This window comes from Myiozetetes cayanensis, unplaced genomic scaffold (genome assembly GCF_022539395.1).
Source record: "Myiozetetes cayanensis isolate MyiCay16 unplaced genomic scaffold, myiCay2020 scf1, whole genome shotgun sequence".
NCBI classification, from domain to species: Eukaryota; Metazoa; Chordata; class Aves; order Passeriformes; family Tyrannidae; genus Myiozetetes; species Myiozetetes cayanensis.
This window is the reverse complement of record NW_026086604.1, coordinates 112,904,845-113,193,202: the sequence shown is the minus strand read 5'-3', so window position 1 is coordinate 113,193,202 and position 288,358 is coordinate 112,904,845. Positions and strand designations below refer to the sequence as shown.

The 288,358-nt window shown below is 38.2% G+C and overlaps 1 protein-coding gene across 3 annotated transcripts; it reads left to right on the top strand.

Moving 5' to 3' along the window:
* The first annotated feature begins 72,255 nt into the window (after window positions 1-72,255).
* On the top strand, window positions 72,256-276,288 carry LOC126640617 (ubiquitin-conjugating enzyme E2 E2). Of its 3 annotated transcripts, none has more exons than XM_050316584.1 (6): window positions 72,257-72,489; window positions 77,160-77,343; window positions 85,078-85,128; window positions 238,275-238,407; window positions 252,332-252,479; window positions 274,831-276,288. In XM_050316584.1, the coding sequence occupies exons 2-6, from the start codon at window positions 77,168-77,170 to the stop codon at window positions 274,926-274,928; spliced, it is 606 nt and encodes a 201-aa protein (XP_050172541.1). In that variant the 5' UTR covers window positions 72,257-72,489; window positions 77,160-77,167; the 3' UTR covers window positions 274,929-276,288. The 3 variants fall into 3 exon arrangements, with proteins under 3 accessions (XP_050172550.1, XP_050172541.1, XP_050172533.1); XM_050316576.1 differs by having other exon boundaries at window positions 72,258-72,489; window positions 77,155-77,343; XM_050316593.1 differs by lacking the exon at window positions 85,078-85,128 and having other exon boundaries at window positions 72,256-72,489; window positions 77,155-77,343.
* The last annotated feature ends 12,070 nt before the right edge of the window (window positions 276,289-288,358 follow it).

Below are 288,358 nucleotides of genomic sequence, written 5' to 3'. Positions count from 1 at the left end.
GGATCCCAAAAATATCTCATGACTCACAACCAGCCATTGTGGAACTCCCCGCCCTAGGGGAGGTGCTGGGCATTCCCACCTTAACCTGAGTGCATATAGTCCTGGGGTCTTGGAACTTCTGGTATCACTCATTGGATCCAGAGGAGGACCAGAACCTTGACTGGACTATCACTCTCACCAACAGGTTTTCTTCTTTTTATTTTGAAGTCAGGAGGGACTACGGGGGCCAATGAGCACCATTCTGTTTGTGCCCCAGAGTGTCGGGTTATACATCTGGGTTCTGTGGGTTAAAATCAATTGTTTGTCTGCATGATTGTATTCACTGTATTATTTTTATTACATTGTAACTCTGATTTATGATCTCTTTTGAGTTGGGTTCATTTCGCCTGCCAGTTTACCTTTAAACCAGCACAGCACCACATCCTACTACCACTGTATTGCAAGTGGAAAGTCTGCTTCAAATGGAAAGGATGGATTGGCATGGAAGTTGGGAAGAAAATTGAGTTTAATACCCTAGGTATGAATAAAACTCAAGTTCAAAGCTGTGAGGGACCTTAGAACTAAGAACGGGGTGGAAAAAACCCAAACCAACCAAAAAACCTTAAATACAACACAGTTGTCTTCTACCTCCACCCTCTGAATGGCAGAGGAGAACAATAATTTCAGCAGCTGCAATTTTGAATGCACTGCAAGTGAGCAGAAAGGAGTATGATGCTGTCACTGAGAGGGCAAATGAGAGCTTTTTTTTTGTGTTGGACTGAATCAAAACCTGAAGTTTTTTCACAAAGAACCATGCTCAGTCAAAAGCTTTCTTTAATCCAGCACTAATTTATCTGAGTTATGTCTCAGTTGTTACAAGTGATTGGCCACTCATTAAACTTTTTCTGTGAGATAAGGAAGGAGATGCAAGAATAGTAATAATTTTAAATATAAATGAGATACAAAAGCTAATGTAACACTTGTAAGTGATTAAAGATGAAAAGGGAAAAAAATAAAAATAAAAAATGAACAGAAAAGCTCAAGCCCATCTGGGAATTATTTAAAATTAGAATAAGCGATTATACAAGAAGCTGAGAGTAAGTACATGCCACAACTCCCAAAAACAAAAACAAAGCAGTAATGGAGCTATGGAAGGTGTGACAGAGAAAAACTGTCAAGTAATAATGGATTTTCAGACAGTGTTATATAAACAAAAGATGTTCTACTTTCATTTTTCTTCTTTAAAAGAGAAAGTGGATTTTTCTTAAAGTAGAATCACCATGCTTCCTGTGATTTGTAGTGTTCTACTGTCCTCCAATGGATATTTCTGAAAGTACTTGCTCTGTAAAAATGTATTAGAATTACAGCTGTGCCTCACTTAATGGTTTTTGTATGGTATTTATTGCAAGATGTCAGGAAGAGGAAACAATATATAAGATCTTACAGACTGCTCATCCTTCTTCCTATATTTAAGCAGACATCGGCACTGATGGATTATGTCATCTTCAAAAAAAGGAAGGAAACGTGACCTTCTGCCAAGTTTTAGCAGAAGAAAAGTCACTGAGTCCAATCTGACCTTAGTCATTCATTCATCTTGTGAACCCACAATAGGATCAAGACCAATAGGATAATGGGAATGACGGCAGCCCTCAGTAGCTTTGTATAGGACAAAGACCCCAAAGCAAGATCTAGCAGTCTCTGGAGATGCATGGCACAGCTGACAGTGAATCTCTGGAGCCACAGCTTCTTTTCTTTCCAGCTGGTAAATTTGAATAAAACATCACCAAAGAAACTCTCAATATTTTTCATAGCTGAGTGAGGAAGAAAACTGGAGTCAGCACTCATTTACATTGATTTAGTTGATGACATACTGTTGTCACTTGGAGAAGCAGCAAAAATGGGGGTGGTTTCATTTCTTTTGGTTTTTCAGAAATCTAGATCATAAAACTAGCTCACTCAATTTATAATCTGGAAGAATAATGCTCTAAACAGTTTCTCTGGGTACATTGTTTTCCTTGAGTCATTTAAGGCTTCTTTACATTGCAAAGTTAATGCACAGTAAGTTGGTGTAGCAAATTTCTGTCCCTGGGTTAGCTGAAAGCTCCCACAAGTCATGGCCTTCCTCTGCTCATGGTCACCAATCTGTATTGTTGTCAGTGTCTTCTACCAGCTGCAGCTGTGCTAGTCCTGCCTGCCTCACTCCCTAATCCAGTTCTTGTACCAGCTATCTCCTCCTGGTTACACTCACTCCTTCCAAATACTTCCAGGAAACATCTTTCTTAGGATAAGCTGAAAAGCCATGGATACGGAGAGTGGCACTAAATGTGTCTTAGTTACTACTTACACAGAAACAAAAAATGCTTTTGTGCAATATGGAATATCCTGCTGCTAAAGAAAATGAAGGTACTGGGCTCACCTAACATATGCTATGAATATAAAATCATAGAATACTTTGGCTTGAAAGGGACCTTTGAAGATTGCCTTGTCCAAGGGGCAGGGACACCTTCCACTAGACCAGGTTGCTCAAAGCCCCATCAAACCTGAACACTTCCAGGGATAGGGCATCCATAGCTTCTCTGGACAAGCCGTTCCAGTGCCACTCTCCATCTCTCTTATAAGTCCCCTTTAAATATTGAACGGCCACAGTAAGATGTCCCTTGAGCCTTCTCTTCTCCAGGGGTGAACAACACCAACTTTCTTAGCCTGTCTTCACAGGAGAGGTGCTCCAATCCTCTTATCAATTCCGTGGCCCTCCTCTGCACTCAATCCAAGAGGTCCATGTCCTTCTTATGTCAGGGGCCCCAGAACTGGACACAGTACCCCAGGTGGGGTCTCATGAGAGCAGAGCAGAAGGGGAGAGTCACCTCACCTTACTCTACCTGCTGGTCATGCTGCTTTTGATTGGCATTTTGGTCTGCAAACACACATTGCCACTTCATATCCAGTGTGTGTTTGTGAACCCACAAATATCCCCAAGTCCTTCTCCTCAGGGCTGCTCTCAATCCATTTGCCCTCCAGACTGTATTGATATTGGGGATTGCCCCAGCCCGTGTACAGGACCTTGCACTTGTCGTTGTTGACTTTATGGGGTTCTCACTGGCCCACTTCTTGAGCCTGTCAATGTCCCTCAGGAAGACATCCCTTCTCTCAAACATACCAAAATCTGTAAAAAAACAGGTAGCATGTAGTAGCTCGTACACTACAAATTCCCACCCTACTTTATTTTGTTCCAGTCTACCTATCATACACAGCCTTCAAAATCCAAATTCAGCCAAAGCAAATCAAATGGTTTCATCTCACTGGCTTTTGTCTCCAGGGATTCATGGTCCTCTCAGCTGAAGATAACCCTTAGCTCCCTTCCTTACATACATCCCCATGTGGGTCCTAAGCAGGAAAAACAATTAGAAAAGACTAAAGAACTTCATCTATTGTATGTTACTGGCAGTAAGCATGTGACTGACAATCTCTGCCAAATTTAGAAGATTTAAGGGTTTTAACTTATACTCTAAGGTCCTGTGTCCCTTTACACCTCTCAGCTTCCTCCTAAAATACATAAATCTCTTGGATTTTTCTCTCTCTCATTCCACAGTTCCAGAAATTTTCTTGAAGTATTACAAGAATATCCTTAACACTAGCATCAACATCCTTAGTGTAGCTCAGAAGCTACAGCCTTTAGATTGCTACAACCCAGCAATCCAAAAGACTTCTAATAGCTTAACATGAAAACAACAGATGCCGTTTCAGAAAATCAAGGCTCAACTAAGTACACAGATATCTTAAAGAGAAGAAATCATTTAAAGCTAAAGGCCACAGTGACCCACTTAACTCAGCACCTTGAACAACCATGGCTGTTTCATCACTGTTTGCTGGATTTCAAATACCTACGTGATAAAGAGTTCTGTGTATCCCACTGACTGATCCGTTCAGTCCCCATCTTACGGGCCTTCTCCGTAAATATTGTATTGCTATTATAAATAAAAAGGAAGACTTACTAGAGTTCTTTACTGTAAATTTAGTAACTGCACATCTTTCACTGCTTCTCAGGGTGCTTTGAAGTTCTCTTTCACACAAAGCTGTACAACATCCCTTAATTCCTTGAAGTACAAAGTTTAGCAGTACACATCAAAGACCTCTTATACACGGAGATGTCTGACACATTCTCAAATTCCCTGAAACAAAGATCTATACTCTTGTGTCTAGCTCCTTCAAATGAGAATGTCCAACAGTTTCACATTCCATTAAAACTGGGGGAGGGGTTATATGCTATAACATCTGCTACTCTTACAGGAAACTTCCTAGTTTCAGAATTCTTTAAACAATTCTTTGATACAGTTTGAATTCCCTCCTTTCTTTCATGCCAACCATTTTTTTTATCTCAGTAAAATCAACCTCTGAATTTGTGGGGTTTAATTTTTTTGTTTGTTTGGGGTTTTTGTTTGGGTTTGTTTGTGTGGGTGAATTTTTATCTATTTTTTTAATGATCTTCTAGTAAACAGAAAGGAAATCAGCTACAAACAGTATTACAAGTTTAGGTGGCTTTGGAGGTATTGCCTAAAGAACGTAATTCCTAAAACTCTTGAGCCTCTCTGGGAGTATTTAGGATTTTAATAGGTCCATAGTAACATAAAACCTTTTACAGAAGTGCAAGAGAGCAAAATCTAGCAAATAAACAAATTGATTGTAAGATGAGGTCTTCTGAGGAGAATGCAAGGTGGAAATCCTGTTTCTTGAGAACAGAGCCCTGTTAACACGAGAGTAGGTTCCTTCTGGAAAAGTGTCTGCCCCAGATCCCTGACTTGCTTTTACAGGTCTTTTCTTAGAGGTAGCAATCAGGAGTCCCCCAAGCTTCCAATGTTGTATCCTTGAAAACCTATTTCAAAAACCTCACTTAACAGAGGCTAGAAGGAAGCCCCCACTGCTCTCTCCAGTTCTATTTTCAGGTAGTTGAGAAGAGATTTATGCTCAGAGAGATTTTTTTTTTTCCTTTTTCTTTCTTTCAAAGCTGCAGAAATATAAGAACTGACCAGTGGAGCCCAAAGGAGAGCATCACTCAGGGATCAGGGCTTGCTGCTTGTCTTACCGCTCAATCCTGCAAGGCTTGGGGACATGAAACCACTGGGAAGGCCATCATACCCGATCTTAGTGACTCATCCTGACCAAGCCAAACAACCGAAACCATTCCAGTTACAATAATTTCTCCTAGAATTTGCCAAACAGCTTTAGAGGTAGCATTGACAAGAAGCCCCGGGCCTTGTGCAAGACTAAGGGGAGACACCAGAAATGACTGTTGGACCCAGTGAAGGAAATGGTACCAGATCACAGGACTTCCAGACTGACAGAAATGTTCATTTAGAGCCAATCCTGCTGAATAACCTGTGGGTCTCATTTAAAGGGCAGCAAGGAAGGAGAGAAATGGCAGCACCAGAGAAAAGGACAACTAAAACCAATATGCTGTGACCTGTGATGGCTCCCTAAGTACTCCAGAGTCAAATGACAGTCTTACCTCTAAATCATAAGCTGGGATGTAGACAGCTTTACTGGAAAAGTATTTTTCAAAAGTCTACCTAATGATGTTCTCTTTAAATGGATGGGTTTAGGGTTTTTATATGTAAAGGAAGCAACATTTCTAGATCAGCAGTCCCCAACCAGCACTAAATTTCTACATACAACTTCAGCCACGAAAAAATAACAAAGTGATACTCAAAAACTTTCAAGATATCATAACCTCAGCTAAGCTCTACCTCTGAATATATACACCTAAAAGAGCATACACACATGCATACATACAAAAAATATTTTTCTTTACTACAACTGAAGAGAAACACATGTAGAGATTTTGCTCCAAATTTTCTGAAATTTTCTATGACTGCACTAAATATCCAAGATTTAGTTTGAAATGTATGATTTCTATGCACCAAACAGATAGAGTTCTTTGCAAATCCAGAAAACTTCCACTTTAAGAAAATCTGTCAGATGTTCAGCACTATTCTAATCTAACTTCCACTCAGTGGCAAAATGGTGTCAACTGAAGCTGAAAAGAGCAAAATTAAGATAAATGCCACACTTTTTTGAATCAACTGTTTGATGTAAAGCCTTGTTAGTGACAAGAAAGTTGTGCCTTTCAAGATTTAAAAAAATACAACAAACCTCCAGAGACCTCTCCTGCTCACAGCATGTTTTTCTGTATAGCTTCAGATTATTCTACATAATAGAATCATTCCTAGATGAGCTATCACTATCTTTTTTTTTCCTGTTGTCACTAGACTTGCAAGTACATTAAGTAAGACTTGGTATAAAGTGATTCCTTTAAAATTCATTCTATGACTCTGCACTGGAAATAGCTAATTGCTCCAGGCCTTGAAAGAATGTCAGATTTACAGGCTGTCTGCAGTAACTGCCTATTTTACCTACATTGGTTTAAGCAGATATATAGGATAAGTAGTTTAAATACACCCAGTGCAATAAACACAACTCATCTTTGTAGAAGACTTAGTATCACAGAGCAGAGCTCTTTGTGCAGTTTAAAAGATTATGTGTCAAGAGTGGGATGTGTAAGCAGTGCATTAAGACTACAAAAGAGATGTCCCTGGAGAAGCTTTACAATTGACTGGTACAGAGATACAAAATGCTTTGGAAAAAAAGTTATCTTCTCTTTTAGTTATCAGAAAGGACACAAATCTGTACTTAAAGTTTACACTTTGTACTAATGTCATGTAGTGTGATGCAAACAAGGAACTGCTTTATGCTTGGATGGTGGGAAGAGGGGCAGTCAAAGACCTCCACATCCACTGGACTAGCCATAAATGTGCATTCCTTGACACATATACTACACTTTAGCTAACTTACATTATGTCAAGTTTTTATGCATTACAAAAATTAATGCATTAATGCCTTATAAAAATTTTATGCAGTATGAAAAATTAAGTATTTCCTATCCTTGAAAATGTGAAATTATAAGCTTTCTTTCTTCATAAATAATTTTTTTTCTGATATCAGCTCACAGTGCAGTTGCAAAAGCAAAAGAAAAAAAAATAAATAGAGTACTTGGGCTTGCAGCATAAATACATACAAATTCTTAATAAGCAAACCTCAGTGTTTTAATCAAAAGTAGCTGTGTCAATGAGTAGAAACATTGGTTAAGAATAAAATTCTCATCAAAAGAAAAATTATAAAAGCATAGCATAATATTTCTCCCTCTTTGTTTTTTCCAGTGGGATATCAGTAAAGGCAAGTATAAAAATTCCATTGCACGGCTTACTCAAAAGCATATTCAGAAGGGAATTAGAAGTGCAGCAGTGAGCTGGATCAGAACAAACTACTGTAGAATTAGAACCAGCATACGGTTTACAACCTGATTCCCCATGTGACACAAGTTATAAAATTATCCCTGTGATAAACCACCAGTACTACAGAACACACAGTATTAGAGAGCAGATTTACAGTCCACCTGTTATAAATGTTGTGGACACAGAAATACTAAACATTATTTTCTATTGGAAATCTGAAGGAGCATCATATAACAAAGGTATTCCATACACTAAAGGAGAGCATTACTGTCGTTTTGAGCCGGTAAGGTAAAGCTCACACGCAATCATCTAGCTCCCTGGAACAGGTCTGCCAAGCAGTGAGCAATCAAACAGCACAACATATTGTTGCTCTGTAAAAGTCTGTTCATCTGTCATATTTACCAAGTATTGGTTCTGTCATATCTGTTTCTTCCTCAGAAAAATAGTTGCTTATGATATCAACAAAAGCCTCCTGCCCTAATAAGAGCCAGGCTCTTTTCCTCTCCACAGAACTCTGTTTTTCAGTGTTGGGGTAATTTGCCAAGGGCAGGAACTGGGAGCTGCAGCACATCTTGCAGCTATAGGCCTGTCTGCAGTCACTCCACTGTGAACACTCTTGGCTTGCTTTCTATTTTGTATAATCAGCATGCAAAGTGTTTTCTGGGTAGACACAGCACACTTCATACCACATATATCTTCAAGATTGTGATTCTGCACATTGATGAGCATTTCAGTCCCAGTGCAGTAAAGTATGCGTGTAATTTCAGGAATGAAAAGAGTACTACTGACATATATACTGTTAAAAGTATGTGGAGAGACACCTGGAATGGCATCTTTACTTTATGTGCCTGTGAAGTGCTTGGCATATGATAAATAGTTGGTGTGAGCAACAATTGATACAAACAAGGATTTTTCATTACTCTAATTATATCCAGCACATTCAACATCTTGGAGGACCTCAGAGGTGGCATGTAGAAAAAGCAGGAGAGGGGAAGATTTTGACAGAGTATCAAAGGAATACAAAGCTGGATTTCTGGAAACAGGGGTCACATGAAGGCTAAAGCTGACTGAACAAGATCTTACTGGAAGCATTTGACGAGTACAGCCATAATAGCCATAACACATCTTTGTTAACTCCTGATTTTGGTATGTCCCCCTACCTACACAATGTTCTTCTTGAAAACTCTTATTCCAAAAAAGCCAAGGTTTTGAAAAAAACCTTAGCCAAAGACAACTCTCCACAAAGCAGGTGTTTGATATGGCTGGAAGGAGGTAGGGAAACTTTGAAAACCTTCCCATTTGTTCAGCTCTTGGCCGGACCTGTGGGGCTTTTCTGATTTCTCAGCTAGGTTGAACCAAAGTGTTACAGTGACTTCCATCCTGCAAATCGTCCTGGTGCAGTTCCAGCTGAGCTTTGTGCTAGACTGCTTGGAGGATTATGACCTTAAACAGCACTTCAAAGGAGCAGTTGAAACTTGACCACATGCTAGAAAAGTGCAAATACCTTCACTCAACTCAAAGAAAGGCTGCATGGATTTGAAGTGAAAAAGTACAGGCTTAATGCAAAGCCATTCAGCGATTAGTAAAGAAAAAAAGTGTCTTATTAATGTTTAAAAAATCCTCTGCATTACTTTTCAGAAGGTTTTCTAAGTACATATTAACACTAGAAGGAGACAGAGGACACTACTTTGAAAGACACCCTTCCTAAGGCACTTCATTAAAGCAGGATTTACGTCTGGGAGCAAAGCAAGATCTTGTTCCCAGACAAAGAGAAAAATTGCAGACTGAAAAGTTATTTTAAAACCTTTTCTCTCCACATAGATCCTTATGTATTGTATTAGCACTCCACATGCTACAACTATTTTAATAGGCATTTCAGCCTGCAGGGAAGTTAAAGAATACAGCAGCTAGTGAATATTATCATTTCTGCTTCTCATCAGTGATCATAAATATTCTAATCTGGCATTATATCATCTAGCCTAGGAGATATCAGGAGAAATCCTCATTTCTGATGCTTTACAGATATGGAAACTTTATTCTCCCCATTCTTTTATTGTACACTTTATACAAGTTTGTCAGAGAATGCACAGTTAAAACATCTGTATAATTTTCCTCTCTATCCTCAGGCACATGAATTTGAAGATTAAGACATCAGAAAAAAACACCACATTTATTTGGAAAGGTCTTTAACTTTCTCTCCCACAGGATCTAGAGACCACTGATCACTTCTGAAGAGAGTCAGATCAGTTATTTAGGATCCAAATTTAGAGACTTAAATTTTCAAAAAATTTGGTCATTCCATCTCCCACCTTATAAATAGACCACTCCTGCTTTTCATAGTTTCATGTAGTTATATGGATAAATATAGTTCTCTTCAAATTCGTGCCATGTAGGCATAGATTATAGGGAAAGGAGGAGAATTCAACTACAGACACAAAATAATTTTTCACCAAAAGAGGACATCAAGTTCACAGCCATTTCAATGTTGCAATAACTTCTGCCCAAAGCATTGCCATGCCACAGAAGCAGAAAGTACTGCCTTCAAAGATTCCAGTTCCCAGTATTTCTTTCCTTTGGGCAGGGTTTCAAATTACTTTACCCTTCAAAAACTGAAACAGCAAACTTTCCCATGTTGTGCTTTGCTGGGGGATGTTCTAGACTGGGGATGGATAAAATGGCGACACATTGCTAGGTGAAATGAAAAAGGAGGCAAGTCCTAATTACACTTACTTATAGCTCTTCAGTTTCTACAGTCAACATTCTGAAGAATAACATAAAGGCTGAAAAGGAAATTGAGGGGGGAAAAATAGATTTTACCCTTGAAGAGTGATTGTATAAATTTACAAGCATCCACGTTTTCAAGACTGAAAGGAAGGTAACAACTAATTTTTAGAATGTGAACAAGTGGGGTAAAAGAGAAAATGAAAAGAAAAAAAAAAAACAAAACCACAAGATCTGTTACCTGTTCAAGAGAAGAAAGAGATATGATCTCTTTTTTTCTGCTGTATTTCCAAAGTCAAATACAGATTTTTACTCTACAAGGTAACCATCATAAGCACACATCTATAAAATAGCATCGTGGCAACACAGCACCTGGTGGTAGGAATCTTCACTGAAATCCTCTCAAAGGCACTGAAACTGCTGGAGTTCAAGATTTGCAGCAGGCACAATGCAGTGGCAGGTGTGCCAGGCTTTCCAGCTGGACCACAGCCCTTCTTCGGCACTACTTGACTCCCAAAGAATGGAGTCCTGAGGAAAACTCCAGATTTGGCACAATAAGAACAGAAAGCTTTGCATTCACACTCCTCTCTGAGAATCACAAAAAGCCTTACAAACATAAATTAAAAACAAACAAAAAAAAAGAAAGCCTTTGCAAATCCTTCCAGAAGAAGAAGGATGGCTTTTAATAGATGTAAGTTCAGTGGCTGTTGCATACAGCAGCAGCTCTATACAGCACACAGAAAGAAGGTGTAAGTCAAGTGTGAAGAAGTTGTTGACCCTGTAGTAGGGCTTTCAGTAGAGATTTAAACTGTTGAGATGGATTGTGTCTGGTACTGAAGTATTAACACCCTTATTCCTCCTAAAAATGCAATACCAGCTATACTGACCCCAAGAGATCAGTGTCTTTCTCTATAAACCCCCTCTGCAGCTCATTAGCACACTACTATTTATCACAAAGCTGTTTCATTAACGACTTGCTCAAGAGGGTCGGCACAACTCTGCTCTTTGAAAGATCCCTCAAGAATTATCACAGTTAAAGACTTTCAGCATGGAACTGAAGATTAATTCTTTACCCTGAGCGTCATTATGGGCTGCTTAAATGATTGAAGTAAAGAGAGAAGGGGTTTATGAAGTTCTTACATTTTTACAGGAGAGCTATATTGGGAAAGCTTTCTTTCTTTTAATTAGATTAAACTGCCAAGAAGCAGAGGCAAAGGGCACTTTCCTGGCCAGAATTTCCTCTCTGCTATTCCCCATACAACTCCACCAAAGCAAGTTCCTACCAAGTGAAGTGGAGCCCTCTATTTGCACAGCTGCACACTTTAATTACTTCAGGTTTCTGTAAGGGGACCCTCAAACCTAAACTAAGGTTTCTAACATCCCAAATCTATGGAATTAGGACTACCTTGCATCTCTTGGACAGTACATATTACTCTGTGTATTGCTGCATCTTAATACAAAGAGTATTTTTTAATTAAAAGTAGGTGTACCTTTTCTGTAGTTTTTATTATTTCATCGGAATCCAGTAATAAATTTTGCATACAATTTATTTTTAAAGCATACAGCAGTTGATAATCTCTGGTATGCACACTCTATTTTGCCCCAGCAATTCAAAAATAGATAATTTATCACCCATAATGGCTAATTTAGAACAAGTTCTGTGCTATGTTGCCACACTTACCACACCTGTAAGCAAAATAACTTACTCACTGTATTTACTAATATTGCAGCAGATAAAAAAACAACAAAAAAAAGGCCCCCCAAAATCTAAAAATAACCAAAACCAAACCAACCAAAAAAACCCAACCAAAAAACCAACCAAACAAAAAACCCAAAACAAAAACAAACAAAAAACCCCCAAGGCAACAGTACAAACAGATTTTTTTAGGAATCACATTCCAAATCCTAGTTCCAATCCGAATGCTTGAATCATATTTAGTTTACTAGACTTGAATCTCACACACATGGACAAAAAGGTGTATTAGCTCAAGAAAAAATTTTGGATTTCGAGTGAGTGACTCCTACTGGCACTCTTCCAGCTGGCCTTGAAGCAGCAGCAGCTATCCTTGCAGCCATCATGAGTGTCACATTTCTGAATTGTTTCAGACAGTAATGACATGAGCTCTTTCTTTTTTTTTTTTTTTGTGCCTTAAATCTCAGGAAATAAGGCAAGACATCTCTGTAAAACTGAGAAATTTAATATTCCTCAAAGGCAAATGTAAAAATTAAATTATTTGTATAAATAAGGCTGGTTGCAACAAAGGTCATTTACTTTAACCTTTCCAATCAAAGATTTACAAGAACAGAAAGTCTTTCAGAGTTATTTAAAAAGTTATAACTTAGATATTTTTTCATTGGGGGAAAATAAATCCCTTATAGGACATACATTAATCATCAACTTCAGAAGACTGAGATTTTTAGTTTTAGTGTATGCCCAGTGACTTAAAATCAACTGTTAGGCAGCAGCAATGGCTACTTCAAACCACCTTTGCCACCTGCAAAACATCCAGGCTGCTGTTTCCCTCAGGAGCTAGCTGCAGGAAGCAATAGTGGCTGGAGAACCCCAAAGCTCTTCAGGTTTCTGCTATGGCAGCACACAGTGCCCCAACTGAGACCACCAGAGGGAATAATGAAATGGAAAATGCAGAAGTTCAGCTTCACCACAGACTCTGAGGTGGCTTCTCCTTTCTCCAAAAGCTTACATGTGCCTACAACACAACGCACATGCTGTGCCTCTGCCAGTTGCACACCTGACCTGATCAACAGCACAGGTAGCAAGCAGGATGAGAATAAATGGTTATACTTTCCGGGAAAGAGAAGAGTAGTAATCATCTGACAATGATCGGTAAAGAGAAGTCTGATAACAAAAGGAGTTCATCTGAAAAGAGGATTTGAGTCATGGTTGTATTACTGTGAAAGGAGAGAAAAGCCTATGTTCAAGCGGAAATACTCAGTGCAAGACAGCAGTTTCAGAAGATGAGGTTCTCAGATTGCTATTCTCTCCCCAGTCCCACCCCTGCCTCTGGCTCAGCAGCTCGCTGTGGCCAGCCCTTTCCCCCAAGAGCTGCCAGGTGAGCTGCTCCCACAGGCCCTCTGTCATGCACCTCAGAAAGAGCCACATGGATCAGCTAAAACTGGCTCCTTAAACTGAGGGTAAACATTTTTACTGAGCTAGCAGGTTGTGAAAACCTGATTTTAAGAAATGAGATGCAAGGGGGTCCTCTAGCCTCTCTTCCACTGCATCCTGCAGGATTCATAATACATCTCATTTCTCTTACTTTTCTAGTTCATCAGAGCTGATTTTTTTTATTATTATTATTATTATTATTTTGCTTGCACTTTCTAGCCTACATGAAATAGGATGACCATGGGGAGCAGAAAACAGGAAACCCTTAGCCAACCAGTATCAAAATGGACCATGTCAAGATGGTCCAACAGGTCAGACCAAGACAAGCACAGCCCCCACTCCCAGGTCCATCCACTAACACAAAGAATTGCCCTGCTCACCAGTGGCAGCCCAGGGGTTCCACCTGCCATAGAACTGATGCCAGTTCTTTTACCTAGTGGAGACAGAATTTCCTAATGCTAACTAAGGAATTTTCACATAAACTGCTCCACTAGAAAAGTCCTGGAGTTAAAAAAAAAATCTCTTTGTATGACAAAAAGAGGCTGAAAAATAGCTGCAGGTCAATGACCTTTTATGATGGTACAGACAGATCCGGGAGCTGAATCTACATTATCTATATCTACAATGCAGCATGTTACAGGAAGGTAGGAATGACTTTTACCTCAGGGTTGGTTTTTTTTTTCCTTTCCTCTTAATTAGTCCTACATGTTGTAGCAGGAGGAGGAGTTGTGGAAACAGATACAGAAAACTGCAGAAAAGCAATAGCCACGGTTTGCACCTGTTTAAGTAGGTTTGAGGTCTTTGTGATCGATATGGCACACCACTTGGAAAGAGTATTAAGGCTACTATAGAACAAATTACATTCTTATGCATTACTGCTACATATTTACAGCAACCTCATCCCTAGGCCCAGCGGTAGTCCCGAGGCCAGGGCGCTCCCAGGGGTAATTTTTCCGTACCATCTTCGCCGTGGAATTAGCTCTCCAGGCTCATGGTAATTCCTTGCATGATACTTGAGCTCCTCCATGTGGCAAGCAGCAGTCTTGATCTTTGCCGTGTGTAGCAAAGAACTTTCTTATTCTTCACAGCATTTTTCTTCTCATTATTCTTCCTATAGAAAATTAAATATTACCAAAGATACAGTATTACACTGTGGGACAGGAGGATAATGAAAGGAGAACAAAAGCAGAATTACTCTGATAATTTCTATTAGTCACAAATGGGTACTTTCATAACACGATGTAGTTAATTTGCATGTTCACCAAGAAAACTGTTCTAAGTTCAGATATAGATCAGCTGTTTTAAACACTCAGCTTTGGACAAATCACACATGAATTCAAATAGCCTCTTGATTAAAGTAGTGCCCTTCCCATGGTGAAATATCTAGCAAAATGGATTTTATTAGCTTGAAACTTACAACTTCTGTTCTGTCAAGCTAGAAATAGTAAGACATAGTACAGGTTTATTCCTAGAAAAAATTGATAAAGAGGTTTTTATAGTTTTTATATTTAACTGCAGCCAAGGGGGAATCTATCTGCCTTTTTTAAAGGTATCTGGAAATTAAAGATGGCATTTATTTAAAAGAATTAGGCTTATTACTCCAAATACATCAGTACAAGAAAGCTATAGAGGACATTTATTTTTCCTAACCATTTAACACTTCAAATTGTTTTGCATCCTGCAGAATATTGTTCAGTCAGGTTGAATTCTGTGCTGAAGGCCTGTGTCCTCTCCTATTCCCAAATTCCTACATGGCAATGCCAGTTTACTCACACGTGAATTAACAAGCTCACACACTTGTTTTTTCATTGTCACTGTAAGAAACACTGATGAAACTTCTCACTTTTCAGTTCACTTGGGTTTTTGATACAAGGCATCTACTCATGTCATAAATTAAGTCCTTTAATGTGTATACTCAATAAATATTTTGGTTGATTATGGGTAGAGCCGAGATCTTGCTTTGAAGAAGTTGCGTTTTCTTAATGGAAACCTTAATTTCTGCACAGTTTTGTTTGCTTGTTAGAGAATTGTTGGATTTTTTTTTCCTACACTATCATGAGAAAAATCAGCAAGCAGAGGACACACATCCGAGATGCTTCAGTGGCAACTAGGCCACAGGAAAGGATGGGGAGGTGGCAGAAAAAAATGTGACCTTCCCCGAAACACCTGCATGAAACCTGCAAGAAAAAGAACCATCATTCAGGAGGCAGGTAGGCAAAGTTATCTGCCTTCAGCATCTTTCCCAAGGTTGCATGCATAACCCATTTTCAAAGTTCCTCATTTGGCCCACTGGTTCCTCATTTGGCACATAGACTTTGTGAGAGTCAAACATAGTGTATAGCAGACAGCAAGGAATAGGAAGTGGACTAACCTCACCTCCCGCCCTCCCGTCCCGAAAAAGTAAGAACTTAAAAAATCTTGTGGGAAAAAAAAAATCTCACTCTTTGCTTATTCAAAAAGAATGTGCACTTCCTAAAAGCTTTTAGCTTTTTGAACTTCATTCCTTTGTCAGACAATTGTCTGGTTACCCACAAAGTTTTCCAAGTCTGAAATGACACAAACTAGAAATAAGTTGATCATTCAGTGCTTTGGCTCTCAGGAAGATGAAGAAAAGCTGTCAGAGATTTCTGTTCTTAGTAACTTTAATCTTAACTATCTGAAACTCATGAGCAATCACACATTCCCCTAAAGCCACATCTAAGGATAAATAACACTTTCAAGTTGGCTTTGCAGCTGCCCTTGCTTTATCAACTGCCACAGACAGAGGGAGCAAACTGATAATCAGAGGGAAGGGAAAGGGCTCCTTTGGAGAACAAATTCCTCCAAGAGGAACAGTCCTTTACCACGGGTGAGAAAAGAATGGTATCAGACCTGCTTATTTCATGACTGATCTGTGCAGGTTCTTTTCTTGAGCCTAAGACCCAACTGAAAGTCGAGAGGCAGAGTGTGTTTTCAAGTTCAAGCACCATCAGTGAATCACTTTTGTTTGATGCACGGGAATGCGTTTGCTCTGTTTGCAATAAAAAAGTGAGGCAGGAAATGGGAGAAACAGGGAGAGTTAAAATAACAGGGAAAAAAAAGAAAAAAGGAATGGAGCATTCACGCATGCTGAAGAGATTGTTTCTAGCAAAGCATCATTTAATCTCTTTCTCACATACAGCCATGTGACTAACTAACTTATATTCTGTGGCGTTTACTGTTTATAGAGCTTCCAATAATTAACTTTTCTTTTAAGTATATTTAATTCAAATTTTGGGTGTATTTATTTGTATTATGCCTTAGAAATCCTACGTGTATGTTCCTGAAATCCTCATTTTCTACATAAGAAGCAGAGCAATGAGAACTTCCACATGCCATCCCATTCCCAAGTCATAGCCTGGAGGGACTCTCAGCTCACAAAGTCCTTCTCCTGCAGGATGGCAATGCCTGTGGCGGACACCAGCTCACAAAGCATTAAGCTGAAGCCTCAAGCCTACTCTTATAGACCACAAACCACTTCATAAAAAGGAAAAAGCATTTCTTCTCAATACAAACCCTACCAGAATTTGAGCTGATGTTGTTTTGTTTTCAGTGTGGTCATGGCATATTTCCCATATGAATCATTCTGCGCAGCCCCTGCTCCTCTGACACGCGCACATAGAGACATGTGCAGCATTCTTCGCACTCTGGGTCGAGTTCTGGGCACTCTTGTTCTACAAGACACCTCAGCATCTTCTCCCTCATGCTCCACACTATCCTCTCTTGTCCCCAGGCTCCCTCATCAAGCTCAGTTTTTAAGAGTTAGTGTATCAGAGTAGTAGTTACCACCTGTGAAATTTAACAGGCAGATCTAGAAGGCAACTGGGATCAAGCTTTCTGAAGATGAGAGGGTGGGTTCATATGAGACCAAGTTTGTACAAGTAAAAAAGGTGGTGGAAAAGGTTTCACTTTGGGGAAATCCGAACACAGTTAAAACATAGGAGCAAGACAAGAAGGAACACTATTGCTGAAAGGGGAAGTTTAGGAGGGTAAAGAACAGTATTTACAATGATCATAGAGGTTAGAGACATACTTCGGAGAATTCCTGTGAACAAAGTCTATCCATCACCTGCAAAGATTGCTCAGTGTGTTATCCCACCTCAGTAGCTACAACATCCCCGTGCAATTCCCTCCTTTTTATACTGCTTCCCAATATTTTAAGTTCATTAATATAACAGAGCACCTAACTCCTTATCATACTGAGTGGAAAGATTCACTGTAGGCGTGACCACCAACCCCCAGGAGTAGTCAGCAACAGCCTAGAAGCTGACATCACCCTTTAGACATGAATGTAGAAGTTAACAGGTTTTTTTTTTATGTTGGCAGAGGAGGAGAGAATGTAGTTAAGTGCATGAATGCATAAGAGATCATTTCCAATTTATATAAAGAATGCAGGTGGTTTTAATCTTGGTTTGAGGAATTCAGATTCTCCCAAGTTTTCAGATTAGCCCAACTACCGTGTATTTCTCATTACAATTACAAGATCGCACGCCCATATTTATGTACTCCAGCAACACTTCCTCCCACCCTCACTCTTTTTTTTCTTTCAGTCCTTAAAAACCATTGCCTTTCTCCAGGTTCATCTATGAAAGTCAAGGGATTTACACCCCTTGAAATATAGCAATAGATCATGCAATGAATTTAGCTTGTAAACCTATTCACTGTAACAATAGAATGGAAATTAATGGCCACATCCTCAGCTGCAACCATCAGCTTGGCTCCATTAAAATCCACCCTGAGGCCTGACCCCTGAGCACTGACCTAACTTTGCGCTGGCTGACACAGTTTCCATGGGCTCTGCGGCAAGCAGGAAATAGCTGGGGTGTGGGAAAGCCCCAGACATGCCTCCTCCTACCCTGTTCGGGCTCCTGCAGAACCCTTGCAAGGGATGCAAGCCTGGCTGCCTGCCCGCCTGGAGGCCCTGGGACCTGGGGTGTTCCTCCCAGACAGACACATCACTGCGATGCAGCCAGCCTGCAAGACCTTGCTTTGGAAACGCTTTCCTGTCCACAGTTGTATGAGCAGTCACAGTTTGGGACAGAAGACAAAAAAATAAGTTTAAGTGGAAAATGAAGCTTCCTTCTGATTCCACAAAAATAAAAATTGGATTTTGGGTTTTTTTAATAAGTTTTCAACCAGACATTAGGATGAGGAGAGTAAGCATGAGGTAAGGCTCCCAGAAAAAGCCTACCAAATTAAAAGGAAGAAGGAACTCCAATGTCTCAGTCCTAAAGCAGACTATTTGGAAACCTTCCCTTTCCCTCTTGAAGAAGTCAGTTCTTGCTGCCATGTGTGTTTTTGTGGAAATACTAAAGTCCAAAAACCTACCTCCATGTATGCTACATAATCCTGTAAACATTTGTTAAAAAAAAAAAATCTTTCAACTCCAGTACTTTTTATGTATTTTAAATTAGGAAATTACGCTATTTTAAATGACAATGAGATACTTAGTGTATTACTGATCTCTTGGTACAAAACTCACTCATTCCATGTTCTCACTATACAGACTTCACACTTTACCTTTCCATCAGAAAGAATAGTATCCACTGTGCCATAATTTCCCTCTATGACTTTTCTTGATATTCTACCTCTGGTTTAATTTGGAGTCTAATACCGAGGAACTAGATAAAAAAAAAATCAATTGCAAACATTTCAATCTTCCTAATAAATAAAAAATGCACCAAAATCCTTGAATCAAAGTTTTACTTTATATGCCACCAATTTCCCAGTAGTCCTATTTCTCAATCAGAATTTGAATAATCTTTACAATTTGTATTCCCCAAAACTCAAATTTAATGAGTTAGTAGGTATAGAAAGAGAAATAACAGCTGCAGCTTATCCCGCTGTGCTATTCAGTAATGACAATGTTATACCACATTAGCAATTGTGACATTAATAAAAAGAAGCCCATAGGATTAGCCAGAGACAGCTGACTTTAGTCAAATGTAGGTCATGCTTTGTTTGCTCAGAGCCGGGTAATAAATTTCCAGGTAAGTGCTCTCATGTGTCATACATATATGCCAGGAGCATAATTTCAGCTATACTAAATGATCCACATTCTTAAATTTCTGTAAGCTGTTTTTGAATTATTGTTAAGCATTTAATTCCACAGCAGCATCTTACAGGCTACTTAGAGTTATTAACTCATATGACATTATGGCATGTTTTCTTTCTAGTGGCAGCTAATAGCATCTTGATCTGGTTTCCCTTTCACCTTAAGGTAACTACAACTCTGAGTTGCCAGTATTTAACAAAAGATACTTAGCAAGGAATCAAACTGACTACGTTCTGCAGCTCTAGCTAAAGGGGAAAACAGTATTTGGAATCAATCCAAGCAGCAGCAAGATATCTTCCACCACAGAAGGGAGGCTTTAAAAAAAAATTTAAAGGAAATAAAACCATAGCCTTCAATTAATAGTACAAAAGATCCTATCTCAATCTCTGCTACTTTGGCAAGCCCTCAAAATTTGGATTGAAAGCAGACTTTTAAACATATTTAATCGCACCACAACATGTGCATATTGTACACCAAAACCTAAAAGGCCAAATTCTACATTCAGTAACACCCTGGCAGGCTTTAGTGGGAAAGGGTGAGAGCAATACAGCAGAAGCTAACCTTAAGGTTGTAATCTCACTTTCACTTTTATTTTTTTATATTATAGTAATAATGAGAGGCACCAAACAAAATCAGGGCCTTTTTGTACGAGGTATCATTCTGACATGCAGAACAGAGAAGGGAACTCTAGTTATGAAAAGCACAAGTTGTACCTTTTTACAGATGGGGGACTGATCCACAGGAAGGCTAAATGACAGATCCAGATTCCACCCAAGTCTCTCGCCTACTGGTTGCTATGGCTTCAGGCAGCTACTCATCTTGTCCCTTATTTTAGGGGCACCAAGCTCCTTCCTCACAGCCCAGGTGTCAGAGGAACTGGCTGAGTCGTGTTTCAGTCATTCTGCTACAAGTCCCACGGAGGGGGGTCCATGGCTGCCCCTCATTGCACCTACCAAGGTACTGCCTTGTCACCTGATTTGCAATTAATTAGCCCAATTGTTTCTGAGCAACAGCAGTTAATTTCTTGACTCCCTTCTATTTTTACCCTTACCATTGCTAAAAATGTATTTACACATCAGCCAGTCTTTGGGGGCTTCTGAAGCATGTCAAGTGGAAGAGCTAAAGGACTTCAAATTCAGTTGATTTTTTTGTTTGGTTGGTTGGTTGTTTTAGTGGCATAAATTCTTGAAATAGAAAATAAAGGCCAGGTAAGTAGTTTTTCTCTAGTAATTTAGAAATCTTGAGATCAAAAAGATATTTTTTTTTTTTTGTGTAGAGAACTGAAATGAGAAGGCTTTGCAGTCTTTCAGTACAATCCATCAAGTAACAGTTTCTTCAAAGCAATGATATTTTACTGATCTCTTTCTTGAAGTCTGCAATTGCATCTTTATTACCCTTCATTGTTATCAGTGAAGCAAAATGCCATAGCTACATTTGAGGCAAAAGAAATTCCTTTTGTGACAGGCAACAATTTCCAGCAGATCCTGAGCACCTTTGTGCTTGACTTCAAGGAAGTAAAGGTGGTCAGCATTCTGTGACAAGTGTTGACAAGTCTGTTTATTACAATGTGTTAGAAATATAGGGTGTTTGAGGTAATTCCAAGGAAGGAAGAAAGAGAGAGAGAAAAAGAGAAAGAAAGGAAGAAAAGAAAGGAAAGGAAGACCCACAACACAAAACACCAGGAGCACAAATGACACTGAAAAACCAATGATAGGAGCAAATTTGTCTTAGGGTCAGAATCATGCAACTAACTCCAATAAATATTGCATACATGTATCATCCCAGAGCAGCACTGGCCAGCCTGCCTTTTATTGATGATTTCTACCTGCTTTGCAGAAGGACAGAGAATCCAGCTGAACAGCACTCAGCCCCTCATACTTAATAGGCAGATGAAGCTCTCTGACATGCATAAAAACGCACACACCACACACAGAAACATACTCTCTTAAAGAAAATGGTCTTAGCAAAATGAAAGCATGTAAAGAAAATATTTTGTCTGAAATTGTCCATATTTTTCCTCGAAATACAAATGAAATATTTTCAGTGGGGTGACAAAAAAATAAACAGATAATGTTTAAATAAGCAGGGATTTGGGGGTTTTGGGTTTTGTTTGGTTTGGTGTGGGGGTTTTTTGTTTGGGTTTTTTTTATTGCAAAGAGAAAAACAAAGAAGACCTTTTGGTGGGAAAAATCAATCCCTTCACTGATGGGCTGGCTGTCTCCCTGTCTGCACAGGCTGATGCTCCTTTGTTCCCAGCCCTGTTCCCCAGCCTTCCAGCTGAGCTGGTGCCTCAGAGGATGCCTCCTGGCTCCCTCCCACTGAGCACAGCCCAGAAAGGCAGCTCACTGCCCACCCTTCTCACCCCTGTCATGACTAGCATCTAAAACCCCTCTTCTCACAGGATGTAATGCTAGCAGAAGCAGGACTTTGCAAAACACTCATCTTTCCTTTTCTTCCCTACCTTAAAAATATCAAAGTGAGTATTTTGTTATTAATTTAGGGTATTTTTTCCTCCCTCTTAGAGCCCATCAATGACATAACATAAAGGCATCTCCAGGGTGGCAGGCAAGAGATCAGTCTTCCTCACCAAATGGTTTGCAATGGCAGCTTCTGTTTTGAATGGAATCTTGAGGCTTATAACAGCAGCAAGGCCAAAGAAAGAAAGCTATTTCAGTCAAGAAAGAACATGTAGCTCACCAAACAGGGCAGTGGGGTAATAGGGACTGTTCAACAAGGAGGAAGCTGGATGTAGGGCTAAGGCTTGCACTCTGTCCCTACCACAGCTCGTGGCAGCTCCAAGTTGTCTTTCTCCCTAGCACAGCCTCAGTAGCACTGGACTCCTTGCAGTCTCCTCAGGGCTATGCATTCATTTTTGACCCTAATTTCCTGTCCAGCCTTCTGAGTCTGTCCCACACATGCCAGCATGGAAGGCCATGGGGCCGGGGCACACTGCTGCTGGGGGCCACCTCACATGGCACCCAGGGCCACCCCAAACAGTGCCCAGCATACCCATCAGTCACAGGCATTCATCCCCCACAAACCTCCTCCCACATAATTATGCCATTGCTTTTCAAGCCCCAAATGGTCTTTCTGCTAGCACAGCTGTACAGATGAAAGCCCTCTCAGACACTTCAATGGACACGCTGGTCAGCAGAGCCAAATTCACCATAAGCACACCCAAAGCTGCATTAAACAGCCCAGCAATGCCACAGAGTGGTACTAAAAAAATTTTAAAAATAAAATAAAATAAAAATAAAAAAACCTCCAGTCTCCTGCTGCTGTTTTGTTTACAGGTACATACAGGTTACAAACAGGAGGTGCACTGCAGCAGCTTGTCCTCTGTAACGGTGTACGGGCTGTAACCCTTGCTTTGCAACTCAAACCCAAAGCATCACAGAAGCTGAAACAAATACCATCAGGATTTTTCTAGGCCATGCTTTCATAGCTGCAACGAGAAACAGTAGGATTTTGCATTTAAAAGAAAAGACAAAAGAAGAGAGGGATTCCTGCTAAGTATTTCAACCTGGGCATTCCAGCGACTTGGGAATCCTCCTCAGTCTGTGATACACACTTTGTCACTTGTGTTCAAAGTCCTACAAATACCAAGAATAAAAAGAGCAGACAGAGCGCAACACCAGGTAAAATCATTCCCAACTTCTAAACCGAATACCATCTGTAAAATATCTTTCTATACAAGTGAGAAGAAATGAAATAACAATTTATTCAACAGTTATGAGGATGAGGTCTGCATCAACTACACATTTGATCAATTTCAAGTTGTCAAAACCCACAAGCTCTTCCCTCCTTTCCAAAAAATAACGACAAATCTTCATAAATGATTGAAGATACTAAAAGTAAACTATTTTCAGTCACATTTCCAGATAATTATATCCCCCTGTTATTTTTAAAGCCACTTCTGCATCACTGGAAAGACAGGAAGCTGAGGAGAAAATGGAAAACAGAGGAGAAAAAAATCCCAGATAATTGGTGGGAACATCCCTTAGGCTTCATCACTAGGACTTACTCATCTACAAGCCGCTGAGCCATCCCTCCAAAAAAAAAGTCCTTCCCTGGAAAAACAAGCAGCGTTACATGTAAACAGTTGTACATGCCAGACTCACTGACATCAAATTTTAGTTAACCTGAGGTGGTGTTGGTGCTATACCCTTCATCAGCAGTGAAATTGCCCCTACATTAAAAAAGATGTGGGTAAAGGAGACAAAGAACTCGTCAGGGGCATTCAGGCTGCTGGTGGCCTCAGAGCCCTGACACCGGATAGTATTGGCCATAAACCCCTCTTGCAGAGCCAGTAGTTAGTTGCTTGTGATGTTGGGGATATTGGACTATTTACATTAAAATCTATTTATTGAAATACAAAATGATTAAACAAAAAAGGTAACCTTAACCTCCAGTAATAACAGGTAATGGCACTTCACCAAATAAGACCCAAGGTGTTGGGGAGGGGAGGGGAGGGGAAGGGAGGGGAGGGGAGTCCTGATCTATGAGTATCCTAGTCCCCTCGATATGAGGTAGAAAACATAACAAAAGAAAGTATCCCTCTTCACCTTTCCAAGATGCAGTCTCCACCTTGACTGCTGCCTTCCTGAGTCTGCTGTGTCACACCAACACACACTACCCACACATGTACATTGCAGGATTCAGTTGCAGAAACAAGGGAAGAAACAAAACTCTGCTTTGAGGAACATGTACCTGCAGGCTTGTCAGTGGCAGGTGAGGCCCAGGACCAGGTTTGGCTGGCATCATTCCCAGTCACCAATGTTTGAAAGTACTCAAAGCAGTTTTCACTGTGCATTCCTGCTGAGGACAAGTGGAGTACCAAGGCTCAGCAGAAGTGGTCTCAGGGATAAAGGCAGTAGGAATTTAAAAAGGATGGAAAACTCTCCATCCTGTAGAAGCCAGGCAAATCTATGGTAGGCTGATTTCTAGGGATTTGTCAGTGTACCAGACAAAGGCTGGAAATTTATTGGCTGGCTGGTAAAGTGGAGTAGAAAGCTTCAAGCCATGTGAGCATAAATGGTTGCTGCAAACACACAAAAAAATGACTGTCCCTTTTCCCTGATTTTGTAGGAATTTGTGTAGCCTTCCTAAAATTCATCTGAAATGAGAGCAAAAGTCTCCTCAAAAGTTTCAAGGGACCTAAATATAATTATATGCCTTGGAGATCAATTTGGACACCAGTTATTGAACAATACTTGGTATTGCTTCCATTTTATCACAGACTTTGAATGTCCGATGTAGGAGAGTAAAGTCACATTTCTGGGAGTATTGCAGCAACAATTTACAACAATTTCCTGTTAAAATGAGGAAGCATAATTCAGGGAGACTCCTCAATTATTAAAATCTTATACAATGATTGTACTTGGTTAAGTTGGGGTAAACTATGAGAGGGAAGAAGACACAATGCTCAGCTCAGGCACATGTAGATATTTTTTATACTTTCAGTATGAACCAGAATTGTTGCTGTAAGATGGCTCTAAATATATGCTGCTATGCTGTTATCCTGCAACACCGACTCCTCCAGCACAATGCCTGGAACAGTTTCTACACAACGTGTCACCACAGCTGCTGCTGTATATTTGGCTCAGAGTTCCACCTCTAGGGAAACCCATGCCAAACTATTTATAATAATGGGCTGCAATTTATGTGAAATGACTTTGTGGCCTTCCTACATGAGAAAGATTCAGCATACCAGTCTATTCATTAATGCCTCATTAGTTTAAGGGGTCCTTTATAAAGCAATAATATGGATACTTTGCTTCTCTATGGTGTCTTTCTGCAAAGAATGTCAAAATGTTTTCCAAACGTAATCAAATATTTAACAGGTTCCAAAATCATTGTGAAAGATGGGGAAGACGACTACATTTTTAGCTGGTATACTTTCATATTACTGATAAAAGGAGGCATTTGCAAGTCAAAAGCCTATGAGTTCCTGACAAGGCTCTCAGTCCTGGCCTTCACCTTACAGTGTTCCTGGTAAGAAAAGAGAAAAAGGTATGTCACAGGTGGAGCTGTAGACAGGGTCAGAAAAAAAAAAAAGCTAACTCTGTCAGGGGAATCAAATGCAAAAGTGTAAAACCTGTGTGGAATTCTCTACGTTGCATGTGAGTTGTGCAGCTAAGGTTTTTAGCTGTACAGTTGATGGATGGCTAACAAAATATTACAAGAAAGTTACAATGAAATCTCAAAAAAAATACACAAGTTCAAATCTACAAAGCACTTAAGTAAGAAATTGACTTCCGGCTTAGGAGTAATTGAAAACAACACAACATAATCTGTTTTGCCAAGTCAAGGTGTAAAGTAAGAATTTGCTGTCTCATTCAAACTCTAATGGGGGACAGTGAAGCCTGTCACACAGATACACAATTCTTCCACAAAGTTCACTGTTCACTGTATTAGCTACCTGAAAGCGGTCAGATTTAGACTTCCTTTCAGCTCTGAACTCTGTTCTCAGATAGAGGTCATCCCCATCTCCACAGTTTTTAGTGCTGATGCACTTTGAGTGTTGCCAATTTTCCTGAAAGCTTAGAACAAATTGCTCTCTGCACTGCCCATTTCTTTCAGTGTTTTCCTCCAAGGAATAGTGGAGGTTGATAATAGGAACTTCTGAATGGACACAAGTAGGGAGTATTGCAAATCTCCACTCTTCTCCCCAAAGGTAGTCCCATTACATACACTTCTTATTTTTATTCATGCTAAAATAAAGTGGACCACTAAGTAACCTAGTTTCTGTGAGCTAGAACCCCTGATGAGCAAACTCACAGCTATCTAATTCAAATCACATATTTTCTCAAAGCCTGCCTGTGACCTCCTACCAAAGCTACAGAATATCTTGGTTGGTCTTTGTCTTAACCTGACAGTGAGAACTCAAGCTGAGCACACGGTCATCTTTCTGGTCAGGAGTTTTCCTACGAGATTCCTTCAGCCACATATCTAAGCCACTTCTTGTTCTTTCGTTCACAATATTTTGATTTATCTCTTTCTGAAGATGACATTTATATCCTTAATGTCTTTGGCACCTTCTGGAACGAGATAAGCAATCTTCCACTTTTCTTTGCTGTAGTGTACCTAATTAGCTGGCAGACAAAACCCAAAGAAACTAAACCCAAAAAAAGCAAGCCTACCTCCACCATAGTTTGGCTCTTTTCTTGTGTAATTTATCTCTGTCTTACACACACTCAAACTCCCCCCATTTAGAACGAATGATTGAAATGATTAATCCAGCGCTTAAGCTGAAGGTATGAGACCTGGGCCATCTGTAAAGATCACCAGGAATCTGTGGCAAGCCTACATTTCGACAATACGCATGTTTCTGACAGCTTAGATAATTGAACACTCTGCATACAGGCATCTTCCCCAGGGGGTATGCTGCAGAAAGGAAAAATACAGCCCCAGACTGTAAAACCTGCCAAGTACAAAGTACTCCACTCATCCATTACTTCACCTTGTTCAATTCCCTACCTCCTCCTCATAGGCAGAGGAGAGAGAAAAATCCTAGGAGGAATATTAAAATACACAGCTTAAGTATGAATCATTATCCAAGGGATTATTTCCCTAAATAGCTATGTAACATTTTTGCAAATTATGTTGTTCCCAGCTAACAAACATGTGACACATTCCCTGTGACCACCATTGACCACGGGACACTCCATCACTCAGCAGTTTCATGAAGGCAATGAGAAATCTGATCTTCTGTGCAGTGAAGTCTCCAAATAATCACAGACCCCTGACAGCAGAACACAGTTGAAAGGATTGTGCTCACAATGCAAAAAAGCATTTAGTTTTTCCAGTTAGCAAACTGTACTGTAAGTAGTATGTCACATTTTTGTAAAATTCTTCATAAGTCATTCCCAGCCCACAACTCAGTAAAGTTTACAACACACATGTTAAATCCCATTTATTTTGCTGGAAGTAATCCCATGTTTTCAGTTAGCAATATTGCCAAATGTAGGTATTCAGAAGTCTCGAGTCAAGCACTATATTACAAAGTAATAGGCCAGTATTTTCTTTAAGATATTATTTTTCCTTGGACTCATTTTCAAACATTCCAGAACTGCAGGGACTACAAAACTGGGTTTAAATTTAAAGCTGAGTATTTGAATCTTGGTTGCCTTAAGATCAACACAAAACAGATGAGAGATGGCAATGTTGAGTTAGATAGGCACATGCCTAAGTGATTTGTATTGTTTATTTCTTGCAGGGAAGGGGTTTAGAGGAGAGGAGGGTCAGAACTTTAACCTCCAACCCTTTCACCTTTGAATCCTTACTCAAAAGCTTCCAGGACGGAAAAAAGACTTTGCAGCATGTCTGGGTGTTTAACAAATCTGGTTAATCAAATAGAGAAGCCCTAGGGCTGTGCTAATTCCTAGACCCAAAGAGGCCCCGCAGAAGAGAAGGAAACTGTGAGCATAACAGGTAGTAGAGCTGCTTGAGGTCATTCACATGACATATGCCTGGCTCCTAAGCTATTCTAATGCTTCTGACTAGATATGCAAAAGGAGGTTTCTCCACCCAAAACACTGATCTGGTCCACAGCTGTGACCCTTAGATTTGTCGCACTACAAAGCACACTATATATTATGGAGTGAGTGAGGCTTCAGGAAATGATATATAAATATGAATTATATTTATTAAGTGTGTTGATAGGTGTGTGTATCAGACCTGGCACTTCCTGTACAAAGTAAGAGATTCAGCAAAACAACATACAAAGTAAAAAAAAGCTAAAATGCTAATTTCAGAAGAATAGATGCTTCACAAATTATTTCTTGCAGTCAGGTTTTCATCCTGCTCTCTCAATGGAAAGCTTTTCTATTATTTCAAACCAAATTCAGTTGGAATTAGCTAGCCATCATGCTTTACATCAAGATCTCTTTGTAGCTGGGTAGTTCAATGCGAGACATCCAGAATTTAGAAAGCAATTTAAGGATTAAATTATTCAGTTTCTGCAACCTGCAATTTAAAGGGCTAGAAGTCTTTCTGCAGCCACCAATGCTTTAAGAGTCACAAGTTTATTTTTACTCTGTCATTTCACTTGGTAAGTGGACTGTAGACATTTAAGGAGATGGCTGATTCTAAATCAGGAGCTCTATCTTTAAGAACTGTTCATCATACATAGTACTCTGGTTTTCAGAACAAAAAATAAGGTGGGAAGCCTTACTTAGTTTTGTCTGTTGCAAATTTCACATATGTAAAAAGAAATTTCTCTAATTACTATCAGGAAATCTGCACTGGAGAATGTAGCAATATTTTTAAAATTACATGACTAAGGTTTACAGACTTTGCAACAGAGATGAAGTTTCAGGTCTGAAATTTTCTATGATTTTATCGAAAACTGATCCTTTCTTGCCTCATTACAAAGAAAAGAATAAAATCACTAACTTATTTACTTCTTTTCAGAAATGCAAGTAGACAGAACTCAGAAACTTAACTGAGAATAATGAACCACTGATTAGATTCATTATTGTAGGATGGTTCAGCTAAGTATTACACTATGTACATAGACTATCTTCCTACCTCTTAGTAAATACCTCAGTAGTCAGTCTTGACTCTCATTAATGCCTCCCAATCACAGATTCACTATATATTTCCAGTTAACAATTTTCAGTCCATTTTTTGTTGCCAGTATCTAGGATTTGACAACCATTATATATATATAAATATATATATATAAATATATATATAAATACCTCGGGAAAAAAGAACTGTAACACTACAATAATTAGAAGTACATTGCAATTAACGGTTAGGTAGTATTTTTGCCATATTTGCTGAAGTTTTTTCATAGTCTGGAATATAATGTACCCCTGAACAAAAGCAAACCAGATCCATTATTAGGTTTGCTTAGAAGAAGAAAATTAGATTGAGTGGGTGAAAAACCTACTTGTAAAAACATCTTAATTCAGGCATTTGGTAATTTTGGTAACAGAAGGAAGGGCTGAGTAGCTGAGAGTTTAGTAACCATAAGTGATGACATCATTAAGTTGTTAGTTCAAGTCTAACATTATAGCTACTGAAATTTATTGCAGGCTCTGGCTTCTTAATCAGCCTAAGTTTGGTGTTTGAAAACTGCATGAAAATCAACATGATAGCTGTCATTAACTGCTCTATTGCAAGCCAGGCAAAGGAAATTACATTGTCTGCAAGGTGTCCCTTCTAAGTGAAGGGAGAAACCCTAACATTACCAAAGCTATATGGTGTTCTATATCACTTATTAACAAAACAAAGACAAAAAAACCCTCACAAAAATAAACCAAAACCAAACCAAACCAACAAAAAACAACAAACCAGCCAAACGAACAAACAAACTTACACAATTAAGTATTTTTCATATCAGTCTCAGTTCTATCAGATTTCAGACATCTCAAAACTTTCTTTAGACTATATTTCCATGCTGAGTTAGAAGACAGGTAAGAGTTAAGGCACCCAAATAATTAATTCATTAATTTCTCCATCATCATCTGATTAATTCTGATTTCCCACCTCTAACTTAAAGCTTTCTGGATGTTCTGATTTTTAGAGTAGAAGTTGCTTAACTAAATCTATTGCAATAAACACAGATAAGTAATCATTTGGATGACAGATGAATTCTCCCACTGGACATGGATACAACACACTGTGGGACACATAGCCACATGGGGAACTGCCATATTTATCCCTTTACGCAGACTCCTTTCAAAACTATTGTACATCCATGAAGTCATAATAATAATAATAATAATAATAATAATAATCTGGAAAGTGATTAAGATGCCTTGAGAATAGTCTGTTTGTACTTATTAATTGGAATATCTTCTTAGTACATTAAATGGTTGGGAGGGGTTAATAGTTTATATATATATATACCATAAGAATAGACATATCTTGATTCTATAAAATGTGACAAGCGTTTGGGAACTCACAGAAATAATAGAGCAGAGACCTGATGTAAAAGGGAAAAAGAATAAGGGCTAATTGCTGCTCTTAGCTCCACCCAGCAATTCTAGCAAGAAATATCAGAAATAAGACTTAAATTTCTTGAACAATTGCCTGTGTTCCTTCCTTCCTGCTGAAGAAGAGAATGAACCAACTCATAGAGGCTTTTTTCTAACCCTTTTGTAAACAGCAACAGTGCTATTTCTCCTTCTTCTGACAGTAACAGAGTATCTATTTCTAGCAGGGTTGAGATTTCACTTCAGCCAGCAGCTGAACTGGTTCTGGGCCATTTCCCACCAGTGCAGGTTACTATGTCACACCCGTCAATTATTACATTTCTTGGCTTGGGCTGCTGAGTGCTTCAATAATAACATCACAGTGCACGCACAGACTTCTGTATGCAAATTGCAAATTTATCCTTGCATCCTGAACGGCTTATTTTGGACAAAGGGGGAAAAGATTAGTCGAGAAAAAGTAAATCATTGCCTTCATAACATAGAGTATCAAAGTTACATTCACAAAATGGCACCTATCCCTACAGACCGTAAATACACTGAAATTCAAAGGTCTGATATGCAGAAGACAAAATTGCAACATTTAAACACTATTAACACCTTTACTCCATGTTACAAACCAATATTTGACAGGGTTGTTTCTTCTTTTAAATACGTCAAGACCCATCACCTCTGTTCTGCCTGTGCTTGCTGCCATGCCAAGGTATAAAGGGGTACCTGAGCCACTCCAGCCTGGAGAGCTCTAAATACAGGCCCTCACTACATGATGAGAGCCAAAAATCCTGCCTTAGTGGCTGGCAACATATTGTTGGAGCAAGTAAGGGAATGAGGCCGTATATAAATAATTTAATAAAACTCACTAGTAGCTTGAGTTTTTCTCTTGGCTTAAAACACACATGTGTACACACATATATAAAGACTAATATACAAATAAAGCCAGGAAAGGCCAATATTATTATTTATTTGTACCTTCAGCTAACCTCCATGAAAAAAATATTCAAATAATTTCAGTTTACACAGAAGGCCAAATTCTCAAAAAAAGCATAGCACAGGTAAGACAGAGTACTCCTTCAATACAAACTAATCATCACTTTTCTGCCTTGATGTCATGGTTTAACCGCAGCTGGTAACTAAGTCCCACACAGCCAACCATTCACTCCCGGTGGGATGAGGGAGAGAACCAGAAAAGTAAAAAAAACTTGTGGGCTGAGACAAAGACACTTCAAAAAGTAAAGCATAAGCCATGCACACAAACCAAGCAAAACAAGGAATTTATTCCCCACTTTCCCTGGGCAGGAAGGTGTGTGAGCCCAGCCCTGTTGCTTGCATGGCAGTATGACAAGGAGAAAAGGCAATATCTAAAACATTCCCATATTGTCATTTCAGCCCAAATGCAAGACATAGCCCCATAGTAGCCACTGCAAAGGAAATTAAGTCTATGCTGACCACTTGCCTTACTGTTGTTCTCAGACATGAGTTACTTTGATTTGATACAGATCAGTTTGTGATACTCTCACTGCCGAGAGGTTCTGCTGTTGTGGCACAGGGAAGCGACCAGCCTGCTAGCCTTCATGCTACCTTCAGTCAGAAAAGGCAAGGGTGAAACCAAACTCAGTTACACACCAAAGGGGGAGCAAGAATTAGCTATGAAAGCATTTGGGGTTTTTATTTTCCTTTTCCTTTCAAGGGAAAGCTGATATAGCTCTGTTTTTATTTGCCCTAATACATGAAGCTTGCGCAGGAAAGAGTTGCCTTAGACTCAAGCTTCTCACCTCAGGTGGAAAAGGACAGAGGATAGGAAGGGGGAAGAAATGAGCTGCTGTATTGGGTTAGCAGGGCAAGGTTTTGGTAGCTGGGTGTTGTTAGCTACAAGGATGCCTTCTGTGAGAAGCTGCTAGAAGCTCCCCTAGCATCCAATTGAGTCAGCACCAGCTGGCTCCAAGAAGAACATGCCACTCCAAGGCTGAGTCCATCAGTGATGGTGGTAGTGCCCACTGCACCCTCTGTCCTCCTCCCTTTTCAGGGAAGAGATATAAAAACTGGGAATGAAATTCAGCTCTACTCTGATTTGATTGGTAATAAATTCAATTAATTTCCCAAAGTCAAGCCTGGTTTTGTCCATGACAGTAATTGCTGAGTGTTCTCTCCCTGTCCTTTGACACATTTTTTTTCCCTGTCTGTATTGGATTTGCATGGCCAGGTTTTGGTAGCGAGGGGAGGCTGCAGGAATGGTTTCTGTGAGAAGCTGCCAGAAACTTCCCCCATGTCCTGCAGAGCCAATGCCAGCCAGCTCCAGGATGGACCCGGCGCTGGCCAAGGCCAAGACAATTAGGAATGATACTAACACCTCTGTGATAACATATTTAAGAAGGGAAAAATGTTATTGTGCAAATTTAATTGCACTCAGAGATGAGAGCAGTGAGAATATGTAAGAGGAACAGCTCTGCAGACACCAAGGTCAGTGCAGCAGGAGGGGTAGGAGGTGCTCCAGGCTCCAGAGCTGACATTCCCCCCGCAGTCCGTGGTGCAAACCATGGTGAAGCAGCTGTGCCCCTGCAGCCCATGGAGGTCAATAGGAGTGCAGAGATTCACCTGCAGCCTGTGAAGGAGCTGGATAGGTGGATGCCTGCAAAGAAGCTGTGAATCCACAGGAAACCTGTGCTGGAGCAGGCTCCAGGAAGGGACCTGCAGACCTATGGAGAGAGCAGCCCACTCTGGAGCAGGTTTGCTGGTAGGACTTGTGACCCTGTAGGGGGATGCATGCTGGAGCAGGCTGTGCCTGAAGCACTGCACCCTGTGGAAAAGTGACCCTCGTTGCAGCCATTCATGGAGAACTGTTACCTGTGGGATGGACTCACACTGGAAAAGCTTGTGGAGGACTGTCTCCTGTTGGAGAGACCCCACACTGGAGGCAGAGGAAGGACTCCTCCCCCTGAGCAGCAGCAGGAACAATGTGTGATGATCTGACCGTAACCCCATTCCCTGTCTCCCTGTGTCACTGGGTGGCAGAGGCAGAGGCTGGGAAGGAGGGAAGGGGGTGGGGGGGAGTGTGTTTTTAAGATTTGTTTTAGTTCTCATTATCCTGTTCTGGTTTTGATGGTCATAAATTCAATTAATATCCCCAAGTTCAGTCTGTTTTGCCCATGACAGTAATCAGTGAGTGATCTCTCCCTGTCCTTATCTCAACTCATGAACCTTTCATTATATTTTCTCTCCCCTGTCCAGCTGAGGAGGAGGAGAGAGAAAGTGACCTTGGGGAGTGTCTGGCAGCCAGATAAGGTCCATCCACCAGAGATGTGGTAGATATTTGGAAGGGGAAGAGGTGTATTGTTTTAAGAAGTTGAAGTCTGGGTCTCCTTCCTGTCTTTCACATCTCACTGAGGCATAAAGAAAAAGGTAAAAGCCACACAAATGAATTTTGGATGTGTGTCTTTCCCAATGGGAGAAAAGAGAAGTAAGCAAAACACGAGTAATAGAAGCCTTAGCTCTGATGCTTTGGTAAAATCACTTATATTTTGGACTGGACTATGGTTCCTAAATATACTGCTGTTGGCCTTCTCCCTATCTTTGCTGATCTGGTAGCCTTCTAGGAAGCTTCAGCTAGTTACCTTGAGTAATGTAATTTAAAACAGAAAATCTATTCTTGTAAAACTATACTAGAATGAAATTACACATTGTTGAGCTCCTTTATCAGAAAACATATTTTAAAATAAAAGTACAGTGCTTTTTATATTAAGTTAGAAAAAAAATGAGCTAATATGCTGGTCAATTTGTATGGAGACTATGAGTGTCTTGTCATGCTTCTGAAGCCTCCCCTGAATACAGGAATGTGGTGTAAAAATGGGTGAATACATTATCTTTCAAATGCTATAGAGAATAATAACCTAGAGAAACACTTATACATTGTAATTATGTGCTATTTAGAGTCCTTAGCCAGGTAGACAGACACAGTGCAGGAGCTATAGATAGTACTGTTATTTTCAGTGTAAGATCTTTGTTTCATTCATCTTCACTGATGTGATTTTGATCACCTCTCAGAAACCTGATTTGTTCAGGGTTTTATATCACATATTCTTACCAAAGTTGTGTGTGTGTATATATATATATATTTATTTATTTATTTTTTAGATAAAATGGTATTTACTATTCAAGCAGTCTGTAAATTTCCCAGATCAAATTAATCAACTGAGCAGCTTCTGGAATTTTAAACATGGTCCCAATGGCAATAAATAGGTTTCACTGCTGATTCTGATTTACAAGAAATAAAGTAGATACTTATTTCATTCTACAAATTGATCATGACAACCAAACTCTACAACATGGTGTTTTGGCGCTGTCCTACGGCTCTCTTGGAGGAAAAACTTATCACATATGATATACCTGCTAAGACGTTAATGTCTTTGCTATACAATGTTGCATTGAAATATAATGTTGGGCAGACCAGAGCACAAAACAGCTTGGATTAAATGTCTGGGAAATTAAATCCCTTTGGATGGCTGTCAGGACTGGTCTACCTCCATTATCCCAAGACACAAGCTGGCACATTATCATTTTTATACATAGTTAAATACCCAGACTCTGATTAATCATTCAGTTAGGGCTGCAAACTTAGCAGGGAGAGGGCATTCCCTGTCTTCACATGAAATGCTATTTACTAAAATATAATAGATGTATTGCGTAATATAAACATCTAACATTTCAGCAATAATAATTGCTAAATTGCACTTGAATCAAAGGTGTTTTTCCCCTCAGATCCCCTTTAGTCTGCATATATTTTCACTTCTGCAACTTCAACTCCTCTAATAAAATCACAGAGGCTTTCTTAGACCAAAACAGAAAAAAAAAAAAAGCCCTATTTTTGAGCATCTCACTCTACTTCAATCACAGGTACCTCCAGAAATGCAGAGATTTGTTCCTATCACATGCGGTAGAACCAGTCTTATTTCCTTAAAAGTTAAGGAGGAAAAAAATATCCCATATCTGCAGAATAATAAGCTGGATCAGCTTTCAAATGACGATGCCAGGGAATTAGGTACTCCTGTCTTGCAAAATGGATCCATTTTCATAATTCTGGACGCCCCACCTGTCTCAAGCCAAGACCATGATCACACCACAACTCTTCTGTGAACTGATTAAGCAGATGTACAAGTGGTCTACTCAGTAATACTCGTTCTTCATTCAGCATAAAATGGCTCTGAAATTTTCCAGTTGAGTCCTTATCTGGCTCATATTTATAACAAATTGTGGTTCATTCCCAATTTCTCTCATCTTGGATTTTATGCTGAGACCAATTGGAAGAGCTTTGCTCTTCCAATCTTCCAGGATGCATGGCAAAGGGCTAGAAAGAATTTGTGTCCTATGTAAGCACCACACCAATACACACAGTTGATACTTCATAGGCAACTATCATGGCATTGTAATATTTTCCATTGCTAGCAGATGAAATAACTTGTACACTATTTCAAGCAAAATTTTAAAGCACAGGCTTATTTTCATTTGCATCCTTTATGCAAGAATAAATAAAAGAAGTAGAGGCAAGTCATCCCTACAAAATTAGGTCATCACAGGTGAAGGTTCTTCATAGGTACAATCAGGTATCACTGATAATCCCTATAGGGATAGGACTTACGGTTTAAGGTGGGTCTGAAAAACTGAGCCATACCATAGAGGAGCTCAAGCTGCTAGTTATTTTCTAATGCCCACTGAGATTCTCCCACTCCTCTTCTCTTGGCATTTATTCTCCTTGCTCAAAAGGGATCAGAGATATATAAAATTAACTAACGTATTGCATCTAAATTTTACTTGAGCAAGGTCACTGTTCAGGAAAGTAAGATAAACAAGATTTGGTCCTTAAGTACAATATTGATCTTGGATTTTGTTTATCTCAACATAGTAAGGCTTTTGCATGCAGTCACTAAAAAGAGCTCAGTCAGAGCAGCGAGGTATGAAAATGTGTCATTTTGCTATCACTGGATGTACACACTAACAGCATTCTCCCTTGACCTTCTTCCTTTCTTTTCCCAGTTTACTGGATGCCCTCTCCCACTAGTATAGATTTTTTTCATCCAGTTATCTCCACCTCCTTTTGAATATTTCCTTCTGTATCACCTAGGTCAGGTAATTGTTTTGTGACTTTTCTTCCAATCCAACCCTTTCTCATCTGCTGTTTTTTTCAAAGTCCTGTCACAATACAGTCTTTTTTTCAGATTAATTTCCATGGTATTACTCAAGACTATCCCCATCCTACAGCATCACAGAACAGGTATTGTTCATGCAGCTTGGTGGTAGAACACTAGGATTCCAGGAATTTTCACATTAACAGTGAAATTAAATAAGGGTGGTTTTAAAAATTAATTAATTAATTAATTAATTAATTAATTTTTAAAAAAACCAAACAAACCAAAACAAAACACAACCCACAACAGTTTACAGGGAAAACTTTCCTTAGCAAATGCCATTAAGAGCATTGTGTTCTAACACCAGATATTTTTGTCACATAAATGTGACTGTCAGTCCCTCAGTTGATATGTAAAGTAATCATATCAAACCTGCTGGGGAAAATCATTTTTATTCATAGGGAGCAATACTCAAACAAGTTTCCTATTTAATGATGATCAAGAAACATTTTGTAAAACATCTTGTAGCAGCCTACATTGAACAAATCAGTGATTGTTCCCTGATTTTGAGCTAAGAATCCTGCAGTCCTGCTGAAATCCCACTTGGCCTAGACCGCAAAGTGCTGAGTTTGGTGCAGACAAAGACATACCACTTTAAAATAAACAAACATTTGAAGTAGTTGAATCTTATTAGTTTTAAAATGTCTGAGCTTTGTATATCCCCAGGGTCTCCCCATTTGCATCTCCTTAAACAATACCAGCCATTTTTAAGAACATGAATAATGTGGCATGCTATCATATTAGGATATAATTAAAAACAAGACAGCAAAGCCTCAAAGCTGCAGTGAACATACCACACATATTGTGGTCTTCTGCATTTGTTCTGAATTAAAATTCTACTTCTTAGTTGAAACCTCACCTCTGTGTTCCTCACACAGCAGCTAGTGCCTATTTAGAAAATGTTCATTTTTGATAAAACTGCTGCACCATCCACACTGGGTTGAGTGGGGAGGGACACCCACCCACTGGGCTCCCCAAACACCCTCTGTCTCTGGCTGTTGAGGAGGTCTCAAGGAGTTGTGGGAGCAGGAAAACCTCAATCCTCACAGAGCATTCCCTTGCGTGGATGGGCCAATACCTCACTGAAACACCCAGCCCCTGTCAATTACCCACCCTGGAGACAGCAAATCTGCCCCCTCGCTTCCTGAGGTGTCAGCTTCCAGTCCACAGCAATTCTATGGAGGCCTCTTTCACAGCAAAAGGACTGAATGTACAGCTGTGATCATAGCCAGGACTTCCTCAGGACCATTAGGACTGATACAAAACCAAATTAAGACACCCACGCATTCTTCCATCAAGCACTCTGCTCTCAGAGGCAGCTTTCTCTCACTAATCTATTTACCTAACCTCAAATTTTACGTTAAAAGCCAAGGGCATGTTGACTCAAGAACATGTTGGCAGGTGACCTAATTTTACCCAGCTATCAGCTGACTCAGAGCCAGGAGTAATGCCAAGCACACATAGCCTGCTGTAGGAGCCAGTGCTTTGTGACAGCTCTTCTTTCCCCCTTCCCCTGCTGCTGCAGCTGGTTGATACCACTGAGAGAAGCTCTCGACCTGACTAAAGCCTCTGTTGCTTTTAATTCACAGTTTCTCCCTCTTCTGCATCCTGAAGAGTAACCAGGCTATCTGCCTTAATCACTGTTACAATAATAATGATAATGGCCAGTCTTCGCGAGCGAAGATCCGGGGAAGGTCTTTCCACCTTCCAGCCTGCGCATTGGATTTTTTAGGTGAGACACAGTGTGCGCGGAACTGAGCCCACCCTTTAATCCTAAGGTTCATCTGCCGGGGCCAAGCGAGCTTGGACGGTGGCAGCGAGGTCCTTAGGACGTAGATGGGTTGCCTTTCAGGGCTAACGAGCCCCACCTGCCTGGGAGTGGCCCTGACCGGGAATCGAACCCGGGTCTCCACGGTGATAGCGCCGCGCCTTTACCACTAGACCACCAGGGGCTCCACAACTGTTACAATAATGCCAACCTAAACCTCTCCAACTCCATAACTTTTTCAGATTCATCAAATTGTGAAGAAAACAGCAGGACTTTGTTGTCCTGGAAAAATGGAGGCCCTCAAGACCAAGAAGGAGCTCTAGAAAGTATTCAGAGAAGAACTTGGTGGCTGCTTTTCTTCAGCCAGGAGTGAGAAGAGTTCAGACGCTTCGGGGTTCACTGATAAAAGTATTTGTTGTACTCATTCCAGAAATATGTCTGGAAAAGGTCTTCCCAGACCTGCCCAGGATTGTTTCCAAAGCCAGCTATGGACTCATACCAGGCCTGAAACACTGGAAACCTGCTGAGCAAGGATGGCAGCTATAAACAATGTAGGTGGTTTGGTGTCTAGCTTTTCTTTTGTGGTTTCATCTGAGGAGGAGAGTGAACTGCTGTAGTTCCAGGTGAAGTGGCTCAGCACACAACCCTTTAACTAGTCTGAAGGCTAGCCTAGGAAGACACGATGGCCCATTGTCCCTTTGGCCAGAATTCAGAGCTGTTTAAAATGATATGCTGTTGTGGGAGAGGTTTGAGGAATATTGGGGACATCCAACAGAGGGACTTTGATCATGTTCATGGAGTCTTTTATTTAAAGACCAGGTCACGAAGCTCTAGCTCTAGCTTTTCCTTGAAGTGCTGGCTACCCCAAACACAGCTAGAAGATCAGATTTCAGTCAGGAGTTTCGAGCTGCTCCATGAAGAATATTGACCATGAGAAAGCCTTCCCCCAGTCACCATGACCTCTGTCAAAGAGATGGCATTTGGTAGAGTGGAATGGCTGTTTGTTTTGAAAGCAGGCTCAGTGTTTCTTTTACAGACCTTTCAGGGTTTACTACTGGAAAGCAAAATTTTGTCCTGTTGCCTGACCTACTGTTCTATACCTTGTTCCTGCCTAACTAGGTCAACAACTTCTTATTATCTGTATTGGTTCAGCTAATTATTCTACTAATGATTCAGCCAATACAGTTTAATACAGGAAATGTAGATGTCATATCATTAAACAATTATTTATGTATTCTAGACCTTTACCATAATCCATCTTGAGATGTGTTAATTTATTTCTCCCCTGGTGTTTATAAGGTATGACATCCTGCAAGCAACTAATTCTGGATCTCCGTTCTCTCAGAGATTTAATCAGCATTTGAGACTTACACCTGGTATTATGCCAGGATAACTAGAAAGCAACAACAAACAAGCTTTCCAGCATTTGGCAGTTCCTTTTAAACAAGCAGAATTTTAGAAGTTGATATGAAACATATAAAAAACTTTCAGAAACTAACTTTCTCACATAAAAAAAAATAACAACCCAAAATAAATAAGCCTCTTGCTTATACAAGCTTAATTCAAATAATGCTTAAAAGTTCATTTAAAAACCACATAGTTACATTCTAGTTTCTCCCAAATAAAAAGAAAACTAAGTGAAACTAATTGCTCTCAGTAGCACAATGCAACTGTGGATCAGTGTGTCCTGGATAGCTTAAAATATGGATCAAGGGAAAATATAGCCAGAGATTCCTTTGGCTGAGGAAAACAGGTTTTCATCTTACATCTCCCAATAACCAAGGCCATGAAAGTGTTGTGGATGATGTGGTAGAGAGATTGACTTCATTATTCATGTCTTCTTATCTATTTTATTAGTCATAATAATTACCATCAACTTGAATAGCACCTTAGACTGAAATTTATGTATGACTCAGTTCAATTATTTATGAAACAATTGCTAATTAAATCATGTAATTCATTTAGAAAGAGACACGTGTAAGGACAGGTAGCTACCACTTTACAATGATGTCTTCTTTTAAATTTAAGGGAGAAAACAAATGAAAGTGAAAATTGAGAAGAAACATCAAGGAGGAGACCTGGCTTAGAGAGACACAAATATTCCATGTGAAGCCAAGCAACACTGAGTGCAGGTTTTGTAGGATTTCCTGGATGAGCCTCTGCTAATAGGATTGGCCTTCACATTCCAGCCCGAAATCATTAAATCATTTACCTGGCAGTAAAGAAGAATTCATTTGGGCATAACAGCTCACAGAGCCCTTCTGCTCCTTTGAACTTCCACACAAAAATTGTTAATTCACAGGCCTCCTACCTAAACCCTCCCATACTTGTGCCTGCAGCTCCAGGTTTGATTTAGTTACATGACCTACCCCATTATGTGTCTTATTTCATTTTATTACCCTTAGGAAGTAAGCTAGATAGGGCAAAGGTAGCAAGGAATCCTCAAGGGATCAACCACCATGTTGAAAGTATTTATATAAATATATATGTATGTCACATAAAAAGGGATCAGAGGGCTCAGATATCAAGATGTGAGGAGAGGATGGAAGGCTGCAAACATTTTAGAAACTTTAGGCATTAGAGAGGCCACAAGAGGAAGAAGGAGAATGGATGGTGTTAGGGATGATGGCAGTGACAGGTACAGGTGTCTCTTGAGATCAGGAGAAGGAGGAGGAGAAAATCATGGTGTGTGTAGGATCCAAAGCTGTCCTAGCAGAGATAGTGGAGGGACAGGAATGGTACTGAATCACCAAACAGGTAACAAAACAGATCCAGAAACAGGCACAGGGGGAGAGATAAAACAGTTTGAGATTGAGACGGGGGCTGTGTTGAGAATGAGTCTTCGGTGACCGGTAACCATAACAACAAAATTGTTTGAAAAATAGTGAAGGTACAGCCCTAGGAGGTCCCTCTGCAGCTAGGAGAGTATGATCTTCCCCCTCAAAGGAGCAGAGACATAACGCAAAGCTTCTCAGTGAACTCTTCCGTGATGTAGTGTAAGCTTTCCTGTGAAATATAAGGCATTTGATCTCCACATAAAAGCTTCATCTAAATCTGATTTTTACAATTCTGGATAATTATGTCTCAGACAGCTGGCCAAGAAAAAAAGAGAAGTGGATTTAGCATAAGCAGGAAAACAAAAGAGGGTCTGTAAGTGTGCTCTACTTTCTTATCCGTTCCAGGTAATTTACTAGGGAAACAGGACTTCAGTGGATCTTTTCAAGACCCACTTAAGGGAGTAAGCATTAAAATATCAGTGGTACAATCAGGATATTATACAACTGCAACATAAAAATTGTAGACACAGATAAAAACCACACAAAGTGCTATTTTACTGTGCAATTGTAACCAGTCAGATGCAGCAGGGCATGGTAGTAGATGACAGTAATCAAGGCTCACTGAAGCAATTACAGTTACAGGATAAGGAAATATGAAAAACACATTTAAACCTCAGTCAAATTCAGCATGAAGCAGAAAGCCTTCAACAGTTATCCTGTGTAAAGAACAGAATAAAGAAGTCAGCACTCAGGAGCACAGAAACTTTTAATTTTGTTTCCAAAAAAAACCCTCAGCAGAACCCAACTGTTTTCCAAAACAAGAATTTAATGCTAATTACCAGTGTGAAAATTAAAGTACAAAGTAGGTACTTTATTCCTATAAGCAATCTAATATGCCACCAGGCTCTTTTTTTTTTTTCCCCAAACTGGATTTACCTGGCTCAGTGTGAAACAACACATACATTTCATTACTCGCTGTGCTTTATTTGCATATCAACACAGACATGAACCAGACTACAATGTTGGCCCACTTTTTTCTACCACCTGCTCAAACCTATGCAGTCAACCCTTCTGCATCCTATCACTTGCTGAAACACCAAAGATACAAGCACACCAGTCAGAGGGGAGCTACAGAAAGAGCTACAGATATGATAGCTTTGGTTTCTTTGTTAGTTAGCACAATGTAAACACCCACCACACATGGTTCAGTTGTGTTTGCAAGTCCTCTCTTCACATCCACCTTAGGGTCAGAGGTGCCTGTCCCAAACAGTCATCCCTAGATAATATATCAAACATAACCATTTATTCTTTAAGGGGCAGAAAACTCACTGCTTTTCTGGCTTCAAGGCATTCCTTTGAAACAGGAACTGGAGCAGATCTATTCCTTCATAGTCACAAATTCTTTCCTGACCTTAAAATTCACCAAGGATTTATTTGGATGGGGATTTTAAGACATAATACTAGGTCATAATAGCTATCTTGATCTAAGAAACACCTTCTAAAAGCTTGGACAAAAGCAAAAGTTAAATTTTACCTGCTATTGAAATGGTTTGTTTGATGTTTTGATTCCCCTCTATGGTTTCAGAAGTTTATTATCCCCATTTTGTTTTAATTAAAGCTTCAAACCAGCACTATTTATGCTGAGCAAGCCATGTCTGGTCTAGCTGGGCCGCATTTAGCACACGGGTTGTTCGCATTGCACTGGGACTGAGGCAGGCAGCATTGCCCTGCCTGCTGGGCTGGTAGCAGGGATGAGGGACCTGCTGCAGCCTGAGAAACAGCACTTAGTGGCAGCACCTTGCCTGCTCATCCTGTTCACTGTTCAGCCTTATCTGCAGCAGCAGCAGCAGCAGCAGCAGCAGCAGCAGCAGCAGCAGCAGCAGCAGCTGCTTTTTTCATCTAAAGAGCCCCATCTCTTTTCGCCCTACTGTCTGTGCTCCTTAGATGATGGTTGCTGCAGCTGTAAACCCCAGAGGTCGGAGCCCCTGGTGGTCTAGTGGTTAAGGGCGCGGCGCTGTCACTGCCGAGACCCGGGTTCGATTCCCGGTCAGGGACACTCCCGGGCAGGTGGAGCTCGTTAGCCCTGAAAGGCAACCCATCTACGTCCTGAGGACCTCGTTGCCACCGTCCAAGCTCGCTTGGCCCCGGCAGATGAACCTTAGGATTAAAGGGTGGGCTCAGTTCCGCGCACACTGTGTCTCACCTAAAAAATCCAATGCGCGGGCTGGAAGGTGTAAAGACCTTCCCCGGATCTTCGCTCGCGAAGACTGGCCATTATTATTATAAACCCCAGAGGTGCAGAGCCGGGAGAGTCAGTAGCAGTCAAAAAAAACCCCAAGCAGATCAGGTGATAGTATGGGTCTGTGTGCTCTTCCACCAAGGATGAGACAAAAATCAAACATCCTACAAGGGAGGTTTTGCAAAACCCTCTGAAGGGCCTGTGGCACTTCTCCTTCCTTCCCTGTCTTGCAAACTCAGAGGGACTTGGGCGTTTCATGCCGCTTCACAAACTGTATTCCCGCATCAGCCCACAAGCATTCCCTGAAACCACAGGCTGCCTGCAGCAACACAAAACTGAGACCACCTGGGACTGGTTATCACCCCCTGTTACTCCAAGTTTTAGGCTAAACACAGTTTAACACTGCTACTCTGTCCTTCAAAAATACCAAGTACACCAAACAGCTCCAGAATCCGTCCCTAGAAGTAACAGACTGACTGCTCTCCAGCAGTGTAAATCTTCTTCATCTTAATCCTGCCCTGCAAGTCTTCACACCTATGGAAATTACGTGTTGTGAAGATTACACAAATTTGCCCAAGGGGTGGCCTGTCTTAAGTACAGTAAGACTGTCTAAGTGTTCGTGGTAAATCTTCTGTAGCACACTTTGTTCTACACTATTTTTTTTAATTGACTTGAATCCTTTGACAATTTAAAAAGATCAGGGAAAGCATAACCTTATGAGCACCTTCACTCAGACTGCAGAAATTTAATAATGTATAAAATAATAATAATAATGTGGTAAAGCAGTCTCAGTTTTTCTAGGCTCCTTTTTACCATGGTCTGCAGTCTTCCCACTGCATGTTGTGAACTCATTGATTCTCACATGGTAATCATGAACAGGTTGAGTTGGTATTTGGATAGGAAATCCACAGGGAAGCCATAGTAGTCATTTAGATTATTCACTTACTGAAAGAAAACTTTTCTCTTTGCATTTGTAAGAATTCTTACACAAAACTTGGGAGAGCTCTGCCTCTCAGATAGAGAAGCTGTAGGCCAATGATTTTCAATTTTGTGGCTCCACCTTTTTTTTTTTTCTGTAGAAGTGTACAGCTTTGTGTAATGTATGAAAGCTTAAAGACATAAGGCTTGCTAAGTCAGCTTCATAGATCTCCTAGCATTCCATAAAAACAAAGGTGTTTATGGACCAAAAGCTACCCCCAAAAATCACCATTCCAAGCCACCTGTGGTTGTGAGCCTTCTTTTCAATCTTGGCATCTGATTCAAATCCAGTTGCTGAAGACCATATTTTGAAAACATAAACTTCAAGAGCTGTCAATAAGATGCTGGGTTCTTTGCCCTCTTTGTGTGTGTTATGAGATAGGATAATATTGTCAGGTTAAATTAAAGCACTGCCATTTATTTCTCAAAGTAGATCCCCACTGTAGGCTGCCTTTCAACCATCAGGACTGCCTACCTTTTCTGAGAGTTCAGAATCAAAAGGACTAGAAGGAGGAAAAATCCAAATCTCAATGGCTTCCCTATTCAAGCTTTCTGTTCACCTAATGGAAACCTGGAGAGACAAAGGTAGGTAAAAAGCACTGGGTTGCTTGTAGTCTCTTTACCCAGGTTTACCTGGCTATGAGGCTGGGCCTCTGAATGTGTCATAACTCTGCCAACTGGTTTCCTCATTGTTTGAGAATGTAGTTATAGTTTATACCAGCTGCCTATAGCAGGCCAGCAGGTAGAAACAAACCTTAATACAAAGGTATATTGGTTATATTCCTTTTTCCAAAGCCAAAACTCCTACATCAGTAACAAAGATAAAGGAATAAAGTAACTGCCACCATGGAACTCGGGAATCTGCTAGGTGACAACGGCTGTGTCTGCAGAGAATAAGAACCAGTTAATTTCAAATATTATTAATGTGAAATATTCGAGAAAACAAATGATGTTAAACATGAAGTTATTTGCCTCAGTTTGGTACAGTGCTGAATAAAAATAAAATTCTTACGTTCATTCATCACTGAAATGAACAATCACTGTCAATTACTACTTGCATTCAATATTTAATGAAATTATTTTACAGTACTCTATCTTCAATATTACTACTAGTCTTATTTTGCTTAATGTGTATGGCATCTCATTCAAATTTTGCCTCTTCTTTTAAGTGCTTTTTATGAGTTATTGATGCTCCATTGTTTTGCATGTACTTCATTCCTCACATCTGTGACAAGACTCTTAATCTTTATACACAAGAAACCAGGCTCAAGCAAGAATGACCTGTCAAGAATGCTTACAGCTTTGTGGTTAACTCTCTCTCGAGTGCGATTTAATCGACATGGTGCTGCCTGACAACATACAAGATTCAGCAACATAATAAAGTCTAGATGTTAACCATTTGAGACCGTCAAAGAGGAAAGTATAGGAGTTTGGAGATTTGCAATAGCACAAAAACTGGGTCATCTGGGATGTCCAGATTTATTCTTTAACAATAGTTAAACAAGTGGTTCGAAGTGTGTTTTATTTAGACTGGGCAACTGCACGTTTGCATTTTAGTGCTGCTTGATTTTTCATATTAGTGTCATAGCAGACTATGGACAGCAACGTCAAAGATGTCCTAGTGAAGTTCTGTCACTGAGCCTTATCTTTACGTGAAGATAATATTAAGCCATCTTTTTGGGTAGACTTTGACCTCAGGGTTGAGCAAACGTGGCACTTACTACAATGGTTCTTTATGCAGTACAAACTGAACTAGTGCCACCAAACCATATATAACCTAGAAGACAGCACTTAGATACCACTCCAATAGATATTTCAGGACAGACACCGTAGGAAGGAAAATCAGGGAGGCTATTAATATAGAGCAAGGATAGGAAGAGAGGTAGGCTACTGTAGTGATGATGAATAGGCGACTGGGGACTAGGTACGAAGCCTTCTGTAGAGCTTATGGACTAGTCTTCTTCCAGACTTTTATTCTGCTCCAGTGGATAAGCACTCATCCCAAGCTCTATCCCTGAAGTCTCTATGCCTCCTGTCCGTCTGCTCCACCTGGCAATGGGTCCACGCTTTTCCTAACACACTGGTCCCAACCTTGCTAATTCAGCTGAAGCACTGCAGGCATTTAAGTCCATTTTAAATCAGTCCACTAGTTCTCCTTTACCCACCACATTAGATGTGAACTATCTGCTCTCACCTCCAGTGCTCCACATAACTGCACACTTTCCATGTATACAGGTTTGTTCTCTCCATTTAGCATTGACACCAGTCTTGATGTCCCACTTACCTACCCCTCCTGCAAGCTTTTCCGTGTCATTCTGCTCAGTTTGTAAGATGCAATGCTTATTCTGGTTCACTGAAATTGAACTTTTCATTCAAATCCCTCCTTTCGAGTTCATTTTGGTGGTGCCTACAATTACTGGCTCACTGATCATAATTATTTTAAATAAACCATTTAGTTAAGCAGTCGAGGTGTTTACAAGTCCCAACAGCTTAACAGCTTGATCTTACTGCTGTGATGTGTGAGGTAGTTCCTCACTCCATCTCCTCCTGCTGTTTATTGCTCCCTTTCTAATCTAAAATTAGATAGTAAATTCTTCGGGGAAGTGATTATATCTTCCTTTTGTTCAGTGCAATGCCTGTCATGTTTTAGGGCACAATGAAATGTAATACAGAATGTGTACAAACTGATACCTGTTATCCAATGTAGACTCAAAACCATCAGTACAGCTAAGAAAAAGTCTTCAAACTCAAATGTCACAGTGTGTTTAGTGACCAATAAGAATAGCAGAAATCCATAAGAGTGTAACCATCTTAGGTGAAAGGCTTCATTTACAAGTCTCCTTAAACAAGCAATGCCACACTTCAGGAAAATCAGGAAAATATTCAACTAAATAGTTCTATAGGGGTGCTTAAAACTCAGTAGACTGAATGAATGTGAATGGTCTATTTTAGTCTATGTAAGCAGCTAAGAATGTCTGTCTAGAAACAGTTTTCCAGGACATAGCTGTCACATGCTTCAGATGAATGTTGTGTTTGCTTCTAGTACAGCTAAAATCTATGACTTAATCTTATCTGTTTAACATCCAAGATTCCAGTTTTAGATTTTTGGCAGCAAGCATATGCTCCCCCTGTGGCAACTGCATAATAACATAATAGAGTTAAAAAAATCCAGATCCTTTAAGGCTCAATTACCTCATGAAACTATTTTAAAATTGAGGGTGAACAAAACTGCAGTATTTCAGTTTACAAGCATCATTTTAGTTTACAGCTGTTTTAAAGGATCCATTCTAATGTTTTATGTCTTTTACCACCTGCACAACTGAATGAAAAACTTATTCTATTTTGCAGAGGGTTACCAGAACCAAGAAAGCAGAACTGAGTAGGAAAGAATCAGATATTTTAAAATAAAGATAAGATCCAGGATAGCTGACTGCTCTGCAACACTGAAGATAGGTTAAAAATCTTGCAAGGCCAGAATAAAAATAACCTACAGACAGGTAACAATCTTTAAAATGGCCCATTCCCTAAATGTGCATTTATATTAGTACATATAATTCTGACACAACCAAATTAGACTTTTAACAATTTTAATTACTGTCTTTGAACGCTGTATGTACATTATAGGACTGGTCTGTTTAACCTGTGGAATTAATTCATTCTAAATTTTTTGGGTAGGAACTCTCCTTTCAGTGATTGTCAATACCAGCTGGAGGTTCCATTGTAATATAAAATAAAGGAAAAAAAAGGGGATATATTATAAAGAATAAGCCAGACCTTGAAAGAGCACTGACTGGGGCCAGGAGAGGCATCCTCCTCCTCGAAATAGTAAAGGCTAAAGAGATAGGATATGAATCACAAAAACAAAAAAAGAAGAAAGTGAAGCAGGTAAAAGAACAAGATGAGGGCTGCAGCAGGGGAATAGTGGAAAGGGAAGGCAGGAAAGATGATGGAGTTGAAAGGAATCAGAGTCTTCAGTTTGAGGTTAACCAGAGGATTAACTAAAGGAATTATGTTAGCACCATAGGAAAGGGAGTTGAAGGTTTAAATGAATGTCCTGGACTGGGATGTCAAGCAGAAACCCCAGGCAGTGCCAGCTTCTCTGCAAAAGAGTTGAAGGATTCAGTGAGCAATGCTCAAATGAGCTCTGCCCAGATGCAGGAGAGAATTAGGAATTAAAACAGTGGCTCTCCCTCCCCACCTTTCCTCTTGTGAGCAGGTAAGGGACACTAAAAGGTACTGCATGCTAGTTTCGTTCTGACAGCACAGCAGGTACAGGTGTTGCCCTTCACACCAGAAAGTTCATGCTGCTTGACTAATGTCTATTAACTGCAGCTCGTACCAGAGGGGCCAATTCTATTACAAAGCAGGCAGGCAAATGTCCATGTCCTTTTGTCCTCTTTGCAAAGATGGCCCTGAGGTAGTACGTGTGGTTTCATCACCAGTGTACCTATTTACTAGGAACCAATATGAGACCAAATATACACTTCATTCAGAACAGCTGTCTGGCTGCAAGGTTTTCAGCATAGCTGGGAAAATGATGGGCAGGGGGGAGGGAAATTCTCTATGAATTATGGAGCTGGTCAAATGCCAGAAAAACTGGTCTGTCAAATAAATGATTTGAGGAAAACCAGCCACATTCACTGAACAGTGAAGAGTTTCTTCACGTTAGAGCATATCCATCTACATTTTCAAGCTGATTCTGAACCAGACATAATTTCCATTCCTTCATGTCTCTTCATGGCAGGCACTGATAATCTTTTCATAAATAGTTTTAGATCGAGAATTATTATGTGAGGAAATGTATGAATAACTTTGAATTACAAGTAAGTTAAAGAGTTTCACAGTCTGTCCATGAACTATGTACTAGTGAGGAAAAGCAGCTATCTTCACTGAATAAATAATTTGTTCAAAATTACTTGCTTAGTCCAGACTTACAGACTTACCAATTTGGCCTGGATTCAAGCCAGTCATTAAGTGAAAAACTGTTTCCTGAAACTTATCCAACAAGAAAGGTCAATTTTCATAAAACTTACATGTATTTAGTCACTTCAGATAAAACATGATTTTTTGTAACTAGCTCATCACTACAGGTCTGAGCAGTGAGGTCTGCCTGCATCTGCAAACAGTCCAGATCATTAACTTTGGGAAACGTGAAGTGTACCATGAATTTCAATAGTGTGTGAACAAAGTGCTCTCAGGATCCTGTCAACAGCCCCGAGGCAGGAGCATGTATGTGACAAGAACTGTGGCAGGTTCCAGCCAGTACTCTAGAGAGGGTAGGGACTGCAAGGCTTATCTACAACCTCCCCTCCTTCCAGGTGCTTTTCTCCAGGGAAAAGGCTGCTGCTACAGCAAAGAGCTGTGAAAGTAGCCTCTTGGTACTCTTGCCCAACAAAGCTGAAGAGGGTACCCCTTGCCACTGGCATGACAGTTTGGAGCAATGCCGTGGTGTGGATGTCCAGTGTATTATTTTGTAACTGAAGCCCATTTCTTTCGGTAGGTATTTCGTGCTTCTTGTTCCTGTAACAATGTTGCAGTTGGGTTGATGCAAAAGTCTGTCTGGATGTATGGTAAATCAGACCACGGACTGACCAGGAGCTTGTAAATAAAAGTTATTTTTAACCAATATCTGAGGGAATGGGGCAAAAGAGCTTTCATTCACCCCAAGATCGCTGCCTGGCTTCTGGGGTTAGTGAGAAATTATCCTTGCTCAGTGCCCACAGAAACATACTCAGGGGTGCACTATGGTAAAACTACCCTCAAAAGCACAAAGAGAGGGACAGAGTCCTTTACTACCCTCCTCCTCAATTCACCGCTGCACCTTTTATCTATGTTGGAGATTCAGATCAATGGCTGAGTTTTGTATAAGTGTGTTTGACTGGTTTTCCTTTTCATTTATTTATTATTCTCCGTTTAGTTATGTTTTTGCTCAACAATTTGGAGAGGTTATTTAAATCATGTTTTTATTTACATATGAACTGTAATATATTTGGAACAGCTACACTTAACTTGATACAAAGTGATAAGAAAAGTATGCGGCTGACAGCTGGGGAGAAGGAACAATGTTAGAGGTACATTTTAGCAAAAGCAGTATTAATGTAGTATATCTTCATTATACACTGTAAACACTTAAACACTTAATTAAACCTACTCCTATTTAAACCAAGGAAGCTACTCCCACGCAGAAAGTGAAAGGATACACATGAACATGGTGGATTAGGCCTCAGTTGATGTGTAGTAGCACATAACACTTTAATAGATTTACCCGAACAAGAGCTCTGAGTGGAAAAGTAATATTAACAGCAGAATAATAAACACTGCACTAATTAACTCTGGTTTTAGATTATCCCTAGATATATCTCATAAAGAGACAGCGGGATTTCCCAAATCTCTCAGAAATATAAAATGGCCTCTGTAGCATTTAAAAAGAAGATTACACTCTTCAGTGTATTTTTGGGGCTTTTTTAAAGGTTGTACAACTAGCAAAGAGACCTGCTAATAATTATGCAAATTATTTGACTCAGTATGAACTTCTTTGTTTAATATGAACCATGCTGTTATGCATATGATAATGTTTAACATTAAAGCGTGGAAGCAATAGGGGAAAATCTTATTTCTTAGTGAATCCGAATGCTTGTTAAAGTATTTATTATACTTTTAAATTAAAGAAATAGAGGACCAAGCTTCAGATATAAAATTGTAGAATCATAGAATCACACAATGGTTTGGATTGGAAGGGACCTTTAAGATGATCTAGTTCCAATCCCCCTGCCTTGGACAGTGACACCTTCCATTAGACCAGGTTGCTTGAAGCCCCATGCAGCCTGGCCTTGAACTCTTCCAGGGATGAAGCATCCACAACTTCTCTGGGCAACCTGTTCCAGTGCCTCACCACCCCCCCAGTAAAGAGTTTCTTCCTAATATCCAATCTAAACCTAGTCCTATATGCATTTTTCCTAAGTGAGCTACCATCCAGAAGTCATCAAGAGAAGTTTGTGTGAAGTGCTTCTTGCCTTTATCACCAGCAGGAAGACTACAGTGCAATTCCTCAAGCCCTGCTCCTCATACACCAGTCACAAATGTGTCCCTGGAGACTGAAGGGTAGAACAGCAGGTGATGGAAACACTGTATAAACAAGTGGCAGGGTAAAAAAAAATTTAAAAAAACCAAAACAAAGCAAAACAAAACCAAAACCAAAACAAACAAACAAACAAAGCCCACAAAAAAACCCACAAACAAACAAACAAAAAACAGCAGAGAATAGGAAGATTTTACAGTCTCAATTCCAGCATAACTTCACTATGCACCAAGTGTTCTGCCAGTGCCAGAGAGCACAACAAATTAACAGGAAATTTTAAGGACAACTTCTCTGTTTCCACAAACCATCACTTGTAGGATGCAGGAATAGAGACATCTTTACTCGAAAATTCATTTCCCTCACATGCACTAGTCATTTCTCTACAACCTAGTTTTGTTCCAGACAGAATAGCAGCATAGGACTATTCCCTGCCTGGTCCCTTTCCCTAGTCTATAACTACGTTACCAGCTACTGACTTATGTCAGCTCTGAGCTATGCCATAAATTTATAGGGAGGAAATAAAAACCACTCAGCTGAAAGTAATCCTTTTCATGACTCTAACTTCTTTGTTTGAGAAATATGCAGATTTTAAAAATAGTTGGAATAAACTTATCACAGTCCTTCAGCTTAGTATGTCATTTTCAAGAGCATGGAAGAAGCATTATTACAAAACTTCTAGGTCTTTCCAGAAGAAAGAGTAGACATCTGAAGGAAGGGAAGGTGAAAACCTCTGAACCAACCAGCTGAAAATCTACAGTGACCCCTGAGAACTCAAAAGGTACTCTGAACTGACTGGAACGAGTTCCAAATTTTCATAAGTTTTTTTGTGAATCATTGTGTTGGAATAGCTGCTTTCTCAAATCAAAGCCAGGGATACTGACTGAACTCCTGCAAAGGTAAATTTTTGCAAACCCCAAGATAGGATTATGTCCGTGAAACCCTGGCCTCTTTCCATTTCTCTCTGCCACATAAAACAGCCTCTAGTGAGGATTCACCCTAAATCACCTCTGCAATTAGAGGTTAACTGAACAGATGTAAACCAGAGCTAAGTGAAAGACACTGTAAAAAAAGACAAAGGGGTTTGCCTACAAACTTTGATTTAACCTTAAACCCATTTCCTCCTAAACAGGCCTATGGCAGCAGCACTAGTAACACAACTTGATACCCTCAAGCATTCAAAATCACTACATTGGCTTGAAAAGCCTGACACCAAGGCATGAGTGCTTTTACTAAGGATTTTGAAACTACAGGTTTCATTTTTTCAAAAATTTCTTCATGGTTTATACAATTGTCCCCATGGTCTCAGAACTCCTGGAGCTAATGACTTTGGGAAAGCACTCCACATCACTACGAGTATTAAGACTGCCAGGCTGGTTCTGCAGTGCTACCAGCACAAATCTTTAGGGGCTGCAGGGAACTTGGTTCAGCAGCAGAGCAGCATGGCAGGAATTCCTGCAGGTAGGAGAGGAAAAGAAGAAGTGAGGAGAGTTGGAGCTCCTCTTAGCAAAGCGCACACATCACTTTATTGCCTGTGTGACAAAGGATTGTTACGCTACTACATGTCCTCCTTTTGTGCATTTTGCATCAATTCATGGTTCTCACTTGAAAAGCTTCAATGTTTCAAATACGGCTAAATTGAATGCCCTGTAAAATTTAGGTGTTTACAATATTTCTTTTCTCACTTACATCCCAAATGGATATCACTTGACTAAGATGCAGACTATAAGGCAGAGGCAGGTGAGATAAAGATGAGCCATGTATAGTTTTACAGTGGAAACTGAAATGGATTTTAAGAGGTTTATGCACGCAAATGCAGTGCTGATGTGCTGAATCAAATTTGGCTATATTGTCTGCTCCAGGACTCATGCCTGATTCCTGCTGTGGTTCAGCATATGCAGCGTTTCCTGAAAGATATTTGGCGACTTCACTGTCTGATTTGTTCTGCTTTTAAAATAAAAGTTTATGACAAAATCATTGCCTGTTCCTCAGTTCCTAATAGTATTTTGAAATGCACTTCCTCCATACAGATTTCTTGGCTATTCCAGGGTAAAAACAATACAGCACTTGGTCAGTGTGAGAAACTGCCTTAAACGTACATATTTCAGTCCATAAAACTGCAGTGGTGTAGGCTCAAGCACACTCACTCCTGTAGGAAACGCCACATGCCTGAAGAGCAGTTTTCTCTGAAATTAGAGAGAGAGGAGGGAACAAAGCAACAAGTGGGTACTCACTGGTTTCCCACTGAACTCCGATGTTATATTTTAATTTTCTGCTTCTTTCCATATATTTCTCCTTCCCTTCAGTCCTAGAGAGCAGTGAGAAAGTAAGAACCAAGGCACAGCTTTTGAGCAGGGGGATTTTTGAGCAGTGTGGATTAGGAGACCTAGACAAACTGCTGAGCACAGTGTCTTCCACAGGACAGGTGAATTTCTCTCCATGTAAGAGAAGCCCACAAGAAAACAAATCTCTGTATTATGCCCTAAACTAACCCAGAAAACAAAAGCTTAAAGCCAAGCACAGCTGCTGAAAAGCATCAATGAAACCTGGGTCCACGTAGAAGAGTCAAAGCAGTAGGAGAGGTGGCAGCTAGCCACAGAAAAGAGCAGATGAGATAGGGAAAGCCGTAACAAGGGAGGCATGAAATAGTAGGAGATAGCAAAGATTTACAAATTAGTTACTTGTTGCCATTCATTACCATCTGTATCTTCATCAGGGAAAAATGAAGTTTAGAAGATTCACAGTTTTGAAAAGGTCAGTACGTTATGATAATATCAAAACTGAACACCAAAATCTCTGGTGTGACTTACATGCATATTGCTGCACCAGGGCATATGGGATCTGGTTAAATCCAAATAAGCGTGCATTAGGAAACCATTGTTTCTGTGGTTGGGTGCTTTCTCAAAGGCATATGTACAGTCTGTTACTAATCTTTGGAAATCAACTGTGTTCCTTACAAACACAAATTTATGTACTACTTTTTATCTTTCCAAATTCTTATATAATAAAATGCATCCTTTCAATCAAGGCAACCTAAGCTGACATGTGCTTTCCTTTGTGAAGCAGATGTTTTAATTGTTGGATAAGCTCCTAATAGTTTGCTTTCCTTGAAAGGAAAGAGAAAGTATATGAATGACCTTTCTCTCCCCACGGCTTTCAGAACAGCTACTTTTCTTGAAGATTAGGAGTCTCTTGGACTCAAGCCCTAACTTCTCTTGTATCTTCAAACTGCAGTCTGAATTAGTTTTCTCATTTAACAAAAACTCCTGCTGTGTTGAGAATCTCTTAATTACTTTTCAAGCTTCTCCTGTTATTGTGAAACTCTGAAAATCTGATTACAGAGCTAATAAAATGAGTGAATGCCATTTTTTCTATTTCATCTGAAGACTTCAAAATGCAAAGATACTCTCTGTGGTTGCCTGGGAGAAGAGGCCAATCCCAACCCATCTACATCCTCCTTTCAGGTAGTTGTAGAGAGCAATAAGGTCATCCCTGAGCCTTCTTTTCTCCAGGCTAAACAACCCCATCTCCCTCAGCCACTCCCACAGGTCTTCCTCTCTAGACCCTTCACCAGCTTTATTGCCCTTCTCTGGACACACTCAAGCACCACAATGCCTTTCTTGTCATGAGGAGCCTGAAACTGAACACAGTACTTGAGGTGCAGCCTCACCAGTGTTGAGTCCAGGGGGACAATACTGCCCTGGTACTGCTGGCCACTCTATTTTTTATTCAGACCAGGATGCCATTGGCCTTTTTGGCCACCTGAGCACACTGCTAGCTCATGTTCAGCCAGCTGTCAAACAGCACTTTCAGGTCCTTGTCTTCTGGGTCACTTTCCAACAGCTCTGCTCTCAAACTGTAGCACTGCATGGGGTTGTTGTGACCCAAGTGTGGAATTCAGCACTCGGCCTTGTTGAACCTCATACAGTTGGGCTCAGCCCATCAATTCAGCCTGTCCAAATCCCTCTGCAGAGCCTTCCTACCTTCCAGCAGATCAACACTACTGCCCAATTTAGTGTCATCTCTGAACTTACTGAAGGTGCACTCGATCCACTCATCCAAATCATAGCTAAAGACATTAAACCCAAAACCCAAAATCCAACCAAACCAAAAAACACTCCACCCCTCCCCAAAATCAGCTGGTAATGCTGCTTCAAAGGCCACCAGCAGCTTCCACCAGACATAAAGATTCTGAACATATAGTCAGAGATGCTTCAGTGGAAACTGCTGTCTTTTTGATAGCAAATACAGACTTCAAAATCTGCACAGACAAAATTATATAGTACAAGGCCAAAAAGGAAAACGGATATCTATAGAAGGGAATTGCAAATCTGTTATGGTTTAGTTGGTGCTCAAATAAATCTGTGTTAGATGTCTCTATCCCGGGCTAAAAATTTTTATATCCCATACCTATGGCAAAGAAATTCACAGATCTCCAAACCACAGCTGAGGTAACCTGACTTGAACACAGTGGACCAGGATAGAAGTACTTCTTTTTTTTTAAGATATTAATGTTTCTGGAGAGGAATTGAAGAAAGCTCCTACAGGAACAGTTCCAGATGATGAGACCCTTTATCACCTCATTGGTTTTGTCAGTGAAGAAACTTTTTCTCCATTATGTTCTTTTTTAACTCTGTCTCCTCAAGTTGATTTGGTATGTGGATTCCTCCAACATTTCTTGCTTCCATGGTAATTTATCCTTTGAGATGAGTAGCTGGACATACAAAAAGATTTATGCTACCCAGTATTGGAAATCAGAGGGGAGACAGAAAATAGAGAGCCTCACTTTAAAAATACATGTGCCTAACCATTATAAAAAGCATAAGAATGAACAAGTGGTGTGCCAGACTTTGGAAATGATGATGATGACATAAAACTAGAAAAAAATGGCTGAATTCTATAGGGTTTTTACTTTATTTTTAGAGAAATTAAAGTGAAGGGATGGTGCTTCAATAGGGAGGGGAAGCTGAACCTACACAGTCAGTCTGTCAAACCAGGCTGCTCTTCACTGCCTTCAGAAATTTAGCAGGAGCTTAAGCCATTGCCTTGTTGAGAGCAGCTGATCAGCTGCACCCTGCCTCCAGGCCAACTTTCTGCAGGCAGTCTTTCAGAAGCCAGACATCTGCCTCTGAAAATGGCACTTCAGTGTTCTTCAAAATATAGGAAGAAGTTAAGGCATATCACTCTCTTCAAGCATTGCACATCTGCATATTTACGGTGCCTGAACTCTCACACCAGTCCCACGAGTTTTATGCCAGCATTCAGCCACTGATCCCCTGGTCCTGAGAGATCCTAGATGCATAGGCTGCTACATGCAAATTTTTACTGCTTGGAAAAGCAGTGGCTTCCTGAGCCTCCCCATGGAGAGTTGGGCAGATTTTTGGTGGCATAACGCTACCTTTGGCTTCGGTTTCCTGCATTTCTGCACTGACCAAGGAGTCCTTCTTCCCTGGCCGTGAGCCCTAGGTACAAGGAACTGTTGTTGTCACATGGTATCACATCACAACCCTCTCTCCAACCGCATGGCATCTACGGGCACTTTTAATATGAAGTCACTTGTGATATGACTCTGCCGTCCTTGGCGCACAAGCCAAGGCAGAAAGGGGCTCCCGGTGGTTGTTGTTTAGTTCTGAAGAAGAAGTGGAAAACACATGTAAACACTAGTGTTTTGTTAACATTTAAATCTGTCTGCTAAAGCTAATGTGCCAGAAGGGGAGGGGGGAAAAGCAGTAGAACAAAGGCTGGTTGCTGTGCTGGCTGTTTGTCCTCAGGAGACTGATTTCCTGACGTCACCGGCACCAGCACGGGCAGAGCTGAGTGTTCCTCTTTTGGTTCTTCTGCTGCCGTTCAGAGGGACAGTTCACTGCTGAATATGCTGCTGTAACAAACGCGAGGCAGAGCATGGTTTTATTTTTTTTTCCTCCTGTAAATTCAGAGCAAATTAGATTTGGTGCTTCGCCAAGAACAAAATACAGACTACTATTGTAAGGCTTGTTACGGACCAGATCTTCAAATCTTTACTACTAGCAAAGTGTGTTTGTCCAAATGTTGAGTTAGTAAAGATATCTGATTTGACCCAGTATCTTTTACATTCATGCCTTTAACTCTTTCCTGCCAGAACATACAAGTGAGTACAGTCTTTATAATATAAAAAAATTAGATCTGCTTAAATAATCAGTTCAGGATTCCCTGCTATAACTATACATGTTCTGGCTGATTGAAGATCTTTGTTTTAAACAGTGTAATTAATGTTTATAGTACACAAATATGAGCTCTGATGATCTCAACAGTATTTGCATGGGTGGAATAAAATAAATCCAGTGAACCCAGGAGGAGAAGGAATGTATAAATAATATAATATCTAGGAGCCACAATAATATCTGCCTTATGGAAAGTTGGAAATTACTTCTGTTTTCTTTGCTGCTTTTTCTACTACTTGTAATTCTTTTTTTGGCTCCAAAGCATCTCAGAGTCTGAATAAAAGAATACTTATGGCATTTGTTAAAATTTCAAAGTGGATATGTCCACAACTCTTCCATGCTGGCTTTCTGTAAACACTGCTATTTCTAGCCAAAATCTTCCATTTTGCACTTCACAGGGTAGGCAGAGCAGACAGCTTAATCTACTCCCAAAAGTGCAAATGTCAGTTTAATTTATTTTTTGAAGAGTCCCACAAATAATTTTAAATTACTCCAGAATAGCTCATACATGCATGTTATATGTCCAGACATTAAAATCTAACAACAAGAATACAGTAAACAAAACTTTCATTATAATTAATTTGCCTATCTCTGTCTCACAAAATTTTCCCAGCATTGTCTGTATGCAATGATGCCTGCTGTCATGAATACGAATTACGTGGTTTAATATCTCCTCTTTGCTGTGAAAAAATGATTAAAATGGAATTTTAAATTGAATCAGTTCATAAAAAGGTTACAAGTTATTAGAGAAAATGTATTTTCACTTAAAATTATTTTTAAATGAGAGGATATGGGATGGAGAGGCATTCTAGAAGGACCGCAAGTGGCGGAGGAATTCCATTGTTTTCATGTGAAAAACCTGGTGCTTTAGTAATAGTCTTCTTTGATAATGAGATTTTGTTTTAATTAATAGTCTGTTTAACATTTGCATTCTATTATCAGGAATTATTGTGCTTCAGAGACCTCTCAGCGGAAGTAAAGACACAGTGGAGGGTGGTGTAAAAATGTTTAAGGCAGAGGAAGCCTCACCATTTCCACAACTGGGAGGAACAGATTCATATTATCATGGTGCTGTGAATGCTGACTTCTGCCAAGGACAGGTTTAGCTTGAAGATATAGTCTCTATGCCAATGGGATCAACCATGCCAGACAAACATTACCCACTATAAGAAATGGACAAATGAATTTTCTACCAGGGTAGAAAATAATTTGGAATCACAATGCATAGTAACATAGATGAGCAAATTCACAATGGCCAGGTTGAACTGGTAGAGTAAAAAGTTGTTGAATTTTTTGTTTGCATAAAAGGGATAAAACATAAAAATTATTATCTTCTTCTTTTCCATATCCTTTCTACTCTTACTGCTTCCATAACTAACCTCACAAAATAGTCAGACTAGACACTAGTGTGCATCTATGTCTCTGTCATATTATGTTCTCAAGAAATTTGAAATAAGAAAGGGGCAAAAAAGCTAAGGCGAAACCCACATAAAGGAATAAATATTGGTAACTGATGTCCAACTTGGCAGCAAAGCTGAGTGCTTCACTCTGACAGAGGAGATGTCAAAACCATTCTGCTATTTTCTTTACTGAGACTACCAGAGCTATGACAATGTGTACCTCACGGATTTACACCAGTGTAATCAATTCTTATATTTACTAACCTTCCAGATGTGTATTACTTTCCTAGGCTTGGATTCCTCCCTCAACACTTTTTAAAAATATGTCCTTGTAGCCACTTCATACTACGGTTAATTACAGAGGTATGAGCTGTCCCTGAAGCCATCATGCTAATTTCCTTCAGTAAGTGGATGTAGAAGAGTGTTCAGCCTACTGAAGGTAATGTGAATCCCATCTGAGTTTACTGAGTTTATGTGTTAAACCACTTTGTGACTGCAGAGTATTGAATATAAAAAGATTGAGACTCTTCTGGGTGATCACCATCTGGGATTGCTGATCTGAGACAAGGGTGTGAAAGCATGCAGCCTGTGTGAATTGTCTGTATCCTCCCAGTTGCTGCTGTTCTGTGTCATTCTTTGAAGTATTCCCCATGGAATGGCATACTACCTAGCTGAATCAAGCATGGTTAAGTCTTGCTATAATATCACATTTCCAAAACCAGCCTATTTCAGCTTGAAATGAGTTACGTGCCCTTTGTTTGTGTATCTCATTTCTAAACCTAAAAATATTTCTTTTACAGAACAGAGAGAATTCCTCCTTGAAAGTGTGTGGAAGATGTGATAAATGAATTAGCAATAAGATACTTGGGGCTAGCTTGTTCAAAGAGTTCTCCTCTTGATCTATGCTTACTCTGTGAGTGTCATTGAAATTTAATAAAAAAATATTAAAAACATTGATTCTGGAAATATGGTTGGCATTTTGTGTTTAATCAGATTGCTTTTGTTCTGAATGCAAACTAAATTTAAGAAATAATTTTATTATGGCTCAAAGTTAAAGAAAAATCTTTCTCAGCATTTCACAGTGTCTCCCTCCATACTAAGAATGACTTACCAAAGCTTTCCATTTTGGCACTTAAACAGTGCCTTGGACCAAAGCATTTGTGCTAAACTGTAAAATTACAGCCTAGATCATGGCACAACACACAGGTATTGCTTGGAGAGCAGCTGAAGAAGAGACCCAGAGAGACAAGTGTCCTTGTTGTTTTCATTGCTCTAATACTGATGACCTGTCTGGTTTGCTGACCAGTAAATTAAAGGGAGTAGAGAGTCTTCTATAGGTTGAGGCTCTTCTTGTCTTGGGCAGTGCCCAAGAAAGTAGTGAAAAGATAAGGCAGTTACTTTTGTTTTGGCCCTTTGAATATACACAGTTCAGATCTAATGTATAGTTTATGCCTGGCCCATTACCCCCATAAGCCCATAATATTATAATTAGTTACAGAAGATCCTCTTCTTACGTTGCTAATCTAGAAACGTTTTCCACTTCTGAAATCAGTCATTAATGAGACTGCTACTACTGCACATTCAAATCCCATCTAGAGTTTTCCTGTATGAAACAAGGCCACCATGAGGTCTTCAGACTAAAAAGGAAGACCATCTAGTAATAAAAGCTGGTTTTTGAGAGATTAGGGGGCACTACATTACCAGATTATTTTATGTAGATATATATTTATATATATATATAGAGAGAGAGAGGGCTGCAATTTCAATGATTGCCTCAGATTTTTAACAACTCTGACTTTTACTGTGGATGGAATCTTAGCAGAGTTCATGTAGGAAGCATAAATAGCTGCTTTTACTCACAACCGCATAGACCTGTACCCTCATGATGTTATAACAACATTACAGCTATGCAGGAAATAATACCAGATAAGTATCTGACATGCTTTATCTTTGAAGATAGCTCAGATACTCAATATCTGGAAGAGAACAGCTCTCTGATTAACAGCCTCCCAATTTGTCATCTACCAATGTTCTGTGAGTTACAGACTGTGCAGTGAGGGACTCAGGCAAACACTTACATCTGGAAGGAAAAAATGCACAACAGACTGGATTGGAGAAGGAAAGATCACCCAGGGACAAAGTGAAGAAAAGAAGGTGTGTAAAGAGATAACAGGGAAAAACAGAGTGGTTGGAAAAGAAAAGGGAAGAATAAAATAACAAACCATTCAGCTACAAAAGCCTTATTGAAAGAAAAACAGGGAAAAAGTAGAAAGTAAAAGTGACAAAAAAGGCAAAACAAAAGCAAACACAAAGGTAAAGAAAGGACAATGGGAGGCTTATTCAAACAGTAATGTTTGAGTAAATGTGAGATGCTCTTATTACTCACCATAGTTGGTTTTTTTCTCCCTAGTTTAACTCTTCTTCACTTGCTGTAGAGGCCTTTTTTTTTCACTTTGGTTTTGTGGGTTTTTTAAAGCTTAAAATGCTCAGCATCATCAGTCTTCTGAAGGTAGTTAGTGAAAGAGGGCTTCATTCCAAATGCCAAAACCCATTTGCTACTAAATAAATTGATGAATAAGGCCCTACGCTGATAGACAAGTCAAATTTATAATACATTATCATCTGTTCACTGAAAGGATAGAAGGGATAAAGTAGTTTATTTGTGGGAAGACACACTTTGCCTTGGATCACAACCTTTAAGGCAACATCATGTGGAAAGCAGGCCTTATACAGAGTTGTCATAACAGTGACAATGGCTGCTGAAGGCCAGCTATGAAAGTAATCCCTCTTTTCAAATAACGAAGTGTGAAGCATCACAAGAAAGCATAGGGGAGTGAGATGGGCTGTGGCTTTCCTACTGGTCTAACTATGCAAAGAGTACCCTGAAGCAGACAGCAGGCTACCTGGTGCTTTGTGTACATGGAAAATCTAAAAAAGACTGTAAGCAAAAGAAGAGGAAGGTTTTGCGGAGGCACATACCCTCCCAGGGTGTTTTTGGTACCATGAGGCTCTGCAAAAGTATATGGTTTTAGAACATAAATTGTGACAGAAGTGAGGCTCGGACACAAAGAGGTTTCAAAGACTACTGTATTGATATGAAAGACTGGTAATAAAAATAAAACAGAAATAGGCTTCGTCTGAAAAACTTAAGTATCCACTATTGACAAAGGTGACAGACCTGTAATGGGACCTGCCAGGTATGCATGCAGAAGAGAAATATCTGGCAATGAAACGTTTGTTTAATGATTACTGTTTTCAAGTAAATCTTTTCAATAACATTTTTTTCAGTAGTAAATAGTAAAGTTGGTTAGTTGATTTCTTCTGCCTGTGTCTCTGAGATACGAGGCTAGATGTGGATCTAAACCAAGATCCCTTGGGATAGCACATCGAGGTACACAGCCATAAATCTTTGCTACAAGTAGTGGGTAACAAAGGCCTTAATCTTGATCTAAAAAAATATGAAATCTATAGATCTACAGCTTGCACCAAATGGTGAAAAACTTAGCTGAAGGGGTCAAAGCATTGGCTGTTCTTCTCCCAAGAATCCTACAGATCCCCAAGAAAATTACAGAGGTTACCAGACGTCTCCCAGAGGTTGCCAACTCCTAACAGAGGGGAGCTGAACAGCTCATGAATCAGCTCTAAACCACCACAGACTACAGCTTGGCCTGTTAAGGTAAACCGACATTGATTTTGGTTTATGCTAAAGTGTAAGGTTCAGAAGCCAATTCACAAGCCGTTCAGTCACCCCTGCTACAAGGTAGATGCCTCTGGAAGGCAGCAGGGTTGGGAGTATTAATTGCTTCAGCCACTGAACTTTCACCTGCTATTGTCTGTGTACCAATACGGTTATAACACATTCGCTGTAGAGAAGACCACAAAACAAACAACCAAATAGAAAGTTACGGCTTAGTCTGAAACTCTGATAATAATCATTTGTAGCTCATTTAGGAACCCTGTCTTCCCATATCATTCCTAAAGTTGTACATTATTGTTGCTACTGAGAATACAGCTGCAACCTGAGATCTTGGATATACGTTCCCTTCTATTCCTGGAGTGAAAAATGGTATTACAATTCACCTTTACAGCTATGCTGTGGAAAATTAAAGCTCCGGTAGCATTCACTGATGCTCTCAAGAGTTCTATTAATATTTCGCATCCGGACCTGAAGGACTCATAAATCCATACAAATATCAGGGGGCCTGAGTTTTTGACATCCATGTGACCATTATGTATATTTTGTGAAAGGGAAAGTAAACAAAAGTTACTCAGTTTGTTTAGTTATACAAGTCATCTTAGCTCTTCTTACCTTTTATTCTTCATAAGAAAATCAGATGTCACATAAAATTACCTCAGTTTAGAGTTTTGGTGAAGGTTCAAAGCTTAACTCATTTTTAGAAAAAGCCTTACTATGAGATCCATTAACTTTTGAATTAACCTAGATACTGTTTTGAGCAAATCTTGCCTATAGATTGGTTTGGTGACCAAACTATGCAAAGTACATGAAACCAGATCACCCAGGCTTTGATGCTTGTAATTCAGTTTTGGTTTGTGTTTTGAGTTCCAGACCAAAGCCACAGCTGAAGCAATGAACTGTTATCAGTCACAATAAGAAAATGCTTATATGAGGTTCCATCTAAAGAAACACACAGACTTTTGCACAGTTCTCTGTTTTCCCTGCAAATTTAAAGAATGTTTTAAGCCTTCCTTCAGAAATAAAGTAAAACAAAAGTCTCCTGTTAGAGGGCTTTCCCTTGTTATAGTTTCAAAATAGAGACCCATTTGAAGGAGCACATTCCCTACGGTACATTCAGGACTGTTTTATTAAAATACATACATGGCAAATAATGTATGGCAACACTAAAAAGGTTTTATAGTGGTAATTAGGACTTGATCCAAAGTCCATTAATGTCAATGGGAATGTTTCCATTTATTTCAAAGGAGTTTGCAGTAGGTCCATATGAAAAAAGAAGTACACTCGTTTCTAAGTCTATCCTAGTCCACCCAGGTGAGAGGAATCCTGTGTCTGTTTCACATGCCCCCCTTACCTTCTGGGCTCTTACCAATGGATTTTTAATTACCAGTAATGGCCAGACCATTATATTTAAATTGCCATCCAATTTCTCTCCATTGTTTCAGATCTGTGGGCTGTGCGAGCAGATGCCGAGGCAGCTGTGCAGCTCACAGCTTCCACGGCATTTCACCTCAAGGGAGATGTAGTATAGCAAGCCATTTAGCTGGCATCCCCCGCAAATGGGATCTTTGGTCTGGTAGCACAGTGCAATCCAAGCTGCCAGAGCACAGGAGTGAAAAGCTATTGTTGAAACTCTTCCAAAACCAAATTATATCTTCCATTGTCTCAAAGGAATAATAAACCCTGGCTGGCTGATTGTGGAATATAATAATAATCTAGCTGAATTAGTGGGCATTCCTGGGAGTGACTGATTTCTGCTTTTCCCCAACAGCACTTTTTTTTCCAAGATAATAATTCCCCTCTGCAAAACAAGTTTTCTCTATACATAGCTCCATGAAAACTGAAGTTAAGAAATTTAGAAATGTTATATTCAGAATTACACTCCTGGTGTGTTCAGAGTCAAAATAAAATGCTCTTTAGCAAAAATACATGGCTGTTGAAAGTGGTTTCACTGGCATAGAGTCAGGACCCTGAGGGCACTTGCCAGCCCAACTCTCCTTGTCCAGGCTTTTCTGTGGATTCCCCCTCTCTGCCCATCACCCAGGGCCCCATGTCAGCCCCCCAGGACTGTCAGTCCTATCCCCAGGGAGGTTCCCAACGCCCAGGGTAGTACACAGTACACAGCATTGTAAGAATTTTTGAACAAAGATGTCTTCACTGAGACTGACCATTCAACCATCATGTCAGGACTGTTAGTCCCACCTGGTCTGAATTGGATGCTTGAAAACCTCACCCCTGCACTAGCACACAGTAGCACAGCATGTTTGAATCAGCAACACATTTTGTTACTTTAATGTATTTTTACAGGTAATGGTGGATTCTGCTGTCTTCTGTTTTTAAGGAAGTCATGTCTTTGATCTCGTGAGTAGAAACCAAAAGTCTCGATGTCACCAAGGAATTTAACACCTATTTGCAATCCTGACAATGATGATTCACAAGCTAAGGATCCTACTATCTTGCCTGCAGATGTTGTTCTAGCAGAGCAAGCGCTTCCGCTCTCACCAAAGCACAGGCAGATGCACTTCTTCAAAATTTGAAGCAGTTAGACCTTTGACTGAGGGTGACAGAGACATGGGTACAAGCTACCCACTTTCACAGAGGGACATGTTGTCTCAGGTTGCTGCCTTGAAAACAGACGATGGTGTGGGAAAGGGACAGGGCACTTCCTAATCTCTCTTGCTAATGCTGTTCCATCTTGAATGGGATCATTAAATATTAAAAGAGTGAAAGATCAAAAGATAGAGAATGACTTTTAGCCTGTTTGTTAGGCATCTCACGTTTTCAGTTACAACCCATTGTAGATATAGGTATTTTTCACAGAGAAGAAGAGATGCAATGAGAGAGAACAAATAAGCCAAGCACCAAAATTCTATAGTGTTTAGGACACACTTCTGAGAGTTATAAACTGTGAGGTTTAGCCCCTTCAGCCAGCAGGCAGAATTAAATTTCCATTTCCCACATTATCAGGGATGCCTCCATCACCAGAAGATTGAAGAGGCAAGGGTCTTCTGCTAGATCCAGAAGATGGATCTAGGAGCCCTGTAACTAGAAGCCCCAGTCAGAGATGTGTGACTATATTTGCGGAAGACTCTGTGCCAATGTCACCCCTCTCCTTGCCACTTTCTAATGACTAGGTTAAAAGGATCACTACTCAGCCAAATATTTGTGGACTTCCACTGTCTAAATATCTAGCTCTGCTAATGTATTTCACTTGGAATGTATGGCCTTCCCTAAGAATTGTGTACTTCACTAGGCCTTGCAGCATCAATAGTTAGAAACTGCAAAAGATACCATGGTCTATGTGGGCCTAGTCCTCAGTTATGCCATGGGTTCCAGTTCCAAGAAATCTGCCAAACACAGGAAATTGAGACAAAGAGAAACTTTCAAAGAGAAACTGTGCGCCAGATTCTCTAATTACTTTCCACTTTTCCAAATTAACTGTAAAATGCAAGAAGTATCCAACTACCTCTTTGCAGAGGTAGAAATGTCACTGTAATACGCAAAGATGGTCAAAACAAAGGTCTGCTTGAATTAAAATACAGTAATAAGTACAGCTAGGGAAGCTTTCAACTTAGTTATAAGGTTAAGCAAAATTCTTTAAAACACCCATTATGATAACAATCAAATGTCCAAGAGCCCACTTTTGTTCTGCTCAGGGCTCTGAACTGTAGGGAGGATACTCAGGAAAAAAGTCTACTTACTAAGGAAGTAGACATGTTCCTGTGCTGTGCCTTCCAGCTTTTTTCAATAAAGTGTGCCCTCCCCACTGCCTCTCCATGACTTTGTAATCTCAGGAACAGTTGTAGTGTTATTTAGAGACTGTGTCCCTTCCCTGAAGTTCTTGTGTCCAGTGCTTGCCTGGTTCATTTTGGGTAGCTGAAGAATATGAATCTGTTTTGATTCCTGCTTCCTGTGGTTCTGCAGAAGTAGCTTAGCAAGGAGCAAAGAGAAGTTTGCCAGATTCTGCCTTGACCTATAGGCAGAAGACTCCATTTATTCCATGAATAGTTACTACCAAGGATAAGACAAAAGATGTTTGATTTTTTTCCTTCCTTTGTTTGCCCTTGGACTTAGCCACTGGTAGCTACTGTGTTGGCACTAGTTGCGTACAAGGTTCCGTAAAGCAGACGGGATAATTTAGGTTTATCAAACTGCAGACATTCCCCTTCACCCCTACTAAGTACAGACCAAATCAAGCCCTTTTGTCAGGATCTTGAGGAAAAAAAGTGTAAAATGTGACTAGTCTGACTTATTGCTGCAGGGGACTTCCATTTCACTGGGGGAATCCCCTGCAGAGAACATGCAGGTATTTTCCACCATGTGCAAGGCAGACAATCTGCTTGAGACTGATTGTGGTCCCTTGGGTTCCTTCAATATATTTGGTGATTCATGTTGAAAGGACTGAACAAGCCTGATGTATGGGGTTTGGTTTGCTGTGGTGGATGCACCAGCCTACTCCTTAATGCATTAATCATGCATTAAGCATAGGGAACATTAGCCCACATTCTTCTGGAACCTTAACTTTATTAAAAGGGAGCATGAGTGCCCACAGCTTCTTGTTCTGTGTAAAGATGCAACTTTCCCAATAGAACCACAAGAGATCCTCAGAATTTTAACCATCTTTAATACGAAAACCAAGCTCTGATCCTGTGAATTAAGATGTTATGAAACCAATAGAAAATAATAGGAATGCGGAGGTGCTGAAAAGCGTGTGGAAATAACACCTAAAACACCCCAATCTTCTTTTCTAATCTATCTTCACTTTTCAACATTCTCTCCCACATATGGTGATGAATTAAGACAGGCAATGCAGGGAATTCTTCCTGTTACAGGTCACTGCATTACAATAGCTCTGGAAATAAAGATTTTCCCTTTGGTACATATAATATGAGATTTTTAAAGCAGTGGCTTAGTCTGGGATTCAGTTGTCAACAATTTCTGTCTAAAAACTATCAGAGAACTATCCTGTGCAGTTATCTTGTAGTTAGGCTCTAAGTTAGGCTCATAGAACAGACCTCTATTTCAGACACTAAGCAGTAATTTATTCCCTGTCTTAAACAAAAAAACAGGCTTTCATTAAGGACACGGAAGCAAGCTATTACCTCCCTCCCACCCATTTCTAATATGTTTTATCTTTATTCTTTACAATCTTGGATAGCAAAGCAGCTGAGAGCCACCAGGATCTCTAATGCCACATGGTTATTGTCCTAGTTGTTTCTTCTGGTTCCAGCTGAATGACAGTCGGAGCTGTTCCGCTTCTGAGCAAAGGGGAGGAGGAGCTGCAAAGTCTTAGTTTTTTGGGCTAAAGTGAAAGAGACCTTAAAAGCTGTTTGCCTCACAACTTACAACTCTTTTTGTATTTAATGGCTTGAAAATATTAGAGTGAATAAATTCTAATGATTTGGGGGTTTGCACTATCGTAGAGCAAATTAAAAAGTCAGGCTAGTAATAATATGCCTCTGTATTCACAAAATCATTTTACTTCAGAATGCCATGAAAATGCTTTAAAGAGGTTTATGTCAAGGCATTGTTCGAATAATTGGCTTACCTGGTGTTTAGGATTCAATCAGTGTTTTCCTTGATATAGGATGTCATTTTGTAAGCAATGAGGACATACACAATTATCTGAAAACTCTAATTAAATTTCTGCTGCAAACACCTTTCTCACTATGCCACTTCATTCTACATGCTGATAGCAGAAAAACAAAATGAAGAATCCTGATCTTTGAATCACTCAAATGCTGCATTTTCAGACACAGCTGGCACTTCAGAGATCAAGGTACCTGTGAATTTCAGTTTACATTTGCCAATATACAGAGTAGGATTTATCCAAGTGGCAACAAAAGCAAAGCAAGATTGTAGGAAAAAAATAAATTAGATGCAGTGTGAGAATAAACTGTATACAAATAGGAGACAGAGAATGATTAGAGAGGGGAAAAGAACAGAGAACAGGACTCTGGACAGTCTTTATGGCTTTATGCCATCATAGGAGCATAAGAAAAGCCAGCTATGGGAGAAGAACTCTGTAACAGCATAAAGTTACTGCAGAAACGCATGCCATTCTGTGCCCCTGCCTCAGTTCAGGATGGAGAACAAGACTGGGAAGGAGTGGGCCTGCTGCTGTGAGCTGTCTCCAAACAGCCCCATGGGGCCCAAGACCCAGCAGGGAAGAAAGGGGGGAACAACACAGCCTATGACAGCTCCTGTGGAGCTGAGAAGTGGAATCAGGTAAAGAATGAAGAAAGGCACCTTTGTCACCATTCCTCCAACCTTCTGCTGATAATAGTTCAGATGGATGAAATGAACTGGTTCATTAGGATTTGGCTGGAAGAGATTAATACAACAGGGTGCACCATGGACAAATGAATATTACCATCTCACTTTTTAATATAAAATATTCAAGTTTTGAGATATGCTACCACAAGAGAAATAGCTATGTTTTCACCTGTATCATAGTTGAGATAATTTATCTTTACCTCAGGAACCCAAATGCTTTTTATCAGTTATAACTTGACAACAGTGTTCATTTAATAACTTTAATAGTGATATTAAAATGACGTCCTTTTAAATGGGAATGAACAGTAATGCATATACAGAAATTCAGAAAAAACCTCAAAGTTGCATTTTCCCGTTTCTTGCTTTGACATGTAAAAATAACTTCCTTGTTTCTTAACTAAACAGAAATGGATAAAACTTGCCATAAATGAGTACAGCTCTCAGTACAGATAAATAAGTAAAAAAAAAAAAATCTAAATTGATCCATTACTTCTTGAAATTAAACACTCATAAATGGAAACTTTGCTCATGTTCCTCCAACTTCATGGATTTTGATTGACATATCTCTCCTTATAACAGACACTTTCAATCAAGAGCCCTTAACAGAAGTGTCCTTAACTATAATAGTCTTGAAGTGTGACTGTCTGTGCCAGGTGGGATGAACTCGTATGTTCCTGCAAGGAAGCTCCAAGCTTCTGTGGGTGCAAAGAACTTGTATTGGCTTGGATGTGTTTGGTGTTGTAAATACTGTCAGCCTTTAGAAACCACATAAAACTAAGCACAGGGGAAAAAAAAAAAAAAAAGAGAAATAAGAGTGTGTAACCTGTGTGTCTTAGCACTCCTGCATGGGTGAAATCTAACACTGGAGTATTGCCACTCAGTTCAAAAGGGCCGGGATTTCAGCCTATATGCTCCAAACTTACAAAAGTCTTCCAAAGGGTTTTGAGTAAAACATGCAACCTTTAACATCCAAGGGCCAAACATGTTATTTTGTCAGGTCAAAAGGATAGAACTAGGAGCAGCTGATAACTCTGCCCTACTCCCTTTACACTGCACAGGTAGGGCTCATGCTTTTAAAATCACAGGGCACACCTCAGTGTGTATGTTCTATTCATAAGGCAGTACAAACCTTCTGCCTAGTTTAGTTGTCCTTAATTTAAGCCCTAACATTTAGGGCTCTGGGCCAGAGGTTACACACCAGAAGAAAAATCAGGGCCTGACTAGCGATGACTCAAACCCTTCACTCGGTGCTGAAACACTTCAGTGCTCCCTTGATTATTTTGGCACTAGAAATTTATGACCCAGATTCTGGGACACTGTATGGCCCCATCCTGCCCCTGCCTCAATTAGGCTATTCACTCAGCTTCTCTCTGTGTGCTTCCTTAAAATTCTAGCAGAAGAGAAGATCTGTAATGAAGTACAATGAACTGTCACCGAAGCGAAGTCCTGAGATGGGCTGAAGAATTAACATAGGGTATTCGAGCAGGCAAATGTGTGCCTCCTTAAAGGCACATTTAAGCAGTCAGAGCAACATTAAGGAAATACAGTTAGAAGACTCATTTAGAAGTGAATTTTATCCCTTCCTGGATGGTTTTCAGGAGGTCTGTTTTGGAGTGACTGAGAGGAGAAAGTATGATTTAAGTTATTTTAGAAAAAGAGGACCATGATGTCAAGAGTGTGCAATGCACCTTTTAATGTGATAAGAAGCATTACTTGGAGAAGGTTTGCATTTTTTGAAGGACTTTTACATGTCATATTCTGTTAATTACTTCATTATTAATCCTTCTGAGAAATCAATGCATGCTGCCAGATAGAAACCCACCTAGCTGATATTAGGAGCTGTTCTCCATCAGAAGCAGGAAAATATCTCATAAATGCACATGGAATGGGAAGAACCAGCGGACTGCAGTATTTTTAAATGTAGGTGAAAATGTCACTGGGATTATTTAGCAAAGAAAAAGGAAGGGGCAATAAACCAAGTTATTTAAAAACAACTTCTTAACAAAGATTAATTTTATGTAGAGGGAAATTACAAAAAGCACTTCTGTTGTCTGAATATAACATGGGAGCAGGTGGCAATAACGTTTCTAATCCTTAAATATCTCAGCAATGCTTCAAGTTCTCAACTTCTAATGTTTGGTTGCACAGACTCCACCTACACCTGAATCATAACTCAGGAAAAGTACAATTCACAGCTCAAGCAGGGAGAAACTTTTCCTCGAACATGTGGAATGGTGAGACCACATTTTATTTTCTGAATTCCCTTTAGTTGTTGAAAGGGGGAAAGCATTTTAACTTGCCATTACCACTTTATCCTTAGCTGGTGTACTTCCCTCTTAGATGAAGAAAGGTTTGAAGTGATAAAAGTTTACATAATGTAGCTAAGCATATTATGTAAAGATTAAAGCAGCAGGGTCAGCACAGGGACAGAAGTCTCTCAGCCAGGCCAACGCAGCCGGGATTACCTGACAGACAGTTCTCCTGGAGGTTTGTTTTGTTCCAGGTTAATATTATTCACACTAAAAATTTAAGTGTGGCTCTGTCTTGGCCTCTCCCATTCCCGACAGCGATGCTTGCCACAGAGGCAATGCCTTCCTGCGTGGGAAGTGAGGTTCCTTTACCTGGCCACAACCAGGCGACAGTGCCTATCTCCTGCTGGGATGCTGCGCGTCCCCCCGGTGCCCTCAGTGCCCGGGGGCGGTTTGTGGCACCGGGCTGTGCTGATGCCACGCAGTGATCGAAACTACCGCGGCCACAAAAAAGTGCGGCCACCACCAAGCGCCGAGGGCCCGGGCCCTGCCCCACCGCGTGTTCCCTCCCCGCCGCCCGGGCGCTCCCGCGGGGCATCCGCGCGTCCCCTCCGGCCGCTCCCTCGGGCTCCGCCGAGACAAAGGCGGCGGGAGGTGCGGGTGGCGGGCCGGCAGGAGGGGGCCAGGGGGTGGGGAGGAGGGGGCGATTGGCAGGGGTAACAAAGGAGCCGAAAAAGAAGAGCCAAGAAAGTTGAAATCGGCCTCCTCCGCCGCGCTCGTCGCAGCCCGCCCCCCCAGCACCCCGGACTTTGGCGTGAGAGCCCTCGGTAATCCGGTGGCGGCAGGAAGAAGGTCGTATAGCCGCACCTCTATCCCACCCGAGCCCCCGTCGGGGCTCCCGGCTCTCCCCCAGCTACCCCCGTTCCCTCCCGCCTCCTCCTTCCTCCTCTGCCCCGCTGACCCCGCCCCGCACCCCCAGTGCTTCCCTTTAACGCGCGCTCCCGACGCCGCCTCTTGCCCCTCCCCCTCTCTCGGCGGCGCGCGGCCTCCAACACCACCCGCGGGCACGCGCCCGCCCCCACCCGTCGTTCCCCCGCCGCTCGCCCCCGCCGGAATAGCGCGCGCGCCCCGCCCGCCCGCCCGCCCCTCCCTCGGCGGGGCGCGAGCGCCCAGGATAATTGGCTGGCGGACGCGCGCGCGGCGCCGGGCGGGCGGGGGCGCGCTCGCGCGGAGGCGGCGGCGGCGGCGGCGCGCGCGCGCGCGCGGCAGCGGCTTCACTTCTCTCCGGGCAGCGGGGGCAGGAGCGGCGGCGGTGGGAGAGGAGGGAAGCCGCCGCTGCTGCTCGGGAGAGAAGGGAAAGGACAGGGGAAGCCGAGAGCGAGGAGCGCGGGGGAGCGGGCTCATGACTCAGTGAGCGGCTGCAGCCCCTTTCCAGCCCCGCGCCCGGCCGGAGTCGGGGCGACCGCGACGGATTGTCCCGCAGCCTGTGCCCGGCACCAGCGAGAGAGAGACCTGCGCTCGCCTGCAGGTAGCAGAGGCTTTCCCCCCGTCCCTCCTGGGGTACACCTACCTCTGCCCCGGCTGAGCTTTCCGTCTGCCTCCCCTCCCCCCGCAGGGCTCCTACCCCCTCGTCGCTCCCTCACGGCAGCACCCTCCCCCCCCCTATTTATCTGCGACCCTCGCTCTCTACCTTTATCTTTCATCTCCCCTCCCCCCCTCCGCATCCCCCCGGCGCTGCCTGGTACCCCCTTCTCTCCTTGTCATCCCCGGCCGTGCCCTTTCTTAGCCTCCGTCCCGGCCGTCCCTCTCCGCCCCCGGCCACCTCGGCATCTCTGCCGCCGCTCCCCGCTCCCTCAGGCTCCATCCAGCCTCCATTGCTCCTCAGCACCCCCACACCCCTTCAGCAACTCTTCCGTGTCCATTTGTCCTGCTCGCCCCGCTGCGGGCGAGAGAAGGGACCACCGCCGCTCCCCCCCGCCCCTCCGGCCCCGCTCCGCGCCGATCGCGTGGTCCCCGCGGCACTCGCTGCGCCCCTGGCTCGCTCCGGCGCAGGGGTACCCCCTGCCCCCTCCGTGATCGAACCTCTCGGGATGCGCCATCCCCGCACCGCCCCGCCGCAGCACCCGGTGGGCACCCCGGGCTGGAGCCCCTCGGGAAGGGCATTAGCACTCCCCCGCCCCCACACGGAGCGCCCCGAGGAGCCCCGCAGCCCAACCCTCTCCCTTCCCTCATGTGCCCCCGACGTCTTCCTCTCGCAGTCTCCTCCTCCTCCTCTCCTCAGTTGTCTCCTACTTCTCACCCTGGCCCGACCGCCTCCCGTCCGGCTGTAGGGGTTCGGGGTGTGTGTGTTTCTGATGCCCACCATCAGCTCCCGCACGGCTGGGTCTTCCCGACGGGCGAGCCACGCTTCTGCCCTCGGGCGGCTGGGGGGCCGTGGGAGTCCGGGCCTCTCGTCCCTTCCTTCCAGGTGCCCCTCTCAGTGGCGGACCCTGCCTGGCCACAAACCGGGAGCCTTCTGCCTCCCCTCCTGCGATGTTGTGGTCCTTTTGCCCTTTACGCTTTCTAATGAAGATGAAGTAAAGCGGCTGCTGCCGTTGCTGCTCATCGTGGACCCTGCAGAAATATTCAATTTATCTTGGCTTAAAGAAAATTAAGACCGCTTTAAAAGGACATCATCACTAGCTCTGCCGCCCTTGGGGACTGATCTGCACATTGCCAGGATCTTGCTGTCCCTAAATACGGGATTTTTTTTTTTTTCTTTTTTGGGGGGCATGTGTGATGGTGGTTGGTGTTGGGTTTTTGTGACTGTGTGTATTTTTATTTGATTTTTGTTTTGTTTTGGTTTTTGTTTGTTTGTTTATTTATTTTGAGGAGGAAGTGGAAGGTGCCAGTACATATATTTGACAAAAGCAAAACCTTTTGGACTCTTCACTTCGAATTGATAGTTGTAGTTAGTTACACTTGTAGTCTCTCTCTCTGCTGATTCATCTCAGGTTAAGGGAGGGACTTTAAAGTCCCCTTTCACTCCTTCCTCTGTCCCCTCTGCTCATTTTTCTCTGCACAACAGCAGGGAGGTTAGCAACCCTCGTCTGAACGTAGAATAGCCTGGCAGTCGGGGACCTGGACATCGTGTGTCTTCCCTCTTGCTCTGTGTGACAGTTGCAAACACACTCATGGCTGTTCAGATTCAAGGAGTATCTTGTATTTCTGTGTTAGTGGCAGTGAAATGTTTTCTTCACAGTGTCATCCTCTCAGTTGATTTTTATTTTTTTCCCAGTTGTTTGTTCAAGTGTTTGACTGTTTTTTAAGTTTAACCCTATTTGAAGCATCTAACCTCAGGCCCTTTAGCGCGCACTTTTACCGGAATATTGAGCATCCCTTGAACTATGCAGGAATTCCTAAAATTGGAGACATTGTGAGGAGATGGCATAGAAAGAATTGCCTGAATGTCAGAAAGGGGAACAGAGAAAGAAGGAGAAAGGAGAGACAAAAAAAAATAACCGAAACAAAAAAACCCCAAGAAACTAGCCAGACATCAAATGACAGATTGAAGCATTTTCCTGTTGTAAATGCTAGCATTACATGTTACAGTAATTATATGCTCTGGGCTACTGTTAGTGTTTGTCTGCTGGATAGTAACCTGAACTTATGAAGTGAATAGAGTTGTTTTTTGGATAATAGTAATATTTATAGCCAAGATTATTCACAGCAGATGTCCTATGTGTATAAGCATTACTAAACATGCTTTTAACTTTCTGGCCTGCATTGTTAAAGCCTATGTACATTGTGAAGAGATATTTTTTCTCTTTAAAATGAGGTTTACTAAGCAAAGTTCAGAACTAAAATCTAGTGCAAATAAAGGCCATCACAAGTGTTATAAAGAGAAATGAGGTTGTATTTTAACTGTATGTAGAAGCAAAGAAAATGGGTACTTACTATCAAAATTGCATTATAGTTATTAAATGCATATTTTGACTTGTCAGAATATGATAGTTTTGTGGTTTATTACCTCTAAATCTTCTGTTGCTTTTATCTTAAAATCTGACAACTAGGATTTAAATATCTGAACATCAACCTGTGTAAATATACAAATTATGTTAAATGTAATGTAGCTGTACCATAGGAAAGATTGTTCTCTAGGAATGAACAATTTTTGTATTTTAATTTTAGGATGAAAACTATGCGTTATTTTGGTTGCTTCACTGAGCAGGCTAAGTGTTGTGTATTTATATAAATTTATATATGAAAATATTATTTTCTGTGATAAAATCCAAAATGTAGTTTAGGCTGATTAAGGGAAACCTTAGTCCCATATCCATCACTTGGTATTGCTTGCTATTTCTTTTGGTGCATAAACATTTTGAAGGGGTGCTATACTTCCATAATTCTTGTTCAGTATAGCTTTACAAATTAGATAAAAAAGACCTACTTCCTCCTGAAGTTAGTTGCATGTATCAATAATGCCTGAAGAGATTATTTCTTCCACTCCACAGTGTGTAGCATTTGATAGAATTAGATCTTGGCAAGGGTCTTTCAAAATAGGAGTAAATTTATTTTCTTACATGCAGCGGTAACTACAACACTTTACAGACTTTTTAAAAAAGTATCCATTCCAACATAACCCTGTTGGCATTGATGTTACTTTACTTTTACTTTGCTGTCTCTTTCCATAAATATACGGAACTGAACTTTGCTTAATCCATGGAATGAGCAAGGTTGAATCTGAGCCTGAAATATCATTATTCTCCCTTGAGCGAGTCTTAAAATGTACAACAGTTAAGGTGAATAGTTTTGTTCTTAATTCTGATAGTGCCTGTACATAGGTAAGAGGAAAAGCAAGTCAAAGTTCACAGCAATTTAAAACTCTGTGCATGAAAGCACAAATTCTTTGATTCAGACAGATTTGATCAGAAAACCACCCAGATATATGGAGATTGTGTGGGCGTAAGCAAGTAACGTTTGGCCTATGTGCTTTGAAGGTAGTTCTTTTATTAAAATCTTTAGAGGAGGATATATAAAGTAGGTATATAAACTAAAGACTGGGAATTAAAGAAAAGACTTGAGTTTCAGTTTGGGTTTTGGTTTATGTTTTTGGTTTGTGGTTTGGGTTTTTTGTTGTTGTTTGTTTGTTTTTGTTGTTTTGTGGTGGGGTTTGGTTTTTTTGTTTGTTTGTGGTTTTTTGTTGTGTGTTGTGTTTTGTTGTTTGTTTTTTTTTTTTTAAATAAAAATCAATCAGTGCCACCACATATGCTAATGCAGTAAGGGTTTTTCATGGACATCTGCCCTTCATTAGAACAGTTTGAGAAGTCATGACAGCTGTAACAGTGGGCTTGTAATTCCTCATCTGTCAACATATTGTTATACTATTTAAAATGAAGTAAGAAATTAAAATAGCTAACTACTATCAGAAGTGTGCAAATAAAGCATTAACTTGACTTCTGAAATATACTGACATTTCTTGCTGCTTGTGTTCTCTGACAGCCGTTTTCCTTCATGTTGCCTGACTGAAATTTGTCAGAAAAAAGTTTCGTTATATCCTCTACCAGCGTGCTTGCCGCTCTAGAAGTGTATGGTTTCAGTAAATATAAACAGTCCTGTGTTAGTGCTTTTTGGTTTTGTGACTGTTTCCATCGAGCATGCCAAGATGTAGATTTTGTAATGTGGAAACCCACATTAAAGACTTGGAATGAGCCCACAGATTTGTTTCATATGGGATAACAGAGAGTGTTAATACAGTAATAACTCTCAGTTTTTAACAAACTATGCTATATTTGAACCGGTGGCATAGTGATGAGATAGCTCATGCATGGTATTGCTGAGTGGTTGAAAAATATAATTCACAGTGAATGGTATTACACTTGCTGGATTATGTTTCCCACTTCAATAACTTCCGCTTTTCATATATATATCTATATATATCTATATATATGTCTCTAAGGTGGGCTTTTTTGTTGCAGTGGTTGTTGTTGTTTGGTGTTTGTGTTTTTTTGGCAAAGGGTTTTAAATGATCAGCTTCTGAATTATTGTCAAGACACTTCTGGCAAACCTCTTCAGTACTAAGATTACTGAAGTGCTGTAACACAAGTGTTACATATTAGGACAAGGACATTATGTGTTCTTTCCTTAAGGCATGTAAGTATCATTGGGCAGTGTCTTCTCAGAAAGCTAATTTCTGTTGTTTGTTTTTGTTCAGTGCAGCATCTGCCATGTCTACAGAGGGGCAGAGAGTGGATGATAGTCCAAGCACTAGTGGAGGCAGCTCTGATGGAGATCAGCGTGAAGGTGTTCAGCAAGAACAAGAAAGGGAGCAAGTTCAGCCCAAGAAAAAAGAGGGCAAAATATCAAGCAAAACAGCTGCTAAACTGTCAACTAGTGCTAAAAGGTACGGTGTTCTTTTGGGGTTTTATTTTAAATTCTCTTTTTTCAGCTCAGCATCAGAGGTATATACTGACTCAGTATATTAATTTTCTGATATTTTTATTATAACGCTGCTATATTAGTGTAATATCCTCTTGAGACTGGTCACAATAATGAGACCTGTATACTTTTTCCTTTCTTTGACAGATTGGCTCTTTCACATGGTTTTAATAGTTGCTTGCATGATAAAAGCTGACATTTTTTTATTGCTAGTAAAACTCAGACAGTTTTGTAGCCTTATAAAATATATCTCTGTATGTGTATGTATGACTGATGTTGAAACTTGTCAGTGTAACTTACAGTTAATTAACTATAAATATATCAGACAGTTCAGTAACTCAGCATGTTAGGACTACTGTAATACCTATTGCTGTGAAGTACTGCATTTTCTTTTCCCAGATGGTCAGCTCAGAAATATCTGAGTGAACAACAAATGCATGTTGGTTTCATTACTAAACTCTGATCTGTTTCATTACCCATTTATTTTCCTTCCCTTTTCTGCTTGAGAGGAAAGGTTGGTTTGTAGAATAGCTATTTAAATTATTCTATGCTATCATGTCCATCTTCAGATAACGATTGTCTTGCTTGGACCAGACAGAAGGAATTTACAGCTTAGTGTTGCTTCCTTAGTACAAGTAGGGTTGTTAGTCTAGGCAAATGGGATTATAGTGATTGAAGTTAAAAAGCACTCATAAAATAATCTGACAAGAGACCAATTCTGCAGACTGTCCTGATGCAGAATTCCCAGATCTTGTTTCTTTACTAATCCGAGGCTGTGTAAACTAAAACTGTTGTACCTCTGTGGTGCTGTGGTAAAGGAGAAGCATTGAGCCCCTATTGCCGTAATTTATAACGTATGCATGTAGTCCCAGTCCATAAACACCAGTATATAAACATGTGTACATGTCTTCAGGATTCAAGTCTTTGTCTTGCCTTAATTTGTCCCTTACCAATTACATACTTTTCTGTCTTTCCAGTGGGGTATTGTCATGCTTTTCTTTTGCCATAGATACTTTCCTTACAGTTAGTTTTTCTTTATTCTTTCTTCTCTGTAGAAATGCTTTCTGGACACCCATTCCTACTAAGACACTATTAGGAGTCATATCACTGATTGTATCACTTACAGAATAGCCAGCAAAAGCTACCCATGTTTCGTTTTATGACTAAAAGGAAAAAAAAAAACAACCAAAAAACAAAACCACCCACCCAGCTTTCACTGCAAACCGTGTTGTTACTCATGTCGTTAATCCTCACAGCTGTTACGGTTTCTGGCCTTGTTCTCTTTTGTCTGCTTCCTGCTATTATTATTTTTTAAATATTAGGAATATTGGATTAGTCATGACTTTTAAGGTCATAAAAATAGTTTTCAGTGCCTTTAGAAAGCACTCTCTGTATTCTGAACTTTGTACAATGTCTGGTGTAATGATGCCACAATTCTGACAAGAGCTTGTGGACGTTATCCTATTAAAAAATTAATAATGAGATGTCAGAAATTGGTCTATTAATCTTAGCTTTGTATCTTCAAAGCTTAGAGCTTTTATCAACATGCATTTTACAGTGATAAAATTACTTAAACCTTTTAAAGTTTAATCACATCTGCTTATGGTTCTGCTGAAACTAATTATGCCAGCTGCTGACATCAGTACGTTTGCTAGTTAGACTCTAAAGCCAGTTTCATGTGCATAATAATACTAATATATTTTAAAAATATACACTTGAGTATACATCTTAAAAGCTGACATGACCTACAGTAGTTCTTTAGGTATGTACACAATAAATAATATTTTGAAAAAAATATGTTATGTGTGCTGGTTGTCATAGCACTTTCTGGAAGGATCACAACAACATCATTTTTATAGTAACAGGGGTTTTTAACAGTATTTTTTTTTCTTTTTTGTTTTAAAGTATTCAGTAGTTTGTCACTGTGTTAGATTTGGGATTGTACCTTCTGCATTCAGCCAGATTTTTGTATTACAGGTTTTGTTTCTTTGCTTTTTAATTAAAATCAGTAGTGTCTCAAGAAAGGTAAGTCAGGATTTAAAGCAGAGCATAAAAAGGAGTGGAGTATCATAGAGGAAGGAAAAATGTCTTCGAGTCCTCAATATAATATAAGTATTACAGAAACTGTCTGTATCAAATATCTTCATAGTAATATTGTTAATTTTGTTCATTAGAAGTGAAAAGTAGTGCAGGATTAATAAGGCTGTACTCTGTTACCCTCATAATAGTTAAAGGAGTCAACTTTGCTAAAATCAGTGAAACACTCAAACAACAGAGTGTTGTCAGTTGAGGCTTTGGTGAAGATTCCTTCATTCCTCTCTAAAACACAGAACACCAGTGAGTTAATGTAGCACTGGATCTAAAGTCACAGACTACAGACTTGATTCTAATGTGAGTTTGGAAATCAAATTTTCTTACTTGGTAAGCTTTCTCATGCATATGGAATTGTAGTCACAGTGGTTTTGGATTGCATTATGATACCTGTTGTATATATTGGTTTAGAATGAAGATTTGTTCATCTCTATTTGGAAAATTTTTGTTCTGCTTTTTATTTGTATTTTTATGTAGTCAGATTTACAGAATTTTCAGTAGCATTAGGTTTTATAGAAATCAAGATTTAGCAGTGTGCTGAATTTTGTGTGTGTAATAGTAAACTGCTACCATGTCTTATGTATGGATATACTGTTCATGCGGCTTAAGTGCTTTCCAAAGTGATCTGATTACAGGGGCTATATGAAACCACTCAAATTTCTATTTGAGTAAGATTTTTGGTTTTATGATACAGAGTTTCTTCTGTTAGCATTGCTATAGCTGGCATCAAGAAAGCAGAATGCCATCACATGCTGTGCTTCTCTATTAATACTTTTAGGGGTAGCTGATATACAGGTGTAATAGCTTACAGCATATGTCATGCAGCGTAGCGGTCCTTCAATTTTCCTCACCCAGAGGGCATCACCTCAAATAGCAACCTTTCTTACCTAACATGTCAAGATTGGGAAACTCGCTGCATATCACAATTACAGTTCAGACATGGAATTGAATTACTGTCCTTGAAAACAGCAGGCATCCTGTTACCTCTTAAGTAGCAAATCTTAGCATGACCTTTGGATTGAGAGAAGTGTAACCATTCTTGGCTGACGTAGCTCAAAAAATAAATGTATTGTTTTGCTTGGCTCCTGAAGTTGCTGGTTGAAAATCTGTCAACCTTTGTGTCCAATCCTGACATTTTTTAATAAATATCTGTGCCTACAATAAATTGTGAACTGTAAAACTTTAGTTGTAATCTTTTCATTTTTGAAAGAAGTTACAGTCTTGAGGAGTAGCAAATAGGTAGTAGATTAAATTTGTTTGAAATTCAACAAAGTAAAAATGAGCCTTTTTCCCTCTCCCCTCCCTTTTTTTTTCTCTGAGAGGTTTATCACAGCACTGTTTTCGAGGAATCTAGGAATGGTATTTAGGATGTTGAATATGACAGCAAAATATAGACTGCTGTTTCTTACAAGAAATATCCTTGTCATTTATCCATCTTATAGTATGTGGGTGAGAATATTTCTTTTCCTGCAATATGAAGCTAACCATCTTTAGATCAATTTCCTGCTCAGTCACAGTTTGTTTAGTAGTGAAATACGTACCAGTGACTGCACTTCTAAGTATTTTCTAAGTAGCATATTCTTTGGTATAGGGTATTGATTCACCTGGCTTTTATGGGTAAAGAGACATGTATTTTAGAAAAGTAGATGTGGTAAAAATAGCTTATTGTCATATAGTCTTTTATTTTATATTTCTTTCCAATTAATCACGTTTGTGAAATCCTCTGATGGTCACTTCCCTCTTAGCTTTAGAGAACTTTAACTGCTTCAAGAAGGAAACAACACGCTGTCCCCTTAGGCTTGGAACAGTAGTAAATATATGTCTGTGAGAATTAATAATATTTGAAATCCAAAATGTACTTTCATGCTTCTGAATTTATGGGTAGATTAACCGTTGCACTTGTACTGGAAGGCAACTGTGTTTGTTCTTTTCTGATAGTGAAATAGAGGAGAAAAACATTGTTTTTATGTGTGTGTGTGTATGTATATATATATATGTATATATATGAGAGAGGGAGAAGTCAAATGACTTCTCTAAGACCAAACAGAGTATCAGATCTGACACTGCAAATTAAATGTCCTGTGTGCAGCCCAGGGCATTGATTACTAGCAAGGGCTTCACCCCCTGCCATCACCCCACTTCCCAGTATGTAGTAAACCATTATGTCATTAGTTTAAATATAAACTGGATAGATGTAATTATTTTATTTTAGACTTCTTTTTCACTCTGACATGGCTAAACATAACTGTTATTGAGGCAAAAAATCCAAAGAAAGAGATGCCAGAAAGGATCCTGAAAAAAATGTTTTGTTGCTGGAGGCCACATATCCTGGTGGCTAATTCTCTGTGGTCACTGAAGGAAATGAGATACATCCTCTCCTATGGCAGATTCTGAGGGCAACTCAATGGAGATATGAAGAAAGTGCCAGAGCACATGCAGACAAAGGCCAGCTTGCACACTGGAGATCTCTATTAGTGCAAGGCTCTCTGGGATGCTGTCTGACAATTTAATTGTAACTTTGAATGCTGTGACATGTGAACAGGACATTGCATGTCAGCTGCTCTACAGAAACTGTTTATGAATAAGCTCTCAGCATGAGTGCAAGGTAAATTAAGGTTGCAACAAAGAGTTGTAAGGTGTATAAATTAGTTTGGGAAACCACAGAGTAGGAGAGTAAACATGGACAACTTGCTAAGGAGCAATCGATGGACACTATTGTATTAATGTGTTGTATCTTGTTTGTATAAAAATAGTCATGAATGAAACATCTCTCTATCTTAGATGCTTGCAAGAGCAGTTAGGACTTTTGAACATTAATAGGCAGTGCCATCTGATCAATTTTTATGGCTTGAAGCAGAAAGGTGTTTTGTCCTTGTTTGCTCAATCACAGAAAAGCTTGATAAAGGGCCATTTTAGTACTTTTGGAATTAGACGTTAGAAATTTTTGGTTGAACTACAACAGATGGAAGAAATGAGAGACTCTTGTTTTCAGAATTTAAGGAACATGGGTTAGGATTTAGGAAGAAGAATGTAAAGTTTTTGATCTAGGAATCAAGTTGTTGCAGTTGTCAATCCATTCTTGACGTGTCTCAGACTCACTGTAATGCAGTGAAATATTAACTGCTCTTACTTGTATATGTAAAGTAAAGGAATGATCTGTGACTATAAAAGTTCAATGCTACCATTCTGTAACTTCACAAAAGGTTGAAAAAACAGAGCAACCCATAAAACATGAAATTGAAGAATCTATGCTACCTAGGTTTTCTGTGGTTTGAATTTGTGATAGTATAATTTCAAAATCATGGCAGAAATTTGTCATATACAGAAGAAATATTTTAAGCCTCTCCCACAGTTGTAAGATCTCCCTTATAAAAGGTGTGAATTGTTAGGATTGTTTAAATGGAGTAACTTTTTTAAAACAACATGTTTATTGTGCCTAAACTTCACTAATTAAAAATGTGTATTTTCAGTGTTACTACAATGATTTGGTGCTTGATTAAGCAATCTGTGCCTGTATTTTTATAAGAAAGGTATGATATTTATTGGGGGAATTCTATGTACTGGAGATATAAATATTTCAATGAGTAGAGGAAGCAAGTAAAAGATCAAATTGCTCCCCCTCAACTGAAGTAACTGTGTAGGGTTGGGGTGCGTGGAAGTTAGAAGAAAATCTAAGCATCTGGAAGAGTGTTTTTATCTTTGCAATTATATCATCTGATCTAATAAATGATTATTACCTCTGCCTACAAATCTTACCCACATAAGTCCTAATTATTTTAGAATAACGAATAATAAAGGCTGCAGTTTCTGGTTCAGGCCGATTCTTCTATTGCCATTGGTTCATTTATTCACTATAGCTGTAAAATCAACTTATAGTGGCATAAGGGGAATTTTGATAGTGGCTGTGAGAGTCCTTAACATGTAAGATTGTGTTTGGATCTTAACATTATACAGAGAATTAAACTGCTCATTTTTATGTTATATATGCCAATATACTTGAATGCTTATTTTGATAAGCCATTTTCTTTGCCTGTATTTATATGCAAAATGGGTAGCAATCATTTTTAACAAGATATGTGTAAGGCAGGCCTGAACTTTTGGCTTGTGGCTTTGGCATGTATTTCAGGAATTTGTGTGGTGTTATTATGCAGGTTTTCTTTCTTAGCATAGGGAATAACAGGAATAACAATTTGCTGCTATACATGAAATCCTGTGAAGGAGAAGGCAAGAAGAAAATACTCAGGGTATCTTGAATTGGTTTACTTTTTCTTCCTCCTTCTGAATGTTCATGTTTTTGCATTGAAGTAGCCTATAAAAAAAGCCTTGGGCACAGTTTATAGGGAAGGTGGCCATTACAGTCTTGCTTATGGCATCATACTTTGGAAACTGTAAACTCCTACAAGTTCCTTTGGGAACTCTGTAAACTCCTACTCTGTATAATTAAATTTCTTCAGAGGTCAAGATAGTGGCTCTCATGCAAATACTGGTGTAAGGGAAAAGAGCCCTTACTGCCAGCTGTGGCAGAGATCAGGAATTCATGGACTTGGCTTGGAAGCGTCAATCTGGGAATATCCAGAAATCCTTGACAACGAAGTTACTCTCCCTGCAGGAAGAACTCTGGCAGGATGCCTGCAATATCTTTATTGGTGACCTGGAGGATATGGCAGAGTGCACTCTAAAGTTTTCAGCCTGCAGCAAGTTTGGGGGGAGCACTTCGTACATGCAGGAGCAATGATACGGCTCAGAGGAATCTCGCCAGGCTGCAGGAGGAGGTTGACAGAGAACTCATGAGATGAGGACTTAAACCCCTTGTAATGATACATACTGGGGACCATCTCTGCTGAGAACGACATGGGGACCCTGGAAGACAACAAACTCAATGTGAGGCAGCAACAAAGGCTGACTGCCTCCTGGGATGTGTTAACAGGGGCATAGTCCACAGGCAGATGGAAGAGCTTTATCTCCCAATACTCAGCTCTCGTTAGACCATACCTGGGATAACATTTACCTGATTTTGATCCCTCAGTAAAAAGAAGGCACATATCAAAGCAAGTCCAGCAATATGACCCCAGGCTAGCCAGGGAGCTGGAGCACTTCGCTTGGGGGAGCCTGATGGCAGACCTGCAATACCTAGGAGGAGGTTATATAGAGAAGACCAGCATGGGCTTATTCTGGATGGGTGAGAGACAATTATCCTTGGAAGCTGGGGGGGTTTTGCCCTGCTATTACAATATACATTAAGAAGCTAAATGTTCTGGAGTGCAAGAGCTTATAAGACATATAGGCAGAGGAGAAATAGAGAAAGAGGATACATGAGACATTCAGTAATTGTGTAAGTGAGCAAAGGACCTGAGAACCCTGACCTATAGAAAAAGTGTGATTTTCTAGGTGGCTGCTCATGGCATTTGTCCCATATTGGAAATTCATGTTTCAGAAAAGATTTAATGTTTGCTTCCATATGTTCTTGTGCAGTTTCATGAAGCCTTATAGCATCAGCTTTCCATCAGAAACTTTAAGAATTATATTTTGTTCCTATTGATTGCTGTAGAAATGGTTGAAAGAAACAGATTGCAAAAAAAGTCCTGATAATATTTTTTTTTCTCTTAAGAATTCAGAAAGAACTTGCGGAAATTACATTAGACCCTCCTCCAAACTGTAGGTAAGTTCACCTGGATTTTATTAATTTGGAATATGGAAATGAAATATGTGGAATTATGGAAACTGCATACAGGAATGGAGTAAATTTTAGCTATGAATTTGTGCTGATTACTTAGTAATTTTTAAATAAAAACTGATAGATAATATGTTGCCTAAATATAAGGAGTTGATATGACATACTTCCCAGTAACCAAAGTGATGTTAAAAATGGATGAAGTCTGTGATGCATTGATAGATAGAGGGCAAAAATCAAATCACCCTTCATTTGAGGCATTAAATTGATAGCATTTTGTTTGATTCTATAAAATGTAATTTTGGTGGCGGTTACCTGGTATGTTTGAGTCCTTTTTCTTACAATTTGTTAACACATTGTGAATATAAAGGACAAAGGAATATGTTATAGGCACAAACTATTACTAATTTTCTGACTGTGTTTGTGGTGATCAATTATGATGTTGGGTGGAAACTTCCTGAAATAGAGTATCTAATCATACAGACTTTCTAATAATGTCTATGTGTTTGTTTGGTTTGGTTTTGGTGGGGTTTTTTTTTGGTCAGGTACATTTACTTCTGGTGTGTTTAAAATTGGCTTTGCAGTGAATGATGAGGTAGACCTAGAAACCCTCGCTGTCTGGTGGCTGGGGCTGGATGCAGTTGTTTTCAGATGGCTGTCTCGGGCTTCTTATCTGTCAGCTTGACATATGGTCAGTGTTGGAGCTGGGCCAGGGCTGCATGCACAGTGCTGCTTAAAGGAGCCCCTGCACCTCCTGTGGTGGGAGGTTAGGTTTGGTGCAGAAAAATAGCTTCCACCCAGTCCTGCCAACCCGTTTCAACTGATGTGGTTAGTAGGTTTCATTCTACTAGTGCAGGAAAAAGAAATGGCTGATTGCATGCAGCTTTTGTAATGAATCCCAGTTTCAGTATCGAATTAACTAAGCAACTGGTAGTAAAAATGACAGTCAGCTTTATTGTTTTGGTCTCATGACAAATGTATGTATGAGAAAATATTCTAACAAGATTTGGTATGGTTGTGCTGGATCTCAAGATATATATAAGTCAAGTGGCTATGTACTAAAGCTCTGTGTAGTGAAGTGGCCTTGCAGTAATAGTGTTCAAAGAGTATTTCAGTCAATTAGGATCAACAGTTTTTTGCTAGATAAAACATTTTAATAGCTAAGCTGTTCTGTCATACTTACAACTGTGTGTGAGTCTTCAATCACATCAAAGCAGTTTCATATGGCAGATTTTACTTCGGTGTTGATGACTGATGCCTATTAGTGGACTGATTTGCTGAGATGAATATAAAACTTCAGTCTGTTGTAGAAGAATGCATGTCTTTGAACTGAGTGTAAAAGGCTTGCAGTTTTTACAGCAGTGTCATTTTTTCTAGTTTTCTGAAGCCTTCCCTTTATAACAAAGCAGTTGTTTCAGTATACAGGATACTGTTATATTTGATTTTCTTTTGCTAGCAAGTGTAAAGTGAGCATTGGCTGTCTTAGTGGAAAGCCCTTAAGTGACTTGCAATTTAAAAAAAAACACAAGTGAGCTGGAGATTTCCTGGGTTTGTTGAATTATTTACACTAATGATAAAATAGCAATAAAGTGCACTGCATGATGCTGTTTTGCAAAATCACAAAATTACATCTAACTTCACGTGTCTGCTGCTTTAACACAGTTCTTAAGATACAGAATTACTTCATGTTGTGATCTTGATAGATAACCATTAGTAACTTTACTATTAGCAAATATGTTTTTATAGTCAATACAGAATCACTTCATTTAGTTTTATGCTCTGTTGACATAGTCTAAACAGTGTTTTCATTTGAACTTCATCTATTTTCTATTATAGTTAAACATTACAAAATAAATACATCAGCCAGACATGATTCTTCAGAGAATAATGAAGAAAGCTGAGCTATTGTGCAGTATATCTTACCCTAAAGTATTGATACATTCTTTCTTGGGTTTAGTGAAATTTAGATCATTGTTATAAGACATTATATTTTCTGTTAAAAAACCCCAGCCATATTTTATAAAGATAAATTCCTTACAGATGTAGGAATTTAATGCTACTTGAAATGGTTGTGATTCCAGCTTGCCTTCACTATGTGTACTGTTTTATATATAAAATAAGTTAAGATTGGGCAATAGGAATGTGATGAATCCCAAAACTAAATGTCATAGAAGGCATGAAAAAAGCTTTATTATTCAAGAATACTGTCTTAAGTAGTTACTTAGGACGTTCTGATAGGCAGGATATGGAGCTGAATTGGAACTTGGGTGGAATATTGCAAGTAGGTTTGCAAGACTTTCCATTAACTACACCAGGCCAAAGCTTCAGGGTTTTCCCTTTCAGGAAAAAAATCCAAAATGGAACTGTATCTGTAGTACAGTAGGGTCCCTCGATGGCATGTTGGCTACATAGTCCGTACAAGCTCCAAAGCAGTTGCAGCTTCCACTGCTGCAGCAGCTGCAATCTTAACATTTCCCCTGCCTCATCCTCATGAAGAGGATAGGCTGTATAATCTTCGTGTTTGTCTGGAAGACAAAAAAAGTCTTTCTCACAAATGTGCCTTGTAATTGGCACATTATCACTGCTGCGACTTGCAGCATCTTTCCAAAAATGTGGAAAGCTGTGGGGTTTAGAGTTTGTAAAAAAAAAAAAATCTGTCACTTTTGGCTTTAAAAGAAGATTTAGTGTTATAAGAAACTAAGAGCTGCCTGCCTCCCTGGGTATTCATATTCTGTAGTTTGGGTACTGGGCGATGGAAAGAGTCCTCTACACTCCACAAAGTTTGGCTCCTTCCTCAGGACTGAGAATGTATAATGTTCTAAACATAAAAAAGCCATGCTGAGGAGGGGGGTGTGGGAGTTGAGCAGTGTAATCATTGCTATTTTTGGAGGAAGGCATGTAATAAAAAAGCCTGTTATACTTCACATTTAACAGAAAGAACTGGATGGTTTTCAGTATATGTTTTCCCATCCCTCCCCCCATTTTACTTTTTTGTTGAGCTGAATTTACTGTCAAGGAGAGTCCTGAATGTGAAGGAGGTACATTTGTGTTTCAGATTTGCAGCATTGTGAAATTTCAGTTTGTCAGGAGATAATATGCCTAAATTGTAGACATTGGCCACTCTTCTTTTTTTTCCACCTCATTGAAATGCTAAAGCTTTATTACTAGAAATGTTGCACATATTATACCTTGGAGTAGTGCAGAGTATACCTTTTCTCTCAGGCGATAAAACCTTCATATTTAAGTATCATTTTCATATATTACCTTGCTAAAAACAGGGAATAGTTGAGAAATCTTGTAGCTAGAATAATGCCTTTTCAAACTTTCCCATATTTTGGACTGCCTCTTGTCCAAGACAATAGATGTCATAGAATACAACTACTGTTGTCAACATTGTATACTATTTCCCTTCTCACTGGCAAGAGAACAACATCTCTGTGGCAACTTATCCCAATTGCTTACATGGGAAAATAATATTTGGAAAATATTTAATGTATTTTTAGCTTCTTTCAATGCAAACTTAACAGCTGGAAACAAGGAGAGCCAGCACAAAGTGAATAGCAGCTCTCTGTGGACACCCCTTGGAGCAACTGCTCAAAATTTTCCTGTTAAGTCACTGATATTACCTATCTTCCCCTTCATGTTTTCTTTTGATGTTTTTTTGTGTATTTTTCACCATTCTTCTATTTTCTGTGTATTTACTGCAATTTCTATTATGTTTTATACATTTTATTTCTTTTTCCCTGTAGCAATATAGGTAGTGCTTGAGGCTCAGAAGTATACTGTAAAGGACTGTGCAACTTAGTGGGAAAATTGACTGGTTCTCATTCCAAAACTATCAGTTTAAAACCCTGCATGTAGTCTTATCTCTTGTATTAGTTTGGAATCATTATGTTAATTCCTTGCTTTTTATACTATTTGCAAAATTGATAAAAACCCAAACTTGATCCTAGTATTTTGCTTGTGAAAACTAATCACACTGAAAATACTTACAATGCAGTTCTTTTTGGGGTGATGTGGTGAAGTGGAATGGCAAAATGTTCTGTTTGGCTTAGGGGGGAGGTCAGTGTGCCTCATGGATGTCTCTTGCTATTAATGACTGTATGGAGCCCAACATTCCTGTTTAGTATTGCTCTGACTCTGTTGTTGCTGAAATGCTGAGGCTGGGATCTTCACAACTCAGAGACTATGTGAATTCCATCAACTTCAGTTATTGTTCTCAGGGCCACCTGTCTAAACTCCTACCTAGTGCTGCTTAAAAGCTAAAGAGATGTCACGAGTATCAGGAGCAGAAAATGAGTAATACCCTGGGAAGACTGGGAGGCAGAAGGTAGCGAGCCTTGCTCTACAGTGCAGGGAGAGAGAAGTGTAGGGATGTAGAGAAGCAGGTACAGCAAGTATCTGCTGTGCAGTTGTGCTCAGTGGTTTTGATTGTTTGAGTTAGGGATGCATCAGTCTGTTGCCACAGACACGTGACTGCGATGCATGTGACACTAATGTGTGAGCAGGATGAAAACTGGAGTAACAAATGCTTTCTTTGAATGTTTTCCCTTACAATCATTTCCAGCCTGAATCCAGGCTGCCTTTCCATTATGTTACCCATGGAGTTTACCTTCTGCCTGTATAGGCTTCCTTTGATGTGCTGCTAGTTCTCTATAACCTTCTAGAGAATATGTAACACAGAACATTGTGTGCAATTTTGCCTGCCCTCTTTAGAATTTACAGAAAATAACAAAATGTAATCAAAAAGATAAGCATATAAGTGGTTGATATTAATGTGCAGGATGCTGTTGGTTTTAAATCCATGAGGTATTAACAATCGAGGATAGGGATGAATGAAAAATTTGTTTGAGTGCTTACTGTAACTGCTTTGTTTTTAAATTTTGAGTCCCTTTCTGCTTCAAAAGAAACAAGAAACAGGCCCCAAAAACATGCAAGTTAGCGATCGTACTGGGATTATATTTTATAATTGCAACCATACTGTATTTTATCACTTGAGTTAGCTTGCCTGTTTTTTATAACTAGTGGGGGTTTTCGATTTATTACCTGGGTACCTTGAAGTACCTCAGATGAAAAATGTCAGGTTACTTTTTAATGTGTAATCATTTCATTCCTGTAGTAATTTTCCTATAAGGCAGTGTGGGACTATCATTTGTGCTTTCAGGTCTGAAGCATGTAACTGTATTAAAACATCTATTTAAAATATCTGTTTATTTTCACTGTAAAAGTGACCTTTCAATGTTCACAGAGAATCTTTTTTAAAAAAATAGTGCACAGATGTTTCTTTTCGTGGGTCTTCCATGTGTCAAGATGCAGTGTACTTGGAAGGCCATCTAAAATATAGCTGATGTTTCTTCAGTGATCTGATATCTTTGAAAATATATGTTTGATATGAAAAAATTAAATTAGAGAGCAATAAGCTTTTTGCTTGTTTGTTTGTTTTCATTGAATAAACTGAGTTCTGAATATCTGCTTGATTGCATTTCTGCTTGCAGTCATGGGATGATTTTAGGATGATTAGATGCAACACTCAAAAGCTTCAGGATGTATTGTGGCTATTGGTGGCTTTAAATGTTAGCAACTTTCATGAAGACGAGAGGGGAAATAGAAAAAAGGCAGTAAAGGGAACCTGCCATTGGCTGCTTGCCAGGTCTGGCAGCCTTACTCAATGATGAGGAAGTAAAGAACTGTCTGACAACATCCATTAATACCTCCCAGCATAACAATACCTCCATGTGATTTCTACCAGTTCTCCCAGTTTTTGAATGATGACAGCTTCTCTCCCAGGAGGAGAAGAAAAGAGAAACTAGTATTACAGAAGAATAAGAATACTTCAGCAAACACTGTGTGAGTGCAGATTTGGAAGGTCAGGGAGATGCCAGAGCACATCCCATGGCACAGTTGAAGCAGAGAAATGAGATTGGGGCATAAGGAGGGGTCATGATGATCACACATTCCTTGAAGCAGGAAAGGGCAGAAAAGTGCTCAAAAAGCAGCCTGTGATGGACATGGAAGGGTTCCTTGATATTTGCAATGTGCTTAGTGTGGAAGATAACTAAAGCTCTAGTCTAAATTGTAAGTTGGGGGAGGTAGTGTGAAGAACTGTAACAAGGGTAAAATGAAACACTCTGATGCTTTTAGTGTGGGGAATTCTGAACAGAGAAATTCTCTTCCAGCAGTTTCATATTGAGTTACAGCTGGTCTTTGTAAGTCAGTCTCCTAGGAAGTACAAGAGAAATCCCCAATGCTTTCAGCTCCAGAATTTTTCAGATCGCCTTTCATAAACGTTTCTTTTTCCTTCTCCTAAGTAGCTAAACAAAGGTGGGTTTTTAGTTTGTTAGTTCACAGGGTTTTTTGGGTGGGTTTTTTCCCCTCTGTGAGCCTCTGAGAATTTGTTTTATAATATAAAACTGATATTTATATGCATGTTTTTCTAATCTCCTCAGTGCAACCCTCATAAAACACACAAAAAGACCTTTCCCCCCACGAAAACCTAAAATAAGTGTGTAAAACAATCATTGCTTGACTGCAAGGGAAACAAAACCACCTTGGCTGAGAATTGACACCATTGTTAGGAGACTTTGCAGAGAAATATCTGAGCATGTGGCTTTTAAATGTAGTTAGCTATTTCTGTGGGGTTTTTCCCCTGATTTTTCCCCAAATATAGACTGATGTCTTGTATGAAAACTATGTAAGGATCAATTTCTTTACAGAAATTTGATAGAGTAGAATTATTTGAAACTGTGACTGTGGTAGGGACTATTGCACTGAGCGAGCAGTCACTGCCATTTCATGATAATCATGTAAAAAACATGCTTTTATTAGCAACTCATTACCCTTTAGTAATTTATTTGTTATTGAATAAATGGGGGAAATGGAAGAAAATGGAAGATATTTTGTCTGTTGGTTGGAACTGACAGCATTACTGATAATGAAGTATTTGTTTCCTTAAATAAATGGCACAATCTCAGAAGTGCCTAACACTGTAGTCTTCAGTACACTCACATTTGAGCAGAATTTGAACTCTGCTCTTTTCTGTAATATTTAAAAATGATTTCCGTTTCAGGAAAACTTGAAAAAAGCATATGACAAATTCATGTTATTTCCTAAATGCTATTCTGTGCCTCTTATTCCTTGCAAAGAAAAAATAGTGGTTTTCCATCTCCTTGGAAATCTATTAAAAAAAAAAAAAATCAATCTTTCTCAGTTTCAATACCACAATTGTACAGCTTTTTAACAGCTATTAACCTAGTCCACTTTATTGTTTTGGGGGGTTTGGTTTTTTTGTTGTTTTGGCTTTTTGTTGTTACTAGTTTTGTTTTGGGGTTTCTTTTGCATAGGCACTACAGTCTAAGGCAATGCTGTAATTTTTCTTTTATTCTTGGTATACATGGAATGTATACAAATTAACAATTAATAGTCTGAATTAAATGAAATTGTTTTCCAAAATCTCCTGGCAGAAAAGCTGCTATTTAAGACTTAAAAGTCATGAACTAGTAACAGAGCATGCTTTACAGCGTTTAGGAAACAAACTCTGAAATTGATCTGGGTGCTGTTTTCTTGGTGTGCAGTAAAACTTATTTATGCTGTAGTTACACATTTGCAGCTTTGTTACAAGCTTTTTGGGGTATCTAATTGGCTGCAGCTTTGAATCATATCATAAACATGCCAAACGTTGCTAATTACAATTAAGATATCTACTTGAAATAATCTTTGTTTTCATTTTCTCTGGCAATTTATTTTTTTTCACTTATTTACATGCCTTTAATTTTTCATTTTAACAGTTCTTGCAACACTTTAATTTATTTTTGTTTCAAGGCTGTGGAATTGGATTAAACAGGGTTCTTTAAATACTTCCATGTTTCTTGGAAAGAAGCCAGGTACTGTGTATCCGTTTAATAGAAACCATGCTTGGCAGTGCCTCACATATGGCAGCTCGTGTTTGTGTGGTAAGGCATTATGTATTTTAAATATTACCTTTTATACAATAGTCAAATTTATACCAGAATCCGAAGTTTCCTCTGATTAATGTTAACATTCTGGGTTTTTAGGGAGAAATATGTAATCAAATACATAATTTAGTATCTGCACTGTACAAAAGCCATATTTATGTGGCCTTTATTAACTTGCGATGCATACTGTGCCTAGAGGAGGCTATAGGTGAGTGGTAGGATGCTTTTGTGATACTCGCAGCCTTTTCATGTTGGAAATATTGTGGAGATCAAGGTGGAGATTCTGTAGCTACGACTGAAATGTAAGGGTTTGTGTTTAATTTAGTAGATTTTTATTTGAATAAGCGGTACACCATTATAGGAATTACTCTTGAGTAACACTTGACACAGCTGACACCTTAAAATTTCTCCAGTTTTTTTTCTGGTTTGGTTGTTGTTATATTCCTTTTTTAAAATTATTTATATCTTACTGTTAATTTTATGGAATTTGGAGCTTAGTATAGAGTTTAAGAATTTTAAAGCTTTTAAAGGCATTTGTTCTGGATTATCTGGCTGTAGACAATCTTTTAGTATAAAATTCAGCAGTGACTTTGTAATGAAATTTCTTTATCAGAAAATAATATTATTGTTCAGTGGAGAAATAGTGAATAATTTCATTCTTTCAAAATGATTGCCGCATTCTTAGTACAGGTTGGTTTTGGGGGAAGGAGGTCTTTTTATTTCTGCAAGATTAACTGAAGTTCAATTTAACTTTTGTTTGGGAAGTATTGACAGTAATCACCATTGAATATATATATCATAAATCTAATAGAGATTTTTATCCTTTTTATTATAACTTTAAAATTGCCAAAGGAAATTTTTTTCTTTCTGTGACACCAGTGCAGTATTTTTTGCATGTATCAAAATTCTATGGGTAATGCATGTTACCTGTAGTAATCGTAATGTTCTTTCCTGTAGTAGCAAACTGGATTTATTTTACATTTTAAGGTGTTCTAATTCTAGAATGGCTTTTATTTTTAAGTGTTTTATTACTCTAATTTATGATTAGTCTGTTTACACATAAGAAGGCAGTATTTAGGACTTTATACTTCTGAGATAAATAGATTTAGGTTTTTAAAGATAATTATAGTATTCTTAAGAAAACTATATGATGTCAACTGTAAGGTCATTTTACCATAGGTGTGACCCAGAGAATTTTAAAATTCTGTACAGTCTCACTATTTGCAATCATAGGTAGCCTAAATAGGGTAAATATATGTATTACCTATAAAATTAGGCATATTATAACCCATTAAGAGAGAATCGACGGAATGTAATGCATTTAATTTTCAGAGAAGTTATGACTGAAAAATTAGATATCTGCCTATCATGCAATTTCAGAATTGTTGATATAAGTAATTGATAGCTAAGCTTGTAGCCGTGGCATTTAGAGTTGCAAACCAGGGATTAAAAATAAAATTTGAAATCTGGGGCTTGCAGCCAGTATGGGTTCACAGGAATATTAGTTTCAGAACCACTGTGGTAAATGCAGCACTAGCTTTTACAGTAACATGAAGTAACAGTGGATGGGATTCACTGAGTGTTCTAGGTTAAACTGTTGGCTGAAGTTAATTGGGCTTGAGTTTTGCACAGGCACTTTGACTTACTCTCTAGTTTGAAAGTGGACCATTCCTATTATTTCAGATTTTGTTGGATAGCTAGAAAAGCAGGGCATTCTTGACTGAACCTTTTTTGGAAGTGTGTCTGCCTTTTGATTACTGTAGAAAAGTTAGCCTTTCTCCATTTTGTATTGGAGTAAGTTCATTTTTCTGCAGGGGACATCATGGGACACACTTGGGCTTGCTCATTCAAAATATTCTGTGGGAGTGCACTTTTTAACACTGCACCTCTCAGAAAACTGATATTGCTTCCTGGGTCAGAAACACAACCATGGCTTCTTGTATCTCCTGCGTACAATCTGTGATATTGCCTGCCAAAAACAATCCTCTGGAGTCAGTTTGTGCCACAGGTACAAAGACTAGGTTCTTTGTCTCCCTTTCCTGAGGTACTTGTATAACATCTGCTGTAGTTTAGCTCAGAGAAAATAGTCAGCTCTTGTGGGGGGTAAAAACCCAAAACCGATGTGCCCTTCTACATAATTGGCTGCTTGTTTATTTGTGTTCTGTTACAGATAAAATAAGACCTGTCAGTCTATAAAAATATTTCTAAAAGAAGGCTTGCTTCACTGCCATGTCTTATTCACAGCCATGTCCTGTCTGTAGCAGCAAGAACAGTAAGACACTTTGACACACAGTGTGCACATTACAAAAATGAAGTGTCATATGGCTGTAAACATTTTCACAGTCACTTGTCATGCCATGTTTAAAAGTGGGAAATTTTTAGGGAAGATGACTCAATTTTCTTCCTTCCGCGGGTGTCCGGGCTGCCCAGAAGGGAAGAAGCATCTACTTAATAGGCATTTCAATGGACTGTTGTGGACACAACTACTACAATCCTGGTTGCATGGGTACATTCCTCAACAGTCTGTCAACACAGTGATTTAAGCATCCGTGCAAGAGGACTATTTTGAATTTTGATCCAACGTTAACAAAATTGGAGTTTTGGGTTTTGTTGTTGTTGGGATTTTTTGTGCTTTTGTTCATAAGATGTAATCTTGAAAGAATAAGATCATGTGATCACAAGTATCATTGGGATGGGAAACTGTCTAGCTGATAGGCATCACATAATCAACTTGAAAATCTCATTTGTGTCTGGAATTACTGTAGTGCAAATCAGATTTAAATTCATGATTCAAGTATAATGATCTCCTGCATCGCAAACCTCCCTAAGAGATATTTAATTAATAATGTATATTAACTGTGAGTCTTTTGGTATATGTGTGTCATACATTTTCAGGTAGCCACAAATGCAGCCTCAAAAGCCCAAAACTTGGTGAAGATGTTTTGCAACAATCTGCTCTGCTCCTTACTGAATCCAAGTAGTTGAGGGATGACAGCTATCTCAGTTTCAGTAGAATCTTTATGATTTATGTGATAATGATAATTTTATTCTGCTGCCAGTACAGAGCACTTTGCAGACTGATATCAAGGTTAATTGTCACTTTGAGAAGAACTGAAGCACAGTCTGCCAACCTGATGCTCTGCTCAACTGAGAAAGATAATTGTTATTCAAGTAGTATTTAAATGAGCCCAAATGCTGATAAATACACAACCAAAATACTTGATTTTTTCTCTCATGTTTATTCACTGTGTTAGAGAACGAGGTCATCACTGTGTATAAATATCACTAATGGACGCAGTAGTAAAAACATGCTGAGTATTTACAGAACTTAAAAGGAGTAGTCCCCCCACTCCTGTGTGGGCTAAGGGGAAGTACTTTAGGCTTGAGTTCCTCTTGTCAACACATCCTAATTCTTCTGTGTTGGTGGCTGCTTTTAGCAGTTGTACTGTTACCTTTTATGTGACACCTTACTAACTGTGACCTGACCTTATTGATACATCTGAGAGGTTTACAATTTGTGCTGTGCCTCACAAGTTCCTAGGATTATTCCAAGCTCCACGTATCTCGTGTTGGTTCTAAAGTTGGTTTATTTTTTTTCCCTCTGGGCTTGGGGAATTGTAAGCATCACAGTGCCCAGAGAAACAGTGCAGAAACATGCAAATATTGCTGTAGTTAGCAGATTGGATCTTTTCTGTTCTTGGTGGCTGCATGACTTTTTAAGGAAGCTGTTCAGCTGTATGCAGTTCTGTATCCCAGAGAGCAATGAGGCTGTCCCAAAATCTGGGACTGGCTTTGTTCAATTTACATAACCCCTTTCACCCAAGGGTCTTCAAAATTATGATTTTCCTGTGAATTTTGAAACAATTCAGTTGAATAGAATGCACACAGTTTATTCCACCTGCTACTCCCTGAGAGGATATTTTTTCCTCCTGTGCAGTTTAAAAAATTATTGGTTGCAGGGGTCTCTTAGCCTTGAGAATTTTTAATTTATTTTGCTACAGTATTACCTGTCTTTATACTCATGCTGCTGTTCTTTCCAACATTGTCAAACTGACTTTTTCCTTATTCATGTGAAAATGTCTGGCTTATGTTGAGTGATTTGTTTGTTGCTAATATATCAGCAAAGTGGGTTCTGTTTGTTTGGGGGTTGTTTTTGTTATTATTATTTAGGATGTTAATTTGGTGCAATTTTTGAATTAAATAACTGGACTTTTGGACTAAATTAAAACTCTAGACAGACTACATTATAAATATGTAAAAAAACTGCGTGAAGTGCAGTAAAATGATAGAATAATTACTTATAAGACTTCAAGAAGTATAAATAAACTTATCGTAATGGTTTATGTCAAGAGAATTATTTTTGCCATGACAATCCATAAATTCCTGGCTAAGGTGTTTGCATATTAGTATTTTGTAGGAGAACAGTTTATTACTTAACTGGTAAGAGACCACTTGCTTGTTAATTTAAATCTGTTATTTGATATGCATTGTAGTCCTGTGGCTAAGAAACATAAATGCCTAAATGGATTGTTTTAAGTCCTAAATGCTTCCATACATTTCTGTGACATTTGTAGATCCTGTATGGCTTAGTAGCTTTCCACATGACTAATGAAGATTTTAACAAGCAAAATGGAAAAGGGCCAACTTGTAATTGTTAGTGCAGTGGCATAATCATCCATACATGGTTTGTTTGTTATAGCTCAGCAATAAAAGAATGTTCCAAAGAGAAAACAACGGAGATGATTAGTAAGTAGCACAGTGATGTGGGACCATCCAAATACAGAAGCTGTCTAGCTGGGTTATTAATTTACTTCAGTATATGCTTTCATTTTTCTTATCATAAGAGGCACCGATAATGTCAAATTTTAGTAGCCATTTACACAGAGTTGCTAAGAAGTTTTTTTTCTTGGATAAATGGATGTGTTGTAAGAGTGTAGTGAGTGCTACATGTTGTTCACACTACCAAACTGATTGGAGTTTACTTAATGCATATATGAAAGGGGGAAAAATACCTGTCAGGAAGACAGCTATTTTTAAACAATATAAAGTTTATCTGATGTCTAACAAAGATATAGATAAATAACTTCAGCATTTATATTGTAACAATTACAAAGGCTACAAAATAAGCATTCTTTTGGCTGTGTATTGATTGAAATGAAATGAAATCAGAAACAGCAGTGCGTTGTGATAAGTGATGGAGAGAAGACTCAATTGCATAATAGTTGCTGTTACTGCTTTACAGGTTTTTTTGCTGAATTTGTTGGAAGCAAGTTTTAAAACCAAAAAGAAACAAAAAATACTTATATATAAAATAGAAAAATGTAAATTTGCTGCTTATAGGTGAAGAGGCAGTGTATTAGTATCTGTTTTTCAAGTGTAAATGCCATTCAGTTTTAAAATTTCCACTGAGTTTACAGATTAACTTTGCCCACCACTTTATTCACCTTTAACAAAACAGTTGATTTGCAAGCCTTATGCTCTTTTCTTCCAGCTTCTGCTCCATATTCTTTCATACCTTTGATACAGTGGCTTGAATCATCAGCATTTTCTAAAAAGGCAGGCTAGAAAAGCTGATTAATTGGTTGAGTTAGTTTTGAACTTAATTAAAATGTGTCCAGATAGATTATTTTTTTTTTAATTCCTTGGTTTCTGTCTTATTTAGAGTTATATTAAGTCTATTGATTTTAAACTGAATCAATGTAAACCTTATTTTGAAATGTTCTTTCAGTGTTTTTGACTGTTTTAGCTAAAAATAGTGTTAAATCATGTTTTTCTTGAACAGTGAAAGTTTAGACATAGGTAGGCCTTCAGCTAGGTGCCCATTTTGCTTCTTTATTCCTTAGTTCTTCCTGAAGAAAAAAACAGAAAGTCCAGGAAATAAGTTGTTCATTGCAGAAATGTCAACTAATCATAGCTAACTTCTTCACCTTTACAAATTTTATTGGTTTCAGTGATTTTGTTGGACAGTGATTTTGTTTGTGTTATTTTAACACAAAAGATGTTTTTGAAGGCAAGATTAACGTGTGTTGTACCTCATCATTTTTGGTGGCATCTGCTGTACAGCTTCTGTTAAAATGAAATTCTTTAGGGAAGAGGAAGCCCAGGGAGATCTTACCCAAGTGTTTAAATAGCAAGAGGGTGTATAGAAGATGGAACCTTTTCAGATGTGCCCACTGACAGGACAAGAGGCAACAGGTGCAAACTGAAACAAGGAGGCTCAATCTGAACATCAGAAAACACTTTTACACTATGAGGTTGACTAGGCACTGGTACAGGTTGCCCAGGGAAGTTGTGGAGTCTCCATCCTGAGTGATAATCAAAAGCAGTCTGGACAGTCCTGGGCAACGGGCTGCTGGTGGCCCTGCTTGATGAGGAGAGTTGGACAAGATGACCTCCAGAGGCCCCTTCCAATCTCATCCTTTTCTGGAATTCTTTGATAAATATAATGTAATTTGTTTGTTGGTTTTGGCTTTTGGGGTTTGTTTTCTTGTTGAGAACCATGATTTTTCCAGCATTTTTTTTGAGTTTACAGATCATTAAAAGAACCTAAGGTTCAGTTTCTATACTTCTTTTGGACTGAAACAATGAGGGTGAGATGTGGTTTAAAAATGGACATGTGTGGCGGTTGACTCACATTCTGTGAGTTTACCTTTATGTAATGTATGAACATGTTCGTTACAAGTTTTGCTTTTGTTGTCCCTTAAGAAACCAGATGCAGTATTTCTTCTTAGAGCAGAATGTGGCTTGTGTTTGGCAATAATTGATTTAAACTAAACGTTGAACTTAGAGAAACCGTGGAATAGATGTGCCCAACTTTTGCCCTTTTTGAATTGACTACTAATTTTTGGCATGAAATTTAAATTCATGAATTAAATCTTTGATTGAAAATTTTGCAGAACTGTTTTGTTTGAGCAGCATGCAACTATTTTAATCACCTTGATTGCACTATTTTATATTTAGACTTCTAATAAATGAAATTAGCTGACTGTTGTGTTTTAACACTGAAGGTTTATGCTGTTAAGTGCTTCCACTTGCATGTTTTAGTGAAGTTTATAAACAGTTACGAAGAAGTCTTCTTATACTGAACATTTTTTTTTTTTTTTACACATTTGAAAGTTACTGGACTCCTTTGCATTTATTGCATTTGCTTTTGAATAAAAAACAAGAGCCAGCCAGCTCCTTAGGGCTTTCTAAATAGAGGCAGCTGAAATCCCTCATAAATATATAACCCGTTTCACATACTCAGACACATCTAACTCCAAATACAGGAAGAGATCAATCAACAACTAACTTCAGAGTCATCCTGCAGAATTGCCAAGTCCCTTGTTATGAGCAGCGGTGTGGCTCCTGGTCTGCATGAGGGAGGATCTCTAGCATTCTCTTCCTGGTGTGCCGAAAGGGTAGTAAGTAGTTTAAAAAGAACACCACCCTTATTACTCAAAATGTTCTTTTATAACAGAGCAGTAAACATTCTAGTCCTTTCATTTGCTTCTAAAAGCAGTAACTAAATTGATCAGCAAAAAAAAGGAGTAAATTATACACTTAAACTTTGCCTTGCAGTGGTATTCAAACCTCAGAAAAAGGTCTTGCTGATGACACATTGAGCACAACGTAGATTAGGTGAAGAACTGGCACTGAATACACTAATGAAAGGTCAGGACCTGTATTGGCTTATTACTGTCATATTACATTCCACTACACGAAATTTCAGAAGATGATTCTTAAGAGGCAGGAGTGGCATTTCTGAGATGGCAAATAGAAGCATCTTTCACCAAAGATGAGGAGCAAAAGATAATCGAGGGGTGTGTGGCTAAAAAGTCAGGAGACATTAATTCATCCTACAGACTACATTAAAAAAATAGTTATGCAATGACTTTTTTTCATTTCAAAAATAATCTGAAAGGCTGTCAAATGAGTGTATTGGTGTTGAAATTTCTTTAGAAGTTTACGAATTTTTAAAAATGAAGCTTAAAAATTTATGAACATGTATTTTTTAAAACAATGTTTCTTCTGTTTCAGCACTTTTTGTTTAAAGAAGCCAAAACTTAACCTCAAATCTTTTAAAGACATCCTTTGAAGGACTACACATTAAGCCTGGTATATTGATCGATCTGGAATGCATTTTTTGCATAATTTTGATGGGTTTGGTTTTTTTTCTTCTTTCAGTTTAACCAAATATAAACAAAAATATCAGTTGTTTCTTGCAGTCCATTAGCTTTGCAAACCATTTGAATTTCATTTGTGGACAATTTGGTCCATTCCTGTTACTGCAGAGCTTTGGTGCTCTTATACTGAAGGCTTAACGGTTAACGCTTGTGATTTTCAATTCATTGGCTTTCTCCAGTAATTTTTTTATTTAATTACAGTTTAATGAGAGCGGGCAGAGTAACTTCAACATTGTTTTAGATAAGGGTAACAGTAGGAGAGGAGTATCCTGTTGCTGATGGTCCACATACTGCTTAAAAGAGATACTTTCCTTCCTAAAGAGCCCAGTGGTTCCTCATGTAAGAAATAAAAATTGCTGAAAAAGCTTTTGAAAATAGCTTTTAAATTGCTATGCAATTTGAAGTAACCAAACCAGAGGATAAATTTAACAAGAGCACCTTTGCTGCCAGTGTGTTCTTGTATAAACATTCATATTGTAAATAGTCATATGTTTAAGTAAGAACTTTATTTAGACCTTGTGGTTAGTGAACCTGTTCATCATTAAAAATGCCAGTAATAGAGCATGTGACATAGCAGTGGCCTTTTCATACCACAGAAACTAAAAGAAACTATATTAACCTAGTAATCTGGATAAATGTTGAAATTAGGAGGGAAAATGAGTGTATTCATTGGGACTTCACTGGGTTCTATGAAAATGGCAAGAATTTATATCTAGATCAACCAGTGAATTGTAGTTGCTTTTAATCTGTAGATTGTCTGCAACAGAGTTTAGGAAAAATACTCCTTGTAATGGTAATTGCCTAAAATAACAGTGGCATTAAGACAAAAAAAAATTGGGTACTTGAAACTAAGAGCATTTTTCTTACTCTGATAGCTTCTATTCTTCTTCCTAAGTACTTGGAAAACCAGCTATTTAACATTTTTGGTAACAAGATGTTCACCCCTTGTGGTGTTTTGTGGTTTCTGTTAGAGACTTCAGTTATCTCCCTTTGTTTATTTATGTTCTTCTACTTCTTGTTACGAAGGGGAAGTGAGCCCTCTGGACTTGGGTCTATATGGATAAAATTAACAACTCCACAATGCATTTTTGGACTGTTGTTGTTAATATTACTTACTTATTAGAACAATCTTGCGAGGCTTTGGACAGCACCCATCAGTATTCTTCTGAACAAACTCTGAGCAGGCCTTGGGAGGAGGGAAGCTGAAAGACATTTCCATTCAACAGTTGTGTACTTGAAGGGTAAGGGAGTATGGACACAGGCTGTTCTGTGCCAGCTGGCCTTAGTGCCAGTAGACAGTCCTGGCATGTTTTAATTTACTGTTATAGGCAGTCTTTGTCTTATACACCATCCCATACAGAAACTCTGCAAATGTGGGCACCTTTCCATGCTGAGGGCATATATATGAGGGGTTATATATCATTTGTCTATTAGATTACTTGCAGGTTTCTCCACTTAGTGCTGGGTGCTGCTGGTAGAGTAACTTTCATAGCTGTGATTACGCTGTATTTACTCAGAGCAAGGGCCACCAGACGATGCTGGGAAATACATTGGTGGGCCATGCTTTTTCATAATTGTCTAGACAGGATGTTTTGGGAATGTAGCCCACTCCTCTGACTACAGTGTTGTGTTAGCATTTTGGAATTGCTGCGCAGCAATAGTATGGTTATTCACGTCTCTTAAAACATTAACTTAATAACACTGATGTTAAAAGGTGATAAAAATTTCATGAAAATCATGTGTGAATTAAAAGGGACTCCTTGTACTGAAAGGGAAGTGAAGGCAACCGAATGCCTTGCCTGTACCAAGAGATCAGAAGTTTGGGGTGTGAGTCCAGCTGACTGCCAAGGAATACCACCTGTACACCATTTCATTATTTGGTGCTCGTGGCATTGATGATGGACACTTGCTGGCTTTGCAATGGGGAAACACTATTCCAAGGCTGTTGCTTTAGGTACACCTCTGTAAACTTTTCAGATTATGTCAAAAGTCTATAATAGGGAGGGAAAATAAAAAAGAAAAAGGGACTATTGGTATCATACTTTGGGCTTTGTTGGCCAGAAGTACAAGACTTTGCATTGGCAGAAAATAACACTTTTGCAAGTTTAACTTCTCAGGTATAAAATGTCTGAGAAGAGCTTCCAACCCTCTCCCCAATCAGAGTGGTGGTTAACCTGGTCACAAGTTACCCAAATACACACTCTAATTCTTTGAACAGCTGCTTGGTGACTTTTTATATGGGAGCATAATTGATGATGTCAGTTTTAATAAATAATTCAGTAGTTCTTTCTCTTTGATTGTATAGCAGGATTTGTGGATAATAGAAATCTGAGGACTAAGTGTGACTGATGAGAATGGATGGCACTTTGCTATCAATCTTGTCACTTTTTACCACATGTAAAAATTGAGTTTGAGCTGTTGACCATCCCACAGCATATTTGTCCTCTCACTGTGTGTGGACTAAAAACATGCTCAGAAGGCAAATATTAAATTTTGTGTGCCTGAAATAACTAGTGCTAGCTACATAGCTCCAGTGTTAGTGTTACTGATTTTCTTTATTTATTTACTACATGGAGGGCGTGAGACTCTCTTGTTTATTCCTAATCTCATTGAATTTAATTTCTTTGTAGTTTAGCTTTAAAAGAATATGCATTTGTATTAATGATTGCAAAGTCAAACTGTATTTAATCATTTCATGCGGTGAGAAAGTGATTATCTGACTTTTATAATTGTGATGAATGCTTTGTAGCAAAATGCCATGATAAATAAATTAAGATATTGTAATAACATTTACTCTTCTCTCTGTCTTTGCTTGACATAAGCATAACTATCTTTGGCTAACTTTGGCTGAATCTGCCTAACTACCTGGTTGGTTTGGTTTTTTCTTTCTCTCTTTTCTACCCCAGTTGTAGTTCATGATTCATCAGCTTAGAATCTTCCATTCTCCAGTCATCTTCAGTCTTAATAGGAATTCTGATTGATTGTATTTGATTCCTAACATACTTTTCTGTATGATGATGTCCAGTAATCAAAATATCATTGGATTTTTTTTTTTTTTAATGTGTGCAGGGAGACCAATAAACCATTTCTGTCCACCATATTTTTTATTTGGTTTTCCTTTGAGATTTTTGTTTCTCTTTGTAAGTTTTGTTTCAGGGTTCCCTGAGCACTTGAATATGGTTGGAGCATAGTAAATATTTTCTCTGCCCTACCAACCCTTCCCTAAATTAAAACAGATCAGTCAATAATAATGTAATGTAATTGCAAGTCAAACAAACTTATCCTTTGAGAGAGAATATATTATTACTACTTTTGGGAACTGATTTGATCAGGGAGTATAGTAGAAACTTAACATGCTTTTAGGTATTTTCCCATAAAATAACAGAGAAGCTCTGCATGAATACATGGAGTGTTAAGCTTCACTTCTTAGACATCCCAAAGGTTTGCATGTGGATTGATTCCCCCCCCTGCTTCCTTTCTTCCCACATGACTTCTGTTCAGGGATCAATGCTATTCAATCCAAGAGTTCTCCCTCTCAAAATAAATTTGAGCTCTTCCCTACACCAGTTTTTTTTCACTGTGCTCTCTTGTCAGTAGCCCAGGGAATAGTGTTAAGAACACTCCAGAGCTTACAGCTCTACACTCTGAGCCTGAAGGTTCTGCCTAACTCATAAATCTTGCTTCCTGATCTCTCCCAGCTCTTCCTCTATTGTCAATACTCTTAGGACCCATGGGGACTAGGTGCCCCTGAATTCTAATACAGAGATGCCAAGTCAGGTCTGCTGTCTTGGTGCTTAGAAGTCTGGAAGTATGATCTTCTCTGACATAATGAAACGACCTGTGGTTTGACAGTTAACACCCTGTCCCTTTTCCTTCCCACTGGAGGACATTATTTCTCCTGAGCATCTCCCAAGCATCAGTAATAGGGAATAATATGATGGATGTCAATTGCTCTGTGCAATCCCTCATGTTGATGTATGTCTCTGCTTTCGTGTGTTTCTTTTTAGGGTGGTTTGGTTTTCTTTGTTGTTGGGGGTTTTTTTGTGTGGTTTTTTTTTCTTTGTTTGGTTTTTGGGGTTTGTTTTTTGGTTGTTTTGTGATTATTTGTTTTTTTCCATTTGGCCAAACGATCTTCAAAGGAGAGTTTTCTTCATCTCTGGCATCTATAAGCTGCCTGCAGCAGGTGCATAGATGCTGTACATGTTATATATCATACATTAACTGAGTAATCTTCAATTGCCAAGTTGGTTGTAAATGACTGTCTAAGGCCATAGCGTGCTCCAGAAATTATTCCTGTTCACAGCTCTAGATGTGCTGTGCCTGTGTGTGTTCCAGTAGAGGCCAGAAGGTTAGTGCATAGGTAGTACATACCTTTTTGTAGTCTGAGTGAATGAATGGCTTGACGACCTCCCTTTGGGATGCAGAGTACTAGGGATATTGAGAAACCCTTGTTAAAGCCAAAACACCCTTGATTTTAGGATTAGGGTTTAGATTTTACTAAAGAGAGATCTGTGGAGTTGAACTTCACCTTTTGATGGAGGACAGCACGGGGAGGTATTTTGGTAGGTAATTGAAGGTCTGTTAAAATTATTCAGAACACTAGTACAGATGAACAGACAATATTGTTGGTTGCTGTGTGATGAACCTTTTTCAGCTGAAATGAAATGCCAAGCATGTGCTGTTTGCATCAGTGGATAAGGAACTGTGCCCTGTTTAAAACAGCCCCCCCAACTGCCTGCATTCATTCAACTTTGTCTACAACCCCGATTTACAATTTATATCCTCTACAGATGAATATATTGAATAGATGTAGTCATTATACATTTAAAATAAATTCATTTCTTATATGACTGTCTGGAGGCTAGAAGCCTTTCATCAGGTGTAGACCTCAATACTGTATTATTTTACATGATATATTGTTTCATTCACAAAACAGCATTTGTAATATTTGCAGGCATCTTACCATAATATTGGGTTTCTAGAAATAGCTAAATAGCAAATAAGATTATGTTTTTGTATGTCAGTCATATGTACTCTGTGCCATTCTCTGGAAGGATAATGGAGTACTACTCTGTAGCTTAAACTGGCTTAGCTTCTGAACTCTATTTTAAACCTTCATAGAAGTAAGCTTGTATGCTGTAATATATGCTCATTTCTGTAATGCTAAGCTTACGTTTATTAAAGCTCCAGCTTCCGATAAATATCCCTGTTTGTGAAAGCGTCTCTTCTAACTACTCCTTCTTCTTGCCTTTATGATGAACTGAAATACAGGTTTTATGTTATTTTTGTGTACTTTTTTAATCTGATTTTCAATGGCAAAAGATTATACAATCACAGTGTTGTTTCTGAGAGGAAGCTCAGTGGCTAATTTCAACCAATTTGACAGGAAAGTAGGAGTCTAAAAAATGCTAAATTCCTACAATAAGCCTACACACCATATGGCCCAGAGCCCACTTGTAATCCTTGCAGCTATTCCTTTCGTGTGCCAGTGGCCAGGGGGCAACATGTTCCCTTTCATCACATATTCAACAGATCGTCTGGAAAACAAGAGAGCCAATTTCTTCCAACAGTTTCTCTAGTGAATAAGCTCAGAAGCAACACAAAGGGTCAGAACACGCTTCTCCTCTTCCTTTAGATAGGCAGAAGTTCCTATTTAGGGATGTGTTTAATACTAAGAGGGAACTGAGTTTTGGAAGTACCTCCAAAATTGAGGGATCTGCTGTTTTGCAAAGAGCTAGAGCAGACAATTTTCGCAGTACCTTCTCTCTCTGTGTCTCAGGCTGCCAAATACCAGGTGTTGTGGGAGGACAGTGAGCTGACTGATGTTCTTTTGGTGTTATGAAGCTTCTTTGAACTTCAGCCTTCAGAGATATAATAGTGCTGTTGTTATGCAGGCAATAATTTAAAGAAAATGTGTGCTTTTGTGAGGGGCTGTAGTCTCTGGGCTGGTTTCTGGTAAAGCAGTTGACTGTCAGTGAAGTGCCTGATTCAGGCAAGATTCATAATTTCTTTGGTCAACAAGGATGGGAAGATATTAGCCCCTGCAGAGCCGTGATCACTCTGTAAGTTTTTTAACTGTTTTGACAAGAAGACTGTGCAGTATCTTTCTAGACTGACAGGTAAGTGACATCCCTTTTGGTATGCTGTAGCCAAGGAGATAAAAGTGCCCTCTCCACCACAATTTTCATACTTCCCAAAAACCTTGACTGGAAGTAATAGCATACTCTCCTTATGTTTGAGCATATGTGCAAACCTACATTTGTTGGTAGTTTAGGTGTCAGGTATATGGAATGAATATTCACCTTCTAAGTCATACAGCTTTAGCATAGACTACATTTAAAAGTAGAACAGAGGATCAAAACAAAATTGTGTTGTAGTGGCTGGTGCATTCTGGAGAAGGAAGAAGATCCAGTGAGATGCTTATTAAGGAAATTGGAATTTCATATTATTCTTCCTATTTAGTTTCTCTGTTGTGACAGGGACAGTTTTACTGGAGTTAAACTTAGGAGTTCCTCAGTTCAGGTTTTCTTACTTTTTGTTTGCGTAGAGATGTGAATTTTTATGGTATTACTCAGGTGATGTGCTTTTAGGGAAATGTTCTTTTGAAATGCAACGTAGTTTGCCTACATATGCCTGTCTATCCTGTCAGCTGCTTCTTTCTTCTCAGTACTGTCCTCTCAGTGACTGAATTTCAGCCAAGGTTGACAGAAGAAAAGATGTTTCAGAGACATTAAAGTCATATGAAGTTCCTGAAAATCAGATGACTAATAAAGAAGATACTTTTGTCCTGTGGGAATATTAACATGCAAATACAACATATATTAGACATTAGAGAATCCCCGTGGGAACTCAGCCCTGAGGCACAAACCCATAATAAGTTGTTAGTTACTGGCATTGTCTTGTTTGTTGGCTATTTTTACCAGTTGATCTCCAGTTTGGGTTGTTTTGTAACAGCAGGGGTGAAAAATGAGGAAAATAGGATTGTCCCTATAACTAAAAAACTGTTTCATTTCTGTTTCTTTTTAAATTGTAGCGAGTTTTGACAATGTTGTTACTGTTCTTTAAAGAAATAACTTTGGCTAAATCTGCCTTTTCTTTTAAAAGACAGTATGATAAGGATTAGATGTCCTTGATTAAATGTAGGTTGCAGTCTAAAGAAAACCAAAAACCACCAAAAAAAAAAAAAAAGCGCAATTTAGGCAGTCTGGTTCTTTACTAGAACATCTAAATCTCATGTACATGTATGATTATCAGGGGCAGGTGTCTTGCAGGCTTCTGGTGATTTCAATCTAGAATGAACATTAGATGGATAGGGGATGTCAATAAAATAGATAGCAACATAGAGGGAATAATTGATGTTACAGTGCTAAAGCAAGTCAGGAGCAGTGAAATAGATTTCATTTCATGTCTTTATCTGGGACTGTAGCACTGGATATCTAGGTAGAATTGGGATCAGCCTCCAGTTTCTGTTGGATTGCAAGCCACTACAGGAATTACTTTTCCACCAGTCCTAGGAGGGGAGTTTGTCTCAACCTACCTTTTATGCTAGATATAGTTACTGATTCCTTAGAGTTGCAGCGTGTATTTCATTGGCCACCCTTTGCCCTTATTTCTCCCCCACATCTTCCCTGCATTTGTGCTCTCTGTTGTTCTGAAATAATATGGGGTGTCCCTCTGTCCTCTGCAATTTCTCAGATGTTTTGCAAAGGAACTGTGCTGGGTCGGGTGTTACACCTTAATTGTTTGAGGAGCTGATTAGTATTAGAGCTAACGGCAGATATTTTTGCTGATAGTGCTGAAATCCAAAGACTAAATGCAGCTCAGTGTAAATAGATATGACTTTGCTTTTTAATATAATGTAAACAGAAAAGAAGCAGCACTCTTTGAAACGCAAATGATTTCAGCATTAGGGTGTATTAGTGTAATGATAACGTTGAAGTAATTTCTGCCGACTTCTGAGTAGGTCAAGTAGTCTGTAGTTTTTTGAAGACCTGTGGTTTTTATGCATGAATATGGCTCAAACTGAGACACAGCTTCTGTAAAATGAATTTAAAACAAAAAAACTGACTTATATTGAAACATCCTTTCATTGATCAGAATGTTGTGAAGTGTTTTTAAGCTGTACTTCATTGCTCTAAAATTTTAAATTTTTTTGCTATTCCCAAACCCCTAAAATAAATGAAGGTATCTTGTATTAAATAGCTGTATTTTAGCAGGAATTAACATAAAAATGCTTGAGACTGAAAGTTTATAATGCCTTTTATCCTTTTTATGCTTATCTGTTTTAAGTAGCTTCAGTGCTCTGTGAAGACAAAGGCACTGGTGTACATGCCACTGATAATAGACAGTGTGACCGTATCATGTATGCTTCCTTAATAATGTCTGACATTATCAGATTGATTAACTCAGCAGGGGGCTTTAATCAGATTTAACTACTGTTGGCAGCTGTACACTGGCAGAATAGCAATACATCAGGGAGTCATATTGAACTTCTTTTATAAGCTGTATTAATCTTGAAACTAAAAAATGTAGCATAAAAATTATCATTATTTCTAGTACTAATGCAAGGAGAAGTGAAACCTGCATGTTGCTCACACAGTCTCAGATCTCATTTGGATTGTGCTTTCCCTTATTTTCTGTTTTCATCAGTTCCAAATACTGATGATCTGCAGATTCTCCCTTGGTAGTTAAGGGTAGTGTATCTTAAATATGGATGGTTCTTTTATGATTCAAAGACCAGTAAGTCATTTGGGACTCAATGACTTAAGCAGAAAAAAATAATAAAAATATTTTGTAGCTACAGATTTAAGCATATGTGTATGTGACAAAGTAATAATAGTTGGGTTTTCTGCTTTGTCCTTTTCAAGTCAAATGTCATATTATGACACACTGCTTTAGTTTCATCTGACGTAGAATATTCACAGTACTAATAAATAAAATACAGGCTTCAAAGATGTTAATGTAACATTCATTCATAGATCAATAGGTCAGAAGGGACAACTGTGATCATCAAGTGTGACCTTCTGCCTATTGCATGACATTAAGACTTTCTGAGTTCATTCTTGTTTGAACTTAAACGTGTCTTCTTGAAAAGACTGACTGTTGGTTGAAATAAATTAATGAAGGGGACAAATACAGTCCTTGATTATTTGTCTCAGTTATCCTTAGGTAAATTGCAGTCTGGAATAGTTTAACTTTCAGATACTACATTTCATTCTATCTTCCAGTTAAAATACAGTAGAAGAATGCTACTACAATTAATTTAAGGGTTTGGGGGGGGGATTGTTTTAGACTTTTTAAAGTGTAGGTAAACACTGATCCGGCTGTTGCTACTTTGTGTTTTTCATTTACTTTCCTTGCTTTGCGTTTCTCCATGAACTTCCTATTTAAAAAAAAAATAATTCAATTTCTTAGAGTGTTCCTGTTCTAAAGTAAGCTTTTTAGGTTTTGAATGCTATTATCTAGGGTTCTTGTGTTCAGCTGGGTTTTGTGGCACATTATTGAGTCTTCCTTCCCAAATCAAATTCTGAAAGTACTGGCTCTATTTTTGTGGCTTGTATGTAAGACTTCGTGTTTCTTCATATTCCAAAGTCGGCTATTTGTTTATACTTATCAGGAAATTCAGGTTGTTTTACCTAGGCAATGCAGAGTTTTCCATTTCTTCCATCTCTATTGAAACTGTAATTGTTATCACTGATGATTTAGTTTACTTCAGGTCATGAATATAAATGTGAAACTGCAGAACTCCGAGACTTGATCTTACAGGGTGCTCTTAGACTGTTTCAACTCCACCTTTTTCAACTGAGCAAAAAGCCCTGCCATTTTGTTTTCTGCATTTCTTACATTGCAAGCAAAATGAAGGAGTTGCAAATGCAAAGGCAAAATGAACTTTTCTTTTTCCTCTCCTCATGACATCTTCCAAATTGTGAGTCTTAGGTGACTGACATCTCATAATGGATATAGTAAACTGAGCCTTGCTAAAGAATCATTTTTTCATCAGAACAATTTTTTGAAATTTTGTGGAAAGTTACTTGTAAATAGTTTTTTCCATAGCTAAATACGTAATTGGAAGAATAAGTTAGTCTCTAGTTTGTGTAGTCTTTAGTGTCCTGTCTGGTTTTGTTTCTGTCTCAGACTGTAGATAATAGGTTCTACATGAGCAAGCTTTACAGAAGGAATGATGCAGTTAACTGCAGCTAGGACTAATCCTTATGTACGTTTTGATGATTAAACAAATGTTCAAAATCATGTCTATATCTTCTAGACCGTGTTGGAGCAATTTACTGTAGTGGAAGGTGTCCCTCCCCTTGGCAAGTGGGTTGGAACTAGGTGATCTTTAAGGTCCCTTCTGACCCAGATCATTCTATGATTCTGTGATCACTGCTGAAACAGAATAAAATCATTGGTTGGAAGTTAGGTGAGGAAGTTACTAGAAGTGCTCATAAATAATACAATTTTAATGAAATGTGCAAATTACTTTCTAGATATATAGTTTATTTTTTTCCCCAGAATACCAAACTTCTCACTCCAAATGGTAGTGGTGATTACTGATATTATATTACAACTGCTGCAATAATACTGCTGGTTTGCTGAGTTCATAATGAAAGCATCTCAGGTGATGACAACTGTGTGCACTTCATTATATATGACAGAGAATTTTCATTTATATAGTGTAAGCAAGAAAAGAGAAAATATTTTGAATGTATTTGTAATTACATAGGAAAGTGCTGTCGGAGACCTATAAACTAGATGAGCATTGATCACTATAGCAAAGGTGAAAGAGAGTCAGTAATAACATACATTCAAACAATTCAAATTAACATTTGTACAGTTCAAAAATATTGTGATCTCAGTAAGATGCGGTAAGAACCATCAAAAGTGTTGATAGTTCTCCACTATTTCTGCACACTTGAGAGGGAGGGAGGTGGGAAAGATAGTAAGCTGATGAATATGTCAGGTACAGAGGAAGTGCTTCTGAGAACAAGCAAATGTTTTAGCAGAGTGTTACTAACATTGCAGCAGACATTGGCATCTGGCAGTCCTGTAATTTATGACAGTGTATATTTAAGTAGCAATTGCCCAGAAAGGCAGCACATTATAAAAATGTACCTTTTTTTTTTTTTTTTTTTTAATTTTGTTGTGCTTTTGTTACTGTGATTTTTTTTTTTTTTTTTTTATTTCACATCTCTCGTTTGCCAACTTAGTACCTCTGGGGCTGCCTTGCAGATCATTGAGATGTTTTGAAACTGCTTTTGAATGACATTGTTTTACAATGTCTGCATGTGACAGAAAGTGTTTCATGCCAGTCTTCTGATAATAAATTGTTACCAGTCTGATGTTCAGGGAGCCCTATAGAGTATGCTTGTAAGTATTTACTGTGAAAGGGTGTTATTTACAGTTCTCATTTGTTGTTTCATGTCTTAATTCTCTGCTTTACTTAAAGCCTAATTAATTTGGTTTGTGGATCAAACTGAGTCTCCAGATTAAAAAACAAAACCAAACAAACCAAAACCACAAACACACCCCCCCCAAAAAAAAAACAAATAACAGTAGTGATTCTAACAAGCCTTTTACAGACATATTTTGCATAGTCTTATGTGACTGCTATACCTAATTATGTGTTTCTGGTTTTTTTCACTTGTTCAGGGTAGACTTGAATAACCCTAACTGTTCAGGGTCTCCTCATTAGTATTTGTATGGTATTTCTGTCTTGTCAAAGTTATTCAGTTTAGCACAGGAAACTACATTAAAGGGGTTCAGATAATCTAGTGTGTTTTAGTGTGGATTCAGGTGTTATTGGTAAGGCTGAAGAAAGAACGTATTCTTTGAAAGGACAGAGATTTACTCACTACTTCATAAAGTATCATATGGGTCACAAAGATTGGTTAGTCATGTTCTCTGCTTGTTGATAGATGTTTTGCACCATGTCCCCATGATTATCCCCTGCTCTGGAGAGAGTAAAATAAACTGCTTTACCAAGATAAATTAAAAAAAAACAAAACAAAAAACAAAACAAAACAAAACAAAAAAAAAAACAAAAACCAAAAAAAACCAAAAAAAAACCCACAAAAAACCCAAGTCAGTAATAAAACAGTGAATTCTGTTATTGCAAGAAAGAACCTAATGTATTCAGCTCATTAAAATTACTGAAAGATAATGCATTACCTGTACCAATAAGAGATCTTAGGGAACTGCACAGTTAGAGACTTTTCTTCCTTTGCCGCTTAGATTTTTGTAAGGGATTTTTGCCTTCTGTATCAGTATCTGAATACAAAGTATCTTATGAATTTGAATCTCCACTTGCCTCTAGCAGCTGAAAGGAACAGGCTGTCCAAGGTATTTTGGAGCCTGTGAGGCTGAATGCTAGGATTAGATCGCTTGCTTCTTTAGCAGCCTGCCTGCTGTTGCTTTAAAAGGGGATTTTTAAAGTTTTTCACACAGTTCCCCAGGGTTATCTGGGTTATCCTGAGTTATCTCTTTCCAATGAGTCATTGCTACTACTCATGATAAGCTTTTCTGTGTGGGTTTTTTTGGGGGGTTTTTTTGTTTGGTGTTTGGTTTCCTGCTCCCTCTGCCCCCCCACTGGTAGAGTGAGATTCACGTACTTACTGCTAGTTTGGTTATGGCATATGGCTGAAAAAAAGAATCACAAGGAGAAGGAAAAAAAAATGTTAATTTTCATTCTGCTCCTGTGTGCAGCCAGATAGAATTTTCCTTAGGCTTGGGAATACAGCCTTAGTGGTTTACAGTTGGTTATTAAGTTCATAATTGGAAAATTGCTTTTTTACCCAAGAAAGAGAGGAAGCTACTTTTGCTGCAAAACATAATTATTTTTCATAAAAACTATTATTGAGTTAGATGACAAAGTGGTTATAAACCATTTTCCACTTGTCACTACTGTTCAGAAGAGTGGATTTTTACAGCCCTAGTGCCATGGACCATCAAATTTTGTTCTAGGCAATTGAGTTGGGACTCAAAGATAGGACAAATAAAACCTGGGAATGTAATCCCAAATGAAAGATCATACACTTTCTAGTAGGATGGAGGGCTCCAATTATTTAGTGTCTTAAAAATGACAGAACTTTATATCTGATGACAAAGCTTGTAATTGTCAGAGAAGGCAACAGTAATCTCTTGTATAAGATCCAGGGAAAAAAAATAACTGAATATAAAAGGACAAAGAATGAGAGCAAACAGCTGTCATCACTAGATGTGTTATAGTGAACTCAGCATGCTGGTAGATGTGTAGAATAGATCATCCTTCCTCTAAAGAAAGTGGCATTTTCACTCCAATATTGAAGCAAATACAGAAACAGATACATTGACAATCTGCTTCTTATGGGAGTAGGTCTTGCATCAAAAGAAAAGGTTTTCCTTTTGCTATGAATTATACCACTAAAATAACTAGAATGGAACAATTTGGGTTAGATCATTGTAGCAGAATTAGTAATTTAAATATTATTTTATTAATACTTTCACCCACACTGAAGTTGCCAAGCAGAGCAATTGATACTGTGTCAACCTTGTTCTTGAGACTTAGGTATTGAACAAAAGTGAAAAAAGTTTCTGCTTTCAGAGTGGGAGATTACTTTTAGTTTAGTATTGTGGCAATCTTGAAGCTAGAATGCCAAATTTTATTTGGATTAAAGACACCGTTAGTTGTTTTGTAGAATACTATTGAAAATCCATTAATGTACAGGAGAGCAAAATTGATTATGCATCTGTTCACGTGTTTACTGATCCTTGAGAAAAATGTCACCGCAGATAGAAGAGTTCTGTCATGGGATCTAAAAAAAAACTTGTATTCTACAAGTTTTACTTAAAAAAAGAACAGAGAAAATTGCTTGCAGTGTCAGTCAAGGCACACTATATCCATTAACTTTGCAAGAAGGACATTGGAATTATGTTATCATAAAAAGTGCTAAATTGTTCACCTCCTGGGAAAATGCATCAAGAATTTGGTGGCATTTTACCTCAACTAATTAATTCTTCCCTTCCGTGGCTGGGATGCTTGCTTGTATAGCCGATTCTCAAGGAAGGCTAGTTGATCTGCTCTCAGCGCCGTGCAGAGCTTTGTGTCTGAAAAACTGCAACTGTGGCAACATAAACAGCTAACAGGGACAGCGGTGTGGGTGAGATGATTGCAATCACTTAGGGAGATAGGTTGACATTGAGGACTCCTCTTTGTGTATTTTTATTAACCATCTTGGACTTTCTGAGCATTCTCATAATACTAAAAACTGTGTCCATGCAGCAAGCCATCACCATTTTTATGTAAAATGATGGAACTAAATAAGGATTCAGCAAGAGACAGGCATGAGCCACGCTGATATCAGTTGTTCCAAGTTTATGCCAATAAAGTGCTTTAAGAGAATGAAAACCGTAGTAGGACTGAAAACTGAAGTAGGACTTATAAGTAGGACTTAAAACTCAGTAGTACTAAAACTTCAGTAGCAGGTTGAATATATGTGGCTTTTGTGTATCCCTTTTTAATTCAAATCTCAGCTGCTTTGCAGCTCTGTGAAGTTCCAGGTGAGAGTTATATGATCTTTGTTGAGATCATATTTTAATCAACTATTTATGTTAAATGAGCATATTCAATCATGGACAATTCTAAGCAGCCTTCTGTATGTAACATAGTTATTATGTAATTTTAATTGCAGCTATTTAACTTTAAAAAATACTGTGCTCAGTTTTTATATGCTGTTATTTAGAATACTGAAGAAAATAAACAAAGATTTAAGTAATCATCTGAAAATGCTAATAATTTGATTTTTTATTTTTACACTGAAAGACAGGCTAATAAAACCTGTCTTATTAGTAACCTTAAAAGTAACCTCTTAAAAAGTGTTATGCTTAAAAAGTGTTTCAAATAGTTACAGGTTCAAAAAAAGACATTTTAACCAAGTTCAAGTACTTTCAATTAAATATTTTAAGTACCAAAATTGTATTGTTTGAGCCTTTGAATGTTAAGTCCCTTATCAATCACATCATTACCCTTTATGGGTTTTTTTTTTTATTAAAGGCATTTGCAGTACTCAGGGTTGCCAAGCTGCCTTTTGGGAAAAATTCTTGTTTCTTTGATTGAAACAATTTTATTTGCAAATCTTAAATAAGCAACTTAACAATGAGGAAAACATTTTCAATAACTGCAAGTTTCTCCCTATTTAATTATTTTTCCACAACATTTTTCTGCTTTGATTTTGCAGGCTGTGACAATCCTAAGGATTTTTATTCTTAGTGCTGAGAGTTGCCCAGGTCTCTCTGGGTCAGCATGCAACTTTCACTAAGAGATTCATTAAGAGAGCAGGTTGCATCCCCTGATGCATTTTGCCTCTCTGTTCGATTAAAATCTGCAAGACAGTGTCAGAATAAATTTTTGTGATGGATACAGTGTTACTAAACTTTGAGAGAGGGTGGAGTTGCTTTCGTTTAAAAACTTTGATCCCGTTTCAGACAAAGTATTAGTGGTCAAAAGGATGTAAATTATCTTGTAAAAATCAACTTTTCAAGTTTCATCCTTGGGAGAAGTAACAAAAGCAAGTATTGATTGCTCAGTTAGGCTAGTCAGGGGACTCAACTTCGAAAATAGATCTTGGAAGAAACAGAAGGCAGAAAAAGCATGGACAAAAGAAAGGAACAGATAGGAATGTTTCCCTTGCAGATGAGTGCTTGTAATTGCATAACAAGTCACAACAGAAACTGAGAGCAAGAAGTGGGAGAGAAAAAGCAATGTGTATGGACTGGGATCCTGTTTTCTGAACCTAAAAATTATTCAATTAGGAAACAGTGAAACCTGCAGGGAAGTGGTAAAGTGAGTGTTTCACTGTTATGTGTAGAAGTGTGCATATCCAGTTGTGCTTAAAATACAGACAGAGGGCTCCATATAGTGCTCCAAATGTCCATTTGTTTAAGTTCTTTGTGTGCGTGCCTTGAGAGATGAACTATAAATGCAGCATTCACAAGGATGAAGATCTAGGAATATGTGCTAAGGCTGCTAAAGCATCTGGGAGCCATCGCCTAAGGTTGTCTTTCCTTGAAGGATTTTCAGATAGACCATGTGTCTACAGAAGGCATGACAGAAAGGATGAATCGAAGCCATAGGCCAGAGCACACAGTCCCAGCTGCAAGCAAAGATGTTCTATCAGGGCAATAGGAAGCACATAACCTATACTTTTCTCAGAGTATCCTTGGCATCCCATCATTTTTCTCTGCCTATGACCAGGAGAATGTCAAACCATACCTAGATCCTTAAGGTGACATTCATCCTCCAGCAAAAGCCCATGCAGCTCCACCTCTAGTCTGGGTTTTACAAGCTGTGGTTGAGCCAGTGGTTTATATTGTTCTCAAATTGCTCACTTCAAGAAGTTTATCTCTTACATTTATTCCAGCTAAAGAAAGTATGCCTTGCCCACCGGGTCATACAAGATTTTTTGCAATTTTCATCATACCAGGATGTCTTCCTGGGCGTATAAAAATTAACATAGGCATTATAGTGAAAGGTAATAAACTGCTGCATCACTACACAAATCTGTTTGTCTAGTACTGCACCAGTGACTTTAGATGGAAGAAGTTCTTCCTTATTGAATGAACTTCTGACATATGCTAAACATGCTAAAATCAGTTGTTTCAAAAATGAAATATTCAGTTTAATCTTTATGCTGATGGCTCACCTGGATTTCAATGTAACAAACAGTAATGGCATGCTAGTTAATGCATTAAACATGCTATTTTTAAAAGCTATTTTCATTAAATCAGTAATTGGAGTTATTGTATTGAGATACCATTCTTTTTCTTGCTTCTTGTTAAGCTTACTCTCGGGTAGGGGTTTGAGCACCCTTGTAAAGTAGCATTTGTTTTATGACTGTCTTGAATTAAATTTATTCCAAAAATAAGATATAGGGAACAAATATAGACATGAAAATTACAGTGACTGGTTTGCAAAGGATTATTTAAACTCTGAATAGTTATATGGTGTCAATATGTCAGTTAGTTTCAATATGTGGTGCGGCAATTGCATGTTTTGTGTTGCAATCTTTATGTCTGAATTCAACCTATATGTATGTATATTCTCTAAATGAATGGATTGAAAAATGACTACCTGAGCAAATAGGTGTTGCAGAATTAGTGCTTTTGAGAGAAGGAATCTAACCAAAGGGCTAAAATCCCTGCTCCCATAGTTAGGTAATTGGATTCTGTCATACTTTGAGACAATATTAACAGCATAGTTATGTATTTATAATAGCACTTATATTTTATTTGGTAAGAACTGATGCAGACTAGTGGGAATGTAGTTTTGAATTACCCAGTAGTACTACATGTTACTGCAGTGTAACAAAAATGGAAAAATATTATATAGGTGTGGGTTGCACGAAAAGCGACTGTGGCCAGAAAGTTGAGAGGGATGATTCTCCAACTCTCTTCTGTTCTTATGAGACTCTACTTCAAGTACTGTGCATGGGAAAGACATGGAGCTGTTGGAATAGGTCGAGAGGAGGGCCACAAAGATTATCAGAGAGTTGGAACACCTCTCCGGTCAGGAAAGTTTGAGAGAGTTGGGGTTGTTTAGCCTGGAGAAGACAAAGCTCTGGGGAGATTTTGTTGTGGCCTTTCAGTACTTAAAGGGGTAATAGCTTTAAACTAAAAGAGAGTAGATTCAGACTACATATAAGGAAGAAAGTTTTATGATCAGGATAGTAAAAACTGGAGAAGGTTGTCCTTAGAGGTGGTAGATGCCACATCCCTGAATGACTGGACAGAGTTGGACAAACCCTGTGTCATGGAAATTCACACCTGGCCCATGCCAACTGAGGTGAGAGGCGAGGGCACAAAGCTCACAATTACAAGGGTAAATATTTAGTCATGCATATGAAGTGTCCCAGCCAAACTGGGATACCTCAAATGTGGTTCAGTACGATTTGAGTAATCACTATCACTCTCACTACTGATTACTAATCATAGTAACACTTTGTAAAGCAATGCTGTTTCTGCAGCATTCCTGCTATTTGTCTGTTGATTCAGATGTCCCTGGAGTCAGTCCTTCCAGAGTTACTTATCTGTGACACCAGATGATGCTGGGAGGATGTCAGAGATCTGTTAGAGGGGCTAGAGGAGGGGGTGTTATCTTGGTTGTCCAGGGTTATCCTTATCCTTCATGGGCAGCTCTAAGCTTCTGAGAAGCGAAGTCCTTATTTACAGGACCAGACTGTTCTTTAGTTTATTTCACTTTAGCATGAACAATAACAAAGTCTTCAGTAAAATTCCACTACTTCATTACATGACAGTGTATAATATGAAGTATTATATATATTAACAAGTAAATACACTTTCACACCATAAAGACTGGTTGATACGGTGATATCAACCTGAATTTCAGCCTGTGAAATTGATTTGTGATTTCTACCTGGAGAAGGGAAAGCTCCAGGGAGACCTTACAGTGTCCTTTCAGTATCTAAAGGAGACCTAAAAGAAAGCTGGAGGGGGACTTTTTGCAATGGCATGTAGTGATAGGACAAGGGGGAAGGGCCTGAAGCTGTAGGAGGGTATTTTTATTTTAGATTATTAAGCAGGCTTTTCTAACTTCACCTGTAGTTCACAAGCAGAGTTGGAGTTGGATTGGATCAGAAATATAAAAGAGATGGCTCACTTGATAAATCATGTGTTCCCTCAGTTTCAGTATGCACCATTTGCTACTCCAGGCTGCTGAATTTTGGCTTAAGTAATCCATGAAGATTTTACTTTTTCTAATACCAGTCACAAATGTCAGATAATCCACCAGATTTTAACTCTGACTGAAATCACTCCTCAAGTAGTAAATAAAAATAACAAACAAAAATTTATTTCACATGAAGTGTTGTATGTTTGCATAATTTCTCAGTACAGGCAACTCCAGTATAGCTATTTCTTCTATAGTGATACATATGCATCTTTCTGCAGTAGTGTGCTGTATAAATGTGGGTTTGTATCCTTTCTTCAATCCCAGAAATAGTGAATTTATTAAAAATAACTGGATCTTTTGCTTTAAGCCTTCAAATACGCTTTACAAATTCTGCACTGAAGGTTTCTTGGTTTTATCATTTTCTAATGTTTATTTTTCTTCCTCTTAACTTTTTTTTTTTTAGTAAAGTAAGCAGAACTATTACCCTTGACACACAAGATCTGGCTTGTTTTGGCTGGTTGCAGATTCTGATTGCCTTGTTTGAGAAAAAAGACTTCATACTGAACACAAAGCTGCCCCCACAACCCCTGGTCCCTGTGGTGGAAATTTATCTAAAATGCTTTTGACCTCCAATTTTGCCTGCCAGGTACAAAAAAAGTGCCACGACGGGGGTTTGACACCTCCTGTAGGTCAGAGTAGTTTCCAGACATGTTTTTTGGGCTGGGGCGATGTAGAATAAAAAAGGTACTGTTCCAGTCTGTGTGCTGCCACTCTGCTACTCTGAGCAGGTGCATTGGAGAGCCTTTACACTGGGAATGCCATGGGTTCTGTGTGGTATTAAAGTCATTCATTGGAGTAGGGAACCAAGAATGGTAAATCTCTTTCAGTGGCCCATTCTGTTGTTAATTTTGTGCATTTGTGTATGTGGACACATATGTCAGCATCTTATTTGCTGATTACCTAACCTATATTGCACATAGATAATAAAAACATTAGCTGTAGTCGTTATGTTAGTTAACTCTAGCTATTAGCTATAGTTTGTTGCAAACCCTGCTTTGCTGATTCACCTCCATATTAATCTACTCTGTTGCGAGCTGCAAGCTTATTTTGTTTGGCTTTGTATTACAAAATTGTAGTTGGCAGATTTATTACATCAAACAACCTGACTTCTTATTATTTGTCAGGTATTTGTTCAGTTACTGTCTCTGCACAATCATCTCTGAAGATGCTATTTTTGCAATAGGTGCCCTTTGTCAAATAAAAATACAATGATGTGAAGTGGTGTAATTTAAAGATGATGTATTTTTGCCAGACCTGCGACCAGTCATTCATTGCTTCCTCCTGTTTTCCCTGAAAGAGTTAGTGTAGAGTTAGGGGAGCTTCTCTGTATATGTATCTCCTACAGCTACTGAAACAGACTTTCAGACATCTAGAACTTGCTAAATCTCTGATAAGAAAATTCATTTGATTTAAGGGTATGGATTTACAGGATAGCTTCAAAAATAAGACAGCTAAAGTGGAAATACTTTATGTTCTCTTCTTTTAATCTTTACATGGGTATAACTTCAGAATAGAGCTTGTGAATGCTCCTTATAATTTAAAGAGTGTTTTACAAAATCCTCGTTTAAAGTACTGTAACATTACTGTTCTATTTAAGAAAGCAATTCTATCCTACATGCCCAGTAGCACGACAGACAATGGTTTTGAATCTGAACTGGACATGTTCTGGTTTCTGAAAACAAATCTGCTATAATTGCCCTGCTTTTCTCAGAGAATTCTTAACAGGTGCTGATTTAAAAGAAAATATATTCAATCCATCAAAAGAGTATAACATTTATTGAGATTTTAACTTGAGTTCCTCTGAAATGCCCACAGTATTATGCTACATTTTTATAAATCTGTGTTTGCTGACTTCATACAATTTGGTGGAGTGTTGCAAGGTGTTGGTAGATGTTTTCTGTCTGGTTCTGTTCCCTCTCTGCTGCTCAGACAGTTCTGGTGGGACTGCCTGCTGCACTGCCTGCTCCTGGGCTCCAGCAGCACTACGGGGCTTGGCCCCTTCCCTGGCCCAGGGCTGGCAAAAGGGAAGGGATGCCCTTCTGCCTGGCAGCAGTCTGCTCCCAGCTGTTCCCTTAAAACCAGCTCTGCTTCACAGAAATTAATTAAAATAGCTCTGAGGGAAGAGATGAGGGACTTATTATGGAGTGCATTAGCTTTCCTTTTCTGTCTTAAGGGTAGGGGTAGCAGTCTAGGCTGCTAGAAACCCTTTTACTGAGACTTAATCTTTAACTTTTGCTTTTAGTTACAGCTGACATTGAAAGCCAAGAGGTTGAGGGGGAAAAACAGCCTTGAAAAGGACGCTGCATCCCTCAGGCCCATGGAACTGTGCACATCTTGTCTGACCCGCATCTGGGGAGATGACGGCAGCTTCCTGCTGCCTCTAGACTCTGACAAATGAGTTCTGGCAGATAGTAGTGCAACAGCTTAAGGTGTTAGCATCCCCAGATGCTTCTGATCTCTCTGCTGGCACTTACTACCTGGGAGAGGGCTGCCTTTTGATTAAAATGATTTTTTCACTATGATGCTCTGCTGTAAAATACAGGGGTCAGTATATAGACATATGCCCTGTTTTCCTCTGGCATTGATAGGTAGTCAGAGGGTTGTGGATGAGTTTGTCTCAGACTCTTTCTACTAAATATACCTAAGCTCATTTGGTAAAGATAGACAGCTATATCTTCACTAGGAATGTACCTCTTGTATTCTGTTAGAAGTGGGTACTTACTTGGCAACATGTATTTATACAAAATTATTTATCTAATTTTCTGGCATTTAGCCATTTTGTATCATTAGTCCAAAGTCCAAACTTTATATTTGCAGAGAAATAAAAATAAATTAGGAAATATGTGTGCCTTTGCTGAAGTACTGACCTTTTCCAAGAACAGAAAATACATTCAAGTAAAGAGAATATCTGTGTTCCTCAGAGATGACAGAAGTGTTCTGGTTCACAATAAACACAGCAGAAGGTTACTAATCCAAATAGGAGAAAAGAAGTGGATAAATTGCATAGTTTCAGTCATTTCATTTACTCTGAAAATTTTGCTGTCATACCATGGCATTGATGGATGTTCAGGCATACATTTTCCCCACTTCGCTGCTCCTGATTGGCTGCATCATAGCACAGTTCCTTCATCTGTAATGATAAACAAGCAAACAAATTTGGAAAATGATTAACAAAAGGTTAATATGGTTCAGACAGTCTACTACTGTTTTATGGACAACTGGCATCCTCATTTTGTCCTGATGGGAAAGTGCATCACTACTCTGTTATGTTCAGTTCTTGTTCCCTTGCTTGCTTGGTGGCTGCAGCCAGGCCAATATGTCATCAGACCATCTGCTCTCATAAAATGTTATTAGTTTTGGTTTTTTAAAAAACCTAATTCGAAATTGATTGTTTTAATACATAAGATACTCTTGCTAATAATTTTTCCTGAATACACATACTCTTCTTCATATGTAATTGCAACCTTATAGAAGAGAGAAGCTGTTGTGCAGAGTTGACAACAATAAAATACATGAACATTTCAAAGCCTAATTTGAAGAAAGGCAGTTTTAAGTTAGAGTTTTGTATTTAACTTCCTAATGGTTTCCCCCAACACAGACAGGACGAAAGGATAAACTGAAGTGATTAATTTTTCATCTGCAGTGTGCTCTGTTTTTCTGTCAGATAATTACCAAGAAGGTTCCTGTTGATCACCTTTGCAGCAATGGCACATTAAGGTCTACTGAATTAGCAGATTAAGCAATTTATATTTATATAAAGAATGCAACTGGATATATAAAATATAATCAACTGATGTTGTGTACTGCTTGTCTCCTTGCTTTCTTAATAATTAGGCAACATTCATGCTTTCAGTGCAAAATGAATAAATAAATTAATAAGGTAAACAGTGAAGCCATTATGCAATTACTCATGGTTTGGGTATATTCTCATTTTTTTGCAATTTATTCACCTACTAGTTGCTGTCTACATCAATATTAACCCTATATAGTCTTCCTTTTGTGTCAACCTCCAGATTTAAAACTTTCCATCATGTTTTTCGTATTCATCAGGTAGAGAAATATATCTGGTTTACTGTGTATTTTGAGAAGTTTTCAAGATTTCAATTTGTCTGGGATATAGCTCACATGAAAAAAAAATCATACAAGTGCTACTCATTTTTAACAGATCCATACCAGAGATCATGACCCAAGAGAAGTGAAATGATTGATTTATATTAATAGATGATTGTAGGGCCATATGAAGTGGGTTTCAAAATCAGAACTGTGGTCAGAATTGAAAGAGCCTGTTACCCTCTGTCTTCTGGAATTAAATTCATTCAAAGAGATAGGCTGTCATAGCAACTTGTGAAATTAGCAGCTGACTCATTTGTGGAGGGTTTCACAGAATACCTATTTAAGCTAGGAAAGTCCTTTCTGACAGTTGCTGTGGGTGCTAGAACTTCCCATGGAATTGAGGAGAGACTGGAATAGTGCCCAGATGATAAATTTTTTCTACATCCATGATGAGCGTAGAAGCCACTTTTGCCTTAGCTGCAGAAGGCCTCTTGGTTGCAGAATGGGAAGCACTGGAAAATGTACTTTATATAGTGACCCTGCTATGAACTCTTCCGTGCACATCCCTTTAAGCCACTGTTGGAAAAAAAGATCCTGACCTAGGCGAGTTGCCTGTATGCTCACAGGTGGAGATGAGAGTATATTTAATTATGCTCTGCTCACATTAATGCCTGTGGAAGTTCTGTGGATTAATTGGTAAAAAAAGAACGCTCCTGACAATAGAAACCTCTACAACTTAAGAGCCATGTTCAATTTTTGAATGCCCTTGTTTTTTTTTCCTAGGAAATACTGACTTTGGTGGATGAAATCAAGCTCATAGTTCTCTGATTTTTTTGATCAATATTTTGGGGACGGAAACTTTTATGAGTTTATCCTATGAGGTTTCTGCTATGGCAAACCTTTATTGTGTTGTCTTGTTCTGTAGCGTGTGATCTACCCTTCAATGTGAAACAAGTGGTTCGCTTAGGTGGTGTAGTGAAAATAGAAGCTGTTGAAAGTATTGGCTTAACTGGGGGCTAAGCCTTTCCTTTTGTTGGCATGAGTGGGAGTAGAGCAAAATCCTGACAGTGCTCTCGAGGTATCCTATTTAAACCCGAGTACACAACAAATGCTAAAATTGACCAGGAGGCATTATGTGCATGTGAATGCGGAAGCACCTCTAGGCTGTCTCATGCGGCACTTAACCCGGGAGGTTTCCTTCTCTTAGCTGTATTTCTGGAGACATGCAAGCTCCTTTCTTAACCACCTGCAAACAGCCACAGCAGCTGAGGTGGGTTTGCATCACCCGAGTGGAATGACCCAGAGCTGTACAGAGCTCTTCATGACTGCGTATGTGAATGGGGCTTCTGTGGTTACCAAGAGTGCCAACTTCCAGACATTTTGTATGAGAGATATCTTTTTAGGTTTGCTTTTCATTCCTTTTTGAGAAGCAAGGTTTTAACTGCCAAAAGAAAGAATAATCTCTAAGGAAGTTAGCATAGAAAAAGAGCCAAAAGAGAGAGTAAGTAAAACACAGAAATTGGCTTAGTTTGACCATTTGAATTTCTTTTCTATTATAATGTATTGCCTTGAAAATTTGGAAGTTTTAATGTAATATCTTGGATTAGCAACACAAAGCATAGTTCATGAAATCTCAAAGAGTCTTTTGGCAATATGTTCATTTCAGGTTGATAGTAATAAAATTTAACATCAAGCACACTCGCAAGGATTAGTTTAAAATCTACTGTTATGAAATATCAGAGTACAATGAGGTACTTGATAGCCTTCATGAGCTACTGGTAGGGTATGCAAACATTTTCCCTTAACCACAAAAGATAACCATTGAGGAAGTTCAATTACACCACCTCAGTACCAACAACCACTATTATTCAATGCATTCTAGGAAGACTGACTTTATTTTGGTGATAAATCATCCTTTGTTCTTCCACAGTGTTAACATACACAGAGCACGTGCCATGATTTTATATTAATTCATTGTTTGGCTTCACTTTTGTGGTATCTTGTCTGGTTTCTAACATCTATTTTTGCTTGTTCTGTTTTTAACTAAGCACAGAATTTGGCTAGGTTTACAGAATCTGTTGCAAACAGGAAAAGTAGATGATTTTGCAATTTCTGAAAGTTAAATACTTTGCTTGCTGTGTTGCCTTTTTTTTTTTTTTCTTTTTGCCTTCCTTTTTCTCCCTACCTGCACCTTCTCAAAACAAAATCTTTACTGAAATTAGAGTGGGAAACAGTAACCAGAAGAGAAAAAAATTTTTGAGAGTTTGGAATTTTCATACTTCACCCTGCTATCTGCTTCTCAGTTACATCACATTAGTGCCAGAACGACACCTTCTGCGTATACAGTAGGTTTTTATCTCCTCTGCTCTGTAGGGCAACATTTCTTTTTCATATAAGGTATCTTTCCACTTCCCACTTCACATTTAGTCCAGGTGGAATATTGTATTTAATGAACACCAAGAATTTTCAACCAAACACATTTTTAACAATATATCCCCAATTAAATGAATCCTCTGGTAATATAATATTTTCACAGTCAGGGAAGAATATTTACATGTATGGAGATGGTATAGTTTTGACAGAGAAAAGGCCACCAAACATATGAGAAGTTTGCATGAAGAGAAGGGGTTGCTGTCTCAAGTGAGGTATTCCATATAATTTTTTGGTTTTCAGAAGAACCAAACAAGATAATTCAGCAATACCGTGGGAAGAATTGTAGACTTACCACGGTGACAGCATTCTCAACTGCCTTGTATCATCTGTAAAAACCATCAGGACCAAGTGTCAGAAAATAATCATTACCAGAATCTCTCTTAATTCTATCCTGTGATATGCACTGCTTTGGCTAAGACCCTTTTTTTTTTTGGACAGCTACAGTTTTTCTTCCAGGCAAGATACCTTGGCTCATGCCTCCCATGGAATGCAGAGGGCTTCCTTTGCATGGCTGCTTAAGGCACCGAAAGCCAGGCACAAGAACGGATACTTCCAAAACCAGAAAAAGCTGTGTTTGCTTCTCCCACATTTATTCTGTATTCTGCTTGTGGCTACCTGAACTACTAGTTTTTCTCTTTCCTGGCATTTATAACTAGCAGATTATTCCACAGTGTGTGTCACCTTGCTAGCAAAGCAGAACCTTTTCCAAGGAAATTCCAAATATTTCCTATTTTTGTCTGTTAGGCTCTTCTTTCTCGTCAGTTTACTTCCTGAGGTGTTTTTTATATTGTGTCTGGTAGCGTATTTTCTACTTCCACTGCCAAAATCTCTTTCTGAAGTGGATCTCACTCTCAACAACTGTTACCTTGAGGACTTGTATAGTCCTTACTTCAGCAGGTATATTTATAAAGGAGAAAAATGGTTCCTTGTCTAATAGTCATGAAGTTTATAGGTCCTCCACTGGAAAGCTCCCCTGGCAGGCTTGTCAGGTGGGTAAATTGAAGAGTCGAAAAATCAAAAGAACATGCTCAGGTTTGTGATAATTTTTCATTGCTGCGTAAGCCATTCTACTTTGTTGAATGCCTAACACTAGTCTTAAGCAAAGAAACATTTTTATTTAGATGTTTTATTTATAATGGTAGTGGAGTTAGTGAATATGATTTTTTTTATTTAGGCTGTAAATTAGGAAAAGAGGGAATAAAAAAGGTCAAATTGATTCTAACAGACACAAAATTATTTGGTGGCACTTCAAATTACTGACACATGTAAACTGTGGTGAATAGTATAGAAAATATTTATGCAATCTCTAATCTAGTGCAACATCTTTACTATAAATGTGTTCACAATGGCAAATGCAATTGGAATACTGCATTAAATACAGATGAGTTTTCTGCAGCTCATTGATACAAGAAAAGCTTTATAGGTCCTGCTATTATTTCACACTTTTCATAGAAGAGGAGAGAGATTAAGTACTGTATTAAAAGGCACACATAGCTGAAAAAGACTATAATTATGTCTAATTTCATAAGAAAATATTTTCACAAATCCTGTATTTCATATTTTATGTTCATCCTAATTAGTTGAATGGAGAAATATTAAGTACTAATTTTACCATGTCTGCCAAGATACCTGAAGGGTTATTTTAAAAGATATTATTAATGAGACTGAATACAATGTGTGTAGTTCCTTAATGCTATTAAATTCACTCAAGAGACAATCCTAACAAGCAGATGGGAATCCAAAATTTTAGACAAAAACATTCTGTTTAGTTGTGAAATTCACCTACTTTCTTGTGTAAGTTTGCTTGGAAGATAATTTAAATCCAACTGTTTTGTGTACCTATCAGAAAGTGGTATGTTTTTTGTTGGTATGCCTTGAACCATAAGTGAAATTTTATCATGAAAAATTACACATACACTTGATAAATATTTTCAAGGCTAATTTTGTTAGGCCTGCTGGTATGATCACAGTTCATTTTCTGTCATTTCACTTATATCCTTTTGCTTTGTACACAACTATTTTACCCTTATGTCAGCTAGGTAATATTGATTTCTTACTGCAACAGTACCTAAAAGCTTTTGTGAAAATTAAGTGAGGTTTTACACAGTTGCCAATTTAATTTAGACTATTTTAGAGTGTCTACTAGAGTAATAGAAGGTAACTTTTATTTTACTGAAAATATTAATTTGGTTTTATTAAACTTTAGCAGTTGAACCAAAGAGAAGCCTGGAGAATATTGCATTAAATATTAATAGGTTTTTCTATCAGGGTACTGTGAGATTTATTTTATTTTTAAGAAATATCACATCCATTTAGACTGCTAAGTCATTCTTATGAACTCTGTTATTTTGTGCGCTGTTGAAGCATAAATTCACTGTATCTGTTCTCATTGGCTTATTATATTACATGATTTCAGTAATGATTTCTTTTGTACTTCTGATTTAAATCTAAGGAAGAATGCAGGTATACAAAACAAAAATAACTGTGTCTGAAAACAGGTCTATTGAATAACAATAGTGTTAGTTATCGATTTACTGAAAAATATTTACAATAATTTTTAAGGCTTTATAGAAGTTGAAAGATCAGTCATACTTGCTGCACTTTTTGTGCCCCCAAATTGTAATGCTGTAAAATCTCTGAATCATGCTGCAGATAGCTGCCAGTTTCTGCTACCTAAGACAAAGCAGGAAATTATTCATGCTGTTTTTTGTAGCACTGTTAAATCAGCTAAATGGATCTAAGTCTTAGTCTGAAACAAGGTCACCTATGAGTTGTCTCTTAGAGGATCTCAACTGTCATGTGCTCACTGGTTTTGCCCAAATATGTTATTAACTCTCCTACCCCTGACAGAAACAACAAAAGCATGAGAACAGAAATGATTAATCCACATAGTATTCTTAGGCTGCGGGATTAAAGTTTTTTGATTAAAATTTTTGCCCTCATTTTTTAATGCTTTAATTGCAAGCAAACCCAGATTTCTTGGTCAGGCAAAATCTGTCCTGATGAAGAAGATAGAAACTTGCAGTGATAATTCCAGAACTGCCAGCTCTGGAGCCCATACCAGCTTTTTTTCCACCATGATAGTTGTTTGGCAGCAGGCAGCATCAAATCCCTTAAAGTACCTTCTGGGCCGCTTCCATAATGCAGTTTAGGTAGTTTTGGGATACCATCAGGTTTTCTCAGGCAGTAGTGCTTTTTCTAATTCTGGATATATTTTTTATGTACTTTTTAAAGTAAAAGTAAATAGGATATTTTTTTGTATAATGTTAGGAAAGCTTTAGCCTGAGGAAAAATTATCTGTTATGATTTAAAACTAATGAAGCATTTTTAATCTGGTTTGATTTGCAAGTTTATTCCTGATTCCCTCCACTGTGACTGTGTTCACTTGCTGTCCCATGTTTTGTGACAGTGTTCTTAGCTGCATCTGCTGATAAAACCACATATTTTGTTCTGGTAGATACCTTTGTAGCTAGTGTCAGATCCACTGAGGGCTTTGGAAGGAAGGACACTCGGCGTAAGATTTGGCAAATGAAACCCAGTAGCATCTAATGGAAGATACAGAGTTCTGGATGAGTATATAGAAAGCTGGTCTGGAAATGTAGTGCCCATATTTGTGACTCTGAAGATCATCTTCTCTACTCAAAGCAGGATCAGCTAGAGCAGGTTGTGTCCTGTTGGTTGAGTATCTCCAAAGGTGGAGACTCAACAGTGTCTCTCTGCAACCTGTTGCAGTGTTTGACCACCCTCATGGTAGTAGAAAGTGTTTTCTTGTGTTCTTGTGGTTCCCTGGATCCTCCTTCTTGCCCTTCTTGAAGCTTGGAGATCAGAAGGCACTTTGCTTTCTTGCAGTCATCAGGAAACTCTTCCAGTTGACCTGACTTTTTAAAGACAGCTTTGAGAGTGGCTTTGTAAGGACATCAGCCAGCTTCCTCAGCACTCTTTGCTGCATCCTGTCTGGTTTCATGTGCTTGTGTGTGTCCATCTTAGGTGTTCCTAACTTGATCATTCTCCACTGAAAAAATCTCTGTTGCTCCACACTTTCCCCCTGGATGCAGGAGCTTCACATTCCTGAAGGCAGGTATTACCTGCCTTACCAAGGCAAAAGAAGAAATTGAGTATGGAATTTTCCATATCCTTTGTGACTGGGGCCAATGTCCATTCAGTAGCAGGCCCACATTTTCCTTTGTCTTCCTTTCCTTTTCTTGCTTATATAGAAGCCCTTTTTGCTTTCCACATACCTTCACCAGGTTCAACTCTTGCTTGCTTTGGCTTTCCATCCTTGTAAGCTTAGAGTGTCCCTGTATTTCTCCTGGATCATCTCCACCCTCCTTCCACCTCCTGTATACTTCATTTTTGTGCTTGAGTTTTAGCATGCTCCATGAAGGCCAGACCTCCTGCTACCTTTGGCTGTGTGAATTGCAATAGTCCAGGCTGGAGGTAACAAATGAAAAGATCATTGTAACCATTTCCTTATGCAAAGGTGGAAGTCTGACTGGGAATTGTAATGAAAAAAGTCAAGATTGAAAGAAGAAGGGAATTTGAAATATTGCTGCAGGCAGTACAGTAGAATATGTTATGAAAATGTTTTAAAATATTACAAAATAATAGACTACAGGTATGGTAATAATAACTTATTGTGAACCCTCTAGAAGGTTACAGAGTGTTATATGCAAGATTTAAAAGTGCTTTACAATATTCATTAGCATTTACAACTAGACTTTCAAATTCTTAAATGAAAATAGCTTGAAAATAGCTGAAAATCTTGTTCTTCAGTTGAAAAAACTTCATAATATAACCCATGCTGATGTGGGTGAATGAGTAAGATTTAATAAACTCATCCTCATGTAAGCACAGGCTGTCACCTAATCAATTACAGCATACCTGCCTATGATGCAAAAGAAAATGGGAGAATTTAAATGATCAATGATGATTGCCAGCCGTGATTGGAATGCCAGATTAAAAAAAAAAAAAAAAGGAGAAAAAAAAAAAGAGTAGGACAGAGTGGCCAGGAAATAGGCAGAGAATAGTCAGTTGTAATTTTTTTTTAAATTAGGTCCAGATCTGTTCTACTTCCTCTGTATGGCAGTCCTCAATGGATGCCATAGAATTCGCATTCTTTACCACAATACCCGGTAAGTATAAGCATGAACCAGCACCTTAGACAGCAGCACTTTGGAATTTTACAAGTGATTGATGGAGGGAAGGGATATTGTCCAGTCGAAGATAAGAGCTGATAAAATGAGAAATGGTCAAGTGGAAATAGGGCATGAAGTGAAGACAAATAATTTGCATTTAATAAGATGTAGGAGCAGATGTTAATAAGGGGAACTTATAAAGAGGGTTACATGGTGATTCAAAGGAAACTGAACCTTGCAGGTGCACTCTGAGCAGTTATGAATGGGGTAAACTGTATTTGCTAAAGAAATGAAAAGGAAAAAGGTCAGAGAAATACAAGGTGCAATGAAAAAACTTTACATGATCAGGCATGAGGTGGCAATACACCTCATGAAGGGTGCGAAAATGCCAGTTATGGGGCAACAAAAGCATTAAGTTATGGTTCAAATGCAAAGAACTAGGATACCCAAATAAAAATATGTCACCTCAACTGTAAGTTTGTATAATGATGAGGTGAAGATAGTGCTTCCAAAACTGAAGGAAGGAGGCAGGGCTGATTCCTAGATTTGAGCTGGAGGGTGTTTGAAAAGATGGGGCTGTATTTTGATATGGTCAAGAGAATCTAGCGTATTTAAAACAGTGGCAGATGTCTGAGTACTCTTTCAGAAGTGGTAGTTGAGTTTGTTTGGTGTTGGCTTTATCTGGCGAAAATTTGCAAAGAGTGAAAGGAATTAATTAGGAAAGACTTGCAGAATGTGTCCTCTCTATCTCAGTTCCTGAGTCCAGATGGAGAAGCTACATTTTACATCAGTTCAAAATACCAAAATGGAAAAGGATATGAAAGTATTAATATTTCAGCAGCCAATCAATCATTTTTGACGCTGGTGGAGGCTAGAGGTGATGAAAGGCAAAACACAAATCTATACCATAAGAGGGACAGGAAGATTCCATACAAGTAAGGCTCACCATTTGTCAGTTTATCATTGTGGAGGAGAGTATTCTTAGAGACCAGTGGATGTGGAAAGGTAAGTTTCTTTTTATACTACTTAATGAGAAATGTGTGACATTTATTTTTTAAGAGAAGCAAAGATTAGGAGAGGGAGACTGGGGTGGGCAGATGGAAGAAAGTGTGAAAGGGCAGATATACAATTCATACTTGTCCATCAATCTTCCCCATCTCTGTTATCTCAAGAACCTTGCTTTTCATCATAAATTGGTTTGATAGAGAAACTAGTGAGGCACCAGGAAGATGTAAGTGTGTGATTGTCCATGTGTATAAAATAAATGAGAATGCTGAAAAAGAAAGAGATTGTATTTGGGAGTATATTTTACAGACAAAGAACAGGACCGTGAAGTATTTCATTAGTAATTGTCAGGAAAATCAGCAGCTAAAAGAAATATGCAATTTTTTTTAAATTGATTTCTTTAGCTTCCTTCTCTTCCCTTCCCCAGCTACAATAAAAAGTGATACATAGGGACAATGTTATCACATATATCAGTGAAGCATAAATTACAGTGATGCTCATGGTTTACAGCCTGAGGGTTGAACATACTCCTCTTAACAAAAGGTTAAGAGACCAGAACGTGTATTTTGACATACTTTCTCTGCTATGTTTTGTCTTTTCGCACAAAATGTAAAAGAAATGCAAATTACACCAAAGACACCACCAACCAATGTAGCTATCCCAGCAGGGCAGCACCAAGACTGCTGAGCCCAGAGGCAGGCAGGAACTCGAGGTGCTGGAAGAGGGCATCTCTGTTTTTATTCATAGCTGTCTGATGACCTAAGGTGGAATAATTTCTTCTTTGGCTTGCCTAGCAAGGAGGAGGGGGCAATGTGTTTTTGCTCCCATATTCTGCACTGGCCTTCTGCTAGGCTGGCTTTATGGGTGAGATAAAAACAACTCCTTGCAGGGAAGCACGTGCTGTTAAGGGAGCAGTGGGTTCCAAAGAGAGCTGCTGTGCTCTGGGAGGCAGCGGAGCAGCTGAGCTCCCTCACATCCCTCTACTGCAGCCTGCAGAGCCAGCAGAGCCTGCTGAGCAGCTGCCAATGGGACAAGGCGGTAGTTGCTCAGATGGGTCAGCCCAGACCCACTGCTTTGCATATAACATAAGATGTTTTTCATGCAAGTAATTCTACTTTAGGTAGTGAATTTGTATTGCCTGCAACTGTGGGATTGATCTTAAATGATGAGAAACACTCCAATGTGTTTGAAACTTGACATTTCTTCCTAAATATTTAGGCATAGCAATAATTTTTAATAATAAAGTTCACATTCTTTGGGCTTACTGTAGATAAACTACTCAGAAGTTGTGACATAGGGTATTGAGCTTAACAATGTCAGCAAACAAAATTGACAGTGTTCTGAGTCATCAAATTCTCAGCTGATGGCATCACTAGCTCAAGCACTCAGAAAACATATCATTGTTTAGGAGTTTGTTGTTCTAACAAACCAAGACACAGTTACTATTTTTGTACTGATTCAAAACTTTGTCATCTGTTGTAATCAACAAAAGCTTAAAACAGAAATATTCCCCTGATTTTTTGCTTTGCCTATATTGCCTATATAAGAATTTGTCACATCTAGGTTGTGCGTGAGAGTTTGGCTGCTAATGTACTAGTATTTTTTTCAGAGAAAATAGTTGAATTATTTTACATTAAAAAACAAGGAAAAATCCATCAATATGCTCTTCTTTGGATGGGTATACTCTAAGGAAAGAAAGTAAGAAGATGATGGTGCATTTATCTTATTTTTCTTTAGTGTCAAGGAACATAAACCACCAGCATGCATAGCCCTTAAAACTAAGGAGAACTTATATCCGTTAATGAGTGGCTAAGGATCTGGAAATTTTTAGAAATAATTAAAATTATCTAAATCATCTGAGGTTTCTTTTGAGTTTACAGTGTGTGGGGAGGATGGGGTGTGAGAGTGGGGATGTTACTAGGTGACAGAGCTCTGTAAATAATAGAATTTCCGAAAGCAGGTGTTTTAATGAGGAAAATCTTCAGGTTAATCCCTGCTACCCAGCATTGCCACATCCTAAAAAACCTCTCCGGTATGTAACAGGCTTCTAGTACTTTCTCTAAATTACTCCATTTTCTTTGTAACACCAAGACTTGTCCTTTGGGCATTTTCTGTTAGGTGCTGTCAAATAAGTCTGAATTATTTTGTAGAAAGTCTACTTCAATGAATTAAAATGAAAATCTCTTGCTCTGTTCAGAATGCAAGGCAAGAGAACATCAGCTGCAGGATTTTCAGGTCCTTCTTTGTTTTTATTATTCCTTGGCAATAACTTGGACTGAGGGTAGAGAAAAGCCATAGAAAACATAATGGAAGTGAATGAGTAAGTGTGCTGCTTAAACTGAATCCTCTCCAGCCTTTATGATCAGGCCCTTGTCCACTGTTATATGGATCCGTTGGGTTTATTTCCCAATGGAATGAGTTCGTGCAGGTTAAATTCAAGGTATGTAGTGAATTACTCTGCTGCTTCTTCACAAAACAGTGAAGATTTTTAATATTCTTATCTGAATAAGATAAAGAAATAATATTCTGAGACTAGGTGGATGGGAAACCATCTTTTCATTTTGACAATATTAGAGTTATTTAGTGATATTTGAGACCAGGATATCTCACAGAGGTTTGCTTCTTCAGTTGTGTGAATTTTAAAGTTATGTCCCTATATAAAAATTATGCCACCAGTTATGTCACCTTTAGTGTAATACAGAATTCAAAATATTTTTTAACCAAATCAATTAACAGCATAAAAGGAATGTTGTGTGGGATTTGTTGGTCTTCGTTGTAGACCAAAAAATGAGAAATAGATACCAGACTATCATTATGGTCTCTGCTGGAACTCTGTGAAGTTTGTAGAAGGGGTTGATTATTTTTTTGTCATTCAGTCCTGATCAACAGTTACACCTGCATATGTTAGTGCATGTCTTGTGACACCTCTGCTGCTCGTGACCATTGTTTCTTTCTGAAGAGGCACCTTTTTTTTCCTAAAGCAGCAGCAGCAGCAGCTTGCAGGATCCCATCTTGTGCTGATGTTTTTCTCTGTATTTTCAGTGGTATGTGTATTTGCAACCCTTCAATGGCTGGAACATCCATTTTGTATTTAGAGTTAATTAATTGTAGTTTTCAGTTTTTGAGACCAAAACAGCAACAGGTGACAATCTGTACTTCATTACTGCCACTCCATGTTTAACAGCATTGTATTTGCACCAGTGAGCATTATGTTCTTTTGACAATTCTTTCCATTTACTATTTTAGGGAGAATAGCGAATTGCAGCAACAGTTTTGAAACCGTATTTCATGGCAACCTGGAGAAAACTCATGCACCCTGTAACTGCGGCTATTTCTTTTCTTTAGTTTTCATTTGTCAAATGAGACAGATAAACAAATAAGGAACACAAATTGATCTGTCCACATGTGTTAATCTGTGGTAAAAGCAAGGCCTTTAAAGATCATGAAATATGAGTAAACTGATTTGAATTATCTCACTTTTTCTAGAAGTGCCTGATTGAAGAGGGGGAAAAAAATGAAATTTCGTTTAGGGTACAAATTTGTTTGCTTGTTTGTTTACAAAATTAGTTGGTTTCTTTAAAGACGGCAATTATAAATATTGAGATTCTATTTTTGCAAGAAGAACATATGGTTGTTTTTAAAATCATACCAACTTATATTAGTTTCAGCTTCTAAGCTAAATGAATATAATACTGCTGGTATAGGAATACAACCTCAGCTGAATAAAGTAGTCATGCTTTCTGCTAAATAGATGGTGAAAGTGGTATGTGAATGATAAATACTTTACATTGGACCATTTGGATTCTTACCAGGAATACAAAACTGTTATCAAGAGCTTTCTTTCAATTATTTGGAATAAAAATTAATCTAGGATTAAGCTGTCTCTCTTAGCAACACCTAACTGTGGTATCAGGAGAAGTGGTTTGGCCATTCACTCTATTAGATTCTTCTATTTTGCTCACATGACAGTAAGCCTCTTTGTATGGTTCTTACTCTTTAGCAGCTGTTAAACTAGGCATATTCAGAGTTTCAAAGGTCGTCATTTTAATTTGTGTTTTTTTGTGAGCCCAGTTACTGATAACTCATTTATGATTTAATGAGCAAATCCGTCTTCGTTTTTGTTGATGGGATATGCATGTAGGTAACCTTTGTGGTCTGCCCAGTCCCCAGTAAATGCACTGAGACAGTTTTTTCTGACAGTGATTCAAGAGAGTTCTCAGGTTCCTTTTCCACAATGTGCCACAAAAAAACTTTATTTTTTTTCCTTAATCTTTTTAGTCTTGATCTGCTGAGTTTAAAAATGTTGTGTCTATTTTTATATTTTACTATTCAGAGCTTATACGCAGACCATTGTGGGGGAGGTTACACCTCATGTCAGGGCAGGAGGTGTGTGGATAGGGGGTAGAATGAAAAACTCTCTAGTTGTTATAAAGACCTGCTATATTTGTCCTAGTGACCACAAAGGTACCATGAATTTAGTGCAGTAAGTTTAATTTGGTTACCAGTTTTATGTGTTCACATATAAGACCAATATAATTAAGACTGCTCATGTCAGTGTATCAGGAACAAACATTTTGTGTTATTAGTTGTGGCAGAAGTTGCATGAAAGGGGTTTCAAATTGCTGTAAACATATCTGAACCTGACTGCTTGCTGTTGATGAGAAGTATTCCCAGTCTACAGGTCAGCTTTATGCTAAAGTCTGATCAAGGCTCCCACTTCACAGATTTGAAATGCTTTCCCAAGTACGAATAAATTAATTTTCACAGTATCTGGAAAAGTAAACAAATAATTTCTCGTTTAAACTGTGGGAAAAGCAATTTAGGCAGATTAAATTATTTGTCGCATAAAGAAAAGCTGTATCAGAGCCAGAAATGGAAGCCAAATTTCCTTATGGCATGGCATGTCCTGCTTTATTAAACTTCCCTCCCATGGCTGACATATGTCATCACATGCTATTGTCCATTAGTTTTTCCACTTTGGATATTATGAACGTTGGAATAAGTTATTGGAATACAATGTCTCCCTGAAGGTCACCCTTCAATCCACACACTGTGGTGCTTGAGCTGAAGGAGTGAAACCGCAAAGTACAGAAGTGAATTATTGACTATTAGATGAGCTGCAGAAGTAGGACACAACACACTCTTTGCCAGTGTCTTATTTAATTTTCAAAACAGTTGTTTTCATAAACAGTTTGTGATGCTCATGTATACAGAAAAAAAGAGTTCTTTTCAAAGGGTGAATATATTAAAAATTCATTTATTCAGAATTCATATTTACCTACTTTAATGTATTTGTACAGCAGGGAACCCTTTGTACCTTTTTAATTGTTATTTTCTCTAGATGTTTAAGTCAATTACTGCTGAGCATTTATAGTTTGGTAGCTTTTCTTAAGTTTAGAAAGGAAGAATTATGGAACTCAAAGTAAAGCAGGCAGTTTGATACCTCAAAATTAAATTCCCTTTTCTTATGATGACAGAAGAATGTTCGGATGTCAAGGCTGCTCACTTCAAAAATAACTGTTTAAAAATAAACCCTTAAATGATTTTCTCTTCTTAAAGCTTTTTTTGGTTATTGTTTCTGAATAGATGAGCATTTATTTTTGGATGCTGATGCTTATCATTTTAAGCGTGTTTTTACAAAGCTTTCTCTATTGCTCCATAAAACCTAGGAGCTGTAAAAGTGTAGTTCTTAGCTGATGTGGTGTTGGATTCTGTTAGAAATCTGTCTCAACTCCTGTCACCAGAATTCAGAAAGAAAGGTGCTTTCATGAGGCAGTGTCAGGGATTATAACATGGCTACAATATTTCAAGCCAGGTATATAAAAATAAAACTGATGTATAAAAACTAAGAATTGTTTCTCTTACTTTATTCCTGGATTTATGGTTTTCTACGTCGCTATTACTGTTGTTAAATTTTCTTTGAAACGATAATAATGGTCAGACTATCCTACTGAGAATTATAATCATATAACTGGATGTGGAAGTTGTAGAATCATCAGTATCTACCCTTTAAAAGTGAATTGATAGTTAGAGATTTTTTTATTTCTGATTTCATACTAGGATCAAGTCCAAGTTACCTACTTACAAAAATTGAATATATAATACTATCATGATGTGTGAAAATACCTTTTCAGACATATAATTCAGTTCTTCTTGCCATAACAAGTTGCATCACCAGCAACTTGACTCCTTACTCCTTTTGGATTGGAATTGCTCCATTTTGAATTGGCCTCTGACTGATTTTGTTATAGAAATTATAGCTTTTACAGCACGATGCTGGCGGACTTCTCCAACTTTAAATTTTCCTGAGTGGTTTCCAAACCCACAAAGGCCACCAGAGTAGTTACAGATGCCAATGATTCTAAATTATTCTCTGATCCTCACATGAATTCATACTACCAGGTGTGCCTGTGCACATTTTTCCCTAAAAAGTTGCTATTTGTTAGTTGTAAAGAACAATAAGATGTTAAGTTAGTTGCGAATACATTTTGGGGAAAAACACATAAAACGTTTGGAACCCAAGCCCTAAAACAGCACATTTCCTAAATACCAGTCTACAACCACCTACAATATTTGCACATAGAGAATCTATTTCTCTGGTGAAATCTGCATCTATTCAATTATAACTTGTTCTTGCTTTTTATCATCAGTTTCCCTGTGTGTGTTTTCAAAACTGAACTAAACTAAATATTTCCTGAACAGATTATATTTTCACCTTCTGATATACTTCTTAATGTAAAAACAGCTGAATTATCCTCCTTTTAACTTCTGATTTATGCAACTACACTGAGTTTCTAAAGCATGTTCTCTCTCCTACTTATATATCTGTGTCTAGGTGCAGATTTTAGAAATACCACTATATTGCAACAAATACATAAAGCACATACTTAAAGGACATACTTGGGCTTGCCTATTGTGGGTTTCAGTTTGCATGTTTACAGCCAGCTAAGCTTAGACTGTTTCTTGTGTGCTAAACCCTACCATGCAAAACAGGGCTCGCTCCAGCATGTGTCGGCAAGGTCTCAAGGGAGGCTAAAATTTACAGGTGCAAACTGCCTGCTCCTCTTCCCCAACCTTATCATATAATGGCTGCAGCTGGCAAATATTGAAGCAGATGTGGTTGAGGTTCAAATTATTAATTAAACTCTGAGAGTATAACTACAAATTACCTAGTCATTGTCACCAATGCTTTTTTTAAGTATGCTTCTCTAATTATACTTCATTACCTGTGCTGATCAAGCAGTACATTCTGCAAGTTCTCACTTTTAATTATTGGTATCAGAGCATAGAATCACTAATAAAGTCTGGGATTTCGTGCGGTCTTCTGACAGATTTTCATACTTGGGTTCTACTTGGGCTTGCATATGAGAAAGTTCATATGCCAGTAATCCACTCCAAATAGCCTCTGGTAACCCCTGCAAACGAAACTTTTGTGTAGCTTCACCGTTCGACACGAGTGTTCCTATTGGAGAAAATATACTGTGCCCAGAGATGTTGAAATATCTTTTATACTCAAGAGTCTGAGTAATATTTTAATTATTTTTTGCATAAACATTCTTTTAGTCTTTTTTATTACTTTCTATTTTCAAAAGCATTTTTTAATCTATCTTTCCTTAATTATTCAAGAAGTTTATTCCAATAAACTTTTTTTTCAATATTCAGGACTACGTGCAAGTTTAGCACGATACAGCAGAATTTTTGTAATTGCAGATTTTTATAAACTGTTAAAATATTCAATGAAATTTCCTAAGTGTATCAGCTAGTATTTTTACTGTACTATACTGTAGTTTTAGACAATGCATTGAGAGGAAATTGATTAAAATCATTCCCACTGAAATTTAAGTATATGGCAAAAAAAAAAAAAAAAGTAGTACAGAATATTTTTAGAAGGTTAAGAAAAAATTCTCTCTGGCATGTTTCTTTGCTAAATGCATTTAACTATGCAGTGTCTAACTTTAAAAGACTGGTGTGAATTTGTAGAAAGAAACTATTGGTAAGATTTCTTTAATTAGATGAAGCAGTTGTATCCCTAAACATTATGCATAAATTTTATTAATTAATTTATTTAAAATAGAGGAGTAATCCATTGGAACAATGTATTTAATGAATATACATTTCATTTATTTAAAGCTATTTGGTAGCATATTCTAGAATCATTTAATTTTTGGGCTTAATGTACTCATCTAGGGATAATCCTAAATTTAACAACTGTAAGTAGATTTAATGTGTTGTGTGTAGGCAAAAAACCCCAATAAACATGTTTTACTGTAATAATTAGGATAAACCAGCAAATGGATCTCCATAGAACTTGTGCTGTTTTTCCTAGCACAACTAAGGGATGCTCTGCTTTACCAAAACAAAACCAAAAACAAACAAACAAACAAAAAACCCAAACATATTATTTATAAAAATTGAGGCAATAAATGCTAGCAATTGTGTTCGTTTCCAAACTGCTAAAGGAAAAAAAAATTTTTTTTTATATTAAACCCATACTGCTTTGCTTTGAAATAAATCCTGATCTTTTAAATTTGCATGTTTGCAAGTCAGAGCCCTGCTGATCAGATTTCTCAATAAGTATGCCTGCTGCACAGAGATGTGTTCTGTTTAAAACTGGGGTATTTAGGACTGGTAGCTTTTATTGCTCTTTTGTTGGTCCTAATCAAGTGATACTCCGTGTTTCATCCTAATCTTAAAGTGTCAACCAGCATTTTATGTCTGGATAATAAAAAACACTGTTGAAATTCAAATTTCACACCAATTATTAATTGTAACACATCCTCAGGGCTTCAACAAACATGGTATCCGAGGGTTAATAAAAACGATTTTCTGAGAATGCTGTGCAGAAGCACGCCTCTATAAATAGCCTTTGTGAGTTACAGTACATACATTAGCAGCTCTGGGAAGTGTTAAGAAACTATGAACCTAATTCTCTTGTTTGTTTTTTGTAAAGTATTTGTAAAATAGGCTATAGTCACATTGATCTTGCAGTCTTGCTTGTGATGGTGCATTGTGTAGAATAATTGACTTTCTGTCCCATTTAAAAGGTATTCAGTCATTATTGGAGTGAATAATGTAGTACCGATATTTGAAGGGCTTTCACAGGAGGAAAAAGTGGTGTGGCTCAGTTTACTGCAGTGCCTGTCAGCATTTTATTTGTCTACAGAAGCATATGCCACACCATTTCAGTTTTACTAAAGAAGCACTGTGTGTTCTTCAGCTATGAGGAAAGCTATAATAGGAAGTAGGTCAGTGTTTGAATGCAAGTCTCTCTCGTTGGTCCTGGATCTTTACTGGTATTTTGAGTCTGTGAACAGTTTTTCTTGTGAAGATGTTGCTTTATTTAAAAGAAAAGAGAAACCAAACATGTTCCTCACCATGTCTGGTAAGTTTTTGGGGAGTAGAAGTGAAAACTTCAAGGTTTTGCACTTAAGGTTTGGTCAGCTAAGGAGTGTAAGTGAACTGTGAATCTTAACATCTTTACTAAATTACACCTATATATTCAACAGACCAAAAGGTCTATAAAGCAACTCTAAGATGTATATGAATATATATATATATATATATATATATATATAAAAGAAAAGATATGTCCTCTATCACTGTTGTGTCCTCTAAAAATTTTGAGTGAAGGGGTAACAGTGAAAATAGCAAAAAAGAAGGTATTTCAATTCTATCTTATGAAATACCTGTGTGACACTGGCACAGCTCATTATCCTGCTTTTCTTCAAATTGCAGGCACTCTTGGCCAGAAAATCAGATGATGATCCAGTAATTTGAGTCTCAAAGGGTGTTTCTGAAAAGGCTATCATAATAGCTCAGAAACTCTTAGGATGAAGTACAAAATGCTGTTTATTTTTGTTCCCTAACTTGCTGCATTCATACTTGACTTCTCTAATTGCAAAACCTTGTGGAAACTAGATTTCAGACAGGGCCTGTTGCCCAACTCTTAAGAAAAACAAGCAAACTACAGTTTCCATGGTTTCAGACACTGCTGCTCATCCTCTCAAAGCTGTTCTACTCTTGGTAGGAGAAATTCAACCTCTGAGAATGTGTGAAAGACTAAAAGTAAGATTATTTGTTTCAGGGTTATTTTTTCATTTTATTTTGTGCTTACTGTAACGGCTAGGAATTTTCCAGATTGTCAAAGCTGAAGAAATATTTTATCTAGTGTAAGAAAGAGTTCTCAATGATTTTATGAGCTTTCTTTCTCAAACAAGGCAGTCTTATGAATTTTTTTTTTTTGAAAAAAAAAAGTATTTCAGTATTCACATTAGGAGTGTTTCTCTTGGTTTCAGAGATGGGACATCAATAGACAGTTTTTCTTTATTTATCTGTAAATATGGTTATTTCAAACAAAATGGCTTGGGTTCGTTAGCCACAGGCTTCTAAGGGAGCAGTGTCTAGTTTTGGTAGGTTATCTCCGTTTGAGAGAAGAGGGGAAGGGAGGTCTTTTTTTATTATTATTTAATTATTTTCATGGCTTCCTATTAAGAGTCAGGGAGGGAGAGGATTTCTGATATTCAAAACTTTTGATGTAGTGCAAAACTCAGTTGTCCTTTCCTTCAGCTCCCATGTGTAAAACAAGATCACTGGGAGGTTAAGCAGTTCCAGTTGGCATCGTAGTCGTCCTGATGGTTGTAGAAGCAGTGAACTCCAGGTGTTGGTATTCCTGGTCCTCCTCAGATACAGTTACACACATAGCTGAGTTGCAGTGGTCTACATGCAGCTGGAGGTGGTGGGTCAGCTAGAGAGGACCCAATCTGATTCTCATCATCCAGGGTGAGCTTTGATGGCTCAGCTATCTACATCAGACTTGTTTAGTTGATATAAATTAAAAAGTTTATGTTACTTTGGGTTCTTTGCTTGGTATTTTTGGAAAGATAATACTGGAATAGAATAAAAATTTCTTTCCCCCCCAATCTTTCTGGGGCTAGAGGGGTACGAGAAACATTGCTCAGAAGAGACATTCCTAAACACTAGACCATAAGACAAACTATGAAAGCAGCTAGTTCTAGTAAAATATCTTATTTTGAAACCACTGGCCCTGATTAATTACTAGTGAAACTAATGTAATACTTGGTGCATCACTTAAGTCGGTGTTCTGGTGTGTTACCTTCCATAAGAGTAGAAGCTCTTTAGCTTTTCAAGGCAGGAGAGGATACCGGTGGTCATCAGGAAAGAAATTCCTCCTTGCAGACTCTTTAAGTGCTAGCATGCTAAATGTAAAAGTAATAACGCTGCACAATACATATTAGGACTTTTTTTCCAATTAGTTTGCATGTAATTTTACTGTCTAAAATCTAATAACTTTTTGAAAAACAAACCCACAAACATGTTTTTCCAAAATCTGTCTCTCCTTTCTATTAAATATTAGAGCTTTGTTATGAAGAAACTGCATTACTGGCACATAAATTATATAAAAATTAACTGTTACAAGAAAAATGATTAGTGGCCCACAAGTTTGAAAACATTTCCTTTGTTCTAGCAGAACCTTAGGGTTATTGGAATACTACTTTGATCCAGTTCCCTATTATTTATGCAAAGTCAAATGAAGTCTGTTAAGTATCTTACTGTACTATTTCTCAGCTTGTCACCAAATGTCATCTCCCCAGAACCTCTGTTTAACTGCCACTTCCCAGCACCATCCCATGAACTGTTAGAAGGAGCGAACAGCTGCTTTTCCCACTGCCAAGTGCCACTCCTTGGATAGTTAGCAAAAGATGCTGATTTATGGAGTGATTGGTTTCCTCTGTCCCAGAGGCAGGATGAGTCACTCTGGAAGGAGCCTTGTGCTCATTGTCTCTGCATCTGAGCTCATACTTCCCCTGCCTTCGTGTTTCCCACTGCTAGTACAATGAGCTGTTCCCCAGGGAACTCCTTTGCAGGGGGCGACCGTACCCTTTCAATACAGCTTAAAGGCCTAAAATAGGTATTTTCCCCTATGCTGTTGAATCATCTGTTCCAATGGCTTCTCTGCTTTCAGCACCACTCACCTCTTCAGAGTTCCCCAACTACCATTCATTCCCCATCCGCTGCTGACCTTTTGAAGGGTCTTTGTGCTTCACAGATGCAAATAAAGTGTTCTGGGGTGTATCAGCTCTATTCCAAGAAAAAAAGGAAGATAAACGCACTTTGGAGACTTTTGGGAGTGCTTAGACTAGAAGTGAAAAGAAAACAAATTAAGGAAAGGTTGTGGTACAGTGGAGGGAGACCCAGAACTAATGAGCCCGAGGGTGGCAAGTCGGCTATTTTAATTTATTTCAGGAGGCAGTTGCAACTCTGAATGGATAACTGAGAAGTTTTCTGGGTTTGCTTTTGACTTATTTATTGTTGTGGGGGTGAGTCTGTGTAGGAAGTGGTGGGGGAGGGAGCAGGCCTGCACTGGAAAGTGTGTCAGTGCTCTGACTCAACTCATGAAGTGCTTCCATTCCCTTTGCTGAAAAGTAATAGTCATCATCTTTGTTCCTCTTTCACCAGTCGCTGTCTGTCCTGACACAGGGATATTCGTGGGTTAGGGACTTTCCCTTTTAAGTACAACACCTGTGGCAGACACTCCTGTGAAAAACAAAATGAAGCTGAACAGAAAAAGAAATGACATGATATGGAGTGAAAACCTTTTGTCTTGCTCTTTCTCTACCACAACCACTTTCACTAGGTTTTTTAATGCTAATGTTCTTCCTCTGAACATTCCAGTCCTCAGACAAGTGGTATTTTGTTTGTGTAAGAAGTATGTGTCACCAATCTGCTTATTTACGCTGCAGAATCTGAATAAAATTCATAGACACTTTTTTCCCAACCATCAGGATGAACATCAACTGTTACTCATTCATCTTCCCCATATTCACCAAAAGTTATTTCTTAGTGCTTTCAGCCATAACAGTGCACTTCTTCAGTGAGTGAATGTCACAGAAAGCAACAGTCCTGCTCTGGTTATTTAACTCCTGAGAGACTACTGCCTCATTTTCTGTACCATCACATTAAAAGCAGTAAATGAGAATGGAAGTCTGAAAATATGTATTATGGAATAACAGGGAAGTAATCATGTCATCACACCAATCTGCAACCATGAAATGAGACAAATAATTAACACAGGACAACTGGTGAAAGTGAACTGCCTGGATTATCTCCAGATGTGGGACTGAGCAGAAGCTTAGTCATAATTCGACTTAAGAACCCCCGGTTTGGGGAGGTGTGAGAAACATGGTCCCTCCTCTGGGAAGGCAGAGCTACCAGCTTTGTTCTAGACCTGAACTTTGAGTGAATGTTCATGGTGCCTTGGGGTGCTGCACTTGAGTTTGGGCTTGAGAAGTGTTATCTGTAGTTCTCTATGCCTTTAGCCATTATATACCAGTGCATATTTTTAGTATGTTAGATAAATGATGCTATTGCTGTATGTCCTGAAAACATCCATTGCTCTCCCTTCAGAAAAAACTTTTTTATTTTATCTAGAGCTTTCCAAAAATAAACACTTAAAACCAATAGAAATTTGGTATTTTAACAACTCTTTATTAGTGAGAAGCAGTGATTTCATATTTAGAACTATTTAGAATGTGTTGAAAGCCAATTTAGTAGCCAACAAGAAATACGAGTAATTTATTACTGCTTTTCTTCTGCTAATTAGCTGAGATACATTATGATCTGATTTGTGATGAGATTAAAATTTTCCAGTATTTTGGCTGTCTCAGTGGCTTAATGCTTAAGTAATAACTTGCTTCAGATAAAGTATTTAAGTGTTTTGTCAGTGTAAATATACAAAGAAAATAGTTTTTTTTTAGATACTGTGATGATGCATTGAAAGTTATCACTATAAGCAGCAACATGTAAACAGTCTGTGGTGGGTTGAGCCTGGCTGGATGCCAGATCTCCACCAAGTTGCTCCCTCACTCCCATTCTCAACTGGACAAGGGGGAGAAACAAAGAACAGGGAGAGATCACTCACCAATTACCATCATGAGCAAAACACACTCAACTTAGGGAAATTAATGGAATTTATTACCAATCAGATCAGAGTTGGGTAATGAGAAATAAAACCAAATCTTAAAAACACCTTCCCCCCGCCCTGCCGTTCTTTCTGAGCTCAACTTCACTCCTGACTTTCTCTACCTCCTTCCCCCTGTGGTGCAGGGGGACAGAGAATGGAGGCTGCGTTCAGTTCATCACACATTGTCTGTGCTGCTCCTTCCTCTTCAGTGGGAGGACTCTTCACAGTGCTCCCCTGCTCCAGGATGGAGTCCTTAAATCTGTTCTCTCAGAGCTGCTGCCACCATGGCTGGTGGGCTTGGCCTTGGCCAGTGGCAGATCTGTCATGGAGCCAGCTGGCATTAGCTCTGTCAGACCTCAGGAAGTTTCTAACAGCTTCTCACAGAAATCCTGCAGTAACCTCCCTGCTACCAAAACCTTACCACTCCAACCTGATACAGTCAAACCAAGTCCTTTAAGTCTGATAAAAATGTAAATATATATTTAGAGGCCCTAAGTTTTTCGCAAATCTATAGTTACTAAATTAGGTGGATTTTACTCCATTCCTGTCCAACAAGGGGCTGATACCCATTCTATTGTTTGAGAAGAATTAATTACATAACTTAAGAGACTGTGAGGTTTTGTTGCACCTGTAAAAAGCAAACAAGTCACTTAGCTCAGTGTTGGGTGGTTTTTTTTCAGTCATAGAGAATTTGGGGTGGGACAGGTCTGGATGCATCTAAGATGCAAATGGAGAAATTGCCTAAGCTGCATTGTACTCCCTTCAGCCTCCACATAAAGTCTGTCCTTGTTTGGAGGACAGCTCTTGATGTTTAATTCTGAAGCAAAGCATTAATGTGTGAACAGATAGCCTTTATCATCCTGCACAAAATGGCACTTTCTTAATAGAATTCTTTACTTCAAAATATTAAATTATTGCTATTGATTAAATATAAATTGAACAAATGAGACTTCCTGTTATCAAACAGAAACTTACAGCATTATAAGTACCATAGTCTAGTAACCATGATTGCAGTGGATCAAGAGTTGGACTTGATGATCTCAGAGGCCCTTTCCAACCTGGCTGACTCTATGATTACAAGAATATTGAATGATTGTCAGTTTTTCTCTCCGCAAACAGTCTGTTTCTGTTTTGATTAGCTAATAATAATTACCTGAAATAATACTTGTTTTTCTCTCTCTGAAAAAAAAAAAAAATTCTCATGTTTTGGTATGATGAAGAGGAACATCAGGGACATCACATTATAGTGAATGTCATCTGGAGGAAACTGAAACTGAGCTTGTAGTAACCCTCTAGTCCTTAGAAAAAAAGGAACCTCGGTTAATGTAGTAATAAGGTTGTAATCCTACAAAAACTTAGGCGTCTGCTTAACTTGGCTCACTCTGCTTAGTCCTCTTTACTTTTCACAGCGTGTACAAGTTTTCAAAACCAGGGTCAAATACCAAGTTGTAATGGAAAGAGTGCCTTCTCTGTCCTTACACCATTTGCAACACTGTTTATCAACCTCCATTATGAAACTATTCCAGCTTTTTATACCCATTTTTACATCACTCTAAATAGAGTATGAACAAATGACAGAAGGAAATAGTGAAATTGAGTAGCAGGTCCTGAGGTCCAAGTGTTACAGAACAGATGGTGTAATATGGGAAACATAATTTTTCTAGAATTTGACTTTTGTGGTTCCTGGTTTTGATCTTTGATCCCTAAAATTTAAACAACAACAACAACAAAATCCCAAACAGTCTTTTTTAATTGTGTAAGGTAAAATTTAATGCTTTTGTTATTTTTGTTAGAACATTATTGAAATAGTGTTTCCAGAACTTTTTACTTTTTGGTTAATAATTTTTATTAGGACTTGCTGTATGGAGGAAAAAGATGCTCACAACCAATGTAGGAGGGAAAACAGAGGAGCAGGGAGAATTTATTTCTAATGGGAATATTTCTTTCCCGCTAGTCTGAAGTAATGTTTTCAGATACATTCAGCTGAATAATGATAAGTTGGTTCTTTTTTAATCTAGTGTTATTAATGATCTTTTTGCACTCTTAAGTCTTAAATTGTTTAGTCATCATTCTTTTTGTTCAGCAAGACATACGATTTAGTATAGTTGTAATGCTTTGAAGACATTGGGGAGCATATGTGAAGCATAACTGTAATAACCAGAAGATCCTTTCAATATTAATAGGTAGCTGAAAGCAGCACTTTGACCTGCTTTTTAAATTAAATAAACTGAAGTGGTGGCTTACATTCATTCAGCCAGTCTAAGTCTAGCCAAATATAACTTTACTTCTAGTATATCCTCTTTTCCATAAGACTCTGAATGAAAGAGGACAATCTGCTCACATTCCTCATAATCATATCCTTGTAAGTATATTCTTTATCTTCTGTTTAACACAACTAGGCCTAATTATTTTTCCTGTGTAGAGGGGTTTCTAGATACTGTGTGTTTTGCATACATGGTTGATTTGAAGGCAACCTTACATTTCTTCAAGGTGTTACCTTACTATTCTACAGAGTTGTTTTAAAATATGCACCTGGGTCCTCTCTTCTATGTCCTGGGTGCAGCCAAGACATAACCTAAGTTGTTGTCCTCCTTCTTTCCCCTTTACTCCTCCTTTTTCTTCTTCATTCCCTCCCTCCACAGATAATTCTCTCCACCATTTTGACAAATACAGCATCAAAAATTACTTTGATAACAACAATCAAAATCTTGTCCTGTCTTCCTTATGTGAGGCATATAATAAATTCCTGGAGAAATGTGAAAACTAGGTCAGAATTAGAAGCTGACGTTCAGAAGTCTTTAGTCCAGCAAGCTCTCATTCTTTTCACCCTCTTTTTAATTTAACTGAAATTCCATAACTTACTCCTGTCTGTAAGCAAGTATTTAACATTAACAAAAATTATGGATATGATTATAGATTGTCCTTGACATCAATTTTAAGTGCAGTAGTGGAAAGACCAATGCAGGTTCCCACTGATACAGAAATAAAGGGGAGAGGTGTAACATACACCAATCAATATTTGTTTAACTGTGCATCCATCTTTATTAGATTAAAACTTTGGCTGATGAAAGCTAATATTGTTAATATAAGATACAAGAATTCTGTAAGGCTTGACATAGTACTGCCTAATCGTCTTTTTTTTTTTTTTTAATAATGATATGAGATCAATCTGGCATACAAACTGAATTAGAAATTGGAAAATGAAGGCAAGTTAATACACCTATAAATGAGGCACATTTTTTATTGGGATCCTGTTGGAATCAGTTCTTCACTTTTTATTGCATAACGTTTTAATCAGTAAGCTGAGAGTAATAAAATTACTTGCACTGTTTGATTCACACAAGTGCTTGGGGGAGTGGTAATGAACAACATGGGTTATTCTTATAGAAGAACATAAATAATTGATAAAGTGGATGTGAGCAAGTGAAGTATTTGCATACAGTGAGTAATTTTGGAGGGAACGAGCAAAGGGCATCCTCTGAAATTGACCTCCCAATTCAGTCAGGGCTAACATCCTCATTTTGAGTTATTATATGGAAAGGCTAACATCCTCTTTCTAAGTTATGGTATGATCAGTTTGAAACTTTGGTTCATAATTGAGGTAGTTTTGGTTGGCTTTATTTATATGTTTGGGTAATTGTTTGGGATGTTGATGGGGAAATATAGTTGAAGAATTGTTAAATATGTGTGAGATGTGATTTCTGCAGTTGAACCCTTTAATATACTTCTTCAGTTAGGCTGGCTGCTATTAATCTCTAGAAGAAGCAGGAATTAGGCTTGTGTGATGTGAGTGCTAGTGTATGATTTGTAAGACGAAAGTTCAGTTCCACATTCTTTTATACCGTGGCTTGTTGCTTAGTTTTGGTGTGTTTTAATTGCCTGTGTGTAAAATGGGAATAGTAAGTTTTCCTATCATGCAGGCTGGTTGTAAAGATAAATTTCCTGAAATTTTTTATATGCACTGATACTAGAACAGTGAAAGCGTATAAACGTATTTTCTTCTAATAATATTTAATGTAAAAAAACATTTTCAAAGACTTCCCTGTCTGCTTTTTAAAGCCTAGATAACAATTAGATCCTCACAGATTTATGGTTGTGGTTTGTGTTTGTTTTTTTTTTTTTTCAATATGTCATCTTTAAGAAGTGAGTTGGCAAGCAAACAAAACAGCAACTGATATATTCTACAAGAAATATTCTGCAAGAAAACATCAGACTTTAATGGTCAATAGTGTATGCAATTGTGCAGAAAAATTCCATTACAACTGAAATATGCACTCAATATAATTAAATTTCAATAATTTAGTAGATTGGTGTAATGCAAAATATAGAAAAAAGGGTTTGGGAATCTTGAAGTTATTGGGGCTGAAAAATTAAATGCAATGGTAGGAACTTAAGATGACTGAGAAAGCTTTTTTCCCACGTTTCCTCACTTTTCTTCTTGTGCATCTGTTTTGCTGTGATCTTGTGTGTAGCACGCATTTGAAAAGGAACATTCATATTATGAAACTGAATCACAAAAGTGGCTTGAACAGAGCCTAATTAGCACGAGCAGCTTCTCACTGTAAAAAGCTGTGTTCCCTCTTCAAATCACATGTACTTAATAACAATATCTGCGTCCACGTGGACTTTGTCAAGAGAGCAGCAAGGAAGTTGTATGCTCGGTGCCCACATAAGTCACAGAGCTAAACACACTGAACTGTAATATTAAATCAAACTTGTTAGCTGGTCTAACTTACTTTGTGTTCTCAGTGAACAGAAAATTTTTAAATATCTAGGTTTATTGTGAAACTAAATTAAAGTTATTGTAGCATTTTCATTAAAGGCTTTTTGGCTTGGCTGTTTAACCCTTTTGTAGCCCAGTGAGGAAATTGTGAAACATCTTAACTGCATTCCTGACAGATATATTTTGATGGATTAATGTAATATGAAACAACTCTGAAGCACTGAAACCGCTTTTATTTCTGATAGCATTTTAAAACTTAAAGGAAAAGGTAAGAAATGAAACTACAATTAAGAGCCACTAATTATTTAATGTCTGCTGAAGTAATATGTTTTGAATATATGCCTCAAGAAAGAATGTGTGCTAGCTGATGCAAAACATGCTCATTACTAACACAGTGGTAAACACTGTAGACTTGTGTTTCTGAGCACATGAGGCTTGACTCACTGAGGCCTGAAGCTACTCCAGGAAAGACATAAGAAACCCAGTGCTCTTTTTCCCTCAAGATTCATCAAAGAATGAGTCATCTGTTAAAAACAGAGTAATCATCAGGCTACTCTGCTTTTCTGCTGACTACTACTATCAGAACAAAGCCTTTGAGCCAAATATTAAAAAAAAAAAAAAAAAAAGGAGGGAGAAAAAAGAAAACATGTCTTTGATCTCATTCATGGGACTGAGGCTGGTTTATGCATTCAAGTTCTGCCATTGTGATTGTTTCAGTCACAAGGTGGAAAGTACTGTGCTACCACCAGGCATAGCTCCAATGACAAAACCTCTTGGTTGGGATGCAGTTAAGACTGCGTCAAAGCAGCTCCCTTGCTGATGAAGTGCTGTATCCCATCCAAGACACTGGTGTAAGCTCCAGGGCAAGGAAATGCTTTTCTTTCCCTCCTTACAACTTTCTCTCTTTAAACCTCTAGTCTCCCAAGTATGCATAAGCTTTATTTCATATGGCAGCTTTAATAAAGTGATCAACAGTGAAATTATTCAGTTTTACTCAGACAATATCCAATAAAAAGCATGCAAGAAGTGGGGATGAAGGTCTTTCACCAACACAGTCTCCATGCAAAATAAACATCTCTGACTGATTACATGAAGCCAGAGAAAATGTTTGCAAAACCATTCTCTTCAAAACAGCTTCATCTCACAGAAAAGATGGTGTTCATAATGGGGGGGGTGGGGTTGGGGGGCCTGCCCCAGACCCTTAATCTGCAAGAAATCCTCCTACCTGTCTAACAGGCAAAGGAGAGAGTTCACAAGAAAACTTGTGGCATATTATTTCTTTTACAGGAGAGAAGTGCTAGGTGATGTTTTGTGAGGTCCACAGAGGTTTTTTAACACAAGGTACTTCATGAAGTCTGATACTAAAACGAATCATACCATGAGGCTTTTAAATAAAAATTCTGTTATGATAAATGAAGGTATTTCACATATCTGTCTCAGAATTATGTCTTAGAAAATCTTTTATGATTGCAGGTGACTTTTCAAATCCTATAAACACAGTGAAAGCCAAGATTAGTATTTCTTTTCTGTATATACTTAGAAGGGCTTTGGCATTGTGCTTTATCCATTTACATTTAAATTTGAAGCATATATTTCAAACACAGAAGTAGTTGAATGTAACAAGGTGAATGTACTTCTGAAAATGGTATTTATTTAGGTGCTGTATTGTAACTGTTGTTTAATTCTTTATTCCTGTTATTGGTGCCTGGTATTGTAGACATTGATATTACTGTCAGTTTCACAAAAATAAACCTTGCAAAAAATGGTAATATACCAGAACATTTTCCAGTCTGGTTCCTGAGTGACAGCCGTGGGCTGCCTTTTTGTTAAGTTATAATTCCTCCCTTCCTCAGCAAGCTTGTAACTTTTTCCTTTCCCATTATAATCTTTTGGGTGCAAGGAGAGAGAGATTTTAATTGTTGTGTTGATACTTTGCTCTGCTGTTCTAGATAGGATGGCAAAACTACCATCTCCAGAGAGTGATAAATTTAAGTACCATAAGTTGAGTGCTCCCTTTCATCAAATGAACCTATTCTCCTTTCCTTCATTTTAAAAATTCTTTTTATTATGTTTTGCACAGTGGATTCTACTGCCTTCTTCGTAAGTTCTTTGCTACGGGAATGTAATATTTGACATGTCGTTCAGAGTCAAAACTGTCTGCTTTGGGGGGAGATACAAGATCTTTTTCCAAGTGGCAAACATAAGCTCATTTTCTCTTAATGGAGTCACATACAAGTGTCTAACAGAAATTGCTGTTACATCAGCAGTTGGCAAAGACCTTAATGTGATTTCCTTCTTTTATGTATAGTACAGGTTGTAATCAAACCTGTACCCATACTAAGTATACAGTGATATGAAACTTTGCATATACGTGGTGCAACACTGCAGTGGCCTGAAGCCACTCAGCCTCCTCTTCTCCAGGCTGAACAGACCAGGTGATCTCAGGTGCTCCTCATATGGCTTCTCCTCAAGGCCCTTTACCATCTTCGTAGCAGTATTCATCCTTTTATTCTGATCCTGGTAACAGAAAGGAAGAAAAGAGGAAGGACAAGTTCCTCCTTATGGGATTAGCTTGCACATTAAAGGCAAGTTCTGAGACATAAATCTTGAAAGTTGTGAAGATTTCTCCCTTTTTTATAAAAAAATCCATCTTGTGCAGAAAAACAAAACAAAACATTGCTCACACTCCCAGCTGGATATTGTAAATGCATACTTCACAGAAACACAGAATATTCCGAGTTGGAAGGGATCCATAAGCATCAGTTCACTAATTAACACAACAATACATCTGAGGTGAAAACAGAATTTGGTATTTAACTGATCTTTAGATACAGTTTTGTTATTCTCTGTCTCACCTTGTCTCCTTCCCACCCCATTCCCTCAGCTGCACAGAGGGTTTCCCTAATTGTTTTTCTGTCTAAGATGCAGGCAAACACTAAATGGCGTTGGAGTGTGAAGCTATAGCTTTTTAAGAATGAATGTAAGTTAGGACAGACAAAGAAATGTGGGTTAGCTGCTATATAAATTATCATGAAATATTACAATTTTTCTTTTTTATTATTTACATGTCATTATTTATGCACTAAAGGATAGGAACAAGTCTTTCATTATGGATTTCCTGTTTATGTTTACGGGTGGCTCTTGGCAACATGATTTCCTATAATTTCATACAATTTCTGCTGAGTTATAAGTATTCAGTTAATCTGATGATGCCAAGCAGCCAAATGATGCAGTGGAGGAGAGGTTTGCTTTAAATACATGTGTGTTAAGGAATTGAAAGCACACCTCAGATGTTTGTACTTCTCAACTCCATCCTAACCACAGATCCACATGTCATCACATCCTAATCTCTGTCTGAGGGACAAGGATAGGATGAAGAGAATTTTGAATAAATGATAAAGAAAACAGCTTTTTATTGCCCCTCTAATCAGAGGGAGTCATAAAGTAATCGTTCTTGGGACAGAAATAGGGGTGTTGAGTGTATCCCTTCTGCAGGGACTGTCACCTGTGTTGGATGCCAGAGGTCTGTGCAAACTGGTGGTGACTTACTCTTAAACTGCAGGCAGTTTAGGAACCTAAACTGAGAAATCCTGAAAGACACAACCCATTAGCATGAACTCCATCAGAATTGGGGTCTGCTGTAGTTCTCTCAGACCCTGGCTAGTGTCTGAATGTCCTGTGCAAACATTTCTCATTGGTTTGGTGCTATCTTGTGGATCTCTTAACCACACCTCATTGTTTGAAGCAGACAGGCTTATCTTTCAGTTGAACCCTGAGAACATAAATCATTGCTGGCATTTCATTTCCCCTCCTGCCCACTACCAAAAACAAAACAAAACAAAACAAAACAAAAACTGACACATGCTTACATGGCTCCTCATACAAGAGGTATTAATTTAGCCCAGGGTAAGCAGTGGTCTTCCTGATATTTCCCACCCAACAATTTGAAAGGCACCAAGATGATGAAGAAATGGAGTAGCACTGAACTGAGAAAACTGAGTTAAAGAAATAATGCTGCTTGAGGCTGAGCCATTAATGGGCAGAAGAAAAGAAACCTCATCCAGAAGACCGCTTGTCACTTTGAATGTTATGCTATGAATATTAAAATGAAAACATAAAAAAAGACATACCATTTTTCTCTTCTGAAAATCAGAAACTAATACACTGTGCTGCAGATAAACTATGTAAAAAGATGGTTTTAGAGAAGGTGATGTGTTGCTAATTTGAAAGAGGAAAGGACCAAGCGCCAGTGGTACAGAACTTCATGGGCAACGAGGACACACTTTATGGCAATGTGGGAACCCCAAGACAGTGAGAAGGAAAGGAGTCTCACAAACTTAATTTTAATTATCTTTCATAAAGAAAGGGCTGTTGCTGGCTGCTCTGTGGAAGCTTCTCTTGCCCCAATTTTCTTCCCCCTTATATGGCTGGCTAGAAGTTAATTCACATGACTAACATTAGACAACTATCTCTGCCTCTCACAAAATAAAAAAAAAAATGGAAACATAAAACAAAGACATCTCTGACACTGTACTGAACAATTTTGGCAGCTGAAGCTGTGTTTAATCTATAAACAGGTTAGTAATATTTAATACTTCAATTTGTATGCTGGGAGATTTCCTTTTGTTCCTAACAATTCTATATTTAAGATTACCAGGGCTTCAGGCAGAACAGTTTGGGTAGTAAAGTGATAAACTGACACCAGAATACTGAGCAGAAAAAAACCCATTACACTAACAGCAGCCAACAGCAGTAAATGGTTTTCAGCTGTTGCAGATCTAATTGATCTTGTTGCTATAACAGAAAGCAGTTCTCTGTGATTCATATGCATTCTTACTGGAACATATTCTACTCCCTTGCTGTCTTTAAGCCTCACTAACTCTGTTTTTTCCCTTTCCTTAAATGCCATTGCTAACAACACGTTCTATTTAAAGCTAATATTAGTCAAATAAAAATTCTGTTTAGTTTGCTGAGCCTTAAATTTTCTGTCTTCATTAAAAGGAAAGGCCAAACTACTTAAATTCAATTGTGCATTTCTTATACTTAGTAATCCCTTCTTTGAAGTGTCATACCCAGTGCTCATTATTCTTGATTTATATGTACCTTGAAATCCTTATCTACCATGAATGTATTGAATGTGACTAAAATGACGTAAATATTTGCCATCAGCTGCAATCTGATGCCAGCGGTGCATGTGGAGCTTCCATTGATTTCAAGAGGATCCAGTGTGTTTTCTGCAGGATATGATTTTAGCAGTATGACTGATGTAGCTGCCTGTACTATTTGGATTCTTCAAACAAGTGCTCTTAATATTTTTTTTTTCTTTATAGCATTTGGAAACTTCTATTGTAATACATAAATTTTATGGAAGCATTAATTTGAAGCATTTAACAGGAATTTTAGAATTACTATATTAGGATGTTTTCTCGGTGTGATTTTTTTTTTGTCAAAAAGAAACTGGAAAAAATAGGAATTGTGTGAAAATCAGTGGAAACTTGTATTCACAGTTGAAATTCTAACATATCAAAGGAGAGTTTGTTTTCCTATTATAAATATGAATGCACATCAATGGGGAATTTTCAGTAAAAGTCTTAGGAATCTCAGTGGAAATGCACACTCTGTGTTTTGATATTCTTCAGATTTCTTCTTCACTTTGAGAGCTGCCTGTATCCCTAAGCAGGCAAACTGCACTACAAAATTACTTTACCTACCAGTTTTATGTGAAAAGAATCTTGGCTTTCAGCCTTTGCTGTAGCTGCATTGCTCCCTGTATTATTTAAGTTAAATACCATGTATTAAGAAACTTGAATCATCTTTCTCCAGGGGGGAAAAAAAAAAGAGTTTTGTAACTGTTTAAGTGTTGGAAAGTCTAATTATACCTCCTGTTCATTCCCTTTTGTTCTTGTAAAGGCATCCATTGCTGTAACAGAAGATAAAGTAACATTACCAGACAGGAAAGAAGTGGGGAATTTTTCCTTTATTCCTTTCTTGTTTCTGTTGCTGCACTGTTCTGATTTGTTTTTTTAAAGGTTGACACAGAGCCCTCTGAGAATTTTTAACATATGAGAGTAGATAACCTTGTTCTTTTGTTCACTCATCCCTGCCCTGTTCTGATTGCCTGGGGCTGTTTTCTGAATATTCCATTTCATATCCGTTTAACACTTTCTCCATTCTTCTTTCTGCCTTCATTCATCAGTTCAGCATAATGTTACATCCAGTGCATCAGCACAAAGCATAACATAGACCTTCAGACAGCCTCATCAGTGCCTCATTGAAGGAAGAGTCACTAAGAACAAACCAAGGTTGTATAAACACAGAGAAGAACCCCATGGCAGGAAAAGGCTCAGGTTCAAATTAACATTTTCTTTAAACCTTTTGCTTATCAGAGACTTGACACTTGAAAGATTCTGCTGTTTTTACCTATAATGAGAAGCTCTTCATATGCTGCCCTCTCTGGTGTCCATTGCATTTGTCACAGAATATTGTCCTTGGGGAAATATGGCAACACAGAACTCAGAATAAATCTTGGGGTATAAAAAGACCAGGAAATTCCAATACACCTAACTCAACTCAACATCAGAAAAAAATTCCATATACTTAAACAGCCTTTTTAACTTTTTAATCTCCTTTTTAAACCAAAACAACAATAGCATCTTGCCTTTGTGGTTAAAGAAAAGGACTTTTAATGAAAAGCTTACAAAGGAGCATCTTGGCTTGCCTGAAGAATAAACATAGCCTCAGAAATTAATTTACATGAAATACAAATGATTTCTGAAATCACCCTTAACTGTGGTATAAGTGCAGGTTTAAGAAACACTTCTTTTCTGAATAGAATATTCTTTTTTTCCTTTCAAATACTTTCACAAAGGCATGTGAATTCAACAGTTACAGTTTGAGGCAAGGCAGAGAGGAGAGTAATAGGAAAAGTGATGCAAATGTGTGAATGAAAGTGCCCCATTTTCCCAAACAATGCCTAAGCATGTATGCTTTGAAAATCAGGCTTCTTTTGCGCTCATATTTTATACACAGGCTTAGGAAAGTAACATTTTAACTTTCAGTGTTAAAACTTTCTTGGTAGTTTAAAAGTCTTCTGTTTCTGAGAGGGAAAACTGAAGTGCTTACAGGAAATTAACAGTAAAATAATCAAATACACAAATTAATTTTTTTTTAGGTTTTGCAAAGACAATGATAAAATAAAAGTTTCAGGAGACATAAAACTAGCCAAAAAAAAAAAAGTGAAACTTACTCTGCAAATAACACAGCGGCAAATAAAATGTACACTAGAAACCAAAACCATCTGGCAAATTAAGTGAAAATTAATGATTAAAGAAAATCTCACTGTGTTTGTAGTGTATTTTCATCCATCTGTGCCCAATTATAAAGGAGTTGTCAAAGAAAGCAAGCCACCGGTGGTTAATGCCAAACTAATCCAGAAAGCCTGAAAACGTCCGTCAGTGTTTTTCTTACAGTTTCTAATCTCTGCAGGTTTCTGATAAGAGCAGCATTAAACTATGGTGTCATGAATCTTGGCTCTTACATTTGAAACTAACAGAGATGTACTACCTGTGATCGTTTCAGATTAAGGAAATACTATCTCTCAAAAGCATACTACAGATAGAATTTATAAAAGGAAAAAACTATGTTCGGATCCATTTCTGTCATATGCAGCCAACAGAGCAATTGCAATTAACAGTATCTAGACTCTAAAACCGTCAGCTGTGACCCGAGTAGATATTGCTGAAGTGCTGTGTTGTGCTGCCAGAGTAGGCGGTGTTGGAGATGCAACACGCCTCGCGCCGGCTCTGTGTCGTGTTGGGTTCACAGGGCTTTGGGCCCCAGGCACAGTAGTTGAGACTGTGAATTTGCAAATTTCCTGACACCTCACGTTGTAGGAGCATTGCAATTTCACACCCTTAGCTCACTGCGCAGCCACCTGCATGGACTTGCTCCGTGCCTGAGATCCACAGACCAGCTGCTGTACATTGTTCTCTCTGCAGAGAAGAGGCTGTTCTCTATTTCAAGGGGAAAGACCCTGTGATTCCTTTCCTTATTTTGGACCCTCAGATTATTTTTAAGTGCTAACTGTGACATGATTCTAAGCTGTTGGGACTTCTGACTACATTTGTTCCACAATGGAGCACATGGTGGCATGGCAATGGTAGAACTAGTGAATAACCTTCCTGGGCTTTGGCCCTTCTCTAGAACAAGTGAAAAGAGAGATATATCTAAAAGGCAATTTCAGGGAGCAGGTACCTAAATTACTTCTTCTCTTGATGCCCTTAACCACTAATTGAAAAGGAAAATTAGTCTCCGTACGCTAAAGTTAACCTTTATGAAACTCCTCCATATTTAGATCTAACACCAATTTAGACTCAACACCAGTTTAGACCCAACACCAATTTAGACCCAACAGTAGGTGCACACCAGAAGAAATAGTGAGGAACAAACATGGAGAAGAGCAATTAATTTCCTTTGTGTTCTTTCTTTCTCAGTGATTTTATGTCAAAGAAGTGAGTGACAGAAGGACATTACCAACTCTTTTTTTTGTGGATTCTTTGGTACCTGGTAGTAAGAGATGAGCTTGATTTTGAGTGGGCTTTTTGGTTCAGTGTTTTGTGGTGGTGGTGGTGGCTGTGTTTTTGTTTGTTTGTTTGTTTTCTGTTAGTTTAGTAAAAGGTTATTTTTGTATTCTGTTTTCTTGCTCACAGAATATTTAGGAGAGCAGTTTGGAACTGTGATCAGGGAAAAAGGGCAAAAAGTATTGGGAGAGGTGTCACTGCTCTCTAGTGCTTCTCCAATGCTACGCTGTTCCCCATCAGCCTCCTAGTATTGTCTCTAAAGGCTGGACATTTTATTAATTCTCAAAGTCTTTGTACAGATCCTTGCTCCTGGGGTTCTTCTGTCATGGTCTGTATTAGAATTCACACGGAAGTGAGAAGTTCATATATATGAAACATTTACAGTTGTAAAACTTAAAACTCAGTGACATCTGTTTTCTCCAGTGGACCCATATAAAGCTGTTGTGCCCAACCCCTTTAAATAAAGCACTTGAATTAACCCATTACACTCTTCTGACAGCAGACACCATAAATCAATTTTATCAGTTAGCTGGTAATCATAAATTTGCAGACCCTTATATCTAGTACATAAAATTGTCTGCTCAAACATAGACTATAGTTTGACATGTAATTGGTTTTGGCTGCAGTTCAGGCTTATACAGCCCTTGTAGCTCCTTGGTTGTGCTGGTAGAAGTATTTGTGCAGCTATGCAGTGAACCATATCAGGGACCTGAGCCAAGTTATAGGGGAAAAAAAAAAAAAGAGGGTTATTTTTGAGCTAGATCAGTTCCCTGTGCTAGCAAACTGGAGGCAGCAACAAAAAAAGCAGGGGAAAATGAGAACTAGTGCCAGCATACCATTGAAATGGAGGCATGTCAGGCCATGTTTTCAATGTAAACTTCCAGTGCAGTGTAAAAGATTGCTCCATCTAAATACCAACATCAAGCAGTAATTCAGGAAAGCTCTTTGTTATTGCCAAAGTAGAAATTACTGTCTTGACAAATTGATCTAGAATACAAAACGCATTTTTTAAGCTTGATTTGTCTAATTCTTTGGTAAACATTATTATTGGGGGGTGATAAATTGATTGCTGTATTACATAAATGACTGATAATGCCATTTTAATATTGCAAATTAGATTCTGCTTCAAATGAAAAAGCCAAACATAGCTACGAGGAGCTAGATTATGCCTCGGTTTATACCTGTGTATTCCTATTTATGTCAGTGATGCTGATTAAAAAGTAATTTAGGGCTCAATTTTGCCTGAAAAGTTTGTGTAGTCCTTACACACAAAACATTCATTGTTGTATATCTTTTAATATAGTTTGTGCCATCTATGGCTTCCTATAAGTGTTTTCAAATCCTGTAGTAATTTATGTTGCACATCACATCTGCTATTTCCAGACGTGTGAGGTAGTAAAAGAGGAAATTCTGGTGTGATGGTTTAGAAGTTCTGATATATGATTTCCTTTCCACTTTTTCTCTTCTGTAGAAACCCTTTTTGAATGCTGTAGCTACATGCACCATGTGCACATACAAACATTACCTGGCATATGTCACAAGAAACATCATCTGCATGAACTGAATTTTGATTTCGCATAACCACAACTCAAAAAATTAGAAAGTACTAATATTAAACTTACCCACGTAATATTTTGCCTGGGTCTTGTGTGAAGGTTCAGCAAGCAGAACCTGGCTTGATGTTGGAATGAAGCATTCATGGTGCTGGGGAAATGCTGTGGGTTTTTAATAATCAGCCTCTAGTAAGCTCTGCTCAGCCTAACGCTGCTCAGCCAACCACGGCTCAGAAGTTGGAGCTGTAAAATAATTTAAGGTTGAGGCCAGTCTAGATTGGAGATCCTGGAGTCAGGGTGGTTATCTTCTACAAAGTATTTTTTTCCTTTTTCCTATTGAGAGTTAGTATTAGAGCTCTTACGAAAACTTTTTATTTGTAAAATAGGGATTATTAATATAAGTATTTACATAATGACTTAAATATTCCTTGAAGATAAGTTTTTCTAAATTAAAGCAATTATTAAATGTCAGGTTTGGCATGAAATTTTCTCTTTAGCCCACTCTGAGTTTCCAACTTGATGTTTCCAGTCTCAGAAACAGCTGCCATGTTTCTGAAATAACTCCCCTCTATATAATGTTACCAAAAGTACTGCCTGCGGGAAATTCATTCCTTCTCAAAGCTGTCCCCTTTCCAAAACTTTGTGGTGGGAAGGACTACCCAACACTTACTATTCTGTAATGAAATCACCATCCTTTTAAGACCCATTTTGAAAATTGAGAAATATGCAAAAATTCTTGGTTTGCATTAAAATTATTACACATACAAAAAAGCTAATATTCTATGAAGAAATCCAACATCTGAAAACAGCAGCAAACACTTGGCAGGGGTTCTATGTATCATCCCACTAGTTCATTTATATAGAAATGTAAGTGTGTGTGTATATTTTGGATATATTTGGATATGTGAAGAGTTTTATCTTGCAATTCTTTTCCTTTTCAGAGGCAGTGGAAGCTAAAACAGATTAGTGCTTTCTGAAAAATAAATAAGAAATCACTAAAGCAGTCACGGTAAAATCAAGCCACAGGCAAACTTGTTTCTTGTACAGTAACATGATATTCTGGTTGTATGCCTGTTTAATATCTTTTAAGCCACCCTTGGGCAGGACCCCACTGTAAACAAGCTGTCGAGTTTGACTTAGAACATCCTTTTAAAAATAACACTAATAAATAAACATTCTGTCTTCACACATTTTGCTGCCAGGGATTCTCCATTTCTAAACTTAAAAGTGTAATGATTTTTAAAGGTTTGATGTATTAACTGCAGTCTCCTTTATTTTCATTAATATGAATTCTTCCTTTTCCATTTATTTAATGTTTTAAAAATTAAAACTTTTATTTTATAATTATATACTGTCATTCTGATCAAAACTTTTATTGAAATCAGCTCCGTCTATGAAATTCTCTGTCTGGCAGTGTTACATAAATCAATAATAATAATATTAAGTAATAATAGAAGAGGAATTCAAGTTTCAGATTATTAAGAACTGAAGTAAAAAGCTGCACAAAGAATATAGTTTGCTCTGTACAGCAAGATCCATGCATTAAACAAAAGCCAGTGAGATACATGGCCTTGAATCCCTGCTATGATCCTTCATCTGCCAAGGGTTTATCTAAACATATCTTTCAGCTCTTCTTTTCTTTGCTACTTTCAACTCCTTGTAGCTACTCACTCTTCCCTCCAAGGTTTCGTTGGCTCTAACATTTCCTACCCCAGGGCTCTGCAGGAGGTTTGAGATCTCTCTGGATTCCTTGCAGTGTTGCATGGAAGATCCTGTAAAGATCAGTCTGCAATAAAGAGGTCAACAGTAAAGGGCTTTGAGCACTCTTGTTCCCCTGCAGAGTCAAACGGATTATCCCATGTTCTGTTTTCATGAGTGGCCAAATGTTGCCTCTGCTCACGGGTACTTCCATGCAAACAGAGGTCTGTCTGGGCTCTTTCCATTTTTGTGACCTCCAGGCGCAGAAGAAGCACGAATTCTGGATGTGACATTTCACCACATCTGACTGTGAATTAAAAATGTGTTTTCTGAATAGCAAACCTAAAGAATGTATTCAATTAGATGAATTTACAAACAACTTGAGACTCTGTTGTCGCAGCATTTGAGCGAAACCACATTTGTTGGACTTCAGAAATGACAACATTTCACTCCATGTTATTTGACCTTCAGTTTGTTATAGATTTAATCTTGCTTGCTGCAGCTCCTGACCTGTGGTTTTAACTTTTTTTTTTTTTTTTTTTTTAAGTTCTAGTACTATTTAGCTTTATTATCCATTTCTCCCTTTGGAGAAGATGGATGCATGTACACACAATGTGAACAAGTCTTTAAGTTTCCTTGGGACTCATACTTCTTGTGTGTGTGTGTGCATGTGCAGTGCTTTAGGAGATACACATGCATGTTAAAAACTCAGCCATTGTTTACCAGTGAGATTTCTAATTCTTATGGTTTTGGAGAAAACCGAAAGAATGCATTCCTAAAAGTTAGTAATAAAGTTAAATAAGTAGAATTCTGAATACGTGTTATTCCTTTGTCATTTTTATTTGAGTTGGAGATGGTAATGTTGGGTTTATCATTTTTCTTGTTTTTAAGACTTCTACACAGAATAAAGGTGCATTTTAAAAGCCATGGGACAACTAGATATGTTTCTCTCTCAGTAGCATAGACAACACTGCTGTCAAAATCAATGAAAACTGCAGAAGAATTCAGTGAGTTCTATGTTGCTGTCACTTCACATAAGTATTACTGGCCCCCATAATGCTGTTAATTCTTACTGGGTCACAAAGACCATGGTAACATGTAAGATACTCTGTGTATGAATGGCACAGTGACAGTGGAATAGTTTCATTGAGAGACCTTTGAACTGTACTGGAAGTTCAAGGGAATTTCAAAGGAAGTTCAATTTCTTTAGCAGTAGCTGAAGGTTCTTCAGTGAACATTGTTTCTAAGTTTTTACTTTTTTACTTACTTTAACTTTTTACTTTTAGTTCATTTTGAAAGATACTTAAGCAGTTTTTTAAAACTAATATTCTCTACTGTGTTTCTCTGCATGTGGGATACAAATGCCATCTCAGTGTTGAGTTTACCATGTTTTTGAAAGATAGTACATGAGATATGCTTTGTGCATACCTTGTATGTTTGACAGTGGAACTTCTGTGACAGACTGTGGAACCATGAGATAAATGTCGTTTACAATGCCTGTTTACCTGCCTCACCTTCATTCTTGTCTCTATTCATTTTGATTTGGACTCACTATTACATGGAAGTGTCATCCTGGAAAACAGAAGCATTTATTTTCCCCTGCATCACATGCATTTTGTAAAACAAAATCTAAAATGCTTTTGTCGTATTTAGCTTTACTCAGTGATCGAAGAGCTAGTATTTTTTGAACCATTAAAAGCTTAATCAATAGAGCTGGAAATTCTGTTTTCTGGTACTGCAAGACATTCTTTTCAATTCATGGTAGATTGTAAGTTATTAGATGTTGAAACTGTAGTACCATGACTTACAGGGAATAAATTTTAATAATTTTCTTAGATTATTGAAATATATTCCTTATCATTTTATTCTCCCTTTAAGGCCTATAAAGTTGAACTCATTATAATAAAATCAAGTGGCATTACATGTAGATATATAAGAAATATTGTCAATAAAAAAGTAAATCTCCAACACGGATCTAAAATAGATTGTCTGCAAAATATGTGTAATAAATATGATAAATGGTGGTGCAAAACAGGTATTATGAGCACTCTCTTGGGATGATATACATTAAAATAAGGCAATATTGCTGATCTCATATATGGTAAAGCCTTAACTATAAAATTCATTGGGTGAGTGTAACAGTTTAGAACCATGAGGGTGTGTTACATCACATATGTGTATCTAACTTTTTTTGTATAACTGATAAACTTAATTTTCATTGAAGATCTGTTCAATTCTTAGCCATCACCACAGCCGCACCAAGCACATTAAACATTTATTTTACTTTGGTTTTGCTGAAAATCGTAGGTGTTGCGAAAATTTCATATTGTTCGGATATGAAATTTGACTTCCAGTATGAAATGAGTTTGTGGGTTTGTGTTTTGTTGTGGTGTTTTTTTTTTTTTTTTAAGACTTATAGTTTCTGTCATTCAGTTATTTAATTTTTTCTCAGTCTTCTTTGTTTAATGGCACTCCATTGGAATGTGACATAACAACAGTAGGGTGGCAATGATGTCATATGAAATTTGTGTGGATCACATTTGACTTCTAGGTAATTTCTCCAAGGCTTTGATTTTCATATTCTGAAGTGCCATTTCCACCTTTTTACCTCCGGCTTCTGCATTTTACATGAAATCTGACTTCAGTGCTTAGGATATTAAAAGTGTGTATTAATAAACCATGCACCTTTGAAAAGAGTTATGGAATATATTCCCTGAGGGTCAGTGATAACCTTGTGGTTCATGGTCCGCAGATAATTTCAATCCTTCAAGCTTAGTATGTGCTTTCATTCAAAGGGTTAGGTACCCAGGCTTCTGAATAGCTTCACAGAGCTTCATAAGCAAGTGGTTACACCTCCATATTTCTCCTCCATGGCTTAATTTATGTCTGTTCCTGGGTTCACTAGAAGAAATTGGTAACTTTGTATTAACTTTATGGCTGTTTCACTCTGAAGATTCATGGACCGTTGTTATGGGATTTTGGTGGTTTTTTTTTTTTTTTTTTTTTATATGGACGAACAGAATTCATACATGTCCTCCCAGACGAAAGATGTTAGAAGAAGTTAAAAAGCAGGAAAAGGAAGTAACAGAGAATGAATGGCTAGGTTTTGAAGAAAGTTATTTCAGATGGAAGCTGAACAAGGTACAGGCGCTGATCAAAACTAAGCTGCAGCAGGAAGAGAAAAGCAGAATTGAGAGACTTCACAAATGAGGAAGTCTCACAGAAAACCTAAGTTTCCCAAAGCACTTGATAGCTCACACTCTGTAAGTAAGAGTAGAAATAGGGGAAGCTGATTGCTGAGCTCAAGCCAAAGAGGCAGACACAGAAGTAGAAAAAGGAAACCTAGCACTCTGGTGTAAAGGGAAAGAACACATTGATAGGATAGACTGCAGAAAAGACAAAAAGTACAAGTAGCAGCAGAAAGGAAAGCAGAAAGAAAGCTCTAATTTGGAGACAGCAGACATGGGAGACTCACAAAAGGTGATGTTACAGAGTTTTGCAAGATTGAAGAGATAGTGCTGCATTAGATAAGGTAAAATTTATAGAGAACAGTGTGGAGGTGGAGAAAAAGGCATATAGTGGAGTGGCTTTCTAAAGAACGTAAGAAAATTCTTTTCTAAGGTCTAAAGGCATGGGAAAGAAAATATGAAAAAAACCCCACAAGCATAAAACGGCACTTTCTTTTGCAGAATTCATCATCAAAGTTTGGTTTTGCTGCTTTAAGGAAGTGCAGGGTTAATCTGTACATGGCATTGTTTCCTAGACTGGTAAGAACAGTGCACCCAAGTAGTTCTTCTTCACTGAGGGAGAGTGGGAAATCTGGGTTATGGACCTTACTGACTTAATGGTGAATATTTTTACTAGAACTGTTTGATTCAAAACAGTTTCCCACTGTACTCATTGTTCGTTCTATGTGTGCTTTAATATTAAGGGGTAGTAAATTGCTTATTCAAGTAAATATCTTATTCAAGTAACAGAGTACTCAAGTCATCAGAGTGGATTAATTAGCTGGTGTATTTGTGGGTTTTGTTCATTTGCAATGGTTTAATTGGGCATCCTTAGTTTAGTGTGCATCCAAAATACACAGGTACAGAGAAAAAGAAGAATAAAAAAGCTTCAGCAAGAAAACAAAATTTACTTTATGATTTAACACTAATCAAGCATTGCTAATGTGCTATAAAATAGTACTTAAGGTAGATACTGATTTCCATTATTAAAGTTAATGGTCTTAGTTGCCTCATCTGCCTTATTCCAATATATTAAGCATGCAGACCCCATAATTTAATTATCACCTGTTAATATTGGTTCTAAATTCATTTTTGTGCTTTTGGGCTGAAGCTGCAATGATGAGCCAATTAAAAACCATTATCTGGCTGCTCAAAGCATCACATTTGTAGTTATGCTCAATAGTACATGATTCTACAGGGACTTTCAAGATGGAACATGCTGCCCTAATGCCTTTAGGGATTAGCCAAACAAAAGAAAAAATGTAAAGGAAATTTTAAATATTTTCTCTCCTGCAGGATTTTAATTTTCAGATCTCTTCCTTTGCTGTACATCACAGCTTTCTTTGAAGCTAATTTGCATAGCTGTAAAAGTGTAGCATGTAGCTGAATTACAAGAGAGACTCCTGAGACCCTGGGTTTTCTTTAAATCCCAGAGGAGGAATTTGGTTCAAGAATGTACATAAGGTACTAATTGCAAGGATCATGTTAGATAGCTACTATTTGAATGAGACTGCTGAACTAATAAAATACAGCACATCATAACCTCAGAGGTTTGATAATGAAAAAAGGAACATTTAATTTATGTAGATGTTCTCAAATCAACTTGAAAGAACAATAGCCACACATTGTATCAGTTCCATTACACTGTTTATTAATACAAATTATTTCTTTCTTCAAATGTTATCAGTTTGATGCTGACATGGAATTTCAAGTGCAGGTGTTTCAAGTTGATGGAAATCTGTGCTTTTGTAATGTCTGACTGAGAAATGGCTGATATAGACGATGCACCATGAAATTTGTTAGAAGGACAGATGCATTGCACTTTGAAACATATATTTGTGTTTTGTGCATCAGCCTGTAGCACTGCATTAAAACTTCCCAGCTCTTTGTGTGGTGTGGATATATGTGAATCTAGTGGCAGAATATAGAAACTAGACTATTTGATCTACTGTAGCTGTATTCATAGAACCATAGAATACTGGGTTGAAAGAGATCCTCAAGGATCACCTGGTCCAACCTTTCTTGGCAAAAGCACAGTCTAGACAAGATGGCCCAGCACCCTGTCCAGCTGAATCTTAAAAGTGTCTATGTTGGGGAATTTACCACTTATTCCCTGGAGAGATTATTCCAATGGCTGATTGTTTTCATTGTGAAAAAATTTCCTCTTGTGTATAATTGAAATCTCTCCAGGAGTAACTTGTACTCATTACCCCTTGTCTTTTCGATTTGACTCCTTGAAAAAAGGAAGTCTCCATCTTCTTTGTAGCCATGCTTTAAATACTGGAACATGGTAATAAGGTCTTTCCAAAGCCTTCTTTTCTCAAAAGAAGCAAACCAGTTTTGAACAAACCCAGTTCTCTCAGCTTTTGATCATATGGCAGCCTGCCCAGTCCTTTGCTCATATCTGTGGCCCGTCTCTGGACTCTTTCCAACCTGTCCACATGGCTTTTGTATAGTAGGTACCAAAACTGAACACAGAATTTCAGGTGTGGGCTGACAAGTGCTGAATGGAGTGGGATAACAACTTCTTTGTTTCTGATGGTGATGCCCTTGTTGATGCAGCCCAACACCCTGTTGGCTCCCTGCCCCTGCAGCACACTGTTGACTCAGACTGGGCACGTTGTCCACCAGGACCCCCAGGGCCTTTTTCACAGAGCTGCTCCCTCCCAGTCTGTGCTGCACTCCTGGATTATGTTTTCTGGTTTGTTTGAGATTTTTTTTATGTTGTACTGCATAAACACAATAGCAGAACTTAAAAGTAGAGGAGGCAGAGAATCATCCTCTATAGAGAAATCCTCTCTTCTGGAGCACACCTGACCTAGAAGTTCTTTTAGGGGCCTATGGTATAAAGAGAGACTGTCCTTTTGCCTCAGTTTTTTTGGAGCACCGTTGTCTTAGGGACTTGAACTTGACTCTTCTTGGACCATTTCCTCAAGTGAATCAAGCATCGTGTCTTGGACCTCTGCAGAGTTTCTTGGCCTCTGTGTAAAAACATCCTGTTATTAGCCACTTAAAACTAACAGAAAGTGGAATTACTGCTGAGCGTACTTAGCTAGGTTTTAAATAAGCTTGGTGCTTTGCAGGGGAACAGAAAGCTGCCAAAGAAAAAGCTAGTCACAGATGAAGTCTGTGAGAATTCCCCAACTGATAGATAACTGTGCACGATTGGGTGCTGGTTTGTTTTGGTTTGGTTGCTTTCTGCTTATAATTTTTTCATTATTGTATTATGAGCACATGTTCTTTTGTCAGTGAGAGCTATTAGAAACAGGGCAGGAACCCTGCTGTGCCTTGAAATTAAAGCAGGGGAAAAACACGTAGGCAGGAGAAGAAAAAAAATAAGCACAGATAAGAAATAAATGTAAATTAAATTATTAGGGTTAAGTAATTTTGACCACAAACAAACAAACAAAAAATACAGCATACTGTTCCTAGAAATTCTTCTGCTTCTTTGAGTTGGGCTGCTTAATTGTAAACTGTATATTTTTCTCATTAAATGAGATGTACACTAGTTTTCTGCCTCTCTGTACATTCATTAGTCTGCTTTACAAGTCTTGGGAAAAGCATCTGTTCAGCAGAGCTGTTGATGAGCTTTTCTCCCCACTCATCTCCCCGGTCTTCTGCGTAGTGAAGGTCCGCAACATAAACCTTAGAAAATCAAGTTAATTTGGCCCACATTCAATATCTAGATAATCTGTGCATACACAGGTACTCCCGCCCAAAATTCTTTGGAAGAAAATTGAACAGAAGTAGAGAGGTGTGAGGTGGGTGGATTGAGGATTAGTGGGGAGATGCTGACAATATTGCATTGAAGCAGAGAGCAGTTGTGGAGGACATCTGACAGGACACTGGATTGTTGTGGCAACAGTTTTGGAGGATATAAGACATACCAGGAGGAGGCAAGTTTTCTTTATATGCATTTTGCACGTAGTAACTTGGGGTTTTGGCAGTTTTAAATGTAGAGGGATCCTTTAATATAAATTGCAAACTGTAAAATAACTTTGGAAGCGCACAGTTTCATAAAAGAAACTCTGGCTTGCCTGTAGAGTCAGAATAATTTTCTGTTTTGGGTTTTGGTTTTTTGGGTTTTTTTTGTAAGTAAGCTGAATACCATTAGTATTTTCATCAATCACTGTGTCAAGTCAATGTATTTTATGTTTTTATTAGTAAGTTGCCGAGACAGTTTGGCAAAACTGTAATGATTCTGCAGTATGACCCTTGCAATTGCAAAGTAATTTGGAGTTTAGAGTGAACCTCTGCTACTGGGAGTTCTCAGTTTAATTCTGTATAGATAGGCATGTATTTAATATGATCCCATAGTTTCCTTAGTTAAGCAAATCTATCAAAATTAATCATAGCTTTTCCAATGCAACAATCTGGTCTCATTATGTAAAAGTAAAATCAGTTCTTCCGAATCACAGTTCTCTACACATCTCCGTGTGTATTAGGAAGCTTCATCCTATATACAGATTTTTAAATATTTCTGTTTGGCACGGCATTGTATACAAAAACTGGCTGATATGATTTGCCTTCTTTTTTAAGAGACATATGCCCTTGGTTCAAATTATCCTTGAAGGCTTTATCTATGAGGAAATGACATATTATTTAGCTGTATTTTCAATAGTTGTATAGTAATTTAGTGTTTTAAAATGTTTAATGGAAACATCAATCTTCCCAGTGAGAGAAGGCTGTGTATGCAGTTCTATTCTGCGTAAAGCTCCAAGTGTGCCTGCCTTCAAAGCATATTCTGAAGCTCTGTGATGTGACTTTGCATTCTGGAGGTACTGACTGGCTTTGACTGAATAGCTTTACATTTAGAACAGGAATCAAAGTGTTTTGTGCTGTATGAAAAATGCTGTCTCTTCTTCTAACAAAGAGGAATTACTCTTTGAGTAGAGATTAATTTTGCTGAAAATTTACATTTGAATTAATATTAGGAACTCTAGCTTTTGTGTCATTATTTACTTTATTCTGGCAGGCCTAAATAATGAGATGACAAGCTCTTTCCATAGAGTTAAAATCTGAGTGTTTCCAACAAACTGTTTGGGAAGGAATTAATTTTTTGTTGCACTAAATTATTGAGAGCTTATCTCCTTCCATTGTGTTGACTAAGTGTTGTACAGACAGCACAACAGTGTGAACAACTCTTTGTAGAGCCATGTGTCTTGAGAAATTGCTTAGGCTGCCATGAATCTTCCACGTGAGGAGGTGGTTCTCTAACAGTGTCTGAATTTGAACATTGACTGACTGATGCCCCTTAAACGTTGTGATGGTAACTCTTCACATCTTCAATTGATGATATGTTGTTAGAAGTTAGAAGGTTCAGTCAACATTATGGAAATGCTCACTGAGAAATCCTAGTATTACAGGAGGCCGTGAAGCTTCTTTCTCCCTCACATAATTCAAAACTGAGAAAATTACTCCATTTAACAATTGTGTGAAACTATTTGGATCTCGAGATACCATATTTTATCTGGAAGAGTTTTTATATAGCAGGAAAATAGAAAACCACAAAAAAAATCCATATTAGTGAGACAAAAAGAAATAGTACTGGATATCGCTGTTCAAATATTAGTTATGTATGGATTGCTTAGCTTGGGTTGTGGAAGCCTGTAAGCACCCTTTGCTGCAGATGGTTAAGCAAGAGTAAATTGATGATAATGATTTAATATGGAATTATTATTTATCGTATATCATGCTTTCTCACTTTTTTTTTCTCTCACTTTTGGTTTATTTAGAGACTTTATTTAGTAAACAATTAATTAAATAGATAATAAATACCCAGAGGTCATTGTCCTAGCTATTAATATCTTCTCTTTTATAGGTTGTCTTTTTTTATGGTCTTAATTTTTCCTGAGATGGGCTGGCTGCTTCACACAAGATATCAGAGCTAAAAGCCAAACATGCTCACTAGAAGCCGAGTGCTTCCAACTTGTTCACCTTAGATAGCTTGTGACACTGAATGTGATCTTGAACTGCGTCACCATAATTCTGCTGTGGGTACTGAAAGCGTGACTGAGCAATTGTGCCTCATTAAGGTTTTACAGATGACTGTCTTGAAGTATAAATATAGTTCAGAATTTAAAAGACTGTTTAAAATAAATGTAATCCTTGTATGGGCTTGTGGTGGCTGCGGTGCTTGTATCTGCAGACAGCTCTTTAGAGACATGAGAGGCTTTCAGCTAAGCCTGTAGAAACATTGGATTTTAAGGAACTTCAGAGGTCATGGTGTGCAACATTATACATTTTTTTTCATAGACTGGTTAGGTTCCACCTATCCCACCTATTTCCACCTAGATTTTCCTCTGCCAATCTCTTTTTGGAAGGTTTTTGTAGGGCCACATTCCTGTAATGATGATTACAAACCTCCTTCAATGAAAACCATCCTTAATTTATTCATAACCAATTTCCATCTATTTGTTCTAACACAAACATCCTCTCACAGATATAACAAATCTTTTGTCCCCAGTGTATTTGCTGGAAGCAATCATCTTTCTTCCTGGGCTGAATTTTTCAGCACGAGGAAAACAAGCCCCTTCAGTCTCCTCCTATAAAATAGGTTTATGTTTGATCTTTGTAATAGTCCTGTTCAGCACCTGTTCAAGTTTGAAGTCTTTTTTTTGAACATGCGTAACTGAAATGGTACAAAGTATTTCAGATGAGGTCTCGGTACAGTCTATACAATGGTATGAATACTCCCTGTTCTTTATGAAAATACCTTACCTTGCCCTTTTCATGGCCAGATTCAATTAAGTGGCTCATAGTCATCCTGTGACTGACTAAAATAGGCTGCTATTTCCAACTAATGAGCTCCCAGTACATATCAGGAATTCTTATTATTAGTCCCATGTGCCCTTTGGACTATTACTTACAACCCAGTTCTGTTTCTGGGGTCTTTAAGATCATGCATTTCCCCCCACAGGGTGTTCAAATCCTCCTCGTCTAGGAAGACTCTACTTACTGACTTTGTATCCTCAACTAAATTTATCAGTGGGTCTTTATTTCCACCCTAACTTCATTAACTAAAATATTAAATAAAACAAATCCCGAACAATAAACCCAGTATTTTTGGAAGAAATTAGTCACCTTCATGAGGTAATGGTAGTAATGGTTCCCAAATGGCCAGTGCGGTTTTTTTTTTAATAATATGCATCTCTGTGAATCAATTTTTCATGTTACCTCAGAGCTCAGTGTTCTGTATTTGAAACTTACTTGGAACTTAAACCTGGTGTTTCAGAAATTGCAAGGTCACGTCTGAGATAAAGGCAGTCTTCTCTAAGGGCCTAGCAATCTGTCCAGATTTTCACCAAACACCATGCAGGTTAGATAAATGGGCCTCTGTGGATGCAGCATTTGGCAGATTAGATGCCTGTTATCTGTTCTCTCCACCCGCTAACATATTGCTAATTAGGTTTGAGAGTGAGGTGAAATGATTCATCTTAGCAGAACAGTGAGTGTCTTTGGTAAATCCTTACTCTACTTCAGTTCCAATCCACTTGAGACAGGAAAGAAAATAGAAAGTGAGAAATGCTTCTGGGGTTGTACATGTATTTTTTACTTTAGTTTCTTTCCTGCACTTATCTCTAAAAGTCCTTAGATTATCATTGTGAGACATTCATGTCGATTAGTAGTAAATGCAGAATAAATTCAGATAACCATACACTGAAAATGTGAACAAAGAAGAACTTGAGGTAATTATTCTGTGTGTTTGTGTAAATAAAGTGGTGAGGCGGGTAGTTTATGTGGTATGGAAGACAACTGCATAATGGGTAGAAAATACAAGTGCACAGACAACAATAAACCTGACATTCATGTGCTTTAAAGCACTTGATTTTTTAACTTAATTAGGATTCTTTGAACACTGGGTGGTTCTTTTTTGTTTTGTTTTGTTTACTTTTGCTTATATATGATACTGTGTTACTGAGTTCTTTTGTAGCATCTCCTGCGACAGTTCCTCTTCCCTGATTTTCTTCACAGCCACGATGGTGTTGAGTGTGTCATATCTAATGATATGCATCTCCTTTCCTCCTGGGGTAATCTGGCAGGTGATCTTCACATACACATCCTGCACTTTATGTTAAGAATGGTCCCTCAAACAGTGCTATATGTACATATTTCAAGGCTCTGGGTTTATAAATGCCTATAGCATGCCATTTGTTGTAAGTGATACCATCCTGCTATAAGATATTGCAGAGCAACATAGACAAAGTAAGTAATTACAATATTTTTCTGAGATATGAATGGTTGGATTATACAGATATTACATTTATTTTCAACTGGAAGGACAGTGAGATTGATATATTGTTTCTCACATAATATAGTATGTGCTATAACACTTAAAACCAGTTTGTAATTGCTTTAGTCTTTTGTTGACATATAAATGGCATATTTGTATTCATCTGTGTAAGTACCTCATAGAATTTAACAAGTTGAAGAAATGTGTGACTAAATTAGTAACATTAATCTTTTAATGAAAAAAGATCTGTCTGTTCTGGAGATGGATAACCTCTGATGTTTACTGATGCAAGAGCAGAAGTTATTAGATAAGTGCCCCTTGGTCTGTAGCTTCACGGGATAAGTATTATCTGAATATTAATCTGCCAGGTTATGCTTGTCTTATGTTTAGAAAAACAGCAACACTCTTGCTGTCGGCAGTGGGTTTGAGCTGCATGTTTTGAGCTGCTGATGCTTTTTCTCAGTTCAACTATGTGCAAGGAGCAAAAATGTGTCCTGTTCTCTTCTGCTTTGATAAAGGGGGAAGAGATCTGTGAACTTTTTCCTATTTGAGCAACTACCACAAAGACTGGGGAGAGTGAAGGAGATTCTCTCCATCTTGGGTAGCTTGTGTCCTTGTGACAGAAGGATGCTGCAGAGGTTGAGAGTGGGTCCTCCTAAAATTGCATTTTGCTGTAGGAATTTCAGTCCTGCAGTAATGAGACCATTGGCATCACAAGACAAAGCAACGGATCTCCCCGTGAAGCTGCTTAGATTAATTTGAAGAGAGTGACACTAGCAACTGCCACCTTTTAAAGAGACTTCTGAAGGTGTGGAAGGGGATTGGAAATGCTTTCTCAGATCTGCGGATCACAAGGAGAAGATGCAGCAAGGAGAGTCAGGGTTAATTAAGGCAGTCTGAAGAGCCATTGCTTATGGCTCTGTTAATCATGCAAGAGCTGCTGTGAGACTCTTGATGTTTAAGGCAGGGACAGTGGCAAGGGGTGTCTCTGCATCTGATAGAACAATAGTCTGCTCTTCTTGCAAAAAAAAGCAGTCTTCCTTAAGCAGTTACATCTGCAAAGGAAATAATCTAAAAGCTAATTTAGTAGTTGAAATGTATCTCCAGCTTCAGGTAGCAGGGGTTTTGTACTTAATCTCCTGGCTTGTGTATGGCCCCTGCTTGTGCTCTACTTGGATTCTCTGGAGCACTGGGCTTTGGAAGTAGCAAGCAGAAAGCTGGTTGGACTTCTCGTATATTTGTGTAAATGTAAATGCATGGAATGCAGCTTCCTTGTAAACGAGGAACAAAAACCTATTTGGTAAATTACAGAAAAAATAAAGTCCTAAACTTGAACTCTAGGGCTATGAGCTATCTTGGGATGAGGCTTGTAGTGTTTATGCTCTGCTCTGACATGCAGGGAATGCAACCACTCAAAAATATTTGATGCAGAAGTTAATACAGTGGGAAATCTCACTGGGAATCTGTAATTTCACACCCAAACAAAAAATGTGAGTTGGAGAAGAGTTTGGGAAGGCAGAGAGGGAGAAGCGTGGAATGAAAGTTTTCAGATTCCTTCATTTTCTTTTTATTTCCTTTCATTATTTCTTTAAAAATTGTCGAACATTTTCAAAATTACCCTCATGAATTTGTAAGACAATAAAAAAATGAAGGAGTGTAGGTGTAAAAGAGTAAGAAGAACTGGTATTATTTTCATCCCTTAAGAGGGAGAAGTGCATCCAGATGCAGGAAAGCCTCATACAGTTTCTTTTATGGCCTGAATAGGCTTGAATCTGCACTTTCCTTTTCATGTGAAGATGTCTGGGGAAGTCCTGTGCTACGTCGTATTCCAGGGAGGTACAGACTTGCTGTGTCCTCGGGGTGCTGCTTGGATGTGTATAAATAATCACTCCCTGACTGGAGCAGGAAACGGAGCTCGGACATTTCAGGGCTGCCTATCTTTGATTTTGTGTGCTTGTGTGAATTGGCTTGGGGGGCAAAAGAACAGTTCTTGTTCTCTCCTGCTCTCCACTGTCAGACATCAGAAACTTTGTTACCTCAGAGGAATTTCTACTTCTTCTCATTTCCACACAGGGAGCTCAAGGAAAAGATTCTTTGGTGTCAGATTATAACCCAAATACAGATCTTGTTTAATGTTTCATTACAAATTTATGACAGTTCATAGAACTTCTCTCCAAATCTTTGTCACAGCACTCTGTTGATAAAGGGAAAAAGTAGAAATTCTCAGATAATAAATACAAAACATATAAAAGATTTTATTAGCCTTTTAGCACATTATGTTAATCTCCTGATAGCTAATATTATGAGCAAGGCTATGTCTGGAGAGAGTAATAGCAAAGATCTTAGGAATGGAAATAATGTCTTTTTAACTTCCAAAAGAGGATTCAAAGAGCTAGTTGATTGTTATGAAAACTACTGCTCTTAGGGAGCATATTAAATTGGCAGAGCATTAATCTGATGAAATGTAAGATGTTGTCCCTTAAGAATATATTTTACAATGTAGAAAGCTCAATGAAATATATAAAATAAAGCCATAAAAATGAACAGCATTTTTACAAATTAATTATTCTACCACATCTAATAGTAAACTCTATTATCTATAGGTACACCGTGTTCCACTCTGAATCAGTAAAGTTTTAAAGATTTTAATTGTAAAATTCAGTACAGCTTGCTTATCAGCTTTAATATAAGAGATTTTAAGAATGATTCTAAATTAATTGTCAAACATTTAAAATAATGTGTTCTATCTTGTCAGAGTAAAAACAAATACTGCAAAAAAAAGTCTCGGTTAACAGCAGGACTCCAAAACCTGAGTCCTGTAAAGCTATATATATTTAAATACTTGTAAAAGTTTCAGATTATAAATTGATATGATGTTGGTTTTCTTTCTGTACACTTATGTGTCACCTTTTCAATTTTTTCCTTCCTGAACAAAACCTAATTTTAATGCACCTTCTTCTTGGTGTCCACAAGCTGTTGGTTAATGGACTAGAAATTGTGAAAATCTTCCTGTTACTGAAGGAATGGCAAAGTCAGCAGTGGAAGGGAGAAAATGGAAGTGCAAGTCCTAGGGGTTAATTGCTGCTTTGTTCCCCTTCTACAAATTTCCTCCAGCACCAGGCTTAGTTTTGTCTAATATTTTTCATAGAGAGAGTAAGAATTTTTCTCAAAACATCTCTGTTTCGATAGATAGAGATGCCTAAAACTTAAGTTGGATATAAATGTAATCCTGGCGTAACAATACTGATTTCGCTTGAGTTAATCAGAGACTTAGTTGGGCTTTGTGGTTTTACAGAAGGCTGTTTGTTAACCACAGTGTGTGTATGACATGCACTGCAGCTTGTCGGCACTTTGCTTCATCTGTTCGTGTAGCAGGGGTGCTTAAAACAGCACTTGAAGGACGACGCACTAAAAAAATTAGTATTCAGCGGTTTTGTAAAGAGACAGCACGAGTGTAGCAAGGTCAGGTGCATAAGCAAAGCAGGATTTCCAGTTGCCATTTCGTGAATTAAAACATCAAATTTGCCCTTGGTTTGTTTTTGTTTGTATAATGCCGTGCAACTAAAAACATCTACGTCTTCACATGAAGATTAGTTTTAAATATGGTTAATGACCTGTTTCATAGTGATAGATGCTCCCAAATTCAAAGTACAGCCTCAAAACATCTTTTAATCCCCTAAAATTCATGTGGGTTTAAGGGATTTTCCGATCGTTCCAAGCCTCAACCCTAATTTCTTGTTTCTGTTATTTGAAACAAGCCCTTGTGAGCATTTTACAGCACTTTTTCTGGTGCTTTGTGGTTGCTATTTAAGCTGTACTGAAATACTTGACCATATTTTATACTGCATGTATTTTAAGTAACACATCGGTTGTGGAACCTATCTGTCGCACAACATGTGTATCCAATTCATAGAGATTTGAGTCCTGATTTAGCAAAAAGTGCCCATGTAAGATTTCAGAGGTCAGAAATATTTCTGATTTTAACCCAAAATCAATCAATCAAATTACCACTCTCCAGGTTGGAATGAAATTAGAATTAACTAATTGTGTTGGGTCTTGCTTCATGGGCATTTTCCTTAGTCTCCAACTGTGCCCTCTGAAAGAAAGTGCTAGGATCCTGGGGTAGGCAAATGTGGAAAATAAATCAATGTCATAGGAACTAGTAATGGGCTTATACTCAGAATGGCTGGGTTTACAAGCAGTACATTGGGTCCCTTTATTCTCACCTGTCTTGCAAATACTTGCTTACACCTGGAGCATGTGATTTATCTCCATTGGCTGGTGCTATGCAACTCCCTGTTGCAGATGCTCTCCCACTTACCCAGGGATTTCGTCAACAGCAGCTCCAGACTCTATCTACTAAGGTTGCCTTTAGTCTTGTCATTGCCTTTATTATTACTTATTGTTCTGTAGCTTTATCAGTTCATCATACAGCTGTATCAAGTAGTGATGCCAGCATGGATAGGGAGACTATAGAAACTGGGGCTGAAGGGGATGAGAAATGCTCCCTCTGAAGGTGTAACCAAGGCTTGATTTTTCCCACATGTCTAGAGGAGGAGGTATCTGATTCGGATAGGAACTCACTGAAATGCCCTGAATGGTCCACGTGAAAGGTGTAAAAGACAGTGCAGATTGTGCGTAGTTCCTGAAAAGAACTTGGAAGTACTGTAGGATTGGTTTTAGATTTGGGAATGTTTTACTTGAAATGGCTTTGGTTTTAATACTTATTATGTGCTTTACTTCTGCATTTTATCTGCATTTCATTAATGGGTGTAACTTCTTTACAAATACAGGCTAAAGGAAGGATGTGAGAGATCCTAGCCATGTGCAGGAAAAGCAGCAGATCCTGACCAAGTGTCAGAAGGGTTTGGCTGTGTTAGAGCACAGTGTCTTTTCAGAAAGCACCAACTCTTCTCTCAGTGTTTGCAATAGTCTGGGTGCCACAAAACACTGCTAATGACCTACATATCAATGTGTCAGAGATTTTTACATATATGTAAAATAGAAATGTATGTACTTAATGTGGTCCTTTTTTAAGAACTGAACAAAATTGCATAATGGGAGAGGAGAACAAAAATCCCACAAAGTATTTAAAACTCTTAAGTACTGCAGCTTGTGTCTGCGTTTCCCAGGAACTGCTGCTCTTTTCTTCAAGACTCCCCACAGCATAGCCCACACAGTTTATTTTGTGAAATACCAGCTGACTTCAAGCAACCAGTAAGATACATTTTTAGATCATTATATAACTTAAAAACAAATTTTTGCCACATATGCCAAGAATCAACAGCTGTGCAGTTGTCTGTTGAAAGAGTAGGTAGGTACTCAGTAGGAAAGGTCAGAAGAGGTTGTGAACTCCCCAAAGGTAGACAAGGATTATGCGAGGGTGTGCATCTTCTAGGCAGCTGGCCAGTACTAAATAAAGAAAAATTGAAGTAGAAACAACAATAAAGATGGAATTATATTCATAGAATCACAGAATGGTTTTGGTTGGAGGGGACCTTAAAGATCATCTAGTTCCAACTTCACTGCCATGTGCAGAGTTACCTTCCACTGGACCAGGTTGCTGAAAGCCCCATCCAGCATGGCTTGGAACACTTCCAGGAATGAAGTATCCACAGCTTCTCTGGGCAACCTGTTCCAGTACCTCACCACACTCACAGTAAAGAATTTCCTCCTAATATTTTATCTAAACCTGCCTTCTTTCAGTTTAAAACCATCACCCCTTGTCTTATTATCATGTGCCCTTGTAAAACGCCCCTCTCCAGCTCCCTTGTATTTGTGCAGTCCCTTAGATACAGGAAGGCTGCTCTAAGATCTCCCCAGAGCCTTCACTTCTCCAGTCTGAACAACTCCGACTGTCTCAGCCTGTATTTATAGAAGAGGTGCTCCAGGCTCTGATGACTTCCATGGCCCTCCTCTGGACTCGCTCCCTGTGGAGGTCACTGTCCTCCGTGGAAATAAATAAGAAATCTCCATTTATACCTTTTGTTTGATGGCATTGTAGACATCAAGACATATACTCAAAACTGTAGCTGCAATTATAACTGGAGTTGGTGCTTCCTGAGGGCATCCTGCTCAGAGTTAACTAAAAATAACAGAAGTGTAACAGTTCATTGTTAAAGATCAGTTACCACGATGTGTTTGCACAGGCAACATAAAGTGATGCAAACTTCTTCACATAGCTAGTCATTTATTACAGAAGTTTTACCAAAGTTTTGGATAGCAACTGTTCACGTACTTCAAGGATATCCACCCACCTTTCCCTCTTTCTACTAGTATTTATGTGTGTAAAAAGAACAAAGTAAAGAGAGGATCATTCCCAGAGAGACAGAGAATTTTTAGATAAATTCATGGAGAGATAAACTTGGTGTTTTGATGCAACATGTACCAGGGGGCTTTCAGGCTCTGCTGTATATTAGCTGAAGAAATTGTTTAGTTATGTGTAATGCTTTCTAAGGACTTGTACAACATTTATTTCAAAGGAGTTGTAATTATAGATACGTCTTTTGAGAGAATCTCTTTTCCTCAAAGACAAGCTCTTATTCAGGTAGTGAATGTAAATGTAATAAATATGTGGTAAATGTAATAAAATCACAGCATTACTGCTCAGGTCATACTTTTATGCATGTGTTAAGTAATTCTTTTCTGTTATAATTTTTCATATTTCATCTTGAAAGATTTTTCCTGTGATTTGTAGCTATACAAATGAGTCTCCAAGGATAAGGAAGGCCAGGTTTTCTTGCTATTTACAGTCCAAGGAATTTAAGTTCAAAATTTCCAGTTTCATCTTATAACAGTTTGTTCTTATTTGTGAAGCTTTCCATTTCTTGTATTCAGACTGTGCAAAAGAGACTGCAGGAGTCATTTGAAGGTTAGAATAAAGGAGCTGAATAAATCAAACCAAGAGATCTTAGTAATATCTGAAAAGTGAAAAGCCCTCTTATCACAGTTATCCCTAATAAAAATACTTCAATAAGAAAACATCTCTTTGAATGAGCGCTTTACTTTCTTAAAAATAAAAATAAAACTCCAAAACCAGAGACACCCCAAAAAACAGAACAGCACACACAAACCCAAACCATTTCTTTCCGCAGGTGTATACCCTTCTCTGCATTTTGTCACATCTCAGATGAAATCATCCATTCGATCCCCTGTTTGAGACTTTCCTTGCTGCCAGCCTGAGTAAGCCTGAGGAGTGCTCTAGAGCCAATTCCCTTGCATTAACTATGCCATTTGAATACTGCAGTCTTAAAAAGGAATATAATTTTCTTCTCATTGCTGTGTTTCCTTGGCTTTGGTAAGTGTGGGAAATTAATCTAGACTTTGGAACAGTTCCATCAATTCTGAGACAGCCAGTGAGGAAAGAGTCCAACAGGGCTCAACATTCCAGCAGCACAATCTAATCTAGACCATGATTTAAGATTTATGTTGTTGTTTTCACTTTTGTATGTTACTTAGTCTGTCTTTAATTGCTATGAAGCTCACTTTCAGTAGTGGCATAGTCAAAAGAGTTTACTCTAGCTGCCCTGACAGGTGAGTTTAAGCAAACTGAAATGAGTTGAAAGGCAGGGTGGATTGGCACACAACCTGAGAGCACAGCAGTAGGCAAGAAAAGATATGGGACAGATTTTTCTTTTCTTTAACTGGTTGGTTATGTGACCCTAGAGAAATCAAAGGACACTGTATTGCTTTGGTTGCCCTCTGCAAAGTGGTAAGGCATCTCTCAGAAAGAATGAGATCCTTGGATAAAAAGTCATGGAAAGCATTACTTTATGAAGAATGTCCTTGCTGTTCCAGCTGTGCTCTTGGTGATTAGTCTAGCACTCGAATTTTATTTGTATGCCAACTCTATTCTGTTTTTAATTCTCACTATATCTGTATAGATAAAGATTTATAAATGCTTCATTTTCCCCATCCCATTTTAGCCATCATTCACAGCATAGGATGTTTTATTTCATGCAGCTCTTACTTGTTTTGCTTGAAGGAAAATTAGATATTATTTCATTTTAGGCAGTGACTATTTTGACACCTCTGTCTTGCAGTTATTTCTTAAATCATAGAGTAACACTTTCTGCGTACACACACAAGCATATTATAAAGGAGAAGATGAAAGACTATGGTTATTTCATTACCATTAGATTTTTTCATTTTAGGTGTTACTTGCCCCCCCCACTGTTAAATTGACCCATTGTAAAATTGGTAAAAAGATGGTGTGAAATTGCCCTAATGCGCATTCATTTTGAGTTTGCTCTATGCCATTTATATGAACAATAAGCAAATTGTATTAGTATGCAAAACTCTTACTTACAATTCTTGAATGGTTTTGAAGCACAGGATACCTATAAAATTTGCCTCTAATGTTTAAATAAAAAAATTATACACTCAACCTCATACGCAGGTTCATTTTAATTTTCAGATTGAACTTGGTTAGATATAAAAGATTTGTATGCCTTGAGAATTCCAAACTTTTTGAAAATATTCTCCTTTTTTATATATATGGGAGTTTACTGGCTTTTTTCCTTGAAATCTGGAACACTTTCTTTTAATCAAGAGATCAATTACTGTGCTGAAAATGCAGCTTGACATATTAGCCAGCTTGAAGAGAATGGAAACTTAAACTGTCTTCTCTCCCACCATCAGCCAGATGTTCAGACCTTCACCTTTTGATCCCCTGGGCCAGGGTTCAGGAATTCTGAGCTCTCTGCCAAGCTACAATGCACTGTGCTGACTCTGTAGTAGTAATTTATATGTACTCTCAGTATGGCTGTACTATATCTGTCTTTAGACCCTTCTGTTGATACCTGTTGATATCAACCGTCTGTTGATATCTTTGTTTTTTAAACTTTTAATAGAAATTGATCTCTACAGGATGCTACCTGCTATTTACATGGAAAGATGCCTCTCCAAAATTCTCATTTATGTAAAACTGTTTCAAATCATAATAATACTAAAATACTAGAAAGAAAATCACCACAAGGTTTTTTCTTTACCTCTCCATCCCTTTGCATATTTCACTGTCTGTTCTCACACTCACTGCAAGGGATTCTTGCTCCACAAATTTAAAGGCAACAGAGCAGAGCAACTGGTGACATTCCTCAGGCCGGCTCCTCTTTTCCTCCATAGATGAAGTGGGAGAGAGCAGTACAAAGTATGTACAGTTCTGTGGAGGTGCCTGAAATTTGGATCTCTCTGCCAGCCCCAGGCAGGGGGTGTCTTGAGCATGATGCATAGATTAACCCTACAGTTGTTCAGTATATGTTTGAGGACTTGCTTATTTATCTACAGGCATGTGTTGAGTGCCCTTTTGAAGGAATACCTACCATAAGAAAAATGATCCAGGATCCCACTGTCAGAGTGCTCTGTGCCCACTCTGCTCCTTCTGAGACACAGTTACATCAAAGAACAGAATTACTTTTATAAACTCGACTAAAGTAGAATGGTGGAGGATTTAATTAAAAGGGATAACTCTGAACAGTGCTGCTTCCTCTCTTCAGTGCAAAATGTAATATGTGAGTTATTTGGTTCTGTGGTTCTAGGGTAGCCTGTTTGGATATTATGTTGAGTCTGACTTACACCAGCAATGTTCTTAGTATGTTCCTGGTTTTACCTTAACTTGCAGGTGGTTGCAACACATATGTAAAGTAGGAGAAATACTGGAGAAATATGATGCAACGTGGCCATACTGCCACTAGACACACTCCATCATTTAATGGCACTGGACCTTTTAATGTGTCCTTAGCTCCCTTGTTATCTGTGTCCACTGACATCTCTCATCCCATTGACATTGCAGTTAGAAAAGGTTTTGAGTTTAATGTGTATGAGTTGCATGGTTCGGAATGAAGGTCTTCTGCAGTCCTACTGGCTCTGCCCAGAGTAGTTATCTGGAATACCTGGTCCCAGGTGTGCTTGTAAGGCCAAGCTGGAGAGCACGTTGCTCAGCAGTTGTGTAAAATTGAGAGCTTGGGGGTAATTAAAAGGTGAAGAGGAAGAGATGTTTTATTAACCTCTTACAGTGTTTCTTGCGAAAGGATTTGTGCATAGTGAAGAGATACAATTTGCCATACACTGATGTTACTGCACTTTGCTTTGATACCTGTCAAAATTCTTTATTTTTACAGTTTTTGTCTGTATTTTCCATAAGTGACCAGATGTCTTTGAAAGCGTGAGAAATGCCATTAAGTGTGTCATGAAGGGACTGAAAGGAAAACCTAGAGCAGTTTTGTTTCATCGAAATGCTTTCACATATTATGTCTATAAAAGCCTTTGAATCAGAGCTGTTTCAAGTACTGAAATTGAATCCTAGAAATATAATTCTCATGGGTTCAATATTTTTGTAAACATTAATATCTAATAGAAGAAATAGGATTAAAGTAGAAAAATTCAATGTTGAAGAGGTTGGTGAAGCCACTGAAACCAAATGTATTTTATGGTATGTGACATAAAATTAAAACATTCCTTAAAGAAAATATTTATCCGTTATAAAACAACTTTATTTGTATTTATAGATTTTTAATCTTATTGGTCAAATGTTTTGCCTTGGAAGTGGTCCATTGCATTGGTGACACTGTTTAAATTATTTTTTCACTTTCTTTGTTAAAATTTTGAAACTATAATGAAGTTTATTATTTCCAGAGGAGATATCTATATAGAATATTAAAACAGCCAAAAATTTGGTGTCCTCTTATTTTATGAAACCTTCTTGGCTGACACTTGAATTGAGAATTTTACTCTTTATTACTACACAGTGGAACAATTTTAATTGCTCCCTTGAACATTACAATACTTCCAAGCATGAAAAAATAACATAACAGATATGAGAGTAAGTCTACACTATTTCAGTCACTTTTCCCATTTGACAGTGAAAATCATATGTTTAAAAAAAGAGAAACTGCAGTCATATAAAAATAATTTTTAAAAGCTACTGCTGACATATTAAGGAATGGAAGTAAAGGAATTCCTGTGAGGATATGATCTACTTTGTTCTGCAGAAGGAGAAAAATACTAAGCAAAACATCTGAATTAGGAAATCATCCAATAAACCTTTAAGAGCTATCCTTTAAGTATCATGGGGTATATGATTTGTACCAAATACCAGAATATATTCAATATAAAAGACAGAGTGTTATCAACAAAATTATCTAAATGACAATTAAGCAAACCTTTGTGTTCTGATTAAGAATGTTATAGGACAAAAATACCCAACAAGATTGAGAAAGAGAAAAAGGAGGAATAATCAAATCCTAAACTGTTGATGGTAATTTAGGATTAGGATAATTTAGGATTTTGGTCCGTACCTTTCAGGATTTAAATAGTTGTTCTTACATTATTTGTTGTCTCCTGAGGGGAGTAAGAATATTAAAGAAAGACCTGTCTTATTCTAATACTGATTCTTACAAAGAAAAGACACCAATTGTTTTATATTGCAGTGATAGATTTTTTATTAAATTAGTTTTCTTTTAATGCTTGGATGCAGGAGCTAAATGGTGAGTTTCCTTTCAGGTACAAATATTGACTTCTCAGCCTGAAACACAGACATTTTTTCAGTAACATTATGCCCTAGAGACCCTATCCAGGAAAGTGAGGTGTAATTTCTCAACATCCAAAGATCCTTATTCCATTCCTTTCCCAAGACTACAGAAAAAAAAAAAAAAACAACCTGCAGAAATGAAATTAACGATATATTGCTTAGCAATATACAGAGCACTCCAGCTGTAGCAGATTCAAGTTCAGATTTGTTGCTTGTGTTCATTACATTGTGTGCATCTCCAAGCTGTTATAAACTATTAATCTTTGAAGTCATTCTTTGGGAATATAGAGACATCATGAAGGCACATGTTGCTAAAAAGCGGTCTCAATATTTCTTACTCAAGGTCTTGGCCATTCATCCAAACTGAGGAACTTCAAACAGTGAAGAATGAAGCATATGCCTGATAATTTACCTCTCTCTCTCATTCTAATAGAAATAAGCACCTGATCTGCTCTATGCTGCCCCATCTACTCCCCAAATACTTCATCCTTTTCATTTTGGGTGCTCTAATCAATATATCTGTTTAAAACAGTTGTACCTAATTTGTATTTAATTATGGAGATGGCTGCTTCTAATTCAGGACTAAAAAGGGGGATAAGTGACTGGAAACTTGTCTTTTTTCTCCAGTTGCCTCGGTTGATCTAATACAAGATATTATCTGTCTTCATTAACCTTTCATTTTGCATGGCTGGAAATGAAAAATATTTTGAGAAATCTCATGAATCAGCTTATAAATGTTAACATTATGTGGGGTTGGAACTACATGATCTTTAAGATCCCTTCCAACCCAAACCATTCTGTGATTCTGCATATTTTATGCCAGGGTGGTGCTGGTGTGTTGTGTACTCTTAAATCTCATCATTCCAATCAAGTCCTGATGGTAATGGCTACTTATGGAAATTTCTTCTTATTTCTTCTATGGAAGTATTTCTTTCACCCAGGTGAGGACCTGAAAGTTCAGTTTAAGGCTGTTTGACCTAAAAATAATTCCAATTCTTGCTCATGCTTGTCACTCAAAAAATTGTTGTGGCTGAAGGTGCATAACTGTACCCAGCATTGTCAAAGATAATATGCTGTATTTTGGTCATCACTGATCAGTGCTGGACTCAACATGAAACAAAGAATCTGCAGTTCCAATATTCTTTTGGCATGGTTTTTTAGTGACTTTTTTGGAGCTGTTTGGACAGTGAGGAGTAACATGCTTCTGTGGGTTTAACTACTCTTCCTAGTCTAACTGTTCTGCTTCTCTATTCTAAACACTCTTATAGACAGAAGTTGACTTTTTCTGTAATTTGAAAGCAAAACTTCAGTCTTCCCTCGCATCTGAAACTGTTGAGTGATTACTCCATAGGCTGGATTCAAACCGCATTGTACAGAACAGGAAAGAATTTCATGAACTTCAGTGAGCCTTAGGTCAGCCTGTTAGGAAAGCCATTTGAAAATATGGATGAACTATTTAGGCAAAAGTCAGTCAAGTTTTTTTTTTCCTTTACTAAAGCACTTTAATGGGAGAATCTATTCAGTGTTATGCTAGTAAGAGAACAATCCACAGAAATTTTGTAAAGCCGTTATGGACTTTTTAAAATTGAAATTTATCTTTTGAGTCCTGAAATGAGTATGGAAGTTCATCTCTCTTTTAAAAAAAAAAAAAAAGACTCATCTGAATTTTGGCATGTTAATGTGCTACCTTCAGTTACAGATAATGTAGTTTTGGAAGAACATCAGCATTTTTGATATGCAAATCAGTCTGTATACCTTTAGGGTAAGGTACGTGCACCGTCGATCTCACCATGAATATATATGTAATTATAATAATTGTTTGAGCAGCAGCAATACAGAGTTTTATGTCCTTCTGGGAAGAAATGAAACCATTTTTTGGGCATAGCTTTGAGTTCCATGTAGTCCTCTGGCTGGTCCATGGCGTCATGGAGTGGTGGCTGCCCAGTACCCTCTACTGACTTGGTCAGAATGGCACATTGCATCTGAAGTCTTGTTATGCAGTGCTATCTGTCCTACTGTGTGGAAGAAAAGCAGTAAAATTGATCATCAAAAAAGACATGCATGAGATGACAAGTTTACAAGACTCATTAATGTGACTGAAATTCTAATGATCATATTCTGAGTACAGGCATATGGGAGACTAATCATTAGATATGAATCAGAAGAATATTTTTCTAAAAGGACCTTTCTCTAATATGATATCCAACAACTTTATCTGAGGTGACAAACAGACAGTCCTTTCACACAGTGTGCTAAATAGAACTCGTAATCATATTTCATTTCCTCTCTCACCTCCTGTTTGACATTGCGTACAGATTTTCTATGTAATTACTGACCTCTGACTATCAGTGGAAAGAATATCTCACTGCTGTCTCTGCCCATTCTTCCTTGCTCTTATTTTGAGTACTTGTTTACCAGTTCTTAGGCAACATTCACAATATTATGCACCATTGTCACGAATGAGTGATTTAGATTGCTTAAAGAATCACCATCAAAAGTATTAATAAGAGGAGAAGCAAGTTAGAATTGAGGTAGAATGATTTGAGCAGAGATCAGAGATGCAAAAGGATAAGGGAGACCCTCCCATCAAGTCATAAGGTTCAGAATATGTCCCCTGACTTCCTGAACTCCTGATGGAGCTTGGGTGTGCCTAGGTCCAATCTTAGTCTCACACTTGCAAAACGGTTCATGTCTAATTAAATTAGATACATGTGTTCCATTAGTAGTCCCCAGGGTTCTGTTGAGAATGAAGGGTCTCACTGCTTTGGGTAAGGAAGAATGTTAGTCTCAGGTAAGGAATCTCATGCCTTGAGAGGTGTCCCAGCTCAAGAGGAGAGTCACCTGGCATGCAGTCCAGTTGCAGTGCACAGAGAACTCAAACTGGACTCATCCAAAGATCTTTTGAGTAATGAGGTCTAGTGGAAGGTGTCCATGCCCATGGCAGGGAGGTTGGAACTAGATGATCTTTAAGATCCTGTCCAACCTGAAGTATTATATGATTCTATGATCCACTGATAAAAGGTCTTTCTACCTTGAGCAACCTTGAGGGGCATCCCAACTCAAGGGAAGATCACAGCCGTGCAGCCTCATTGCCTATCAGGGAGAGCTCAAAGAAGGCTTAATTAGGCTATCGTATTTATGGAATAAAGTGGTTGGCCTATACATACAGAGGGAAAGGTGTCCATGAGACTTCTTGTACCCAGAACTTTATTTGTTCCTTGATAAATGAGTGTTAGCAAAGCCACACACTATTCACGTGTTGATCGCAGAATGGGTGTTCCAAGGTCGTATGTATCAATGCTCACTGTGTCATTCTGCTCCTCTGTGGGTGTCCTAGAGGAGTTCTTGGCCTGTCTATAGCTCAGGCATTTATGTCCTTTGGAACCTGTACCAAACTACTGATGGTTTGGGTAAAGGGAGTTGAGTGCATCTGTCACAACCAGTTTGAAATATTTCCCTGGCTCAACGACCAGTTTAAATTTATGTTCTTTTTACTGATCTAGCAAGTAAATGCTGTACACAATAGTTTCACTGCATTGATGATGTGTCTCAAAATCCTCTGAGTTTGCTCCAAGTTACCTAAAAATATCAACCTTAAGTTTCTTATCTCTTCCCATTTTATCAAACTTTGCAATTGTTTGTAGGATACATTTTTCAGTCAGAACTCAGAATCCGAGTTGTTACTTTTAGGAGATGTAGTTACCAATTTTAGAGCCAAACTTCATTTTCTTTTTGTGAGCCTGTTCTATTGATCCATTTCTCTCCAGTGGAAAATGGGGTCAATACCTTAAATTATAACTACTAAATGAAAGGATGCAGGGCCAAGGTAACCTCCTGTTTATCACAGCCCCTCATTTCTACCATTTACCCTTACCACAGAATTGATCTCACGCTTTGTCCTCCAGAAAGAGATCTTCTCATGACTGGAAGACATTTAAAGAGTCTACCACTTCCTTTGGCAGTTTATTTCAGAGAATTATTGCTTTTCACTACCAAAAAATCATGTTTTATTTCCAACTTTAAGCTTTAGCTTTCACATACTTACTGCACTTTGATTTACTAAATAATCTTTCTTTGGAGTCCAATATTCAGCAGTTTATCTTTCACAAAAAAGGTGTTTTTTCTATACCTTGACTCTTACGTTTCTTTACCTTACAGCTCTCCAGATTTTCCAATATTTCTCAAGAATGCACTGCAATGTGCTGGGAATACTTACCAATTCCCTTTAGGTTTTCATGAGCTTTGGGTTCCTCTCTCACTGTCACCACACCTTATGGACAAACCCTGTTGACTGCAATGTCCTCTTAACATTTTACTTTTCACCAGTCTTTGTGGCATTCTGTGCTTTTATCATAAATCACCTTTCAGATCAATAATGAAAATGATTGAATAGTGTTGGTTCTAGAACTGATTTTTGGAAAATAGTTTTGGAAACAGTTATGTAATCATGAACAATATATTCTTCATTCTTGACCATTCTTCGTTCTGTGTGAATGCAAAACTTTCAGTGGAAATTTTGGGATGTAGTTATACTGACAGCTGATCAGAAGTTTACATGGATGTAGAAGCCATAGCTTTAGCCAATTTATTCAAATGTTCTGTTTCAATGCACTTTCCCATCATTTCCATCCCCAGTTTGTCTACTGATGATCTAAAAACTATCTAATGCCTTCTGGAGGGACTAAATCTCTTTTTCTCATAAAGGTTTAAGAATTCTTTACTTACTCTGTTTTTGCCTACTGCTCTCCTAAAAGTTCCCCATAGAATTTTCAGAAATTCTTAACATATGAAACTATATACAGTAGTGATTTGAGTATATATATATATATTTTAAAATTATTCTTACAAGTATTAACTACTTAAATAAGGTAGAATATTTCAATAGTCTGTTAAATTTTGGAACAAGTTTCTGCTACATTCTACTACAGTTTCATAATCAGTTCTGTGGTGCAGTCATTTAGGCATGTAAATTCTATATAATAAATCACAGAGGGAGAAGTAAACTGATAATGCGAAAATACTAATGGCACGTGGATGTGGCTCTTGCAAGCAGATGATATGAAAAATTCTAAAATTACCTTAATTAATAAGTAGAATAAATATTATTCTTGTGGTCCAGATTGCAGACAGTTGTGTGTTGTATATTGCAACTTTGATGGAAGAAGCAGTTTATAATGAAATATTAATGCCTGTGACATTTTACCGTGCTGAGGGGAAGAGAGAGTCATTTGAAAGCAGCCGGCATTATTACAAATACCAGTATTTTTATTTTGCATATTGACTTTGACATTCTTGTGATAAATTAAGATTCAGTGCCAGGATTATGAGCTTCTTCCTTCTTATGGTTTCTGCTATGTGACACCCATTTATCAAACTTAAGTGGCCAAATCAATAGTGTTTCCGTAGCAGGTAGTAATTGCTTTAGACTTATTACCTGTACTAACAGACTTTGAGTCCTTACCATCATTCTTCACTGAGTATCCCAAGTTGCTTTTTACTGAAAGAGCTGGGATACCACTATTTTGTCCTTAATACTTGTTAAATATGTAAGATTGCTCTATAAGAACTGATAAACTCGTGGGTTATTTAAACGGACTGTCCACAATGTAAATACTTACAGAGTAGCCTTATTCTCCAGTTGTTTATTCTCAGTCAATGCTGTGCAGTCTCTTGCAGTTAATTTTATATTTTTGGTCATTAGAACAAACATTGGCCTAGGCAACGCTTTCGCTGTGCTTACCTCTAACAAGCACTGTGCATTTTCTGATTAACTGAAAGGTTTATTGGTGCTGGTATTAGAAAAATTTAGCTTTTATGGCCAGTGAAATGTGTCTTTTTGTCTCCTGAGATAATGACTTGTACACCTGGCACTTTTATGGCATCTATGGATTTTATTTTTAAAGAGCTTTAATTAAGTTTATGGTATCTCGTGACACAAGCAAATAATGGGTTTTTTTCCTTTTCTTACAAATCAAGATATTAAAATGTATTAATTAATAGATAACTATGACCTTGAGATCTTATTAATAGACTAAATATTTTGTAGCTTAGGAACTAGATCACAAGATGCTATAAACTGCAGATGTTATAACATCTTTAAACATACAGAGCTCAGCTGACGCTTTTAGAGGTATTTGGCTTTTTTTTTTTTTTAAACTACATACAGAAATTGCCCTTTTCATATACAGATATATACCTCATATACTTGCTTTAGATTGATGCTGCTGAGAGAAAGATCCATCCTGTCAGGGTAGGCAGATCATCTAAAAGCCAAAAAGCTGGATGGCTGCTTTACTGATGTTTTCATTATTGCTGTCACTTTGCAGAGGGAGAAATCCCAGGGTGACCTTCTCCAAATTGCACTGTACAGCAACAGGAACAAAATATTGGGGGCCAGTTTGTTTTGCCTTTTTTTTTCAGGAAGTCTTACCCTACTCAACAGAAATATTATTGTTCATTCTGCGTTTTCTATCCAAAATTATTTAAGATTATTTACCCGAAGGGGCAGAGGGAAATTGAAGTGAAGGAAAGAAAATCACATGTGGTTATGTAATATTCATATGGACAGGTGGAACATAATACTTTGAGCCCAAACTGTTGGGAGAAAACATGTGTAGTACTTAACCCTGAGGAGAAACAGTAAAGCCTGAAAAGTCCAATCAGGCAATAAAAAAAGTATTTAAATAATATAGCAATGACAGTAAATATTATGGAGGAATGTTTTCATTTTCATAGCCCTTGAAACTTTGATGCCTATTTCATTTGAGCTGCAACTTTTTTTCATAAGAACCACAAAGACCGACCATTCATTAATTTCAAAATGAACCATAAACCCTGGAAGATGAAGCAGTTTGTCTTTTCCGTGTGCATAGCATCTGCCATGGTGGATTTCCAAGTTAATCTGTAGATATTATCACACAGTAAAAAGCCGAGTGAAAATAATTCTGATTTGTAAACTCAGTGAGCCCTTTTCTATCACAGTAGTATTTCAAACATTTAAGAGCACATATTCTGGATATCTAGTCCTGCATATTTAGAAGTATATAAGCAGCCATACTGGGAGGCCAGTGCTTGCTTTGAAAGATGCATGGAAAAAGGAGCAAGAAGAGTATCAGATTAATCATGTTTCCCTTCTCTGTGCATCTGTTTTGTTAAGCTGGTGAACACATCGGACTTCCTTGATCTCTGAAAACCAAATCTCTAAGTTAATACTTCTGTGAAAAATAAATGTGTCATTTATCTACCATTTTTTATGTTGTCATTTCTCCTTATATTGGATGTTCCAATGTTATTTATAGAACTTCAGTTATTATAAAAGTTATTTATAGAACTTCAGCTTCAAAAGCTTACCCATGCAGCCTGAATATTTGCCAGATTTACACTAGCAGCCTGTCTCAGTGATGGCCAAAAAAGAGAGAAAGACAGTTGAAGATAACCTAATAAAATAAAGTTTGAAAAGGCAGGAAGGGGGGGACGTGGAGGATGTGTATGTAAATGTGTAAAAAAACTGTTCTAAAATCCAGAATGGCCAACTTTTACTTACTTAAGAAATAATGTAGTCAGTTAATAAACAATTCCTATATTTACTACAGCTTTCCTGTGGAGATTTTCATTTCATCCCAAGTGTTTTTGTGGGATGTAACAGAGAAGATAATAACACTTAAAAGCACTCTCCTCACCTTCGTGTTGCCTAGTTCAAAGACATATTGGGGGATGGTTGCCACCTACTTGTTAAAATGTGAGGTGATAATAGTTACACTCCCTGTCTCTCACGCCTGTGCTGATGCTGCAATACCAACGAATAAAGTGTGGCAAAAAGATCGTAGTTTTGCTGCAAACTCATTCGCAGAGTAAAACTGCTGAGAAAAACTATTGCTGTTTCGACTTAGTAATTTCTCCAACCACAACAGTGTTGTAAGAGCTGCCTTCTTTTCCTGGTTAACAGTTGTTTCGTTAAGCAGGTTGAGAAATAATTCATAGCTTCGTAGCCTCATAAAAATACAGAAAGTGTTTGATTCTAATCAAATTCCACAGTGTGGTCCAGGGAAATCACAGAAAGTCCACTTCTTCAAATTTCAAGAAAAAGGCCCATGCCTGTGATCCTGAATTTCATTTATATATTGCGAAAAGGAAATCATAATTATATCAGAAGTGATAGTTTCAATTAAAGTAGCAAATGAACAGTCTGATGTTTCATCTATTTGCCAAGATCTTTCACCTCTTTTGCAAAGGGAAGAAATTACCATAATGAGAGCCTTAGAGGCACAGGTCTAACTATTGTTTATGAGAAATAAATACAATATGGTCAGGAAAAACTAGTCCCTTTGATATGTGTATCACTGAGTTTCCTCTACAGATGATGTGTGTAGTGGATAAGATCTTTTTAAAGATTGTCAAAGCAATCCTGTAACTTCATCATGTCAGTTTAATGGACATGTGTAAAATAGTGCTTAAAATACATTTGATATAGTTTCTGTAATCAAAACGTGATCTGCTGTGAACAACTGAATGGCAGCTGTGTTCAGAAGGAGAGCCTTGAAGAGTATCATGGTCACCCACTTTCTCTCTAGTCTGACTAACCTGCAGCGCCCTCTCTATCTGCCCTATACCTGTAGAGGAGATGCCTGAGAGCTTGGAATTGCCTCGCCCTGTGGTGTGTGGGTGTGTGGGGAGATTTGGGTTGTGTAGGTGAAAGAACATGTACATCTGAGAGCATGCATTTTCTCTCCACCTGCATCAGTTGATCTAATGAAAGAAATCCTTTCTTCCTTGAAATTGTGTTTGCCTCTATGTACACCAGTTTCTTTGAATTAGTTTACATTAAGATTTATTCAGATTACTATGATTCACTACTCCTTTGTTTGTAAAAATACTGTATTACCTTTATGGGTTGGGATCGTGTTTTCATTAAATGTAATGACTGTATTACCTAAAGGAACCTTGGCCTTTGATTTGGATCTCTTGCCATTGCTATATGAAAAATAATAAGCAGCTCTCAGGGATTTGGTGAGATCAGTGTGTATAGTCCCAGTTACTGGACAGATGAGGTACTAAACCTATTTGACTACCTGTGATAAGTTGGTGTTAGCAAGAGGATATATGTTGTATAAATATTTAGAGTTAGAATTGCAAAGGTGTCAGTCAAGTCTACTTAGTAGGAAGCTTGAGAAGAAATCATTGTCAGAAGCACAGATTTTGGAAGCTGAGGGAAACTAGAACTCCAAAGACTACAAAGACACCCATCTCTGTAGCTTTGTGTGGTTGCCTGCAGCGAGCAGGTAAAATACATAACCAAATAGCAATTATGACTTCCGTAACAGCTGTGCTCATTAAGAAGTGTTGAAAAAAGCAATAAAAATAATTTATCAAGGAGATGGGGAAGCACAGGTACTAAATCTAGGCATCTTAAACACAATTGTTTAATTCCATGTCTATGCATGCAGGAGTTTAGTTTTGTGGACTTGTTTGTCTTGTTCTTTGTGGCTACACCATTTTTTAAGCTGTACAATAAACTGTGTTGTTCAGGTATTTTAATCCTTTCTCTGAAGTAAGCCGTCATGTTTGAAAAATCCTGCTTTTTTTTTTTAGCTTTGCTAATCCTTTATACAGTATTTTAGCAGTGACAGTTTGTAATGTTCAGTGAGGTTAGGCTTGTGTCATTTTTTACATCTTTTTCATTTCTGCATTTGTCATTTTGGAAAATGGAATATTGTTACTGAAATTATCTTGGCTATCGATGCCTAAATATCTTTAAAAATCCACATTGAAGAGTCCTAATGCTTCCATAGCCTGAAAACTTTGCTCTGCAGGCTCATCTTCAATTGCAACTACTGCGAAAAGCTTCAGGAAGCTATTGGCTTCATCAGTAGGATGTAAAGCATCTAAATTTCACAAAACAGAGTTTAAGTTTCTAGCAAACTGGTATTTTGAAACAATTTCATTTGATAAAGCTCCTTTTTGCAGGAAAATCTGTAGTATAACTGTTTAAGCTTACTCATGAGGATCACTATGTAAAGAAGTTTCTGAGCATCAGGAGAGTAAAGATGATGTGTTTACAGGAGCAAGCAGGAAATATACAGAGGCTGAAATAAGTAATTTTTCAAGAGAATAAAATTTTATTGAGCTCTGCATTTCCGATCCATTTAATGAAATGCTAAATGCAACGAGAAACATACCTAGAGCTCTGTCTTTTGTTGCGTGAATAGTCACTCCTTTGGTTTGTCACACCAGAATTAATTCAGTTGTTGCACTCAGACATTACCAAAAAAAAATTAAATTTCTTAGATGTATTTTTTACTATGCTTGATTCTATTCTAGTCATTACAGGAAACATAAAGACCATTTCCCCAGATGTTTAATAAAATACAGTCTTCAAAATTATTGCCCAGCCGAGTGCAAACAAAATAAAAGTTAACAAGGCTTCAATTTTAGCTGTCGGTAATTTTGACATCTTTCAATCTTTATACTCATTTAGTAATTTCAAGAGCATGTCTGCCATTTGAGGAAACATTCAGAATATGTTTAGCATAATATCCCATGGGTTAAATATTCAGCCTTGTTTCCCCAGTTGATACTGTACATGAATATCAGCACTGATATTTTTAATGCCATGGGAATAAAAGGACAAAAATACATAATCCATTTACTTTAAAATCCAGTTCTATACGTACATATGGAAAATACCATGATCAATTTAGTTACAATTGTTACCTTTTCATTTATATAACTTAAGAATGAGAAAAAGAGAAAAATATAAACATTTCATGACAAATTGTAGTAGAGTCATCAGGAGGAAGCGGTGTCTATAGTTCAGACTAACCACAACTGATTTACTAACTTGGCATTGTAAGAAATTAAGTATGATTACAATAATACAGAAGTCAGCTGCTTTTTATTTTTGTAAAACCACTGAAATAACCACAGAGGAAATTTAAATAGCTACCTCTAAAAGACTTGCAAGTTTGTGCCACAAAGGAAAAGAAGCACAAGAAATTTAAATTACTTCTTTTTTTACGTGACCTGAAAGTTATTTTAGGAGGAAAAATGCAGGACATCGTAGAAGATACAAATAAATAACAATCTTTTAAGGACAGAAATTTATCAGACAGCAGAATATTTTATTTGGTCTGATGTCCATGGTAGTATGTGAAAAACATTATCTTCATGCAAGAAATAGTCAGAGGTTAATTGAAGAAACTAATGCTGACTTATTTAAGAAAGTGACATAATATAACTTAAATATTGAGTACAATTTTGTTTTGTGCCAAATTAATTTCATTCATGAAAAGCTTGTTTGTTTACACAAGAAATGATAAACGAGGTCAAATGGTTGATGGCAAGGAGTAGTCTTCAGCCAAACTTGAGCAGTGAGCCCCTTGCTTCATAGTGTGTTGAGTGCTAGAAATTTCCCAGATCTTATCTAAAGATGAGTCCAAAATTTTAAAAATGTGACTCTTTTTGGCCAATTGGCTTTGTTTGTTTATTCCTGGACTATTTTTAAAATATTTTGGGGAGAAAGTATACAAGCTAGGAAAAAATATTTAACAAAGGCAGAAAGAGTTGGGGGGAAAATAAGGTATGATGTAAATAAGACGCTTTCCAGGCACAGTTTTTAATTACTTTGTTTCCAGTAATGAATTATCATTCTATATTAATATAGTAAGGAGAAGCAGTAGATCTATATATAAAAGTTTATATAAAAATCTTACATAAAAGTTATGTAGAACGTGTACAATGTGTTATAAATCAGTGGTTTAGGCTTAGGAATGTTAATTTTACACACTTTTCAGTTGCAAGAGTCTAGAGCCTTACTGTTGAAACTTCTATGTTACAGACAAATGAAACTGCTATCTCAGCTGTTTTGTGTGCTGATCACTGAATCCAGATATGTTTGAGCCTCATATGATCCAAACAGAATAAAATGATTCATATTGTTGAACGTAATGCCCCATAGTTAGGAAACAGTAACCAACTAATTCCACCCCTCACTCCCAATGCTCTCTCATGGTACGTCACTTTCAGGGGCTGACTTTGAGGTCTTATTTCCAGTTTCGTACATTGCTATATCTAATGTTACAAGACTCTATTAACAATATTGTCATGAATAACAAAGACCAAAAAATTTACCGGATTTGAAAATACGTTCCCAGAATGTAGATTATGAAATGCCTGCAATGTTCCAAATGGACATCACCCCTCCTGAGTCAGCTGGATTTGATCTCCACTAACATGTATTGAAAGATGATTAAAAATACACATATGCTTCCATAAGACATTGAGTATTTTCCAAAAGCTTCAGGAATGTCCGTGTGGGTGTTATGCATCTCATTAGATGAGGACATAGGCTGATTCCTGCTGATGCAAGATGTAGGATTTCCTCACTCTATGCAATTACAGACAGGTTACAGACATTCCTAGCCAGATTCTTTCAGAATAGCTGTCCTCTTTGATTTTACCTTCACCTTCCTCCCCTTCTCGTGTCTGTGTCCTGGCCTCATTCAGTGACTGCAGACATCTAATCAGTAACCTAACCCAAGCTAGAGCTCCCTGTTTCTGCTTTCACAGCTGGTCTCTGCTGTGATACAGACTTCTCAGGACTATTCTCTGTACTTGCCCGGTGGTTATAACTCAGTTCAGAACAAATAAATAATGTTGTTTCTGTTGTACTTGAAGTCACAAGGTTATCATTGTTCTTGGAGGATTTGTATAAATAACAAGTATGGGTTGATTACACTGAGTATCATCTGTTCTCCAGGAAATATAGAGATGATTGAAAAAGATAGTAGTTTGTTTTCATTGAGATAAATACATAAAGAAATGTGTGATGATGTAAATCTGGGCTCTGGTATTTAGATTAACACAGTCCTAATCTGGTTTCTGCTATCTGGACTAATTTTTGTAACCTTGTGATGTCATTAACAGAAGTTCTTTAGCCCAAGGCAGTGTTACATTTAAAACTACAAAAGCAAAGTATTAACTGAAGCACTGTAAGTTTTTCTAAACTGTGAAAAAAAAACCAAAACAAGTTATTGTGGTCCTCCATGGTGGAAAGACACTGTAACAGCAGTCTCATGTAACTAGCTGGAAGGATTTGGGGAGATTTCTGAAGATAATCAGTTTAATTCTAACTATTATGATAAAATCCTTGTTGCCTTTGCAAATCCTAAGAAATGGGCTTTATTCAGGTGACCAGAAGCTGGTGGGAACAGATTTACATCTGACAAGTCTTTGCACCATTTGAGCTGTCACTGGAGCCATGGGTTAGGTGGGAGGAAATAAGTCCTATTTACCTGACTTCAGTGCAGTTAGGATGTTATATAAATTTAATTGTTATCAAATTAGCAATTTATATTATAATTGTGTTGAATATAACACAGTCATTCTTGAATTCACAAATAAATCATATGGATAAACAGACTTATAGTGTATGGTATGCTAAAGCCATATAATATGTGTATATAAAATAATGAAATCAGTTAACTGTTGTACAGGTGATCAAAAAGATAAAGATTCCAAACTGTGATAGCTAAGAGGAAGATCTTAGTCAGATAGTTGTATGATCATTATAGATTTACAAGAGGTGTAAAAACAGACTGTTGTTAAGTTTTAGAAATTAGAACAATATGTAATAATACCACCTTACTCTAAAATGGGATAAAGACCTTTATATGCAAAACTGATCTACTCTAAGACAAATTCTTCTCCAACTTGATAGAACTGTCTGGGCCTTTTAAAAAAGTAGTATTTTTATTTTCAGGAGGGTTCAGTTTTGTGTGTTTGTTTGTTTTCGCATAACACATGTAATCCATGGAGTTAGTGCTTTAAGTGGATTGGGACTCTGTCTGTGATTTGTCCAGAGTAAATCTCACTGAAATAATCTCATGTCTCACAACATGGACACAAGGAAACAAATCTAATGCAGGGTGCTAGATTTAAGAGAAAAAGGTAACAAGGGTTTTTTTCGTGTTTTTATGACAACACAGATTTTTCATTATTTATTCAATTAAAATAGGTTTGTTTTTTCTGTTTAATACTTCCTTTGGTATGAATTGGGGCTTTTTTATTGAATCACTATGTACCACAAGAATCCCTGTTTCAGTTTCCAAAGGCTTGAATATTTTTTAATAGTACTTTTATTTTTTTTATAAGCGTAATGAAATATCACTTTTATCCAGTTTTAACTTAATATTATTTTGGAAATATAGAGCTAAGTTCACTAACATGTCTTGTCTAACTCGTATTTCACTTGTCTAGACCCAGGAATATCTTTACGAGATGTGTGCAAATAAAATAGTGTTCTCTTCTTTTGAATGTAGTTAATAATAATCTATCACCAAATAAACTGGTAGACAGTCAGCATGGAAAGGGGTCTAATCTCTTTTGTTGGAAAAGGGAGGGTAAAAAAATGTTGGCAATGTGAAATCATCTTAAAAATAGTTCATGAATAGCCTGAAAATTGGCACTGTTAAATAGAAATTAAGAACTTTTTACAGGGACAGTTTAATTAGCTTTGCTACTTTTTGTGTACCTGTGAAATTTTTCTGTGTACTTGTGAAATTTTAATCCAGTTTTTAAGCATCTGTTTCAGATTAATACACCTCTTTCAAATTTTTGGTAGCCTTATGTATGGTTTCAAAGTTTTATTTGAGTCCAACTCCCTAATAAAACACACAAAATGGTGCTACTGAAAATCTTTAACCATAGTATCTTAGGCCATCTTTTAAAATTGTCATTTTCAAGGAGCACACTCCACTTTTAATCCAGAGCCAGGTAAAGAAGAATCTGGTTCAGAAGTTACAGTCATAGAGGAAGGAGAATTAATAACGTTAGAATTAATAAAACAAGATCTGTGTGCAGCTCAAATTATCTGTATCCTTGAAGACATTTTAGCAAGATATTATGATTCACCATTTCAGTTTTATGTTTTTAAGTAATTTAGAAAATCTTTTTAAACTGATTTAATAACAGAAGCTTCACTGAGTTCATTGATTAATGTTATTAAAATCTTTATCATTTTTTTCTTTTGTGTATTTTACTGGTGTTAACTAACAAAAATTTCAACCTGTATAATGAATAGTCAGAGACATCATCAGAGAATCTTTTGAATGTGGAGAAAGAGCTATTTTATGTTACTTTCTCTTTTTAGACTTTATTTGCTACAGTTTATAAATGATCCTGGAACATCAGAAGTGATTCTTATTGTCTTTATTTCTGAACTGCTTTTTTTTAAAGTAACAATTGGATTGAAGCATAGGATAATGTGGTAAGTCAGTCCTACAGCCTAGAGAAAACTCAGTAGGATGGAAGGAAGAGACCCAATTTTAATCTATAAATAGTTTCAGAGTAACTGTGTAGATGAAGGAAGGAATTATTCCCAGTCTGGGAAGATATCAAGACAAAGAAGAATGGCCCAAAGCTGTTAGAAGCAGTTAACAATGGGCTACAATTGTCAATTGATGCAGATGGTAAATCCCTGATGAAGTCAAACTGAGGAGCTCTTGGTCAGTATAATCATTGGAACCAGTCATTCCTAGTTTGCTTATTCTCTCAGTTTTGTTGAGGGGTCTTAGCTCTCTTATTAGAGTGAGTTTTTTCCTGGTTTAAATAAAATCAGCTGGATGGATAGCTGATGTTGACGCAAGGCAGGAACACACCTCCCCTCTCTCTTCACTCTCAACAGCTGTTGTCTTTCCGACATACACCGTGGGATCCTGGGTGGCTGGGGCAGGAGGTGGGGCCCTGATGACAGGGAAAAGCCATTGTGTAGGGTTGTGTAAGGAGCATGGAGAGCGGATCTGATGCTCACCTAACTGGTCCCTGTGGTAATAAAATCAATCCAAATGGAGAGAAACTCACTCTCAAATAAAAGATGTGGTGATATTTCTCCTGCACTGTCCAGCAGTACTGGTTCCTGCTGAGAGAGAAAGTTGCCACCTGTTGAATTACCAAGACCTTTTGAAGTGCCCCAATCCTTTGTACAGGTCTTCCTCGTGTTCTAGTATCAGCTGTGTTTACTCAGACAGATAGGAAGATCACAGTTTTAACAGTTAGGGAGTGTGTTATTTTGTAGAGATGCAGAAACATAAAGTGCAGGCACAGAGGAGGAAACCGGCACAGAAATGCATGAGGTTTGCAGGTGGATTACCAAAACACCAAAAAAATGAGTGGTATGATGTGCACTAAAGAGCTGTAGTTATGTGTGTTGTTTTATATTATTCTTTTGCTACATAAATGCAGTTTAATCAGTCAAATGGCATATGGTAAATAAAGGTAAGAGACAGAGTTTCTCCTGCCATCTGCTGCTCCAGAGATGATTGCCAGCATATTACAGTTCCCTTTCTAAAACTCTCCTGCAGCTTTAAATCTCAGGCTTTCAATTTCTTAAAGACTTACATTTCGATTTATAAGGCTGTAGATTGTTTTTTATTTAAAAAATAGGTTTAAAGATTTATGGAATGATTGGGTGAAAAAGGTACAAATTTTTTTGTTTTATCTTTTTTACTGTATTGAAACCTTCTATGCATTCAGCTTTTTCATCTCATATGAATTTCACCTCTAAAACATCCATAGTTTTGCATTCCAAAATGTGAAAATACTAGGAGAAACAGAACCACTGTCATCTGTTCAACTACTCTTCTCAGAAGCAAAATGAGTAAACCAAAGTGCTAAACTGGACCAAAATATCTGAGATGTGGCTTTCATTTTAAAAGTCAGATACTCATTGTAGAGTGTACTTTTGGTAGAATTAATTTAATGGATTATTTGTAAATCCTTTTGACCTCTGTGCAGTCCACTTTAGGGCTATTGGATGAAGAAAATCAAAAATAAGATGTAGTTTTCAAAGGGTATCCTTGTATTTGTATTCTTCTAGTCATGACAGGTGTTATCACACACTTTTAATTATTTCAGTTTTAAAGAAAATGTCTTAAACTTGTCACCCCTGGCTACACTCCTGCAGTGTCCAAAACATTGCTTCAGCTCTGGCTGTTGTGTTGCTCTTCACCAGCCTATGTGCTGTTTACAGGAGCAACATTTAATTTTGGTAAGAAATTTGGAGGATTGCACTGTTGTTTTATTGCCTTTGGTAAACCACCTATGTTATGGAAGCACGTGTATTTCTGCTAAGGCAAATAGATATTTTGATATCAAAATCAGAGTTTTGAAGCTAATTGTTTTGTTGGCTCTAATTGGCCCATTCTTCTACTTGCTGTTATTTTAAGGGGACGCTTTTTTAGGTTTGACATAATCCTTTCTTAATTTTCCAAGACAGAAGAATAGTACTTGCAAGGAAGAATTACCTGAGTAACTGTGATGTTAAAGTTAGGAAAAAGGTAACCCACAGTATTTCCCATATTTTGATCCCTTAGACTGATGAGTAATTTTCTAGGAAAGAAATAGACCACCATAGTGAAAAGCATTTTCACTATAAAAAAAAAACATTTCTTGTAATAGTTATTCCAAGGGGGCCACATCCTAGCTTTATACCAAAGTATGTTTCCCCAAAAGAAAGAAGTGTCAGTAGCTTCCCTAGAAAATGCATCTTCAAGAGTTTTTCTGTTGGCTGTTGTTGAAAACTTGTTATGTGAGCCTGTGAGAATTTGACACCAAGAAGGCAGGGTTTATACCAGCTCAGTGACAGCACCCTAATTGTGTGACAGTGCACCCCTGCAGCTGAGCCCAAACCCAAATTACTGGGTGCCAGATGACAGTCGTCATCTAAGAATGTGTAAAATTAAGGCACAGTTTGACAGCTTTTACCATTTTAGTAACATTTTTACTTTTTGTCATGTAACAGTACCTCAGGACAAAACGTAGTCATCTTTAATACTTGTGCTAACAGTAAATGCCGTGAAAACACAGCATTTTTCCAGATTCAGTTGGGTAGAGCTCAGCACAGTGCCTAGTAAAATAAGAGGTTTGTTCCATCTCTCTTTGCCTTTCCTCTCTCCCTCCCCCACTACATCCTTCTCTCCCTCCCTCTCTACTGTCCAATTATTTTTTTTTCTCCCCTTAATTTCAGAGGGTTTTGAATAGCCCTGTAAGGAGAAAAAAATATGCTTCAAGGGAAGAGTCACGTAGGTCTCCAGAGCACAATAGGAACATAAAATCTGTCTCAGAGGCATAATTAGGTTTGCAATTAATTAATATTTGCAAACCACTTTGAGAATCTGGGTGCAAATTATTATTATTTTCATGATGTCACTGCTGAGACAGTTGAACAGGAAATAGAAACAAAAGGATAATCAGTATATTCGTGAAGAGCTTCCACTGCCACATTAGGATCATTAACAATTGCTTCTTCTTGTGTATCATTATTATCCAATATTAGTTTTCCCAGTCTGGTAAAGGGAAAAGTACAAGAGCTCAAAATTTATGAAATCTTATCAGCTGATGAGAGAGAAAATACAATAAAAACTGAGAGATGGACAAACAAATATTTTCTTTGCAGTGATTTTGAATATCAGGTGGGAAAAGGGAAGAGCCATTAGTATGAGTTGTATGTAATTTCAGATTATTATTATTATTATTATTATTAGTTTGCACCTGGTAAAATCTTAAGCACTGTCCCCACACAATTTCCTAATTTTGTGAAACAATTTTGTTTTAACACATATGGGCATAAAGGCTTTAGAGAGTCCCCAGCTGATTTTCACTGTCTGATAATAATATATTGGACAAAAAAGCATTGCTATTTGTGTGGGAGTTAATGCTTTTGAAAACAGCTAATACACTTAACTACAGCGTATTAAGGGTGGGCGTTCTGCTTATTTTTATTGCAAGCTTTAGAACTGTGCAATTTTGCTGCAACATGTTAACAGTAATCCACTTCGTGCTGGGACTTAAGTATTTATTGAGCATTACAGTTAAAAACTTGTGGGGAAAAATGGATATTAAAAAAAGCCCAAACTGCATCTTGGTACGGCATGGTGTCCATAAAAGAAAACAGTGATGAGGAAGTTTGAGGCACTTGCTTTTAAGATTAACAAGACTATTCCAAAAGAAGTATTACATACATATGGCATGGTTTTTTGCACTTTCATAGACTCGTACAATATCCTGAGTTGGAAAGTCCCCACAAGTATCATTGAGTCCAACTCCTGGTCCTGCACAGGACATCCCCAAGAATCACACCATGTGCCTGAGAGCGTTGTTCAAATGCTTCTTGAACTCTGTCAGGCTTGGTGCTGTGACCACTTCCCTGGGGAGCCTGTGCCAGTGCCCAGCCACCCTCTGGGTGAAGAACCTTTTCCTAATACCCCACCTAAACCTCCACTGACACAACTTCATGCTGTTCATTCCTTTGGGTGCACTTGATGGTCACCAGAGAGAAGAGGAGATCAGTGCCTCCCCCTCCACTTCCCCTTATGAGAAATCTGTAGATAACTACAGCAACACTTGGTACCATGGAGAAGGAGAGATCTTCATGGACTACTTAGATTGCAGGTGTCTTTTATGTAGTTATTGCAGCTGCATGTGCCAGTGGCTTTGGTCCTGACAAGTGATGGGATGAAGTTGATTGCCAGTATCTTCATGCAAAGGGTTAATAAGGGCCACAGCAGTGTCTAAAATAGCCACTTTAAGTAATTTTTGGAAAGAAATGTGTTTTAAAGAAGCAAATACTCTTATAAGTTCAAGGAGGGAGCGAATCCTTACAACTGAGAAAAGCTCCTCATGTAGCTTCTGAATACAAAATTACACAGCTCTGCTGTGATATCAGAAGCATGCAGAGACAGCAGTGGGAAGCAGTGTCACACTTTGTGGGAGTCCTCCATAAAGAGCCATCTGGTTTGTGTAGCAGCCATTCATCCCATCCTACAAAAGATGCTCTACAAGAAGGCTGCAGTGCAAATGGGCAAGTCTGCATAAAAACACACAAGTATGGTAAGAGAACAGGAAAGCAAGGCTCAGAGGCAAACATCATGCAAAACAACTAAGAATGAGGAAGGTTAGGAAGGGCTTGTTTCATTTTGAGTAACACCATAGAGCCCAGATATGTGAGGGCAGCGCTCCGGCTAATAAGTCACTCACTGGATGTTCAAGAGGAATCTGTCCAACTCCTAGGGCAGATCCACCTAAATGAAGAGCATAGAATAAATAGGCTATATTTTAACTGCACCTTCAGTAGCACAGGTCTGTAAAGAAGAAGATCCTACAGCCATTTGCCATAATTTGAGCTTTCAAAACAACTGAATTCCCTAGGAAAGACATCCTAATTTATTTCTTTCAATAGGTTGGAATTGACTATGCCATATCTTTAGGTGCTATTACTGGGCAGGGCTCTGGTTTCATCTTAGCACCGTTAACTTAATGTTTACAGGGAGAGAGGGAGTGCCAGAAGTCAGAATGTTCACCTAGGCTGCTTTATTTTGTGTGGTGTAAAGAAATTTGCAGCCTTCATATAAAATGTCTCCTGGAAGGGGATTAAGTTACCGTACAACTTCTTGTTTTCATTCGAGTAAATTAGGAAACCTAGCTTACACCTCTCACTCATTTTTTATATGATAGAAAAAAATACTTCTTGTAGTTAGGATTTTTTAGCACAGTTTTTTTTTGTCTTACAGATCGTTCCTTTATGCTTCACTTAGTTTTATTCAAATGAAGATGCCTCTACAAGTAAGACCCGAATAAATCTCAGTGCTCCCTACTTTCCAGGGTTCCTAGGAAGATTTATAGCAGGTGTTCACAGTTAAACATCTGCATTGTCCTTCATTAAATTTTATTTAATAATTTATATGCATCAGTGGTCCCTTTGATACATGACAAAAGTTATTAACGTCAGAAAACAGAAAAACTAAAAGCCTTTTTATCAATTCAAATGCTCCTAAAGAAAACCTTGGAGACATAACTGCACAAACATGGAGAGAATTCTTTAACAAACACAGCATTACATTTCTTTCTTGTATATTCTGTGGGATCTTTCAGTGTGTTAAATAACTTTTTGGGAAAAAACAGTATTTTCACTTGAAAGTGGAGCAAGTTCTAGAGTCTCTTGTCCCCATATGTGCATACGTGGAGTGATTTATGCAACCTGAAGTCCAACCTCTCAGTGTATTCCCCTTTGAAATGAGGACCCAAGTCCACAATCCCACTAGCCCATCCCTTAGGACATTTCGTTGTATAATAGCTGTTAAAAATATTCCTTGAACATGTCTGACATATTTAAACACACGTTTCATCTTATCTACCTTCGAAGAGCACTTAAGTAACACAATACATATAATCAAACATTTTTTTCTGGATGATTGATTACCATACACTTCAAGCGCAAGTTTCTTTTAATGTCATCTTTTTCCTGGTCCAAATTAAGGCTTATATTTGAAAGGTATGGAAATGTATAGTATTTATATGGTAATCATCTTTTGCTGTCACCTTCCAGACAAAAGAAATATTAGGTGCTGAACGATCTGCTGGCTCCGTAATTAGCACAGGATTGATCACTCTTTCTCCATCCCCTATGTTAATAGGCTGCAGAGCTCAGCCTGATTATGTCTTGCACACACATAACACAACAATTTCTGCCCTCCCACCAGATGTTATCCAATTTTCCATTTAACTGAGTATATCCCTGTAACACAGGGCAAAAGCAAGCCAGCTTCTCTTTCTGCAACTACTGTGGCTTCTCTAAAGAGCAAACTAATCCTGCTGGCAACCAGTCTGTGTGGCAGACCTGGTCCCCAGATTTTGACTCTCTTGAAAATGTAAGGACTACCTTAAGAAATTACCGAAGAAAAACTTAGTCCCAATTCTGTCTTCATCAAAACTGAGGTGAAGGCCTTCACGTGAGGGATGATGGCTAGGAAGTAAAACCCAGGAGTGTTATTAGCTATTATTGTTGAGGATAGAGCGATCATCTGTATCTGCTTCTTAATAATTGTCACAGATCAAGCTCTCTGGTTTTCCTTTATGGCTCTTAGAAGAATTATAATTTTATCTTTTATAAAAATGTTTTATTGGTGAAGTGAAAGTGGAAAATTATGCAAAAATGGTTAGTAATGATTCAATCACAGTTCATATTATTCACATTCATGCCGTAATTGATGCTGATAAGAAAGCGGAAGCCTTTTGTTCAGTCCCTCAATGCTTAGAACAATGCAATCATGCTTTTTTTTTTTTAAACTTCGTAAATTATCTATTTTCTGAAATTGCAGATGATCCATTTCTAAACATAAGCATTCAGTGTTGTAATTCCTTGATTTTATTTCAATGTGAACAATGTTCTCTTGCTCCAAGCATAAAACTAAAGATTTTAAATTTTAACAATGACTATGTTCTATGTTTAATACTTGCAAAAATATTCAATTATATACAGTTATTTATTAAGTAGAGAACCACTTGAATGTTACTGCTAAGCAGTAAATCCCTGGAATTCAAATAGTACTATGAATAATCCCAAGAAACTGTTACATAGCAAGGGAATAAGAGTACAAGAGTAATGGGTAATATAATCTAAAAAACAATAGACTTCAGATTTCAGTCCAGTAAGCAACAGAATATTGTAATTTACCTTTTACTGTAACTAAGTAAATTACCTTCATTGCAATACTGGCACAATTTAAGCAGAGAGGGGCCAGTGACCCCTTCCTCTCTCCCACCCCTGGGTTTTCCCCAGCATAATAGGGTTGGAACATTCTGCTGGGAAGTGAGAAGTGTAGGTTTGAACCATAGCAGGCTAGAGAAGGAATTAAACAAGGAATTAATTCCATGTTGTCTGTATTCTGACCCTCCTGTTGTATTTAAGGAGCAGGCATCTATTGTGTTTTGGTTGTAAAAGGAGGAAGTGTGGGACCTGAACAAGTTAGGGTGGATTTGGGGCTTTGAAACCCTATCTGACATAAGCACTGCCTTGCAGACCATTAAAAAAAAAAAAAAAAAAAAAGAAAGAAAGAAGAAGATACCTAACTTGCAAAAGGAGAAGAATTTGAGGCACACCCTTCCCTTAGTGTTTCTCTTGGCTAGTTTCAACAGCTCCCAGTTCTGCATTACTGTCTGCTCCGAATTCCTTTCTGAGGCATCCTATTCTCCCACGGGCACCTAACTCAGTCCTGAGAGGCTTGGTCTGGGCTCCAGGCATTTAGGATAAGTAATGACCCTCAGTACTGCTGGACCCATATGCCTTCACACATGTAATGCCAAACACATGATAATCTCCTGCTGCTGCAGAAAAGATCCTCAGTCACCCAGTAATAAACTGGCCCCAAGCTGTATGCAGCACTGTTCTATCATAAGAAGAAAAACAAGCAAGAGAGTTGTTAGCACATCCATTTAAAAATGGATGTGGTGTTCCTTTAGATAGTAATGTAGACTTTGTAGATGTGTAGTGCAGTGTTAAAAATTTAAACAAAGTTACAGTAGTAACCTTAAAAAGTATGTGATGTATATAGATTGCAAACCATGTGCTGTGATTGATGTGAAAAAATTTTAGAGACTACTGCTTTCACAAAGAGACTTCATGGGAGAGAAAAAAAAAGAAGAAGAATGCCAGGCTGCTGTCTGGTCTTTCTTCTCCTGTGTGGACTCTAACACTGAGCACTGAAAATGCAATAATTGTATGAACTGCTTCAATGTCTGGAAAACCAGAAGTAGTTGTAATTGAAATGGCACATGATTTTACTGCCTGTTTTTATTATTTTTGTTACAGCATAAATTATGGCCAGTTATCATTGATTGGGTTTTGTGTTATTTACATTATAAAATATTATCACTTTAATTAAATCCATACATATACTAAAAACAGCTGCCATCATGTAGTTCACTTACGCTGATTTTTTTTGCTTTAGTAAAGGAAATAACAACACTGCTACAGTTATCAATAAAGCCTTGTAGTTACATGGTCAGTAAGGCTTTTGGTACCAATGTCTTGGTAGCAAAATAATACACATGTGAGTAAATTCATTTCAGTTTTTGAGTTTGGACAAGGCCAGACTCCCAGGCTTACAAATGAGGCCATGAAACTTTCTCAAAAATAGCTCGCCCACATACCAAGGTTTTAATACCAGTGGTAGACCAAGGGATGCTCTCTGCAGTACCAGAGATGTAGCCAGGTGTCCCAGGCTACTCATCTCCATACTTCACATAATCCCATTCTTTCCTCAGGGTTGTGATCAGCCAGGCAGAGTGCACTATAGCACAAGTGAGATCAGCCTTTGGGCTGCTCGCCCTTGTTCCAGTAGCTGCACTGAAATAACCCTCAACCATTCCCATCATGTGGCTGTTCAGCTCAAAATGCTCTTTTGCACCTGGCTCTGTAGCTGCAATGTTTGGGAAATGTAATTTCACTGGCACTCAGTGTTTTAGTTCCTGCATATACCTCTTTTTATATCCCTGTTATTGCTGAGAAAACCAAATGTATTTGTCCCTTGCAGCTTAACCATGTACCTGGGAACCAAATAAATATACAGGCTGAGTCTCCTTAGATTCCTATCTTCGAGTTATTACTGTGTCCAGGGAGTTTGTGGTTTGATATACTGATAGTTAAATGTAAAGACTGCTGACATTACTGGTAATTTACAGCCTCTGTGTTTGATCTGTCAAATGTTTTTTCAAAGATTAGACATGGTCTGTTAGTGGTACAATTACCTCAAACTTTTTAGGTTGCAAATTCAAGAAAAAGGAGCTGCTATTTTCCTTTAAACTCCTGTTTTCCTTCTCAGCCTCTGGTACAGTGAGATGTTACCTTCTACCCTTGTTAAGGTGCTACTAAGAATTCAGGTAGCTGGAGGCATTTTAGAAGGTAATCTTAGAGCTATGCTTTCTATCTTTTATGAAAAGTAATAATTATCATATTTCTTGTGTCTCAATCATCTTTCAGGCTGCATAGCGTGAATGGGAGCTCCATGGGCAAACTTAAAAAAAGATTTCATTAGCAGGCCACAATCATTAGGTATCTATTTTTGCAGAGAGCTAATTTGGTGGTGTGGCGTTTTGTTCCTATGGACTAGGGCTTCCTTTGAAAATATACTGCATGAATAATTCTTTGCTTTTGAACAAAAAGGTCTTTCATCACACTATAAATGTAACAGCAAATGATATTACAAGTACTAAAAGGTGCACCATAGTCTTATTCTGACTTTTTAAAGTATTTACAGTGATAGCATTTAAGAAAAAAAATCAAAACAATATTTTTTAAAATATTTTTATTTTTACATTAGGAGAATGAATTACGGTTCTCAGACAAGTTTATATACCATAGCTGAAATAAAACTGGTTTTAAAGCTGCATTTATTTATAGTTTAAGTAGTAGTACTGGTCTTTGTGGCACAGCTTGGTTGGGTTTTTTTACAGCCAAGAAAGTTAACCAGGTAAATTCATTTAATAAAAAGGGGAAAAGTGTAAGTAGTATGTTAATTCAACCTCATTCCCCTCAGCCCTGTTGTGGTACTCATGGTGCAGAGAGGTTGCAGCTGGGGGGGGGTCTTTTTTTTTAATATCCTGACATTTTCTATGTTTTACAGCATAGTGTAGGTCTTATAGTTAGCCTTACTCCCAGGAAAGTTGGTTGGGGTCTGCCAGGTTACCAATTTATGGAAACAGTTGTCTGAGAAGAGCCATTCAAAGGCTCCTGAAAACCTTCCAGCTGCTGCTGAGCACAGCAGTTAGAGAAAGAAAGAAAGGAGAAGGAAGAAGAGGAGGAGGCAAAGCTGAGCTGGTTACCTGGTTAGCAGCCTGGGGCTCCCGGGGTGGGGAGGCAAACTTCCCCACCCAGGCACCAGCATCTGACCCGGTGTTGTGTTGGAGGGAAGTCACAGGCCCCAGATGACAGCTCACATCCAGCTGTAGTTGCCAGACAGCCGAGGTGGCTGTCACAGGGCGATCACCACTGAAAGACCATCGAATTAGGGGTTATGGGACCTGCAAGGGAAGTGGGATGTGTGGAGGGTTTGCTGTCTGTCAATACCAGCTTCTGCAGCTCTCCGCAAAGTCCCTGAGCCACAGGACAAGTTGCTGTGTTTTAGGAAGAACACAAATCTTGTGGAGGGAGTCAGCTCATTTCCTTCCAATTACTGAATGGCCCATGCGACTGTTCAGCAACAGCACAAAATGTTATCTGTTTCATTTTGTGGAAGTGGTCATTCATTAAAGTGTTAGAAACAATATGCTGGCAAGCATCTGTTAGGCCTTCATGCAAAGACTTTGTGCCTTCATTTGTCTCTTGAGCTAATATTTTTAAGAACTCTTAAAATAAATAAAAAAAGTAGAATTAGTGTAGGGCCGGTACTTAAACCAAGAGCCTCAACTTTCTCAAGAGCACTGATCTATAAGGGAATAGGGACAGATAGGGATGGAAAATATTGTTCAGATTCGTGTTTAATCAGACCAAGTGCTTTTAATTAGCTGGAGAAGAAGATTGTGAATATTTCTATTTAAGTGTTCCTACTCCGAGAAATACTTTCATCATAAGAAAATGATCAGCTCTCTTGGCATAAATGAAGAACTCATTATTGGTGTCTTTTAACATATGATGGCTTTTAACATTGCATATTCAATGTAATAACAAGGAAGATGAGGCATCTGATAACTTTAAGCTTTTTTTTTTTCTTCTGTATTTTTTGAAAGCTTGGGTAATAAGTGAAGTGTGATTAGAGAACTTTCCTAAGATCTGGATCTATTTAATTGATTTAAGCATGACTACATAGAAGACTCATTTCAGTTGCTGGTGGTTTTAAATCACATAAAGACATTGTTCTTACTCTGTTGTTTTTAAGCTGCTCATAAAAGGGTATTAGAAATGTAATCAACACAAGGATGAAGTATCATTGTGGTATTTGCATCATTAAAAATTAAAGTTAAGGATATTACTGAGTTATGTTTTGACATTCAGTGAAATGATGCTTTACTTTCTACAACAGTTCTGTTGCAAAATATTTTATAGGTCTGCAAAGAAAATGCAACTAATGTCACTAGGGACTCTTTTTTTAAGTTCTCACCAGAATCCAAGAAGTAAAAGTTTTATCTAGGACTAAACATTAATTGTTAAAACTGAATTTTATGAGAAGCAAGCCTTTTCAGAATTAAGTATGAGATTATCTAAATTATGTTTGTATTAAAATCAGTACTCTGTCAAAGATGTGTAGAAGGGAAAATTGTTATAAGCACTATAATTGTAATACTGGGGATCCCTTGTAGGAATATTTAGATTGTTATTTTTAGAATGTTTCCCTGGACATATTATTCTGTATGGACCAAAATCCCATATTTTTTCTCCTTAAATCAGGTATGTGATTGCTTTTACTTTATTAAATGTGAGTCAAATAAATCTTTTCTTAACATTTCTTGGAGACTTAATATATTGACTTATTATGTATTTTCTGATAAATAAAAATGCATATTACAAAAGGTACATCAGCCAACCACATAAAATGCTCCAGTGATGACTGGCCATGGCCAGAGTCTGTCCCACGGTAAATGCAATGTCATTTACCTTTGTTTTAAGACAAATTGTATTGAATAGCTTTGCATTTTGTATGTGTGTACAGGTAGTATTTGTGGGAAGTAACTTCTTAGCCTTCTGTCTGTGTGAAGATGCTCTCCCCCACAAAAGATAGCAAAGGATCCTCTGGCCAGCAAGCTTAAGGCTGAGGAAATGGTTTCATGATGTATTTAAGCCTATTTAAATCCCTGGGGTCACTGAAAGAGTTTGTCCCTCACTCTGCTTTATCCTTCAACCATTCATTGCTTCCCCTCTCTGTGTCAGCACAGGGCTTGTCGGTTCAGGGAGCTGCTTTAACTGTGGTCAGATTAATTTTCAGTCCAGCTGCACAGCTGCCTGAGCACTGATGCCAGCACAAACAAGAGAGCTGGAGCACACAATCATGGACAAGAGGGAGGGCAGGACTGCTGCTCTCAGTAGCGGTAAATAAGGTGAAGTTATGCAGGAAACTGCAGCCCATGTGTGAGACAAAGTCTAAATATAATTACAGATTTATGCCTTTCAGAGCCTTGAACTTGTGAGTAATCCTAAGTGAGCAGAACTGGGTGAAATTTACCAATTGTTCCTTTTTTATTATTTCAACTCAAAATATTTTTTCTTATAAACCAGGTTATTTTGCTGGAAATGCATACACACACACACACACATATATATATATATACATACTGATTTCTCTTTTTCTCTTAATGAAGTAAGAGCTGTTTTTTCCTGAAAGTTCATTAACTTGTTAATGAAGAAAGGATTTCAGTTACTCATTCTTAAATATTTTTGTAACTGATTGTTCTACCTCTCCCTCCCCCCTCCCCCAAAGGAGCTTTATATCTTCATATTACAACTGGAAATGAGACATAATGAAATTAATTGACTCTTCTGCCCTGTTTCATGACCCAGGAGCCTGTGACATTCAGGAACTGAACCCAGATCTCTCAGATTTCAGTGCAGACTGGTATGAATACAGCTGCAGACCCTAAAGCCAGAACACATCCTTTGAACAGATTACCCTCAGCTTTTTTCAGAACCTGTCATGGAAACCTCTTGCAGCAAACTGGCCACGGTTCTCCCTATTGCTTTATTTACAGCAGAGATAGAAGTTCCTCCATTCAGCATTGACCCTGTGAGTTTGTTAGGCAGTGATGCTCCTGGGTTCCAAACATGCTTCTCTTCAATTTCCCTCACTTGGGAGAATTACAGTCTCTATTAGAAAAATTAATTAACGATTTGAGAGGAAATTTCAAATGTAGATGTTACCCACAGTGAGGAGAACAAAATTAACACATTTAATGTCAGACTTTCCATTAATTATATAATTAGCCTCCTGGCACTTGAAAAGAATTTAATATGAATATATATTTTACGTCCAGAAAATTGTGTGACCTTTTCCTGGGTGAAGTGGGGCCTTCTGCCTTTGTCTTTCCTCCTCTCCTTCTGGGTTGCGTGTGAGCTGCAAGGTGCAGTTTACTAGAAGCAAGAAGAACTATCTGAGAGTGTTGCAATTACAAAAGATTAAAGAAAAAATGAAACAACTGGAGAGATTAAGAGGGTCACTCAGGCAGGACTTGTGTCTGTTTAGCCTAGTGTGAGAAAATAAATAATTCTGTTCATTACTGCAGTATTTTCTCTTGTTTCTTTTTTTCTCTCTCTTTCTTTTTACCTCTGGTTTCTTTGAGAATAAAGTAGATTTGAGTTTTATAAGCCTTTAGGTGGGTAGTGGCTGTGCAGTGTATTCTGGGCAAAGACCCCCTTCTGTGGGCAGAATTTCTAAATATATTTGAATCATGTTGACAATCGTTATGTGCATGTGTGACCTGTATGAAGAACCACCTCTTGGGATTATCTTGAATATCATTAACAGAGACAGGGTGAACTGGCTCTACTTTGCTTCTCTAACTGATAGATGCCTATATTCCACAATTCCCCCATTTATGTGAATAGAGCGGATGTGCATAGTTGCCCTTGTAATACTGGCTTTAGTTATTCAAATTGAGTCCTGACAGTAGAGCTAATTACACCATTTAACTCCATTTGAAGCCGTGGGCTGTAACACTTGATACTGGCATTTATTTCACTTTTACAATATAGAAATAGTCTAACATATAGCATCAGGGTATTTTGATTTTTAAACATGCATTGCTCTGGTCTGTACAATGGCCTTTGGCTTCTAACTAATTAAGACATAGCAGAAAGTTGGCTTTTTTATCTTAAACTACACTACAGTTGAAGTCTGAGAAAAGATGGGTATTTATCTGAAATGTTTCAAAGCTTCAGCAGAATTCATACCTGACCAAGCATCCTTCTGGCAACACTCTGCAAGGCATGCTTCCCTAACTGGGCTGAAGCAAACTCAGGAAGGGTTTCCTACGTTGGTGCCACCATTTCCGGAGTCTGACTTTGAAGGTCAGAATAACACATATGCATTTGGGTTAGTAATTAAGCAGTTATTAAAGAGGTTTCTTGAATCACGACCTAAAAGTCTAATATGGGGAAATGCTGGGCAACCACACCTTGGCCTCAAAGGTATTTGTGAGGTCTTCACATAAAAATGTCTAATATAGTTACTCAAAACCCCAGGACTCGTAAATGAGAGATTGGTTTGGTAGTTTGAGCCTGAACTTGCTTGTTAATGACAGCTCATATATTTGTCAACATTCTTCAGGCATATTTTTAGAAATCTGAAAAATTTCCTTTTGCTAGTTGCTGTTGGTTTTACAGCAGCCAGGAATTCTGCAACATAAAAAACACATCTTCTGTCTGACCTTGAGGTGTGTTCCATTTTTTGAGAGGGAATTTTCCTCACCAGGATTTGCTGTTACCAATGGGGACATAGCAAAGTGTCGTACAACTCTTCCAGTTCAACTAGATTGGACTCACATAATGGTATTAAGTTTTTTTGCCCATGATGTTCTCAAGAACACATCAACAACTTATTTTGTTGTAATGGTGAAACACATTGAATTACATGATGCCTTGGTCTATTCCTGGAATTTATTGACACTCAGAATTTCTGTATTCAAAATAAGTAGGATATTTGCACTGTTGAGCTAAAATACTTAGCAGGAGAGGTTTCAGTCTGAAATCAGTTGAAGGTACTCGTGATTTTTTCTGTCTTTTGGTTGGTTTATAGTAAACTGCTAGAAACTTGAAATTTGTTTTCCTACTGCTTTTTCCTTGTCCATTCCAGAAGCCCTTTTCGCCTTGCAGCTCCTCTTTCTAACGGCGTGTAAATTTGCACAGCTTTCTTGTTTACCTCTTCTTCATACTGTCCTCAGTTGTGACAGCCCCTTCTGAGAAATGGTTGAGCTATACCCCCTCTACTGGCAAGCATTTCTGTGCTTTCAACTAAACAAAATGCAACACTGGATTTGGAAAGAGCTTAATTTTTATTAGAATCAGTACAAAGTTTTTTCCCGTCTTGTTAAAGAAGGATTGGGATAAAAAAATAAACATTTTTATTCTTTAAGAGGAGAATCTGAATCCCAGAATATGTTCCAGATATCATACAGTTTACCAGGAACCTGTACTACCAACTTACCTGGATGCAATGAGTGTATATTAATATTATGAGTAATATTAAGCCTATTGTTGGCATAATAGGCTTTGTAAGAAGAATTTGCCTGCTTTATTTTTTATCACCATAGCCCTATGTGTCGTGTACACCCAGTTACACAAGAGGAAGAGCTGAAGAACTTGTGCATACCTGAACTCTTTCCCCTTTTTCACATCTTTACTTTTGCCCTAGAACCAGGCAGAAAGTCCTGGGTAGAGCTAACTGATGCAGTAGCCCCTGAAGCATAAGGTCAGAATAAGCCTTCCTCCATATGGATAGAATTTGAGTCCACACTCATGTAGAATGAGGAAATTAGCTGAATTTAAGTCATAGAATGGTACACAACCAAACGTTTCTTATATCCAATATTTCAGGAGTTTTCTGCTTCTTATTGCTAGAACCTTCACAGACAATATCTGAGCACACAAATCAGTTTGGATCATAATGGGAAAAGAATTTTAAGGTCTTTCTAGAACTTGAATTTCAGGGGATGGGTTTCCAAATTATACGAGGGAAATTCAGAGTTTGATTGTTTGTTGTGACACAACAATTATTAATAGCATGAAACTGTTAAGATTTAGAGTGTATTTCAATGTCAGGCTATCACTTATTTTCTTTTATGTGCTTCATCAGTTTGAAAGTAAAGTCTGAGATCTTAGTTAAACATAATTGGAATATATAAAACATAATTTCATAAGAGGATAGTGGTTTGAAAGTAGAACATATTTGTAAATCAAGTGTTCCTTTCGTAAAGTTTGGACTGTCAGACACATATATACAAAAATCATGAAACTGCAAAGTCATCACTAATCAGCTTTAACAACTGTGTTTCCTGATTTGATACGGCTTTGTGGATATGTGACAAACTTACTGTATTTCAGATGCAAGATTTCTGGGCTTTAAAGGTCAAATGTTTCAAATATATTGCATTCCTAATCAACGTTGCATTTCATTTGCCAGCTGGAAATTTACTTTGACTTTGTATGTTAGAGAAGGGAAATGGCTGTGAGCTGTTTTTTGGCACGCTACTATAGTTAGGAACAGTAAAAGTAAGGAAGAAGAATGAACTGAGTTATTTCTTGCTCCACAAAATTATTAAGGACAAGAAGATTGTATTTGTCAACTCCTCTGTGTATGTGATAAATGACAAACACATTAAGTCAGCAAATACACACTTTCAGTAAATAGGTAATTCTAGCTGCTGATTCCTAGGTCATGCATTTACTTGTCAGCAAGCAGAAACCATTGAAGAAGTAATTTGAAGTCTTAAATAAAAACCAGGTGCATCTTCTCTTACAGCCTTTTATTTTTGTGTAAAAGGGTAGCTGTCACAGTGTGTGCTCAGTGGCCAGTCCTGCTCACTCCAGAGGTTGCAGTAATGGAGTGGAGCCAGTTGGTCATGCTGATATTTATTTAAAGAAAAACATCGCGATGCAGAAAACCAACTTATCTGAAAAGGAGTCTGAGGTTACGTGTGTTCTGAAGAGGTAATGCATGTAGAAGGTAAAAATAGTTGTACTGATTTTAGAGACAGTAAGTGGGAAAAGCTCTCCATCCGTAGCCACAGGTCTGACTTTTTTACCTCAGTATCAGTGGATGTGTATGATGGTCTTACATAAAACAGGAGACAGTATGGTTGTATTTCTCAAATGCCCATTCCCAATATGGGAGAGAGACACCAGAGTTTTAAACCTTATAATGAAAATTTTAGAAGAGTTTTCTTCAAGATACATATTTCTAAGGAAGTTAACATCACCTTAAAAATAGTAAATTCTGTCTGCAGTCTAATCCAAGTATATAATCCACACTTAGACCTTGCCAGCATGAATACTTAGCTAAGAGTGAATGAATACGATACTGTAAAATCTCATTTAGCTTGATGAATAAACTCCTTATTTCCTATTCACATGCTAAGTTACTCCTGATGAAGGTGAATGTGAATATATACTACCAGATCAAATTCAGTCCATCCTGTGTGCTTAAGTATGTTGTTCTCTTTAGATGCTTCCATGCCAATACAGCACTGTATTGCAACTTTTTGGTGGTGATATCAGGACACCAAATGACTGGCAAGCTGAATGAAACCTCCAGGCCATAAACAAGGTGTCATCTCCTCATAAATTTCAATATGACATTGCTGACAATTTTTTAGAAGTCCTGCCTCAATATATTCCAGCTCTGCTGTGTCCAAAACTGTTACCACAGTAAAGTTCAGTGGTCACCATCTTCAATGTCTATGTCAGGCAGTTAGACCAGAGTGAACATGACACCACTGTGACACACCAGTGGCTTGAATGAGGCTTTTTCCTCTTGACTTTGAGAACCTCCATGGCCATCACCCTCATGGTGGGTGTGTGAGAGCCAGGATAAATGGTGCCAAGTATCTGCTGAGCTGAATAGATCAGTACACAAGCCATTTCTTGCCAGTTTATGAGGTCAGAAAAACCTTTTGCTTTCTACAGGTTGACAAAATGCAGACCCAAGGTATTTGCTGAGATATAAATAAGCAAGTTTACTGACTTTGATCAGCTTTGTCTTTCTCCTCATCTTGTAATGGAACATTTTCGTTTTCTAACCTTGAATAATGTTTGGAAATGTAGAGCTTTTACCTGCCTCTTCTCATTCCCTTCCATTCTGTTGCCTTCTCTGAAGAGAGGAAGCTTTTTATGCAGTTTTCTCTGAGGGGAAAACCTCTTTTGCATTGAACCTGGGATAATTTTTTTTTTTTCCTGGTAGTGTGTGTTTCTTTACATCAGATCATGTTCTGACAATGCTGATCTTGGGACTGAGTTTTGTGTATTTATCTTGATTCAGCTATTTACGTTTTTACTTCATTATGATCTTCCACAATCCACTTCCATGATTTAAAATAAATATTTCTGTAGTCTTTTGTTTTCCTAAGGATCTTCCTGAGACAAGTTTAATCTTTAAGTAATCTAGCAAAACTCTGAATTGTATCATGGCAATGTTTGGGCCATTAATTTATGATAAGTTTTTTACATATGCATGTATTAGCAGTGGGGTGTTTTTTGTTCTGCTACAAGCAGCTCTATTTGGTGCTGACAAACTCCTGAAAGAGTATATTTTCTGATAAGAACACACTGAGGAACATAAAGAAAAGTAGGTGTTTATTCTAGTGAAAGTTAAATCATGGAAGTGTGTATATCTTCATAATGCAATATGATTGTCTGGTGTATTTTTTAATATAAAACAATATGATAGAATCACAGAATGGTTTGGGTTGGAAGGGACTTTTAAAGATCATCTGGTCCAGCTAGGAGCATGGGCAGAGACATCTTTCATCAGATGAGGTTCCTCAGAAGCCCCATCCAACCTGACCTTGAACACTTCAGAGATGGAGCATCCACAACTTCTCTGGACAACTTATGCTGTTGTCTCAGTGCCCTCTTAAAAAGCATTGTTCTTTATATTCAATCCAGAACTGCCTTCTTTCAGTTTAAAACTGTTGCATATCAAGGAGCCTGTCAAGGTCCTTCTGGATGGCATCTCTTCCCTCAGACATATCAGATGCACCACTCAGCTTGGTGCCACCCACAGACTTGCTGAGGGTGCCCTCAATTGCACTGTCTGTGTCATCAGTGAAGATACCAAATGGTATTGGTCCCAGTACAGACCCCTGAGGGATAGGTACTGCCTAATTTAAGGAAGGAGAACAGGGCTTATAAAAGCCTTTTTAAAACATAAAGAATTAAAACTTTATTCAGCAGTGACTTCACAGTTACTTTAAACTGTATATTACAGCTACCAACAAAACACCTTCCCAACACCCAGCAGCTTTCTGTGAGAGTAAAATGCACCTGGATGCACCCAGTCAACTGGACTTCATCATTTCAGGTTACTTTTTCCCTGGAGCAGATTAAATTTGTGCAGAACCTTTGAAAGACAGCCTTGGTGATATTTTGGCATTGTCAGTCTGTCTATTTTGCAAGCCTCTGTGTATCCTACAAAAAAACATAGGCAATTCCTTCTATGTTGACTGAACCTCCTGACCATACCCTCATGCAGAATAAATATTAAAAGTGAAAACAGGGTTCTTTGTCAGGTATCTTCTGCTATTCAGAAGAAGACTTTTCCCTAATTTGTGTGAAGTTACTCTTAATTCATGTTTTATATTGCCATCTGTTCTGATGCAAATGTGGTGATTTTAAGTATGTGGGTGTTTTACGTTTCTTTCTTGCTCTGGTTACATTCATGTGGTTACAGAAGATGTGTGATCCCTGTGATAATGGATGCATTATTCTAAGCTCTGTTTTTAAGAGCATCAGTTTTCCTATCTTTTAATACAGGGACAGAAAATCACAGAGCAGCAGAATCTTTTTATATGAAAGATGTTAGATGGTATATTATTCATCAAGGGAAAATTGCCAATTAAAGTGTATGACAAATGGTTCCACTATAAATAGTGCTTATGCTACCCATTGACAAAGATTTTACTTGCCCATCTTAGAGTAAATAGATTCCTTATGAACAGTGAATCTGAATATGAACTGAAGTGTTCTACTCATTAGAGGTGCCACAATTGGGTTTCTCATTTTCCTCTCCCTGCAGGATATATTGCAATGAGGCTGAGCCTACTTCTGTAGTTAAAAAGAGTTAATTCTGACAGGCAGCCACTACCACTCAAACGTGTTATGGTGAGGAGGCTGCGTCTCTTCACCTCAAGCTCTAAAACCTGTTTCCCACTGTCATGTGATGCAGCAGATGCAGATGTTCAACACAAGACATCCTGGTTTTGAACTTCTGCTGAACAGATAAAAATCTGATAATAATGTTTCTCTGATGTAACAACAAGTCTTGTATTCTGAGCCTGCTGTGGGTACTTATGCTCAACCACAAAAAGCAGCAATACCCCCTGAAAATCCCAAGTGAAACTCCTAGGACTTGTTCCGAAGTATTCTATCCTTGGATAATTGAGAAGTAAATAGGCCTTCCTTATTAGTGACTGCTGGTAGTGTACTGGCTGGAAGATAATGCTATAAAAGATAGTTATTCCAATTCCTAGAATGTAACATTTCACTTTACTGTCAAAAACATCACGTTGCTGCTTGGAAGCGTGGGTCCTGAGCAGCTTGTGTCCTTAAGTTGCTTTTGTGTGTGTGCACAAAACATTGTTGTTCACCTCCATATGTATTTTTAGTACTAAGTCATAACATTTGGTAAGACCTGAAGATAATTAATGACTCCTCTTTATACTCCGGTGGATATTTTTATTGGCGTCATCTGGTAAAAAGTATTTGCAGCAACATGTTATTAAGTTTTAAATATTGTAGAGCAATGAGTGCCAGCTGTGCTACGTGTGACTGTAGAGAAATAACTTCCTAAAACTGTTCCCTCACACCTCAAGTTCAGGTTTTCTTCCTTGTGTGGGAAGTCCACAGCACAGGACAAGGCACTGCTCTGAACCTTTCTCTTTTTGCTTCTGGATGTCTGTATCATTAATGTTATTGAATGAGTGAAGAATGTCTTAAGTGTGGGTTGTCAAAGGGTTTGAAAATCTATTTGGCAAGGCTGCCCGCCCCCATTCCTCGATAAGGAGTTCCTGGTTCTAGGTCAGTTTCTGATGAGGAGGACTGATGTGAAGTATTTTAATGGAGCAAAGTATTTTGTTTAAAAAAATAAAAAAATAATTTTGGATGTGTATTTGAAGATGCATTTTTTGGATGTTGATCTTTGGGCATCTCTGGTGGCTAGCACAACAGGACCTCCCCTGGAAAAAAATAATACCAGTGGGCATGTAAACATTTTCTGAGATTTGGGAGAAATGATAAACCACAGAGCAAGAATATTATGGTGAGTTTCACTGCAACTGCCTGAACATGGAGTAAAAGGTATTAAGCCCCTTCTGCACATGATGTGATTACTGGGGTAATAAGTTAAAATGTCAGTTGGAACCCCAAACCACTTGAATTTTATTTGATTCATTAGTAGTGTATTAAACTGAGAAATGTATTTTGGTATTGAAATGTACACTAGGTAGCAATAACAAGTATGCCGATGTCATATGTAATGAATAACTATAATGTTTCATACCTGACAAATGAAAAATACTTGAGGCTATTACAGGAAAACAGAGATGAAAAGGGATGAAAAAAGGTATCTGATTTTTTGGAGGTATGTCAATATACAACTTCTAAGTACCATTGTTGGGGAATCCTAATTTCCCTAAGTTGATAAACATAAATTTAAATTGTATTTGTGGCACTGCCATCTAATTTACATAAAATCTCTCCTGACTTTTTTTTTTAAATGAATGAAAGATCAGACATAAAATTTTTCATACAATAGGATTAATGGATGTTTTAGATAAATTCTCCAAAGCTTGCAAAGTGAGAAAAAGTTGATATTTGCATGTTTCTCTCAATTTATGAAGTAAAACATATTTATGGTTTTAAGAAGGTACAGTAAGGAATGAAATTAGACAGCTGTCTCAACACAAGAGTAGGAGCTGTTGCTAATACTGCTTTATTTCTAAAAAAAAGAATTATTTTTAAACCACTCTTACTACCCACTGTTTATGCTGGTTTGTTTACCACAAAAACCTCTAGACAATGGCAGAGAGATTTTGAAGGACATGCTGTGTGTAATTTCTATGTGTAAATATTATGATTCTGTATTTAAACACAGTATTTACAGTCACATCCAGGGAGGCAGCTGGCTGTTCACGTTTGCGAACACCTCTTACTCACACAATTATGATTTTGAAGAAGATAAATTTACTTTACCTGTCAGTTTGCCAGAACCTCAGTTTTGTGCTTTTCAACAAAAAGGGTGTTTCTTTGCTCCGGATTTTTTCAGAGGGAGAGACTGAAGGGCAGGGGCAGGTTTCTGAAAGGCAGTATGTTTTTTTAGACTTTTTTTTCTACACGTGTAGTTTCTACTGTGATGGTGCAGCAAGCTGGAGCGTGGGATTGGCATACCCTTAGAAGTTAAAACGGAAGAAGAAAAAGCTCACTACAATAAAGAACGTTAACTTTGAAACCAGACTGATTATCTTTCCTTCAGTTTACTAATTCATTTTCTCCTGTCTAATGCTACTCAGTTTGACCTTTTACTTCTACAGAGAAAGTATTAATGAAAAAGTGCTTTTTTTTACATTTGAGTCCTGAACCCAACAATAATCCCTATTAGTGATAACATTACTTGAGAATAAGTGTAAAACTGCAAATTAAAATAGAAATATTCTTTAAATAGGAAATATTAGCTTATGAAGGAACATATGTCAAAACTGTAATACGTCTGGTTTTGTCAAACAAGTTAATAGACTTCCCAAATGACTGTGTTCTCTTATTTCACACAGGAACAGACATTTCAGTTCCAAATGTTAGAGAAATTGTATTTCAATTGTTCTACACAAACTCAGATTCACTAAGAAGTGATAGGTGGGGAAGTCAACCAACAAGTTTGGTTCATGTTTATGTGTGATTCTGAAATATTGCTGTAACAGAAAAACCTTGATCAAACCTTGGTGGTTTCAGGGACCACACCAGCATACGCTGCTTTTGGATTTTGAACGTTTGGAGTGGGGTTTTTTGATCATCTGAGGTTACAGGTTTACAATATTTTTCCTAACATAATAAATTGAAAACATTTTCAAGGAGGTCAACATAAATTTGAATGTACAATTACACACACAAGACTTTTTTTAACAAGACTCATTAAAAATAGGTGATTTTAAAATTACAGGCACAACAGCATGCGCATTTCTTGTGCTTATAAGTGGCTGGTAAATGCTCTCTTTTGTACATTTCAGTGTACTGAAGTCAGTGAGACTTCTGTTCCTGGCATCACTGAACCCCAGATCAACTCTTAGGTGCACAGGACTGAGCTTTTGTTTCCCAGGAAAGTTGTGTGTCACCCACAGCTTCTCTGCGTTGGGGTTGAATACACGTAGTTTGGTAAAGAAGCATCTAAATCAATTCAGTATCATTAGGAAAAGCGAAATAATGTATTCCATAAGGGAAAGGGTGCTTCTATATTAAACACTGCTGAGTCAACTACTTTGTTGTGTACATCGTGTTTGTGGTTATTCAAGATCAGTTGTGAACCCTGTGGTATCTGTTACACAGGAGTCTTGATATGAGTTAAAATCTACAGGAAATTTCTGCATTCTGACATTTTCCCTGTCACATTTACCACATTTCATAGGGATGTTTGTGTACCTGACTGCCTTCAGGTGGGAGAGGGGGGAGAGTGCTCTCCAGAGCACAGCTGCAGTCCTCCATATGCTATACATTTAGCTTTAAATACAGCATTTTTGTATTTCGAAGGAACTGCACTAACTTGATTGTGTTGCCTGGGAGAGAAAGAAATGCTTTCATTCAAAGATTGTCGCAGGCAGTGGAGTGATAGCTGAAAGTAGCTGGCCTTAATAAGCAAAGTTCCTGGAGGTGTTTACATGTCTATGTAGCTGTAAAATAGCCTTTCTTCAGTCCTGAGGGTTTTTTCCCTTACTCCCAGTTCTGTTTCAATTTAATATATATATTGTTATATGTGAGCTTCTGTTTAGAAAAAGATTGGGAATAAAGACTACATCCCATTTGCATTATTCATGTGGGTAGCTCAGTTGCTTTCGGTGTGTCTACTTGAACAAGTAAAATAAAACCAGATTTAATTCCAAATCCTTTTACTAACCAGCAGGGAGGAGTACTCATTGACCATAATATTATCTTGGCTGTACTAGATGTCATCTATAAATGATACACATTTTTTAGTCATTAAGTCACATTAAGCAGTACTAGGTTTTGCCCTCAGCATAAGTAGTTTCTTGCAATTGCATCTGTCTCTTCAGTATGCAGAGAACATGAAAGGAAGATTGTGTTTTACCCTATTATCTAAGAAATTGCGCAGCTATGAAAAACAGATTACTATTAATAAACAAAATTTTCTTCAAAAGGCTATGCGTACAGTTGTGAGGAAACAGCTGCTCTCCCTTCCAGAATATACAATTGGCAAGTACATTAATTTTAAAAAAGACTATTTTGAAGGCATCAAAAACAGTAAAAGTGCAGAAACTGTGATGAGAATACTTACGCACACTGTTGTGATTCGATATGATCTGACAGAAGAACACTTCTTCCTCTTAATACATAAAGTGGTAAGTTTTAAGTCTTTCTCAGGCAGCTAGGTTTCTACTAAATTGTCACAAGTACAGTACAGGTGAGCCATTGCTGACTTTGATCATATCCAAGTTATTTAAACAGTAATATGTCTTGAAATGTCTCTAGCACACCTTCCCTTTTCCTGAGAAAAAAAAGAGCAGGACATTTTTCTGTTTAAACTGTTACACCAGGTATGGTGTTTGTGAAGAGTACCCAACTGATAGTTACAGCAGTTAGTATGGATACAACTCTAATTAACGTGGTAATAACCAGTAAAGGCAGGCAGCTGTCTGGCACCTGTTCCCATGGCATTCTCAGGGCCTCAACCAAGACCTAGCACATGCAGCCAAAGAGTATTTCCTCCTTCATCCATTGCCAGCAAGGCTACTGTAATCATCAGTGATATTCTTACGACTTGGGACATTTATATGCTGAGAGATGGATTTGTAAAAAAACTATTTATTAGATGCAGACTACCAAAGACTCTCCGAGTACAAACAATTTGGACAGAAGCTATCTAGGCTTGGGCTGAAACAGAGACTACAAGATGAACACCGCTATAGCTGATAGCCATTTGCTCCAGCTGTTTGCTCTGAATAAAGAAGATTTAAGCAAGCATGATTAGGATAATAAAGATAAGCAGTAGAGCATGATAAAGATAAGTAATATAAGTTCACAGGTTAAGCTATATGTTAATTTTGCATTGTGAATTTCAGCATGACTAGTGTAGTGATCTGGGGTTCTCCTCATGGTCGTAGCTCTGTCTCAAAGACCAGCTGCTTGTCACTTAGTGCAGACTACCAGTAATATTATGAGAAAATAAACAATGGTGAGAGAAGGTAAGACCAACAGATGAACCAAGGAGATGAGATGGAACTGAAAATGGGAAAGAAATTAACACAAATGTAATTTTTATCATGCAAAAAACATCTGTGTGACTAAGGATTCCAAGATTTTGTTGCCAAGGAAATTATAATGGTAATTTCAACTGTTGTTGGTATTTTATCTTGATGTAGGGAACATATGCAGTGGTTGTAAAAGAAACCAAGGTCTTATATATGTGAAATTTAATTCATCTATGACAGAGTCATTGATTATGACTTACAGATTAGAATAATGATTCTCTCTTACTAAATTAGAAATGTTGATTCTTCATTAGACAAGGAATCATTTCTAGAGTAGCTCACGTGTGATGTCTACAGCAGTGAAAGTGTCACCTGAAACTTTAAGAGGAATTTTATGGAGACCTGAGTTCCTCAGCTCCAGCTCTAAGGTAAAGACAGCTTTCACCAGCAGGTAGCTGCACATGGGATGTTTGCCTTCCCATCCTGAGAACAAAGGCAGAGGACTTCTCCTTCCAGCCATCCCCTTTCATTATGGGTTTTATATGGCAAACAAGCATCCTTTTCTTAGACCAGTTTTGCCATCAACCTTCCCAGGACCACTTTTCGTCTTTGAGTCCTAATGCTTCTGAATTCAGGAAGGGATGAAATGAAGCCGTTTATAGGGAATGGTTTTCTAATCAGAAGTTCTGATCCAGGGAGCACAGTGGAGGTGCGTGGGTGTGTGTACTGAGAACAGTGCAGCCTCAGTTGTCCCAAATAAGGTGAAAAACAAATTGGAACAATCCTGTTCTTAGAGTGAAGTCTGTGGCATAACCATTTTCTGGACATGTTGTAGCAAGTTCATTTGTTAATTCCAGGTTTGATTTTGAGAGGATTCCAACCACCTCAGAACAGAAAGCTCATTCCTACGTAAGCCCATTCCTAACCTTAGGCCCAGAGACTCTCCCAAAAGATTCTTGGAGAAAATTGTGCTGATAGAAAAACAAGAAATTCCTTTGTGTTTACACTGTCATGTATTCCTTTCTGTTTACCCTGTCATGTATCCAGATAAATCCCTTTAAAGACATTAAAAAGTCTTAACAATAATATTCTGCTGAATGAGAAAGAAGCCACATTACCGAGTCCCAGTCTCACGTAAACATCCACAACAATCTGCCATGTCCCCATTCATTTTGACTAGTCAGTAAAGTGGTGTAAAGTGTTCAATCCTCAGACACTGCAAAGAAAATTACCTGTAACCGGTGGCTTCTTCTGACAAGTCAGAGCGTGGGCTGCAGCAGGGCAATCAGTGTCAACCAAGAGTCGAGACATTTTATGCTTTCTTTCACTTTGGACCTGTGGCTGGTCTCCATACTTCATTTCAAATGAAGAAAAAAGGTTGTGAAAATGTGTCCATTTGCCAGCAATTTCCAAGTGTGTTTTCTTCTGTTTACCAGAGATCTGGAGAAATAAGACAGCCTCTTAGCTAAATTGACTAAATAAAAGGAATCTGCTTTTGAAGTATATGGATTTCAGAATCAAATTTCCTTTTTCTGTGCCTGTTAGCTTTATAGGCTTGTTTACTCAGGAGGAAATGACTTGTTTTATAATGTGTTTAACATCATGTTAGTTACTCTGTGCCATAATATAGAGTTGTTTCCTTGTGTAAGCAAGCATTTCACATGTAAGCATATGTGCCTCTCCCACTGAAATGAGGGGGGTCTGTATTTAAACCTGTTCTTATGTTTACAAGATGGACAGGAGCAGACTTACTGGTTACACAGCTGTATTGTATGTTTGAGATAAACTGTAAATACTAACTTCTTTAAAATTTTCTTCTCATTGCTTTTTTTCTTACTAACATTTTGGGACAGTTTTAGAAGCAGCTTATCTGTAAAAACTAGACTCTAAAATGTCACAAAAGGAAACCTCAGAAAACCTTCAGAAGAAAAGCTACAAAATTATCTTGTCACATAAGGTTTAAAAATTTCTAGGCTCTTATTTAGACAACTGCCTATAGGCAGGACTGTTAAAAGATTACAGTCTTGAACAACTTAAACTTCTTTAGAGGCCGTTGAATAAATTATTTCCAAATACAGGAAAGATTCAATGGCTAGTGGTTATAGAGGAAACCAACTTTCTGAGGAACTACTGCCTTGCTTGTTGCATTTGTAATAATCAGAAAACGTGGGTATATGTATATTAGAAATAATCCTGTATAAATCCTTCTCAATTACTGAAATGACTGACCACTGCAGAATATCTTTACACTAATATTTTTGAAAGTGAGATACTGTAGAAATCTTTTTTGGATAAGACTTTAAAAAATTTCTTATGTGAAATCAGCAGTCCATCATCTCAAAATGAAAGGCACATTAGTTGAAGTTCAGTTGATCCATTTATCACTAATACATTGCGTGTGACTTTTTGGTCATTTTTCATCATTTCTGATAAAGAGCAAAAATTTGCCATCATTTTTTTTATAAGTGATCAAATCAACATATCAAATGCATTTGAAATCCAAAGCTTTCAGTATATTCCACCCATTCATGTCTTTCTATTATGTTTGAGCTGGTCTGCTTTAGTCCTGTCTAGCTCTCTCTCCTGCATTACCTCTGAGGTTTCCACAGAAACTAAAAAGTCAATGCTGTTTTAAAGAATGCTTTCTTCCCTACTACACCTCTTAAATCTTCCAGCTGCTCTGGGGTTTTTGTGTTATCTGTCTGCACTTAGTCACCTTATCCTTTTAAATTAGATTTAAAATTTAAAAATACAGTGCCTGGTGGTGCCACCCTACTGTTCCATATCATGTATTACGTTTAACTTTGAGAAGAGATAATGGTAAATTATAGCTGTTGTGGGTAAAGGGAAGTGTTGTGAAATTAAAAGTAGTTACATTTTGAAAAATAAATTACAATCCTGGGAAAGAAAAAAAAACTCAAGGAAAAGCAAATTAGGAGTAACATGGAAATAATATCACTTGGCAAGTTGCAAGGTTGGAGGTCATGTTAGAAGGTCCCAGGACAGAACCTATTAATTTTTCTGTAGTGTTTCTCATTCCTTTTTACTTGTGTTTTTCTCTTTTGCTAACATAGGGCTACAAATCATGCTTGATATAATTTCCCATAGAGGCTAATCAGGTTGAAAAATATTTTATCTTTTTTAAACTATACAGTCCATTTCTGGTGTTTTAAAAGTGCTGGAACTTCAGTTTCTGGTATTACTCTAAAAGAAAAAGAAACAAAAATGTAGCAAAAGGGAATGGAGCCTGTAGATGTGTAATAGGAGGCAAGCGATTGTTTCCTACTCTGAACAAGGCAAGTCTTCTGTGAAGGGTTTTATGTAATTTTGTTCAGCTGAACAAAGTGGAGAATACTTAACAAAATTGCCATTTTTAAAATCTCATTGTGAATACTCAGCATGCTGTGATCATACACTGTGTAATGGTGTTTGCAGTGAATAAATTGCTGTAGATACTATAATATAAATAACTATTTTGTGCATTAAGCAGTTCTCTTCATGATGGTTTCTATCTCAGGAATGCTCTGAAGACAGGACTTTGGAGGATAAAAGCCTCAAATTACTCTTGAATAATACCAGTCTGCTAAAGCACTAGGATACTTTTAATAATTTTTAGCAGTATTATTTAGAAGTGAATAACACAATCAAGTAAGTGATACTCACTTTAGTCTTAATCTATTTGTTATTAATGCTGTGGCCCAAACATATTAATTTTAAACACAACATGGCCTCAGCAGCTTCAGCCAATAGTTTTTAATGTGACAGGAGAAAGTTTAGCACAGGAAAAAAGGATTTGCCTCCTACAGACGTGCGGCACACTGACCTGGTGTGCTGAGGGTTTGTTGCAAGAAAGAAAGAGGCAGGAAGCCCCAAAGTTAAACAGCATATCACTTTGGATGATGAATGGACCTCTAGAAATATCTTGCTAAAACTAGAGAAAATTCACAATTAAAAAGGGCTCTACCATACTGAATTTCAGTGCTCTCAATAAGCATAAGAAGCAATATCTAGCATTATCCCATAATATGTTACTGCTCCTTTGACAGCTCACTGGGATCAGTTTTCCTAGATATTCTTCTAGTCATGTGTACCACAAACATATTGGTTCCAAAGTGTAGATCAAAATGGTAACTGGCTTCAATAAAAAGCACTTAATAAGAACAGGATATAACCACTTTGAAGGAATTGTAGCACGAGTTAGAAAAATGTCTTAATATACTCCTTCCCTTACTGCTTGCCTAAAAGTACTTTTTTTAAAAGAAGATTCCTGTGGAGAGGTGGTCTCAGTCAGAAAATGGGAGAAACTGGAAGAAAGTCTGATCCAATTTTTTCAGTTGAATTCTCTCGCAGTAATGGAAACTAAGTGGTGTAAAGGATTTGTCTGATGTGTCTCTCTCTGACAAAGCCTTTCTGAGTAACGAGTGGCCCAGTCACTTCAACCTCCGTTTCTGTTATGAATAATTAAGTCAGAGGAAAGGTATCTACTCAAAAATCATGCTTACCTCATCTAATTATGTTGATATTCCAACATATGTAAGACGTAAATTCCCATTTATGTTATAGGGTGACCAAAAATACTGGATCTAGCATAGACCCAAATTTGAGTGTTAGGTCATAGAAAGACAAGCTTTTTCATTATCTGTTGAGTCTAGTTAAAGTAAAATGAACAACTCTTTTAAAATGTAAATATATATTGTTAATTTACTTAGAGTGATTCAGATCTCCTGGGCCTCAAATTTAATGCTGAAAAATTTCTGTGTTTATTCTAGATTATAACTAGTAAGAACCATAAGCACCTTCCAGTATTTTAAAAATGACACTACTTTGCACCATCTAGATAAAGGAACTGAGAAGACAATACCTTTTTATAAAAATAAAAAAGGAAGATTTTGGGAGGGTTTCAGCAGATTTTTAGGAAAAAAAATAAAATTAAGATAAGATTATGCCTTCCAAAAGTACAAATTTGGGAAGGGTTTGTTTCTGGAGAAGAGTTTAAGTCATCGATGTTATAACCAAAGTAAGCACTTATCTCTAATTATGAAAGGGTTTGTTTCTTTAATTGTACTTTGATTTTACTGCTTGGAGACTAGCCTGCTAATTTTATTCATAGCAGAGGTGTTATTAACCTATACAACAGTGCCCATTGCCACAGGCAGTCTCAGTGCTTGCTGCTATCTCTTTGTTTTTGTTTTGTAGAATTGTATTCTTTTGGCTGCTGTGGCAACTGTTTATTACATACAATTACAAAAGTACCTCCTGATATCACTGTAGCATCTGGGTAGGCAGCTGTGACTCCTTTTCCCTTCCCTGTGCTGCTGTTGCTGCTTGCTCTTCATTTTCTACATCTCAGAAGAAGGGCAACAGGGAAGGAAGGAAACAAAATTACTGTACTATAATGAAATCCCCCTGTACCATTTTTTACTCCATCCTCATTTCTGGAGAAAGATGAAAAATAACGGGATGTGCTGATGGCTGTTAATGAGAGAAAAAGAAGGGGGATGTTAGGAGGAGTTGGGATCTGCATGTACCTGAACTGAGGAAGGATCCACCATGATGGAGCAATGAATTATCACCATACAGAGATGGGGTGGGAGAGAAACCATCCTAAAGCATAAAATAGAAAATACATTCTACAAAGAATAATTGTCAGTAACAAGGGAATAATAAAGACTGAGAGGTGGCAGATCAGGTGGGCTTCCAGGATGGAGAGGAAAGAATACTGGGACTAGAGCAGAAGAAATTCAGCAGATTGCATGTGCTGCTGCCACTGTCCATATCCATTCCAAAGCCAAAGACTCGCAGCAGTGGCTCACAGGGCTGTGATGGCACTGCTTCTCAATAGCACTGGTTTTGCCTTTTGTTGAACAGGGCTGGGCCGGGTGCACAGGTGGGTCTGAGTCACCTGGTGATGTTAGCATCAGCATAGCTGCTTCTGGTTTACCTCTTCACAGATTGAGATTATGCAACAACCACTTTCCCAGCACTGCCCCACTGCTGGTCTCATGGCTGTCCCCAAGCACAGGATCAACCCAGAGCTGTGGTACAGACAAAGCAGCACTTTTGTTTAGAACCAGTTTCAGTACTGGCACAGTGTTCAAAGCAGAGAGCAGAAGGTATACTGGGTTTATTTTAATGAGGCTTCATATGAACTTCTGAAGAGATGTATCTCATTGAAAGCTGAATCTGCGGTCTTCTGGTTTGTCACATCCATCTTCTTCCCTCGCCAGCTGTGCTCTTAAATTATTTTGCCAGTCTTCAATACTTTTGTATCCACTTTGCCCTGTGGGTAAGTGGCTTCCCAGAAGCATTCACAGAAGGCAGCTAGAGGCAGGATCTGCTTCTGCATAACTGTTAGATGTGCAAGAAATGGGATTGCAAGAAACTGTGTTGTAATATTTAGAAATGGAGATCATTCTGTAGTGAGCCTTTCTCCTCAGAGGAAAATCTCTTAAACATTAAAGTCTAAAAGTGTAAAAAAAAAAGAAAAGGAAGAGGAAGAGCCTTGTAGCCCTCTTCTTTCTGCTGTCGTATCTTACCAAAGACACTTGAGAGGGATTGCATTCTCCATGGACTGCTCATAGGGCAGGGGAAGCCCAGTGTTTCTGTGTGCTGGGACCACTCAGATTAGATAATGCTATGGTAGGAATGAAATGCTATAGACAATGCCATGGAAAGTGAGTTCATGGACATTAGTATAATATCCTGGTTCTGCTTTATTCTTTCATGTTATAAAGGAGGAGGATAAAAATGAACTTTAACTCACACATTCCAGAAGAATCTTTTAATTTCTTTCTGAGTCCTGAGGAGTGGAAGGCCTCCCAACCATCTGCTTTCCTATTTTATTTGGCCTGATCACTTCCCCCCCATACACTGTTCACGTGTCAGATCTAGAAGGCAATTTAAGTTACAATTCCTTTTCCTACTTGTTTTGTGCTACAGGCTTGTCTTTCCCTTGTGTTAAAGAATAACTAATTTAATAGAGAATACCAGCAAGATTCAGAGACCAAGAATGGAAGACACTGAACTAGTCCTCGTTTTCCACCTCACCAGAAACACACACTGAGTTTATGCTACCTCCAGTTATAGACACTGGGAAAGCATGTGATCCCTCATCAAGAAATATAAGTTAGATTAGAAAATGATAACATTGTTTTTACTAACCTATTCCATATGACTACCTGATAAACAAGGGAGATACTCTTCTTTTTTTTGACCTTCCACTTTCTTGAGTTATTTTCTGCAAATTGAGTAAATTTGCATACAAATGACAGCTAAAAATCAACTGTACTTTGGTATCTTCTCTAGATAGGTTTTCATCTGGGATATCTCGTAGATGCTGTTGTTTTCATATTTTAGGATGTTCTAAATGCAGGGAAATCTTGGTGTTTATAATGCATTGCACTGGACAAGCAGTTTTCAGCAGTAGTACTTTCAAGTGGCTGCCTGCCTAAAACATACTGAGGGAATAGAAGATACTCAGTGCAGTAAGCATATTTTAAAGCAAAATTATTCCATTCTAGTAGCATTTAAAGTGTTTTGCTAGTAAATGTAACTGATACCCATACATTTCACCTTCCAGTACGTATGTGGAAAGCAATGTCAGAACTAAAATATAGGAAAAGCAAAGGAGAGTGAAATAAAGTTTACATGTGCTGACTCCTTTGTCCTGAATTTCATACACCCATATTGATGTCATTCTGGAAGAAAACTGGCTACATATCCACCCATTCCAGCTCTTCCAGTAAACAAAGCCCCACCCCCATTGGGTAAAATACAGTGTTCTGTGAAGTGTGTCATCAGCTATAGGGGAACAATGACAAGCCATTGATAATTTCTGGTCTCCAGGGGCTTTATGGTCAGCTGCACCTCCTTGGTCCTACGTTACATATTCCACTTGGGAGATAACACCAGAAAGGTGAGGGTCACCAGCTCCTGAGTCACATTGCAACTTTTTTGCTGGTTTCTGGATTACCCCATCCTTCTGGGGTGTCAGCATCGGGGCTCACACTGGGAGGCCGCACTGCTGGTCTAACAGCAGACCTGTCCTCTAACCATCCTTATAGTTCAGCCACTTCCAGCTGGAGCTGCCACAGCCACCATTATTTCTCCCTGAAGAGAACCTATTGCTGTAGCAGTAGGTTTGTCACAGGCAGTGTATGTGTACTGGTCCTGGGTCAGTTGAGTTCAAGACAGATTTAGTCTGCCCTTTACCGAGTGGGTGCACATCTGAATCTGTCCTTCCAAAGATAACAGAACTTCAGGCACTGAGCTGTTTGGTTTGCTTTCTTTGAGATCTGTGCTTTGGTTGCCAGTAACTTTAGTGGAGCTGGAATATAAATCATACTGAATGTAAAACATTTGGGCTTCAGTGTGTCGGGCAGATATCCATGAAGAGAGAAGGGTAATTAAATCCTCTTGCATTTTAAACCTTACAGAATAAGGCTCTGGCTGAGGTCTTGCACATATGGGAATTTTCTCTGGTGAAGCCTGATGAGTCGTTGTTCTGGTTACCAGTAACATGGGTAAATAAAAGGCTTAACAATTAGGAAAGAGGGAAAACAAAGATAACACACCTGTCAAACTTTTTGTATTATTAATGCACAAGTGAAAAAAATGTTATGCTTGTGCATGCTGTTGCCCTTAATACCAGCTGTTGCCTGTGCTCATGGGTCGGGATTTTACATCAACTGAACAGCCTTGCTGCCAGCAAGCACTCTAGCAGGCAGTGTCAATAACAGCAGTCTTCCCACACTCCGTACAATTTAAGCTATTCTTCAGATTAATAATAATGCTTAATAAAGCTTCATTTCTCATTTGCAAAGAAAACCTTCAATTAATGTTAATCACCATCCTCAGAATGTGATCAGGCGGGGCTTGTAGCTGGACGTGCCGAAACAGTTCAACTGGCAGATGGAGCATTTTCCAACTATTCTAATTAACGACTGCTCATTTCAAATGTTAATGCAATTAAATAAATAGGCAAAACAAATAAAAATAATATACGGTATGAAAATGCCACTATCAGAGAGAGTTCTAATCAAAAAAAGTGAGCCTTACTCAAACCCGAGAAGGGCCCAACCATCCCCTCCTGGCTAAATAAGGTCTAAAAAGGACCTAAATAAGGTGTAAAAGGACCAGCTTTTGTTACGTGCTGTTTCCAACCATTTCTCTGGGATCGACATTTATACCACTTCCATTTTAACCTGCTGGCATCAACTGAGTCATTGCTTCTTCAAGTGTTAGAACATTGTTCTACAGAAAATGGGAAGGGATTTCTTTCGCATATTATGGGCTTTTTTTGGTGTAAGATTTAGACCTCCCCTACTTCTTGCCTCTTCTATTTGAAATAATTGCCTGGTTCTTTTTTTTTCTTCCTTAGGAGTTTCATTTTCTCTGAACCTTGTATACCATAGCACTGATGTAGGACCGCATTTGTTTGGGCTTATAAAGAGTTCAATTAGCCCCTTAATGCCTAGTTCAGTCACAATTAAACCTTCCCTGTTGACTCAGGATTGGTCTTTCTAAAGACAGTGGAGGTGTTTTTAATTATTCATTCTCTGGTTTGTTTCTTACAGCAGTCTCAGCTGTGCTTTATTATTCAAAGGTTAATGCAAACCGAGAACTAGGTAAATTAAATTTGTTTGGCAGCTAGCAACCTCATGTATTATAGGCACTGTGAAATATGGATGGCCCCACTTCTGCTATTGTGACACTTAAAAAGCCAGATTTTATCTTTAAAACAATTGCTAGTTTTTTTTATTATGGCTGATAGAAAATGAATGTTCCATAATGTTATAGTCTCTGTAACCCATTTTGTTGAGAAAGCAACGTAGTTTAGAAAACCAAGAAGCATTAACAGCTATTATAGGAAATTGATGTAGGTACCATGACTAATGAAGTACAGTGCACAGTACTAAGTCATGCAGTTGTATGCAGGGAATTGTGCAGTCAGAAGTTTTAATGAAGGGAGCCCAAGGAATTTCAGGTGAAAGAGGGGTTTATTAACTTTCAGTGAACAAAATGAATAGTTGAGCAGTGAACATGACATGATGTCGTATAATAATTGTACGCCTTGGGTACACTGAGAGGCATGGAGCATAGCCAAAGGCTTTCATCTGTTCTACACACGGAGTTATTTCACAAACCCCTGTATGCTGTGGAAATCTTTATTGCAAACATAACAAGAATTGTTTCACAAGAAATGCCTTAAGACAATACCACATCACTTATTTGATGTATCTACCTATACTGCCTTCCTCTGAACAATATTAATCAGGTATCTGAAAGTCACCAGCCCAACTGATCCTAATTAAAGTTCCTCTCTGTATCAGTGACTGGTATCAGCAGGCTGTGAACCATAAAGAAGTCTTCCTATTCCTTAAGAGGCCATTCTGAGTAAAATATGTATTTGTATGGACAAACACTATGTTGTATGAAAGGGAGGTTGTGTTGGCTTTTAGAAGAGTCATGCCTAAGAACTTTTATTAGTTAGTATTTTCTTTCTTATTTTTCAGGAATTCACCATATAGGTGAGACATTTTTCTTGTTTCATGCAGGATTGTCTTTTGTACATTTTGAATATTATTTCAGTGCTGTGTTTTTAACCAAGGACTTTGAATTAACATAATCCAAGAGTTTAACCCACTTCCTGTTTATGTTATTTTTAAGATAGGGTAACAATTGCAGAGTAAAGCAGCCTTCTGTGCTATTGACTGGAGACCTTAGGTTAGTAACTTAACAAGTGCAGCTGCAAGGTTGTTTGTACCCTGCTCAGTCTTTAGTACAGTTTGTGCTGTATAATGTGTGTAATTACACTGCTACTGACTGATGAGGTAGGTGGATGAGGAGGAAGGTGAAAATAGGATGGCTTGTGAAGCAAGGCAGTGACAAGCAAAGTCTCTATATCCTTGCACTGTAAATAGTATATATCTGCCCACTAAAATATTTGAGATAAGACAGTTGGGAATATTTCTGTGCTTATTTGAATAATTTATAATGTGATTTTAATACTTCTTCCTGGCTGAATATATCACTTCTCTGGCAGAGCTTAGGACATCAGTTACATGTTTTATCAGGGACTAACTTCATAAATGTGATACACAATTTTAGCTTCTACCATTATTGCAAAACCAGTGGTACTATCAGTAGAGTATAACTGATGCCGTATATTCTTGATTGTATGTAGTTAGTATGTTATATTTTTGTTTTCTATTTTAGTGCTGGACCCAAAGGAGACAACATTTATGAATGGAGGTCAACTATACTGGGGCCTCCAGGATCTGTATATGAAGGTGGAGTTTTCTTCCTTGACATTACCTTTTCACCGGACTATCCTTTTAAACCACCTAAGGTTAGTAGAAGGATACTGAAAGTCTGATAGGAGTCCTCTCCTTCTGATGTTTTTAATGTCTATGTTGGTATATAAAATGATATTTTAGGATGAAACATAAAATTTTCAAAGCAATAATGAATATTTAAACTTGGGTATTTTGGTGGAAAAGAATTTAAATAACTGCTTAAAATTTGCTTGCATGTTGCCAGTATAGCTGAATGGATATGGATTTATTTAGAAAATGGTTGCATAATTTCTAGCAGTTATTTCTAATGTGAAAGCATTTATATTTGAGTTGCATCCTTTATAAGCAGCTGAAGGTACTTAATCTTTCCTGTTGACCCATATAATTCACCAGGACTCTATGGCTGTCTTGACAAAAATATGCACCTTTTGCACTACCTCATATAAATTACTTCTGCAGATGCAGGATACACGATTGTTATGAAGTTATAAAGAATTGCTTTACATCAGTTTTCTGGAAGAATATGGCACCAAAGTCAAGAAACTGGAGTGGTAGACAGAGATTTACAGAATTCCTTACAGATTTATTTTATAATACTGTCAATAATGACACAACCAGAAGTGTAGAACTGTATCAATAACCTGAAGGTGACATTACCATGATCAAGGAGACTTGGAATGTCAAACAGGAAAAATGTAGTGGTTAGGAAGACTGGAAAAACAGAAATGGGATGGAATGTGGCAGTACAGTGTCATCTATAATCAATAGTAATAATTGCTGAGGAGGGTGTCAAAATGGGGCTTTATTAGGTGATCACAGGATTATTAAAACCACCTGCATAATGCATCTATAAAAAAGGCAAATATATGCTTAAGATGCATCCTCTGGCCTGCAGAGATAAGGAATTACCAATGTCATATACAAGACACTTGTAAGACCTCATTTGCAAGACTGAATGCAAATCTTAACACACATGTTCACTAACAGGAACAGAAACTGTGCAAACTTACCCCACAGGGCTGGTAATAGAATCAAATAAACTAATAGGCCTGTCTTTCATGAAACAAAGTGAAAAGGGGTGAATTGTTCACCTTACCACTGTGGAGAATAAGTGTCTGGAAGAACTCCACAGAAGGAGCTATAAGATCAAAAATATTTATCTTTTTTTTGACACATTTATCAAAGGATCAGCTGGACCATAATAGAAGGCATTAAAAGAGAGAGTAGCTGATTTCCTTTTTGATTACTGTGAGTAGACCATTGAAAGATAAGTGCTTATAAGTAGAATTTTAATGCCATAGTAGTAACAGTTTATAGCAGTTAACACTGATACTATCAGGAAAAGGTAAAAAAAGAAAACAAAATTAGACCTGTGAATTCAAAGCACTTGTCACTTTGTGAATTGGACTTTCCCAGCTAGTGACCTAAAGATGGGTCAGCGTGGCAGGATGAGGGATGGTCTAACTTTGTTTCCCACTTCTAGTGTTCCAGTTTAGGGAAGCTTTGAGGTCACTGAGAGGTCTTACAGGGGTTGTACACTTCGCTGACTGCACATTTTCTGATTTAGGCAACTGTTGTTACATAGTGAAGTAAGAATTTGCAACTTTATAACTTCTCCTTCAGTTAGTTAAAGCTTTGGGCACACTGAGCTGGGGTGATGTCCTGTTATTCCTGCCCCCACCCAGCTCAGCCCACTTTCTGTACAAGATCTGTCTTAACATGCCCCATTTGTTTGCTTCTTTCCTGGGCTTGTAGTAGCTGTAATGCAAGGGTTACATTCAGGTCCCCAGCAAATTAAAACTGTATTATTTAGAGGATAAAATGGCTGTATTGTCTATAAAATAGAGCTTGAAGTTCTCTCAGAGATCCAGACCTAATACGTAGAGAATTAGTCCTGAAAGACAAGTTGCAGGGACGTCTTTTGTCATTCTCTCTGTTGAATCTGTTAGTCTTGAGGCTGTACATGCAATAGACATCCTTTTAAAATAGAAGTTGGAGGTCCAGTTTGCTATTTCACCACAAGGTAAAGTCTTTTTCAATCTATACTCAGTTGTATTTGGCACCGTGTTGTTTTGAGACATGAGGAATGCAGCTGTGCGTTGCTTATTAATGAAATGTCAAGCAAAGAGGTGTCCTGCTTTGTAATAGATTTTTTGTCTGCCTTTATCTTGATGCCAATTGTCATTGTAAGGAATGTGTGCATGTAAATCATATGAAAATGTACTGTTTGATAAAGGATGAGAGAACTGATGATGGCATATTGTGTGACTAAAAGGCCACTATTTATGATGAGGGAAACTGTTATCTGTAAGAAATTAATGAGTGTGTGTGCACAGGGGACTAATGTCAGATATAACTGTGTTGCAAGCATATGTTGTACACGTGGATTCTTATTCTAAGCACTTCAGCTATGGTTGTAAATGACCCCTATTTTCAGACCTGCTGTAGGATCTCTCAAACTGTTGCTATTTCATTACATCTAATTTCCAGACCCTATAAAACTCATTCATAAGTAAAATAGTTTAGAAATCCCTTGAATAAAGCAGCATGGGAAGATGACTACTTATCATAAGGTAGCTACCGACAGCCAGTATTTTTGGGAAGGGGTGGTTAAATGTGTTCTCCACATGCTTATTTCTAGCAAAAGAAAGGTAGTGAGGATGTGGAACATAGCATATGGCCTCACGGTAGGGTGCTATCTGTGTCACTGGGTGTTGACATCTCTACTGCACCACGAGATTTGTGTTACTTGGTGCTGTTCTCAAAATCATGGGTTCTAGAGTTACGGGAATAAAGCATCTTAGATTTTTTTCTAATTATAGTCCCACTCCTTATGGCTCTATCACCTTAAAAAAATTTAGAGATAAAGTACAAGAGTGTGAAATGTGCTGAGAAAGACATAAAATGTATTCCTGAATGTTGGCAGGATTACCTTCGTGTAAGAACATAGCAGAAAGGGTCTAATTCACATTTCTCACTATGATTGAATTCATACATTACTCCTGAGATTTCTGTGGACCATTTTCATCCCTCTTTCACTATGAAGTAACGAAATATTTAAATGAGTACTGTCAAAATTGATCTTCCAAAAATTTGACCACAGAAGACCCGAGAAGAAACAGAAACTATATTTGCCAGATTCAGTTACTTGGCACAGCCTGAGGTTCCAACAGCAAATGCCCATGTCACATAACATAGTTACTGTGAAAGGGCCTAATCTACAGAAAGATTTGTCTTAAAATTTGTCTTAAAATCTGCAGAAAGATTTCCATGGTCCCTTTTCCTTTTCTATTCTCAGATGCTGTGCACTCTGTTATCATGCATGTGTATGTTGCATATGGACTTTGAGGAGTGGAAAAGAATTTTTAAAATGAGAAAATATATAAAAAATGGATTTTTGATAGATATATATCATTTTATTACTATTATAATTAAATATATTTGTGGTGTAACCGTTGTTTGATTTGTATTATACAAAGTATCAATATTTTCTAAAGGATCCAAATTACTTCTGTAAACAATGTTAATGCCTATTCTGATTACTGGGCACCCTGTTACATATTGGAAAACATTAATTAAAATAAAATTAAACAACTGAGAGCACATTTGCACATCAAGAAAAGATTCAACCTATATTTGGGGTTTTCTTTTTAAGAAATTTATAACATAGTTTTCATTTGTTCTTCCAGATAATTAACTTGCTTTTCTACTTTATCTTGTAAAAGAAAATAAATGACTCATTCATTCAGGTTTTGTTTAACAAAGAAAAAATATCTATCCAAACTTTCGCTGTTAGATATTTCTTCAGTTTTTATACGTTTTTAGCCTTCAACATCACGTCCTTCTAAGATTTTAAAGTTTTATATTTATTCTTTATATCCTCTGATTGTATTGTGTAGTCCAGTTCACATTCTGAGTTTTGTATAGCCACACATCATTGCCATCAGGTTTCCATTCTGCATGAAGTCTTTTCCCTGTGGATCACAGTTTTTTTTGTCTGTCGCTACCAGTCAATGTCTTTCTAAAGTTAAACCATAGGCATAGTATCAAATTAAGTTACTCTTCACCATCACAGAACATACTGTGTGTTAAGTCAGAGTATAATTTGCTCTCATGCTACTAATTTTTTCCCCTTTGAAGTCAATCTTTTTCAGTATTTCACCTTTGTCTCATGCCTTGAAACTGGATCCAGATTATTTGACCCAGAGGTCACTGACCCTTTCAGCTCTGCTTTCCTTATAAATCAATGGATTTTGGCCTCACTCACAACTGCAGCACACTCGTGCAGAGGAGGGAGTTGTCCTTTCCCCAGAAAGTTTATCTGTATGTGACCGATGCAGCTTGAGTAAGAACAATGGAGGGCCAGCCCAGGCTAGCTCCGGTTTAGATCTACAACCAGGAAACATGATTTTTAGAACAGCTCATCCGAGAACTGACAAATTAGCTTTGGTTTTCTGGGATGCTCTAATCAATTAAAAGTATTCCCTCGCCTCCACTGCGAGGAAGCTGCTGTAGCACTGCGGAAATTAGCCGAGCACCTCGTTGGCTGAGTCAGCAAGAAAGCGGCAGCTTGCACAATCACCATTCTCCTCTCAGCTGCATCCTCGGTACCACGTTGGTTTTATGAGATGCTGGACGGGAGGAAGGTGTTGATCAGGCAAAGCAAGGCATAGATGTGGACTTGATCTCACTTTCTGCTGAAGGCCAGATGCTGATGAGGCTTCAATCTCAGTCACAAGGTGAGGTTTCACTTCAGCCCCAGTATACAGCATTGCCCTTGTAGTGCTGCAGGCTGAAAAACAGAGAAAGCTGGACCCCTTTCAGAGCAGTCACTTAAAGAAATTAACAAAAATACTTAGGTGACCTGCCAAGGAGATAAACTTACATTTTTTCAGTGCCTTAATGACCCCTCAACCTGCTTTTTTAGAAATACCTTTGAGAGTTCTTTTTCCTGTTATCCTCCTTTTATCCTTAATGGATTCAGACAGTTCACCCCTTGGCTTTAGCAGAGGAAAGCTCTGTATCTTTCTCCCTTTCTCTGGGGTATCAAATGGGATATATAGCTATGCATAGATGTCACTTGTGGGAGGGTGTGTGTGCTTATCTGTGTGTGTGTGTGTGTGTGTGTGTGTGTATGTACACATGTGTACGAGTAGGGGGTATCACATCTTTTAGTCAGCCTGATCTGACAGAGTTTCAACTCAATTTCTGTCCTCAGTCCTCATAAGAAATCAGTGAATTCCCTAAGTGTGCAAGCTTTGTATATCAGATCCTTTAAAGTCTAGCCATCACTAGGAATTAACACCACCTCTTTATGCACACTACAACTATTGAAGGAAAGGCGATAATTTCATTATCCTGCCTACTGTCCCTCTGGAGCAGAAAGCCTTGACAAATCAGGAAGCCATACCAGGGTCTTTCACACAGGTGTTTGTAGAAAAATGAATACTCTTCAAGAGAACTTCCTCCCAGGAATTGTCACTGCAATAGTGTCTGCATTTTCATCAAGAATAATCTTTATTAATAACTTCTACTCTCATATTTGACTACGTTCAGTCTATTACAGTGTCAATTCAATTTAGCTGTAGCTGATATAATATGGATATATCTATCATTATCCTAGTACTCTGCAAGCTTTATTTTTGAATTTGAGTGATTTATAAAATCTCTTAATCCCAACTCTACAATTAATCTTGCTAGGGACTTTAATCTCAGCTGACTGAAAAATGGTTCACAGGACTTGAATGCTGCAATGTGCTAAATCACCTCTAAATCAAAATTAAAATAACAGAAATCTCTGTTTCCTCAGTGTAAATCTCATATGTCTGTCAACTGACTGAAAAATTATTCTCAGCATTTGAAAGCTCAGCTGGTTTAAATCAGCTGTTGGACTGCAACGGGGGCCTTTTTCCTTTGTAAATATAATGTGTAGTGTCTATAGAATCTGGTCTTAGTGGCAATATTAAACACCTCTTCATTTTTTTTATACGTATTTGTCATGTAGCACTAATTTCTATGCACTAAATATCATTATGTGGAATCCTTCTCCTGTGGTAGACACTTTCTATCTATTTCATAAGTTCAGCCTCATGTTTGAGAGAGAGTTCTTTTTGTTCCTGGCTTCTACTCTACATTTTCTTACTTGTTTTATATGTGATTGGCTGTTAAGGACACTTTTATCTTCAATGTAATAGAAAAGCAGTGCTTGCAAGACTAGATGCAAAAAAAAAAAAAAGCATTTCTTGGTATTTCTAATCTAAATTTTTAGAATGAACCTTGCAAGGCAGACACACACTTTAAATTGCGTATATCACTATAAATACAATTTACGCATGAAGTTCTCAAACTCAGTATAACCTTAAATGCAGCCTATTTGATCATCCCTTTTTAACATCTCTGCAGCCTTGGTGCAGGGAGGGCTTCAGTCTGCCTCCTCTTGCCCCCCCTCCCAGATAGATATTGCCATCATAAGACCAGCCTTCAAATGCAATGGTCTCCTGTCACTGTTATCCCTTACATTCATTTGCCTCGTCATACTTCTCTCTTAGCCTCTGTCACATCACATTAGTTCTCAGTGCCACGCTGTGATGCTCACAGCTTTTTTTCAAATGCCTCCTGCCCTCCCCATCCTCCTCCTCCTGATGGTCTGGCGGTCCCTCGCCTGGCGCATTCCCACACCACTGCCTCCCCCAGCCCCTTTGCTGTGCCTCCATGCTCCCTTGTTCTCCTCGGCCGGCCTTTCTATTTACATCTTCTTGCTGAGAGCAGCCCGTGAATCCTTCATCCATGACAATAAATGGAGTTGGCAGGTTTTCCCAGCAAGTGAAGTCTTTGGGTGTTTGCAGGCAGAAATCAGATGCACAGGAGTCTTTGAGAGGGAGAAATGGACAACCTACCACCAGCAGACCATTGTCAGAGCCAGCAGTATCAGCCTGAGTCCTGCTCTTTCCAGGCACGTGAACTGCAGTGTGTGGTTCGTTTGCTTGCACCACCTGCAGTGAAACAGTTTGTTCCATAGGTCCCCATCCCTGGGATGCCCCATCCCTGTGAGTGTTGAAGGGCAGGTTAGATAGGGCTTTGAGCAACCTGGTCTAGTGGAAGGTGTCCCTGCCCATGGCAAGGGATTGGAATTAGATGATCTTCAAGGTCCCTTCTAACCCAAACCATTGTATGAGTCTAGGATATCTTCAGGGAACGGTGAACGTATAGGGTAGCATGCAGTGCTGCAGGGCTTGGGACAGGTCAAACCCAGGTGGCTGCTTAAGAAACTTTCAGTATCTCTCAAAATGACAGAATCACAGAGATTTAAAGTGGAGGACAGAGATGCAAGCAGAAATATGTTAGGCTGAAGAGAGAATCAATAACTACATTTTATTGTGAATAAATGCAAAAGGCATTTGATAAGGCAGTGCCATGTAAATCTCTGAGATTTCCTTTAAATTCATTTATCTGATAATTCTTCTAGTAACTGGCAAATTGAATTGCCAATGACTTTTCTAATGAATAGCCTTCTTACTCACTCTGTTTTTAATATACTAATTTGTATCACTAGTTCCTACTGATTTATTTAGTCTTGATTAAACTGACTCTATCCAGATGAACTCTTCCTGGTTTTCCTCACCAAAACTGAGGTGGTTCACCATTTCTTCATATTTTCTATGAACACCCAGTACACAAAACTTCTCAAAAAGGCCTTTAGAGGCATCTTGTGGGCAATATCTTCTGCCTTGCAGCAGTGGTTTGCATACTGCTTGTCAAATATATTTTCAAAAGACAACTTGTGTTGTCTGTTGGATGTTTCAGAAGCTACATAATTCTGCTGTATAAAGCATGTTTTACTGCATAAAATCCATGTGATCTAAAAATACATCATATGTCAATGTTATTTCTTGTCCTCTTTTACACACACACAGATATATATACATAGATGTGAGAGGAAGATTTTATGCACATTATTAAAATAGAATGGAAGCAGATGAACTGATCAGGACAAAAAACTACTAATTTTGAGGTCAGCCTGCCTAGGACTTCTCATGTAGAAAGTACCTAAATATTCAAAGGCTGTTAAAATTGGGTGAGGTAAAAAAGGCCCATGTTTCTTAGAATACTAAGTATAGGACCTTAAGTGGCTGCCACAACCTGCCTGCTCAGCCCCACAACTGGCAGACCCGTGCCCAGAGCAACAGGAAGGAGCACTCTGGTGAGCTCACAGAGGTGTGCATCTAGGGCAGTACAGCCTCCGTGCTTTAGACTTCAAAAGGGTGGATTTATTCTATTAAAAGTTAAATGACTAGTAAACCTAAAAAAATGCACTCTCTATAAAATAACTTTTTTGCTGACTTTCCATATGGAACTATTAATTGCAAGAAAGATTGTGCTGATTATATGAAAATCATTTTATAAAAACTCAAAGTGACTTTGTTGGAGAAAGCTTTTGATGCTTGGCATCTTAAATCTTTTTTCTGTTCTGACTGACCCTAACCCAAACAGTAATCCATTTTCCTTGTCCTCTTCTTCTCTTCCTTTGTTTTCAGAAAAGTTTGTGCAGCTTAGGGTAATTTTTTATTTACACTTTTGGATACATCAGGGATTATCAAGGTCCCTTTTTACTTCCTCTGCTGTTAAATCCGTGTGCAAAAGGACTGTTTTTGTCTAATGAAGATGCTTAGTGTTGCTGTGCTTATTTTTTTCCCCAGCAAGAGTCTGTTCAGTGAGACAGTGTGAGTAGTTACTCAGCTTCATAATTACCATGAATATAATGAATAATTACTCATATTTCATACTGATTGATTTTCAGTAATATAAAGGTCAACTCATGTGGATGCTATTACATCCTTTTGAATTGTTATCATTTTTGGCTACTGATGCATTGGTGCATTTTGCCAGAGAAACACAGCATACTTTGCATACCAGACTTTTCTGTAGGTCAAGCAAAAGTAATCAGTTTATTATTTCCTGCTAATGCAGATGCCATATATTGTCCTTCGATAAAATAAATTATAGCTTTTGAAAACCTACCAAAATTAGATGTAAACAAGTGTTTTAAGAACTGAATAAACTTTTATTTCTTGGTGTGAATTTAAATTGTATTCTTTAATAATGAGCATCATATGACCAGTCATTTATTATTATGCACTTCTTGTGATAATCCATCAAGTATCTCAAGAATTCTTCATGTATGTGCTACAAATCTGTAATTAAAACCAGAGATGGTCCACCCTGTCTTTCATTTAAGTTGTTTTACAGCATTTTTCTCATATGGCTAAAGAGTGTAGCCCTGATCATGTTTTTTCTGTTTGAACAGACAAATCTATTGCTCATAAAGTCTGACAAACTGAGATGGGAATGACTTACTCCCTTCTGAGCTTCATGAACATCATCATAAATGGCATCATATTTTTTAATATATATATAACCTTTTCTGTATGCAGTACAACTTCTTCCATTTCAGGTAGTGCCACTGCAGTTTTATTAAACCAGAACTCCAGGGGAATATTTGAGGAAGACAGAAGTTTCATCTCAGACAGGCATGCAGGATTCCATCCTTGTAAGAAATTAAAGGGCTTGAAACTTTCCAAACCCGTGGGATTGAGAGCCCTGGGATCTCAGCTCTGCTTCCAGTGTTGGCCAAGCAATAGGGGGTTGATTTTGTTTATTTTCCTGTTGGCTCTGGGAATCTTTCATCTCTTCCTGCACAGTCATCAGGCTCCAGTGGGAGGAATGAGAAACAGGAGGTGAGGGTTTGAACCCAAAAAGGCTGAAGAAAGCAATTCTTGAGTGTACACTGTAAGCCCTTGCTTGCTAATATGCAACATTGGAGAATCATTTCTCCCTCCTGATACATTTTTGAAGAAGGTTGCAACTGAATTCAGTGAAGTCTGGAAGTGTGTAAGATGTGTTTGAGGGATCAGCCCTTGCAGAGCTGCAATGCCTTTATGTGCCTCTCTCTGAATTTCACAGTGAAGGTTAAAGCAAATCGCACACATGGATGGCAGCACCGCAGTGGCTGCTTGGGTTTAGACCTCACAGAGGAACATTCAGTGCAAAAGAGAGATAGTAAGTTATTTTAAGACTGCCTCATACTGGAAAACTGGTGTTCAATGTCACTCTGAGATACAGAAATTATTTATATTGCCTTCAACCAGTTGCCTCCAATCACTCAGCTAAAATCTATCTTAATTCCCTCTTCCCAAGCTTTATAAACAGTCTAAAACTTATTCAATGAACAGCCAGACATAGCTTTTCATGTCCTTTTTCTTCTCTCTGATAATTTTTCTCCCCATTTTGAATAGATAACCCCATTTTCTTCTGAGAGACTGTATAAGGGAGGGTTTATCTATTTAATTCTGGTTTACAAGATTTAGAAGGGTTTGGCACTCAGCAATGGAAAAACAGAGGAGTTTAGTATTGTTTTCTTCCAAAACTGATTGAATATAAATTCCTTATCATTACCTTTAAAAAGATTGTGTATAGTACTGTTACCGTTTTCAGAAGGTAGGTAGTCCAGTCTTTCCCTATTTCCCATAATTCGCATTTTTCTGACCTACACTTTTATTTGACAAAAATGAGGTACCGTCTTCTAAATTCCAGAATCAAATAAAATAGATCCATAGAGGCCACTTATTGTTCAAAAAAACCCCATAAATTACTCCTCTACCATTCAATTGTCTGAGAATAACTTTGCCTGTACAACCACACGTTCCCTTGAGCCCCTGCATGGGATTGTTTAGGTGGTTTCATTAGGGGATAAATAGAATTAGACTGCACTGTTTAGAGGAAACATTTAAGTGACACCAAAGGTAAAAATATGACCATAATAAAGAAAATGCAGTTCCCTTGGAATGGTATTATCACTTGGTTTCTCTCTACACATGTAATAGGAGTGACCCTGCATAACCTTAAAATGTAGGTATGGTAAACACAACATCCAGAAAGTTACATATCAGCATTTCCCACATTATCAGCAATTTGAGGTAATACCTGGATGAGGAAAGCAATGTGTCATCCCAGTTGTACTCTACTATCTTGGGATAAGAATTCCATTACCCACCACCTTCAGTCCACAGCTTCCAGCATATTAATACAGCTTCTTTTTAAATTCTGAAAGCTGTGATTCCTTTTCTTAATTAATTTAATTTATGATTTTGATATTAAAATTAATTAATAAAATATAACATTATAATTATCAATTCATACATTGATTATTTAAATATTAAAAATGCCTCTGTCTTAGGCAGGCATTTTGAAGTGCACTGGCATGTTTGGCTAATCAGTGATATTTTTGTCAGTGGTAAGCAGCAAGCCTTATCTTTCTCAATGTCACGGATTTAATATGTGCTCATAGTGAAAAAATGCTACTTTTCAGGTCTAAGCATTTTCTAAAAATAGCCTTCCAAGTGCAAACAGATGTAGTCCTATCTACATTTATACACCAGGTAGTCTGAGATGTCAATGGAGTGTTGAACAGTTTATGAAAGACATGAACTACCTCCGTTCATCTTAGTGGCTCTCTGAATCCTGCCAAATTCCCTGTGTCCTTGCTTCAGTGCTTCAAAAGCAGCTCAGGCAGGAACATGTGGCAGTGTCCTCTCAGCTGATGGCAAAACAGTTACGCGTTAAAATGCAGGCTCAAATTGATGACCTTCCCTTAAGCAGGTTACAAGCTCAGACTGACCTGTCTATAAATAATTCAGAGGGTATAATTTAATCTGTGTAATGGGTTCAGTGTGTTTCCCCCACATTCAGTGAGACTACATATATCTTATTACTCAGTGTATTTAGGTGCCACTAAATAAAGTCTTCACATTTTTCATCAAGGAAGTATAGGAAAGCACCTTTGTTCAGGTGAGAGAATTAAGCAAAAACTTTATTTCAACAGTGTACTGAGAAGTCAGCATAAAATACTTAAAATTAAGCAGACGCTGAAGTTCACCTTAGTCATGGGACATCCTGCTAGGAAGCATTCCCCGATTTGCTTATAACTGGAGTATAAGAGTGCCTGGAGTTAACCTGCCTGGGGACTTTATGAGCACTGACCTGCAATTCACAGGATATTTCTCCACACCAGCTCCCTTTATGGACACCTTTGACATGCAGTTTGTCTGTAAGGTAGTTTACCACTTTTGTGTATTTGTAACCTTTGTTGTTCAAAATAGCTTCCCTTTGTAGACAAACATTTCATTTTATCATCACATAATAATTATTATTTAAATAAATATTATCTTGATCTTGCAGGGGACTTCTTCATTCCAAATGCTGAATGTGCTTGGCCTCCTAATGAGGAGGAAAAAATAGATCATCTGGCCAGAGCATTTGAATTAATTCAGATCATTGTGCCAGAAATATTTTGAATTCTCATGAAAGTCCCAGAGGTGAAGCACTTAGGCTGGAAAACAAGAAGCAAAACAACAAGTGTAAGAGAAAAAAGGAAAGAACCTATAAATATGTAGGTTATGGAGTGGCAAACTATGGAATTATCCTATTAATTATCAATACCTTTAGACATAGTTTAAAAACTGATGAACTTGCTTTTTTGGAGGTCCTTGGTACAGAACTGACTGGTGCATGAGAGTGGGCTCCAAAAGTGATTTCCCAAATTTATATGGAAAAGTAATTATGAGAAAAAGTATTTCTTGTTGAATGCAGTGTTTTAAAACCATAAATCTATTACCTTTTCTTTCCATTATTTTGTCAAAGCTTCTTGATTTAATCCAAAGCGACGGAATTTTTCAGTGTGTTAGAGAATGATTTTTTTTTTAGTAGAAGTAAACCAGGTACTGTGTTATTTCACTTGTATTCTCTCTTCTGCTTACTGCTAAGTGGCCTGATCTCAATCCCACTGAAATCACTGAAATCTCTGATACTGAAGAAAATCTGAGCAGGAGCATGCCTGCCATCAGTTTCCATTACTCTCCAGATGCAGGTTTATCGGTGTGGTAGAGCAGGGATAAGCTGCAGAAGCACTCCCAGTTATTAGCACTGCCCAATTCTAATGAAGAGCTTTCATAAGTCATGGTGTGATTTGCCTGCTGTTGTCTCCTGCCTAATCAACCCCTCTGTTGGCAGTGTTATTGCTGATGAATAGATCCCTAAAAATGTACATCTTGATTTTAGATTCTGTGACCTCATCATTGAAACCATCTGGTTTGACTTGTCATTTGGGTAGAACTGATGGACAAATTAGTCCTTGATGACCTCCAAGAGGTGTTTTTTCCATATTGATCCTCCTTATCCAGTAGTCCCAGTATTCATTCTGAAGTATGAAGTGAACTTTCTTAGCTAAGCTTCTTTTAAAAAAAAAAGTTCTATATCTTCAACTTGAAGCAGAAGGACATCATTCTCAGCTAAAAGAAGTGATCTCCTCTTTGGTTTGTTATGTGTAGGATCATCTGGGAGACAATATAAAATGGATACAGAAAGCCTCAAAATCAATGAACAGAAAACCCTAAAAGGTGTTATTGGTACGACTGCAACTTAAAATTTGGAAATAAAAGCATTTTATTTGAGCAGCCTTTCTCAAAAATGTTTCACTTCAGCTTTTTCACGAGTCACTGATGGGATGCCTCCACCCTTTTTTTCCAGCTTAGTGTTTTGGGTCAAATGATGAACAGATGAAGACAGCAGAATAATCTGTCTTCTGACTGCCTTCAAAGCATGAAGGAGCAGTGGACTTGAATTATGAATGTTGTCCAGATCAGGAGATGGAGCAGCTTTTTTTGGCCCCATACAAAAAGAATGTGATCGATGAGACCAAGGCAAGGGGAAGCTCGGGAAATGTGTTCCGGTGCTGGCCAGAGATGCAACAGACAGGCTTTATTATCTCTATTTTATCTTGCCCAGTTTTTGACTGAAAGTGACAGCATACTCTCATTTCAACCAGGAAAGCAGAATGTTAGTTCTTCTGTTTTTTTATTTGATTGATAACTGTGTAATCTTTGACTTGAACACTGTTGTACTTAGACACACTGTCCTTTCTAGGTAACATTTCGGACAAGAATCTACCACTGTAACATTAACAGCCAAGGCGTCATCTGCCTGGACATTTTAAAAGACAACTGGAGTCCAGCGTTAACCATTTCTAAAGTTCTCCTCTCCATCTGCTCCCTCCTCACAGACTGCAACCCGGGTAAGACAAAATAATTTTCATATTCACATTTATTCATAGTTCGTATTTGATCAGCTACTAGGATGTTGTCAGTGCTCTGGTTTACTGTACCTACTGAAAAAAAACCAAAAACATAGATTTTAAATGCCATTCATATAAATAAGACCATGTGTGCCGTTCATATAAATAGTAAAGAAAGCAAGCAAAATTCCAGGAGCTCAAGTGCATTTTTAGTACTGGAGAATAAAAATCTTTTGATTCAGAAAGTTTAATCAGTAGAAAATACCTTAGTATGCACTAATTTGGATATTACAACCAGGATATTACTACCAAGAAATATTAATGAGTTAATGAATATTGAAAAGGAAAGCTTTCTTTTAAATATGCTGATAATATGGTCTCTGGAAAGAATATTAATAGTACTGACAATGATAGATGCCTAACACAGACTCTACAAATAATGAAAATTAGTTTAAATGAGGTTTATTCAATATCTTGGGCAGTCAGTATGAGTATTCAAAGCAAGCTGTCATTCTTATTAACTAGCACAGCACTTAACCTCTCCCCTCAGCTCTTTTGTTTGTTTTTTGCCATTGACCACTAGATCTGTAATTTCCACTTTCTCTTACCCTATTTACAATGAATAATTCTGACTGTAGCCTTGGAAAATAGTAGTGTGTAGAAATTATTGAAGAAACATTAAAGGAAAATTAAGTGGTCTGTTTATACGTCACGAGGGTTGTTTCTAATTTGGTTTTTATTGTACACTTCAATACTCTTTTTAATTTGTCCAAAGGGCTAAAAATTGCTTTGAAAAAGGCAGAATTGAGATTCTGGTGTAATCAGGGCTGAATCAAAAACTGTAATAGAATACTGAAATATTGCAAAACTCAAGGTGAGAGTGTGCAAAAATGTGATTGACTGATTTTATTTTCACGTGCATTTCTTATTGTATATAACAATAAAACCTATGGTGTTCCTTCTAGCTAAGAGCTGGAGTGATAGAATGTTACTATTTTAGGCATATTTCTTTCAGGAGTATTGAATGCTCTCTTGCTTACATCTCTGAAAGGTTGGTTTCTGGTAGTGTCTACCCCAAAATGTGCAGAGATACCTGTAGGTAGTCAGACGTATTCATGACAGAAATGTAAAGAAAAGCAAATTAATATTTGCTCATGTGTCTTAGAGACCAGGTAAATAGCTAGAACAAAGCTGTTGAGATTGAGAAACTGGCAATAAGTGTGTACTCTGTGGTGGTCACCTGTCCTTGGAGGAATACAGTCATCTTGAAAATTGGATGTTTTCCAGCAGTGGTTGGAAATTTAGAAATTCACTACTTCTGCCTTCTCAATTTTTTCTTAAATCCTCACCAATGCTGTCAAACAACAGTTTTAGCAGACCAAGTGTGTAAGAGGAACACTGAAAACACTTACCTATACTATCATGTGCAACAAGTTAACATACTAAAAAGGACAAGTTCTTCCATTTAGCTTCTTTCAGGTACCAGCCATAAGCACTGCTCTGACCATGGTAAATAAAATAATTTTATGACCTTTCATTTTCAAATCTTCTTTTTAATTATGAGGTAGTTTTGGATTTTGTCACTGTTTATGTTAAAATTTTCCTTTGATTTTTTTGGGGAATGAATGCAATTTCTTAAGTTGTATGGTGGAATCCCCTCTCACAAGGCACTGATGGCAGGTATATGTGAACTGCTGAGTCATTTTTGCTTTTCTTGGAGATTTCTCCTTTAATGTTAGATACTTTTTTATTAAAAAAGTGAACTTTGAATGTTAGTGATTTACAACATAAGTCTTGCAAAAATCTACAAATCCTTACTTTTCATCATATTGCCTAACATGTTACAGTTGTTCTGCCTTTCTCAAACAGGCATATATTATGATATTTTATCATTAAAAAATGATTGGTTATGTACCATTAAATAGATGGATGGATAGATAGATAGATCAATAGATTGCTGGTTTAGATCACTGAAATATATTATATATATGTACATGTGTAGGTACAGAAACATGCATATATGTATTTTCCTCTCTGTCAGCTGGGAGTAATTTTCTAATCCCTCTGTCCTTCCTAAAGGCAGAAACACAACAGGAGTCTCTATTTGATAAGCAACTTTGAACTCTTTTTTCACTATTCATCAGCCAGAAGCAGATCAGGTCAAATGGAAAGGCAACACTGAATCTCCCACAAACATAAACACTTAGGATGGGCAAGTGTTCCACCCTGGCCTCTCTGAAGGGAAGAATCAAGTATCAGTTACCCCCTGCTCTTACATTTATGCAAATCTTCATTAGAACAACAAATAGGAGTAAGAATGGCAGCTAATTAACCCTCAGTCCTACACAGTGATTAAACGGAGCTGGAGCACAGCTGCAGCTTCATTGGCAAGAGCTGCTATTCTTCTCCAGCAGGCTGAGCAAATGAAAAGAGGTATTTGCTTCTGCCTCTCCTGTCATTCACACAGTAATCTACAAAAGCCACAGAGAGAGTCTCTTTCCTCCCTGGTTATACATCACCACCCTTTGTTCCCTATCACTCCAGGCAGGAGCAAGTTTGTCCTTTTTAAACAACTAATACAATCCTTTACTCATAAGCTGTCTCAGACCCTTCAGTCCTGATTATTATTAATTGTCTCTATTTTCCTTGGCAGTATCATCCAGTAAACTCTGTTAATGAAATGTCTGAATTTTGTAACAGCTGGCTGACTTCTTCATGGGGGGAAGGGGTGCCGGAGGGTTTGCAATGAGGGAACATGTGCATTATCTGGGAGTACGAGAGAGCTAAATGGAATGGTATCAGAGAGATGAGAGAGATGGTGGGATACACTAGCAGCCAATCTGGGGATTAGTATTTTTCTTTAAGGTGGTACTCGAGGGCACAGCACACATCCCTTTCTACAAAGCAGGGCTCCAGTCCTGTAAATGTTTTGGCATGTGCATGAGCAACCCTACGAAACCTGATAGATACGTTCATCTGCATGAAACAGAATATGTGAGTGAATGCTCACAGGCTCTGTGCTTGAGCACTGAAAATACTTCCGGTGTTAGCTGCTAGGGCTTGCCTATGTGGGTAGTTAGTTATTTCAGAGTAATTCCATGTGTGGACGGTCCCCACTTTGAAAATCTATTAAGTTACGAAAACCCGTCTTTCTTAACTGCACGTTAAGTATTCAAAGGGAACTCGGGGAGTGTAAATTCCTGCACTGCCTTAATCCAAAAGAGCTTTCAAGTGCAGGTGGCCTCTGAGGTTTTGTATTTTACTGAGCTTGAAGTGCCAAACAAATTATTTTTTATAGTTAGAGAGCTGGTGATGCTGATCTGGGTTAGAATGCTTATTGTTCTCCATTGGTCATTGCCATCCCAGCCCTGCCAAAGGTTCTCCAGCTGCGGGAAAAATGTCACTTGCAGATGCTTCAGAGAAAATAAATTGAAACACTGCAACACTTTCCTTTGCATGGCTTCCTTCTTCACATGTTCAAGATCTGAACTCGCCTGGCCTGATTATCCCCGATGTCAGAACAGTCTAACGTCAAATCGTGTCTGATTAATAACGTGCGGCTAAGCCTTGATTAGGACATCAGAACAAAGCTGGCTACATCGCCCTCACATCAGCCTCTTCCCTTCTGGTTTCATCCTCTGTCTCTGCCTCCTTAGCAATTTTCCCACATGCAAGTTCCATGGTCATCAGTTGATGTTCTGGAAGCAAAAGCTTTGGTGGTGCTTCTGGCCGTCTGTCCTGTGTAACAGCCATGCCTGCCTGTGAGCTCCTGCGATGGGGATGTGACAGAGGATAAGAGGGGCAGACTGAGATGGGGACAGCCACAATATTGCTTTCCCACAAACATTAGGCTGAACACTTCGCTGGCAGCTGTAGCCAGAGTAGCTGCTGGGGGGCTCTACAGGGCCTCACTTGCTTTGCTCTTTAGAAACCTCTGCCTGATTTCTAATCTGAACTGACTCACAGAATTTTATATCCACTTGTTTTTAAGCAACTTCCATCCTATAGCTTAAGGGACCATTTCCTTGGTTTTCATTCATGGCTATATTAATGAAGAACCATCCTCTTTCCTCCTGGTCTTTATTTGCTGCATGCTAACCAGACCTGTGTCTGTTAGCTTCCTTCCGTAAGAGAAGCTTTCTGTTCCCCTGCTCATCCTCACTGCAGTCATCCTTCCTGAGTGTGCCTGACTTGCAGAGTTCACTGGGGCGTGAGGCACAGCTAGACAGACTAACCCGCTCATCATCACAGTCAGCCGGGTGGAAATATTTACTGCTCCCTGTTGGATGTCCCTATCTCACTTCAGCCCCACTGAAGGTTATTTCTCTCTTAGCCCCATCATTTTCACTGTTTTTCTGCTTTTTAATAAAATGGTGGAGAAAGGAAAAGGAAAAAAAGGAAAAGGAAAGGGAAAAAAGGAAAAAAAGGAAGGAAGAGCAAAAGGAAGAATAAAATTTTGCTAGGAAAGGATATTCGTCTCTGACAAAGGAAATGCACAAACAACTGCCTGCAGTACCCGCTTCACCTGGGTCAGCACTAGTCAAGTTGGTTGCTCTGACTCTGGTCTCAGATACTTCAGTGACATATTATATTAGCAGTGTAAAGGTGCTTGTCTCTTGTTGCCTTTTAAACTGGGAGCTTGCTGTGAACATAGCTCGAGACTGAAGCGTGCATATCTTCACAGTAACTGTACTTATAAGAGTAAATGAGTTGGACAAGTGACATTACATTACCTTGGTATGAGCCCCATCAATTTTTATCGTAGTTGCAGTTGCTCAGCACCTCTGAAAAGTAGACTATTTATGTTAAGAAAGTCTGTAACATAGATTGTGGTTTTCAAATATAATGTGCCTCGGTTAGAAGTATGTGTGCTGTTTTTTTCAAGTACTGCCATGAACCATGAATTTATTAGATGTTTTCTTACTTTGTTAACCCACATGAAGTAATGTGGCTGTGCATTTTAATGACTTACATTTATCTAAGCATAGATAAGAAAAGTCAAACAAGATACTAAGATTATGGGGATCTTTACATGTCTCACTAAGGGACATGAGACATGCTTTTAAGCTTTCTCTCTATGAGTCATCCTTATGTTTTGCCTATATCTTCCCCAGAAACTTCTTTGTTTTTATCACAGAGTAGGTATAACTGGCAATTTTGGATAACATACTATTGTTGTTTCTCTGTTGCAATTACAAGTTATCCATGTGGTTTGGCATGTTTAGCTCTGCCTAAATTTTCTTCCAAAGAATATTAACACCCTTACATGCACCTGCATGAAGGTGCTGGTATTTAGGAAACTTTAGGAGATGGGATGCAGTTATTATGGGGTTTTTTCTTTTTTTTTTTCTCTTTCATTTTCTCTTTTTTTTTTTTTTTTCCTTATCATTTTCCTAAAGGTGTGCAAGGTTCAGTACTCTTGCTACTGCAGATATAAAATCCCAGTTCTGTCATCCTTTGCAGAAAAGGATTCAGTAGTGTAATTTAATGCATATCTTTGATCCTCAATGGGATCTAAAATAGCACTTTGGAGGGTAACTTTTCAACATAAGCATAAAAACCCTAAAAGCCTGATCAGTATTTGCCCTGCTACAAAGCTGCTGGAATTGCTGCAGTTTCCAGAAGCTTTGCAAAACAGGAGTAGGCGGGGAGATTTAAGTCAGAAAATATGCAAGGGAAAGAACTGAATTAGCAATTTCTCAGCCCGTTCCCCTTTCAGCCAGCAATATACATTTTTGAAGGAAAGCTAGTATCCTGCTCCAATGCCACCACCCTGTCCCCTGGCAGGTTTGCCTTCAGCAGCTTTCCCCAAAGCCAGCCGTTGGAATTGCTCCAGGGAGGGTCCATACTTGCAAGTGCAGCATGGGTAGCTCTGATGTCTAGAAAGTTTTGAGCACATCCACATTTTGAATCTATGTTGGTATTTGGGAAGTTTAAATTCATCCAAATGCTTTTTTGTAGCAATTCCGTACCCTCTACCAGTTCGCATAAGGTGTATTGACAGATATACCTGGAATACCCCATATACAGTACTATATCCATGGAATTGTCTTCTGCACACCCCAACCAAAGGGCAATAGGTTCACTTGAAACCTCTCAGGAAAATGCATCTCCCACTGGAAGGCGGAGTGAGGCTGCCAGACTTTGACTTGATGCCCATTGACACACTCCATTCTCCTGACACTGCTTTGGGCTGATCATCTCTGGCACAGGGGCATTAAGAGCCAAAATTGCCACAGCCACTTACAAAGCAAGTGTGTGGTGACACATCAGGTTCCACAGGAATCACCCTGTTTTTCAGCCAGTGAGCCTCAGCCATACCAGCGTGCATTTTAATACGCTAATAGATGTCCACTGTACCAATAAAAAAGATCTATTTTCAGTATTACTGAGATATTTAAAAACTCTAGCCTGTCCAAAAAAAAAAAAAAAAAAAAAAGAAGTTTAAAAATAAATCTAAGGCAGCTTAATAAAGGAAAATGTAACATAACTGTAATAATAAAATCTGTTCCTTGCTGGAGCATTTGGCTGCCAGTGGGAATTCAGCTGACTTGTGGTCACAGCTCTGCTGTTTGGCTCCCATGTTCAAAATTTGAAATAGCTACCCAACCCCCAGTAATGAAGAACAGGTCCATACTCCTCACCACTCAGCAGCCTGGATGTATCTTTTTTTCTCTCAGTTATTCTATGTATCTCTGTCTAACAGGAAGCATGTACAATGTTCCTCCTCATCTGGTGCTTCCCCGTAGCAGAGGCTGCTTTCTGTCAGTGCCGGTGCACATCAGATGTTCCTTCTGCAATTTTTTAGACTTCCCAATTATCATTCCTTCTTTTACCCTCACCCCCAGTTGTGAAGTGAATTTAGAAACTCTGGATGACAGCAAGTTCAAGGGATGAGCCACTTCTCGTTTTCCTCATTCTTGTAGCTTTTTTTCCTTAAAGCCGTAATCTTCACATTTTGCTACTATCAGAAACTGCCTCGGAATCCAATCTGATTTTTTTCTTTCTCATTTAGCATTTTAATAGCTTTATTCAGTCTATCAAAAAGCACTCTTCCTGTGTCAATGTATATTCTGTTTTGGTTTCTAACGAAATTTTGTTTCCTTTTTGAATATATTTGTCAAGAAATATAGAAGACAGTAAAATTATACTCATTAAAATACTCAAACTTATAAATACTCATCCTGTAATAATCCATATTTGAGTAGATTTGTCAAATGTGATGAATATTCTGGAAAATGACTGGAATACTTAGAAGTTGGCAAAACAATATTAATTTGTCCAATTTTATGAGGCTGGCTGAGCCCTGCTACTTTCATTCTTTCCTGGCACCCACAGGCTACCAGGTGCAATGTCACAACACAGTACTATCAGACATACAACAAAATAATCTAATTTTGCCATATATCCTTTTTGTAAGCAGTACAGGGTCATGTAAACAATGAAATCGCTCTGTTGTCTGAGATTATTTATATTCTTTAGCTTGGAGCTGATTTTTCCCTTTTCTTCAGAGTTTGTATTCTGTGCTCTGTCAGGAAACAGGGAGGTTTCTGAGCTGTTTCAGCACAATGGAAAATGCTTTCTCTGTATCTGAAGCAGGAAAATACTCTATGCCATGTCACTCAAGCACGGCAACAAGTAAAAGACAGTAAACAAAAGTTAGGGTGACAAGGAATCAATTCAGGTAATCATGTATTTTGGTTTGTTTTAAGTTGCAACATAAACTTTCTGTGCCTTTTTACATCTCTGACATAAATTGTCTCCAAGCGAAGTGAGCTCACTCTGGGGACTTTGGCTTAGCAAAGACAAAGCATGTGGTTGCTCTGCTGTCTTGGTGCTACTGGGCTGGGAGCAGAGCAAATGGGTGTTTTTGCATGAAGGCCATTCCTAAAGGAGTGTAAAAGAAAATTTAGCATAAAACTGATGGATTTTGTTCTGCTCTCAGTGAGTGCAGAATGACTTAGTCAAAGTTGGGATTGCCTTGGGAAAAACCTGCCACCATCAACTTCATTCACATAAGCAAAGGAATCCCATCAATTGGGACCAAGTTCTTTTTGCAAGATAGTGCTTGCTTAAATACTGTATGTTCCCCTACCTGTTCTGCAGAACCTGTTCGATGTGTAATATGTACATATTTGCACTGATTGTATCATAGAATCTAGAGCTGATATTTACAAATTCTTAATAGTTTATCATCACTTTCTCCTTCCATTCCTTTTAAAAGATATTGCACTGTGCTAGCTATACTCTAGTATCTATACAATCCTAACTGCTATTCTATAGTTTGAATCACTTACAGTTTCTCGTATTCCGAGCTGAACACACAGTACCAATATGTTAAAGACATTTAGGTGCCCAAAGATGACGGCTGACAGCTGGCAGGGTTTTCCGTGCTTCCTGTGGGATTTAAACATCTGAAGTCCCACTAGGAGCCTCTCAGCACTGCCAGGAAGACACTTGCTATACATCTGGTCTTTGAATATTTGCAGACACATACACCTATATGTCTTTAACTCTGTGGACATGATCTATAAACATGAAATTAAACAGATATAAATGCGAGCAATGCAGCAGCACATTATGAAAATGGCACATGGGTAAGCATTGAAATAGAATTAATTTCCTTTGTCATGAAGAGCTGATGAAACTGTTACAAGATTTTGTTCTTATCAGTTCACGAAGTTCCCTCAATGTGAACCCATGACTGTGGGGATTATTATAACAGCAGAAAAAACATTTGTGAATTGTCATCCCTTTAGTAGTTCTCAGGAAAATATGTCTTGGAATATCTCCTAATTATGTGTGCAATGGGAGGAGGCTTGAATCAGGATTACTACTGATGTTGGCCTAAATCTTTGCTCTTTTCAGTTGCACTTTGACAATACTTTATGGGTAGATCATTATTTGTGAGCATAGAAGTTTTTAGTGTGTTTAGATTTAGGCTCTTCAAAGCTCACAAGACTTCATTAAAAAGATTAACACAACTACAGAAGTAAGATTGTTTAGAAATACCTAGTTTTAAACCCCCCATTATGGTTTCAGAAGTCTGTTTAAATAATTTTTTTTCCTGAAAAGTGTCTGGAACTATTTACTGAAGAAATTGGTGGGTTTATGTAACTTAGAAAGCGAATGGTAGAGATTACTCTTTAAAAATAAAATGTGCTGTCTGGATTTCGTGACATCCAAGGCATGACACAGTCATTAGCTATAGTTCTAGATGCCAGTCACACATGCACTCACCCTGTTCTTTTTTTTTTTTATCTGATGTATCTGTAACTCTACAAAGAATAATCTCTAGAAGGAGTACAGTCATTCTCTAGCAGAAAACCAGTACTACTTGGCTCAGTCAGGTAGGCTGCCTGTAACTGCTCATCACTCAGTGGTTCAGACAAAAGAGTAAAAATCCCTCAAAGCACTTTACTCACACAGTAATGTACAGGAGAGGAAATTCCCTCTGAACCACAGCTAACAATCAGATTATGTGTCGAAGCAGGAGCAATAACAGCCTCTGCAATGGTAACTCAGGTGATGCATGACTACTAAGTTTTCTATTTCTTTTTTAATTTTCAAAAATTACCTTTTAGTATTCCTACACTATATTTCTGGATGTGTCTAACTATTTGGTATACGAATCATCTTCTTCCTTTTAACTTTAGCTTAACGTGTTGGCATTTCGTTTGTGTTCTTTTCTTACTACAGAAAAGATAAGCAAGACCACTTTATTTTTAACAATCTTCTTTACCAAATTATCTGCCACATCTTGTTTTGTCTTTTTGTTTCTTGTAGAAGAAATAAGCTTAGATTTCAACCAGTGGGAAAGGTTTGACCATGGTGCTAATGACTTCTTGTCCTTTTGTCTAAGTTTGCTCTTATTCTATGTTCTTTCTATTTAAGAAGATGTGAGAAAAATTGAACTTCAGACAGAATAATACACAACTATCAGTTTATTAAATGGCATCTGATTAAATCAGAGATTGACCAAAATACAAATCAGTAAAGAGGCTTTGTACATCTCTGTCAAGAAATAAATGTAAAGGGATGTAATTGACACTAATTAGAGAAGAGTCCTGTCACCACCTTTAACTGTTCCTTATTTTTATTGTTTCTCAAAAAGGGTTTCTAAAACATATAAAATACAGTCATATCACAAACCAGAAGTAAAGCTGTAAAAAATATACACCTGATTTTTGGGGGGTTTTTTGTTTGGTTGGTTTTTTTATGAAGATTATAAAAGCTATATGATAAACATATATACAGGGTTTTTTGAAGTTGGTTCATTTCAGCTCAAGAAACATAGAATATCTATGAGCTTCGGCTCAACCATCATTAAATTAAGAGTACTTGAAAAAATGCATGAGTGATGGATGGTACAAATACAAAAGGTTACAATTCATTTTCCTTCCAGTAAACATGTGTAATTTAAAATAGTACCAGTGGAGGTTTTCTATGCTCATTACCTCAGAGAGAAGATAGGTAATTTGGTGTATACACATAAGAAATCTTTGTGTGAACTGAGACCAAAATAAGTCATCAACATTAAATGTTTAACAATCTGAAGTATTTAAATAAAGCTCTTGGTTATTTCTCATATATAAAATACAGACTTCTAGTTTAATTTGAATGAGTTCCAAGATACAAAGTAAACTGTCTCTTACTTTCAAAATACACTGTAATCATTTACAGTCTTTAAATGTATTTTCTTGGTTTCATGCAGGTTTTGTCTAGCCAATGCAGTCATGTCCTCAATTACATTGGATTTTTTTTTTGTATGAAGTAGATACAGCACTTCCAGGATTAATGAATTCTACTGGATATATTTTTCTCACTAATAAAACTGTATATATTTAAGGGGAAAATAAATAAAAACAGAAAATAAATTATTTTAGACATCACTTGAATTTTCTAATGTCATAATAATTTAATCTAATATTCATTATTCCCAGTTAGTACAAATAGCTCAAATCTCATGAATTGAGATGGAATAAGCTGGCATCAGTCCTGCTGAGCTTTTGTACTCCAGATTTTTCATTAAGACTTTGTTCCAGTTTACTAAGTGGGGGCTTTGTTTTGTGTGTTTGTTGTTTTTCTTTGTGTACCTTTTTAAATGTGAAGGCAAGGACAGATTTTCAGTTTTCTTGCCATACATTTCTAACTGCCTACAAACCACCTTCAGGACCCTGATTAGCACAACTATTTTAAGACTGATTCTTCCTGTTCTTAAAATACAATTATTCCTGTTTCACTATAGAAATCACACTGCTCCACATTCTTCAAGCTCGTAAAAAGAAGCCTGCTACATTTGGCTAGCAGATTCCCCATAAGAATGTAGAGTCAGTCCTGAAAAGCAATATTTATAATCCTGGATATAAGTTTGCTAGCTATTAAATCATTTAGTCTCTCACCTTCTTGAGTAAAATTTCAGAAATTAGTATTCCTGAATCATTCAGATTCTACCTTCAGAGATGATTTACACTGCTGCAAGACAAGTCTCTCTTATTTTGCATGGCTAATTTCCTACATTATTCAACAGGGGAGGAGGAAATGGTTGTTTGTTTTTTACAGTTTTGCAGATCTATCAAAGGCAACAAATATAACAAATTACGTACAGCATGTGTTTCAGAATCCCTATTTTCACAGCAAATTAAGTTCAGGTGCATTGGATGGAGTTGTAAACAGCTACTTAAATACCAAAATATATGGTGTAATTGTCCCAAATTTAAGGATGGGCTGTACTGTAAGATTTCACATTCATATGGGACACAGAAATAGAGCTCTGATTTGTAAATTGTTTGTAGAATTATCCATCCGTATAAGGCTTAGAAAAAGGCTCTTCTATGGAGCGGAGCATTTGCAACTTCAAGATGAATTAGATTTAGGCAAATTCTCAGAGCTGGAATCCTCATTGCTTGGGTCCTAATATATCGATTAGAACTTACTATAAGACACAATATTATACTTGCAGAAGAAATGCCTTCATGACCTTCCATGTCTTTTCCATCTCTGCCTTGTATGGCTATTTTTCTACGGCTCAGTCTTAGGGCTTTTTATGCCAGTGCATGGAATCATTTTGCAAAGTGATTATCATTTAGTCAGGCATGACATTGGAGTCCATGTGACCCCTCAGGCAGGAAAGACAAGATTTCCAAGTAAAGTTATTTTACCTGTTACTAAATATGAAATTATTGCTGTAAAATATCACGAATTCGATCTTTTTTCAGCATTGCCATGTAACTCCATTGCAACTAATCCAGGAGCAAAACCTGCCTACATGATGAATGCTAGTTATTTTTTTTAACCTGTTTTTCCTTCTACTCCCATTAGAACCTGTTCATAATGAAATGTAATTATATTCACAATCTGAAGCTAATTTAGAAGTGGATAGTCCATTTGGTTACTAAAATGGGGTTATTTTCTCACTCGCTGATTCCTTAGTCATTGCCACAGCTCATACCACCCTGCTCCGTTCATGTGATGTCCTGTGTCACCTCTGTGATAAACCTCCAGAAGTGTTGCCATAAGTGGCCAGCCCCCGTCTTCGGGGCAGGATGGCACTCTGATTTTCATACATTCTTGAGCCAGTGTGTGTTGGTACAAGCATCTTCCTTGGGTGCCTCTTTTGGCAGGGCAGTATTGTTACAAATTCTGCTGTACTTGACAGATCAGACCTCACCACTCTGGACTGTCAGAAACCTGTCAAGTGTACACATTAGCAGTGAGACTGACTCCAGAAGTCCCTGTCCCATACTCTGCAGAGATGGAACTTATTCCCGGCATTTATAGTGCAGTAACATTTTGGGATGCCTTCTCTAGAACAGTATGGACCACAGATGTGGCAACATTGAGGCCACAACATTGGATCACAGAAGCAGTCTCAAATGACCCATGCCTGCAGTCCAGAAAAATCAAGAAGCCATTACCATCAAAGACAGCATCTGGGCCATACCAGCAAAAATTCTGAATAAATTAGTTTCCATGCATTTTTCTTCCACCACCTCTGGATGAAGATATAAATTTAGATATGTTTGAGCCAGATACAGGCTGTGACTTCCTTCCGCATGTTCCCCAGGAGAAAGGCAAGTGTAGATAGGGAATGGAGAGGCCTGACTATTTTTTGTATCATTATTGGGTTACAGTAAGAGGTGTGCTCATGCAAGGCACATTTAAGTTCCTATTCCTGTTCCAAGGGATGTTCAACTTGCCAAGGAATTTCAGGCCCTAGGCGATGAAAGAGTCCTATTTAGTAGGCCTTTAGTAGGGACAAAATTCTTCACTAACCCACCCTTTTGTAAATAAAGGCCTCTTCTATTCTTTTGACATTTTATATGGGATTCTTAGTAGCAGTTTTGGATTTAAATGTGACAAATTAATAATGAGATTTAATAGGACGAGAAGAAGAAAATCAGATTAAACCAAAATAAGCAGCATTCATAACATATGTAGGCTTTACTAATTACTCCAAGGATTAACTGCAATAAAGGTATAAAGGGATAGATTAAAGAGCAGGATTTAGATGACTTCTGCATCTGACCTAAAATGATCTGGATGTCTTTAAGTTGAAGATTTTTGGTATTGTTCACATTCAAACACTTCTAAGAGTGAAAATGGCTTTAGGACTCATTTTCCTCTCAGTGTCTAAATGCCACCAAAGACCAGACCGTGCAGTAACACCTCCTCCCCTCCCTGTCCTCTGGGAATCCACATGGTAAGTGGATCCTATTGGACCTCCTGGTTTTCTTGCAGAGTAATCTACCTTTGGTACATGTGGTTATAGGATGTCTAACACTGCACAAAGCATGGTCACAGAGAATAGCTTTACACGTAGTTGCTTTGTAATTAAACTGTTCATTCAGGATGTGTACAACCCGTAGGTCAATTCTTTGCCTGAAGTAGGTGATTAGTGGGAAGTATTAAGAGATAAACCCCGAAGAAAACTGGTTCTTTTATCTTTAGATGAAAGAAATACTAAACACACTAGCACTCCTGTAGAGTATATGCCTCCTTTAACGAGTCTTCATACACACACACCAAAAAAAAAAAAAAAATCCACAGTGCTTTTCTGAAAATAAAATTATGACCCTATGGATAAATACCAGTTATACATTATGAGTATTAGCATTTTGAGATCTGGGGGCTGTGGATTCCTTACTATCCACTCACAGTCAGCTTCCACAACGTAAACACATATTGCTGTAACTTCTGCAAATTTTATCAAACCACATGCCATGTAATGTCTTTCAAATCAAGTTCTATAGTTGCTAACATATTTTTAAAATTTTTTTTCCAATAGCAGTGACTGTTTCTCAGTTGAGTTCATTGTTATGAAGAGATACATTGGTAATGTATCTGTGCTTTTAATATTGAGGCTCATCCAAGCATCAAAGTGAAGTGTGTTATTTCAGAACTTTAATTGTTCCAGCATGCTGGTACTTCTAATAGATGTATGTTCTTCCTTAATTAAAGACAACTCTTCAAGATCAGTACACTGTGCCTCACTGATCCACGACTGCCTCTGCTAACTCCCAGTCAGCCAGTGAAGTTTATAGAAATCTGACTGTAAACTGGAAAGAGAATCTTTCTCTTTAAACAAGAATGATTTCCCTTGGCAGGATACAGAGATGAATCACTGCCAACACTTTTCCTTTAAGAGCCGCGTTAATAAAATTGGGCCAGATAATACTCCTTATTTCTGAAACATCTCTTTCTTAGGCAGCCTCATATTTCACCCAGGTCTGTGGTAGGTAGCCTGACAGCAATGAGGCAAGTCAAGAGAGAGGAATGAATTTCTCCTTCTGTGCTTACAAAATGGATATTATAGTAAATAGATGTTTTCTAAACTGGATTGGCAGAGCTCTTTTATTTTTGAAGATATGCAACATTTTTTCTCCAGACAACAGTTTGGACATCGTAATCAAGTCATGCATACCTTAATATTTGTGCAACTGCAATCACTGTACAAACTTAACAGCACTCAAGTGTGTTTCTGACAAATCTGCAGAGCTCAAAATTTAGAGTCTAGTCATGGATAGTTGTCTTTTTTGTGCTACACATCTATACAGACAAATTTACAAATGTATCCAGATACCTTGCAGTTTTTACTGTATTTATACTCAGAATAGCCTGGGTGATGGAAAAGCATTAGTCCAACTTTACACATGGGAAACTAAAGCGCCACTGTAAGACCACTTACCACATTCTTTCTATATGCATTAGAAATTTTCTATTGAATGTTAAGATGTGACCAACCAAATCTGCAAAACTAGTTCATGAAATGAGAAGCAGACTTCATTATATGCCATATTGTATGATTTCTGTTGTGAACTATAATTTCTGAAGTTGATATTAGCTTCACTGACTCTTTTCCTAGTAGACATTTGACCTTTCCAGAATTTGCTTCTTTCTCCTCTAATGATAACCATTTTTCTTTACTGAAACAATTCATTTTATTTGTTCTCTTTTTTTATTACAGTGTTTATTGGTCACTTTATCATTCTTCTGTATCACTTTCAAAGAGCCTTGCAGATTGTTAAACACTTTCTATATGGATAGTTGGAACTGTGATTTTGTGAAAGTCAGAAATAAATTGTAGTTCAGCTTGTAGGCTGTGTAAAGCAATTCAGAGCCCTGCTACTGCTCTTTGTTCTGACTTGAATCACTCTGTTGTTCTCGTCCGTACGCGTGTGTTGATCAGACTCCCGACCGCGAGGATAGTTTTATTGCCGCACAAACAGGGATTAGTGCTGCGCTGCACTCATTTTCACTTGTGCCCTGATTTCCAGCACTCTTTTCAGAGGTGAAAGGTTAGTGGAGTAATTCAGTGTGCTACTTCACCTGTCTCTGCCTTCAAAGAATTACTTAGTCTGTACATTATTATTAATGATAGCAGAAGAGAGCAACACTGCTGCTCTAAGATCACTGAAGGACACTATGATGCATTTCACATATCTCATTTTCCACGTCAAGACACACAATATCCTTGACACGGTCTTCTAGGAGTTCATTAAGTTTAAAACAGGTGATATGTGGTTAACTATGGAAACTTCCCGAGGCAAAGTGACATTGTAAATAAAATTACTCACAAACAATTCATCTTCTCTTAATCCCTTCCTCTCAGAATATTAAATTGTTCTGTGACGTATTTGGTATAGTATGTCTCACCACTGCCTTTGCCATTTTTACTGACTGGTCTTTTTATAACACTAGCCTGGATACCACTGAAAACAACATTAAAAAGTATAATTAGATATTAAATATTTTTTTAAATTAAGTTTAAGGGTGGTTTTGGTGAGAATCAAGCTGTCAGTGTTTGCTGTTAAGAAGATTTGTGTTTCAGTGAATTATTCGTTTCTTCTCTTGCCCCAATCTTAATTTTTTTTTTCCATTCACCTTTTGGGACCTATTTCTTAAAAGTTGGTACAATATTAAAACTGACAACATGTGGATTCAGAAATCTTGGCTTTCACTGCAAACAAATATGGGAACATCCTGCAGTGCTATTTGCACTGAAATGACCAAACAAAATGTAGTTACTGAAAATATGAACTTTTATTTTGGGAAGGTTTGTTTTTAGGGTAGCCAATCCTGGTTGTGCAGCTTTATAAAGATGACTCCAAAGCTGCTATCCTATAGATGACATACAAACACTTCAGCTTTTCCTGAAAAAAATCAAATTTAGTATTCCATAGTATTTTGTATTCCGAAAACTCTTCTAAATGTGTAACTGAAATTCAAACAACTGGAAAATTATTTGTTTGTTTTCTACTACAGGTCACAGAGTCTGTCTAAAGAATAGGAAACATTTAATTTTTGGTGACTGATATTTCAGTACAGGTAGTTCCCTAGAGTCTCTTAATAGGATGCCTCTCACAGCAATGAGGATGGAGTCATTTATAGTTTGGAAGGAATAAAACCTTTCAAATTACATCTAACCTAACCTTTGGAAATTCTTCCACTGTAATTACACTCTTCAGCGGGAGGCCAACTCTTCTGAATTCCCCCTGATATAGAGCTGAATCTTAACCTGGACAAAAAAAAAAAAAAAAAAAGTAAATATTTGGCTAAAGAAACTGAGATTTTTATAGAGCTGTGGGTTTTTTTTAGTTTTTAAGGTGTTCCAGAAATCTTTCTGAGAACCAACTTGTAGTGGTGTAATAACTGGCTCCATCAGCTGTTCTCTGTTAAGACCGCAAAACATTTCACTAGAAATACAATTCTACTTTATAAATGCTCATAAAAAATATATAAAATGCATGCAAACACCCATAATGTACGTTTTAAGTCTAAATGTGTGTCTCTTTAACCATGTTGGCATTACCAATTGGAATTTCATTGCATATTGTGTGGCTGACAGAGAAAGCACATTGAAATCGAGCTGTTAAACACACCATCTCCATTTTTTATTTCACTAGAGTATGTTTGCCGTATTTTTAAAAGAGCATTGAAAAGCCCAGGAGATGAATTCTGCTCTGAAATTGCTATTTGCTGACATAGAAATAGCTATAAAAATACAAGCTGAGAAAAATACAGCATAGCAATATATTTTCATTTATTTGGGGGGAAAGTAGTTTTAAAGAAGAATTATAGTCTGTCTTCTGAATGATAAACCAGTTTAACTAGCATTAAACACAGCTGAAATTTTGTAATGACCAAACCTCAGCTCATCCAAATCCCCAATAGCATTAACTTCCTAGAATAGGGCTGTAAATTTGATTAGCCTTACAACAGACATGAGACACAAATGTTCTTCCTTATTCAGTCATACTAAGTGGCTGCAAAAGAAGATGACAAGGTGGTGTAGAGCAGCGCATCCAACCTTTTCAAGCTATGGAAAAGCTCCAGCTCACCCAGCTTTCCAATCCACACAAATACAGGGCAATTTCATGAATTCTGATATAACATTAGGGTTACATATGGTGAGGTGAGGAGGGATTTAGCAGCTGCAGTCTTCCTATAAATCATCCAGAAGCTTTTCTTCATAGTTTAGTTCTTTTGATTGACATTTTCCATGTAAACTACATGGCTGAACCATAGCTTCTGTCTTTGCCTATATAATATGATGCTTTTTTTATATATTTCCATTACTCATCCACTGTCCTCTAACATGAGATTTGATGCTGTAACTCCTGCTGTGTTAATCTTTTACATGGAGCCAATCAGAGTATGGGATAAAAAGTTTTCTTTACACAAGTTAAAGGTTATAGAGGCATCATAGGGCAGATTTTTAGAAGTTAGAGTCTGGGACTGGAAGGAACAGTAAATTACAAAACCGTAAAGATTTCCAGGTCCAAAGAGTTGCAGCAGCTTCTCTGGTGGGCTGAGAGTGCATACCACAGCACGATTTCGTACAGTGGCTACATGGCCACTGCCCCCCACAAACCTGCTCCCAGGTTCCAGTACTGCCAAGTTGTTAATTTACTTTGGGTTTATTTTAATTTCTTTCACTAGGTTGTTCTGATAACACATTTCTGGCATAGCTTTATATTCCTGTCACCTGGTTTTGTTGTCATTTGGACACAGTCCCATTTGGAGTCAAATTCTAAAATGAACCCTGATTCAATGATGAATCATGCTACTTATTAAAAAAAAAAAAAGGCAAGCAGTTTACAAGTTACAGAATTAATTTCTAACATCAAGAATAAAACCACAGATATATACAAATGGAAAATAAGAAGTAGTTTTCTGGTAAAGAGAAATGCAAACATGGGAAAAATGCCCATATGAATTTTGAGATCCAGTATTCCTTTTTATCTCTTAATTGGATAGTTTATGCAGCAGTTGTTTTATAAATACATATTTGACCTTACTAATGGAGATTTCATAATACCCCTTAAGCAGTGCAGCCCAGCTGAGAACCATGTGATGCTCAGCCATGTGCTACATAGTTTAGGGGGTAAATGGTAACTGCTGGTTTTAACTTGTTCTTGGTATTTTGTAAGATTTCTTCCTCATACTCGATATTTTGCAGGACTTGAACACTATAACCAAGGCTCGTGCATGTTGAGAATTAAATTTTTTAATTGTTTTAATTAAGATGCTTCACTTTATCTTGTAATCTCTATTTTATGGCCCATCCCAGTGAACTGTATAGCAGTGGTAACTCATGACTCATGAAGTGTTGAGAGATTTGTCTCCTTGGGCCTGCCAGCTGGCTGAAGCTACCCACACAGGTGCAGGAAGAAACTGTGGCATTTCTGGAGCTCATATGCTGTCCTTAAATCCTGTGGCACAAATGCAGCATGGTGCATGGAATTGGCCAGTGTGCCACTGGTTGGGTGGCTCTGATCTGAAGTTTAAATTTCCCTCCTCACCAGCTGCCCTGACTTCCCAAACAAAGCAGTTGTGCCTCCTGATGGCTTTATGGCTTCACAGGAACTGCTAAAATAAGCCAGCTCTTCAAACATCTGTTGAAGAGTGCTTTCTAAAGTCCTCTTAAATAACTACATGTAATGACAACACACCTCCGGACCCTCTGATAGAGATGTAAAAGTAGTGGGGTCTGAGTGTCGGTTTTTCTATTCCCTCAGTCTGTGGTCTCACAAGTAAGTGGCTTTGCCAAATTGTGGGTTTGTTCTTTCATTCAATATTGTATCTAAAAAACTTTTAACCAAACTGAAAAAAACAATGTCTTTACTGTTATTACTGAGAGTACTTTTTAGTAGCGTTCACTTGGCAACTGGCTGTGAGTGCAGATGTTCCCACTCATGCTACAGCAAGCAAGGACCTCTCTTTGCTTCCACAGACCTGCTTCATACAGGCAGACAAGGATGGAAGGAGACACTTGCTGGGGGAACCACCCGAGATGACAGTTGATTCTCAGGTTACCCTGTGGGAATTTACACACCTACAATAAAAGCTTTGTAGACCTCAGACGTCTTACAGGCCATCACCTCCTCTCTTTCCCCAGCTGCCAAACAAAATACTGCAAAGACAAAGGCTTGAACATATGGATAAACAAACAGCCCAGTTCTCTACATTACTGGGCTTCAACAGATTTACACACCTTCTTACCAAGAACTCCTCTCACTGATTCTCTCACCCTAAAAGAGAGGAGACACCTTCCCATACTGGGAGGAAGTGAGAGGAAGAGCCTGTACCTTCCAAAGCCTTCTAAATATGTATGTTGTTGAAATATTTCCTTGCTCCCAGAAGTAGATATACATGGGAACCCACACTAGGAAACCAAACATTGTAATTATCATGGAAGACTGGGGATGATGATGTGATCCTCAGTACCCTTGAAGTGTATCAAAGAAATTGGTTTATGCCTCTCAGTGTGAAAGACATGCTTTCAGAGAAACATTCATCCTGCACATAAAAAAAAATCTTTCAGATTTGAACAGGGTAAATCTTTACCACAGCACATCACTTTTCACTAACTCATGCAAGGCTTTATAAAGATCTTAGAGGCAGCCCTTTAAATGCACACTAAACCTCAAGAAGAGCTTGCCCCATTCCCAGATTATAATGTCTTGCAACCCATCACAGCCAGATGCCTCAGAGGCCAAACACCACCTTCCCCAACAGTATGAAAACCAGGACATTCATCAAATTTTTCTTCAAAGATTCCTTTCAAGTTCAAGTTTCTTAGTCTCCACTTCTCCATGGGTCTGCAATAGTGTTTCTTTACACAGTGGCATTGCATCCAAGGAGGGTGTGGGAATTCGCAGCAGTGCTGTCAGGCTGATCTCCAAACTACTGTTATGCTATGACAAGGTTTCCCTGTGGCTACTTCCTAAATTTTTTGTGAAAAAAATGTTGCCCTTTCCTATTACCCAAGTTCCCTATTTACCCTACAGTGCCTCTGAAACCTTGTTCCAGCCACGGATATCTTTTTGTCTCCTTAAATGCCCACATACTGTTAGCCTCCTATTTGCACAGAACAAAACACTTCTGGTAATCCCCTACATAGTTTTTGCACCTTGGCTGAGGAGTTAAATGCGATACACTTTCTAGTCTACAACTTCTAAAATGGATCTTAGATCAGATATGCTTCTTTGACACTTACGCATGTCAAAATAGTCAAGTCCAGGCCTCGGTGAACTTCCCAGGTTATATTAAAATATTAAAGGTAAGCACATGCAGAAAGTGTTCACAGGACTGAGACTACAGGGACATAGTACGCTGCAGTCACAGTGATAACTTGCCTTACTAATTTAGAGTGTAAACTCGACATTCAAATCACAGGCTCTTCCTGGTAGTCCAGAGTATGCATGCAAACCAGAAGATTTTTTTATTAGATATTATTTACTAATATTTGGTGATGTTGGCAGTATGCAAATCAATTGATTTTTGGCTAAACCAACATATTTCTCCCATCATAAACTCTTATCATTAACAACCAAACAAAAAAAGCCCAGATTTACTCTGCTTTGCAGAAGGTCTGACATTTTGCCCAAGGAATTTCAGTGGTTAATAGTACAAGCACCACACTCAGATTACAGCTGTACCAGGGAAGTTAAAAGTCATACTGTTCAATGGCACCATCTTCAGTCAATTACAAAGCTAATTATCACCTAGTTTTCAGAAGTCATATTCCTCTGGTCTAAGCTGGGAAAAAGAATGGTATCAGTACCTCTGGACTTATATGGTACTTCTCAGAAGATTTACTGTTGCAGCAAAAATATCAAGAGTATGGGTTCCCCTCAAAAAAGGAAAAATCACTGTACATTTTGTCTGCTTTAAATTGAGAAGAGAAAAATGTCTGAAAGAGAAAAATGTTGATTAAATGCAATCACTTACGGGAATGTCTTGACTTGGTTTGTTTTTCTTAGGGGACTGATTGGTTTTGATTAATTATTTGTGAAGTAATTTGTAGATTCAGACCATATCATGCAGCATTCTAGCCATGTGAATGCTCAGAAAGTTCCCTTAAATTAAATTACAATTCTAAACTTTGGAATTAACCTCTTTTGCTTTGAAAATAGTACTTACTGCCTTAATTCCTTCTATTTCTTTTATACCTTAAAAGTGTTAAAAAAATTGAACGTGGTGATAGAGTTAGAGCCCATCCTCTTCTTAGGTGAGAATATATGTACTTGTGGGAGTCTAATACCATAAATAAGTTACGTCACCTGAAAGTGAATTTTATCTCAAAATGAAGTTATTGGAACTTTTTTTTTGGTGAGGTGGAATTTTAGAATATTGTTTCAGTTATATGTTTAACAGAAATGTATAGCTAATTGCAAGCCACCTTCTCCCCATCTTCCTTCCACGCTTTCAAAATTAGGCTAGTAGAGGTAGGCACATTGTTCTTACAGTTTAGCCTAAGAGAACTGCATGAATGTGGGTCTAAAAATAGCCTTTTTCATCCCTTCCAGGGCTGATGCGTATTTCACACTCTGTGTTTCCTTTTCAGCTGACCCCCTGGTTGGAAGCATTGCCACTCAGTATATGACTAACAGAGCAGAGCACGACAGAATGGCCAGACAGTGGACCAAGCGATACGCCACATAGGAACCTACTCTAGGATTTGCTGGACCTGTGCAAGCACATTCACTAAGTGCATCAATAGCCCTTCCCTCCATTCTTATTTTTTATTAAATTTTGAACCATTTTGTGACAAAAGGTTGTCCTTACTTTCTTTTTTTTTGTTGTTTTATTTTTATTTGTTCTGGGGTTTTTTGTTCTGTTAACTTGAAAGCTGTTTCCCTCAAATGTAGACAGGGAATTTTGGTTATCAGTGCAAAGAATGTTGGATCTGTAATAGTATAGAGCTTTATCACAAAGCTTTGTATTAATGTGTGGGATTGTTTTTTTTTTCTTTCATGTGGTTTTGGGGAAAACAAACAAATTCAGAATTATATCTCGTTTCTACTTAAATGTAGTGTTTAGGGTTATTTTTTTGTACTGAAGTCTTTAATGGTGGGTGCATGCTACTGGGAACAAGTTTTGTATAAAAGCTTAAAATCAAGAATCACTGTGCATTACTAAGACTGTGTTTATCACTAGCCTTCTGTTTCCCACACAAAAGGCTATTGCATTGAACAAATTAATATGTATTTTGATTTACTTAAAAAAACAACAAAAAAAAAAGTGCTTGTAAATTTCTTAGGGACCTGCCACTTTTGACTGTGGATCAGTTGATGTACACTTGTATTATTAAAGCACTCAATAAAACACTGTGGCTGATAAATGCACTTCTTGCAAGACGGTGCTTTTGCGTTAGTGCAGCATAGGCTGCATAGTCCTCACATAATACAACTGCAGGTTAAACAACTATTTTTAGACCTGAACTATTATCTTCTTCTCAACAATGCGTTTCTTAACTCAGAATTCTTCATTGTGTAGATCTGTCATATACAAACATTTTCCAAATGTTAAGGCCTTTCTTTCACGTGCCTGTGCTCAGCCTTGCTATTCAGAAACCTCATGCTACATCTTTTATACTATGGCTTCACTTTATCCATCTTGTTACATTTAAAATAGTTGGCTATAAAAATAGCCTTGCAGTGAAAGCAGAATATTGATGTTGATTTTATACAGCAGGCCTCATTTTGCCTTTCTCCAAGCTCTTTGACTGTAAAAGCTACTGTTATTTAAAAAAATAAATGAAGGTTTTCGATGGGAAAATTGAGCCCATTGCACCAATCATTCCCAGCACGTTCAATAGTAAGGGTATTTCTATTCAGATTTGACCTTCAGGCTAATTTTAGATATGCAGCCATGGAAGGAAAGCTTGTACTTGGCTAAGGAAATGTGTGGGTGTTGTGATTTAGAAAATATATACTGTGATGCTGATAACTAAATGTTCTTTGTGTTACAAGGCATATTGGAAAATCCCTGTCTCGTATAATTAAACGTTACAGATGCTTTATACAGTGCTTGCCTGCCCTCTCCCCTCTCTCCTTACCTCTCATGCTTAAAGAAGATCTTATCTTTAAAATATACATTACAACAGGGTCAGTATAAACATACAGGGAGACCCAATCCCATTGCACTCCAACCCATTTCAACTGTCATGAAAACTAAAGCAGTCAAGGTGACACCGTAGGGCCTCTACACCCACCACTGCACTGCTCAGCATTTCCAGGCTCTTTTGTTTTTCTCTTGGCCATTTGCTACCAAACTGAACAGACATTCAGCTTCAATCCACTGGTGAGTTGTCCTCTGTGTGAAGAGAAGCTGAACGCTGATGTTGTTGTAGGTGATCTGATAACTACCAGCCCAAGAACCACAAGGATGTCAAAGAAATAATCAGATTCTCTTGATCAGAGCAAACGGGAGAATCTTCTGGCGTCTGTAGAAGCCAGCTGTTTACAAGCCCAGCCATACAACGTTTTGAGGCCAACAGGTCCTAAATACAGACATGAAAGAACGACGACATTTCAAAAATGAAATGCATAACCTAGATTTCTCTGAGGCAGAACCACCTTCTCAGGACAACTGGTATATGTGCTTGACTTGCGAGTTGCCTCCACCATACAATTTGCCGTGGAGTACTCCAGATCTGAAGAGAACCTTCCTGCTGTAAAAGTACAACAAAGGGGTAAAAGGAGTTAAAAAGAAGAGTGCACCCTGCCCTCTGCAGTAATGGCATTGCTTCTCCTCTTATCCCAGATGCTGAAGAGATTCCTGCCATAAAAGACCTGTATTCCCTGAGACAGTAATTAATGGGTAATTTAAGATTTCTTATTAAGTACTTTCAGAGTCTGTCACGTTGCAACCTTTATTTACACTCAGCTGAGCACAATGCAGTGATTTCCCAGGTACATTTTAAACCTACTTGATAAAGAAATCTTTAATTTCCATTATCCCGAGTTTTGTTCTTCTTTTGCCAAAATATAAAGAAGAGCCTATATTCCTCTCTAAAGAAGATGTAACAGAAAGATAGCTGAGATACCTTGGAGGAGGAATCACAGAATTCACAATAAGTATCTATTCTCGGATCATCAGCTCTCACTTGCTTTTTTTATTGATTAAAAGCTGTGTAGTTTGAATTTGCCGGTAAGTTGCCCTCTGTGTGAATCTGTACAGTCACACTGTCCTAGGTAATATAAAACTACTGCCTTAATAACCATGGGGATCCCAAAGAAATAATCAGGAAAGATCAACCCACACTGATTAAAGCAGATGCAGAGTCTTCTGGCATCTGCAGGAACAAAATATTTGAAAGTCTGACCATAAAACATTCTCCTCTATTTTCAAATCTGCTCCATTTGCCTCCCAAGTAATTCCTTTTCTTCATCTGCTAAATCTGGGAAATATGAAGCATTATTTGAAACCTACTGCTGTTGCTTAGAAGAAATGAGCCATCCCCAACACCATTCAGTCTGCCAGTAGAGGCACAGTGAACCATAAGGCATCAACATGGTCTCTTTTTCTCCTTTTTTTCCTGCATCTAGAAAATTGTACGCGTTGTTCTATCTCCCCCTTGCTCCTCATATCCTCTCCAAATTTGACTGATTCCTGCTTCCTCTTTTATGATAAATCATCTTTCTAATTTCTTCTAGCTGGTGAAGTCCACATGCTGCCCTCATACAATTGGGTATGAAGATCATTCAAATGATTCGCACATTTCAATATATTCAAGAGCATACAGTTGTCCTAAAACCACATATAAAGGCCACCAGTTCAGCAAATCTCAGTGTTTTTTCAGAGACAAACAAATGCTAAAACTGGGGTTTGTTTTATAAAGACATCTTACATCTGTTCTGAATTCAATTGCAATATCAAGTAAACAGTATTTAATTTCCAGTAACCCCAGCTAAATGTCACTGTCCATACCCTTTGAGTTCAACTCAGATGAAGCAAAAATCAAGGAACTCTCCAAACTGTATTCACCCATTCATGGATTACTGAAGTGGCCTTCACCTCCCACCACCCGAGTGACCAGCTGATTTCCCTCTTTAGAAAACTGCAGAACAACAATGCTTAAATCAAGGTACCCAAAACCATCCTGAGTTTTCAGGGATAGCGTTTCCCAGCTGCTCCAGGAGCGAGCAGGGCCATAACCCTTTTGATTACATGCATTGTGGGTGATTGCAGCCAAACAGTTAAATTTCATTACAACCAGCTGTTATGCCATGAATAAGGCAGGAGTAATTCCTTTTGAAAGATCTTTGTGCAGGTTTTTGTATTGTGAGCTGCAGATGGATACACAGTCCTATCCTGTGCCCAAGTGATGGGCAGCAGCTCTCAGCCCTTCTTTCTTGCTACCCTGTGCAATGATAGCATGTAAATATAGAACACCAGAGGGGTTGGGGGACCCATAAACCCCAAAATTGGGTTCCTCTTCAAAGCCCTCTCAACCTTTTAAATTCTGTCCGTACACATATACTCTGGATGCTTTACATGCTCTAAACACTCTTTTAGCATGCTGGTACAGTGTGCTTAATTTAATCTCTCTGACTTATTCCTCCTCACTCACCCATTCCTTCTCTCTGTATGGTTTCTTCTGCTTGACTGATTTATTACTCACAGCTGAGAGACCACACAAGACACTGATCACAGTTCAAATAGCTCTTCCAGAAGTTGCCTGAGCATAGTAACCCTTGTCCCCAGAAGTGTCCCCAGGCTCTCTCTGCTCCCCCTTGCCTCAGGCAATGCCTATTAGAACAGGGAAAGCAGATGTGTCTCCAGTGCAGTAGGAAGGTGCCTTCAGACAGTGCAGCATCTCCCAGTTACTCCAGCTCCAATGTTATCCTGGGGTTCCTTTTCTCCTTTCCAGTTCTCAGAGACTTCTCTTGTCTCTGAAGATGGATATCTTGCCCCAAGCCCAGTGTGCTTGCCTGCATTTTGAGTGGGGCAAACTGTAGCAAAGGCTCAGTGAAAATTCTGGCACCTCCAAAGTTCCAATGTCCGGCCTTGGCAGCCACGATTCCTGCAGAGCCAGTTCTGCCTGCTGATTTTCCATCCTCAGTTGGTCTTTCTTCTCCTCTGCTTTTCATTTCTCCTTATTCTCATATCTCCTTCATTAACCCTTTCACTTCTCCTCCTTTTCTTCATGACATCAGTGTTGTATCTTGATCCTTCCTTCTCCCTGCATCCCTCACCTCAATCACAGCGCTGTTCATGGTCATGAAGAGACCACATCTCTAACACTGGGCTTCCCGGAGCTGCTTGAAATCCCCTGATTTTTAGGTCTTAGAAGCAAGAAAGAGCTTTGTGTGAATTAAGTACTTCCTCATTGTGCCATGCCTGGCACTGGCTATAAACTAAATCACTTCTCCCACACACATCATTAGCAGTAATGAAATCCGGGCTGTCCTCCTTAGCATGGTATCCATATGCAAATGAATTTCCTCAGCTCAAACGATCTGTACAGCCAATGCATGGCTGCTTGGGATGCCTCCAGCAGCCTCTGTCGGGTCACAACTGGAATATATTTGGAGACTACTATTTACCAGGAAGAGTTTTATGATACCTTTAAATCCATCATTCTGCGCCCTAATTCCATCATGAACTTTAATAGGTACTTGCAGCACTCTGGGATAATGAAAAGGGCAAAGCAAAACATCCCTTTCATGTCTACTTTGATTGTGAAAGAAAGTAGTCATGGACTAGTGGAAGGTTGAAACAAAGACAAGGTTACTAAGACATCCTAATCCCTTGCCAGTCCTAAATTAGAAAAATCCCACTTCATGTAACAACTAAATAAAAGATGTGTTTACTTCTACAGACCTTGCAGAACAAAATCCAAAAAAGTCGCTATCCAGATGTCCCAACAGTAAATGTGGATGATCAGATCATGCATTTCAGGAGAGGAAAATGCATCCCCTAGGAAGAGCTTTCCAGCACCCTCATTTCCTCACCTCTGTCAGGCTGCATGCAGGACTGCCTCCTTGACAGTCCCTTGGGAAACAAGGGCTGGAAACAAGAACCTCGGGTCATTCCTTATTGTCACTGCTCCTCAAATACACTCACTCACAACAGGCATTTGTTGCTGCAGAATCAGTGCTGGGGTCCCCTTTTGTGTCGCTGAGGACCTTGGGGTCAGGAAAAACAAAGGGTCACACTTCAGTTTCTGTGAAATGCCTCCTTTCTTTGCAGTTGACTCATACCCTTTGTAAGGCCCTGAATGGAGCCTCTTACATGAATGGGGCTCCTACCACAGGGATTTCAATGCAGCCCTGCTCCTTTCTTCACTTGTCATAAACCTGGCAAAGAGAGTGCTTTGCTTATCACGCTTCGGAAACACCTTGCTTATAGCACAGCTTAACTGTGCACTCGCCCATCTTTAAACTCTTCCATTTACATTTCTCAGATACCTCTCATTATGTGTGAGTGTTTCTCTTGTAATCACTTATAAACGCCAAGGACCTGCACAAATCCTGCTTCCTTCTTTTCGACCACATGCAACCTTCATCCCTGCTCCTCTCTGCTGCTCCCCACTTCCTAAATCTGCTTCTTCACTCAGGATTCCGGCACCCAAATCCCTTGCTTAGCCCACCAGCACAGCAAACAGAAGTCACCTCTGCTCCAGACTCCTTACAGCCCATCACTGTCTCACTGTGGTGCTCCAACACCTCACTGAAAAAGGGAAAAGTCCACCCCAGCACCAGAGATTGCTGCCATATTTGCAAAATGAGGGATGAAAACCTGCTTCATTCTCCTTTATGTGAAAGAGCACATAATGCTCCTTGTGCTCGGCACTGAAACACTAAGGTGCAAATCCTCTCTGCAGATCTCCTGATCTCAAAATTCACAACAGCACTCTCCTTTGCTCTTCTAGGATTGCAAGTAGTAGCAAAATGGTTTGTATTAAATGCCCTGAATATCACATATCCAATAAGCAGAATAAAACTTCCCCCACAAAAATCTGTATGTGGTGATGACTTAGTCAACTTTTACCCAGGAAACTAATTGTGTGAATTAAAAAGTCTCTCCTGTTTCCTGTTCTGCTTCATTATGTATTGTCATTACCTCTTGCTGCTGCTTTAAAAGAAAATCTTCCTGAAATCTACTTAGAATTTAAACCCTTATTGAAAAGCATCAAAGAATAATCAAAATGTGCTCTGTCATATCAATGTAATCTAATCAGAAAAGATTATCAGAATTATTTATATACATACATTTTAATGATAATTTAATAATTGATAAGCTTAAAGAAATAATCTCATTCTCTTCTATTTCATAATATACATCACAAAATACTATATTTCATTACTGTGTACATTTGCCATTTTATCTACTTAAATGCAGATTTGAATAACTTTGATCAATAATTTTCTAGTGGAAGAAAAAGACTATTTCTTTTGCAGTGTAGTACTGTGTGGACTTACTCATCTTAAAAACATAATCCTATTTGTAATCTTTTTCCTTCAATTTATATGAAAGATTGAGCAAAGTCTGCAAACAAAGAATGCCGGTAGTTACTCGAGCCCTGCTAACGTGCTGGTTGGAACTGTTAGCCATAACCCCTGGGTATAGTTTTCAAAGATGGCACTGAAACTCTGGAGGCAGAAAGACAAGAGATGCAGGCAAACCCCAAGAAGAAGTGAAAAGTAATGACATGAATAAACACTGCGCTCATGCACTACAAATTTCCTCCACTAATGTATTCATGCTGCAGCAACCCCCTTAAGTCAGAACAAACTCTGCCAACTGCCGAGTGCTGAACAGATCGAGCAAATGCATTGCTGCACCTTGTCCGTCTCCAACAGCTGCACGAGGGTCTTGAAGGGCACGGGGATCCTGGCTGTGTATGGGAGCAGGTAACTCCTGGAAGCCTTGGGAAACTGCTCCAAGGGACTAAGGGGACCCGTCCTCCCTCCCTTCCTCCCCCACTTGCATCCCTCCCCCTGCCACCACTCAGACCCTGGAGAGATACTGCCATGCCTCTGGCATGTCCAAATTCAACCTAACACAGAACCAAAAGGATTTTTCCAAGATTCAGAAGCCAAGTGTAGAGCCAAAACTGCCAGCAGGTAGTGCTCTTCTATTAGACAGATCATGCAGAGATGATTCTGTGACAGGACTATTACCCCTCAGCAGCAGTTAATGTTCATTGCACAGCTTCAGCGATCATGAGCCTTGAGATGCAACGTTAGGAAACTCTTCGTGGATTTTTTTTTTGGTGCAAAGAGTTTTCTTGTCGTAAAAAAACCCCCAAAACACCATAACGTACATTGCCTCTGTGTGTGTGTCCTTTCCTCTCCTTTTCCCACACACTCTGCCCCTCCCTTGCCAAGCCCTCAGGAGCACACATGTGTGTGTTATACATGTATTGATGCATGTTTGATACACATATGCCTGCTTTGGGCACGTGCTGGCACCTCCAGGACCAAAGAGGGTTTGGTTCAACTTCCAAGTTCCCCCAGCAATGTAGGGTAGAGTGGAAGTGCAACCACCTCCAGTGGTGCCTACATGGGTGGTTCCATCAGTGCTGAAGGTAAAATAAAGAAAATAAATCTAGCAGGAATGGTGAGGCATAAATGGGGAGGCATTTAGGAATTAAAAAAGGGGGGAAATATCAGTGGAAAACTTCTGTGGGTCTAGCAGAAGTAAACTTGTCTAAATATGTAAATTAAGGATCAAAATGTCACCTTCAGTCATAAATGATTATCCCAACATACAGAGCAGGTTTTCCCAGTCTAGTGTTGCACTACACCTTGGCAAAACAGGAACACTTACACAAAACACCCAGTCCATAGTCTTGAAATTTACAGACTTCCCTTGTTCCAGTGAGAGAGATTAAAATATTAGTTACCTATGGACAACTAATTCATAGATGTTATTACACAGCCTAATAAAAATTACTGAAATTATTAGGAATATTTAAAGCTGCTAAAGTAAAATCACTCCTCAGGCTGAACTCCTTAACACTAAATACTTGTCTCTTACAGACCTGTTCCTCCAAATAAACATTTCCTGCTCCAAGAAAGCACCAAAACCCATCAGCAAGGAGAGAAAAAAAATAAATATCTCCAGGTCTTTATTAAATTATTTGGAAAAACTAAAATGTGTTTAAGTCAACAATTCTCCAGGGAAGTGGTCAGGCGCTCACTAGTGGTTGAAGTTACTTCCCTTATTCCCTACAGCGGCTCTCTCGCTACTCCACCCTGCCTGAGCAGGAGGGACAGTCCACAAGACCCATGCACAGTCTCAATCGACCTTCTCCATGGTTAAATTCATGCACTGTGAGTTATATACAGTCTGTAGATCTGCACAACCATCCTTGACCCACAAAGCTGAGCACGTGAAGGCTTTTTTCAGAATCAAGACCTTTTATAAGGTCTTTTATCAGGTAGGTAGTTTTGCCTGGTGGGAAGATTTCAGTGGTATTTTCTACCAAATCTAATATAAAACTCATCAGAAAAAAAAAATTATTAACTATTTAGCTGTGTTACCAATTCTCCAAATATTTTTACATACAACTGTATTTCTTGCACGTATATGAGATCTCTCTCTTAATGAATCTGCTTCAGCTGGCCAAATAACTTTTCTTCATTATATTGCTTTTTCCTCATACTTATTTGGTTTTTAAGTATTTTGCTTGTTAAAGTGCCTACCCTCAGTATGGGTCTGCTTTAATTTCATAGAAGTACTTAAAAAATAGTCCTTCGTGGATTTGCCACTCGAATGTTGCAACGCTGAAAATATGAACATAAAACACTGAGTAAACCTAAATTAAACTGCTCTACAGGAATGGAGTTTTATTGTCTCAGCTGATAGAAGAACAAAATGTAAAAGGCACACCGAAAAGTAAATTCAATTAAGTGCTAGTAATCTGAGGTGTCATTAGTAACGTAAGCAAAGAGAGGTGTTGATTTACAATGTGTTGTGTTCAGCCTGGCTCTGGTGCTCTAAGCAGCTCTGCCAGGAGGAAGGAGCCTGGCAGGGTGGGATTGAGCTGCAGAGATTTCCTATGGACAGCCCTGGAGGTGGGAGCAGCGCTGGGGGTGAAGACTTCACATGCTGACCAGGTCAGGCAGAGGAGACTACCAAAGGAGTTGGTTGCTGAGCCAGGGTAAGTGGGACTTTTACTTGAGGTTAAAGAGTGATGCCAAACTACGTGATTCCTTTTCTATTTATTGAAATTTGGCTGTAAGAAGATCTTTTTTTTTGTTTGGTTGGGTTTTTAAGTTTCTTTTTCGTTTCTTAAAACTGGCTCTCTGAGCTTAAATATGTGCTTGTTCCTCCAGAGCTGACTCCAACTAAAACGGTGTATTCCCGGTGTGTATTCAGGCAACAATGTCATCAGAGGTTGGGGACTGGGGGTACCAATGCTTCTGACCTCTCATATGATAGAGGGGATAAAAGAGGAAGGATTATGAGTATTTCTATGTACGAGCCTTTTTGCAAAATAAAACGCTGTTTTGTTCCAGCAACCGAAGCCACAGGAGGTGCCTCAGTTTTTAGATGACAGTTGATAAAACCGTAGGATGTATTTTCTGTTTCAGGTGAAAGCTTACTTAAATGGGAGGGATTTACCTGCAGCTTAGAGAACACCCACGGAAAGTACCACGGAAAGTATGAGAGACCTGCAAAGCACCACAGCTTTTAAACTTGAATGATCACTACGAGGTAATGGTGGCCTTGAAACAACTTCAGTTCTTGTGTAAATGATCCTCTGCCTCTACACTTCTCACTCACAATGAGCTCAAATGGGATACTCTGTCAGCCCTGTAACAACTTTAGTTTTCTGACCTCCTTCATGTAGGTCATGCTTCACTGTTTTATCAGACTCCAAATATAAAATATACCATCACAGCTGTGGAAGTATTAACATTGTTAATGATAGACATATTTTTCTTCTCTTTTCTTTTTTTTTCCCCTTTCTTTTTCTTTTCCTTTTCCTTCTTTTGTGTTCTTTTTTCCTTTTTTTTCCCCGACAAGGCTAAAAAAAAAAAAAGAAACACTTTGGATAAAGCCGGAAAAAACATCTTCTCAAGGAACTTGTGGCATCCAGTGAGAGCTTTCAGATCAAGCAGTGAAAGCTAACAAAGTGAAGCAAGTGACAATATAGTATTAAAGTGAAAAGTGTTGCACAGCTTCAGTAGGGAAAGCTGCCTACCCGGTCTTGAAATGCCTATATGTGATAACTTTGTTTTGGAGAAACTAATTCATTACCATTACTTCTCTCTCCATAGGCTCTTTCCGCAACAAATCAAACAATGCTCAAAACTTATACTACTTTCAAAGTGAATGAGAATTCACTGAAGTTGATTAAAAGAGCAAGTTTGGAGGCTTTAACTTCACTCTTGGCAAAGTCAGAGCAAGTTTTGCTATTTGCTTGAGCCTTAACAGGGTGAGAGAGGGAACTGCTTTTTATAAATTTTGTGGTTTTCAGTGTAACCCTGGCTAGTTCAGATTTAGCTTGGCCTTTAAACAACTGAGCTCTGAAGTTTTACTGTTAAATGAAGTTGTGGGGAGAAGTGGGAAGTGTCCCTGATGCTAACCAGTGTGGTGCTTCCTCTGGGCACTGCTTGGCCCTCCTTGACGAAAATAGCCAGAAAGTTCAAGGGAGGCTGAGACTGAACTGTCCACATCTTGCAAAAGACAAGTCAAAACATGCCCTTGGCCCAAAGTAATGGGTTGTGCTGGAAGTCTGCTAGAGCCAAGAATTAAACCTCAATTTCCCCATTCCTTAGATGTGGCACTGATTTTTCCTATCAAAAGGCTTACTTTTGTCTATTCAGCTATGGGCTCCTGGCCCATAAACAACAATTTTCTTTCAGTTTAATTAAAATACTTTTGTCTGCCAGGATGCCATCAAATCTGTCTTTAATGGTATTGCCAGTCACAGCTCATTAGCCCCTTAGGCGCAGTGGTCAGGCTGAAATGCTAAACAAGAAAACACTGATGAGAACAAGTGTTCACTGATGAAAACCCCAAGAATGCAAAGATTATGTATTCTGAAAAAGGAAAGCAAACAGCAATTCTAGCCCCCACCTCCCATCTCTTTCAGAAAGCTGGGGTTTGACTCAGGATTTGGCCTCAGCATTGCAGGGATCCCCAGTCTCATCTTCCTCCCAGTGCTGCCCAGCAGACCTGCTCTGGCCTGTTCTCCCTGCTCGTGCTGTGCCACTTTGTGCCATATCCAGTTTTAAGGCACGCAAGGATTCTTTTTGGTATTTTAGCCTGTTCACAAGATTACTCGGTCTTTTGTTCTCTTATGCAACCAACCCACCAGTTTACTGTCTCTTCAATCATCATTTTGCTTTTCCACATGTTTTTGTACTATTTCACAGCACTGGTTTGCCCGAAGCTGACTTACCAAGGCCCTATGGAGTTGGTATGATCTGATGAAGCACACCACTTCCTTTGTTTATTTCCTTTCCTTTACCACATCATCAGAGGTTGTAATATATGATAATGTACATGAGGCATCATTTCCATTTATAGGTACAGACAGATTTATACGAAGAGTGGAAGAGACTGCTACATAATGTATGAGAAAACTTCGTTACAGATGAGCACTTATCTTCATATTTAAGACTCTGTCTATGTCACAAAACACTGGTAAATCTACACCGAGTGAAGAGTGTCCTGTTAGAAATGTCAGTTGTCTTGCTGTAGGGTTTTCCTTTTTTTATTTTTTTCCCCTTTCCATTTTATTTTTATTAGGTTCTGGCTACTTCAGTGTCTTTGAATATCCTATAAATTGACTTACATCTCCTCCCTAAAGATCTGACGTAGTCCTCAGTGTCCTTATCTTTAAACAGGGCTATTAGAATGACCAGATAGGCCAGCTGCTACAAAGGTTGTGGGAGCCTTCGAAGGGAAGCACGGCTACTGCTCAGCTCCTCGATTCCTTTCAGCATAAAGCTTTGTCTTCAATTCTGCAGCCCGGATTTTGGAGTACCAGGGATTCAAATGCATGCAGAAGCCTGGGGATATGGCTTGACAACACCTCTTAGATGATCTAATGGCTGGATCCCTGTAGTTGAAAGGGAGAAGCCCTTCTCACCTCCAGTCCTGCATTTCCATGCTGGTAATGACTCTGGCTGAGCTGAGTGAATTTACTGACCTTGCAGAAACCAAGTGTGTGCCTGTGAGTGAAAGGAGGAGGGTCAGGTTAATCTTTGGATAATTTAGCAAGGATGGGATTAAATGGCCTGGGCAGAGGTGCAGGGAGCAGGACTACAGGGATGAGCTGTCATATTTCTGAACCTCACGGTACCACCACATCTCAAATGAGCAATTCCACGCCTTGCTTTTCACCGGCTCTAGTGTGCATGTGACCTGGTGTTGAGTCACTCCACCACGCTAAATTGGTAGAAAAGGGGGGTGTTTTAGGGTCTCAGGGATGTGTGTCTGGCTTGCATGCCCAAATGGCTCAGAGCAGAGTTAGCCAAGCACAAGAGTTTCTGTAAGGAAGGAGACAGGGAATGTGCAACCAGGGGTGGGAAGTCGGGTGGGATTGCAGCAGACAGCAATTAAATTGGTTTAAACTGTTGTTTTGTGGCAGCCTGAGCCAATTTTAGGAGTGGCTTAAACCCAAGTGTAAGAATACAGTTAAATACCAAATGAAAACATTTTCCTCGGTAAGTCTAAATATGAGCACTGTATAGCTGTTTTTCTTGATTTCACAAACACTCACATTAAGCATTTTTAAATGGTGATTTTATTTATAGCCAAGGAGTCAGCTTTTTAAGAACTGTATCCCATTTACTGCTACTCACTCCTGTGGCTGCAGGAGCAGTGCCTCTTGCTAAGAGGTTTCTGCTAAAAGCCCTTTGATTGCCTCCTCGTTTGGAGCAGGGTAATGCCAGAAAGGAGACAGTGTCTTCTGGAGAGCTGGCAGTGGAAGCAGAGGTTTCTTTTAAAAATATGTATCATTAAAAATATGTATCATTAATAATTTTTGGCGCTAACCTTTCTCTGTATGTTGTTTTGTATGTACCCAGTTTCTACAGAAAGGAGGAATCCCTCCCTAACTGCATCTGAGTGCTGGTGTCCATCAGCTCTCTGCAGAGCCTAGAGCAAGTGGGTCGGCTGTG

Excerpts from the sequence above, each read along its gene's own strand:
- LOC126640617 (XM_050316584.1), top strand. The coding sequence starts at position 77,168 with ATGTCTACAGAGGGGCAGAGAGTGGATGATAGTCCAAGCACTAGTGGA. Across the intron at positions 77,344-85,077 it reads CTGTCAACTAGTGCTAAAAG|AATTCAGAAAGAACTTGCGG; the intron begins GTACGGTGTTCT and ends TTTTCTCTTAAG. Across the intron at positions 85,129-238,274 it reads GACCCTCCTCCAAACTGTAG|TGCTGGACCCAAAGGAGACA; the intron begins GTAAGTTCACCT and ends TTTCTATTTTAG.